Raw genomic sequence first — 288,358 nt, 5'->3', positions numbered from 1 at the left:
AAGTACTCACAACAACTTGTAAATTTTAATCTATTTATACGTCTGCGGAATAGGCGCCGACTTGTATTTCATTTCAGGATGCTTTTAGGACGAAATTTCTGACGCCAAATAGTCGAGCTCCATAGACTGCGCATTATGCACATAGAGAAAAACAAAAGAATGCAGATGTCCTCACGCGTCACGGCCTTCAAAAAGGGAATCAGTTTTGAGAATAAAGATATTTACGGTTGATATATCAGTCTTTAAAGTCAAGCCATAATTTCAATGCTCCAGACCTCACGGTACCAAAGATTAGAAAAGGTTATATAGCGTCAGCAAACTGTGAGGCGGGGAGAGGGAACCGACAGGTATCAAGTTTGAGTTCCCAGAAGGATTAAAACAGTTCCGTTACGGCATGAGTGAATAACGTCTTTCAGAAAGGAATGCAGCGTAAGGGCGGTTAGGTGATTAGTTGTATCACAGTCCACTATATACAGTCGCGAAGCTCAATATGTAGTAAAAATGCAAACATGGGTAGTTGCCCACCACTAGGATCGCTACTATCGCCTCATCATCGCAGATTTCTCTCCTAGTAGACGACAAAATATGTTACACTTTCGTTGTGTTCTTTTGGAAAAATTAACACCTTCCTTCCATTATTGAAATATTAAATGCATAAAGTTAATTTATTATTTTAATGAAGTATATTAAATTCCACCATAAACTCGAAGATACCTGCAAGAAATAGGTTAATATTATTTTTGTTTGTGCAAAACGAACTGAAATTTAATATAATCGCTTCACTCATTCAAGATTATAGCGATAATTAACTATGAAACCAATAAATATTAATTTGCATTTCCCTTTACAACAATAATAATGGAAATATGAATTAGTGGAGTAACTTACGTGTACCGGTACTTGTAGTGTAGGCCTTCGTAGTTAACAAAGTGGGATGAGATTAAGCAATAATAATCACACCAGAATTGGAAATAAAACGTGATCAATAAATTTTATTGTAACAGACTTTTTCTACGTCTCTAGTGAAGTAACAAATAAAAAAAAACAACAAAATTAACAGCTATAATTAAAAACATATCCTTTGAAAAAAAAAGTAGGCCTAAGCAATAATAATCCCACCGGAACTGAAAATAAAACATGATCAATAAATTTCATTAAAACATCTTAATTTTTCTACGTCTCTAGTAAAATGTTATTATTCTAATTATTGTATTTTAGTCATTAACATTTTCATTACAACCAATAACGAACGTTTCACAAGCATCAATGTGAAATACGCAACGAGCTAGCACTCGATGGAAATACGACACAGTCCAAAGTCGACCGTGGAGAGTCTATTGTTTCTAGTTGCTAACCGCTTGGAGCGCTTTATAATGAGATTTGCAAAAAAAAAGTCACCTCAAGCTTCGCGACTGTATATAGTAGACTGTGGTTGTATCTTGCGGGTACTTCAGAAAGAACCGATTATGCACACACATACTGTCTTATAATATAATTCTCTTCTGCTCTTTTTCCTTCCTTATTTCCCTCCGCCATTTTATAACCCAGTCTCAGCAGCCTGTTCTGGAATCACATTCGTGATTTTTTAAGTTGGTTATTTAACGACGCTGTGTCAACTACTTGGTTATTTATTTATTTATTTATTTATTTATTTATTTATTTATTTATTTATTTATTTATTTATTTATTTCTCATCAATATTATCTGGACATGGCGGATTTGATGGATTCCATTTCAAATCCGTCATTTCCATATCAAATAGAAACATAACATTTTACATTTTCACTAGTAGGCCTACTATGAACAAGTCCACACCTGTGGAGTAACGGTCAGAGCGTCTGGCTGCGAAACCAGGTGGCCCGGGTTCGAATCCCGGTCGGGGCAAGTTACCTGGTTGAGGTTTTTTCCGGGGTTTTCCCTCAACCCAATCCGAGCAAATGCTGGGTAACTTTCGGTGCTGGACCCCGGACTCATTTCACCGGCATTATCACCTTCATATCATTCAGGCGCTAAATAACCTAGATGTTGATACAGCGTCGTAAAATAACCCAATAAAATAAAAAAAATAAACTATGAACAACTTCTTAATTTAACAACTCTCCTAATAACAGTTTAGTACTATTTAATACTGTATGTCTACTATATGTCCAATACAACACGAATACAATAATAATAATAATAATAATAATAATAATAATAATAATGATATGATATTTATTATATTATAGATCACAGACAAAGTACGAGTACATACAAGTAATCAATTGAATCCTTACATTACACACTTTATAATAATTTTTTACACAAAGATATAATATTATTTAAATACAATTTCTACAATTTACATATTTAATAAACATTTTTTTTTGTTTTATCTTGCACTTGCTTTTAGTTTTGTGCAAGACTCAACTCATTCTAGTATGTAGTTACAATCAGTATTTGTTCACCTTCCTAAGTTGTGCTTCTCGTTTCAATCTGCAATGTGCAGCTAGCATATCTAAATCTTCTCTTATTCTAGTATTTTCCATCCCTCTTTCATTACAGAAATACTTATAGAGTTCATACAAGCTCTCTCTCGTTGGTAAGCCTTCATTTCTTAATTTTATTTCATAGTATTCTTTTGTCGTACCATCGAAACTATTAAATTTAGAAATAAAAAAATAGCTAAATAGTTTCTAACAATAGCTAAATAGTTTCTAACCAAGTCAAATATGTTATTATCGGTGAGTCTATAAAATGCATACTTGCCAAAATTGAATTTATTTGTCAGCTCAGTAACTTTACTTTCCTTTAATAATTCCTTCCTTTTATTTTTTTATTTTAGCAATCTTCTCCGGTATTTAATAATAATAACAATAATAATAATAATAATAATAATAATAATAATAATAATAATAATAATAATAATAATAATAATAATAATAATAATAAACAGTTTCTTTTGGTACAAGAAAGATGTACAGTGCGGTTTTTGGGATAATAGATCACCTATTGATCAGATTTTTTGTATTCGACAGATATTGGAGAAAAATGGGAGTATAAGGGTACAGTACATCAGTTATTCATAGATTTCAAAAAGGCATTTGACTCGGTTAAGAGAGAAGTTTTATATAATATTCTTATTGAATTTGGTATTCCCAAGAAACTAGTTCGATTAATTAAAATGTGTTACAGCGAAACGTACAGCAGAGTCCGTATAGGCCAGTTTCTTATGCTTTTCCAATTCACTGCTGGCTAAAGCAAGGAGATGCACTATCACTTTTATTTTTTAACTTCGCTTTAGAATATGCCATTAGGAAAGTTCAGGATTACAGAGAGGGTTTGGAATTGAACGGGTTATATCAGCTTCTTATCTATGCGGATGACGTGAATATGTTAGGAGAAAATCCACAAACGATTAGCGAAAACACGGAAATTTTACTTGTGGCAAGTAAAGTGATAGGTTTGGAAGTAAATTCTGAAAAGACAAAGTATATGATTATGTCTCGTGACCAGAATATTGTACGAAACGCAAATATAAAAATTGGAGATTTATCTTTCGAAGAGGTGGAAAAATTCAAATATCTTGGAGAAACGGTAACAAATATAAATGATATTCGGGAGGAAATTAAACGCAGAATAAATATGGGATATGCCTGTTATTATTCGGTTGAGAAGCTTTTGTCATCTAGTTTGCTGTCAAAAAATCTGAAAGTAAGAATTTATAAAACAATTATATTACCGGTTGTTCTGTATGGTTGTGAAACTTGGACTTTCACTTTGAGAGAGGAATATAGGTTAAGGGTGTTTGAGAATAAGGTGCTTAGGAAAATATTTGGGGCTAAGAGGGATGAAGTTACAGGAGACTGGAGAAAGTTACACAACACAGAACTGCACATATTGTATCCTTCACCTGACATAATTAGGAACATTAAATCCATACGTTTGAGATGGGCAGGGCATGTAGCACGTATGGACGACTCCAGAAATGCATATAGATTGTTACTTGGGATGCCGGAGGGAAATATACCTTTTTGGGGAGCCCGAGACGTAGGTGGGAGGATAATATTAAAATGAATTTCAGGGAGGTGGGATGTGATGATAGAGACTGGATTAATCTTGCACAAGATAGGGACCGATGGCCGGCTTATGTGAGGGCGGCAATGAACCTGCGGTTTCTTTAAAGCCATAAACAATTAGAAAATGTCACTCATTACCCAGGAAAAGAAATCATGTTACGTAGTGTTATTAGGTAGTTCATAATTTTTAGTTTTTTCATGAAATATTATGAATTACAACGTTCAATTTTCAGTTTTTAATTTTAACAAAATTGAAATTAAATATGATATGAAAATCAATAAAGAAAAAACTAAAATTATGGCCTTCTATGGAAAAAACCCTGTGCCTAGCAAAATATGTTTAGATTAAAAAATATTAGAAAGAGTAAATTATTTTACATATCTCGGATACACGTTATCTTTTTTTCGATGAAGTAGACATTTCACAGAAAATTTCTAAATACACCAAAACAATGGGAGTAATTAACAACATTATGAAACTTTCCCTAGTACAAAGGCATACTAGAATTCGCCTATACAAAACCTTGGCAAGACCTGTACTTTGTTACGGCAGTGAGTCAAGGGCATTGAGGAAGAAAGACGAAAGGAGAATAACGGCTAATGAAATGAAATGTATGAGATATACAGCGGGATATACGAAATGGGATCACAAACGCAATGAAGATGTAATAGAAGAATTACAACTAGAACCTGTATTAATCACGTAAAACATTATCGGAACAACTGGATAAATCATCTGCATAGCATGCGTAGAGATAGAATTCCAAAAGTCATGCTCCACTATCGTCCAAATGGGAAGAAATCTCTCGGTCGTCCAAAGAAGCGCTGGATTGAAAATTCAATTGTGATATCGTAACAGGCCATATGGCCTAATGCTTGAAGGGAAGAAGAAGAAGAAGATCGTGAAATGTTAAATACTGTTATTAAGTGAGAGATGAATGAACTTTTCATAGCCCAGTAAATCAAAGAATGTCTGTGTTATGGAGGTTCATATGGTCGGAACTCCATAATCCATGTATTTTTTTGCGAAACTTTTCCAGAGTTTGATGTTATGCAACTGCGTTGATTTTTGCGCCGTGCAGCATGAAATTCTCTAGTAAAGTCTTCGACGGTTTCAAAATAGATGCACATGATTTTGCTTGCAGAAATTGTTTGCTTATATATGCCGCAATTGCGTTGCTTTGTCATGTCACGTAGCAAACCCATGTTTCATCACCAATGACAGTTAAAAGAAAAAATTTCTTTCTTCTCCTCCAACCGGCAGCAAAAATTTCAAGGTTGACCTATGCATTTGATTATGCAAATGTCACTCAGCATTTTGGACATCCATCCTAAACATTTTTTTGAAGTGCAAGTGTTGAGTCGCAGTACCATGTAGGCTAACCTAGACCGTGGAGTGTTAGGAAATTACAGTCAGAATTTTGACCATCTCTTTTAGTGATTTTTATGTTTATATTATTGTTTTGTTTAGTTTCATGGCGTACTGTATGCAGAATGTTAAAAAAAAAGCATTCAATATTTTGAGAGGTACTAATATATCTATACTAATAATAAATCTGTAGCCGAAAATTTTCTAGTAATTTTCGATTTTCCAAAAATAATTGGTCCTAACATATATAATTAACCACCCTGAAACCGAAAATCGCATTTTTGAAATTTTTGTTTGTATGTCTGTATGTATGTTTGTTACCTTTTCACGCGATAATGGCTGGACCGATTTATATGAAAGTTGAAATATAAATTAAGTTCGTTGTAACTTAGATTTTAGGCTACATGGCATTCAAAATACTTTATTTAAAAGGGGGTTATAAGGGGGCCTGAATTAAATAAATCGAAATATGTCGCTTATTATTGATTTTTGTGAAAGATGTTACATAACAAAAGTTTCTTTAAAAATTATTTCCGATAAGTTTTACTCTTTACAAAATTTTGATAGGACTGATATTTAATGAGATAAATGAGTTTTAAAATTAAAATAACGCCGTCTAAGACGGTGCAATGAATTAAGAACAAATGACTTCGTCTATAAGGGGCCTTGGACAACAACAATCGAAACAGGGGCCTTGGACATCAACAATCGAAAGCTATTAAACCTGGCCTACAGAGAATGTTTCTGTGTTTGTATGAAGTGATATCAGAAGCTAAATTAACCGATTTGTATAATTAATTATTATTTCACCATTGGAAAGTGTAGTTTCTCTAGATGGACATAATGCTATAATGTTATTACAGTAACGTCTGAGTAAATCGAGGACAGGTAAGATTAAAATAGCTTCTTATGCACAGAAAATTTGATAGGCTATTTTGTAATTCGTTTTCTGTATTTCTTAAAATAATATTTATGTACACTTATTTTAATCTCAGAAAATTAACGAACAACGAGAGTGTATTGATTTAGTATGCAGTAATATTACGTTAGCTTAGCAATCCATTATTTTATAATTCAAATTTTAACTATGTTCAATTGAATCGTGTTAAAATACATAAAATATATATTCAATAAATGCCATGCAAAAAAAATTGGGTAATGAGCGAAGCAGATTATCTTGCGCTGTTGTAAAAGTTGTTCCCTGGATCAAACGTCCTATTTTAATTATGTAATTACTTTATATTTATTTCTAACAGGTGCAGCGGAGCGCACGGGTACGGCTAGTATCAAAATAAGAAAAAAGTCTAATAAAAATGGTTCCTCAGTTAATAACTTCAGAGATATGAGTACTTGTTCAACAGCATTACAGGAGATGCTTAGTGTGATTTCCATTTTTAAAACATTCAGTATTATGAGAGATGGTGGTATTAATCAAAACAAGAAAAAAGTTGTAATATACATGAATCATAATAGTACATTATGCAACGAGCCTATAATGAAGGTAATTAAGAAGTGAGTATGGATATTTATGAAACGAGCGCAAGCGAGTTTCATAATTTTCATACGAGCTTCTTAATTACCATTATAGGTGAGTTTCATACGACTTTTTATGCTCGACCATATTTCTAACTTGATATTATTAATTTTAATTGTATCTGACCTTCAGCAATGTTCCGTATGTTGTGAGATGTGCGCAGACGCGAAAGTATTGATTTTTTCCGAGGAACAGATGTCCACATTGACCTTGCTAGGCCATAAGAACCTACAAAGATAACATTGTAATTAAATTAGACATTGAAAAACGAGATGACAAATTGAATTTATTTGAATATTATTTACAATTAACGCTAATTATTATAGTAACAGAACATAACCTTCTGCGACAGTATTGGATTTCCAGCCTCCGTGACTTTTCGCTAATTGTCTTTCGATTGCATATCCGAGAATAATCGATACTTGCGGTTTTATAACGGTAGAAAGCTGACCTGTCATTGGCTGAACAGTTGTAACCTGAGTCGTCATTGGCTGAAAGACCTGACCTTTAATGAGTAGGTGTACTTTAATGACATGCATTAAAGGTCTGCTATCAGGTGTATAATTACTACCTTTGGGCATGGTCGAGCATAAAATTACATTTTGTACGAAACAAAGGATTTCAAATTGGTATTCTAAGAACACCTTAATATCTTCTATTGTGAGGTGTTTGCTTGTTTCTTATTGCACATATAGTAAAATTAAATTATGTTTCATTTAACGACGCCCGCAACTGCCAAGTTTATGTCAGCGTCGCCGATATGCCGGAATTTTCCCCCGCAGCAGTTCTTTTACATGCCAGTAAACCTACTGACATGAGGCTGTCGCATTTAAGCATACTTAAATGCAAGGTTTAAGCCACATTTGTCGCATTTTGCTACTCGACTTCTAATAATGCAACAGACTTTGAATGTAAATGTGCAAAAATGCGACAACCACATTGGACTTCAGAAACGAAGATGGTAATGGAGAACATGAAATCAGAGATGTGTTTAAACTAATCCGAATTTAAATGAAATGCTAATGGCATGGACAATGTTCAAAAAGGTATTGAGGAATATGTGTTCAGGAATTGATTTCAAAGAGTTGGTGCAATTCATGTAAGTTAAGTGAACAATTTCTTCTAATCGATTTATATAATTCCATCGCGTACTGTAAATTGTGAGCGAGGGTTTAGTTGCACGAATCTTGTAAAAACTGGAATTAGAAACCGCCTTTCAGTAAAAAGAGTTAGCACTCTGCTAACAATAAATCTTGAAGGGTCTACTAGTAAAAAATTTCAACTTTTAGAGTGTCCATAAAATAACGTATTTTAATGTGATGTAAATTCAGCAGTAATTGATTCTAAACATACCTACGTCTAATGATTTACTTTCATAATTATATCTAGAGTGTGATGAGATGGGTTGAAAGTAGTAAAACTCCAAGAAACAAATTACATAGGCCTAACTTTTTGTTTCTGCATACTTTATTAATTTTATATTTCTGCACAATTACTTATAATCAGGCTTCGAGACTTGGGGCCCGATACAATAAGTTTACTGTGCATGTACTATAGGTTGTTGACTCCCTGCAGGTAGTGAAAGGTAGAGATGTGTTGAGGTAACAACATTGCTATTTAGAGTAGACTACGGTAGTATGGGGGGAACACACACATGTACATTCTGAAAGTAAATATACATTACACAATGATAATGTCAAAAAAATGTGCAAAGCATTTATTCTCCTGTCTTTCATAGCATTTGTGTTTAATTATACACAGTGTTAATGGTGGAAATAAACACGTAGAACATTTAATTTCTTCATTTATCCTATTGGTCGTCTTTAGGAAGTACAGTTACAGTACCGAATTGCAATATATTACAAGAAACATTCTCAGTGTCTCAAACGTAAATCTTTTTCGGTTATCTGCTAAACACAGTTTGTACCGGTACTGTGAAAATCCATATCCGTTATTTTTACATAAAATTGATTTCCACTTCTGTTTTACACGTTCGGTAACCGGTACACTTGGTGTCTCATTAAATCTCTGTGTCATTTCCTCAACTCATTTGAGGGCTTCCGGCATCTCTTGCTCTGACTTTTCTAACCGTGTAATAGTTTCAGACACAGTTTGAAAATAGGTTTGTATGAAAACCAAATTATTCGTCAGAACCTTCAAATCCAGAGCGTTTTCCTTTGCGTATTTGTTGGCATTCATTTTACAGTACCCCCACCCACTGTACGCTTTACCACTATACTCAGTACGCCGTTATGCGGATTTCCCACTGAACTGCTCTATTGGGTCCGAAGTCTCGAAGCCTGCTTATAATATTGCACAAGCATTTCGCAATTTGCACAAATATAATTTTTCATTTGTGCATTTTTGCGACAGCTATTTATTTTCTAGCTTAAATCCTGCTTAAATGCCGTCCACCTGGGCCGGGATCGAACCCACAACCTCGGGCACAGAAGGCCAGCACTGTACGACTGCGCCACCCAGGCCGACTGATATACAGTATCGTATCGGAAATACAATAAACAAAAGGGTAACAAGGTGTGATTCCTAAGAGGTAGGGCAGAAGGATATAAAAATCACATTCAGCATTTCCTTCGATATTGATGAACAAGTACTCATATCTCGGAAAATATTAATTTTAGGACCCATGTTTACTCGACTTCTTTTGTCTTGTTTTGGTGAATATTACCAACTCTAATAATATTGACTCCTTCTTCTTATACGCCTGTTTATTTCTCAAAATGTTTTAAGACTGTTCAAAGAAATTTAATTGATTTTTAAAAGAATACTTATTTATTTACTTACTTACGGCTTTTAGAGAATCCGGAGGTTCATTACCGCCCTCACATAAGTCCACCATCGGTCCCTATCCTGAGCAAGACTAATCTAGTCTCTACCATCATATCCCACCTTCCTCAAATTCATTTTAATAATATTCTCCCATCTACGTCTCCGCCTCCCCGAAGGTGTTTTTTCCCTCCGGCCTCCCAACTAACACTCTATATGCATTTCTGTATTCGCCTATACGTGCTACATGCCCTGCACATCTCAAAAGTCTGGATGTAATGTTCCTAATTATATCAGGTGAAGAATGCAAAAGAATATTACGAGAAATATAAAGAATATTAAAAAAGTATCCAATATTTTAGGAGGTGCTAGTATGCATCAAAACAAGGAAAAAATGTCGAATAAACATGGGTCCTACAACACATACTTGCAGAGATCGGAACACTTGTTCGTAGGAGATGCTCAATGTGACGTCCATTTATGGCAGTTCCTCTGCCCTTCGACGTAAGAAATCACGCACTCTTTGAAACTGACCTAGTTGTTCTTGACAACCAAAAGTCTAGGGGATTTAGGTTTGGGGAACGAGCAGGCCAAGGTGTGGGGCCTCCCCAATCAATCCAGCGGTCCTGAAATGTCAGCGTCAGGTGTTCACGCTCATTGCGGAAAAAATGTGCTGGTGTGCCATCATGCATGAACCACATCTGTAGTCTTTGCTGACATGGCACATACTCCAGCAAGGTAGGCAATATGTTAATAAGAAAGTCCTGATAGCGATCCCCAGTTAATCTCTGTGGTATGGCCCTATTAATCTATCGCCAAGAACGCCTGCCCATAAGTTGATTGAGAATCGGTGCCGATGCCTTGTTTCTTCAACTGCATGGGAATTTTCATCACCACAAACTTGGTGATTACGAAAATTCACAATACCATCTCTGCTGAACCCTGCTCATATCCGCAACCAGACTTTTGTTTTCAGTATTCCTTGCGACGTATCAGTATTCCATGCCAGGGGTGTCAACTGCGGTATGAATATCTGGTAGTCTGCTGTATTGTAGGGCAGAGGAATGCATTGCCATGAATGGACGTCACATTGAGCACCTCCTATGAATAAGTGTTCAGATCTCGGAAAGCATGTGTTGTAGGACCCATGTTTATTAGATATTTTCCTAAAATATTGGATACTTTTTTAACACCCTGTATTCGTGTATTAAATGTTAACACAGCATTGGACTGCTTTATTAGTTGTAAGATAAAGTTTCGCATGGAGTTCAATAAAGTACAAATTCATGTTAAATATATCATTGTAGAACTTGCTGTAAAACTTTCATTAAATGGCAATCGAAGTTCACACTCTCAATATATAATAATAATAATAATAATAATAATAATAATAATAATAATAATAATAATAATAATAATAATAATAATAATAATAATAATAATTCTTTATTTATACTGGTAGAGTTAAGGCCATAGGGGCTTCTCTTACACTCTACCAGATCACAAAGTATACAAGCAGTTAAAATTTAACAAAAAGTTAAAGAACAGAATACTAACATATTACAAAATAATAATAATAATAATAATAATAATAATAATAATAATAATAATAATAATAAAATCGACACTAAACAACTTGAAAATAATACCATAATAGAAAAAAAGTAAAATACATTGGAATATAATGAAAGCAACTCATTTAGTACAAATGGTTAATATGGAAAAACGTAAGGAAGATTATATCAAAATGGAATGTAATAAAATAATAATAAAAAAGAAAAGAGATACGAAAATTAAATAAAATTCACGATAAAAAGGCTATGATAATAAATTCATCGGCTAATAAAGAGAACAAAAAGGGGAAAGGAAGGAAAAAGAAATATATAGCCTATATTTTTACAAAACTATGGCAGACAAAAGGGCTTATAACTGAAAGGAATCTAATTCAAAAAGTGCAATTTTAATTTATTTTTGAAACTAGACAATGTCTGACAGTCTCTGACTCCAGTTAATTAATCGATGTTGACGAAGCAGAGATAATTGTTAATCTGACTCCCGTGAAGCAAGATCTGATCAACCTTACTGAAGCCGACGGTAATGTTGGTTCATTTGACATTGAAGCAAACCCTGACGACCATTGACGAAGCCAACTGTCAGTGTCTGCCATATAAGTACCCTTAGGTGAAATCGAGTGCAGCGCGATGCTAAGCAAACAAGGGAGCTCTGCCTCCTACCCTCTAGTGGCTTATGTGTTATTTCTATCTGATTATGTACCGTCCATAGGTCTTCAGATCGATGAGGGCCTCACAAAGGCAGTACGACTCTATCCATTACGAATACGATGCTCAGGTCCGTTTTTATTCCCTCGTACAGATCGCTATAAACAGACTTCTGCGAAAAGCTGCTTATATCTCAAATGAAATAGCTTTGAAGTATAGTTTATTTTTTCCATCAATAAAGCTCGAAACGTGGAATTTGTACAAAAATATTCTCTGAAACTAAATTAGCAATAAATAAGGTAAAAGGTAAAGCTTTTTCTTTAGACGCCACGAAAACATATGGGTGTCTTGGAGGTATAATTCCGTGATTTCATGCAGAGTTGATACTTTTGGTACAATTGAAGGACTTCCTGCAAAAAGGGGGTGACTCCATTTTTTGGTAAAATTAATGTCTTGCTTCTTTCATACGTTAAAAAATATGTCCGATATTTTAGTGCAAGAACGGTGTGATTCCGAGCATTTGGTAGTAAGCTACAGTGGAATTGAAACTGAGCTCTCAATCGTTTCGTTGCAAAAAGGAGACAGCTCCTGGAGCTATACAGGGTGTCCCATTTATCTTGTGCACATATTATAATTTTTTTGTTTGGATAGGTATTGGAATTTTTGTTTTTGAGCGTTATGTTAAAACGAGGGGCTAACATGAGGTGGAGATTTGGTGCATGTAACTAGGTTCGTTCCAACAAGCGGATCATGGATCAGTTCATGTACGGTTCCTGTACCATCTTATGCGCATGCGCTAGTTGAGCATCTGCTATGGGATTGAAACTGGACTGGACGCTGTTGGAACGCTTTCCAGGATCGTTATGTACTAAATCCAGAGATGCTATAACTGTGATCATCTTTGCTAAGAACGGGATGCTTATTATTATCGTTTCGCAGCTAATTCTAATTGCAGAAAATAGAATTTCGATCATTTTCTAAAATAAGATGACAAAAAATATGGAAGGCAAGAATTCCAATAATTCAATGTCGTGTACTGGGGGATTCTCATCTAAAAATAGTTTTTTTAATCATTAATATATGTACGTTATTTATTATACTTTTAATCAAAGCTGCATGTTGAAATTGTAATTAACTATTTCAATACCCAAATAATTTCCATTCCCTTTCTTTTTGGCGAAAATTTAAATTAAATCTCTAGTTTTATTATTCGTCTGTACTGTCACTTTTCATCTTAACCTCAATGATGTGAACAGTCGATCATGTCTTTCTTCAGTATCCAGGAGACGTTGGTGAGCTTATGCGCATGCGCGTCTTGCGTACTCTTCCGTACATGCCTCAATCCACTGACTATTTCTGACCGTTCCGAACCCGTGTCAAAAGCTTGTTGGAACGCCCGACTGCAGTACATGTTTCCGGTTCAGGACTGGTTCGGATTGTGTTGGAACGCTTTTTCTGTACTGCGCATGCTCACGATAGTTACGGACGGTTTCTGACTGTTATTGGAACGAACCTATTATGGTACAAGATACACGTGATGGCATCAATTTTTCAAATAGCACTAAATACTTTAATCATATTGCATTGATTACACACATTAAGACGAGTTCAAAAATGTATCACAATGTCACTTTCCCAATCAATAACAACAACAAAACGAAACAAAAACGTTCTTTCTTTCTCTCTCTCTTTCTTTCTTATTTCCTTTATTTCATAATAATAATAATAATAATAATAATAATAATAATAATAATAATAATAATAATAATAATAATAACAATAGTAATAATAATAATAATAATAATAATAATAATAATAATAATAATAATGGCTTTATTTAACCTGGCAGAGTTAAGGCCGTAAGGCCTTCTCTTACACTCAACCAGGATTAAAACTTGCTTACATAGTTGAACATAAAACTGGATCGGAATTAAGTAATTACATACTGATACAATTTAGGTACATAATGAGATCAAAAGAGGTAGTTACATAAAATTTACCTCATAAAATAAAAATAAACATAGTGGAATACATATTAATGTTGTTAGAATCAAATACGAATCACAACGAGTGTAGGAATGAAGCGACTACCAGATATTAGTGATAGTGAGGACTGAATAGATAGGGCGTTGGAGAGGTTATAGCGAAGAAGAAGAAGAGTGCTAAAAAGTGAGTGCAGAAAAGTTACGGGTGGCAAAAGTGTAAGAAAAGGAACAGAGAAGAAAGTGTTAGTGTAAGAAGATAGGGTAAGAGTGTAATAAGATAAACTATCAAACAATGAATACAATGATATCTGAACAAATGTGAAGTGGAATGAGAGAGAAATTGGAAGTGTAATTTAAGTGAATTAGATATTTGATGTTTTTCACTGTTTTGGATTGGGAGTAGTAGCAGGGGTACTATAACTGTAGGAGTATTATCGAAATAAATATATGGATAGGGGTAATAAAATAGGAAATTTAGGAATGGAAGGGATACAGTCTAGGTAGGAGGGAGAGAATAGAAGAGGATAGAGGGGGAAGGACATATAGCAATTCAGTCATAATAGAACATTAGAAAGCAATCAAGAAATTCTCGGCAAAGAATACCTTAATAGAAAAGAGTTATATGTATTAAAGGGATGGTGGATCGAAAAACAGAAATGTGAAGGTCCACCATAACTGTGAATTGTAAAGTTGAATGACAAATAAATATCAATATCAATATCAATACGAATCACATAAAAACAGAAGCCGATAATTCAATAAAAAAATGTACACAGTAAAAATAAAAATAAACACATTAGTATACATGTTAATATTAGATTACAATTAAGTAGGATTTACATAATTAAACCAGAAACCGACAATTAAATAAAATGTACACAAAAAAATAGATTAATAATAAAAAACAACACAGTGGGATTGGCGTTAAACGATAAATAAACACGATTTAGATAATAAAAATAAGAAACAGAAAAAAAATAAAAATAAATACAGTGGAACACATTCCATTAAATATTTGCAACGCGTTAGGTCTGGCAATTCATCATAAGATTTTTTTCTAATTTACATTTAAAGGAAATTAAAGTTCGGCAGCCCTTGACTTCAGGCGGCAGAGAATTCCAGTGACGAGAAGTAGCAACAGTGAAAGATGAAGAATAAAGAGATGATGTGTGCAGTGGTATTTCTAGCGTGTTATCATGTTGTGACCGAGTATATTACTGTCATATTACTGTAGCTTCTTAAAATTTATCCGGATTTCTTCGAACTGATGTATGACAACATTTGTTCAAAAGGATTTTTCTTCGGTTAATTTGCAGTCGAAATTTTACAATGAACACTTCAATTGCCTCACTTACTGGCATATCTGTTGTGCCATTATCGGGGACTGAATGATATGATTCTCAATTCGCGATAGGCATCAGCAAGCTTGTAAGGGGCAGCTTTAGTTCTTTGCATTGTCGCACAGACTAGACCAGACGGTCGCATGGCGACAGAAGGAATTCTCAGTATAATTACAATAGGAAGTATTCTGTTCCCGGGAATAGATGGCTGTGTGTCGGGGACAACTAAATCTGCAGAAGACTGCAGACAATATTTGAGCATTTCTAAGAACACTAATGACAAAATCAGACCAGTTCCAGTTCATTTAACTTCCGAGTATATCTGACAACAACTTTCTATTGTCATCTTCACTAAAACCGTCATAATAATCTGTAAATTGGTTGGTTAGCAAAATACCAAGCAGCTTGAGAATGCTGAATTAGATGTACAAAAATAATTTAAAAAATTAAGCAATACACAACACGGCGTTTCCGAAAGAATTACTACCAATAAAAATATATTAGACATAAGATTTTTAGAGAAACTATACAAGAAAGGAAACTAAACTAAGGGCTTATTCAGGAACGTCACTTCAATCTTACTTCCACTTACGTTCGATATTATGTAGGTGTAGGTCTACATCAAAGAACTTGCTTAAATATGAAGACGTGGCGGAAAATAAATCGGGCGTCATTTAGTTTTCGGCAAGAAGAAAAAAATGGCACGAAATTTAGTGCACAAAAAATATAAGTATTATTGATAATATTAATTACATGGGAATTGAATTAAAATTTTAAACTTAAGTTGAGTAAATTATATATTAATGTAAAATTAAATGTCGTTTTCATTCTAAGAAAAAAATCATAGTCCATTGTAGATAATACTTTACAAACTGTACTATGTTATATACAGTAAATATTTACAGGTTAACCATTTTAAAAATCAAATCTTCCGTCTTCATTGATTTTCAGATGGAAATAATAATAATAATAATAATAATAATAATAATAATAATAATAATAATAATAATAATAATAATAATAATAATAATAATAATAATAATAATAATAATAACACGTTTTACAAAACTTAGAATTTGAAACTTGACTGTTATTACTTTGTTGTTCTAAGAAATATTTTGTCAATTAACTGTTTACGTATAATTTATTTAGCATTATTTCAATCTTTATTTATGCATGGTATTGAAGGTTGGGGTGGAACTTATAAATCCAGCCTATATCCATTCATTTTACTACAGAAAAAAGTATAAAAATTTTCTTTAAAAAAGCAGAAAGATTAACCAACTGAATTCTTGTTTAAACATTTCAAAGTTTTCAACATTAAACAAATTTATTATTTTATTTTATTAAAATATGTTCACAGATATCTTAATAACTTTGAAAGGTACATACATAAATATAGAACTAAAAATATTAATTCTCTGCGTTTGTCTGAACTCAAATGTAGTACCAATGCAGCTTTTTTTTTATCGTAGCATGAGCCAAGATCCCAGATTATTAAACAATGTTATTCTAATATTATTTTAATCACAAAACCTCTCCAAATTAATAAAAAAAAATGAAAATATTGTATTGGATTTATAGTTTGGGTTCAAACATATTAAACATTTTTTAATCTGTATTCACTCTCAATTTTAATGTTATTTTTGTCTGTATTGGAATCCCCTCCTGAGCACGAGTCTTACTCATTCAGGAGTGGGCTAGTTTATCTTACATTGTATTAACATGTATTCATTTCAAACTTACTAGCAATAAGATAAATAAATAAATAAATAAATAAATAAATAAATAATAAATAAGTCAGTAAGTAAGTAAATAAGTAAATAAGCAAATAAATAAATGATGTGTATCATGTTAATTCCTCATTAATACTGACAATCATAATAATCATCAAAGTGTCCCCATCATTTTGAATCACGGTGGATATAGAATTGAAAATTTCTGCAAATAAAAAATTTTGATTTCGCCAGCAAATACAGCATTACGAAGTGAAGTCTGCTAACATTTCTCCACTGCGCAAGAAGGTCGTTGGTCTGTTGAAGACCTAGCATTCTTTAAACTTTCAATGGATGGAGTCCAGCTTTGTCTTTTCTTCACGCAAGGTTGTTTGACTGTCTGGAATTTGCATTATGTCTACAAGGTCATATAAATTTGAAAGGAACAGTAATGTTCCTATTCTTAGTCATCAAAGGCAGGGTTTTACCAGAATTTCTCTTTTCAACAAAATGTTCCTTGTAACCCAAGTTTCTACTAAAATATCCATTGTCTTCTAATCGTAGCTGTTAATGGACAAAGATTTACTTGGCGTTTCACTACAGTATTTACTCTTTTGCCTTGCTATAGGCCTACAGATAATTTTCCCAGCTCAGTAAATAGTGTGCATATATGACGTCATATATAAATTAAATCATTTAAAATCTTTCATTTTCTGCATTACGCACATTACCATGCTTTTTTTTTATTTTAGCGTCCATATTACAGTGGAACCTCTATTATCCGTGGTAATAAAGGGGATGGTGTGAACGGTTAATCGAAAAAATCGGATAATCCGTACCATAAAAAGTTTTCATAAACAAAGTACATAATATTTTCGTAATTGAGGAGCGTTTTTGCAAAAGTCGATAGATGCAGATTTTTTCGAAAGTGAGTTACATATGGATATCGTATGTTTTCTACCTCCGGAATCGATCTATGAAAACAGATTTACCAAAACTTGATTCATACCGTATGTAGAGACTACCAAACCTTCCAGTTTTTTTTCAAAACTCGATAGATCCTGTCACTTAGTGTAATTTCTGTAAAATCTTGATTTCTGCATCTATCGACTTTTGCAAAAACGCTCCTCAATTTCCTCCATGGTCTTTTCTTTTAATACGCTAGGTAGTGGATCAAAAGTTCAATAATGTAAGTCTGTTTTTTACAATTCATGTTTGATTTTCCGTTAAGTCAGTTATTGAAACATTATTTATTGTACTTATGTCTGGTTTTCAACGACGGGTTTATAATGGCCAAGAAAACTTCTTATGACAGCTGTTTGTGGAAAGATAGAAATAGTAGAGGTCTCATGTTGTAGATTTACAAATTTTATATAGTTTATATTTTATTTTTCATTAGCCTAAATCGCTTACAGTTGTAATTCATATCTCGTATTGTGATGCGAGATGAACCACATTTTCTCTTTTCCCAAATCACTCAATTACTTGCACTTTTTTCCGCAGTACAACATGTTTTCTTTTGACAATTCTAGAAGACATTTTGCCTAGAAGTTAAACAGTACGGCCACTCGAAGAGTAGGCCATAATTCGTAAGGGTAAAGGTTTATAAAAAACACTGTAGAAAAAATTCCTATTAATGTAATGTACAGTACTTCATATTTTTTTCTGCAAGCGACAAAGACAGTCGGATAATCCACCAGTCGAGGTTTTACTGTATCTGTTTCTGCCTCCCCTTTCCCTAGGTTTTTAAATTTAGGTTTTAGGTTGGCACCTTCTATAGAGAATTTTACTTAGACTTATAAGGATAAATTTTTCTCTTCGTTTATTTCGGAAATATTTTCTGTGAATTTCAGTTAAGACGATTAACTTGAGAAGATTCGTCAGTTATATTTAACTTAAAATTAAGATGAAATATCCTAAAGTTAGAAATATAGCTACAACTAAAAATTTGAGGTTATCTATAACTGAAGATTAATTTGATGTCATAATCTGAGGTTAATTGTTTGTACAACTGGCCATAAGTCAACTTTGATAATATAACTAACTTAGAATTGAAGTGAAATAACTTAAATCTACCTGAAGTCTGCAGTTGGAGGAACAATTTTCAGCCCTGAAGGAGGAAGTTTTTCCCTCAGATCATTCCTGAATCCGTCACTGATTACTAGGGGGCGGATTAATATGCACTAAAAACGGCAAAATATTCATAGGTTTATACGCACAAACACACTATCGGTCAAAAGTTTTCGACTGCCTATCATAATTATGGATTTATGGTTAAAACAGGGATTTCGTTTTGAATATTCTATCATATCATAATAATGAGAGAGAGAAAATATTTATTTCGTTGGTCTATTTAGTTTTTCCGATGTGTTTGTACATTGAAATAAAGTATAGTTGTTTTCATAGCTGATCGAAAACTTTTGACCGGTAGTGTATATCAGTATAGTCTATACTGTATAACAAAATATCCACTTTTAAAATTGAAAAAAAAAAAAAAAAATCATTTTATTTTTTTTTAGTTCGTTATTTTACGACGCTTTATCAACATCTTAGGTTATTTAGCGTCTGAATGAGATGAAGGTGATAATGCCGGTGAAATGAATCTGGGGTTCAGCACATTTGCTCATATTGGGTTGAGGGAAAACTCCGGAAAAACCTCAACCAGGTAACTTGCCCCGACCGGGAATCGAACCCGGGCCTTAAGCAGTTTATTACTGTATTACAGTAGAGCATCGATTATCCGAATACCGATCAACCGAAATATCAGTTAACCGAAAGCAAATTTGAATTTGCGCGCGCGCGCCATGTAGAAGTTTCGCTAGCGCTGTTTGCGAAATTTAGCGGCAAAAAACGAGTCTCAGCTCTGAAGCAAAAAAAAAAAAAAAAAGTTTGGATTTCTTTCCTAAAATGTAGGCCTACTTTAACGGCCGTTTTGAACTTGTCAAACTAGCCTAGTCAGTTTTCTGTGTTCAAATTTAATTTCAAATTTATTTACAATTTACATTTGAAATGAATACATATGAATAGATACCCGAAATGAGCATATGCTCGTGCTCGGGTACAGTCCAGTAGTCTACATAAATTTTACAGAGATTTGTAAGATGTATTGTATAACATATATCCTCTATGTACAGTTTTGTGTTTAATATCAGTGTTTCTTTGTTTCATACTGCTATAACACCGGTAGAATTTGTTTTCGTAAATGATCGGTTATCCGAAAAATCAATTATCCGAACACCCCCGTCCCCAGTTGTTTCGGATAATCGATAAAAACATTGAGACACCATCAGTTAAACTTGCTTGTCCTTCAACCCACTGCTTAAGCAATACATTTCTGGCACATTTTTCGTTAGGCATTGTTGAAAAATCTAATCCAAATTTAACAATTTTCTCGCGGCTAAGATCTTCTAATAGTACGTTATGCAACGAGCCTGTAATGAAGGTAATTAAGAAGCGAGTAGGGATATTTATGAAACAAGCGCAAGCGAGTTTCATAATTTTCATACGAGCTTCTTAAATACCATTATAGGTGAGTTTCATACGACTTTTTATGCTCGACCATATTTCTAACTTGATATTATTAATTTTCTTTGTATCTGACCTGGCCAATGTTGTGAGATGTGCGCAGACGCGAAAGTGTTGATTTTTTCCGAGGAACAGATGTTCACATTGACCTTGCTAGCCCATAAGAACCAACAGAGATAACATTGAAATTAAATTAGACATTGAAAAACGAGATGACAAATTGAATTTATTTGAATATTATTTACAATTAACGCTAATTATTATAGTAACAGAACATAACCTTCTGCGACAGTATTGGATTTCCAGCCTCCGTGACTTTTCGCTAATTCTCTTTCAATTGCATATCCGAGAATAATCGATACTTGCGGTTTTATAACGGTAGAAAGCTGACCTGTCATTGGCTGAACAGTTGTAACCTGAGTCGTCATTGGCTGAAAGACCTAACCTTTAATGAGTAGGTGTACTTTAATGACATGCATTAAAGGTCTGCTACCAGGTGTATAATTACTACATTTCGACATGGTCGAGTATAAAATACATTATATTCTATACAATGTCGGAGTTTCTCTGTCACCATAATAAAATGAAATATTCTGATTTGAACGTCGCGTCGGCAAGAAGAAAACAGGAACTTGCATTATCGTGCCTATGTTATTGTTCACAGGCGGCGAAATTCTAGTTTAGGGAGCGCAAAAAAGTCAATCCACACTTCCCGGAACTTCCGCGATCACACTGCAGCGTTCTTGTGGTAGATTTCAAAACCTTATGCACGTGTGAAGTAGTCGATAAGGCGGCCTCTTCTTTTGATTGTCTGTTCTCAGTTTTCATCCATCGTAGCGTCCCAATATTTTACATTAGCACAGAGTCAGCAATGTGTATCAATTATGGAGTGCTTTGTTGATTGCCGTGGAATTTCCCACAGTGATTCGCCGACAACGGTGTACTGTCTCCGTGTTGTCAGATTGCAATAAATAAAATATAATTGCTTTAATGTATTTCAATGTATACTTTTCTTTTATATTCCAGTTTTTAGATTTTACATATCCTTAGGGTTACCATGAGAAGAAATACTATAGCAGGACATGGAATCTAAAATAAGAGGACATTGCTGAAAAAAAGACTATTTAAAATTGGTATGAACAAAATTAAAGATAAAAACAATGGATCACCTTAGTCAGTTTTCTCACTAGTTGCTGGATCAGTATTACATCTGTACTCTACTTATCGGTGGACCCCACTTTGTGTACAAGAGCCTGAAGGGCCCATCTTATATCTTGTAACAAATAACTATGGAACTGTTCACAGGACATGTCCTTGAAATTATATTCCACCATGATGATGCCTCTGACTGTCTCCGTTAGCATGCCATTTCGTTCTTTTGTCCATTGAGCAGATATTAGGAAAAGTACTTTCTCAACACTTCCATTATTCTATTATTCACTCATTAAAGCGACTGAAGCACTTTCTTCCCGATAAATTAAAATTAATCCTTGTACAAACACTCGTGATGCCACATTTTGACTACTGCGATGTTATATTAAGTAACCTAAATGCAAATTTGAGCAGCAGGCTACAACGTGTGCATAATGCGTGCGTCCGTTATATTTGTAATATTCGTAAGTATGATCATGTTTCCCCGTCTTTCCAAACTCTGTCTTGGCTAAGGCTAAGCGATCGATGAGCCCTGCATTCTCTTCTTCTCTTATTTCAAATTCTGCGCACCGCTACCCCAATCTATTTGGCTTCTCGTTTTCAAAATTTATCCGCATATCATCAGCTAAGTACAAGATCTCATCATAACAATTTACTCATTATACCCTACCACAAGACATCTTTATATTCTTCATCTTATACAGTTTCAGTTGCTAGAAATTGGAACTCGCTTCCGAGTGATATAAGGGGTTGTTGGACAGTAACTTCATTTAGGTCAAAATTACATAAATTCTTACTTAACAGATTAATTGCTGATTAATATTTGTTACTTATAATGAAACTAACATCTGTCCATTCTTATTATTATCATTAATTTCTCTAAATAGATTTACAAAACCTCTAATGGCAATTACATTAATATTCTCATTATAGAAATATATTTTAGATTTATATATATATACATTTTTCTCCTTATAACATAGTCCTAGTAAGCTTATATTAAATTAATTTTCATCACTTTACTAGCTATCTCAAATATTAAATTAATTATAATTCATTGAATTAAATCAGCTCATAAATTAAGTTACTACTTTACCTTATAGGTTTATCTAAATTTAAATAAATATGTAGTCTACTAGCCGTTAAAACTGAAGAATATTGCTGGAGAACCTTTCAAGTGTAGTGTAAATATTTGTAATTTAAATATGTATTGTATTTATTAAGGCTGGTTGAGTGGAAGAGAAGGCCTTAAGGCCTTAACTCTGCCAGCGAAAATAAAACATTATTATTATTATTATTATTATTATTATTATTATTATTGTAACTTGGGATAAATAAATAGAATTGACATATTTTTTAGAGTTCTGAGAAAGCTTCAGTGCTCGCAGAACTATTGGAATTGAAGAATTTGCACCATTGTTGATGTAAACTTAAATCTTTGTCCAAATTAACTTGATTGGCATATATTTGTACATTGCAGAATAAAATTGATACAACAGCTTAGAATCATGAATATGACATTTTTAGAATGTAAGAATTCAATGCATGTCAGTAGGTCATCATATTTTATGTTTTTCATGTGCTCCAGCTTCAACCATTGAAAGCAGTTAAATTCTTTCATAGGTTTTCACCATTTGTTTAGATATTCTATGCATAATATCGCACATTATTCAATATTCATATTAATTCTAGTTGAACTGCGAAATGCCGGACATTTCAAATTTTTTTCAAATGCCTGCCGGACAGGATAAAATGATTAAAAAAGAGGGCATGTCCTCCTTTTGCCGGACGGATGGTAACCCTACATATTCTTGATCTCGATTTAAGCACTACATTGCTAAAAAAAATAACAAAATATGCTTTTATGTGCGCTAACATGACTTTTATCTAATTCAATTTGTTGTGATCTTTGTAGGTTGAAAGTTCATTCGTATGTTACGCGTACTTTTTGATGGTTGAGTGGAAAAGAAGGTCTTACGGCCTTAACTCTGCCAGCTAAAATAAATTATTATTATTATTATTATTATTATTATTATTATTATTATTATTATTATTATTATTATTATTACAAATATTGAAAAATGCATTAACTCTTTAAATATCCATTTATAGACTGACCCATAACTGACGTCATTAATTTGAAGGGGTTATTCTTTGAGATATTTCAAACAAAAAGGTTTAATGTAATTTTGCTCGTTTTTTGCTTCTTTTTCGAGAAAAAAAATTGTTTTATATGAAACATTTCATAGCGTGTTTTGGGAAAGTATTAATTGAATTTGCAATATGCTCAGTCAATTTAAGAGAGCAGTGTATTATGATAACAAATGATTGAAAGAATTTTGATTTTGTCTTTTAAATGTACAGTATTGGCAAAAAAACCTGACTCACAGATTCAAATTTTGCTAGTCACAAAACACATCCATCTTGTATAATTAATTGTAACAATGAAATTTATTGCATTTGTTCGATTCTTACCGTCTTTTGTTTCCTTCAGTGCCTCAAACTTATAGACGAAAAAACTTTGAGAGTTTTATTTTCATCTGGCATCAATATTACATTTCTACCTCTATTCGGCAAAGATAACTGCGTATTTTTACATTAAAATAGCTGTACATACCTCTGGCTTCACTATCCATATTGAAATTACCACAGTTTGACACAATACACAGCACAGGATTCTTTTATGTCAGCTACAAGGGTCGGTCCGGTTTTTTCTGCCACTACTGTACACAAATTTGATCAGGTCAAATGTAACTTTACGTTCTGCATAGGAATTTTTCAATGTTACATTTGTTCGGAACAAGCTTCTTCACATGTAAAGGACAAACTAAAAATCTTTCAATAATTTATTATCATAATATTCATTCATTCATTCATTTAGTGTTCTGCCCAAGGGCACGTCTTTCACTGCACACCCAGCTTTCTCCATTCTTTCCTATTTTCTGCCTTTCTCTTTGTTTCCTCATATGATCCACATATGTATGTATGTATTTATTCACACTGCAATGGGTATATAGGCCTACCCGGTGGCAGTGGTAACTACTTACACTCAATACTGGCAATAATAAACTTTTAAATTAAAAGTACAGTTAATAATAATACCAATAATTAGTACAAATAATTAATACTAACAATAATAATCACTTAAAATAACATTTAAAATAAATCTAATTTGTATCTTAAATCTAAGTTCGAAATAAAACCCACGAGTATGATATGTTCATATCTGCACAAATACAAATTGTAATTGTAATTGTAAATTTAATATTAATTGTAATCTTATTGTTCATGTTATAGTTGTAATCCCCTGGTAGAGGGGCAGAGAAGGCCTGACGGCCTTATCTCTACCAGGTTAAATAAATAAATCTAATCTAATCTAATACATTTCCACATTACACTCATTTCACTGTCAACTCACTCACTGCAGTGGAACTACGACACATTTCACTGATTCTATCCTGATTTCACTAACACTTCAAAAACATTTCACTGTTCAAATACTTTGCACTGCCACTATAAACTATAAAGCTTCCATGACAGGAACACGTTTCACTTACACAACACACTTCACTGACACAACACACTTCACTGACATAACATAATTCTTCACTGATACATCACTTCAATAACAAAATATAATTTACATCCTTTACATACTGTGTATAATTACCGTCTATTAGTAAGGTCCTTAAGTCTATTTTTAAATACGTTTCAATGTCTATCATGTGATATCTTCTTCTACCCCGAACTCTCCTCCCGTTCACCATTACTTCCTTCAGTAGGCAGTTTCTTCTCAGCCAGTGACCCAACCAATTCCTTTTCCTCTTCCTGATCAGTTTATATATCATAATATATTGTTCTCTTAAATTCACTGAGCATCATTTCACTCAGTGTCCTGTCCAACAGGAAGTCTTTCACTGAAAACGCAGCTTTCTCCAAATCTTTCTTTTTGTCTCCTCATATGATCCACAAATCTTAATGTCGTCTATCAAGACTGAGCATCTTGGGAATTAAAGCAATGGCTTTCCCAAAACACGCTATGAAATATTTCACATGAAACAATGTTTATCTCGAAAAAGAATAAAAAACGAGCAAAATTGTATTAAACTTTTTTGTCTGAAATATCTCAAAGAATAACCCTATGAAATTGACATTGTTTACGGTTCGATTGCAAACGACTTCAAATTTATTTATAACTAGCCGTACCCGTGCGCTCCGCTGCACCCGTTGCAACTAAATATAAAGTAATTACATAATTAAAATAGGACATTTGATCCAGGGAACATTCGTGTTTGATAGAAGGATAAATCGTTTAATATGTTACTTAATTTAAATTGTATTACAAAATTAAAATTCGATCATTTTGATCCAGACTCATTTAGTCATAAAAATTATTTTAGGAAATACAGGAAACGAATGCCTATCAAGTTTTCTGTGCATAAGAAGCTATTTTAATCTTATCTGTCCTCGATTCACTCAGAAGTTACTGTAATAACATTATAGCATTTTGTCCATCTAAAGAAAGTACACTTTCCAATGGTGAATTCATAATTAATTATACAAATCGGTTAATTTAGCTTCCGATATTTCATACAAACACAGAAACATTCTCTGTAGGCTACCGTATGTTTCATAGCTTTCGATTGTTGTTGTTCAAGGTCCCTTATAGACGAAGTCGTTTGTTTTTTATTTCATTACACCGCCTTAGATGGCGTTGTTATTGTAATTTTGAAACTCATTTATCTCATTAAATATCAGTCCTATCAAAATTTTGCACGGAATAAAACTTATCGGAAATTATTTTTAAATAAACTTTTGCTATGTAATATTTTTCATGAAAATTAATAATAAGGGAGATATTTCGATTTATTTAATTCAAGCCCCCTTATAACCCCCCTTTTAAATAAAATATTTTGAATGCCATATAGCCTAAATTCTAAGTTACAACGAACTTAATTTATATTCCAATTTTCATATAAATCGGTTCAGCCATTATCGCGTGAAAAGGTAACAAACATCCAGACAGACATACAAACAAAAATAAAAAAAGCGATTTTTTATTTCAGGGCGATTAATTATATATGTTAGGACCAATTATTTTTGGAAAATCGAAAATTACCAGAAAAGTTTCGGCTACAGATTTATTATTAGTATAGATAACCGTAGCATATTATTTGCGACTAAGGAATAAAACATGCAAATATGTTAAAATCTGCCCCCCTACTGATTACTAGGCCCGCACTGTACCACTATGTTGGACTGATTATTGCTGCGAAAGTACATGGAATTCCAGAAATAATGTGGAACTTTGTTTATTTTGTGGAATGCTGTGTGGAATGAATGACTGTGTGGAATTTCTATGATGTTTAATTCTGTTTTCATTTTGAATCACAACATCGCGAGAAGCCTCCCCATATGCACGTCTAAAGTACAGTATGCGTCATTTTAGCTTTTGTTAAATATGAAATATCTCATTTATTGTCGAAATATTTGACTTCATTCGTGGACGATTTTATCAACATGTAGTGCCAAAAGTTGCCCAGCATTTGCTCTCAATGGACTGAGGGAAACCCTCAGCTAGGTAACTTGTCTCAAACAGGATTTGAACTCGGGCCCGTTCGTTTCACGGTCAGACGTGCTAATCGTTACTCCAAAGCGGTGGACGATCCATTGTTCGAGTAATGTGAGATTTAGATGATGTGTCACCTGAAGGCTAAAGTGTACAGGGGCTCTGTCGTGTTGGAAGAGCATGTTCATCCTTATAGCCAAGGGAACCTCCTCCAATAACATTTTTTTTTTACTTCAAGATATTATTCATTCATTTATTAATAATAACTAGAGCCCGGATTTCAGGCATTTATAACAGTTAAAATAGGCAGGCAAAAGAGACAATGAAACTTAAAAAAAAGGCACAATAATCTTTGAAAAAGCCATTAAATATTTAAAAAGGCATAATATATTTTAGCAATAAATTTAAATTATATCAACATAACTCACATATTTACTTCGTAGTTGACACATGTTGACTTACAAAATACTTTTTTGTCGTGATTAACTGTCTTTTCACAAACCTTACATAACAAAACTGTTCCATCGGTTGAAAACACGTGGGCACCAAATTCACTAACGTAAGTATGAAGTTTACTTATCAATGGTTTACTGAATTTAGGCATTCTAGCTAACCGATCTTATACCTTCTGTCATCCGACAATAACTGACTGTTCCTCACTCAAATTTCTTTCTCCTACAATAATAAACACGTGTAGCACAAAATTGTAACAGTAAGATTTGAAAATATGAAAACAAACAATTGGAAATGCTACGTGACAACTTCTATGAGAATGAGCTTAATATTTAAAATTATAAAGCTGATTGTTGATATCGTGAAGACATGACAATATTATATTTGTAACTGTGGATTGTCGATCATTATTCTTAATACACCAATAGTATTAAAGCATGATTATTAGCAGATTAAGCACCGAAATAAATTACTTCTATTTACTATTGTTAGTAAAGTTAGTTATTGTTAAAACGATTTAAATTTCATACACATTACATTACAATTAATTAGAAAATTTCAAATAAACAAGAAATATTGCTTCGGAATATGTATGATAAGAACTTTCTTGTGTTAAATTTTAACGTACCTTGTTAACATATTTCGACCTATTTTGGGTCATCTTCAGAACTGGTCGTTGTTGGTCTTGGCGCCTCTTGTTTCCTGTGTGGGTGCGTTCGTAGTGTAGAGTCAAAGAGTGTATGTGTTTTGAAATTGAGTTGTGTGTTGAGAATATCGTTGGGGTGTGTTTTCGTGTGTCTGTATATTTCATATTGTTCTAGTGTGTTGAGTTTCTGGCTTTTTGGTTGGATGTGCAGTATTTCCATGTCTGTGTTGTCTCTGTAGGTGTGGTTGGCATTTGTGATGTGTTCTGCATATGTGGAGATGTTTTGTAATTTTGTTATGGCTGTGATGTGTTCTTTGTAACGTGTTTGAAATGATCTGCCTGTCTGTCCTATGTAGAAGTTATTGCAAGGGTGTTAGATACATATTCCGAAGTGATACAGTGTTAAAAGTTGTGTAATCAAGATGTATAAGAAATATTGCTTTCAAATGACAAAAAAAAAAGCATTTATTAGTAAGAAATACCTTAAAAAGGCAAAATATGCTAAATAAAAATTGGCCCTATCACTTCGATTTACCCCAAATCACATTTATATCTATGCAAATAATGATTTACTTCCACCCAGTAAAAAAGGCATTCTGCCAAACATCCGGGCTCTACTAATAACATAAAACATAAAACGTTACATGAAAGTATCCCGAAAGAGCAAAGCACGTGTTTGGGGACAGTTCTGTAAGCTTGTTTTGCAGAAAGACTTAAGTGGTTGCCGACGATCCCGGAAGAGCGACCCGTACTGTTCCTTCGTACATAGTCAATAGTACATAGACATTATTTTGTCTTTCCTTCGTATTATCAGGGGCGGCCCGTCCTTATGTGCTACAGTGCTACAGCACAATAATAATTTTTGTTCAAATAAAGTGTTTGCAATACCATAGTATTTGATATGCCATTTGACAATTTCCCGTGGTTATGTTCATGACGGGTTATAAAGTGTTTAGTCTTCGCTCTTCGCTCTTTGGTGCCTCAGGGGGTTCGTTGTGCTACTCAAAACTTACATGAGAATGTAGACAGTTAATGCGCATGTGCGAAGCTGAAATAACTGCTCTGATTGGCTATTTTTACGCGGGGAAGTGCTGTAGTCAGCTTCAGCACAACACAGCTTGGAGATTGCAAAAGTAAAGCGTAAGGAAAGAATGCTTGTTTGTGGAGGAACTCGGAACTATGTACAATGTATTTGGTAATTCAAATGTTCGACTGCTGCTGCCATCTACCAGTTTTTTGAGGTTCCTCCTGAATCAATCAGCAAGCGACGGAAAATTGAATCCCAAGGAGGTATGTAACCGCATAATTCAGGAAACTACTCATCGTTTCCAATCTTTAAGCTACCTAGACGCAACAAAATTGTTAAACAGCGAATTTTTTGACAATTTTTTGCATAATTTTCCTGAACGCGAACTTGAAGTTGCTGTCAACAGCTATACTGTACTGAACAAAAGAATGTTAAAGACACAACTTGGAGTTCTATACGGAAGATCCGACTTCCGAAATATAGATGGCTGTTCAATTGTTACAAAACATACTCTCCAACAATTCACGGGATCCATTCTGTGAAGTAACGAAGTTGTTAAATATTTTTGTTACAACACCAATGACCACTGCTGAGCCAGAAAGATGTTTTTCTTGCTTAAAACGCATAAAAACGTTTTTAAGGAACACTATGTCCCAGGATCGCCTCACTGCTCTTGCAATACTGTCAATAGAAAAGAGTATGATGTCCAAGATGGAGGGATTTACCGTTTAACACCAGAGTAATTGACAAATTCTGCAGTAGGAAGGAACTCCATATTTCGTCACTAGACGAGTCTCAAATTAAGATAAATGCATATAAGTGTATACAGTAGGCCGGTATAGAGATTGTAGCACACTCATTATTTTGACCACCAGCCGCTACTGCGTATTATTTGTCAGACTTGTTATGCGTAACTTCCAAACAGCTGTATCTCCGCACCCATTAAAAATTGGATACATGTTTATATGAAACTTTTTCCTCAGAATAGCCCATACCACCGCCTCCTAATATATTTACTACTCCTCCTTTTTTTTTTTTTTTTTTTTTTTAAATTTTGGGAATATGCATCCATTGACAGTTGAACTTTCTAGTTGCTAGCCACTAGGATTGCTATGATCATCCTATAACAGACGACAAAATGTATTATACTTTCGTTATCATGTTCTTTTTGAAAAAATTAACACCTTCCTTCCATTATTGAAATATTAAATACATAAGGTTTGTTTATTATCTTCATGAAGTACATATATGTTTTATAAACTCGCCTTGCTGGATCTTTCGGAATAAGGATAACTCTGACCTCTTTTTCTTACAAATGTCTCCTCCTTGTCCCATATTAATTAATTATTCCAATTATTGTATTTCAGCCATTAACATTTATTACAACTGATAAAGAACATTTCACATTTTCTTCATAACAATGCGAAATACAGCACAGTCTATTGTTCCTATTACTCCTAGTCACTAGCCGCTTGGAGTGCTGTATCACAAGAAATGCAAAAAACCACTTTGTGACTGTATGTATTAGACTGTGGTGTTTAAGACTTTCAAGCAATTTGTTCGATTTATATTGACTGTGAATACCACTGAGAGTGAAATAATTTTAATGCAATTCATGTGTTCTATTATTAATGATTATTTTTCCTTTATATTTTTATTGAATATATACCATATAACCGCACAAATGTTTACCATGGAATTCATGTGTTTCATCTTCATTGGTTTGTTAGAAAGCTATTAATATGGGTCTATGATAAGAGGAATAATACAATTCATGCAAGAAAGTAGTCTATTCTTCTATCAATGCAAGAGTGATTGAATGTTAAGCAAGTGTCAGATGTTGAAACTTTCGTAACATTTTATCCATTTGTCCCTCGAGCATAAAGATTTCACAGTAAACAAAAAATCGCTCTTCAAATATGGCCGGATTCTTAATACACAATTATTTTCCACTTCATAAATACAGACTTGCAGCTTTATAAAACACAGTTTTAACCATAATGCAAGCCAAAGGCATTAATAACCTTCAATTTTTAGACATTCATGCAGAAACTTTTGTATATTCTTTATGTGTTGAGCTGTTTTATAGAGAAATATTCTACAAGATGCCATTGTAAAACAATTCTCTAGTTCTGTAAAATAAAATAACACGAATTCCTTCTTCACACTAAAATATATAAAAATGTTCTGTGACTCTGAGAGAAAACTTTCGACATTCTGTTTTCTAAGCATGTACTTCAAATTTAAGGAAATAGCACTTTCTTTGCACGGATTTCTTCAGTTTCTTTATGCTTAACACAATTAACACATCTTTTCCTAACAGGAGGGATTCGAAAACAGGAAAAACAATATTTTAGTGGAACTGTTAACGTGTTGTTGCATCTGCAGAGTAAATTTCAAACACCTAGAATATGAATATAGACAGCCAGACATTTTTATTTGAAACAAAAAATTAAACGTCCTTAGGTTTCTTGACCATTGCATCATTCGCACTGGGTACTCCCATCTGCAGGCCAGAAGAGGGGTCAACGCCACACACTAGAATGAAGTTCCTAGGATAGAATCCACTTTTTTTTCTCTGACCAGTAATTTCTATATAAACACTACAATTATACATTTTAATAGATTCACACATATTTAAATACGTACGTCGCAAATAAGTATCAAACCAGTTATAGTCACCATTTCGTATATGCAAAAATTTGTTTAAAAGTATCTGAATTAATAAAAGAAAAAACATCGATCCTAGAACCCCTTGCATACTAGTCTAATGTTAACCATTTGGTTTGCCTACTGATGGAATATGAAATCAAATTGGTGCACAGTTAAGAAACTTACAATAAAATTTTTAAAAGTTTTTCTTTTTCCAGTGGGCAGAAGGGAGAGGAATTGGCTGATCAAATGTGTGGATAATTCAATTGTGTGGAATCTACTTTTCACATCTACAATTTAGTATGAATTTTCATTTGAGACCTTCCTTGTTAGATTCAAACCAAAGTACTGCAATAATATAACATGCTGATATTGTAGTCACTTCTGTTCCCTCACTCTGTCAAAAGTAAAATTTGAAAATGCCAGTACAATTTTGTGAATGCAATATATGAATTTTTAAGATTTCTCTCTTTCTTTTTTAGCGACCGCTGACAAAAGTTTCCCCAATCCTGTCCTAAAGGAAAGTAGTAGGCCACTTGTAAATAGCAACTAATAAGGGAACAATACCTAAGCTGTATTATTTTCCTCATAAATATTAAGATGGAACAGATGGAGGAAATACAACTTCTACAATGGAAGAGAATATCAACTAACAAACTCTTAATACAGTCCCCAAATCGCATGGTTAGAACGCGATGGTTGTGGACTCGTTTCCAAGTTCAGATGAGAGGTAATGGCTTCCTGCACAATATGTGGCAGTTCGTTTTGTACAAAACTTAGTTCGACACTATGATCTTCACTGATGTACTTGGTACACAAATTATCCCTAACAAAACAAAACGAATACTACTTAAAAAAATAAAGAAAGAAAATACACAGACAGAACTTAGTTTCCTATCAAGTATGTAAAACACATTTTCATGTGTCAACATTGCAGGAACAGTTCTGATAGCCCTTAAAGTAAACTATATCAACCTTTAAATATATATATATAAAAAAAAACACAAACACACACACGCAAACCCTGTCCTCCCAGCACTCTATATATATATATATTTTTTCAGTCTTTGAAAGCTGTAATGTTTTAATTTTTCAAATCAAGTAACACACATACAACCAAGCACACAAAAATCTTTCACACGCAACATAAAACAAAACACCGGCCATCAATTTTTTTTTCTCTTTTAATTTGAGCGATGGATTCATGTTTCCATGCAGTCCTTAGTGTTTAAACACCAATTCACATGTCTTTTGCAAATCAAGATTCATGTTAAACATTTCAGAATTAAATTAAAAAAAGAAAAAGAAAACAAACAAATCACATTACACTAAAATAACTGTTGTCAGACAAAAACCTATATTCTTTATATTTTAATATTAACAAGAAAGCAAATAATATAACCATGTCTATTAATTTCACTTCGAACCAATAATGCCATGCCAATCATCTCACTTTCTTATCATAGCAAAAATGTAACAAGCTTCATATAGCAAAACAACCCCACATTCCCACCAACACAGGCTCTTGTATACATAAACTTTCAATTTTCTTTTGCTTCTTTCTTCAACTTCATCCATTTAACTTTAGCAATTTATGTGAGGCACAGCATTTAGACTAAGGAGGAAAAACATGTTTCTTGCAGGTTGCTTGGCTAAATATTCTGGAAGTCTCTTCCAGCAGAAACATTGAATTTAGGAGAGATAACTTGGCACTGCAGCTGCTTCAAAGCGCTTCTGAATTTGATCATATGTGAACTTGACAAAGGCGTCATACTGTTCAGAGAGCTTGGTGTTCAAGACACGATCATACTCCTCTCGGATTTGACTCTCACGTTCTTTCAGCATGCGCTCACAAATTAAACCAACCTGCCGAAAGGTGAACAAAGGCTTCTCCTTGGTGCTTGAAGAGTATGTGGTAGCAAAGCTTGAGGTAGTTGGAGATCCTGGGGAGTCCATGGCACCATCAGAGGAAGATTCTTGACTGCTGTGATCATGCCCTGGATAAAAGTTCAACTGCTTGCGGCGATGCAATCGGTGTATTTCTTCTCGAATACTAGCTGCCATTTTCTCAGGTGTCAACTTCGGGCAAACTTCTCCAAATGGCGAAGGATTAAGCTCATGTTGTTTTGTTGGTGGTGTGTTTGGAGACATACACATTGGAACACATCTTCGACGTTTGGAAGGTCTCCCATGATTATGAACTGGGTCGAAATCCAGCGTTCTTTTCAAGGTAGCGCAAGCCATCTTTCTCCTTCCTCTGAAGGGTTGCGACCGACAAAAACAGAAGTCTTCGTTACACTTACGACTTTTAGAGTCTGCAAAATATATTAATTATAAGTGTATTGAAATAATGCTTCCTTGATGACGTATCAATTCACAATCTCAGCTCGATGTTTCTGGATTAAATTCCAGGTCCAAAGCATTACACAAACAATCAATATGGCTACCCAACAGTCATTTACTGAATCATAATCCTGTGTGTAGACCGCTCAACAGACAAACGAGTGCGTAGGTGTATGGATCCGTCTGGGAAGTTGGCTTGGAGGAAAACAAAGACAGACACTGGGTTTCCTTATTTACCTTTAAAATCTGCTACACATGCTACAAACAATACAATGAATGTTATGAGATGACGCAAAACTACTTTCTCAGTATTATGTTTTGCACTTTTCGGAACAGTTCAATTGTGTATCATGTCGACAGTGATATTCCTGTTTACAGTTTGATTTCTGGAATTATTATTTACAAGATTGTGCGGAAATGAAATCACTTAGCTTTCACCCAAAATAAAATAAAACTTTGTGATTATTTGCTTCGTTCATAAAAGGCATTTCTGTAATTCCGTAAGTAAGATAGGCCTATCTTACTTCAGTTGCATTATATTGTGTCATCTTAACTGATTTCGGTTTTTGACCTGGAAATATCTTATGCGAGAGCCATTGGATAAATATTGTTAAGGGGACACTTCTGTGAGTTTTAAAATTTTTACAATTTTCATCCAAAAATTATTATTTTTAAACTACATAAACATGCCTACAATACTATCATCTGTACAAAATTTGGTGCCATTAGGGCTAATAGTTTGGAAAAGATACTTTTTAATCTATTTTATATTGACGTCACTAAAAAGGCTCCTTGCGTCACAATTTTCACAATTTTTTATTCATATTAGCTCAAAAGCTTGAAAATAGTTATGGGAACATAAATTAATTAGCTTTTTGAGCTCGGTGTAAATAGAGAGTCACAATAAATTTTAAATCGATTTTCTTAATTTTTCACCATTATTTCACCATAGTGTCCCCTTAAGATACGTAGTACCAAAATGAATTAATAAATGAAAGATAAATTGGGGGGGGGACATTTAAGGGACACTAGGCCTGAATTTTAAAAGTTTTGCAATTTTAATCCGAATTCTCTCATTTTTAAACTGTTTCTTACATGTGTTAAGAACAAGGTGTGTGAAAAATTTTAGTTTAGCCGGACTGCTGTTTCAATTATGTAAATTAGTGTTCAGATAGGTTTGGAAGTAAATCCCAAAAAGACAAAGTATATGATTATGTTTCGTGACGAGAACAAAGTACGAAATGGAAATATAAAAATTGGAAATTTATCTTTTAAAGAGGTGGAAAAATGCAAATATCGTGGAGCAACAGTAACAAATATAAATGACACTCGGGAGGAAATTAAACGCAGAATAAATATGGGAAATGCCTGTTATTATTCGGTTGAGAAGCTCTTATCATCCAGTCTGCTGTCCAAAAATCTGAAAGTTAGAATTTATAAAACAGTTATATTACCGGTTGTTCTGTATGGTTGTGAAACTTGGACTCTCACTTTGAGAGATGAACGGAGACTACGGGTGTTTGAGAATAAGATTCTTAGGAAAATATTTGGGGCTAAGAGGGATGAAGTTACAGGAGAATGGAGAAAGTTACACAATGCAGAACTGCATGCATTGTATTCTTCATCTGACTTAATTAGGAAAATTAAATCCAGACGTTTGAGATGGGCAGAACATGTAGTACGTATGGGCGAATACAGAAATGCATATAGCGTGTTAGTTGGGAGACCGAAGGGAAAAAGACCTTTGGGGGAACCGAGACGTAGGTGGGAAGATAATATCAAAATGGATTTGAGGGAGGTGGGATGTAATGCTTCGGACTGGATTAATCTTGCTCAGAATATGTGAGGACGGCAATGAACCTCCAGGTTCTCTAGAAGCCATAAGTAAGTCACAGTCGGAACCAGTGACAAATCTGTCACAGCGACAAAATCACAGATATTCAAATCACATTCCATTATTAGTAGCTAACGATATTGTGAGAGCGATGGTTCCGTACTATACACAGGCTGGAATGTCGTGAAAAAAAATTGTTATACCATGAGGATTAGAGACAGTATTCATTTCGTACTACTAGGTCAAGCCACGAAGCCTAGACCACGTTACCATTTAGCTAACAACAGTATTAAAGAACCGTAAAAATTATTGTTTATTTCTTACATAATTTCATACGTTTTTAGTTCTGAGCGCTCAAATTCTTTTGCTTTCTATATCCACAGCGGACTATCTGCTATTTTAGTTTGCATTGGTTTTCCCGTAGCTTGAGAATCAGGAATAAACCGTCTAACAGAGGGAATTTTTTAATATGAGTCCAGCATCAAGTAACACGAGTTTACTACAGCTTGTTTCATTTGTTAATGAAACCAATTATAACAAAGGATTACGGTCGAAGAGTTAGTTACAAAGGTTGAGGTCATTACGTAACGAGATAAAAATGCTCAAAGGATGAGAACTTTGTTTTTTGTTCGAGCATTTGTATACAGAACAGGGGAAGCCCCCACTGATGAGGAAGACTATCCATGATGGAGAACATGGCAGTTTGTAGCCATGTTTAATGCCGGACTTGTTGGACGCAACGACCACACAGTTACAACTTTGCATGTTAGAATGGTAGTCGGTTTGAGTTCTGCCTAGAGCGGAGGTTCCCAAACTTTTCGAAGGCGCTACCCACTTTTGGGTGAATCATTTGTTTGCGATCCTACGGGTACTTAAAAATTGAAATTCTTGTAGAACCGAAAACAACGATAATTTTACACTAAAACAATATGAAATATACAGACACACTAAAACACACCCTAATCAAATTCTCAACACACAGATCAATTTCAGAACACACACACTATTTGACACAACTCTTCATCACACGAACGCACCCACACAACATGCAGCGAAGTTGAGATAGCGCCGAGATCTAGTAGGCTCTGAGGATGGTGTCAAGTAGCACCGAAACAGCTGTAAGCCACACATGCTTACATAATTAACACGAGTAAGATCGCCATTTAATCAATTATTTATATTCAAGTGTTAACAGTAGTGTACGAAAGATTCAACATGGATAATTTTACTTAAAACCAATGGAAAACATTCAACTTTTAACGTACCGGTACTTGCAAGACGAGAAACCGGAATATGAAAATCTATTTCCCAATTCTATTTGGCTTCCTAGACTGACTGACCTTCCTTGATATATTTTTGAACACTTAAACGCATTGAATAGGAGTTTGCAAGGGCAAGATGTTAACATAATAACAGCCATAGATAAAATCGACGGATTTATAAGGAAACTTGATTTCTGGTCGACATCACTTGACAAAAAGAATTAATTAATTTAGAAATCTTCTCACTATTCGTGAGCTGTCACAAGGGACAAAGAGTACTTAACCAGGTGCCTGGAGAGAAATAAAAAATAGGTTGCAGCCGCCAAATTACTCTTCAAGGAATGACCACTCTTATAAATTGAGGGAAAGAAGACAGAGGACGGACACTGGAAAGTTTTCTTTTCTCAATCGTACTATCAGGGACTGGAATGCTTTACCTGCAGACTTACTAAAGGCTCTACCAACAACCAAAAATGTATTTAAAAATGGCTTAAGGACTTTACTAATAGACGATAAAGTGTATTTAAAGGGTGTAATTGATATTTTTGTTATTGAAGTGTTCTATCAGTGAAGAATTATGTTGTGTCAGTGAAGTGTGTTGTGTCAGTGAAGTGTGTTGAGTAAGTGAAACGTGTTCCTGTCAGTGAAGCTTTATAGTTTATAGTGGCAGTGCAAAGTATTTGAACAGTGAAATGTCTTTGAAGTGTTAATGAAATAGGATAGAATCAGTGAAATGTATTGTAATTCCAGTGCAGTGAGTGAGTTGACAGCGAAATGAGTGTGGTGTGGAAAGGTACTTGTGCAGATATGAACATATCATACTCGTGGGTTTTAGTTCGAACTTAGGTTTAAAGTACAAATTAGATTTGCTTTAAATGTTATTTTAACTTAGGATGTTCCCTGTTATTATTATTATTATTATTATTATTATTATTATTATTATTATTATTATTATTATTAATTATTGTTAGTATTAATTATTAGTATTATTATTAATTGTATTTTTTATTAATTGTGTTTATTATTGTCTTTATTGAGTGTAATTAGCTACCACTGCCACCGGGTATATATCCATTGCAGTGTGAATAAATACATACATACAGACATACATATAATTTTTGCAAGTTCAGTGAACCATTGATTTGGTTTTGACAACGAAACTCCTACAAGTACATAGCTGCAAATACATTTTAAGATTAGTGGAAATATACCTAGTTTTAAAGAGGTAAGTGTTACAAAAAAGTAAAGAATGCTAATAAACTTAGTTTCATTTCGAATATAGGTGATGCTTCAGGATGACTCATTCCACTGTATTAAAGAACTATGGAAAATTTAGCTATGTGCCGCATTATAAGGTAACCGGGGGTAATAAGGCCCACCTAAGGAATGAAACGTTCTTTCTTTGAAATGGAGACGTTTAGCAATTTTTAAATAATGGAGTAGCATACTTTTATAGTTATCCTATAATACTTTACTGCAAATAAATATTCAGACAGACACATAAATGCTGTGAGCAATGAAAATTAACATCATGTCACTGGGCCTTGTATCCTGCTGTGACAGATAATAAGACCCACAATGAAGAATATAAGTAGGCTATTGAACACAATTTGGGCAAACAAAGTCTTCAGTTTTTTCCTCAATGAGACCTACACATTCATCGTGCACCCAACATTCACAAGAAACATACATATGTATATCTACAACAATTCTCTTACAGACAGAACACATCCGCGTCCCCTGGATGTTTACAAACCCTGAAGTTGACGGTTCATCCAATGCTCTTTCTGCATTAGGAACTGTCAGTCTTTCGTTTGTTTCATTTCTTGCAAAAAGATTGTGCTTCAGAGTTTGAACTTTATAGTTCAGGGACTTCTATGTACTAGTAGGCGTTTCCACGTATTTATTTCATGGACCTTATTTCCTGCTCTGTTACTTCGCGCCAATTTTAATTTATGGAGTGCTCATATGCTCATTAGCGAAAGTTTCACGGTAGCCCCAAACTTCTTAATGTTTGCACAATAACGTGCATTTAATATTATATTAATAACACACAGTGAAACAATTAAATATCAACTTAAATTTTGCAAAATGTTATAATGAAAGTAGAAATAATCACACATAACTTGTTGCCACCAGTCAGCTACAAACGAGAACGAGAATCTAATTTCTTTATACCTCACTGGAATGCAAGAAGGAATAGGTCTAAGAGCTGTTGCTCTCTTTTGCAAAAGTGTATAACTAATGGCAAAACTAGATAGTGGGCCTTATAACATGCTGGGCCTTAACACCCCCAGGTACCTTACGTCAAATACTGAGTTTATTTGGACATGCAATTAGGCCTAAGTCTTCACAATTTTAAACACCTTTTTTTTTCGGAACAAAATCAAAACAATCCTGATAGTCATAGTTAGATAGTCTGAATTCGTTTTTAGAGAGTTACGTCCAACTGGCTGAAATTCCAAAACAAATAAATAAATAGATTGATGGATTTATGAATAGATTATAAATAAATAAAATAACCAGCGTAAAAAATCATAGGAGTTTCACTTTGTGCCGTGTATTTGTGTGGTCTTAAACATTTTTAGACAACTAGCCAAAAGGGAAAAGTAAAGTTGGCATTACATGCCAGTGTAGCAGAAGTTTAAGTAAAACTCTTACCACAACCCTTTGCCGCCACCCAGGCTGTGATGAGACTGAAACACTAGGACATGTGTTGGGTTTCTGTCGAAAGACTGGAGTTACTGCGGATTGTTTCATTGTAAACTTCTAGGCCTATACATGTATTTGTTTTCTGGATCCTTTCGGTCACCCTTATTGAAGGGCAGATAGTTTTATTTTATAAATCTGATATATATACAGGGACATCATTTTATTTTTACTTCAATTTTTATTGTACCTGAGTTTTTGAATGTACTTCACTCCCACCCCTTCTAGTAAGGAAGTTCCAACTCCACACAGAACCAAGACCGCAGTTAGTAAGCAGTACTGAGTTACTGAGTATAGTACGTTCCAGAAATATGTTCGCGTTCTCCAGTGACGAAAGAGCTTTCAATATTGAATCATATTTTCGCATAGGTACTGTCCGTTTGCCTACGTCGCATCCCGATTTCCCCCACCTGCTTCTGCTCGCCCCTCTGTAAAAGCTGGGCTGTCTTAGCTCTTTTCTGAAAACATTAATTTCTCTTAGGAATTGGAAGTTTACGTAATATTATACAGCTGTTTAATTTAACTTAAATAAAAGGGCCTCGTTAAGTAATTAACTGTCACGTGATTTCCTCCCTTTCTACAATCCTGCAGCATAACCATTTGGACGGATAGTAGATAGCATGTCTGAGTAATTTTATATTTTCGGGTCGGGCAGAAGTGAAGATTGAATTCACAGTACGTAGAGTAGGTATACAGAATTATTTCAACATGAGTTATTAGTACGAAGGACGAAACTGGCAATTGGAATTAGATGCAATAGTCTATAGTGCGATAATATGCACAAAAGACCTGAAGCCTGTATCGAAATGAACGGCCACCATTTTCAAAATTGTGTTTAAATATTCATATTATGATTATTTTTCAATTTAACTTCTTTCTCTATACTGTACGCTAATGTGCTGTAGACAGTATAATATACACCGCATAATGAATACGTTCGCATGGATAACTCACTTCGTGAGTAAAAACACTTATTCTTAATACAGTACTGTACTTTGATTAAAGAAAAACCTAATGAAAATTATCAAATTCAAAATCGCGATATTTCCTAGTTTACGTAAATGGATGAACTACTTTTCTTCCATCCTATACCTAGTAGAGTGATTTGTGTTTTACGCCAGTATCATCGAACTCCAGTCTTGGAGGGGGGAGCGAGCGGTGTTTCCGGTTCTCTAAAGGTATAGACAGATTAATATTAAAAATGTTAGTAAAAATAAAATGATGTCCCTGTATATACAGTGCGCTCACATTCGCAATCATCATTAATGGCAGTAGGGATATCAGTCCTACGTGCCAGTCGCTTTTAGCCCCAAGGAAATGTCCCCGTACTCATTCCTGTTACAGGCTGAATAAACCCCGGGCCATATTGCGGCCGGAATAATATCAATGGAGCAAATCCATGATTCTATCGGAAATCAAACCTGCGACCTTTCGGCTTGTAGCGTGACTCCTTGACCGCGCGCTCCATCCTGAAAGGCACAGTGATTGAAATGTTCATTGTTTCTTCTATATTCCGATAAAATGCTTCACCTTTTAACGCTTGTTTGTGGATATATATTCATAAATCATTTCAGCACTGTTCTGAAAAGAATCATTCTTCCCCTTTAATAAGTCGGAACTTCAAGCGACAATCGCACCTTGTGCGATTCTTTCATATCAGTTGCACACATACCAAAACAAATATCTCATGCAAATATTTGTTTAGGGATCTGCGGATGAGGTGGAAGAAGAAACTGTATCAGTTAAAGTGCAATGTGTGGAGACGGCCTGAACTTGCTTGTGAAAAATATTCTACGTAGGTGCTTGTTAACAGCTTTAAATGTAGTAGACGTGTCGCATTTTAATTACTTATCTTGTATCTTGTACTATTTTCAGATAACTCTATCTTGCATTTAATTCTGGCCATGATATTTCCAAAACAAAAATGTGTAATTAACAGTTACAGTACATAGGTTTTTATTCAAATAAATAAATGAATTAATCCAATAGTGATGGAGCCATAATGAGTGAATTTAATGGCGGACAGAGTATTTAATCTCATGCCTCCATGTTAATTTTTTAACAAACAAACAAATAGGTTTGGAGACAGAATGAATTAATGCCAGTCTGAGTAATTATCTCATGCCGGAATTTTGTCCCGCAAGAATTCTTTTACATGCCAGTAAATCTACTGACATGAGTCTGTCGTATTTAAGCACACTTAAATGCCATCGATCTGGCCCGGGATAGAACCCGCAACCTCAGGCATAGAAGGCCAGCGCTATACCAACTGCGCCAATCAGGCCGACTGTCACTGTTATAGTGATTCGTCCGTCGGTTGGGGACGTAAGCCTGGCGGCCCCCTTGGTGCTATTCGACAGGAGTAGGCTACGTGCCGGCACCGGGTTTCCCCTTCTCCCTTCCTCACCTTAATCACCATTCTCACCCATTCCCTACACTACACTTACACGAACACTTAACATACACTCACTCTAGTAAAAGATATAACTCTTCACAGATACACATCATGCATAACGTGGCCCGCCGAAGTGGTGTGCAATTTGAAAATGAGTTACAGTCCTGCCATCTATCCGCACTATGCGGAACGCGAATCACGCAAAGTGAATTGGGTAGGCATTAGACACACACACACACATTGTGAATGTATTTCGTCATTTAATGTTATTTATTTATTTGTTTACTTATTTGCTTATTTATTATTTACCTTTATTTGAGCCGTTCAGAACAAAAGTCGTGTAAGTCAAAATTGGGTACTGAGGTTTAAAGTAAAAATTCTGTAAAATACAGCTCAAAGTAGCAATTAATATGTCCTTCTCGCTATCCACGGACTACTAATAGTTTAAATAAATTGAATATTAATTGCTACTTTGCGCTGTATTTTACAGAATGTTTACTTTAACACTCATTGCCCATTTTTGACTTACACCACTTCTGCTCTGAACGTCTCATTTATTTATTTATTTATTTATTTATTTATTTATTTATTTATTTATTTATTTATTTATTTGTATATTTATTAATTAATTTATTTAGTGGTTTTGCTATGGTTTTATTGTATTTTAATGCCTATGCCGTTACTTATTTATTTTTTATTTACTATTTATTATCTACTTATTTATCTGTTCTTACACACACACACACATTGTGAATACAGAGTGTTTCAAAAATACGGGGCATAATTTCAGGTATGTATTTCCCACATGTAGGCAATCAAAATAGTTCATTACAACATGTGTCCGGAAATGCTTTATTTCCGAGTTATGGCCTTCACAACATTGAAATTCACCGGAACCATACCTCATGTTTTAGAAGACACTCCACTGATCAATCGTCAACACATTCACTTCTTGCATGATGGCGCTCCTGCACACTTCAGTCGTACGGCTCGCCGGTACTTGGATCTAAGGTTTCCTGATCGATGGATAGGTAGAGGTGGCCCAATTGCTTGGCCTCCACGCTCACCTGATCTGAACCCTCTCGATTTCTACTTGTGGGGCCATTTAAAATCATTGGTTTATTCGTCTCCGGTGCCTGATTTGGAATCCCTTCGGAATCGAATTGTGGCATGTTCTGAGGACATACGCAATACTCCTGAAGTTTGGGATCGTGTTCGCAGGTCAATGAGACATCGATGTGAGGTCTGTATTCAAGCAGGAGGTGGACATTTTGAACATCTTCTGTAATGACAACGACCTGCGGAAAGAAAAACGTTCCGGTGAATTTCAATGTTGTGAAGGCCATAACTCGGAAATGAAGCATTTCCGGACACATGTTGTAATGAACTATTTTGATTGTCTACATGTGGGAAATACATACCTGAAATTATGCCCCGTATTTTTGAAACACCTGTATATTTCGTCATTTAATGTTATTTATTTATTTGCTTATTTATTATTTACTTTTGTTTATTTTTTTATTTGTATATTAATTAATTTATTTATTTAGTGGTTTTGCTATGGTTTTATTGTCTTTTATGCCTTTAATTATTTACTATTAATTTTTATTTACTTATTTATTATCTACTTATTTATCTATTCATTATTATAGCGACACCCGTTTATTGCAGCATCATTAGTTCATTTATTTCCATAATGCTATAACCAAGATCAACTATTGCTCAATTCTTCTCCTGACGTGACAAATATGGGTAACACAAATAACACAAATACGTGCTTATCGTATTTGTTTTGTGCAATCTAGTGCTGGAAGGGTCAGGTGTTCAAAGCTGGAGTGCACGTGTTAACCGACTGAATATTCATATAGAGAAATGCCACCAAGGACACGAAGTAAGGTCGACTGATATGAGAATAAAGAGACTGTTGTGCTTTTGGTTTGGAACGGAGGAAAGTGAAATTGTTTGTCATGTAAATGAAAAATGTTGCGGTCTTTATGTTTTCTTGCTGTAAGAAATACGAAAAGAATGCATTATGATGGTGGAAGAAATTCGATTCAGAGATTTTCGCCGAAGTATACATTTTCAGCGCCCCTGATATCACAAATGTGGTTTTAGGATTGCTGTCAATTGTAAGCGAGATCTTCTCGATTACCCGACGGGTTTTCTTCATATTCGGTATACGCGAAATGACTCACATAACATAATATAGTACTACTACTACTACTACTACTACTACTACTACTACTACTACTACTACCACAGTCTAATAGATACAGTCACGCAACTCATACGTATAAAATATGCCAACATTTGACAGCTGGCGCGACAGTAGCCCTCTAGCGGCAGGCAAGTTAAAAGTGTGCACACGACATATGATAACACATCAGAAAACGGGTTTTGCGTAATTTATTTTATATGTTTATGCTATACAATAAGTGTATATGGTTCTTATTAATTCTACTTTAGAATCCTGGAAGAATTTCACACGCAGTTAATCTACAAGTTTCAGAAGCTGGGAATAAACGTAATTCTTTCTGCTCCTTACAACTGAATCATGGCCCTGATCACGTATCATGGTTTGAAATAATATAATTGTTCGTGCGTGATCGATTAATTCAATTCATTCCTAAATATATTTATGAATCATTGGAACTTTGTATTTCTTGTGAGAAGAGTAAAAATTAGTAGCTTCAAAATTGTAGGGGATATCTCGTAGGGTACATCGCGTGGTGAACTCCTCTCCCTATTTCCTGAGAAATTAACGATTTTGCATACCGCAAATTGGGGTAAACTCGGCCGCTGAGGTAAACTTGAAAATAGAGAAAAGGGGAAGATTTAAACATTAATATGAAGTTCATTATTTTTCCATTTCTTAAGAACCGGTATTTCCTTTATTATTTTGAATCACAAATAGTGCTGATGTTAGGTCTATGGTTTAAATTTTTATGGCAAGTTTACCGCATTTTACATTACATTTCCAGTTTTCACACATAATGCCTAATTTTAACTTATCCTATCTATATAATACGTAATTTACATGTACTTACTGTTAATATGACGTAGGTGAGAACAAATAAATGAACATACAATTTTGTTGAAAAAATTGTAACTTCAATTAACTCAGAAAATGTAGGCCTAATTTTATTTTCAGAGCAGAAGTGGTGTAAGTCAAAAATGGGTAATGAGGGGTTAAAGTAAACATTCTGTAAAATACAGCGCAAAGTAGCAGTTAATATTGAATGTATTTAAACTATTAATAGTCATTGAATAGCACGAAGGATATATTAATTGCTACTTTGCGCTGTATTTTACAGAATTTTTACTTTAAATCTCAGTACCTGATTTTGACTTACACCACTTCTGCACTGAACGGCTCAAATAATCACTGGGAATGTAAAATCAACACCAATAACAGTCATGCTATTACAGAAAAGATTGCTTTTTATATTAAATTTAAAAAGGCTCTTTTATTTCTTGAGAGCTTAATACGTCTGCCACATGAATCTACACCAACACATCAGAAATTTATCGACACATTCTGGATTTATTCAAGAAGTGAATATTTTGCAAAAGGATTACTATACTCCATGAATTCTTGCAAAATTAACACCATGATACCTAATTGAATGCTATATAACATTCTTGAAAAATATAAAGAAAAAAACACGAATACAACAATTATGGAATAACTTGCATTAAAAACTGTAGATATAGGTTATTATCCAAAATCGGAATGGTTACACATTTACACATATGATTTATGCAAAAAAATAATATACCGTAACAGGTATTTACTTTGTTTTTATTTAAACTGTCCTTCCTTATATACAAATAGGTAACTGATAAGTAATAAATGTTTTATAGAACACAATACGTAGGCTACCTACAACGTGGATTATTGGTTATGACTGAGTTATGATTTTCTCTTGGTCTTTAGGGAATCTGAAGAACGACAAATTCGGAGATTTAAACTTGTAGTTACTGCAATTTTCGTCGTTGCACACATTGCCTTTATTCCGACGCATGATTAAAACGTTATTATAACATCTCGCATCCCTTTAAAGCACGTGCTGGCTGTATCAACCCTATGGCCAGTGCCTTGCCTGCCGCTTGGGCGCTAGTGTCGCGAATGTTGGCAAAAAAAGTATTGAAGTTGCGCGACTGTATATATTAGACTGTGCTACTACTACTACTACTACTACCACCAAATACCTTACTATAATAATACCGGACAGCTGTATACTAGCAGCATTGGCGTGAGTGCGAAAAATCACGGACCTGACATCTAGCGCAGAGGGATGGAATTACGTCCACATATACAAATATTAACATAGCGAGATTCGGACTATTGTTTAAAACGTGAGTTACTAATGTGGAATTATATATGAAACACTTAAGAAATGTTGAATAATATTTAATGTAAAATTATTATCTTATATCAAAGCTGCATATTATGAGAAATGTTGCATACTTCATATTACTTTCCGTAATTATTTGTTACATATTTTTTCTTTGGTTTACCGAGACAAAATCAATCTGATATTAGGAATGAATTTGCAGTAATGTTTTATACACGCATTGCTGACAACTGCAAAGATAAATTTATAGTAATCTGATGCTTGTAGTAATTAGTAAAGGCATGTGGACAACAATAAAACTTAATTTGATAAAACCTTAAAATTCAATACATTTTAACTTCTATTTATTTATTAGGTCTAAATAAAAAAAAATAATTTGTATTTTTCTATCAACACAAAGACGAAGGAATTAGACCTACTAAAGAATGTTGTTGACTTACGTTTTATGAACTGTCGGAAATCGAAAGTACGATTTGGAGCAATTTGTAATGCTGCAATTGTCACAATTATAAACAGCACATATACACCCTGACATTTTAACACTAGTACTAATTCATAAAACTATGAACAAATTAACTAGCCCAGCAACAATATACATTGCAGTTGATTACAGCTTGTTTCGCGAGTATCTCCATCCTGGCAGGTAGGTAGCAGCACCATCGTCGTTCGCACGTAAAACTGCTAGCTGTCCGGTATTATTATAGTAAGGTATTTTCTGCTACTACTACTACTACTACTACCACTACTACTACTACTACTACTACTACTAATAATAATAATAATAATAATAATAATAATAATAATAATAATAATAATAATAATCCATGTATTGTGGGTCCCTATCACCACGGCATGGCGCGTCCTCAGGTTGCGGATAGAGGAGACGGCCTCCAGATATGGAGGGTAGCTGCGAATATATTGAATAAGCAGTCGTGGACAGCCGATAAGGGGTGGTCCTCTAGCTTGGGGGTTGGGCGAAGGGCTAACAACCCATCACCGTAAAAAAAAACAGCTTGTTACGAATCCCTACAATAAGCCTCGGAAGAAAAAGTATATGATTATGTCTCGTGACCAGAATATTGTACGAAATAGAAATATAAAAATTGGAGATTTATCCTTCGAAGGGGTGGAAAAATTCAAATATCTTGGAGCAACAGTAACAAATATAAATTACACTCCCGAGGAAATTAAACGCAGAATAAATATGGGAAATGCGTGTTATTATTCGGTTGAGAAGCTTTTATCATCTAGTCTGCTGTCAAAAAATCTGAAAGTTAGAATTTATAAAACAGTTATATTACCGGTTGTTCTGTATGGTTGTGAAACTTGGACTCTCACTCTGAGAGAGGAACATAGGTTAAGGGTGTTTGAGAATAAGGTGCTTAGGAAAATATTTGGGGCTAAGAGGGATGAAGTTACAGGGGAATGGAGAAAGTTACACAACGCAGAACTGCACGCATTGTATTCTTCACCTGACATAATTAGGAACATAAAATCCAGATGTTTGAGATGGGCAGGACATGTAGCACGTATGGGCGAATCCAGAAATGCATATGGAGTTTAGTTGGGAGACAGGAGGGAAGAAGACCTTTGGGGAGGCCGAGACGTAGATGGGAGGATAATATTAAAATGGATTTGAGGGAGGTGGGATATGATGATAGGGACTGGATTAATCTTGTACAGGATAGGGACCGATGGCGGGCTTGCAGTATGTGAGGGCGGCAATGAACCTTCGGGTTCCTTAAAAATCATTTGTAAGTAATAATAATAAAAATAATAATAATAATAATAATAATAATAATAATAATAATAATAATAATAATAGTCGATAGTGGCGCCAACTTATATGGGCCCGTGGTGCCCAAGGCCACCCAATCATTTGTCGTATTATTATTATTATTATTATTATTATTATTATTATTATTATTATTATTATTTTAATTACGAATAAGCCCATTTAGCACTACGGGAAGTACTTAGAGGCGTTTCTTTGCCCATAGTTCTCTCATTCTTTGCTGTGGGCTTCTTTTCTCTCTTCAGTCCACATTGTTCCACTCTTTTTCGTCGGTTTTTTCTTTTTGACAACTTGCCATTTTATGAACTTTGATTCCAAAGATCTCTCTGTTTAAGATGTCTTTTTGTGTGATTCCTGCTATTTTAAGTCAATTTTTATTTCGGCGATCCATTTTATAGTATCTGTTTGTGCTTTACTCTTATTTTCATAGTCGATCTGGTTGGCGAGTTGGTATAGCGCTGGCCTTCTATGCCCAAGATTGCGGGTTCGATCCCGGGCCAGGTCTATGGCATTTAACTGTGCTTAAATGCGACAGGCTCATGTCAGTAGATTTATTGGGATGTAAAAGAACTCCTGCGGGACAAAATTCCGGCACATCCGGCGACGCTGATATAACCTCTGCAGTTGCGAGCGTCGTTAAATAAAACATAACATTTAACATTTCTTATTTTCATAAGATTCAACTATTTGTTTTGTGAGTATGTCGTGGTTCATTCTTTTGATATGTCCATAAAATTGTAACCTTTTTTTTTTTCTAATGTCACTATGAATGTTCTGCGTTTCTTTTTTCTTGTTTACTTTTCAGTCTGTATTGTTCACCTAGGATGACTTTCGGGCCTAGAATTTTCCTCAAGATTTTGCATTCTTTCTTCTCAATGTTTTCGATATCTGCTTTTCTATTCAAAATTAACGTTTCAAGAGACATTCTGGTTTATGTCTTAATTTTGTATGTTTAGATATGCACTTTTTATTGTAAATATTCTCAGTGAGTCGAAATGCTGTCTCCATTTTTTTGGCATCTAATTTCGTTCGCTTTTGTTTCAACTCCATTTTCCTAATCATTTCGCCCAGGTATTTACATTGTGGGACTTGTTTAATTTTACCATATTTGGTTTCCATTTACTTTAGTGCTTCCAGGTAACATATTCTGTTTTTTTCGAAGGATATATGAAGACCGATTTTCTCCGCGATTTCTTTTGTGGCGTTTTTTTTAACAGTTCAATCTGTTTTTCAGCTGTTATGACGTCATGAGGTAAAATTGCTAAGTCGTCTGCAAAATTATTATTATTATTATTATTATTATTATTATTATCATTATTATTATTATTATTATTATTATTATTATTATTATTATTATTATTATTATTATTATTATTATTATTATTATTAAGTTATTACAGCAGTCCATAGCACCACAGTCCTGATAGAAGGTTACTAACAGCTACCGAACTTGTAGAAAATGTAGCGGTGACATTTCGAGGTCCTTGGACCTGACCCAAGAGTACAGTAATTTGTCGTTGATTGGTAATTGTTGCGTCCGACACTAATCGCTATGTCCGAGAACACATTATGATGGAAGTGTCAGTATGTCTTCTTCAGTAGTCTAGTGTTTGTCATCCTTGTCACTAGATCAAGTACCGCGGGTGCAATATTGTAGGCCTATATATTTGGCTGTAAAAATTCGTAGCATGCTTTCATTCAAAAGAATCTGGTATTACGAGACAAAGAAGAAACATGCTTATGAATAAGGAGGCTTGAGACAAAATTTCATCAATAATTAATCATTAATAATTCTAAGATAGGCAATGCCCGATTAGAAAGAATAACAGAAACAATATTATCTTCATCTTACGATGTTTGGTGACGTATATACGTCCGTTGATGTGACATATTAATGAATTTAAATACTATTATAGTCACAATCATAGGTTGTGTAATTTTTCTTTCATATCATGGCATGATTGCGACTATAATAGTATTTAAATTCAGAAACAATATTATTAGAAAACCAAAGTAGTTTCAGGAATGGGCATAGCTGTATAGATAATATATTTGCAGTGAATCAAATAATAGGAAAGAGAAGAGAATATAATTTTCAGACACGTATGGTCTTTATAGATTTAGAAAAACCATACGATAGGGTGGACTTAAAATCTTAACTAAAAAAAAAAAAACGAAAATAACGGTCTTTCAAGGAAAGTATCCTCATAGATCCAAAATAGTAATAAACGATATAGTACTGGAATAAGTACAGAAATTTAACTACCTAGGATGTAATATAACGTGTCAATGCAATCAAGATCTAGATAATAAAGTAAGTAAATTCCAGAACAATTGTGGAATATTAGCGAGAACAGTGAGCAAGAAGCTGTAGTATGAAGTTATTGCGGAGCATACTCAAGTAACGCTCACTGTTCACAGTTTCTTCTTCTTCTTCTTCTTCTTCTTCTTCTTCTTCTTCTTCTAAGAGAAAGGGACAATAAGTCCGTGATTGGAGATTGTGACCCACACTGTAATTTTCGGACCGTGTTGTTGCTTTTCTTTAAGCATTAGCATAAATCCAACTGATGATCGCTGCTGCATCGTAAGCCTTCCTTTGTCACCCATGTTGTAAATACTGTCTCCTAGCGACAGTTTTGTGAATTACGCTTCGTTTGTTTATTCATTCATTTTTCCAAAGACCACTGCAACTGTTATTGGGTCACTGAATGCGATGTTTCATATCACTGTTGAAATACAACAAAGACAAATGGTGGATCATCTCGTGCGCCACCATGTGTATCACACTATTTCATATTCATTCATTCATGGTTTTCTGCCCAAGGACAGATCTTTCACTGCAAATCCAACATTCTCCAATCTTTCCTATTGTTTGCCTTTCTCTTAGTCTCCGCATATGAACCATTTATCTTAATGTCGTCTATCATCTGATATCTTCTCCTGCCCCGTACTCTTCTCCCGTTAACCATTCCTTCTAATGGATCCTTCAGTATGCAGTTTCTTCTCAGTCAGTGGCCCAACCCATTCCTTTTTTCTCTTCCTGATCGGTTTCAGCATCACTCTTTTTTCATCCATTCTTTCCAACACAGCTTCAACTATTTCATATTTGTACCTCTATTTCATATTTGTAACACTTCCTCTACTATTTCATAATATTTCACTTTCTACAAAATTATGTGTTCTCAATAAATATTTATTAAACATCTTTATAAATAATGCAATTTTAAAATTGCTGTTTTCAAAGGTCTAATTTTAAGTGCGCTCTGATCGCTAGTATCCTGCCCCATTAAACTGTGTTCAAGTATCTCCATTTTTTCTTGTCATAAATAAAGAATATTCTGAGAGAAGTGTTAAAAAAAAGTAACTCAAAATAATTTATACAGAGTGTAAGGTGTATAAGTGCCATTATTTTAACTGATGATTGTTCATGTCATAAGGAAAAAAAAAATGTCCTTATATTTTTTTCTAATTGCAATATTTAACTAATTATTAAAGTTTACAATATTAGACGTTTTGCAACGTTGCTGGATGGGGAGGAGGGGGTTTAGAAGTACACAGTACAGCTCAAGCGGGTACAGACATACCGGTACAAAACAGATGCTCTGTTCTAATGCAGAAGCAACCATGACAATGCTGTTTACATAAAACGAGCAGCAAATACTAACTTTCAATCTCATTAATAGAATATTATGGTAAATTTACATTTTATGTAACATATTGCTCCATTTTTTAATTGTATGTCTAAAAAATAAACAATAATAGTTTTCTGTGCAAAATCACACAATTTTTTTTTCTAATGCAACATTTTAATCTCTCCCGCTTCCGTAAAGCAGTATCATTTTTAAACAAATTTCTGGTTGTGTGATTTTCGAAACGGGGAAGAGACTTCTAGTTTCTAATAATCGTTGAGGAACTACAAAAGTTCGCCGATTAGGTAAATTTCTTTGCGGAAATGTTGACGGTACATCCTTCTTGCCTCACAGGCAAGATATATGATATTCCTAAACTGTGAATGACTCTGTAAGTTGTTTTTCGAATACCCTGTACTGAACTGCCATCCGTTTGGCAGGAGACCTATGGACAGGGAGCTTGAACTCAGCTGACTCGCACTTTCGTCTGTGCAGAGCACTGTCAGTTGAACACGTTGCCACGTTTCTCACGCCGAAATATTAAGAGATTAAAGCATGCATTTTTATTTAATTTCACGAAAACGTAATAGAACATACAAATATTTTTTAAACTAATATTAACTCTTTACTAGATATACCTACTGATGTAATTGTTTTCGTAATTTTGCTAACGATATAAGTAGTATAAAGCAAATAAAATAAGAAAATAAATATATTTTTTTTTCTGGGAAAACCATCAAGTTTCGGCCCTATGTCTGTTCTATGAACATTTTTTTGATCCTGTAGACCGTCTCCGACGACTTTGAAAAGGACGGCACTTATACCCCTTACTTACTTACTCACTGGCTTTTAAGGAACCCGGAGGTTCATTGCCGCCCTCACGTAAGCCCGCCATAGCTCCTATCCTGGGCAAGACCAATCCAGTCTCTTCATCATATCCCACCTCCCTCAAATCCATTTTAATATTATCTTCCCATCTACGTCTCGGCCTCCCCAAAGGTCTTTTTCCCTCCTGTCTCCCAACTAACACTCTATATGCATTTCTGGATTCGCCCATACGTTCTACATGCCCTGCCCATCTCAAACGTCTGGATTTAATGTTTCTAATTATGTCAGATGAATACAATGCGTGCAGTTCTGTGTTGTGTAACTTTCTCCATTCTCCTGTAACTTCAACCCTCTTAGCCCCAAATATTTTCCTAAGCACCTTATTCTTAAACACCCTTAACCTATGTTCCTCTCTCAGAGTGAGAGTCCAAGTTTCACAGCCATACAGAACAACCGGTAATATAACTGTTTTATAAATTCTAACTTTCAGATTTTTGGACAGCAGACGGATGATAAAAGCTTCTCAACCGAATAATAACAGGCATTTTCCATATTTATTCTGTGTTTAATTTCCTCCCGAGTATCATTTATATTTGTTACTGTTGCTCCCAGGTATTTGAATTTTTCCACCTCTTCAAAGGATATATTTCCAGTTTTTATATTTCCATTTCATACATTATTCTCGTCACGAGACATAATCATATACTTTGTCTTTTCGGGATTTACTTCCAAACCTATCTCTTTACTTGCTTCAAGTAAAATTTCCGTGTTTTCCCTAATCGTTTGTGGATTTTCTCCTAACATATTCACGTCATCCGCATAGACAAGTAGCTGATGTAACCCGTTCAATTCCAAACCCTCTCTGTTATCCTAGACTTTCCTAATGGCATATTCTAGAGCAAAGTTAAAAAGTAAAGATAATAGTGCATCTCCTTGCTTTAGCCCGAAGGGAATTGGAAACATATCTGACATCTACTCCTTACATCCTGTATATTTACTCTAATAGATGTATCAGAAAACGTAAAAGTGAAAATGAAAAATAAATTGCTATTATTTTTACTATTGTCAGAATATTACAACGGCGAAACTTTTCATCTGTTTGTGAAATTTGCGTATTCAAAAGAAAGTTTTAAAAATTAATTGGTGATACTCAATATGAATCCTTATAGAAATGCTTTAAACTATTATGTATAAAATAATATTTTGTATTTATTGTGTGCTACGTGGGTATTGTTTCACATGCTGAGAGCATCTGAACACTCGATAACAGTAGAGAAGTACGTCTTTGCGTCATAACTTAAGTTTCACGTTTGCAATGCGATTGCAAGAAGGCAAACGTTTAGAATCGCGGATCTTTGAAGCTGGATCCAGTCCATTGTTACGTCAATATCGCGAGCCAAAGGCATACACTGTGCTTCCAAGTTAGAGAAGATTCTTGAATGGAACCCCGACCCGGCTTTGCGAAGATGAAAGACATGTGCGCAGTTATCCAGAGGGAGCAGTTCAAAGGCGTGTTGCCGTGCCGTCAGGACCAACAGGAGCGGCGTCAATGATATACGTCCCTATTACATCTCAGGATTCGCTCCGCCTGTAAAGAATGTGCTCAGAGATAACAGAAGTTTTACCCCAGGAAACTTAGAAATATGTGCAGCAACCAAGTTGAAATGTGGAAGACGGCAAGTTTAAATTATTGTATTTTATGCTAGTGCTTCAAATGTGGGTGGAAGTATCTTTCTTCTGATGAAATGCTATGAAAAAAAGCTAAAATTATGTTTTAAGGTCATAATAAAGCTGTTTACATTATTACAAGGGCTAAAATATGTTCATAAAAGCTGAGAATAAGACTCTATTAATTATGACCATAAAATGTGGCTCATTCATTAACCCACTATCACAGACATTTGTCAACAGGTCCTGAATATGGTGCGGTATATAATGGCAACAAATAAGAATTGAAGAACTGTGGACGACGATAAAGTGAACACGACAGCTTTAATTCCAGTTTTTAAGGCTATACGATATAAACGGACGGGACAAAGTAAGGGATCCCTGAAAGTAGCTCCAGAAGAATGAATGAATAAATGAATTAATTAATTAATTAACATACAAGCGAATTAATTAATGAACGAAAGAATGGGCGGATGAATGGAAAATCGAATGAACAACCAAGTGTATGACCGAATGAATGAATAAATTGATGAACGAAAGAACGTACAAATGAATTTGAACGAATGAATGAACCAATAGATGGAAAATCGAATGAACAACCAAATGTGGTGAACGAATAAATTAACGGATTAATTAATGAACAAAAGAATGAACGGCGTATGAAATAGTGAATAAACTAGAAAACGTGTAAACTAATATTAATGAAAAAATAGATAAATTGATTAATGGACGAATGGGTGAATGAAAGAACAAATGAACGAGCAAATGTGCAAATTCATTAATGAACGAATAGATAAATCAATTACGAATAATTAATGAACGAATGTGTAAATGAAAGAACGAATGAACGAACAAATGTGTGAATTAATTAATGAACGAATAGATAAATCAATTAATTAATTAACGAATGGGTGAATGAAAGAACGAATGAACGAACAAATGTGTGAATTAATTAATGAACGAATAGATAAATCAATTAATTAATGAACGAATGAGTGAATGAAAGAACGAATGAACAAACAAATGTGTGAATTAATTAATGAACGAATAGATAAATCAATTAATTAATGAACGAATGAGTGAATGAAAGAACGAATGAACGAACAAATGTATGAACGGATAAATTAACAAATTAATGAACGGAAGGGTGAATGAAAGAAGGAATGAACAAACAAATGTGTGAATTAATTAATGAACGAATAGATAAATCAATTAATTAATTAACGAATGGGTGAATGAAAGAACGAATGAACGAACAAATGTGTGAATTAATTAATGAACGAATAGATAAATCAATTAATTAATGAACGAATGAGTGAATGAAAGAACGAATGAACAAACAAATGTGTGAATTAATTAATGAACGAATAGATAAATCAATTAATTAATGAACGAATGAGTGAATGAAAGAACGAATGAACGAACAAATGTATGAACGAATTAATGAACGGATAAATTAACAAATTAATGAACGGAAGGGTGAATGAAAGAAGGAATGAACAAACAAATGTGTGAATTAATTAATGAACGAATAGATAAATCAATTAATTAATGAACGGAAGAGTGAATGAAAGAAGGAATGAACAAATAAATGTGTGAATTAATTAATTAACGAATATATAAATCAATTAATTAATGAACGAATGGGTAAGTGAAAGAACGAATGAACAAACAAATGTGCGAATTCATTAATGAACGAATAGATAAATCAATTAATTAATGAACGAACGAGTGAATGAAAGAACGAATGACCGAACATATGTGCGAATTAATTAGTGAACGAATAGATAAATCAATTAATTAATGAACGAATGAGTGAATGAAAGAACGAATGAACGAACAAATATATGAAAGGATAAATTAACAAATTAATTAATGAACGGAAGGGTGAATGAAAGAAGGAATGAACAAACAAATGTGTGAATTAATTAATGAACGAATAGATAAATCAATTAATTAATGAACGGAAGAGTGAATGAAAGAAGGAATGAACAAATAAATGTGTGAATTAATTAATTAACGAATATATAAATCAATTAATTAATGAACGAATGGGTAAGTGAAAGAACGAATGAACAAACAAATGTGCGAATTCATTAATGAACGAATATATAAATCAATTAATTAATGAACGAACGAGTGAATGAAAGAACGAATGACCGAACATATGTGCGAATTAATTAGTGAACGAATAGATAAATCAATTAATTAATGAACGAATGAGTGAATGAAAGAACGAATGAACGAACAAATATATGAAAGGATAAATTAACAAATTAATTAATGAACGGAAGGGTGAATGAAAGAAGGAATGAACAAACAAATGTGTGAATTAATTAATGAACGAATAGATAAATCAATTAATTAATGAACGGAAGAGTGAATGAAAGAAGGAATGAACAAATAAATGTGTGAATTAATTAATTAACGAATATATAAATCAATTAATTAATGAACGAATGGGTAAATGAAAGAACGAATGAACGAAAGAAGTGTGTGAACGAATTAATGAATGACTAAATTAACAAATTAATTAATAGTTAATTTGCTCTTGCATGAAATGAAATGCATAGCAGTAAGTTCTTTTAATGCGAATCTTTCTGTGATAACAAGAAATTGAAGAAACCGAAGTTACTGTTTCTACGTTATTCTTCAGCTGACTATCGTAGTGTAGGCCTACAGTACACCGTAAACAAAATTCTGCACGTTATTCCCATGAAGTTTGTAATGTTTACAAACATTACCATGGCAACGTATAAGCTTACGTTAAAGAAAACAAAATTATTTATAGCCGGCGCATCCAATTAACACCCAGACGGAAGGCTTTGTGTTGGATAGACCTATATTTTTTTTTTTTTTTTTTGGATGCATCAATACTTGTAATGTCAAGCGGTGTTGTTACAATTTATTAATTTATACCAACATCAATACATGGATTTCTACCACCACAATCTACAGTGAATACTTTTTAAGCTATAAGATTACTTTTAATTAAAATTGCAATTAAAATTACTGTAACATTTTTTGTCGTCACTAATCAATCAATTCTTGATACGACAACGTTGGCTTTTACTACACGTAAAGTAAATATGAGAATGTCAATTACAATATACGCATCATTGGTAGATATAGGCTAATATCACATCTGAGAAAGTCTAATCCAGGGGTGCTCAAACTTATGTATACTGCGGGCCAATATTAAAAAAAATGTTCTTTCGGTGGCCGCTGACATCGTCCAATAATAAATAATTTACAAAAATGTCTTACTAATTATTGATTACCAGGGAAAGGATTTATATGTAAATACATATTTACTTATAAAGCTAAAAAATTTATATTTTGCATTATCTTTATGTTTCACAATGTGTAGGGTTGAAAAATCCTACTTTTATTTTCCATATTTTTCCATATTTTAGAGTTTAGTACATATTTTCGTTAATTTCCATATATTTTCCATATTTCATATAAAACAGTCCATATTATATTAGGTTTAACAATAAAACAAAACAAAATTCCATTAACTTTTAAAAATACATTTCAACAATAGAGATTTAAACACATGTTCAGTAATCCCTTTAACATCAGAGTTATATGAAAATTAGCAGTCCTATCAACAATGGGAAAGTAAGTTACAAAACTGTATTAATTTAATTTAAAATTTTTAACAGACTTCAGTTGTGCAGCTCAATAGTTAAATGCCAGTCAGAGTACACATAGGTTCAGTTTTGTAAATCATACTATAAAGACGGTAAATATGCCAAAAGTACGTCATTCAGTCAATTTAAAATCAAAACTAACAAGTTACATTTCAGAATTTAAAGAAGATGGTTTATCAACTGACAATAAAATATTATTTTGTAATTTGTGTCAGTGTGCAGTATCATCTACACAAAAGTTCCTGGTGCAACAACACATTACAACTAGTAAACATCAGGCCAACAAACAACTAAATTCCAAGCAGAGACAATTGTTTTTAACACAACCAACAACATCGAATGTAAGATCTGAGTTTAACATCGACCTGTGCCGTTCTCTCATCTCTGCTGATATTCCTCTCTACAAACTAAAGAATAAGGTCTTCAGGGAATTCCTTGAAAAATATACTCAACATACAATCCCGGATGAGTCAACACTTAGGAAGACGTATGCTCCATCCATCTACGATGAGACAATACAGAAGATAAGAGATGAAATTAAAGATAGTTCAATTTGGGTTTCCATTGATGAGACTCCCGACAAAGAAGGTAGACTTGTTGGTAATGTAGTTATCGGTTTGTTAAGTGAACAATATTCTGAACGAATTCTTTTACATTGTGATGTTCTAGAAAAGTGCAATAACAAAACTATAGTTAAACTGTTCAACGAAGCTATGGGTATCCTGTGGCCAAAGGGTATTATGTACGATAATGTGTTATTCTTTATTAGCGATGCTGCCCCTTATATGGTCAAAGCTGGACAAGCATTATCTGTTGTATATCCTAAATTGACTCATTTTACTTGTGTGGCGCATGCATTTCATCGTGTGGCAGAAGTGGTCAGAGACAATTTCCCTAAAGTAGATTTGTTGATTTCATCAGTGAAAAAAGTATTTCTCAAAGCTCCCAGTAGAGTTAACGTGTTGAAAGAAATGTACCCTGAAATTCCATTGCCACCAAAGCCAATTTTAACTAGATGGGGTACATGGCTAGAAGCAGTTGAATATTATGCCGAACATATAGACTCTATTAACAATGTTCTCCTTGCATTGGACTCTGAAGATGCAGTCTCAATTGATACTGCGAAAACAGTTACCTGTGACATAAGTGTGAAGAATGACTTAGCTCACATTCAGCATACATTTTCATGCATCATAAAAACGCTCAAAAGTCTCCAAAATAGGCACCTTTCACTATCTGAAAGTTTTGAAATTATAAATAGTACTGTGGAACAACTGAATCGTGGTAGAGGTAAAGTTGCAGATGCAGTAAGAGCTAAGGTGGACACTGTACTTTCAAAAAACCCTGGATATGAAGAACTACAAAAGGTTGTTGCTGTGATGAGTGGTGAATCAACAGTGAAGATTAACTTGGACTTATCCCCAGCAGACATTGTGAAATTGAATTATGTACCAGTTACTTCTTGTGACGTCGAACGCTCTTTTAGTCAGTATAAATCTATCCTCAGAGACAATAGAAGAAGATTCACTTTTCAGCACTTGAAAGAAATGTTTGTAACCTATTGTTATGGTAACAGACAATAAAAATTGTGTTTTGTTGAAACTACATTGGAAGATAAGGTACGTCCATTATATTTTTTGTTTAGTTTGATTAAAATGTACCAATATTTAACGTACATAGTCATTTTTTTATAATTTTAAGTCCATATTTAATTCCATATTTTGGTAAAAATCCATATTTAATTCCATATTTTGGTAAAAATAACTACATGTATATTTACATATTTCATATATTTTTAGTCCATATAAATCCGTTCCCTGTTGATTACTGTAATTTATAGTAATTAATAATACAAATCTGTTGAAATATTTTTTTTTATTTTAAATTTGAAACTTTACTATCGGGCCTCAGCAAACATAGTGGCGGGCCTCATGAGGCCCGCGGGCCGCGGGTTGTGCACCGCTTCACTCTAATCAATAAATAAACTCTTATCTTATCTCTTCAAAACAAAGCGCTCCCTTTGATACCGAGTGGGTATTAATTGGACACAGATGCTATACCTTTGCTTCTTAATCACTTTAGTGTGAATACCTATGGTTTATCAATATGATACATAAACCAACCTGACTACACACATTAAGGCTGCCAAAAGGACAAGCTTCCGGACATGGATTGCTGTATGAATATTGCTCATATTTTGATCAGCTCTACTGCCCGTAAAAGTCTGTAACAAAATCACTTAAACATTCTATATATGGGTCATTCAATAACTAAAGAAGCAAATGACTACAACATAAGATAATATTTGAAGAGTTCGTGGGAAAAACGATGAATGTCACATTTCTGTTAAGGATTAGATAATGACCTAATTGAGTCTACAACTGCAAGATGTAGTGCTGTTTCTATAGAAAATAAAGGAAAGGATTACTGTATTCGTGGTGATAATTCTCCTTTTTACCATTTTTCATAAGAACAACATTAAATTTCGTAGTGATCCATTGAATTAGATAATGATATCAACCTTAACAAAACTGTGACATTCATCGCTTTTCCCGCGAACTCTTCATTTGTTATATACTATATTTTATGGATAATATATGGGCATAGTTACACAAAATCTCTAAAGATAAATATACTCATAGGTATGTAAAACTTCTTAAATTAATTGTAGAAGATTGTGTTTTTCTACCATGGCGTCCCACCCCCTTCGTGGAGGCTATCACAAGCCAAAAAGTAATAACAGTAAGAGAGAATAGTAATTTATGTATCAAGAGCGAAATGAACATGTTTATAACGAGGGCTACGGGGTTGCGTCGAGGACCTCTGGCCCGAGGTTTAAACTTGAAATTTCGTCTAGGGTTCATACATTATTTTGTGGCGCACTAATCCGTAATTGAATAAATTAGAACACTTTGATAAAAGTTTAAGTTGCAAATTCGCTTTGTGTTTGTATATCTTGTTTAGCGTGTTTTGTTTTGATATCTAGGGACTGTGTATAATACAAAAAAAAAAAAGAATGCGTAGATTAAAAATTATTCGTTGAGGGAGGCTATGCATGATGCTATTATTTCTTTGTTGTTAAGTTACCAGTCTCTAAATTCAATAAATAATCTTCTGTTATGTTGGAAATGATGTCGGGATCTGTTGAAACCGAAATTTCTTCTGGAGTTGTTATCAAAGCCAAACAAGCTGAAGATAAAATAAATATAAGATGTAAGTATAAGTAAACAAACGACTAAGTTTTTTAACCCTAGGATCCATAAAACATTTTTCAGGCCCGCAATAATAATATACGTTACAAGAGCGGTATGTTGACGTTTTCATGTTCGAGGAAAAGATTGAAAAAGCGAAACGTAGTTGAGCTTTTTTAATTTCCGAGAACATGAAAGCAAACATACCGCTCGTGTATCGTACATTATTTTGTGCGAAGATCGTTTATTACATACCTGAAAGAGGAATTTCTAATTAGTTGCAATGAAATCTCCATCTTGGTTTCTGTTCAATGACGGCAACTTTTAAAAACTAAAATATCTATCTTCAACATTGTTGCTATAAAATGTTTTCTGTGTTTACTATATTCCAGCAGGCCGTGATATACGTCTGTCTTTTTTTTTCCCCAGTCTATAAATGCGAACTTAAAACAAACGGTAAGGTTATATAATTATTAATTTTTCATTTTAATATTTTAACAATATTATTTATGTAAGATATTGCAGTAATAACATCGGCATCTGGAATCTTGTTGATTTTTTCACGGCTTCCTTAATGTTACTTGCATTACAAATGCAGTAACTTTTGTGGTGTTGTAGAGTTTACTTAATTTTTGCAAATATTTAAAAACAATAATTAACAGTGCAATTTAGGTGAAATTGCAGTGGTAAGTTTCCAATTTATAATTATTACTATGTTAAACGTCTCTAAAAATAATATGTTAAAAGCCTAAAGCAGTAAAATGAATATGGCGCTTAAGCGGTAAGAAGAGGGAAATTGTTATGAGTGTTACGTTGGGAATACTGAATGTGGTATTTCACACTTACCGCGTATTGGTTTTGTACAGAAAGCAAGCAAATACGCACGATCTCGCACAAAGGTATAATGGGCTGTATTACATAATTATATCGTATCCATGGAGAAATTGGATAATTATGAACTAGTACCACAGTCCTAATATATACAGTCACGAAGCGTAATACGTAGCAAATATGCATCCATAGATAGTTGCTAACCACTAGGATCGCTAATATCGCCTCATTACAGACAATATCGCACAGTCTATTGTTCCTAGCACCCTCACAACTCAAGCTTCGTGACTGTATATACTAAACTGTGCTAGTACGTAATAAACAATTTAAAATAACTTGTACATGTATTTGAAATAAGAGCACTATCCAAAGCTGTTCTCCTCGTCGCTTTTCAGGCCGATTGTCACACAGCTTTATCAGGTACGGAAGCGATGAACTTCCTGCAAGATTGCATTATGTACTTTATTTGGAAAGAGATCGAGTAAATGGAATTACAATCAAATACGGATGAACGAAGCCTTTGACATCTTCTATTTCCTCTACATTGCAATCAACGCCATAATGTTACTCATTTTCCTCTTCCTCTTTCCTCTGCATCACTTGCACAATATAGGCCTACAGATTCAAAAGACATTGGTTGAACCGCTACGCTACATTCTGTCATGTGGACTGGAGCTTTCCTACTATACAGCCAAGGGAGAGGGACTATGCAACGCGTGAGCAAGGAGCACTTGGCGCGCTTCTACGTTCCTTATATTTGCATGCCTACCGAGAAAAGAAAATTGCCTGTAGCGGTATAGCGAAGTTTTGTTCACTCTTTATTTCAACATGTAATTGATAAACAGTCATGGTGTAAGAGAGGTAGGGTAAATTCCGCCTAAGCCATGAATATTTGTCTGTGATAAATGTTATCGTGGAAACCTGACACTCGAGTCGCTCAACTATTACGTTCCCCATTTTACATTAATTAGTCATTAGTGCCATTACATACCGGGACAATGCATTTTTTATAGCTCAGAAGCGTATTGTCAGGTGCATAGCGGGTGTTGATAGTAGAACCTTCCGTAGGATATATTTTTTACAGTATAATATTCTCACTGTTTATGGCATATATATTTTTAATGTATTGCAATTAATTTATTCAAATCTTTCTGACTTTCATACTTATGATATTCGTAACAAAAATAGTTTAAGTATTCCGGTACACCACCTTACAAATATTATCAGAACTTATATGGTTTCTGGTATTAAAATTTACAATAGCTTGCCTGAGGATATTAAATATACAAATAATACTCTTAAATTCACGTATATACATACATACATACATACATACATACATACATACATACACACATACATGCTGGGTAACTTTCGGTTCTAGACCCCGGACTCATTTCACCGGCATTATCACCTTCATTTCATTCAGACGCTAAATAACCTAGATGTTGATACAGCGTCGTAAAATAACCCAGTAAAAAGACATACATACATACATACATACATACATACATACATACATACATACATACATACATACATACATACATACATACATACATACATACATACATACATACATACATACATAAAAATTCCATTTCTGCTTATGCATATTATAATGCTTGACGTTTCAAATTTGGCTTTGTTTATATCCTCACATTCAATCTGTATTTGTGGGAAAAAAATATACATAAATTTTGTTTGTTTAATGACAAAGCACTTAACTTGCTATTATTAGTCCCGATTCTACGAGTGTGGCTAATAGATGTCGCTAGTGCCGAGAAGTGTAGATGACTTAGTTCGTCAGAAACTATCCAGAGTGCACCAAAGGCGGTGGGACTACATTACTAAGGAGCGGATTCTTATGTAATTAAATATTCTTTTTGCGTGTGATAAAACACAATTAACAAAGTTAAACATTCCAAATATGAAGTTTCAAGTTTAAAACCCGAATTTTATTTCACATAAAAACATATATTTTCACAAAAAAATTATGTAAATACATATTTTCAGGAAATGTATTATAAATACACAAATCTTAGAGATTTTTTACTTAAATAATTTTTTTACAATAACTTTTAAATATTTTAAAAATAAATCAATTATATCACTCAGAAGTATCATACGTTATCTTTTTAAGAATTCTTGGTTGCTTCGTGTTTCTACATTTTTTTTTCAAGCTAAGTAAGGTATTTTTGTCATATTTAAAAAATATATATATACAGTATATATATAGTTTTATTTTTAGCAAATATTTTCGTACTTTTTAGCACATAAAAATAAATGTATTTAAATTTTTTAGCACACAAAAATCCGCTCCCTATACATTACACTCATAAAAAATGATGATGAGTGTTGTCTCGACCACGGACGTGCCAAACACAACTTACAAATTCAGGTTAGATCAACCGGGATTTGAACCCGGGTCCCCTGGCTTATACGCCCAGCACACTAACACTGAGCCACCGGTGTGGTTCTGACAAAAATATGCAAGAATGGATATTTTGTGTAGGCCTAAATAGAAAAGTGCATTGATTTTCGCCAAAGAATGGCATGTCGTCAGTGCAAGTAAGCCAATTTCCCTTCACTCTATGTCACATTTATATATGCACTATAAAAATATGCACACGAGCCTACAAAATAATGTGACGTAAGTACATTGCAGTGTAACGGATGCGGAGCAACTGTTTATCCATGAGAATCCGATATTGATTGTTTCTGCCATCAAAATTCTCTCTCTGTACTTCGTAATCCGAATAATGGAAGAGTTAAATGTAATCTCTAGAGAGCAGACCACGTGTACAAATTCGAATACAGTAGCTGCATTCACAACGAATGAATTCCGATCCCCACTCAAACCACCGCGCAACTTGTGAAATATAATTTCTTCTTTGATGAGAATATACGCGACGCCATGTTGTAACTCCGAGTGCCAGATTTGTAACCTCGATTTGTTTGCGTCTTGCTATTTAAGCTTAATTTGTTTTCAGACTCCGTTCACAGCACGTTGTAACGCATTTCTCTAGACTTAATGGGATAGCAATAGGTTGCGTTTTTAAATAGTGAGACTTCCTGAACGAAATTCGATCGAGTCTTGTTTGCTCGTACTGAAAGCATTGTTTTGTCCCAGCTTGGTATGTAACCTTCATAAATATGCATGCGGCCATGGAAACACAAGGATCCGCGCTAATCACGTTTGTACCGTGGAATGCGCTGCGTCTTTGTTGTGTATGAGTGAGGCTCTCGTGTAGGCCACGATTCATCTGCTCTTTGATGTCGTCTCATTGACTTTGTCTTGCCTTCTCTGAAGCTGGCTTCAGACGATCAGTAATACGGTATAAATACTGTCATTATTTTCATTACTGACAGTTTTGCTTTTACACAATCGGCATTTTCTCTCGACATACTGTACGTATTCCCACGGACAATGAGAAAGTTTACTTCTAGACGATTTAGGTGGCCGTGGAACTGAAAGCACCATGCATAACGGGGAAAAAAAAAAGACAGTGGATTTATGAAATCTTATTGATTGCGTGAAACATCTTTATTCTTGGTATGTAAAGGCTGGTTCACAATAAACCGGGAACGAGAACCAGAATGAAAACGAGAAGCAAAGGACGTGAATATGAAAATTTTTGATTCACAATAAACCGAGAACGTAGACGACTATACATATCGATATGTATGTCAATAACGATATGTAAAGTCGATATTACGCATTCTGATGTTATTTGTGTATAATTGACCAATGGCGTTCTCTCATGAGTACAAGGCAGCCAACATAAACACAGGTTAACCAACTTCGAAATTTCAACTGAAACATTTCATTAGGTACGGTACTATAAATATGCCCATGCATCTTTATTATCACAACCTATTTTAAGTCTACCATAACGTAAAATAATTAGAGAAAAAACATTTGCAATAGAATAAAAATGAACACAACAGTAGTTATTGAATTGAAGCATGAATATGTAGTGTGTAATGCAACCAATACAGTAATAAAATATGATTCACTTACGATCGTGTTCAAAGATGCAGCTATTGAAAGCCACGTATTCTCCTTCATTTTCTCATCTTTATACGAGGCGCGCCGCTTATCGTAAACGTGAGGATTTTCCTCAACTCTCAATATTAGAATCTCATCAAATAAAACTTGCTCCATGATGCACAGCACAGAACAAAATAATGCATAGATTATGTCACGGTCTTCTTGCTACAAAATATACGACGACAAAATAGCTTTTAGATGGCAATAGAATGAATCTAGTGGGCTGTGATCGGAAACGTGAACGCCAAAGTTGAAACTTGGCCAACTCTCCGTTCCCGATCCCGGGCTCCAGCAAGCTTTTCGTTAATTGTGAATGCTCACATTTAAATGTATACATTTTAACAATTTTACCGTTTTCGTTCCAATTCTCGTTTCCGGTTTATTGTGAACCAGCCTTAATTCTTGGGTTAGGTAAGGATTGATTTAAGGATTAAATCAGGCGGGATGAGTACACCTTATCCAATAATTGAATCCTCCAATGTTAAAAGGATCTAAGTCAAAATAATGAATTTTTCTCCTGGTTTTAAAATGTTATATAAGTTCGAAAACATTGGGGTGTTTAACAGTTAGGGTAGTCAAAAAATGTGTTTAATAGGTTCCTAATAATATAACAAAACAATACTTTGTTTTACCAATAAAACTCAAAATGGCAATGTTTTTTCTCTTTCCTGAAAAGTTGTATTATTTTACTCAGTTCCTTTTAACATTGGAGGACTATGTGGAATGAATGAATGAATAGGATTACCATCCGTCCGGGAAAGGGAGGACATGTCTTCTTTTTTAATCATTTTATCCTGTCCGGCAGGCATTAAAAAAATTTGAAGTGTCTGGCATTTGTCATTTCAACTAGAATTAATATGAATACTGAATAATGTGCGATATTATGCATAGAATATCTAAACAAATGGTGAAAACCTATGAAAGAATTTAACTGCTTTCAATGGTTGAAGCTGGAGCACATAAAAAACATGAAATATGATGACCTATTGACGTGCATTGAATTCTTACACTCTAAAAATGTCACTATTCATGATTCTTAGCTATTTTATCAATTTTATTCAGCAATGTAGAAAGATATGCCAATCAAGTTAATTTGGACAAAAATTTAAGTGTAAATAAACAATGGTGCAAATTTTTCAATTCCAGTAGTTCTGCGAGCATTGAAACTTTATCAGAACTCTTAAAAATATGTCAATTCTAGTTATTTATCCAAGTCACAATGGAAGTATTTTCTCTAATATCTGCTTAAAGGACAAGAGAACGAAATTGCATGCTAACGGAGACAGTCAGAGGTAAATACAATTTCAAGGAGATGTCCTGTGAACAGTTCCATAGTTGTTACAAGATATGTTTGTCTCTTCAGGCTCTTGTGTACAAAGTGGGCTCCACCGATAAGTAGGGTACAGATGTAATACTGGTCCAGCAACTAGTGAGAAAACTAAGGTGAGGTGTTTATGTCTTTAATTTTGTTCATACCGATTTTTAAAAAGTCCTCCTTTTTCAGCAATGTCCTCTTATTTTAGATTTCATGTCCTGCTATAGAATTTCTTCTCATGGTAACCCTATGAATGAATGATAGGAGAAACAAGCAAAAGGTACCCTATCGCGCGTCCTTGGGGCTGTGACGAAGAATCTGTGTGAGTTCCAAGCTTGTTGGCCACTTGTCTCACTTCGTTTTTCATCGTTCCTGATAAAACACTGGTTTAACTATTATTATTATTATTATTATTATTATATTATTATCATTATTATTATTATTTTATTATTATTATTATTATTATTATTATTATTATTATTATTTCCTGATAAAAACACTGGTTTAATAATTATTGCTTCAAAACAAAAATATCAATTAATTAAATGCTCAGAACATTGCGTTTTCTCCATTCGTTTCCTTATATGGCAGTAAATGTCTGTGATGTTATTAACACTTTTGTCTGAAATATTGATAGCTTTGCAGTTTAGTATGTACTGCAAGTTCATAGTTGAATCATCTTCGTGATGTACGATACTATGGCAATATTGATAGTGGGAGGAGTAGGCTGATTGTATTTGTTATTATTTAAGATTTCCGCGAAACTGTAAAATGATTTATCTTTATCAGCTATGAAGATTTCCCTGAATTGCGGGACGTAAGGAGAAAAGGATATTTGAACAAAAAGAAACGTAGTTTTGAGTATGCAATGAGTGGTAACGGAAGTTTTGAAAACAATTAAATTAAATGCTTCCATAGACGACAACAAAAAACATAAATACTCTTCAAAGCAATTTCAGAGAGTAAAAGAGCAGTGAAGACTCAAAGCGAAATGGCATTAGGACGGAGGACGTATAAGTACCTCCGTCTTAGACTTTTATGAACTTATTTTCAAGAAGCACACAAACAAAAGTGTGCAAGGACTGCCTTCATTTATTTTAAAATGGATTGTGAAGTCATTCATGTTAGTCAACTGTTTGTTTCAGAAGATTCGTATGAGTGTAATGATTCCTTCATATCTTTTCAATTCGCTTTATTTTACGTCTATATGCGAGACGTGGGTAAGTAGAGGCCGACAATATGAAGAAAATTTTGCAAAAACATGAAATTTATTTGGGTAAAATATGAAAATATGAATAAATATTTCAATGCTAAAATATCGTAATTCCTAAACCATTTCGAGCAGGTTTACATCGTTATTTACAAAATAAGCCTTTAAAGATTCATAGCTGTCTATGTTTAATATCCTACCAAATACAATACAATAAATCTGCATAATTAAACAGTTTTTTAAACAGACATTCTTATCTCACTGCAAGGTCTAGGTAACTCGATTTTTTACACTGACGAGGACAAAAAATATATTTGACATTGGCTGGACTCAGCACTAGCTATAACAGAACACAAATAATTTTCTATATTTTCTGGCAAATTCCCTTTTTCACTTCAACTAGTAGTAGTAGTAGTAGTAGTAGTAGTAGTAGTAGTAGTAATAATAATAATACTAGTAGTAGTAGTAGTAATAATAATAATAATAATAATAATAATAATAATAATATTAATAATAATACTTACTGGCTTTTAAGGAACCCGGAGGTTCATTGCCGCCCTCACATAAGCCCGCCATTGGTCCCTATCCTGAGCAAGATTAATCCAGTCTCTATCATCATATCCCACCTCCCTCAAATCCATTTTAATATTATCTTCCCACCTACGTCTCGGCCTCCCCAAAGATCTCTTTCCCTCCGGCCTCCCAACTAATACTCTATATGCATTTCTGGAATCGCCCATACGTGCTACATGCCCTGCCCATCTCAAACGTCTGGATTTTATGTTCCTAATTATGTCAGGTGAAGTATACAATGCGTGCAGCTCTGTGTTGTGTAACTTTCTCCATTCTCCTGTAACTTCATCCCTCTTAGCCCCAAATTCCTTTGCTGTGGTCGTGTCGGAGAATCAGTCCCATTCCGAGGCTTACTGTCAGGTTTCGTAACAAGCTGTTTTTTACGGTGATGGGTTGTTAGCCCTTCGCCCAACCCCCAAACTGGAGGACCACCCCTTATCGGCTGTCCATGACTGCTTATTCAATATATTGGCAGCTACCCTCCATATCTGGAGGCCGTCTCCTCGATCCGCAACCTGAGGACGCGCCATGCCGTGGAATAATAATAATAATAATAATAATAATAATAATAATAATAATAATAATAATAATTGTTAAACCAGTGTTTTATCAGGAAATAATATTTTTTTTCCAGTTGTGCCTTTCAGTTTCTTTTTTGTTTCCGTTATTGCTGCTATTTTGATTTGTTTGTTATGTAATATTTCATCTAATTCTTCTTCTACATTCCCCAAAATGATGATGCAAAATCAACCCAGAGGACATCGACGGTTAGAAAAACCCTTTAGAAGACTGCTAGATGGGGTCTAAACAGGTCTACACAGGCCTAATTCGTGACGGATGAATAATAATAATAATACATTGCTCCGTCGATATAGGAGAAAGTCAATGTTTACCTGCAGGGTGTCCGACAAGTCCCACATCAGAGGCGATGATATAAAATGTATAGTGTGCGGAGTTGGCTCGACGAAAACTTCCGTAATCGGTGGATAGGACGCAGAGGATCCAGAGATGGTCTCCAACGTCGCCAGACTTAAACCCCCTTGACTTTGTCTTATGAGGTTATTTGAAGGAAAAGATGTACGAAGTGGAGATTTGTAATCTGCAACATCTACGAACACGGATAGAGGAAAAGTGTCGTGAAACCACCGCTGATATGTTACACCTTACTCTCAATAGCATGAAATTTCCCTCTAGACTTGTTATGAACTTGGAGGCGCTCATATCGAGGACATATTATAATTTACTGTATGATGCGGGACTTGTCGGACACCCTGTACTTAGATATAACACGCGGAGCAAGTTCCCTTTAATCGGTAAGCGGTAGAGCATGAAAGTCAAGGAATATTATGGACAAGAGAACATCGATCATATGGGAATGCGGATTTAGGAGTTGTTAATTCATCATAAAAACTGAACCCGATAAAACGTTAATACAAATTAATCTTATTTCTTAGAATATATACCGGTATCTATATATTAAATTTATTTTATTTTATTGGATTATTTCACGACGATGTATCAACATCTAGGTTATTTAGCTTCTGAATGATATGAAGGTGATGTTGCCGGTGAAATGAGTCCGGGGTCCAGCACCGAAAGTTACCCAGCATTTGCTCGTATTGGGTTGAGGGAAAACCCCGGAAAAAACCTCAACCAGGTAACTTGCCCCGACCGGGATTCGAACCCGGGCCACCTGGTTTCGCAGCCAGACGCGCTGACCGTTACTCCACAGGTGTGGACTCTACCTATTAAATGCAATAATAAATAAATAAATAAATAAATAAATAAATAAATGTATATATAGTGTAGTTGCGGATCGAGGAGACGGTCTCCAGATATGGAGGGTAGCTGTGAATATATTGAATAAGCAGTCGCGGACAGCCGATGAGGGGGTGGTCCTCCATCTTGGGGGTTGGGCGAAGGACTAACAACCCATCACCGTAAAAAACAGCTTGTTACGAATCCTTCAAATAAGCCTCGGAATAAGACTGATTCTCTGGCACGACCACAGCAAAGGAATAAGGTTTTGAGATTTGGTACTTGGAATGTTACAAGTCTATATAGAACAGGAGGGGTAACATTAGTAGCAAAAGAACTAGCTAGATATAGAATAGGCTTTGTGGGAGTACAGGAGGTTAGGTTAGATGGGAACGGCATAACACAAATAGGAGATTATTTGTTGTATTATGGGGAAGGAAACGATAATCACCAATTAGGAACAGGATTCTTTATTCATAAAAGAATAAAATCAGCAGTAAAAAAGGTCGAATTTATCAGTGGTATGTTATCGTATTTAGTACTTAAGGGTAGATGGTGGGATATCGTAGTTATAAATGATAATATTAAAATAGATTTGAGGGAGGTGGGATATGATTATAGAGACTGGATTGATCTTGCTCAGGATAGGGACCAGTGGCGGGCTTATGTTCCTCCGGGTTCCTTAAAAGCCAGTAAGTAAGTAAGTATATACAGTAGTGTAGGTCTACATTATTTATATTTTTGTGCATTTATTACAAGACAAATTGTACGGACTGATTTCTTAATTGGTGATACATTTCAGTTATGGACTGTTTGGTGATCCTTGTGCTACTCCTCGAACAAGGCCAACATCACAATAATTATTACGAATACTGCCAGCATTGATCAGATTTTTTGTATTCGGCAGATAATGGAGAAAAAATGGGAGTATAAGGGTACAGTACATCAGTTATTCATAGATTTCAAAAAGGCATATGACTCGGTTAAGAGGGAAGTATTATATGATATTCTTATTGAATTTGGTATTCCCAAGAAACTAGTTCGATTAATTAAAATGTGTCTCAGTGAAACATACAGCAGAGTCCGTATAGGTCAGTTTCTATCTGATCCTTTTCCAATTCACTGCGGGCTAAAGCAGGGAGATGCACTATCACCTTTACTTTTTAACTTCGCTTTAGAATATGCCATTAGGAAAGTTCAGGATAACAGGCAGGGTTTGGAATTGAACGGGCTACATCAGCTTCTTGTCTATGCAGATGACGTGAATATGTTAGGAGAAAATACACAAACGGTTAGGGAAAACACGGAAATTTTACTTGAAGCAAGTAAAGCGATCGGTTTGGAAGTAAATCCCGAAAAGACAAAGTATATGATTATGTCTCGTGACGGGAATATTGTACGAAATGGAAATATAAATATTGGAGATTTATCCTTCGAAGAGGTGGAAAAATTCAAATATCTTGGAGCAACAGTAACAAATGTAAATGACACTCGGGAGGAAATTAAACGCAGAATAAATATGGGAAATGCGTGTTATTATTCGGTTGAGAAGCTCTTGTCATCCAGTCTGCTGTCCAAAAATCTGAAAGTTAGAATTTATAAAACAGTTATATTACCGGTTGTTCTATATGGCTGTGAAACTTGGACTCTCACTCTGAGAGAGGAACATAGGTTAAGGGTGTTTGAGAATAAGGTGCTTAGGAAAATATTTGGGGCTAAGCGGGATGAAGTTACAGGAGAATGGAGAAAGTTACACAACACAGAACTGCACGCATTGTATTCTTCACCTGACATAATTAGGAACTTGAAATCCAGACGTTTGAGATGGGCAGGGCATGTAGCACGTATGGGCGAATCCAGAAATGCATATAGAGTGTTAGTTGGGAGACCGGAGGGAAAAAGACCTTTAGGAAGGCCGAGACGTAGATGGGAGGATAATATTAAAATGGATTTGAGGGAGGTGGGGTATGATGATAGAGACTGGCTTAATCTTGCACAGGATAGGGACCGATGGCGGGCTTATGTGAGGGCGGCAATGATCCTTCGGGTTCCTTAAAAGCCATTTGTAAGTAAGTAAGTAAGTACTGCCAGCATTAGGTCTACCGATCATACGAGACGAGCTCAAAGCAAAGAACGGTCGGCGCTTTATCGCGTTGTTGCTGATGAGTCTTGAGTTTATTTAAGTTTCATAATCTACTTCCTGTGGCACGAACAACTCATACAGTCGATATAGCGTCATCCTGCATTCTTTGGTAAATAAGAGACGGAAACGATCCTCCCTTCTTCCCTCTCCCCTCGGAGTGTTGGCATTACGCTATCAGGCCAAGAGCTCATCGCTGGTCGGAGTTTATAAATAGATTCCGCCCGAGGCACTCTCTGATTCTATATCACACTACATGTCAACTCTGTTAACTTAACAACGTCGTATATATACCATTTACGCCGAGGATTCTGACAACAAATATGTGCACAAAAGACGCTCCAGCGATATCGACGCAAGTACAACTTCTGAATAAACACATTTTTTTTTCAACCGTGAACAGTTCGGGAATTTTCGGTCGCATAAGATAACTCGATAAGTCGAACCTTATAAATAGTGACATTTGTTAAACTGACACGTGTCGACAGCAACTTGCGTGCCACAGTTTGAGTAAGTTTTATTCTCGATCTAAATGAGGAAAAAAGCAATGGTGAAATATTCAGAAGTGTCGAGTTGTCTGTTTTATCATCATCATCATCATCATCATCATCATCATCATCATCATAATCCGTGTATTTTTGCGATATATGCAATCTCACGAAGACGCTCTTGAACGGAAAAGGGGTGCCCAATTTTTTTTTTAATATAAGAGGAGAAAATTATGCGAAGAAAACAAAATTCTGAAAAATATTGCCCATCATCATCACCATCATCTTCATCCGTTTATTTTTGCGACATATGCAATCTCACGAAGACGCTCTTGAACGGAAAAGGGGTTCCCAATATTTTTAATATAAGAGGGGAAAATTACGCGAAGAATTCTGAAAAATATGCCCCATCATCATCATCATCATCATCATCATCATCATCATCATCATCCATTTTTACGATATTTGCACTCTCACGAAGACGCTCTTGAACGGAAAAGGGGTACCCAATTTTTTAAATATGTTTTTTTTATCCGTGGCGCTACAGCCCATGAAGGGCCTAGACCGACCAGCCGACTGCTGGCCTCACGCCCACATGCCGAAGCAAAGGTGGACGATCATCCAACCAGAATGGAAGTATCGTGTGGTTAGCACGATGATCCCCCCAGCCGTTATAGCTGGTATTCGCAACCGGATTTCGCTACCTATCGCAGCTCCACAAGTGCATCACGATGCTGGGTGGGCACCGGTCCCATACACTGGCCGAAATTTCATGAGAAAATTTCTTCCCCCGTGAGGACTCGAACCAGCGCGCATTCCGTAACGCGAGTCCTAGGCGGGATGCCTTAGACCGCGACGCCACGGCGCGGGACATTTTTTTTAATATAAGAGGAGAAAATTACGCGAAGAAAACATTCTGAAAAATATGTCCCATCATCATCATCATCATCATCATCCTTGACCTCCCAAGTGGGACATAGGCGATAGGCCCTCAACCAGGGTTGTGCAGTTACACGTAAAAACGCGCAAAATACGTAAAAAATATAACGTACGTAAAAATCTAGAGAAAATTAATTCATTCTTGGTTCTCTGCCCAAGGGCAGGTCTTTCACTGCAAATCCAGCATTATCCAATACTTCATTTTCTCCAATCTTCCTCTTAGTCCCCGCATATGATCCATGTATCGTATCTTAATACTGTCTATCATCTGATAGTCGCCCTGGGTGGCGCAGTTGGTATAGCGCTGGCCTTCCGTGCCCGAGGTTGCGAGTTCGATCCCGGCCCATATCGATGGCATTAAAGTGTGCTTAAATGCGACAGGCTTATGTCACTAAATATAGTGGCATGTAAAAGAACTCATGCGGGTCAAAATTCCGGCACACCGGCGACGCTGATATAACCTCGGCAGTTGCGAGCGTCGTTAAATAAACCAGAATGTTTTCTGTCATCTGATATCTTCTTCTGTTCCGAACTTTTTTGCCGTTCGCCGTTCTTACCAGTGCATCCTTCAGTAGACAGTTTATTATTAGTCAATGACGCAGCCTATTTCTTTTTTTCTTTCTAGTCACTTTCAACATTATTCTTTCTTTCACCCACTCTTTTAGCACAATTTCGTTTCTTATTTTGTCCGTCCATTTCACACGCTCCATTCTTCTCCTTATCCAGTCGTCTCTCTTCACTTCGTCGTAATGTCCATGTTTCTGCCCCATACAAAGCACTTTACTAATCTCTTTCTTAGTTCTTTTTCCAGAGGTCCCCAGAAGATACTCCTTTTTCTACAGGGACATCACTTTATTTTTACTAACATTTTTAACATTAACCTGGCTATACTCGGAAACACTGTTACCCCCCCTTCCATTACAGGAGTTTGGAGTTGCTAGTGCAATATGTAAACAAATCATTTTACTAACTATAGGAGGAGAGAAAAGTAGTGTATCCATTTATGTTACAGGGAAATATAGTATTACGATTTTCAGTTTGGTCATTACTTTATAGTATTTTATCAAAAAACAGTAGAATAGTAACAATTTTTTTTTCAAAAACTCAAGTCTTCAGGCGGTTATAGCCTACACATTATGTAATGTTTACTTTATTCAGCATATTACTAACCTAATTTATTCCTGAGAATTTTGTGAGCACTTCCGTAAGAAACCCCAATTTCTACAGCTAACTTCTTGACCGACTTATTAGGACCTCGCTGCTCCTTTCTCTAGCATATTCTACAGCATCTTCTGTCACCTTTGTTGGCCATCTTACACTTTTCTTCCTTTCTGTACACTCTGTTGCTCTAAATTTATCTACCAGATTAATGACATTTCTACGAAAATATTCCGTAATGATATAATCAGGAAATTGTGAAGAAGAAAAAACTGTTATTCACATTCGGTTATATTGTAATTCCAGTTTCCATCATCGTCCTTCATACCTACAAACAGTAAAACAAAACTCTTGTTTAAATAATGTTGTTAAATACCGTACCATATCATAGGGTGCCGTACTTTCGGTAACTCTAATCTTCACTTGTGCTCAGTCCACACAGATAAATTCAGTTATGCTACACACCATACCTGTGTGAAAATAAACTTCAATAATATAAGCTCTTTCTTCTATAGAAAATGCAACATATTTCTGAAACACACTGTACTTTGTACTGTTTACTTCACTGCTAGCAACAGCGGCCTTAAGTTTGTGTGACTGACGTTAACAAGGACATTAGTGAAAGGGGTGGGAGTAAAGTACATTCAGAAACGCAGGTACAATAAAAATTGAAGTAAAAATAGAATGATGTCCCTATATTAAAGGCTTTCTTTGTCATTGCTATCCTCTTTTTGACTCCCTGGCAGCAGCTCATGTTACTGCCTATAGTACACCAGGCATGTCAAAGACACGAGCAAGATTACGAACTGTTGTCTATCAGAGCGCACTTTGAAAGCACTGTGGTTTGTGTGAGCGCAAGAGAAAGGGGGATGTACGTTGTACAGAGAAAAAGTTGCTACAGAAATGTAAAGTTAATACTATGCTATACATAACCCTACTAGGATCATTTCTTGAGGAAATTTGTGTTTCGACAGACAATCATGTTAAATAATATTTCTTTGGAAGTATACTTGACAATAATTCTTAGTAATTATTATTATTATTATTGTTATTATTATTATTATTATTATTATTATTATTATTATTATTATTATCAGAGACCGGAACTTTGGCAGAATGCCTTTTTAAATGAAGAGTCCACTGCAAGAATGATGGATGTCACTTTCTTGTCGAAAATGAACCAAGACTGTCAATGCATAGCTTAAGACATAGAATATATAGTAGCGTGCAAAATTAATCCGAACAACGTAATTACTTATGCAAAAACACTCAAACGGGATAAAAAAAAAAGGATCAGTAATCTATGTGGCCTCCCTTGTTCCTAATAACAGCTCTGAGACGATTTGGCATGGATTCCACTAATTTCCCACAAATATTCTTCATTTCTTCATCGCGAAACCATACACCAATGAGGGCAGAAATCATCTTGTCCTTTGTAGAACAATCCATTTTTTGCATTCTTCTTTTGCAAATTGACCACAAGTTCTCGGGTGAGTTGCCTGGCCAGGAGAGTATCTGAATATTCTTCTTGTTGAATAATTCTGTAGTTTTTCGAGACGTATGGCATGGTGCCAGATCTTGTTGGAACACACCTCTGTCATCCGGAAATGATTTTTGCAGCTGGGGTACGATTCTGGTTTCCAATAAGTGAATATATTTGTCAGAATTCATCATTCCCTTGATAGGTATTAATGCTCCAGGCCCTTCATGTGTGAAACAACCCCAAAACATTACTTTAGAGGGGTATTTGGGTGCTTGTTGGAGATGAGCTGCTGTTACTTTTTCAGAGCCTTTCCGTACGTAAGAAACACGGTGGCCGTGGACCTCGAAATGAGACTCATCGGAAAAAAGTACATTCTTCCAGCCATTCACTGTCCAATGTTGATGTAATTTTGTCCACATTAAGCATTTTTTGCACATAACAGTGGTTAGCAGTTGCTTCTTAATAGAATTACGAGCCCTTCGTCCAGCTTCCAAAAGCCTACGCCGCACTGTTGTGACGTGAATATTCGCCCCTGCAATGGTAGCCAGTAACTCGCGGGTTAAGTCGACAGCAGTTAGTCTAGGATTTAATTTACTTTTCCTGACAATTAAACGATCATCTGCAGGTGAAGTCTTCCTTTTCCGGCCACAGTTTCATTTTTTCTGGGGTGTGATGGATCCAGTCTCCCTGTATCGTTTTATGATCGAATTAACAGTGCCAAACCGATCTGACATTCTGCAGCAATTTGCCTCTGTGTCATAGAAGAATGCTCTGCTAATGTTATAATTTTAGACCGTTTTCGTGGAGTTGTATCCATTTGTGAAGACGACAGAATGTACACAGGATTGCAGTATTAAGTCTTCAACACAAGTGAAATGCTTGTAAGTACAAAACGACAGGCAAAATGTCACATATTATAAAAAAATAATGACAGACCTTCAACAATGGAATTACACGTACTACAGATGTCAATTAAAGCGGTATGAGCAGCTGTGAGGCCAACAATGACAGAAAATGTAAAAATATGTCGTGTTCGGATTAATTTGCGCGCTACTGTACATAGAGAGTTATATGGCATTAACACTGATAGTCATTGTCCAGTAATGATCGGAAAATCACAGTTAAGCTTTGAGCGCTAAGCATTTCAAACTTTTAATTGCTTCCCCTGAAAAATGTGTTCCAAATGACAGCCATCATTCTTGCAGTGAACTCTTCAAATGTGTTTAAATCTATCTTCGTTTTGAAAGTAAATCTGTACGAATTATACCTTTGTGAATGAAACGTCAGAGTTTTATGTTGCCCTTTTCTGTTTTTTTTTTAATATTGCCTAATTTAAAAAATAAATGCTCATTTTGCCTTTATTTGATTATCTATTATTTATTAATATATTATTAAAATTGCCTACAGGTATATTTTAATTTATTTCTATAACCGCTACAATGAAAGTGACTTCACCGAATGTATATTATTGTCTTTCAGTCAGTTCATATTCTCTTTTCAACAATGAGTGCTGCTGTTAAAAAATGTATAACAGTAAGCGTTTTAATTATCACTTGTGTTTATTTGACAAGACAACAATGAGTGCGGGTCTAACGTTATTTTTCTTTCAGTTTTCATTGCGACGTTGTTGTAGCTAGCTAAATATTTCATATCGCAACATATCAGTACAACCAAACACAAAAATGCACTTTCCAAGGCTACTGGGAAGAAGATTTCCTTGCTTCCAACAGTAATTGCAACATCGAGTCGAAAATCTCAATTTTGCATTCGTCTTAAAGCTTTTCTTGCTGCTGAAATCCCTTTGTGGAAAGTGCAAGGTTGTGGTTCTAGTACAAGGTTTCTGTAATTGCTTTTTATTGCGTATTTTAGCTATTTATAATGCCTTTTTGCCTGCCTTTTTTAATTCATAATGCCTTTTCGCCTGCCTATTTTAATGATTCATAATGCCTAAACTTTCGGTCTATTATTATTATTATTATTATTATTATTATTATTATTATTATTATTATTATTATTATTATTAACATATCATATATAAATTTAACATGGAATCAGGGCCATCGCCGAGACATCACAGGATAATCACAAAACAACGACGAACATCCATTCCCATGGACGGAAGATATATTTCTTTCATTGTCCACAACGAGAATCGAACATCGGATCGCACGCGCTGTCGACACAGCTACAACGGCTAATTTATATAAATATTATTGCTTTATATTTCCCACAAGAGAACGACAGAAAAGATCAAAGGCCTCAATCATTTGAAGTAAATGTGATAATTATTTTCGTCTTAAAATCGTCTTTCCTTTATCTTGTATGGAGAAGCGGCGCCAGTAGGGGGCTTCGTTGGGACAGTGTTCACCCCTCTGCCCCCTCCCACTCTATACACATAGGCCTAAGTTAAAGTTTGTTTCTCAACACTCCAACCCACATTAGCCATTCGTTTAATTACTGATGTATTTAGAGCACAACTTTTCCTTGGCAGTTCATAGCTTCTCTTATTTCTGCACAATAAACTGACGATGTTCTATTAAATTCAATCGGATATTTTTAAGTCTTAGATATTTATAGAGTCACTAAAGCAAATATCCTTCAAATTTTCATAGCTTCTCTTATTTCTGCGCAATAAACTGACGATGTTCTGTTAAATATAATCAGATATTTTGATGTCTTAGATATTTATAGAGTCACTAAAGCAAATATACTTCAAATTTTCATAGGTTCTCTTATTTCTGCACAATAAACTGTCGATGTTCTGTTAAATATAATCAGATATTTTGATGTCGTAGATATTTATAGAGTCACTAAAGCAAATATACTTCAAATTTTCACAGCTTCTCTTATTTCTGCGCAATAAACTGACGATGTTCTGTTAAATATAATCAGATATTTTTATGTTTTAGATATTCATAGAGTCACTAAAGCAAATATCCTTCAATTTTTCACAGCTTCTCTTATTTCTGCGCAATAAACTGGCGATGTTCTGTTAAATATAATCAGATATTTTTATGTCTTAGATATTTATAGAGTCACTAAAGCAAATATCCTTCAATTTTTCACAGCTTCTCTTATTTCTGCGCAATAAACTGGCGATGTTCTGTTAAATATAATCACATATTTTTATGTCTTAGATATTTATAGAGTCACTAAAACAAATATCCTTCAATTTTTCATAGCTTCTCTTATTTCTGCGCAATAAAATGACGATGTTCTGTTAAATATAATCAGAAATATTGATGTCTTAGATATTTTTAGAGTCACTAAAGCAAATATCCTTCCAAATTTTCGCAGCTTCTCTTATTTCTGCACAATAAACTGACGTTGTTCTGTTAAATATAATCAGATATTTTTATATCTTAGATATTTATAGAGTCACTAAAGCAAATATCCTTCCATTTTTCACATCTTGACTTATTTCTGCACAATAAACTGACAATGTTCTGTTAATATAATCAGATATTTTTATGTCTTAGATATTTATAGAGTCACTAAAGCAAATGTACTTTAATTTTACACATCTTGTATTATTTCTGCACAATCAACTGACGATGTTCTGTTAATATAATTTGAAATTTTGATGTCTTAGTTATTTATAGAGTAACTAAAGCAAATATACTTTGACGATGTTCTGTTAAATATAATCAGACAATACTCAATACTCCTAGAATTTGGGGTCGTGTTCGCAGGGTCATTAGACATCGATGTGAGGTCTGTATTCAAGCAGGAGGTGGACATTTTGAACAATTGCTGTAAAGGCAACTACCAGCGGGGGTGAAAAAAAAAACGTTCCGGTGAATATCACTGTTTTGAAGGCCATAACTCGGAAACCAAGCATTTCCGGACACATGTTGTAATGAACTTTTTGTATTGTCTACTTATGGGGAATACATATCTGAAATTATGCCCTCTATGTTTTAAACACTCTGTATATGTTAATGTTATCTATCATATGATATTTTCTTCTGCCCCGAACTTTTCTCCCGTTCACCATTCCTTCCAGTGCATCCTTCAGCAAACAATTTATTCTCAGTCAGTGACGCAACCAATTCCTTTTTCTCTTCCTGATCAGTTTCAGCATCATTCTTTCCTACACAACTTCATTTCTTATTCTGTCTGTCCACTTCACACGCTCCATTCTTCTCCATATCCACATTTCAAAAGTTTCTATTCGCTTCTCTTCACTTCGTGGTGATGTCCATGTTTCTGCCCCATATAAAATCATATTCCATACAAGGCACTTCACTAGTCTCTTCCTTAGTTCTTTTTCCAGAGGTTCGCAGAAGATGCTTCTTTTCCTATCAAAAGCTTCCTTTGCTATTGCTATCCTTCTTTTGACTTCACTTAATAAACTTTGATTGACAAATTCAAAATTATAAACCATGAGTTATTTTAGTTAAATATTACAGTCATCCTTTATGTGAGGCAAATGTGTAAATAAATAAGTGAATGAATGAGCAAATGTCTAAGTAAATAAATATGTAAATAAATTAGCAAATGTGTAAGTAAATAAATATGTAAATAAGTGAGTGAGTGAGCAAATGTGTACGTAAATAAATAAGTAAATAAGTGAGTGAATGAGAAAATGTGTAAGTAAATAAATAAGTAAATAAGTGAGTGAGCAAATGTGTAAGTAAATAAATAAGTAAATAAGTGAGTGAGTGAGCAAATTTGAAAATAAAGAAATGAGTAAATAAGTGAGTGAATGAGGAAATGTGTACGTAAATAAATAAGTAAATAAGTGAGTGAGCAAATGTGTAAGTAAATAAATAAGTAAATAAGTGAGTGAGTGAGCAAATTTGAAAATAAAGAAATGAGTAAATAAGTGAGTGAATGAGGAAATGTGTAAGTAAATAAATAAGTAAATAAGTGAGTGAGCAAATGTGTAAGTAAATAAATAAGTAAATAAGTGAGTGAGTGAGCAAATTTGTAAATAAATAAATAAGTAAATAAGTGAGTGAATGAGGAAATGTGTAAGTAAATAAATAAGTAAATAAGTGAGTGAGCAAATGTGTAAGTAAATCAATAAGTAAACAAGTGAGTGAGTGAGCAAATTTGAAAATAAAGAAATGAGTAAATAAGTGAGTGAATGAGGAAATGTGTAAGTAAATAAATAAGTAAATAAGTGAGTGAGAAAATTTGTAAATAAATAAATAAGTAAATAAGTGAGTGAATGAGGAAATGTGTAAGTAAATAAATAAGTAAATAAGTGAGTGAGCAAATGTGTAAGTAAATAAATAAGTAAACAAGTGAGTGAGTGAGCAAATTTGAAAATAAAGAAATGAGTAAATAAGTGAGTGAATGAGGAAATGTGTAAGTAAATAAATAAGTAAATAAGTGAGTGAGAAAATTTGTAAATAAATAAATAAGTAAATAAGTGAGTGAATGAGGAAATGTGTAAGTAAATAAATAAGTGAAAAAGTGAATGAGCAAATGTGTAAGTAAATAAATAAGTAAATAAGTGAGTGAGTGAGCAAATTTGAAAATAAAGAAATGAGTAAATAAGTGAGTGAATGAGGAAATGTATAAGTAAATAAATAAGTAAATAAGTGAGTGAGCAAATGTGTAAATAAATAAATAAGTAAATAAGTGAGTGAGCAAATGTGTAAATAAATAAATAAGTAAATAAGTGAGTGAGTGAGCAAATTTGTAAATAAATAAATAAATAAATAAATAAATAAATAAGTAAATAAGTGAGTGAATGAGGAAATGTGTAAGTAAATAAGTGAGTGAGTGAGCAAATGTATAAATAAATGAATAAGTAAATAAGTGAGTGAATGAGAAAATGTGTAAGTAAATAAATAAGTAAAGAAGTGAGTGAGCAAATATGTAAGTAAATAAATAAGTAAATAAGTGAGTGAGTGAGCAAATGTGTAAATAAATAAATAAGTAAATAAGTGAGTGAATGAGAAAATGTGTAAGTAAATAAATAAGTAAATAAGTGAGTGAATGAGGAAATGTGTAAGTAAATAAATAAGTGAAGAAGTGAGTGAGCAAATGTGTAAGTAAATAAATAAGTAAATAAGTGAGTGAGTGAGCAAATTTGAAAATAAAGAAATGAGTAAATAAGTGAGTGAATGAGGAAATGTGTAAGTAAATAAATAAGTAAATAAGTGAGTGAGCAAATGTGTAAATAAATAAATAAGTAAATAAGTGAGTGAGTGAGCAAATTTGTAAATAAATAAATAAATAAGTAAATAAGTGAGTGAATGAGGAAATGTGTAAGTAAATGAGTGAGTGAGTGAGCAAATGTATAAATAAATGAATAAGTAAATAAGTGAGTGAATGAGAAAATGTGTAAGTAAATAAATAAGTAAAGAAGTGAGTGAGCAAATATGTAAGTAAATAAATAAGTAAATAAGTGAATGAGTGAGCAAATGTGTAAATAAATAAATAAGTAAATAAGTGAGTGAATGAGAAAATGTGTAAGTAAATAAATAAGTGAATGAGTGAGTGAGCAAATGTGTAAGTAAATAAATAAGTGAATGAGTGAGTGAGCAAATGTGTAAGTAAATAAGTAAGTGAATGAGTGAGTGAGCAAATGTGTAAATAAATAAATAAGTAAATAAGTGAGTGAGCAAATGTGTAAGTAAATGAATAAGTGAATGAGTGAGTGAGCAAATGTGTAAGTAAATAAATAAGTGAATGAGTGAGTGAGCAAATGTGTAAGTAAATAAATAAGTGAATGAGTGAGTGAGAAAATGTGTAAGTAAATAAATAAGTGAATGAGTGAGTGAGCAAATGTGTAAGTAAATAAATAAGTGAATGAGTGAGTGAGCAAATGTGTAAGTAAATAAATAAGTGAATGAGTGAGTGAGCAAATGTGTAAGTAAATAAATAAGTGAATGAGTGAGTGAGCAAATGTGTAAGTAAATAAATAAGTGAATGAGTGAGTGAGCAAATGTGTAAGTAAATAAATAAGTGAATGAGTGAGTGAGCAAATGTGTAAGTAAATAAATAAGTGAATGAGTGAGTGAGAAAATGTGTAAGTAAATAAATAAGTGAATGAGTGAGTGAGCAAATGTGTAAGTAAATAAATAAGTGAATGAGTGAGTGAACAAATGTGTAAGTAAATAAATAAGTGAATGAGTGAGTGAGCAAATGTGTAAGTAAATAAATAAGTGAATGAGTGAGTGAGCAAATGTGTAAGTAAATAAATAAGTGAATGAGTGAGTGAGCAAATGTGTAAGTAAATAAATAAGTGAATGAGTGAGTGAGCAAATGTGTAAGTAAATAAATAAGTGAATGAGTGAGGAAATGTGTAAGTAAATAAATAAGTGAATGAGTGAGTGAGCAAATGTGTAAGTAAATAAATAAGTGAATGAGTGAGTGAGCAAATGTGTAAGTAAATAAATAAGTGAATGAGTGAATGAGCAAATGTGTAAGTAAATAAATAAGTGAATGAGTGAGTGAGCAAATGTGTAAGTAAATAAATAAGTGAATGAGTGAGGAAATGTGTAAATAAATAAATAAGTAAATAAGTGAGTGAATGAGGAAATATGTAAATAAATAGGTGAGTGGGTGAGCAAATGTGTAAGTAAATAAATAAGTAAATAAGTGAGTGAGTGAACAAATGTGTAACTAAATAAGTGAGTGAGTGAACAAATGTGTAAGTAAATAAATAAGTAAATAAGTATCTGAGCAAATGTGTAAGTAAATAAATAAGTGAATGAGTGAGTGAGCAAATGTGTAAGTAAATAAATGAGTGAATGAGTGAGTGAGCAAATGTGTAAGTAAATAAATAAGTGAATGAGTGAGTGAGCAAATGTGTAAGTAAATAAATAAGTGAATGAGTGAGGAAATGTGTAAATAAATAAATAAATAAATAAGTGAGTGAATGAGGAAATATGTAAATAAATAGGTGAGTGGGTGAGCAAATGTGTAAGTAAATAAATAAGTAAATAAGTGAGTGAGTGAACAAATGTGTAAGTAAATAAGTGAGTGAGTGAACAAATGTGTAAGTAAATAAATAAGTAAATAAGTGAGTGAGCAAATGTGTAAGTAAATAAGTGAGTGAGTGAGTGACTTCTTGAACTTACTGTTACGCTAAAAGTATTACATTTTCTCAACAATTGTAATCTTTGAAAGATGTATTCACGTCAAAAAGATGTTCGTGATAAACAGTGCAGATAAAACACGAGACTAAGTGTGGGAATCCGATATACATTTCACTCCTGTGTCATATATTAATTTCTTCTCAGACTTTATTTAGGAGTCTTGAATTAATAATAATTAACATGATAACGAAATGAGACATATCAAAAACTATTATTAAGTGTTAATTGTAAGTTAAGATGTTTAGCCTCTAGGCTCGGTCCATGTTTGTTTCCGGAAATGCGTAATAGGTAATAGCTATTAAAATACGATCACGTCATAATAAAATGTCGTAACTGAAAAATGTGCTTAACCTATTTTACTGAGTTTCTCACGATCATAAAACCCTTGATTATGATTTACACTAAAGGGTGTACAATTGGCACATTGTAGTGTTTTCAGTTTGTGCATGTAATTACCATTTAGAATCGTAAGTCTGTCGTCCTACTCTCAACCAATCGCAGTTCATATGCCCACCTGATGGAATGAATGACCTCTCATCTATGCGAAATGCAGAGATGATCTTTCCTCGCTGAATCATTTCAATCATAAAAAGTTTCTTGTGTGAGTTTCAGCAGCAGCTGCATCAAGAATACACACTGCACTTCTTGTGCTGTATTTATATCAGAGAGGTCCTGACATCAAGCCATAGAGGGCAGAATAAAATGCTTTCTTATGAGTTATGTGTTACATTCTCTGAGGATTCATTATATTTATATCAATCATCAATTACCTCCCCTTCCAATTTGTCGTAAATTGCATAGAAATGGAATGAGGAAACAGATGGGTTTTTATGTTTTGCAGACGTAAAAATATGTTGTAAACAATCGGTGTCATATAAATGCAGATTTATTCTCACGGTACACACGCAAGTAATGTCATTAATTTCAGGAGGTTATTCTTCGAGATATTTCAAACAAAAAAGTTTAATATAGTTTTGCTTGTTTTTGCTTTCCTTTCAAGATAAAAATTGTTTTATATGGAACATTTCATACCGTGTTTTGGGAAAGCCATTGATTTAATTCCCAATATACTCAGTCAATTTAAGAGAGCAATGTATTATGATAATATTTGACTTAAAGAATCTTAGTTTTGTCCTTTTGTACAGTAATGGTAAAAAAAAAACCGGACCGACCCTTGTAGCTGATTTCAGAGCCTTGTTCACTCCAGAGCACGATAGACTGGTAACTAAGACTTTCGTGGTTCGAATCCTGCCTGGGAAGGAAACTTTTTTTGGTCCCTTATTCAAATTTATTCCCAGTACTTTTCGATTGCTGGTAAAAATCATGTTCTGGGAGTAATAAGTTAATTAAGTAGTAAAATATCGCTGCAAAAGAAAAGTAGCCTATTGGAAATAAATTTGAATAAGAAATAAAAAAAGTTTCCTTCCCAGGCAGGATTCGAACCACGAAAGTCTTAGTTACCAGTCCATCGTGCTCTGGAGTGAACAAGGCTCTGAAATCAGCTACAAGGGTCGGTCCGGTTTTTTTTTTTTTTTTTTTTTTTTTTTTTGCCAGTACTGTACAAATTTGGTCCGAACAAATGTAACATTTTTAAATTCCTTTTCAGAAGAAAAACTACATTTGTTCAGATCAAATTTCTGAACATTTAAAGGACAAAACTAAAAATTCTTTCAATCATTTATTATCATAATACACTGCTCTCTTAAATTGACTGAGCATATTGGAAATTAATGACTTTTCCAAAACGCGCTACGAAATGTTTCATACAAAACAAGTTTTATCTCGAAAAGGAAGTAGTAACGAGAAAAATTGTGTTTAACTTTTTTTCTTTGAAATATCTCAAAGAATAACCCCCTGAAATAAATAACATTACTTACGGGTCACTCTGTATAAGCACATGAGAATATTACTAAATATTGCTATTGCCATTTATCCATCTGTGTATAAGTAATGGCAAGCTTGTATTAACTTTCTACATTTACACATGTACAGCATTATGCTCACGTCTGATACGAATCCAAGTCAAAGCACAACTGAATAATATTTTTTTTATAAATGACGATGTCCGTGATTAACACTGCCGATAACAATTGTTACTAATAAATTTATCTAAAAGCTTTTTGGTGCAGGGGACAGAGTAGGCCTAACCCCTGATATAGCATACTGATCAGCCTAATGCTAATTTTTTTTCAGTTTCACTATGCTGCCATCTAGCGACTGCAAAAGAAGTCACGTTATAACCCTTATGGAGTAATAGCTTGCAACTGTAATTCCATCTAGCGGTCATTACAAAAAATGCATTTTCGACAGTGGAGGCTCTGGTGGTTGGGAATGGCCAATCTGATATGTATGTGATCAGCGGAGTAACTCACCAAGTTTTTATGTTGGCAACACAGTAATTCTATTCCTCGTGATTTCCACTAGATGTTCAATTATTGATAACTGGTAAGTTTTATGTTTTTCCAGGCATTGTTGGTGACATTTCCGCATTGATACGTTCTGCCGAGCCATACGAGGTGCACATGTGGAGATTTACAAATTGATCACCATAGAAACTTGGTGAGTTCCTGTGTTTCTTTTTTGCAGTAAATGGCATTTGGATAAATTTCATGGTTGTTAAGTTATAACTATTTTATCGTACCGGACACACTGTATATTACATCACCCTATTATGGATTATAATAAACTCTTCCACGTAGACTGTGTACCCAATATACGGACTCCCCTTGTGTGTAGAAATGGACTCGTTCGCGTTATCGAGTTTATCGGATATGATGTAAGAATTTCTATGGTAACGGAATTCGAATGACGCTAGTATTATTTCCGTTCCATAAAATCAGTATACCTCTGATGGTTCTGGCGTATATGCACATCTATTATCAGGCAGTACATGTCCCTTGACGATGTGTGTCAAGAACAATATTGTTTTTATACATCTGAAGTCTGACTAGTGTATTATGTATAGTTCGCGCAAGAAACGATTACCGAAAGGCAATGGTGGCGTTGATGTCTGTTTTGACGTGTGTATGTAGGCACGTCGAAGGAGCGAGAGGTACGGGCCGTTGGAAGTACTTTTTATTTTATTTTATTGGGTTATTTTACGACGCTGTACCAACATCTAGGTTATTTAGCGTCTGAATGAAATGAAGGTGACAATGCCGGTGAAATGAGTCCGGGGTCCAGCACCGATAGTTACCCAGCATTTGCTCGTATTGGGTTGAGGGAAAACCCCGAAAAAAACCTCAACCAGGTAACTTGCCCCGACCGGGATTCGAACTCGGGCCACCTGGTTTCGCGGCCAGACGCGCTGACCGCGCTGGAAGTACTGTCTCTTCCAAGAAGATGAACAAATGAGGACATCGCTGTGGAAATAAAGAACGTAGCAAGAGAAAAATTCGAAGCTAATTAAACGCATTTACGAATAAAATAATAATACCGTGCGATACAAGACACGTATTCACATGCAATGGAACAAACTAAAGTCGTAATGTAACTATCACAACGCAAGACTGATTCTATCGATGTCATTTCTCTTCCGAATGTACTCTTTAATGTCATTCAAGCTATCTCGTGATCTTTCCTGTCGCCCGCTCTTCCTTATCGCATTGTTTCATTCGCATTCCTTCTGTCTGTATTCCCTGCTTGCGAGACCTATAGCTAGTCAGCGATGGAGAGGGGAAGGAACTAGCCACTCCACTCTGTTATCTCCTGGCTTAATTGCCTCATGAATGATGTCTTATTTGCGTTACTTACGAGGTTCAGGTCTTCGGGCAGTTGACTAAATAACAACAAAATCCTTTCATTTCTTTCTAATGTTACAAGTCAAAAATTATTATTATTATTATTATTATTATTATTATTATTATTATTATTATTATTATTATTATACTTACTTACTGGCTTTTAAGGAACCCGGAGATTCATTGTCGCCCTCACATAAGCCCGCCATTGGTCCCTATCCTGAGCAAGTCACTATCAAATCCATTTTAATATTATCCTCCCATCTACGTCTCGGCCTCCCTAAAAATATTTTTCCCTCCGGCCTCCCAACTAACACTCTATATGCATTTCTGGATTCGCCCATACGTGCTACATACCCTGCCCATCTCAAACGCCTGGATTTAATGTTCCTAATTACGTCAGGTGAAGAATACAATGCGTGCAGTTCTGTGTTGTGTAACTTTCTCCATTCTCCTGTAACTTCATCCCGCTTAACCCCAAATATTTTCCTAAGTACCTTATTCTCAAACACCCTTAACCTATGTTCCTCTCTCAGAGTGAGAGTCCAAGTTTCACAACCATACAGAACAACCGGTAATATAACTGTTTTATACATTCTAACTTTCAGATTTTTTGACAGCAGACTGGATGATAAAAGTTTCTCAACCGAATAATAACAGCCATTCCCGTATTTATTCTGTGTTTAATTTCTTCCCGAGTATCATTTATATTTGTTACTGATGCTCCCAGATATTTGAACTTCTCCACCTCTTCAAAAGATAAATTTCCAATTTTTATACTTCCATTTCGTACAATATTCTCGTCACGAGACATAATCATATACTTTGTCTTTCCGGGATTTACTTCCAAATCTATGTCTTTACTTGCTTCCAGTAAAATTCCCGTGTTTTCCCTATTATTATTATTATTATTATTATTATTATTATTATTATTATTATTATTATTATTATTATTATTATCTTCAGCAGTATTGTATACCATGATATCATAGCTACATTGACGGAAGTCTAACTTACATCATAAGATTAGTATCATACTGTACGAGTACAAGCTTGCATGCCAGGGTCTATATTGTCTTATCGTAGGTCCAGTGGTTGATCCCTGTGACAGGAGTACATTACGAGCTTGTCTACCATATGTGAGGTTCAGCTGTCTGAAGAAAGGGCAAAGACTAACCCCTATAAAGGGAAAATAAAGCTGAACAACAATCTCGCATTGTATTGGACTCCCAACTGCACGTCTCACGCACAGTCTGTGTGACTCGCATTCCTTTGATAGCGACTGGAATTAACGAGTCGAGGTCACGCGTACGACCCTGTGGAGCCTCCATAACCGATGTGATGGATATGCCGTCATTAAACTGTTTGTAAATTGAATGCACAAACGTCAGCAATGCAACCACTGCTATATTTCTTTCATACAATTTAATTACCTTGTTTACGAATTTTACACCCTTGAAAAGGTCCTATATTTGCGTTAATTCTCCGATATAATTGTATTGTCGCATAATGAATGAAAGACTTACAGTGAAAGCGCTTAAAACCTGCAAGCTTTCAGCTATAAAGTACCGTAATTAAAAGTCTTTAAAGTTATGTCCACCTTAACTCTTTATGTACGAAATGTGTTGCATTATCACTCAATTTATTGCGACCACACACTTTCAGCCCTTCAGTGAAAGTCCTTGGAATAGATCTGTATTTATTGAAACCTTTGATGTAGAAAATATAGGTATTTCCTTGCATTAGCATTGAATTTATTGTTGCCACACATTTTCAGATATTTCCTTGCAATGCAATTCAATTTATTGCTGTTATACACTTTCAGGAATTCAGCGAAAGCCCTTGAAATATATGTATATTCATTTAAATAAAATTATTGATGTAGGAAATATAGATATTTTCTAGTATTTCCATTGAATTTATTGCTACCACAAATTTTCAGTCCTTTAATAGAAGCCCTTCAACTAGATTTATGTACACTTAAATTCTTGATGTAGAAAATATAGATATTTCCTTGCATTAGCATTGAATTTATTGTTGCCACACATTTTCAGATATTTCCTTGCAATGCAATTCAATTTATTGCTGTTATACACTTTCAGGAATTCAGCGAAAGCCCTTGAAATATATGTATATTCATTTAAATAAAATTATTGATGTAGGAAATATAGATATTTTCTAGTATTTCCATTGAATTTATTGCTACCACAAATTTTCAGTCCTTTAATAGAAGCCCTTCAACTAGATTTATGTACACTTAAATTCTTGATGTAGAAAATATAGATATTTCCTTACATTAGCATTGAATTTGTTGTTGCCACACATTTTCAGATATTTCCTTGCAATGCAATTCAATTTATTGCTGTTATACACTTTCAGGAATTCAGCGAAAGCCCTTGAAATATATGTATATTCATTTAAATAAAATTATTGATGTAGGAAATATAGATATTTTCTAGTATTTCCATTGAATTTATTGCTACCACAAATTTTCAGTCCTTTAATAGAAGCCCTTCAACTAGATCTATGTACACTTAAATTCTTGATGTAGAAAATATAGATATTTCCTTACATTAGCATTGAATTTGTTGTTGCCACACATTTTCAGATATTTCCTTGCAATGCAATTTAATTTATTGCTGCTGTACACTTTCAGCAATTCAGTGAAAACCCTTGAAATAGATGTATATTCATGTAAATAAAATTATTGATATACAAAATATAGATATTTACTAGTATTTCCATTGAATTTATTGCTACCAGAAACTTTCAGTCCTTTAATGAAAGCCGTTGAAATAGATATATGTTCTATTTCCATTGAATTTATTGCTACCACAAACTTTCAGTCCTTTAATAAAAGCCCTTCAACTAGATCTATGTACACTTAAATTATTGATGTAGAAAATATAGATATTTCCTTACATTAGCATCGAACTTATTGTTGCCACACATTTTCGGATATTTTCTTGCAATGCAATTCAATTTATTGCTGCTATACTCTTTTAGCAATTCAGTGAAAACCCTTTAAATAGATCTATATTCATTTAAATAAAATTATTAATGTAGAAAATATAGATATTTACTAGTATTTCCATTGAATTTATTGCTAACACAAACTTTCAGTCCTTTCATGAAAGCCCTTGAAATAGATCAATGTTATATTTCCATTGAATTTATTGCTACCACAAACTTTCATTCCTTTAATGAAAGCCCTTCAACTAGATTTATGTACACTTAAATTCTTGACGTAGAAAATATAGATATTTCCTTACATTAGCATTGAATTTGTTGTTGCCACACATTTTCAGATATTTCCTTGCAATGAATTTCAATTTATTGCTGTTATACACTTTTAGCAATTCAGTGAAAACCCTTGAAATAGCTCTATATTAATTTAAATAAAATTATTGATGTAGAAAATATATGTATTTCCTTGTATTTTCATTAAATTTATTGCAAACACAAACTTTCAGTCCTTTAATGAAAGCCCTTGAAATAGATAAATGTTCTATTTCTGTTGAATTTATTGCTACCACAAACTTTCAGTCCTTTAATAAAAGCCCTTCAACTAGGTCTGTGTACACTTAAATTCTTGGTGTAGAAAATATAGATATTTCCTTACAATAGCATTGAATTTGTTGTTGCCACACATTTTCAGATATTTCCTTGCAATACAATTTAATTTATTGCTACTATACACTTTTAGCAATTCAGTGAAAACCGTTGAAATAGATCTATATACATTTAAATAAAATTATTGATGTAGAAAATATAAATATATTTACTAGTATTTCCATTGAATTTATTGCTACCACAAACTTTCAGTCCTTTAATGAAAGCCTTTGAAATAGATAAATGCTACATTTCCATTGAATTTATTGCTACCACAAACTTTCATTCCCTTAATAAAAGCCCTTCAACTAGATCTATGTACACTTAAATTCTTGATGTAGAAAATATAGATATTTCCTTACATTAGCATTAAATTTATTGTTGCCATACATTTTCAGATATTACACTTTTAGTAATTCAGTGAAACCCCTTGAAATAAATCTATATTCATTTAAATAAGATTATTGATGTAGAAAATATAGATATTTACTAGTATTTCCATTGAATTTATTGCTACCACAAACTTTCAGTCATTTAATGAAAGCCCTTGAAATAGATATATGTTCTATTTCCATTGAATTTATTGCTACCGCAAACTTTCAGTCCCTTAATAAAAGCCCTTCAACTAGATCTATGTACACTTAAATTTTTTATGTAGAAAATATAGATATTTCCTTACATTAGCATTGAATTTGTTGTTGCCTCATATTTTCAGATATTTCTTTGCAATGCAATTCAATTTATTGCTGCTATATACAGTACTTTCAGCAATTCAGTGAAAATCCTTATGTTCATTTAAATAAAATGATTGATCTAGAAAATATTTTTCATTGAATTTATTTCTACCACAAACTTTCAGTTCTTCAATGAAAGCCCTTCAACTAGATCTATGTACACTTAAATTCTTGATCTAGAAAATATAGATATTTCCTTACATTAGCATCGAATTTATTGTTGCCACATATTTTCAGATATTTCTTTGCAATGCAATTCAATTTATTGCTGATATATATATAGTACTTTCAGCAATTCAGTGAAAATCCTTATGTTCATTTAAATAAAATTATTGATCTAGAAAATATTTTTCATTGAATTTATTTCTACCACAAACTTTCAGTTCTTCAATGAAAGCCCTTCAACCAGATCTATGTACACTTAAATTATTGCTGTAGAAAAAAAATATATATACAGTATATATTCCCTTACAATAACATTGAATTTATTGTTGCCACGCATTTTCAGATATTTCCTTGCAATGCAATTATTCAATTTATTGTTGATATACACTTTCAGAAATTCAGTGAAAGCCCTTGAAACAGATCTTTTTTCACTTAAATAAAATTCTTGATGTAGGAAATATAGATATTTCCTTGTGCTTCCATTTACGGTAATTCATTGCTACTATAAACTTTCAGACCTTCAACGAAAGCCCTTCAAACAGATCTATGTACACTTAAATTCTTGATGTAGAAAAAATAATTTTTTTATGATTGAAATAATTCAGCGAGGAAAGATCATCTCTGCATTTCACGTAGATGAGAGGTCATTCATTCCATCAGGTGGGCATATGAACTGCGATTAATTGAAAGTAAATTTAAGATTTACGATTCTAAATGGCAATTACATGCACAAACTGGAAACACAACAATGTACCAATTGTACATCTATATCTATATTGTCTAGAGAAATATCTGTATTTTCTACAGAAATATCTAATTTCCTACATCAAGAATTTTATTTAAGTGAACATAAATCTGTTTCAAGGGCTTTCACTGAATTGTTGAAAGTGTATAGCAGGAATAAATTGATTTCATTATAAGGAAATATCTGAAAATGTGTAGCAACAACAAATTCAATGCTAATGTAAGGATAGCATTTCTCTAGGAAATATAGATATTTCCTTGTATTTCCATTGAATTTATTGCTACTACAAAATTTCAGTCCTTCAATGAAAGCACTTCAAACAGATCTATGTACACCTAAATTCCTGATGTAGAAAATACTGCATTTCCAATTAATTTATTGCTATCGTATACTTCAGCAATTCAGTGACAGCCCTTAAAATGGACTTTATCGTGACCGTGAACTTTTATTTCTTCAATAAAAACTCTTAAAATTCATTATATTTTCGTTAACTTTTAAAATATCAGATTTATAGTTGTAGTTGCATTATTACCACTGGTTTTATGGTGACCACAAACTTTCAGCCATTCAGTGAGTGCCCTTAAAATGAACCTTATTGTGACAGTGAACTTTTATTTCTGCAGTTAAAATTCACCTATCTTTACGTTAACTCTTGAAATATCAGATTTATAGTTTTAGTTGCATTATTACGACTGAGTTTTTGGTGATCACAGAGTTTCAGCCATTCAGTGAGAGCCCTTAAAATAGATCTTATAATGACCGTGACTTTTATTTCTTCAGTGAAAGCCTTAAAATTCACCTATATTTACGTTAAGTCTTGAAATATGAGATTTATAGTTTTAATTGCATTATTACCATTGGGATATGGTGACCACAAAGTGTCAGCTATTCAGTGAAAGGTCTTAAAATAGAACTTATCCTGACCTTGAACTTTTATTTCTTGAGCGAAGATTGTTAAAATTCATCTATGTTTACATTAATCCTTGAAATATCAGATTCATGGTTTTAGATGCATTATTACCATTAGGTTTATCGTTACCATAAAGTTTCAGCCATTCGGTGAGAGCCCTTATCTTGGATACATATTTATATTAACTTTTTTTTACTCCTGGATCACCCTGTAGATTATTCAGTTCTCAATTGCTCCAAATGTCTGTAAATGGAATAGGTTCAGGCACCAAATACTAGGCAAATTAAGAGTTTTTCCCGGTAGTCTCGCAGGTACTATACTCAATCTGAAGTTCGTGCGTTCTAACCTGGACGAGGGTATTAGATGTTATAGTATGGCTTCCTCTGGGAAGGAAATAAAGCTGTGGTCCCGTGTTGTAGATTTGTGACATGTAAAAAGGCTGACTAGTCTTTCCAGTTGATAGCGTCGTTAAATAAGATACTACAGTATTACTGTACTATTAATATTTTAATTAATAATACGTCACTTTCCATTTAAAATTTTAAGTTGATTGCAATGCTGAAGTACACCAAATCGAGATCTATCAGTCCTCAATCACATTTCTAGAGAAGAAATAGGTTACACTCCTTAACAATATGAATTTCGTTGTTCAGTGCCATTGAAAATTTGGTTTCAGTTTTGCACTTGTTTTACAACTAATAAAATTGTTTTCTGTACCATTCAACAAATGCTAAACGAATGCTGTAGTACATTAAAAACCTTTTAAGCTGTAAATAAAATGTGATGTGAAAGGTTTTAAAGTTATAGTAAGCATAAATTGTTCTTTTCTTCTTTTTGTTTTATAAAATATGTGGGATTATTGATTTCAATATATGATATACTGGACTGTTGGCCTATAGTGCTCCAAACATGGCGATGTGCGATCTCATTTCTTTGCTAAAATATTAATTTATAACGTTCCAATTAACATCTTTAAAAAAACCAGTAAAATGCTAAAATATAGGCCTACAGCACTTCTAAAAAAAAACGTAAATACAGTACTTGATATTATTACATCTTGGATATAATGTTACGTTTCTGTTTGTGGGATTTTGTAGCATCACTCCGATTTCTTCCAGCAACTCTCTTACGAAAATTTTAGACTATCTGTACCTATCAGTACCGGCGTAGCTCAGGCGGTAGCGTGTTTTCCTACTGATCCGGAGTTGCGCTCGGGCGCGGGTTCGATTCCCGCTTGGCCTGATTACCTGTTTGGGTTTTTTCCGAGGTTTTCCCCGACTGTAAGGCGAATGTCAGGTGACCTATGGCGAATCCTCGGCCTCATCTCGCCAAATACCATCTCTCTATTACCAATCCCATCGACGCTAAATAACCAAGTAAAAAGAAAACGTGAGACTGACAGACAGACTACAGCGTGTTCTTAATGCATGGGTTCGATTTATTTGCAACATCCGTAGATCTGACCGTATCATTAAATATCCTGTCCTGGGTCCGTCTCAAAGAGCGAAGAACTATTCACTCTCTCACGTTACTCTTCAATATTCTTCAGAACTCTAACCCTAGCTATTTAGTTTCTTGTTTTCAACATTTGTCCTCATATCATGAAATAAGATACTCGCTTATAACACACTTTTCATTCCTAAACACAGAACATCCTCCTACTCTTCGTCTTTCACCGTCCGTGGAGCTCATCTCTGCAACTCTCTACCACAGCATGTCAGAGACTGTCGGACATCATCTAGTTTCAAAAATAAACTATAAGTAAAATTGCATTTCTTCAATTCAGATTTCCTTGAATTATGAACCCTTTTCTCTGCGACAGTTTTGTAAATAATATACATATACAGGATGATTCACGAGGATTTTCCGTCACTTACGGAGCTTATTTCCGAAGAAATTCTGAGCAAGAAAAGTCATATAAACATTTGTCCTAATCGCAATATTTTCAGAGTTACATTAATTTGAAGTTGTTAGTAAAGTACCTTTTTTTCTTTAGTTTTATGGGTAAAAGAATATTACAAAATGTAGAAAGGAAAGCATCCATGCCTCTGCATAGATCAGTCATGTCAATTGATGCCCATAGGCGCAAGCGCGCGCTTTAGAGCTCAGGAGAGCCTGAGCGCTTTACAGCGGAAAGGAAAGAGACAGACGAAAGAGGTAGGTAGTATATGCCGCTTGATCGAGCTATATACAGGGTTGGCTAGCACTAATTCAATGGATAAAGGGAAGAGAACTTATTAAAACTATATCCATGTTAATTTTTAGATTTGTCTGAGAAGATATAAGTGCATTATAAGAATTTAAGTTTTAATTTCAGTGCCCATTTATCACAAGTTTGCGTTTTTTTTTTATTCAAAAGGAATATTTTCTCAATTTTTGTTTATAGAAAAGCCAAATTTTCAGATATTGGCCTATTTATTTGGTAGCCTTACAGGTACTGAAACAATGTTTTCGTAAATCTAATATACCTTAAATACGTATTACTGAAGATATGTAGTGTACTCGTATTACAAATTTTGGAAATATTGGCATGGAAATTGTTTGTAAGGAAATGAATTTTAACAAAGCAACTACTTTTACATCATAAGCAAAAGATGTGTGCCCATGTGTTGTAAAAATGTCAGCTCTATAGCTTCAGCAGGTTTCGAGAAAATAATTTAATATTCTGATGATAGGAAATTGCTCAGCAATATCACCTTGAAAGCATAATGCGATAAGAGTTTTGTTATGTAATATTAGTTACAGTTAAAACACACAGTACCTAGGTAACATTGCTTTGTACTGTAATATTGTTTTGATTAGTTCATTGATTGCTTTCATAAGGCTAAAGATACCATCAATATCAATTTCAACTTACCATGTCATACCAATCCCTTTTTTTGCGATATCATTTTCTTTATAAATGATGTGTTTCATGCACTTAGTACAGTATAGTTGTACTATCATGTAATTTGTGTGAATATTCCTTCTTAACTCTTTATTATGTTATTAACGTTTAAAACACAACAGCAATATTAAGAAATTGGTGTTAGTACTTCTGCTTTACAGACAATATAGATAATATCAAACAGAAAGAAGCCATATAAAAATAATAACATAAAATTTCACGTTTCGTCTGAAGTTTGTACACTACTGTTTTCTCAATTCAACAGGCTGCTTATTCATATACCTAGCGCTTGATGCCCGCTCACGACGTCAAGGTCAGAAAAATGCACTTGTTTTGACAAAACTGGTATAGATAATAGTCAACGTCTAAAAACGACTGCTCGTACTTCGTCCTACATCGAAACGAACGTATCCTATATTTTCGCGTTGAATTGGTTTTTCTTTAGGCGCTGTTATGTCTACGGGTTGCTTTTCTTTGTTTTTCATATAGAGCTCACCGGTTTTTTTAGTGCTGTTAAGTTAGAATCGTAGAAAATGGTAAATTAAAAGCGAAAATGAATGTATCTCAATGTGAAACTGAAGTATTGATAGATTTTATTACTAGGTTTAAATATGGGGAATCCTAAATATGTTATATTAAAAAAACATGAAATATCGATAAAGGAAACGGATGAAGAAGATTAATAGGAATGTGCCTACAATACAGGGTCCCAATTATATCAGGGAAGTATGCAATATCCTAAGATTAATCCATAACCTCTCTTCGTTCAGCTTGCAACGTATAAAAAGATATACTCGAGTTTTCCATATTAAAATACCGTACTGAAAATATCAATTGCATAGAATCGTAATGTAAACAGCTGATTCATGGAAGAAATGGACTGTTTGTGGGTTATTCCAAGTGATCCATTTGTTGCAGCAGAAATGAAACGGTAGATTTTGATAAACAGAATCTCTTTTGAAATTTACTGTCACCAAATTCCTCGTAAGAATTTTCTTTCCACTAATATAGCTTCACGTTCAACATCATCCCTATCTAAGTACAATACTAATCGTCTTCGAAATAATCAGCTGTAGATCTGTCCGCCATTTTGTCTTACTAGCCCAATTAATTACTAAATATAGCCTGTTGCAAATTACAGTGGTTAACCTCCTGTTTAAGTTCTAGCAGAGGACGATGTACCGTAAAAATGCTTAACCAGGGATTAGGTGGTAATTTTAAGCGGTGGTACACTAATCGACGTTGATGCACGTGGCCATCAGAGTTAACAGTCTAGTCAAATACTGGGGTCCGACAACCTCACAAGAAAAAATTTCCGTCCAAACGTCACACCAGAAGTGTTTAATTATGTCTGCATCACCAAATGTGGATTCTCAGAATACGTATACACACAATTTGTGCCTATTTAATTTAACTTAAAAGTTGCTTCGTCAGTATGCAGAATGGTTTTGTAAAAATTGACACCGCCTTTATGAAAATGGCGAAACTAGTATTTAAAGAGTGGATAAGCAGGACTGCTCCTCTTTCAGCACGTTATTCTTGGGTTACGCAGAATTGCAGCGCGTTGGATCCCCAATCGAATCACTGAGGTGCAACAATGGCAGCGCCATGCAATTGCACAGGAATTGCTGAACCGCTACCAGAGGGACGGATCCTTACTATGGACTCGCTCGTACAAACCACGCTTGGAGCGGAAATCAAATGAATGGAAACATCCCGGCACTCCTCGTTGAAGGACAGTGCGCTCTGCAGAAGGTGGTGTGGTGTGATGGTGATGTTCATTGTGGCGTGGTACATCTATGGGCAGGGTGCGAATTAAGATTTCTGATGAGGGGGGATAGAATCCTAGATAGAGAATACCATACATAAAATTATTATCCTCATTCGATACGGCTCAACGCTTGGTCGCACTGAGTTGCTTGTCTTGCATCTTGAGCATAATAATTTTATTTTATTTATTTCTTTACTTATATTTAATGTGCTGTACAACAGCCAGAGGCCAATTACAGTTCAGCACAAACAATATAACAAAAACATTGGCAATAGTATACAATAAAAGTACAAAGAAATAATTAAATTATTGGCAATTAATTAAAATGATAATTACGAATGAAATAATGGAATCATATAAAATAGAATTACAAAGATATACAAGGTAATAATAATAATAATAATAATAATAATAATAATAATAATAATAATACTGAGTTGCTTATCTTGCATAATAATAATAATAATAATAATAATAATAATAATAATAATAATAATAATAATAATAATAATTATATTCCTGAAAGGGCTTAAGATAAGATGTGTAATTCCTAAGTTAGTGATTGTTGCTCGCTTGCTTGTGATGATAATACAGAAATATAATTTTCTTTGCTTACTTTGTACTGTATAAAGTACATATACTCGTATTAAAACAATTATATTTTGTGAGGGGGGATAGAAGTTGTCCCTGACAGGGATGTTAGTATGTTTTTATGAGAGGGGGATAATTTTCCAACAGGATAGGAAATGCCCCCATCCCCCCCCGTTAATTCGCACCCTGGACACAGTAACCTCTTCTGATTGGTCAGTCTTCACCGGGGTGTCGTCTGCGATGTATTTGGTGAGAGAAAAGGGAATGGTCTTCATAAGAATATAAAAAATTGCATACAAACCAGAACTACTGTTCGCGTATCAAGTTCAGGATTGGGTACTTGTCTGACACAGTACTCTCTTCTGATTGGTCATCCTTCACCGGGGTGTCATCTTCGATGTATTTGGTGAGAGAAAAGGGAATGGTCTTCGTAAGAGTATAAAAAATTGCATAAAAACCAGGACTACTGTTCACGTATCAAGTTCAGGACTGGGTACTTGTCTGACACAGTACTCTCTTCTGATTGGTCATCCTTCACCGGGGTGTCGTCTTCGATGTATTTGGTGAGAGAAAAGGGAATGGTCTTCGTAAGAGTATAAAAAATTGCATAAAAACCAGGACTACTGTTCACGTATCAAGTTCAGGACTGGGTACTTGTCTGACACAGTACTCTCTTCTGATTGGTCATCCTTCACCGGGGTGTTTTCTTCGATGTATTTGGTGAGAGAAAAGGGAATGGTCTTCATAAGAGTATAAAAAATTGCATAAAACCAGGACTACTGTTCACGTATCATGTTCAGGATTGGGTACTTGTCTGACACAGTACTCTCTTCTGATTGGTCATCCTTCACCGGGGTGTCGTCTACGATGTATTTGGTGAGAGAAAAGGGAATGGTCTTCATAAGAGTATAAAAAATTGCATAAAAACCAGGATTACTGTTCGCGTATCACGTTAAGGATTGGGTACTTGTCTGACACAGTACTCTCTTCTGATTGGTCATCCTTCACCGGGGTGTCGTCTACGATGTATTTGGTGAGAGAAAAGGGAATGGTCTTCATAAGAGTATAAAAAATTGCATAAAAACCAGGATTACTGTTCGCGTATCACGTTAAGGATTGGGTACTTGTCTGACACAGTACTCTCTTCCGATTGGTCATCCTTCACCGGGTTGTCGTATTCGATGTATTTGGTGAGACAAAATGGGATGGTCTGCGGAAGATTATAAAAAATGGCATAAAAATCAGGACTACTATTCCTGTATCAAGTTCAGGATTGGGTGCTTGTCTGACACAGTACTCTCTTCTGATTGGTCAACCTTCACCGGGGTGTCGTCTGCGATGTATTTGGTGAGAGCAAAGGGAATGGTCAGGGTGCGAATTAAATTTCTGATGGGGGGGGGGATAGAATCCTGGATAGAGAATACCATACATAAAATTATTATTATCCTCATTTGATATGGCTCAACACTTGGTCGCACTGAGTTGCTTGTCTTGTGTCTTGATCATAATAATAATAATAATAATAATAATAATAATAATAATAATAATAATAATAATAATTATTATTATTATTATTATTATTATTATTATTATTATTATTATTATTATTATTATTATTATTATTATATCCCTCAACAGGCTTAAGATAAGATGTGTAATTCCTAAGTTATTGATTGTTGTCAGCTTGCTGGTGATGATGAAGAAATATTATTTTCTTTGCTTACTTTGTTCTTTATAAAGTACATACACTCGTATTAAAACAGTTATAGTCCACACCTGTGGAGTAACGGCTAGCGCGTCTTGCCGTGAAACCAGATGGCCCGGGTTCGAATCCCGGTCGTGGCAAGTTACTTGGTTGAGGTTTTTCCGGGGTTTTCCCTCAACCCAATATGAGCAAATGTTGGGTAACTATCGGTGCTGGACCCCGGACTCGTTTCACCGGCATCATCACCTTCACTTCATTCAGACGTTAAATAACCTGAGATGTTGATACAGCGTTGTAAAACAACTCACTAAAACAAATTATATTTTGTGATCCCTGGCAGGGATGTTAATATGAATTTGTGAGAGGGGGATAACTTTCCAATTGGGAGGAAAACCCTCCATCCCCTCCGTTAATTCGCATCCTGTCTATGGGGTAATGCATCACCATGCTGTACCACCAAGGCGGACGGTAGAATACTGCCTACTACTACAATTTCCCTAAACAATTTCTTCCAGCTTTAAGGAGAAAGCTGCGGCACCTTCTACAAAAGACAATCCTAACGCCGTGACGTATCTCCTAGATGGGAAGTACTGGAACATCCGCCATACTCACCTGACATGATTCTGTGCGATTATGATCTCTTCTCTAATATGAAAGAGCCACTTAGAGGGAAGCATTACAACACAAGAGACGCCATTATTCATGCCATAGCGCGGTCACCACCTTCTGCCGAACTTGTGGAAGACGTCGTACACCATCAGCGCGTCCGTCTCTGTTGATGTCTCGAAGTGACCGTCGTAAAAATATTTTTTTCGTATAGCAGAAGGACAGTGTTTTAAACATACCAATTTTCATTATTATACAAGATACAGGAATGGAGAAAAATATTTTCGAAATTTTACTGCTGTAAGCTCTACCTAACTACTTAAGGGGGAAAGGAACTGGCCACCCTACCCCATTAACCCGTGGCCTAGTTGCTTCATAAATGGTACTTTGTTGGAGCCACTTGTGGGGTTTAGAACTGTCTTCGGACAGTTGACTAAACACCAACAACAACAACAACAATAATAATAATAATAATAATAATAATAATAATAATAATAATAATGTCTTCGGACAGTTGGCTAAACAACAACAACAATAATAATAATAGTAATAATAATAATAATAATAATAATAATGTCTTCGGACAGTTGACTAAACAACAACAACAACAATAATAATAATAATAATAATAATAATAATAATAATAATAATAATAATAATAATAATAATAATATCATCATCACCGTCATCATCTAAAATCTACTAAAATTGAATGGACATATTCTCAGTAACAAACTCATTGCTGACCGTGTTTTATAAATACAGAAATTGCTGTATTGGCACTAACTTAGGATTTGCGACATAAAATTACGTCTTGATAGAAGTGTTTCATAATAACAACAGAAGTAAATAGCAAGAATTAGAATTAAATTTAAAATAAAATATGAATGGAGTATCAGATATTTTCTACTAACCCACTGAATTACAAAACTTACCCAAAAAAATCTATCCAATACCCTCCCTCGAAATGTTTCCTCCATGTCTCAAATAATGTACCTTTGTTCTAGCAATAAATTATAATAATAATAATAATAATAATATTATTATTATTATTATTATTATTATTATTATTATTATTATTATTATTATTATCCCCATTAAAAACAATCTGGCAACACTGACAATATGTTTCTACTTTTTCTGATTATCTTTGATAATGTTACAGCTTAGTACTTAGTACTACCACAGTCTAGTATATACAGTCACGAAGCATGAGTTGATGAGGTTGCTAGGAACAATAGTCTGTGGAGGTACTATTTCGCATTGTCTGTAATGGGGCGATAGTAACGATCCTAGTGGTTAGAAACTATGTATGGATGCATATTTCCTACATATTGAGCTTGGTGACTGTATATACTAGACTGTGGTACTATTCACCTAAGCGAATAATTTCTATTTGTTAGATTAATTTAATGTTGAGAACTATTTGTAAAAAAAAAAAAAAAAAAAGTATCTACATGTTCGTTGTTGAACTGTTGGACTTGCGTGTGTGTTTTTTTTTTTTTTTTGAAGATGTGTCGGTAATCGAGGTAAAGCATAGGCTACAGAAAAAAAGAGCAACGAGAGCACACTTAATGAGGTATAGTTGAAAGATAAGGAATTCGCGGACTGAGTGTATTAAAATAAGACGATAAAACCGGGTTCTGTGAAATTTGTCTTGTGAGTTTTACTGTGAAGTTTGATTCGGCGAAGGAGGTGAAACGTCACGGTAGTTCAGATTAGTATGCTAATAAAATGTAGAGATGGGATAAACTATTCTTTTTAAGAAACAGTTTCAACTGTTACTGTTTCATGAACAAAACTGTTCCAAAAACAGTTTCACAAAAATATGTTTACATCAATGCTAAGTAAAATATGAGGTTGCCAAGGACGTAAAACATCTTTAAAGTGTTATATTGTATCAACAGGAACCATTCAGGAACAAGAAATAGTCTTGGTTTAGGTTAGTTTTGAAAATTTATCTCCGCATAGAGGTTATGTAACTTCTCACCATTGCCTGGTAGAGCATTTTTGCATAAAGCAATGTAGGTTATTCGTTAATCTTTTTATAAAGATGCCAGACAGGATCCGGTTAAATTGGGCAACCCCTACACAAAAACAAAAATGGCATCATTGCAGCGCTTAAAACCCTAGATTACTAATCATTCATTTGACAGACTACTCAGATTGGCAGCATTGCTAATTTAAGATATTTCTTGTTGCGCGAGACGTATGCTAGTCTAGTATCTCCATCAGTCTAGATGAGAAGGACGTCATTGTGATGATTGTTGAAAATGACTGAATTTTTAATAAGATATCAATGCGGCGCCATTCGACAAACGAATGTTTAGTAATATCAGTCAGGGAAGTGGGAAAAAACCAGAGGCGGTATGCTACCCCAAGATTTTCGCCTGGCATACCTCGATTTAAAAAAAGGCATACCCTCTCCCTTACAACATACACATACATGATGTATACAATAAATTGTTTCTTGCAGTCAGTAACGCGAATCTTTGGAGCTTAACGGAATACATTAAATTCCTTAATAAAATAATTTCAGTTATTTACTATATTATTTTGCAATGTCATTTGAGTCCTATCATTTAAAATAATTAAAGCTTCAAAGTGCCTTACTTGATTATTAATAAAATGTCCAACAACAATAAAAATGACATAGTCACTAAATTGGCAACAATGGCCATTACAAGCTAAAGACCACAGCCTTCTATACTGAAATGCTATCATTGTAAGCATTCCAGGGGTTGACTTATCAAATAAACGTATCTAAATACACGTTGAATTCAGTTCCAGAAGGCTGTGCTTTGGATTTACGAAGCAAACAGATAGCACTCTTTGCTGTGAAGAAATGTATAAACAATTTTACAAATCACATTTTTTTTCAGTGATGGTATGTCATTTTTACTAACGGTATGTTTTCTGGCCATAGAAACCAGTGGCGGTATTCCATACCGGCACATACCATCTCACTTCCCTCACTGGTGTACCACAAATGTTTTATATCATCAGCAAATGGTGGTACGGTAACATCAAAATCCTGAATGTGGTCCAGGCATCTGGAACTTCACGCCCTCTCGAACAGATCATAAATAATTTTCGGAATTGTGCCACATTTTGCTCAGAAATAACCAATTCTTCATTATACGCTTATTGAAATGGGTGCAATTGCAAAATTGAAAGTGTTAACAATGCATATACATTGCCAAAATCTTGAATTTTGAGTTTCATTGAAATTATAGATTTGCTATAATCACTACTATTATATTTCACAAGAACTTAAAAAAGTAAGAAAGAAAAAGAAATATACATTTATTATGTTTTTATTAGTTTATAATAATTAACAAACGTATTGTGAAAGCCAGTAGCCTATATCAAAAAATTCTGTTGAATGGGATGAATGTGTTTTTTTTTAAGCTTACAACTGTGGTGTTTGGGTAAAGGGAGATAAGTCATAAAAATGAGTTCGGAGATAAATGAAAATTAAACTTGGAACTCTTATTACAAATAATTTTCTACACAAATAAAACACATCAACTGCTAGTATTCTTTGATTTTTGCACACCCACTTGTAGAATTTAACTTGTGTGTTCATGTGGGGAACAAAATTCCACCTGGACAAAAAAATGACTTATACCCCTTTACCCGAACACCACAGATTATTTCCCTTTATATCTGGTTTTATGGCAGAGAGTGTAGTATCGTTTCTGCTTCTTCATTTAGTATGTTTCCATATTTTATTTTGGTGGACATACCCAGAAAGGCCAGTGATGAAAGTAATAAACAATAAGTATTATTTTCCGTTTTAGATATGTATATAGATGGTCATGTAGCAAGGCAGCAACAAGGCAGATGGGCGCGAGAAACCACCATGTGGGACCCGTACATAGGAAGGAGAACACAAGGCAGGCCAAGAAGAAGATGGGCAGATACATTCAAGCAGCAGCTGGGAGGGAACTGGTCAACCATCGCCCGCAACAGGAACGAGTGGAGACAGATAGTGAACAAACTCATATAGAACTAAAATTTGACAAACTCTAGTGTATCTCACATAGTGAATGTGAATGTAAATATTGTTCACGTGAAATAGCTCATCATGTGAACCACACCAACCGAGCTTCCCCTCCTGTAGGAGGCCCTAGCCCTTCATGGGACACAGTGGCTTTATTAATTCATTCATTCATTCATTAATAATAACAACATTAATATAATAGTAATAATAATATATTGTTTATTGATGACGTTCCATGTTTTATTGCTAATACTTTTGTGTACATTTTGTAGTATGCTCTGAGTACAAAAATAAAATTTAAAAATATATAGGACTCGCGGAACCCCGGAATATAGGCTACTTTGAAAAACGCTGCTCTAAAGCCACTATTCAAAGAAAATGCTGCTGTGAATGGAGGAGGGGTTGTAACAGATGCAAACGTGTTAAAATGATTTATCATAAAACTTAGAATAACCCGCTCTTGTTTACGTAAAAATTATTTTAATTACTGAAATATTTTTTCTGTCCACATGATGAGTAGTCTCTCAGTCGAATATTAGCAATAGTATTCGTCCAATAGAAGTTTAGTATTGTAGGGTTGAAAGAGACATACGAGTAAATCTCCATTTTCCTTCAGGAAATCGAACCGACTTCCCTGGATTTGAAGGTGAAGCTATTACCTTCAACTTGAGCAATAATGATGTTTGTTAGAAAAATGTTATTGTTTTAATGTAATATTAAATTACTCCTATGATTCAATTGAGGCTGCATTGTTAAAGAAATATACAGTACCATTGGGTATAAATATGAGATCATGGTTCGCGTCAGGCAGAAGGGATAGGAAATAAAATGTAATTGGCAAAGAAAACGATTTTCCTGAGACAAATGGGCATGAAGCAAGACAGTGATGGAAGCTGAGATCCAGTTTGAAGTCAAGCGTCATACGTAGACGAACGGGGATGGTGAGACGAAGTCAGTTTGTAAGGTAAAAGACTGCAACAGCTTGAATTGAAGCCCTATTAGTAAAAGTTAAATATTCATAAAACACTTCATAGTTTGTAATAACTATAAAATATGTTTTTATGAACGATATAATAAATTGTTTTAAGGATCGATGTAATATTTTTATTGATCTTCAAATAGGCCCGTGAAATGCTAAATTAAACAGCTACTTCCAGACGGAGTGCAGGTACTCTGGCAAATATAATTTAAGGAAATGAAAATTGGCAACGCTATTTGGTAGGAATGTCATTCATTTTAGTTAGGGATAGCTAACTTTATCTAAATAATTAATACAAAACAAAACGATTTCTCTGCATCCAACATTTTTAAATGAAAAGGACATTTCAGAAAATAGATGTAATTGAGAAAGAAAACGATTTTCCATGAAACAAGAGCTGTAATAGAAGTTGAGATTCAGTTTGAGTCAAGCATCATGCGTAGATGAACGGGGATGCTGGGATGAAATCAATTTGTAAGACAAAAGAGGGAAAAAGTTTTAATTAATCATAGCTATACTCTCAGTTACTTAGTCATAAAATAGTCATTATGACCATAAACTACTTTGTTTTTTAAAGGACATGATAAATTATTACTTTTAAGGATCTACCTGATATAATTTCATTGTATTTCTTGTATTACTATTTTGATATTCATCACTTTACTTTTGCTTACATATATTTGATACAATTTCATTGTATTTCTTATATTATTATTTGATATTCATCACTTTACTTTTGCTTACATATCGTCACGTGAATGCAAGAACTAGGTAACTCGAAATTTGCGTTTTTTAGTTACCTCTTTTATAGCATAGCAAAAATCGCACAAAATGTAATGCAAGATCTAGGTAACTGATCGGACGATCTATTTTCCAATATAACAAATAGGTAAAAGACAACGAGACATATTCCTTAGTGCAATAAATAAGTAAATAGGCAATGTCACAAAATATGAAAAATCAAGTTACCTAGTTCTTGCATTCAGGCGACGATATTATATTTCATTATTTAAATTAAGCAATTAAATAATTATTTAATTTAAACTTATAATATTACTTTTTAATTATTATTAATGCAAACTCCACTTCCGGCCACAAGCTTTTGCGTCATCGGGAGTGTCATTATTATTATTATCGTTCAAATAAATGGTTGTTATTATTATTATTATTATTATTATTATTATTATTATTATTATTATTATTATTATTATTATTAAAGAAAAAAATAAATATTATTATTATTATTATTAATATTTTTATTGATCAGTCTCCTCTCTGCAAATAGATCCGTGAAAGCTAAATATTGAAGAATAGCTATTGCCAAACGCAGTGTAGGTTCTTTGAAAAATGGAATTTAAAGAAATATGTCTCATTATAGCTTCTGTTATATCATCAGGAAGCATTTAAATTCTAATTTTAAATTTTGTAGTGCGAAATTCGTTCTGAGTTTGTTTCCGTGTTAATTATTGTTTAATTAAAATTGGCTATGTGGTAGATGTGCCATATATTTTAGTTAGGGGTAGCTAACTTTATTTAAATAATAAATAACAAAACCAAAACGAATTCTGTGCATACAATATAATTTTCTAAATGAAAAAGGCATTTAAATCGTATATCTAGATTTGAAAAAGTGCGCTATTTTCCAGTATTGAAGTTTTTTTTCGCATTACAATGGCTGCACACAAATATTAAAACCCTAACGGAAGAAAGGTGCACATGATTTTGTGTCTCGACTCCAGAGGGTAATGACATATGGATGCATCGGGCCCGGCCGGGCTCGCACCCTCCTGATAATTGAGGGTGTGTCGCCACCACTCTAGTCAAATCAGCTCTAACTTCCCAGCCGGCCGTCCGTCCAGCGTTGCTTTGGGCGGGGTCTCCAGCAACTTCCGGTGCGTCTGCACCGAAACGACTCACGTAGTAGCACAGCCCGTGACGTCATGGCTTGGGTTGCCTGACGTTTTCTCGCGACGGCGGCGATCCAAACCAGTGAGCGCTTTGTGGTGCAGACGGACTGGATTTGTGGTGAAGCTTGTGTAGGCCAGCAGCTCCGTTTAATATGGCGAGCGAAGAGAACAACGCCGCGGCGACGGCACCAACAGACGCGTCTCAGAACGATAGTAATAAGCAAGAAGCGGCAGAACCCCTGATGGCCGGGCCCGGCGGGGATCAGCCAGCGGCCCCCAAACCGGCGGTACACAAACAGAACTACGAGAAGGACGTAATTTATCTGTACCAGTTTTCACGCACCCCAATGCTACCGTCGTTGTCGCCCTATTGCCTGAAGGTGGAGACATGGCTTAGGCTGGCTGGGCTCAAGTATGAGGTAAGTGACTCTCCCGAGCTAATTTTCTGCAGATTTCGTTGTCGTGGCCTACTTCGCAGCCATAGAAACCCCGATCAAGTGTCATTGAACCCGGTTAGGCATCCCTCGCGTTTGGAGGGTACATGCATAGCTCCGGGCTACAAGGGAATGTGATTCTGTTGCATCGTCGGGGGTTGTAGGCAATATGGTGGTACATATTACTCAGAACACTGTATAAATGTTCGTAATATCGGAGCAGTCGCGTTCTGTCAGTTACAGACTGCATACAGGTCATTGTTGATCTTTCGTGGTCTGTTGCATATGATATAATGAGGTTACTAGGTGGCATAAGAAATTTGCTTGCACCAGTGCACACAAAATTAATGCTACATAATTCTCTAATTATTCAATATTTAATATCTACTAAAATCAAGCTATTACGTCAGTTAAAATAATTATTGTTAAATTATTAAAAAATTGAGAAAGTTGACAACGTAAAAAAATATTTTTATTCTACTAAGATACATTATAGTAGACCTATCCGAGTATTTGTGTTTATATTTCATATTATCCGTAGCGAAAAATAATTTAGTTAATTTGTTTTTCATAGTTTCAGACCACAAAGTTGATTTATAAATTGGTTACAACCGCAATCACTCGTGCATTAAACATAATAGGTTCAAACAAGAAAACATTTGAACATGTTTGAATATGGATTGAGTAGTTTTGTGTACTTTCCATTCTTGAATTCCGTTAAAATGAAATAAAATATATGCAAGTATGCCACGATTGCTTACTTTTTATTCGTTTCAGTCATAATTCGCAGTGTAATTTTATTTCATTATTCTCTGATACAAAGCCAATACAGAATTAGGCTAACATATGATCCAGCAACAATGGGACTAACTTTAATTAATTTTTAACCGAAATGCAGTAAAATTAGTTTTACACTTACTGCAAAATAAATAATTTTAGAACACCAGTATGTGAGTTGGTATTATTTTTGTGTGTTGGTCAGTAAAACTGTGAACAAGTTTTGAGTTCAGTTTCTTACGTTAATTGTTTTTCAGATATGATCCTATGTAAAGAAATATCGATTGTTTCATTAGCAATTAATGCAATTGCGCTTTTTATAATTTCACCACTTGAAATTAGAGTTCCTGTGTCATATGCTACTCTTGAAGAAATCTAGCGTAGAGTCAGAAGGATCTTCAGAAGAAATCAGTGTTTTTTAATCACACCTTCATTTCTTGTGATTGGCTTTGTAATCTGCTAATTTTGACTTTGAATAATGTGATTCGTTTATGGTAAATGTTCTTCGTAAGGACAGTACAGTCTGTTCATGATGACGTCAAAGTTGTAATGTTACTATTACTAAGTTCTTTAAACTTATGTGTTGTTCTTGGCAGGGTGCATAATTTCCATTACAATTTACTACCTTTACAACTAAACTGAAGCATTTTTCATTTTTTTTCCTGCCCGTAATATGTGAACAACGTTGACTTCGTAAGATTTCTTTGTTTTATTCAAACGCTGCTTTCATCAATTCATAGTAGGAGTTGAGGCTTCTCCCTGGAGGTCCGAAATTATTTTATTATATGCATTAAGTATGCCACTGATAATGCTAATTTTGTGTATTTATTTCAATATACGTATTTCTTGTTTGACTGTCATTTCGTTGCTAATTTTTTTCTCGCTCCGTTATTGTTTTCTGTTACGTGTTTCTCTTGTTTAGTTTTTTGTATTTTTTTTCTCCTTATTAACTTAAATAATTTCGCCTTTACGATATTCTTCCTTTCTTCTACCTCTTTGTAATTGTTTAATTAATTTTTTCTTATTTAATTATTTTTTTTCTTCATATTTCCCTCTTGTGTCGTCTTATTTCTTACACAACTTCGGTCTCCACTAGCACATTCGGTGCTAAAAGTGGGTAGGTACATATACTGGCGTTCATTAGAAATCTCGGTAAATTTTATATCGTTTTTGGAGGATTTCTGTAAACATGGCGGGCTCAAAATTATCTAGTTCTGAAAGTTATTCGAAATGTGACCAAGGATTACATTCCAACCCATTTTAATTAAAATGTTTCTTTACTTTTGATATTTTATTTCATAATAATTAATAAAATACGTTTGTGCGAGATCGTGCGTATTTGCTTGGTTTCCGCACAAAACCAATCACACATAACAATTTCCCTCTTCTTACCGCTTAAGTGACATATTGATTTTACTGCTTTAGGCTTTTAACATATTATTTTCAGAGACGTTCAATATAGTAATAATTATAAATTGGAAACTTACCACTGCAATTTCACCAAAATTGCACTGTTAATTATTGTTTTTAAATATTTGCAAAAATTAAGTAAACTCTACAACTCCACTAAAGTTACTGCATTCGTGATGCAAGTAACATTAAGGAAGCCGTGAAAAAATCAACAAGATTCCATAGACTGGGGGAAAAAAAAGACAGACGTATAGTATAGTATAGTAGACGCTGGAGTACAGTAAACACAGAAAACATTTTAAAGCAACAATGTTGAAGATAGATATTTTTGTTTTGCAAATTTGCCGTCGTTGAACAGAAACCAAGGTGGAGATTTCATTGCAACTAATTAGAAATTCCTCTTTCAGGTATGTAATAAACGATCTTCGCACAAAATAATGTACGATACACGAGCGGTATGTTTTCTTTCAATTCTCGGAAATTAAAAAAGCTCAACTACGTTTCGCTTTTTCAAACTTTTCCTGGATCATGAAAACTTCAACATACCGCTCTTGTAACGCATATTACTAGGCCTATTACCAGTTATTGAATAACACAGAGCCTAAAGAACCATAGGCTACTGAATTTTGTTACAATCTTAAAAGCAACAATAGAGTTTACAATACGTTATTTTGTTTATTTACGAAGTCCCCGTCAAAAGATAAAGTTTACTGGGATGTAAACATTTACTAGGAATTCTTATGAACGCCAGTAACTTAGTTTCATTTCTGGGGACATGTTTCTTTTATTACAGTTTCAGGTCCTGTTGGTACAAGATATGGAATACGTTAAAGTTGAAGATAGTTTTGATATTTGTTGTGGTAAAAAAATCACAAATACCGGATTTCAGTTGCTATTACACATCTATTAGTTGTATTAACACAAGCTATTTCATATTTTCATGCTGTGATTTGCCCCATTAACTTGTGCTGTTTGAACATTCCTGGGTTACCTGTAAGGACATAAACTTGAGGCATTTCTGTTCGCCACATTTTACGGAAGGGTGGGGGTAATAACTTAAATAGATACAGGGAGGGATGGCAGATCTCTTCACAGGACTAAAGTGGCTGGAGCATGAAGCAGAGCTGTAATCTCCATTTCCTGCTGAGGGGGTTAAGAATGCAGGGGTCTTCAGAGTGCTTTCATGATGTAGACGGGACTTCGTCTTACATTAGTCTGTAGTGAGTGAAGCCCACAAAGCTGTAATGAAATACTGAAATTATATTTTAAGATACAACAAATAATTACTTGATTATTAACCTAAAATTACATTGATGTGGCAATTTATTGTCCAGTGGGATTTTTTGTTACTCAAAGTGGAAGCATAATCAGCTTTTAGAATTAATCCAAGGGACCCGGGTTCGATTTTCAACAGAGAATTTTGATAAAACTCCCATGAGATAGGGTGTGTCCTTTAATGTAATTAAAGAATTTAATTTGCCAGAAGATTATATAGATCTCTTTCTGTATACCGTCATATAGCTGTATTTAAAATTCTTAAATACCGTATTTGAAAATAAGAAAAATACGGACTTCATTGTTAAATACTGAGCATTATACAGGGTGTACCGTAAGTTGTGTCATGAATTGGAGGTTATTCTTTGAGATATTTCAAACAAGAAACGGTTTAATACAATTTTGCTCGTTTCTAGTTCCTTTTTGAGATAAAAATTGTTTCATATTAAATATTTAATAGCGTGGTTTGGGAAAGCCATTGATTTAATTTCCAATATGCTCAGTCAATTTAAGAGAGCAGTGTATTATGATCTAGGCCTAGTAAATGACCGAAAGAATTTTAGTTTTGTCCTTCAAATATGCAGAAATTTTATCCGAACAAATGTAGCTTTTGGTTCTAAAAAAAATAAATAAATGTTACATTTGTTCGGACCAAATTTTTGCACATTTGAAGGACAAAACTAAAATTCTTTTTATAATCCATTATCATAGTACACTCCTTTTAAATTGACTGAGCATATTGGGAACAAATCAATGATTTTCCCAAAACATTCTATGAACTGTTTCATATAAAACAATTTTTATCTCGAAATGGAAATAAACACGTGTAAAATTGTATTAAACTTTTTTGTTTGAAATAGCTCAAAGAATAACCTCCTGAAATTAATGATATTACATACTGTTCACCATGTATAGTCTACCGCTGTGGAGTAACGGTTAGCGTGTGTGACCGTGAAACAGGTTTCAAATCCTGGTTGGGACAAGTTACCTGGCTGAGTTTTTTTTTCCGGGGTTTTCCCTCAACCCACTAAGAGCAAATGCTGGGTATGGCGATGGACCCTGGACTCATTTCGCAGGCATTATCACTTTCATCTCACTCAGACGCTAGATAACCATCGCAGTTGATACAGCGTCGCAAAATAAAACAATAAAAAGCTTTGTATACATGCCTACATACATAGGCTACATGGTGCAATTCTTAAAAAAATAATAGGCCTACATTTACTTTATTTTAATTAACATTTTCCGTCAAACACACCAAGCTGTGCACAAGTTGTAATGACAAGGTAATTGTGTCTAGAAAGTCTATTTTTATTCACAAACTCGTTTTGTAGAAAAATGCAGAGGGGGCAGTTAAATTATCCTCCCTAACTTGGACGAGCAGAGGCGGAAATATTTTTTTTTTTTTTTGGAATGGGGAGGGGAGCCCCTTCTCATTCTTCCCTACAAATTGCACTCTTAATATCCCCACAAGTGAGGAAAACGGACTAGGCAGAGGATCTGTTATACAGAGCTCGAATATGCACGCATGAACGTGTGCTGAAATACGTATGATGCAATGTGCACAAAATTTACTAACTTGTGCATTATAAATATGTAGTTAAAATGAATGTTCTGATAGGACTGAGATTATGGAATGAATTTACTGTATTCTCTTTTCGGTGTGTAATAAAAATCAGGCCGAGAACTTCCTTTCCAAATGTTATAATTACAGCTAATGCTGAAGAATAATTTTGGTCTACTTCCCAAGGGTTTACCGATAGTCCTCACGTTGCAGGAATGGAAAATAGTAGTGTTGCCAAATTTATGTATAAATTACAGGGCGGGATTCTGTTCTTTGGCAGAACTTCCAGAACGGTCCTTTGGTCCTCCCAGCCTCCTATTAAATAGGTCTTTTGGGGGGGGGGTGCTGACCACGTATTGCGCTCGGCCGCGGGTTTGATTCCCGCTTGGGCTGATTGCCTAGCTGTGTTTTTTCCTAGATTTTCTCCAACCGTAGGCGAATGTCGGGTAACATATGGCGAATCCTCGGCCTCATCTCGCCTTCACCAAATCCATCGACGCAAGGTAATTGTGCGTGTGTACTATGTCAACATTAAATGAACTTACCTTGTTCATATTTTCTCCTTGTAACATTTCTCAATATTAATGGCATTGCCTTCTCGTACGTTTTCTCATTGAAAGAATAGGAATTACCGGTAATAAAAACGTTTCCTATGAAAGTTGTTTGTTTTGAAGAGCTTTATCAAGTGGTACCCTATTTGACCAGACTCCCATTTGAAATTTTAAAGTGATACGCCACTGACCCTGTTAGAGCTGATTGATGAAATCAAGCTCAAGTGAAAGTTCACATTTGGTTTAGTTATAATTATTTTTGTCTCGAAACTTTTAATGCACTAGTTTCCGAAATAAATGACACGGGTGGTCCGAGTCACCCACTGCCTTTTCGTACGTTTTCTCATTGAAAGAGTAGGAATTAATAAAAATGTTTGCTATGAAAGTTGTTTGTTTTGAAGAGCTTTATCAAGTGGTACTCTATTTGACACGATACCATTTAAAAATTGAAAGTGATACGCCACTGACCCTACTTCCTGTTAAAGATGATTGATGAAATCAAGCTCAAGTGAAAGTTCACACGTGGTTTAGTTATGAATATTTTTGTCTCGAAAATTTTAATGCGCTAGTTTCCGAAATAAATTACTGTTACGGGTGGTCTGAATCACCCTGTATAGCTGAAAAAATGAAGAAAACCTTCAGATCCTAAATTAACTTCATTATTTTCAATATTGAATTTACAATTTTCCGAAATTGAGGTTAACTTTTCCGAAATTATAATATTAGCTCTTCCGAAATTGGGGTTGAAAAGATATTTATATTAAATTATATTATTAGTGTTGCGAAATTAAGTATAAGCATAAAATACGAAACTTATTTCGATTTTTCTTACCGTAAAAAGTCGTGTATAATAGATTCGAGTGTTGAAAACTTGCAAACATCAGCTCAATCTGAATTGTGTAAATAGCGAAATATGACTTCAAAACTTTTCCCCATCGAAGTAGGATTCATACATTCAGTACAAACGTGTGTGTCTGTGTAAAATTGTAAACTGAGGCATAATTACGAAACAAAAATTTGCTGTTACTGCATGTTTCAGCATACAAGTATGACATTGATATGATAAAAGCCTAGAAGCCTAGTAATGTGTAACTTGAATCAGAAAACTTTTTCATGTACTTATTCTGAAAACAAGAATAAGAAACGAAACTGTTGGAAAGAGTGGATAAAGAAAGAATAATGCTGAAACAGATCAGAAAGAGGAAAAGGAATTGGCTAGATCAATGATTGAGAAGGAACTGCCTACTAAAGGATGCACTGGAAGGAATGGTGAACGGGAGAAGAGTTCGGGACAGAAGAAGATATCAGATGATAGACGACATTAAGATATAAGGATATGTGGTTACAAAGATGAAGGCAGAAAATAGGAAATACTGGAGAATGGTGGGTTTGCAGTAAAAGACCTGCCCTTGGACAGAACACTATGAATGAATGAATATTCTGGAAATAAGTGTTCGTGTATTCATACACAGAATCGTGATTCTGATTTTATTTGTGGAAAGAATGACTTTCGTATGCTCCAACACAACGCATTTTCAGTACATAAATTCGGGCGTATGATACTCATGTTACAGAAATCCAGTATGTCCAATCTCAGAACTGTTTTAAATTCATAGTATAACTTCATAATTGGATTGACGATAAGAGGGCTTTGGTATCTTTGACGACATGCGTTCAAGTATGTGAAAGATAGTGATGTACGGCATATTCAGTGTTATGTGCCATTGACCTCAAATGCCACACATTTCTTATGACGTGCCTGGTTTTACTCATTTATCACTGGGCTTTCAAGCTCATTATTTAATTGATACAGGATCTTCTTACATAGTTAAAAACTGAATAGACTGTCTTGTAGTGAAGTACTGACTTCTTAATTGAGAGCCAGGAGGCAGAGGGGACTAGAGGCGTGGAGAGGGGGAACGTGCTTTTATTCTCTTGGGCAGAATATATTAAAGTATGCCGCAAGTGCTTATTTCGCTTTGTTCACTAATAATCATGTCATCAGTGTTGTATTATGAAATCAATTGATTAAGCGCTAGTAATTCTAATGTGCCCATTAAACGTACGTACAGTCCGTTGGATTATTTGTTGTAGTAATATGTTTGTCAATGGATAGTGACGGATCATACAAATTAGTTCCTGCACCATACAGGGTAAGGTTTTGTTCTGTATTAGGTCTTGGGTTCTGGCCAAATTGACTACTGCCCTGATTATGAGAATCCACTGCGACAAGAATCAGGAAGATTGGCTTAGTTAATATAGTGATTGGTTTGGAAAATTGCACAGGTTCGGTTTTGGTCAGACAAGTGGACTATTATTATTATTATTATTATTATTATTATTATTATTATTATTATTATTATTATTGTTATTACATCAGCTTGTCTATGCAGATGACGTGAATATGTTAGGAGGAAATCCACAAACGATTAGGGAAAAACACGGAAATTTTACATGAAGCAAGTAAAGGTTTGGAAGTAAATCCCGAAACGACAAAGTATATGATTATGTCTCGTGACCAGAATATTGTACGAAATGGAAATATAAAAATTGGAAATTTATCCTTCGAAGAGGTGGAGAAATTTAGATATCTTTGAGCAACAGTAACAAATAATAATAATAATAATAATTAATAATAATAATGATTTATTTAACCTGGCAGAGTTAAGGCCATATGGCCTTCTCTAACTCTCAACCAGGAGTAAAACTGCGTTACAAAAAACACTACAATTTTACACACAAAACTGAATAAGATAATAATAATAACAATAAAGATAATAATAATAATAAAATGTAACAACAAGTAAGTAGAAATCAGACATAATATATAGAAATACAGAAAGAAAGAAAAGAGCATAATAAAATGTGAACAGGTCAAAATAAATGAGACATACAAAGTATAAAAAAGTAAACAATTATTGATAATAATAATAATAATGATAAAAATAAGAATAGTAATAATAATAATACTAATGGTAGTAATAAAATAGTGCAGTACAAAGCATACAATGAATACAATAGTTTTAAGTACACACAATAAGAAAAATTATGATTATATATAGCTCAACTTATCATATTATAGATATACCATTATCGGAAAATATGAAAACAAAAATATAAAATAATTACACTCGGGAGGAAATTAAACGCAGAATAAGTAGGCCTATGGGAAATGTCTGTTATTATTCGGTTGAGAAGCTTTTGTCATCTAGTCTGCTGTCAAAAAATCTGAAAGTTAGAATTTATAAAACAGTTATATTACCGGTTGTTCTGTATGGCTGTAAAACTTGGACTCTCATTTTGAGAGAGGAACAAAGATTAAGGATGTTTGAGGATAAGGCTCTTAGGAAAATATTTGGGGCTAAGAGGGATGAAGTTACAGGAGAATGGAGAAAGTTACACAACGCAGAACTGCACGTATTGAATTCTTCGCCTGACATAATTAGGAATATTAAATCCAGACGTTTGAGATGGGCAGGGCATGTAGCACGTATGGGCGAATCCATGTATGCTTGCTTATAGAGTGTTTGTTGGGAGGCCGGAGGGAAAAAGACCTTTGAGGAGGCCGAGACGTAGATGGGAGGATAATATGAAAATAGATTTGAGGGAAGTGGGATATGATTATATGTAGACTGTATTAATCTTACACAGGATAGGGACCGATGACGGGCTTATGTCAGGGCGGCAATGAACTTCCGGGTTCCTTAAAAACCATTTGCAATTATTATTATTGTTATTATTATTATTATTATCATCATCATCATCATCATCATCATCACTGTTTCTCAATTGATAGCTCATTAATTTAATTCATGTTTTTATATATAGGCTACTTATATAGGGTAAACCAGAACTCTACCGACAAACTTTCACAGGTTGTTCAGGGATGTTGGCTGAGTGTTGTGATATAAGGAACTTATATGGTCTCCAGTGACTTCTTATTGATTAATGTGTTGTTGATATGTTTACTTGTAGCATGTCGCTTGGACGGTGATAAGATGGGTTTTGATAGATTACAAGAAAAATTAAAAAGTAATCAACTGAGTTCTGAAGTAGGTACTGTAATATAAACTGTCGCCCTCAGTAGTGCAGTTGGTATAGCGCTGGCCTTCTACGCTCGAGGTTGCGGGATCGATCCCGGCCGAGGTCGATGGCATTTAAGTGTGTTTAAATGCGACAGGCTCATATCAGTAGATTTACTGGTATGTAAAATAACTGCGGGACAAAAATTCCGGCACACCGGCGACGCTGATATATCCTCTGCAGTTGCGAGCGTCGTTAAATAAACCATAATTTATTTTATTTTAATATAAACTGTAATGTCCACACCTGTGAAGTAACGGTCAGCGCGTCTGGCCGCGAAACCAGGTAGCCCGGGTTCGAATCCCGGTCGGGGCAAGTTACCTGGTTGAGGTTTTTTCCGGAGTTTTCTCTCAACCCAATACGAGCAAATGCTGGGTAACTTTAGGTGCTGGACCCCGGACTCATTTCACCGGCATTATCACCTTCATTTCATTCAGACGCTAAATAACCTAGATGTTGATACAGCGTCGTAAAATAACCCAATAAAATAAAAATGAACTGTAATATAAACAATACAAAGATTACATGAGTAATGAAACAAACTATAGAACAAAACTCATACTTGTTTGTCGTCGTTGTTCCTGCAATAACTCCTATGTGACATATTTATCGATTTTCAAATTTTTGCTCTATAAATAACTTAAATAGTGATACAGCAAATAATAAAATCTCCTATATTATGTAATTATATTTTTTTGTTTCGAAAATGTAAGAATTCACAGTCTCCTATGTACGGCAGCCGTAGATGAATAAATGTGTTTTTTCCTCCTACTGAAAGATTTTATATTTTGCACATAGGAGTTATTGCAGGAACAACGACGTTGTTAAGCACTACACTGTGTACTCTTCACTTCGTTTAAAGCAGCTGTTCGAAATGTCGATCACCATGATCTCTTACAAACTGTACAGAGACTGTACTCTCAAAACAGTTGATTGGCTTACGTTGACATGTCGTACAATACGGCGACTGCTGAAATAATAATGAGTATATTGCTCAGTAATAAGTCACCGGAAACCATAGGTTCGTTATATCAAAACACTCAGCCAACATCCCTAAACAATCTCTGAAAGTTAGTCGGTAGAGTTCTGGTTCTCCCTGTATAATTCTGTTTGTTGTTGTTTTGTTTGTAGACGCTTTAACATCTGTGGTCATATGGCATGTACAGGATCTTTGAGTATATCAGTAGACCGTTTTTACTATGTAGTTCCGTCCACACCTGTGGAGTAACGGTCAGCGCGTCTGGCCGCGAAACCAGGTGGCCCGGGTTCGAATCCCGGTCGGGGCAAGTTACCTGGTTGAGGTTTTTTCCGGGGGTTTCCCTCAACCCAATACGAGCAAATGCTGGGTAACTTTCGGTGCTGGACCCCGGACTCATTTCACCGGCATTATCACCTTCATTTCATTCAGACGCTAAATAACCTAGATGTTGATACAGCGTCATAAAATAACCAAATAAAATAAAAAAAATTATGTAGTTCCTGTTTCTATTGCCGTGTGTTGTAGATGTCTTGTGTTCATGTAACTGATTTCCGATTTTGATTAATGTTTATGATATTGGTGATTGAGGCGGTGATGAATCGTAGTATGTAAATTTACAGTCCGTCATTTGCCTTTATTACTGAGGGAAACCATAAAAAATACCAGTCAGATTGGACGGCCACGCGGTTGAATCCGGGACCTCCCGAACGCGAGTCTCAAACGTTACCATCTGAGCCAATTAGCTCGTTTTTTTTTTTTTATTTCTTATGGCAGTATTAAATCCCAAAGTCATATACCCGGAGAAGCCAAATCTTTCAGACGCCATATCGTCGTTTGAATCTAGTTCTTGTTTTCACTGTACACATGTTTGTGATACCCTAGATCATATATGTAACAGATATGTCGGGCTTATAGGCTTTGAGGTTAACAACTTTTGTCAGGTTTACTACGCTGCCATCTAGTTGTTACATAAGAATTCACGTCATAATTCCCATTTGAATTGCATTAGCGACTGTGCTGCCATCTCGTGTTCGTTTACGGCGGACGGGTAGCGATCCTGGCGGTTGTTTTCTTCAAAGTGCTGCCGATTTTAACGTAGCGAGGAGTTATCTGTTACATATATGATCTAGGGTGATACGTACTGTCGGTGACTCAGGAGAAGACGAGAGCGGACTGAGGAGGAAGGGATGTGAACAGATAACGTACGACAACACGTGCAATATTTGTACTGCAGTAAGCGGAAACATTAGGTCTCCTTCTGTTCAACTTAGCTGAGCGATGTTTATAGTAATCAACAACGATAGTCAAGAAGGTCACATTCTTTCCGCTCGTCTTCTCCTGAGTAACGGACAGTACGTGATCGATAGGGAACATGAAATTATATTGCTGAACGATATTGTATTATGATTCGTTATAAAATTATTGATGACTCGATGTTTTTTCTTTTTATAGTTTTATGTATACATTGAAATGTTTCTAGAATGTATGTACAAGAAAGGGATAAAATATCTGTTCCTTTGTAGGTTTTTAGTTTGCTCTGATTGGAACACATTTTATGGCTTTGGAATTCTCTCACTTTTATTACTTAGCTGCCGACCACCAGCTAGGATCATAATACTCAATCTTCTTCAACGCAGAAGAGAAGAATGAAGACAATAGCAACTGGAACGAGCACCTATTAAGAATGGGTCCATATTAAGCACGCCAAGACGTTACGAAACACAGAAACATTGGCTACAAATGTAGAATGCCAATGAGAAACAGTAATTTAATGTGATCGAAACGGGTCACTTAAAAAAAAAAGAGGGGGAGGGAAGAATATGGAAGAGGGTGGGTGGAGCATAAAAGAAAATAGAAGCGGTTGAAAATTAGATGATGATGATAATAAGACGACGATTTTAAACTTTCAGTAATTGTTAATTTTATGCTTGAGTGCGCTTTTAAGAGTAAGAAAATTGTTGAGCATAGTGCGCAATAAACCATAACCACAAAGCTTCAGTACACCAGTTTAAATGATTAAACTCCCTTACATTTGTATATCACTATCCTTTGGAAAACGGTCTCTATAGCAATAGACGCATGATAATTGCGGATGAATAACTATATACATATTTATTTTTTATGTGAAACTTTTATATTTGACCTACAAGGAGAAAAAATTTGTAACGTTTTGATAAAGGTTTACTCTGACGTCACTCATGGTACCATGGAAACGAAAGTGTAAGATGAATTTCGTGTCTTGCGATTTTTCATGACGTCCGTCTCGCTCCATTCTCTGTTCTTAATGTGCCTGTGTCAGTACCTGAAGCTTTTAGTAATCAACAAATTTAATTTTTTGGCACATTTAATTGGAATTATAGGCTATTTATAAATATACTTAAGTCCATTTGCCTATTTAATACATTAGCAATATTTTTCAAAACGCAACTGACCTAAAGTAAAGATTAATTTTTGATCCTACCAAATGCTCTTGGAATCATGACACAAAGGAAAAAAAAACACTAGAGGATAGAGATTCGATCCGGTGCTGTGGATTGAACTTCGGCGTAGCTCAGTGGTTAGAGCATTTGGTACGTAGAACCAAGGACCCGGGTTCGATCCCCTACGCCGGAGCGAATTTTTCCCCTCTAATAATCATTATTACCGTAACAGATATATTCTGTAGGACCAAAAATTAATCTTTACCTAGATTCTACGCTCAAGAGTGCATATTACTTTGGAATCTCGGCCACAAAATCACTCAATTGAGTGCGCTCCTTGTATAATGGCAGTTGACTTAATATATTATGTCAACATATATGTCGAACTTGGAGTTTGGACACAAAGGGAAAAACACTAGAGGAGAGGATTGGTGTAGCTCAGTGGTTAGAACATTTGGTACATAGAATCAAGGACCCGGGTTCGATCCCCGGCGCCGGAGCGAATTTTGTCCTCTAATAATCACAATTGACTCATTTTTTTCAATCGGAGCAATTTAAAAACCGTTCAGGAAACTAATGATTAATTAAAATAAAAGCAGATACAATCTCTGTTCAACACTTAAAAATCAAATTCTTGATACAATTTAAATACATTCTACCCAGTGTTTTCTTGCTTAAAATAGAAAGAGATAAGCATAATTTCCAGATTTCCTGGGAGAAGTATAGTTCCGTTACGTGAAAGTACATCAGAAAAGGAAGAGAGTGAGCCCGCTCTGAATCTATATTTGAAACTGAGATAATTATGTATTTGGAGACATTTCAAAGCTATAAGCTGAAGTTGGAAATGTTGTTAAAAAGACCTTATCTTACCGATTCTGAGCATGATAGCGACATATTATCAATTCTTAACTGAGGCAGATAAAACAAAGTTGAAAGTGAATAAAGGGAAAAAATTGTTCCGGGACCGGGTATCGATCCCGGGACCTCTAGCTGAACGCACCAGCGCTCTTCCCAACTGAGCTACCCAGGAACTTCACCTGACACCGTGTAGCTCAGTTGGTAAGAGCGCTTGTGCGTTCAGCCAGAGGTCCCGGGATCGATACCGGCCACGGAACAATTTTTTCCTTAAAAATTATTCAAGTTTGCTTCACAGGGAGCTTTACCCCTGAAAGCCAGATTTGTATAAAGTCGAAAGTGGTTCAGAAACTTTATGCGCAGGGTCTTTTAGTAACATGTTAGTCGATTTTGGTGTACGTGCTACAGCTACAGTAGATCCAGAGCTTCGAATTGCTTCATTACACCAACTTTGATCTCCGCTGTCAGTTCAAATAACTTTGTCAACACTGACCTTTCCACCAGCGTGTATTCGTCAGTGAGCTCATTCACTTTTGGTACTATTTTGTGAGCAAGAGCATAAGATGAACCCTCAAAGTAAGCTATCATCCCTGGACTTGAAGTGTATTGCTCTTGCACAGAATGTCTGAAACGTCGAAATTCGCCTGAATTCGTGAATCTAGACTTTAAGATAATTCGTGATGAAATTAGATATCGTGAATAAGCCATATTTTGTGCTTTATTGCGATCACAAAATTACGTAGTAACGGTCAGGAACTCTGAGGTGGCTGAGCGGTCAGTCTTCCATTCTGTCATGCAGGCGAGTCCGGGTTCGAGTCCCGGTTAGGTCTAGAATTTTTTATTGAAAAATCCATAGTCCATATAAATCCATATAAATTATTATTATTATTATTATTATTATTATTATTATTATTATTATTATTATGTACTGTTAAAATTGATGAAATATTCTATATCATTCAAATACATTTATAGGCTTGGATAAATAAGAGGTCTTCAAATAGTTTAGTGTTTTTAAAACACTATTGTGAATTTATATAAATATACAGTAGGCCTAATATGAAATAACTATGTATTCCTTTCATTCACGAAATTGCCGTTCCACTATCACGAAATTATATACCCCTATCACGAAATAACCTACCAAACACGCACATTTTCAATCCTATTTTCTATTAATAATTAAATTTTCATAGTGACACTTACGGCGGACAACTTCGTACAGCTGGCGCCAGCGTTTCTGGCGTGTGTCCTAGATATATAGTGCCCATTTTGTAAGCATGTTGCTAGTGCAGATGAGAATGGTACCACTTCCTATACACGTCACATCAGTCATTTGCCAAACACAGTTGCCAGACTGACTGCGGCAAATGTAAAACATTCGAACTTAACGTTTCCATTACTTATTTCACACGCCAAAAACGGTGACGCGGACTATACTTTGGGTTTTTCTCGGGGTTCTCCCGTTTTCCCCATATTAGGCATCTGCATCATTCCGTCACCTTTTCTCCATTTCGTCAATATTCCATAGCATTTCCCAATCGCCGACTTGCGACGCACGGAGGAGGCTGGCCTAGGGACGAAAGGGATTGCCTGCTCGAAACCTGGGTACGCAGCGAACCTTAGTGTAGTCAGCCGGCGTGGGTTTGGGAATGCGCCTAGCTGAGGGTTAGCACAATAGATCGTAACAGGTCTCAGTGCTGGGTTATAGTGCCCCCCTCCTGTAAATTGCATTCCAACGGTCAGGAACCATTTAAGGGAAGAGGATGGTATTTTTGGTGAAAAATGAGTAAATTAAAAAAAAAAAATCTTTAAAATACTCCGTGATATATGTGGAATGCATTGCATAACATTTTGTGGGTATTTGTGACCTTATAGGATGTTGAGTCGCCATTTTTAAACTTCCTGCGTTATGGATTTTCAAATCACTTGCCCACTTTTATTGTCGTTTCCGGTAAATTAAACTTTCAAAAAATTTTTTTTTTCTTTAAAATACCCTTTTATATGTGCGGAATGCATTGCATAACTTTTGAGGGTATTTGTGCCCTTATCGGATGTTGAGACGTCATTTTTAAACTTCCTGCGCTATGGATTTTTAAATCACACGCCTGCTTTTATCGGTTTCCAGTAACTCCATTTTTTTTTTTGCTACATTGCCAGACAAAAATGGATATAATTTCTGAACTATTAAAGATACATGCATGAAATTTAGAACACACATTCTTTAGGCTATTAGGAAACTTTTCTCTGAAACAGAATTTTGTTAATTGATTTCATTTTAAAAATACGTCCGTTTGTTTGCAAGAAAGGAAATCAGAAAATTGTTATTAAATTTTAATTGTTTATTTTACAAACGTAGGGACTAATATCAAAATTCTGTTACAGACAGTTTGTAGAACATGCTTTTGCAAATACATTGCAAAAAATTGTTTGAATCTATATTTAAAAACGGTTTAGATATATCGGTTTTAGTACAATCCTGCATTGGGTATTTTTTTTTTCAAATTTGGGCCCCCAAATATATATATATATATTTTTTTCAAAATATTTTTATTTGGTTGAGTTGCCACAGCTATGAGCTCTCTATATACAAAAAATTGATATTTTACACCAAATAGGAAAAAAGTTAAAAAAAATACCACCCTCTCCCCTTAGATACCGTAATTTAAACTTTCACTATGGATATTAACACATTTCGCGTTTTCGTGGTTTACCATAAAATCGTGCCACTAAGTATGGCGACGTTGTCTGAGGTAAAGAAGAGAAAAATACTTACGGCATCTCGAGGAACGTAATTTTGTGTGCTCTTGTAGTGAATCTGGGTACAGATATCGCTCACTGGTTGTGGACTTCAGACTTCCAAATATAACATCTTAGTTCGACGGTGGCTTATATTGACTCACAAAATTTCTTTGAATAACTACACCAGATGTTTGCCTGTTACTTAGTAAGTAATGAATTATTCCATTGTGTTTACCCTTCTCCTGGAATTGAGGCCTTAAAACCGAGAATTATGTGTGGGAGAAGGGAGGAGACAGGAAATGCATAAGACATTTTTGTGGAGAGTGGGCAATTAAATGAACAAGGCACACAGAGGGCAATAAAATTAAAAAGGGGCTAAGTAACGGACAGATGCAGACAGAGGTGAAGAAAGGTAATTGCACCGTTTACAAGGTTACAGATAATACCTGCTATAAATTAAATTACTTTTGCTAACAATCACATGTCTTTATAATCTATACATAACTAATTCATCTTTTAGACAATTATATCTTTATCCCCTTTGCTGTGGAGACCTTCGGTCCTTGGAGTCATGGCGCTAAAGTTTTGGTATCTCAGATTTGCCAAATTTTGATCTCCATTACTAGTGATCGCTGTTGCAATATATTAAATATTAAAAATATTTATTTCAGTCACTGACTTCACAACATATGTTTAAGGTGTTAAACCTTTAAGGCTGGTTCACAATACACCGGGAACGAGAACCAGAATGAAAACGAGAAGCAGAGGACGTGAATGTGAAAATTTTTGATTCGCAATAAACCGAGAACGTAGACGACTATGCATATCGATATGCATGTCAATAACGATATGTAAAGTCGATATTACGCATTCTGATGTTATTGGTGTATAATTGACCAATGACGTTCTCTCATGAGTACAAGGCAGCCAACATAAACACAGGTTAACGAACTTCGAAATTTCAACTGAAACATTTCATTAGGTACGGTACTATAAATATGCTCATGCATCTTTATTATCACAACCTATTTTAAGTCCACCATAACGTAAAATAATTAGAGAAGAAACATTTGTAATAGAACAAAAATGAACACAACAGTAGTTATTGAATTGAAGCATGAATATGTAGTGTGTAATACAACCAATACAGTAATTAAATATGATTCACATACGATCGGTGTTCAAAGACGCAGCTATTGAAAGCCACGCATTCTCCTTCATGTTCTCATCTTTATACGAAGCGCGCCGCTTATCGTAAACGTGAGAATTTTCCTCAACACTCAATATTAGAATCTCATCAAATAAAACTTGCTCCATGATGCACAGCACAGGACAAAATAATGCATAGGTTATGTCACGGTCTTCTTGCTACAAAATATATGACGACAAAATAGCTTTTAGATGGCAATAGAATGAATCTAGTGGGCTGTGATCGGAAACGTGAACGCCGAAGTTGAAACTTGGCCAACTCTCCGTTCCCGATCCCGGGCTCCGGCAAGCTTTTCGTTAATTGTGAATGCTCACATTTAAATGTACACATTTTAACAATTTTCCCGTTTTCATTTTCGTTCCGATTCTCGTTTCCGGTTTATTGTGAACCAGCCTTTACATTACATGTTTAAAAGATGTATAAACGTTTTCGTTGGTCAGGGCCAACATCATCAGATACGAAGTACATTTCGATATCAATAATCTCTACATACTTTCTACAAATACAAAACATATTTAGTGACATGCAAACTGAACCTTATTAAAATCAACATGGTTATGATACATTTTGACATTCCTATATGACAGCCCTTATTGTCAATTATTTAAAATACACGTGCAAGTTGCAAAGTATATATGTTTGCAAGTCTTCACATATGGAATAATGAAGTAACTTGATGTAAAAGGATAAAAAATAAAATAATGAAATATAAAACTAAGGTAGAAATGTTGTGAATTTGAAGAATTGCAAATTACAGTATTTACTTTTACATTATTTACAGTATTTACTTTTACAGTCTTCATATTTCTGTTTCCCATTAATGCACATATTTCAACCATTCAAACGTATGTATCATGGTGTGTGTCTCATATTTTATCTTGATTGTTATTTCAAATTAATATGGTTGTCTTATAAATGCTAATATTATAAATTGGGTTGTTTAATGTTGATAGTAATATACATTTAATTTGACGATGATGCTGTTCTTCCAATCTGGAAATAATTGAATTCAGTAAGTTGATGATCCGACTTTAAGTAACTTTGCGTCAACGCTTAAGTATTGCTGTTCAACGCGGAAATGCAATGAGCGTTTTGGGTACTCTTCCCGAATCCAGCCCTTTGGACGAACTCTTCCTTCTGTAATAGTAATATACGTTACAAGAGCGGTATGTTGACGTTTTCATGGTCGAGGAAAAGATTGAAAAAGCGAAACGTAGTTGAGCTTTTTTAATTTCCGAGAACATGAAAACAAACATACCGCTCGTGTATCGTACATTATTTTGTGCGAAGATGGTTTATTACATACCTGAAAGACGAATTTCTAATTAGTTGCAATGAAATCTCCATGTTGGTTTCTGTTTAATGACGCCAACTTCGGAACACCAAATATCTTTCTTCAACATTGTTGCTGTAAAATGTTTTCTGTGTTTACTATACTGCAGCAGGCCGTGATATACGTCTGTCTTCCCCCCCCCCCCAGTCTATAAATGCGAACTTAAAACAAACTGTAAGGTTATGTAATGATTTATCTTTCATTTTAATATTTTAACAATATTATTTATACAACATATTGCGGTAATAACATCGGCATCTGGAATCTCGTTCATTCTTTCACGGCTTCCTTAATGTTACTTGTATCAGGAATGTAGTAAGTTTCGTGGAGTAGTAGACTTTACTTAATTTTTGCAAATATTTAAAAACAATAATTAACATTGCAATTTAGGTGAAATTGCAATGGTAAGTTTCCAATTTATAATTATTACTATGTTAAACGTCTCTAAAATAATATGTTAAAAGCCTAAAGTAGTAAAATGAATGTCGCGCTTAAGCGGTAAGAAGAGGGAAATTGTTATGTGTGTTACGTTGGGAATACTGAATGTGGTATTTCACACTTACCGCGTATTGGTTCTGTGCGGAAAACAAGCAAATACGCACGATCTCGCACAAAATTTATTAATTATTGTGTGTAAATATTTGTATTTAGTATTATGAATTTAATATTAGCACATCTTGTAACATTGTATTAAATCGAATTCATAAAATTAAAAAAAAAATCTTAAGTTTATTCATTAATAAGTATAATTTTAACTTACAGCACAGATCGTTTGCTAACTAACATATTAGTTCGTGCGTTATAGAAAATCACATCTTAGGCTATATCGTGTATACAGGGTGAAACGTAAGTAATTTATTAATTTCAAGGGATTATTCTTTTTGATATTTAAAACAAAAAAGTTTAATACAGTTTTGCTCCCTTTTGTTTCCTTTTCGAGATAAAAATTGTTTTTAAAAATTCCATTGCGTGTTTTGAGAAAGCCATTAATCGTATTCCCAATATGCCCAGTCAGTTCAAAAGAGCAGTGTAGTATGATGATAAATGATTGAAAGAATTTTAGTTTTATCCCTTAAATATACAGAAATTTGAGCCCAAAAAATGTAATTTTTCGTTCCGTAGGTTAAATATATCTTTGCTTCTTTTTCGAAATAAAAGTTGTTTTTATGTAAAACATTGCATAGTGTGTTTTGAGAAAGCCATTGATTTAATTCCTGATATGCTTAGTCAATTTAAGAGAGCAGAGTTTTAGCCTACGATAATAAAATATTGAAAGAATTCACGAAGGTGAAATTTTATCATTTTGCTAAAAAAAATAGATTCTTTATTTTTAACATTAAAAAATTGCACACTTTATGGTTCAGAGAATCTCTTCACAAATTTTTCATGCAGATAGGTTCTCTTCAGTTAGTTGATATGACCGATGCTTAATTGGAAGGTTGCACGCTTTGGATGGCCCTTTTAATTTTTAAACTAAATTTTCTCCAATTACATTTTCCTTACATTTGCTTTACTAAAAATTCTACAACTCCAAATTTAGTACTATGTGCATGATTTTTTGTAGGTCTCCTTAAAGTGTGCTTAAAAAAACTTGCTATCAGAATTTTTCCTTAAACCTTGAGATTTTTTGGGGAAAATATTTTATTCCTGCTAGACATCACAGTTTTTACCTTTTTTTTACTTAGTATATGAAATAATTTCTCAGCTCTTGAAGAATAATCTGAAAAAAGTAAATTAGTTATGTTTCAGGGAGTTTGAAAAGTATTTGGAGCTAATTTCAGACAAAAATTTTCAAATAGAGGAATAGTAGTGATTTTTCAAAGTACAATTTAAATTTTACAAAGATCTTGAATCTATTTACTAAATATTATTATTTTTTGGTCTTGCAGAATATATCTGTTATGGTAACAATTATATTAAGGGAAAAACACTGGAGGAGGAGGATTCGATCCGGTGCTGTGGATTGGACTTCGTCGTAGCTCAGTGGTCAGAGCGCTTGGTACGTAGAACCAAAGACCCGGGTTCGGTCCCCGGCGCCGGAGCGAATTTTTCTCCTCTAATATTAATCTTGAATCTAATTTTGTGCCAAATGAGATGAAATTTTGTAAAGATAAAGTCAACCCCGTGACAGGCCAAATTGTCCTGGAGGATGGCAGGGGTTAAGGCGCCCATCTTTACAGACAGTCAGTATTAATGGCAGTAGGGATGTCAGTCTTACGTGCCCGCCGCCTTTACCGTCAAGAAAATGCCCCTGGTACTCATTTTTTTTCTGTCTTCGTTTACATTCAATAATAACTGAATTGGCATGTGCAGCTAGTCTTCAAGATCATTAAATTATAAACGAGTGATAATGAATTCTTTAGCCTTCTTGCTTTCAAACTTCAGAGATGGAATTTGATTTAAGAAGAAGTGATGATGGAAAACGGAGTTTTAAATATGTGTCTTTTAACGTCAGTTGTATAAACAATTAACCCCGGATTAAGACATCAAATTAATCTTCAATTACATTCAACTGCGAATTTTTGATTCTATATATACTAACTTTAGATAATTTCGTTTTAATTTTTTTATCCCGGCAGAGCTCGTGATGGGTCTTTGAGCAATAGTTTACATGTTCTACATTGCTATGTAAAAAATAGTTAAACTGTCATTTACCAAAAAAAAAAAAAAGACTGTAATAACCTTAAGATCATCTTTTAAATATCTAGATTGGGTATGACACACCCGGAGCGAGCATTTATGCTAGGAAAATATGTGCAAGCTCCGTCGGGTTAAGTGAAATATATTTGACGAATCTTCTCAAGCTAATTATAGATCATATTTCCGAAAAAAAAAGATAAGGAAAATTTCTCCTTGTAAGTAAAATGGTAAGTTAAGTTTATTTTGAATGTATTTGGACAGACTTTTCTTAGTTTTTAAGTTCCAACTACAGTGAAATGGCTTACTTGTAATAATATTTTTGTAGATTGAGTTAAAATACAAATTTATATATTAATTCTGATTATTCTGATATCTTATCTGATGATGACATGGAATTTCGCTGTATTCCTCTGTCTTCTACGAGCGACGAAATCCTGTCATTGAACTCTATGACAATTTAAAATGAGATTTCTGTTACCAAAATTTGTAATGGAAGAACATGAACGAAGGTTACGTCCTCAGCTACAACCACAAACAACATGAAATCATGCTCTGAATTCAGTGTTCATGATTCTGCTGACACGTACTGAAACCACTTTACACACGAATTTTATTTGTGTTTCGCGATGTTACCACTGGAAATATCAGTTAGTGTACTGGGCTGCAAAAGAAGTTTTTATTTCATGCAAAGGAGAAATGTGTAGTTAAATGTTTAAATTAGATTCAATTTGAATTTCTGTATCTGTATTTATAATAAAATTTTATATCTATATTTATAATAAAATTGATAAATACAATATGAAACGTAATTGACAGTATATATCGATTGTAACAATGACAGCATCCATAGATAATAAGGAAGGCTGTGGAATACCATATAAACTGCATTTTCACTATTTTCGTGTAGTATTCTTATTAATGTTGTAAAATGAAAGTATATGAATAGTTTAAAATCAATTCATATTAAATAATAACGTGATCATGTTATAAAAGCTGTATTTGCACGTTAAAAAGAAACTACTTTCCATCTCGCCATGTTTGCTGAAGTCCTCGGAAAATGATATAATTTCGTGTCGGCATTTCTTTTGCAGCCCAGTGTACTAAACATAGTTTAGGGGAAAGTCGGGTAGAATCGGACATCGGGTAATATCGGACAGTGAGTTTATTTCATCTACCACACCATGATAGTACCTGATTGACATGGTTACGTTTCTGTGATGTCGCATAGAGAAACGTAACCATGTCATTCAGGTACTACCATATGGTGGTAGATGAAAGAAACGCACTGTCCGATATTACCCGATGTCCGATACTACCCGACTCTCCCCTACATGTTCATAAGTTAATATTTTTTACAACAAATGTAAAAACTAACCTAGCGTTATTTATTAATATTCAGTTTAAAAAACCTATAATTCGTAACTTTTATAGAACTGGATTTTAAAGCATCAAATGCAGCAGGTCTTTGTGGTAACAGGAAGTGTTATGTGGTAAGCACTAAATAATTTCAACTTGAAGGTAGATGGAGATGGGTGATCAAAGCTTGTTATTCTTCATAGAAAAGCCCCCATAGTCTGTTTTGTATAGTTACAAATTTGGAGCCGCCAGAAATGTAATTATTTAATTCCTGGGACTTGTCTCCATAGCTACTTACTTACAAATGGCTTTTAAGGAACCCGAAGGTTCATTGCCGCCCTCACATAAGCCCGCCAGCGGTCCCTATCCTGTGCAAGATTAATCCAGTCTCTATCATCATATCCCACCTCCCTCAAATCCATTTTAATATTATCCTCCCATCTACGTCTCGGCCTCCCTAAAGGTCTTTTTCCCTCCGGTCTCCCAACTAACACTCTATATGCATTTCTGGATTCGCCCATACGTGCTACATGCCCTGCCCATCTCAAACGTCTGGATTTAATGTTCCTAATTATGTCAGGTGAAGAATACAATGCGTGCAGTTCTGTGTTGTGTAACTTTCTCCATTCTCCTGTAACTTCATCCCGCTTAGCCCCAAATATTTTCCTAAGCACCTTATTCTCAAACACCCTGAACCTATGTTCCTCTCTCAGAGTGAGAGTCCAAGTTTCAGAACCATACAGAAGAACCGGTAATATAACTGTTTTATAAATTCTAACTTTCAGATTTTTGGACAGCAGACTGGATGATAAGAGCTTCTCAACCGAATAATAACACGCATTTCCCATATTTATTCTGCGTTTAATTTCCTCCCGAGTGTCATTTATATTTGTTACTGTTGCTCCAAGATATTTTAATTTTTCCACCTCTTCGAAGGATAAATCTCCAATTTTTATATTTCCATTTCGTACAATATTCTGATCACGAGACATAATCATATAATAATCATATCATATCATGTGGTAAGCACTACTGTAAATAATTTCAACTTGATAGATGGAGATGGGTGATCAAAGCTTGTTATTCTTCATAGAAAAGCCCCCATAGTCTCTTTTGTATAGTTACAAATTTGGAGCCGCCAGAAATGTAATTATTTAATTCCTGAGACTCGTCTCCATAGCTACGGAGTAAGTTATTAACAATTGACGATTGATCAGAAGTTTGGCCTGATGTATGACCAGGGTTTTTAACATCAGAGTAATTATGAAGTTGCTAACCGGAGTCTGCAGATCTGAATAGTGTGTCTGTTCTTACATGGAGACTAAAAAACAAATGAAGTCCCGTTGTGACAGCTGCACGAGGGGAAGTACAGCTGGTTCAAGTCGAACTGCTTTACTGGCATTCTGATGTAAGCTATGTGGGAGAGATAATTGAACTATGCTGGGTCCATCGCCTGAGGCGCACTTGATAACTCGAAGCAGAAGATTGTATTGTGGAGCACAGAGTTGCTTCGTTTTCGAAAAATGGTGATTGTTTGTCTTTTATGGGCGTGGAAGCAAGTCCTGGGGAATTGTGACAATTTGTTGGTTATAATCTCGCCAGCAGTGCGCGTGCGCAGAGCATTCTATTGAAAACAGAATGCAGTTCAGTTCTTCTTGCTCCCCCCGCGCTCCTCCCACAGCTTCCGTCTCCCACGGGACAGTCTCAGACAGTGGCAATGGCGAAGGTTAAAGGAAAAACCGATTATGTGGCGATGTTATCTTGCTGCCTCTTGTTGAATAACCTTTGAAACATGAAAAAACACTTCAAAACTGCAGACACGCTTACGAAGCCTAAGTACACTTCTAGGTGGTATTCCAGCACAAAATTCTTTTAATTTTTCTTCGTTTCAGGTTACCGTAGTATGAGACACAAAGGATGTATTGTCCTGCTCCAGAAATCTACTTCAGGGTTGAATGGAAATATACTTTTTCAATATGATGCATATGGATTTTGGCAAGCGCTCTATGTACCCAGCTATTTCTCCTAAACTACTTGAACAGATTTTCGTAATATATTTATTATCTATGAGTCAGTTCGTCTAGGAATGATACTATTTTTACTAAATATTAATGGATTTTTGTTGGAAGTGGAAGGAAAATGGTGTTTTGCTCAAATTAAATGTAACGATATTTAATAATAACAATAATAATAATAGTAATAATAATAATAATAATAATATGTATGGTGGGTCCCTATCACCACGGCATGGCGCGTCCTCAGGTTGCGGATAGAGGAGACGGCCTCCAGATATGGAGGTTAGCTGCGAATATATTGAATAAGCAGTCGTGGACAGCCGATGTAGGGTGGTCCTCCAGCTTGGGGGTTGGGCGAAGGGCTAACAACCCATCACCGTAAAAAAACAGCTTGTTACGAATCCCTACAATCACAGGATAGGGACCGATGGCGGGCTTATGTGAGGGCAGCAATGAACCTTCGGGTTCCTTAAAAGCCATTTGTAAGTATTTGTAAGTTGTAATAATGATAATGATTTATTTAACCTGGCAGAGTTAAGGCCATACGGCCTTCTCTAACACTCAACCAGGAGTAAAACTGCGTTACAAAAAACACTACAAATTTACAAAGTACACTACAATTTTACACACAAAACTGAATAAGATAATAATAATAATAAAATGTAAACAAGAAGTAAGTAGAAATCAGACATAATATATAACATACAGAAAAAAGAAACCTACATAAAGAGCAATGAATTAAACTTTATAGATCACGATAGCTTCAGAGTTTGTTTCGTACATAATTAAACGTACAGTAAAAAAAGTAATAAATGAATTAGACACAAATTTTAGGGTTTAATAGTACCTGTATGAATTACTCTGTAGAATGAACTTTACCCTAGGCCTTTTGGAAATGAGATGTTTTTTCTATGAAACGATATTCTTTCCTATAAAAGTTGCAAATACATTTTTTTTAGAACTTTCATATGTACAGTGAGGGACATAATAGCGTCTCGAGTTGTTTTTCTAAGACAAAGAATGTCCCATAAACATTTGCCCCAATCTCAATATTTTCAGAGTTACACTAATTTGAAGTTGTTAGTAAAATACCTTTTTTCTTTAGTTTTACGGGTAAAAGAAATATTACAAATGGAGAATGAACTATTCAGAAAAAATCATTTATTGGCTAGTGTTCTGAAGATTAAAATGTGTTGTGAATTGCTTTGTACAGATTTCATTTTTCAATTTTTAACTAAAAATAACATAATTCTTACGCACTTATCAAAAAAATTGTTACAAATCATATGACTTTCGGAACTTGATTCTTTACAGTTCAATAATTATGCATCCTAATGTACAGTTTAAAGAATTTACAAGAATGGCGTGATTTGTAACAATTGTTGTGATAAATGCATAAGAAAACGTAATTTTGTGGTTAAAAAATCGAAAGAAAATTCTGTACAAAGCAACTATGAAATTCATAACACATATTTAGCTTCAGAATACTAGCTAATGAAAGAAATGATACTCCAGAATATTTAATTCTTTATCTGTAATATTCTTTTACCCTTAAAACTCAAGAATAATGGTATTTTACAAACAACTTCAAATTAGTGTAATTCTGAAAATATTGAGATCAGGACAAATGTTTATATGGCCTTTATTTGCTCAGAATGTCTTCGGAAATAAGCTCCGTAAGGAACGGTAAATCCTCGTGAATTACTCTGTATATTAATTAATATTAAATATCAATCTTGCATGCATTGCTTGAATGCGTAAAGTTGAAAGAAAAGTTGAACCGTGTAGATGCATCTTAAAAGTATGAATATCGTTTATGTATAATAAAGAAACAGTTGCGAAACGCATGAAACATGTCATTTGTTCTTAGATTTGCTTGGTCGTATTTTGTTTTGTTTTCTTCTCCACAGTACCAAATAGCGATGTTAATAATAGAATGGATGCACTTGCGTGTTAGTAATAAAATTGCTGCGACATGAAGTATCGGATAATATTTTAATGGGCCATTTTGTGAGGTTATGTTCAGTTTCTTTGCAAGCCGCATAGCTTTAGAGTGCGTCATGTAAATGCATTGTAATAAGTGTTGCAGTTTTACCAACACCTTCTAAATGTATACGAGAACTCAACTTATTGAAGAACAAAAAACATATTCTCATAGCATAAAACTTAATGTGTATACCGATGTAAAAGAACTCGATTACGCAGTTATCCATTGGTCGATCAACATATATCGATCTGGTTCGCTTCACAGCGTTAGTATGAAACCTCATGCTCGACTGACATTTTCTTAGGCAGTGTGTGGAACACTTTTAACTAGAAAACAGATTATACAAACGTGAATCTACTGTGTTAGAAATCCCGTATTCATTATAAGAAACTCCAAAACGATGACGAGGGGGAGGATAGGACCTTGAATAAGTGGACATATCTCGGTGCATCAGAAGTGTGGCATGCCATGAGAACAATGAGGGTGAGTCATGCGAGGTCAGGGCTACTCAACAAGCGGGACTGAGGATTCGTCCCAGGGACTCGGGTACAGCGTCAGGTTGAATGTACCGTTGTTTGGAGCCGCCATATGTTGAATAACATCTGCAAAGTGTTTAAATCACTTGAAATGTGTACAGTTTGAATGCGTACAGCGTATGATCGTCATGCCGTTGTGTATACAGGATGTTATCAATGCTTGAATGTATACAGGATGTTATCTTCAACGCCTGAACGCATTGGGGTGTTGCTATAAATGCCTGAATGCACTTGCAGGAAATTATTCTCTGCGAATGCGTGAGCGAGGCGATTCCATCCCTCGTGTGCCATTCCTCACTAAATTTCTGGTTACAAATACATTGCGAGATTGGGTAAAATCTGTATTTATATTGTAGAGTAACTGTAGATTAGATTCTGTTAATGGAGAAGTGGTCAGAACGTGTTTCTATGAAGCTAACATACGGGCTCGAATCTTGGTGGATACAAGTTGCATTGTTGAAGGATTTCCGGGTTTTTCCTCACACCTTATGAAGACAAATGCCAGGTATATTTCTGCAGTCTACACCTGTGGAGTAACGGTCAGCGCGTCTGGCAGCGAAACCAGGTGGCCCGGGTTCGAATCCCGGTCGAGGCAAGTTACCTGGTTGAGGTTTTTTCCGGGGGTTTTCCTTCAACCCAATATGAGCAAATGCTGGGTAACTTTCAGTGCTGGACCCCGGACTCATTTCACCGGCATTATCACCTTCATTTCATTGATACGCTAAATAACCTAGATGTTGATACAGCGTCGTAAAATAACGCAATTAAAAAATATGTATATATATATATATATATATATATATATATATATATATTCCTGCAGTGCTGGGAAAAGTGACACAAGTCAGTTTCCACAAACCTTTTTTGATAATTTATTGACAACTTACACTGGTTTATGTCAATTTGATATTTTTCTGTATAAATTATTGTAATGGGAGAAATACTTATGTCTCTTTTTCCAAGCGAGCAGATGTTCCGCAAGTTGTCAATAAATTATCAAAAAAGGTTTGTGGAAATTGACTTACGTCACTTTTCACAGGCACTGCAGATTTAAGGGTATATGTACGTGAACGACCACAAATATTATCAGAAAATGTAGGCTCTAAATCGATAAAATATTAGGCCTTCACAATTGAGGACCGTCTTTGCAAAACTTGCTAACTGGAAAAAAAAAAAAAAAAAACTAAATTTTACAGGAGAGACAAAACACTATGGTAAGCAAGTTTTGCTGAATCTCTCACTTATAGCAGAAAGCAAGTTTTGAAAAAACGATCACACTTTGACACACTACAATGAAGAGAAATTACCTAATTTTACTAAGACGCTTGGCCTGCCTTATGTTAACGAATCCATCAAAATCTCAATTTTGCAAATTTTGCAGTTAGCAAGTTTTGCAAAAACGGTCCTCAGTTGGACAAAAATTACAAGGTACCACAACAAGACTTATTAGAACTTAAATATCTGATAAAAGTATAAAAAAGATTACTAATAATATTTTTCAAACCAGTTTTTATCAAAGTATATAAAAAAAAGAAAAACAGAAAAAATTCTGCAGTTACATCATTTGGCAACCATAACATTGTTACGGTCTCTCTGACATCTTTAATATTTTTCCTGCTTGTAATAAACACTTATTTCTGAAAAGTAGACTACTCTCAGACATGTAGAGTTGTTTCTTTTAATACAATTAATTTTTTATTTGTCCTATATAAAATGTATTGAAATTTACATAATGTTTTGTAACCTAATTTTTCTATTTTCAAAGAAATGGGCATTATTGTAGTCTACCTTTTGCATAAATGCATGTTAAATCAGTGTACAAAATTTCAGAATTCTATTTCTAATGGTTGTGGAGTTATGAAATAATGTGTGAAACTTTTCAAATTTTGGAAAATTTAATTGAAAGTAAAAAGTGAATTCTAAAAAAAAATATTATTAGTAACCTTTTTATACTTTTATCAGATATTACGGATGAGACATGTTGTTGCCAGGTTGGCAGTCCATGGTTTTCATCACAAAGTGTGTAGCACAAGCGCTTTCCACACGGCAAATGACAAGTGCGTTTGTAAATTCTGTGATTCACACTGCGGCAAATACCACGTTCTGAACTGTAGCAGATGCAGCAAAACAGTGACGCAACTCAGCGCTGAAAATTGAATTATCATCTATGCACACTTGTGCACACTCTCTATATTATTACTTTTATCAGATATTTAAGTTTTAATAAGTCTTTCTGTGGTACCTTGTAACTTTTGTCCAATTGTGAGTTCATTTTCTTATACAATTTTAGAAATTTAGAGCCTGCATTTTCTGATAATATTTGTGATTGTTCACGTACATATTACCCTTAAGGCGTTTGGTTTTCGAGTTGCGTTATTCGTCTTGCTATGTAGTGCATTGTAGACTGTATACTCTCATAGGCGGATGGGGGACTATCCTTAAATTTTACTCATGTAAATTTAAATTGTGAGAAATACTGGTAATTCTGCACGTAAGTTCTTCTAAATGCTGTGAAGAGTTGTATCACAGATACATTGTTATTATTATAAAAGAATGGGAAATTGGTCCTCTACATTCTACAGCATATTGTCTCAGTCGTATTAGAAGGTGGTGATCTAGCGGATATTCTGCTAAGCCGTAGGATCAAAGATAAGAGGACACAAACTAGGCCGAGGTCAATGAAAATGGGTGGAGCACTTTCAGTTTAGCTTCCTCTGGGACGGAAGTAAAGCTGGGAGGACCATGTCGTAGATTACGGCATGTAAAACAAATTTCCAAGAGGACGACTTCGGGCAAAATTTTTCACCCACGTTGAATTTCGGCATAGAGCAATCTTTCCAGTTCAAAGAATCATGGCGAAGTGTATCAACATCGGTTAAAAACTCAGTAATCATAGATTGCGAAACGACGGTTAAACAGTAACAGTGGTTAAAATGTAATTTCTGTTCATAATCACCGATTACTTAAACGTGGCTAGCTGACACCTCATTTAAACAGAGTAAAGTCTGTGATGGTACACTGTTTCTACAAAATGACTAAAGGAAAGGATCCATATCGCTGCAAAGATAATAGTCAACGTCTAAAAACGACTGCGCTCACTTAGTTCTACATCGAAATGAACGTGTCCTACATTTTCGCTTTGCATTTGTTTGTCTTTGGGCGCTGTTATATTTGCGAGTTGCATTTCTTTGCTTTTCAGTGCTGTTAGGTTAAAATCATACAAAATAGAAAATTGAATGCAAACATGATTATATCCCAATGTGAGGTTGAACTATCGATAGGTTTAATTACTAGATTTAAATATATTAAATAAAAAGGTGGAATATCTATTAAGGAAAAGGATGCAGAAGATTAGTAGGAATGTGTATGCGATCCAGGACCCCATTTACACGAGGGAACTGTTCATTATCCTAAGATCCGTCCATAACCTCTCTTTGTTCAGCCAGTGACATAGAGAAAGAGATATTCAAGTATTCCCTCTTAAAATACCGGCATAGAAAATAACAGTTACATAGAATCGTAATATAAGCAGCCGATCCATAGGAAAAATATGACGTTTTGTGTTATTTCAAGTGGTCCATTTGTAGAGTTTGATAAACGAATTCCTCCTGAAACTTTTTGTCACCTAATTCCTCGTAAGAATTCTCTCTTTCCACTAAAGTTCACGCTCATGCTCTATCCAAATAATTCAAGTACTGTACAATAATAATCGTCTTCGAATCTGTGGCTCTGGCTGCCATTTTGCTTTACCTGCTCTGGTAATCACTGGTTATCTCCTTCCACTCGAATATGGCCGGTTAGAAATTACTGTGGTTAACGTTCTATTTAAGTCGTAACCGAGGTCGATCCACTGTAAAAATGCTTAACCAGGGGTTAGGTGACAATTTTAACCGGTGGTTACACTAACCGACGTTGATGCACGTGAGCATCATTCTTCTTCTACTACTACTCCGTTGGTCAACAGGAAATGGAAATAAGTGCGATTTTAACATAAAAGAGAGAGAAAGCGAATCATAGACCCATTCCACAGTTTTTTTTTTAGCAAAACGTTCCGCAAGAATAACCTACTGTCTTCAGCTGAAGAAATGTAAACAAGAATAGCTCTCCGGCCTGTCTGAAGAATCTTACGCTTGCTCCATCACTTGACTTCACGAAATTTAATGGATAGCTTTTATTCAAATGTAAACCACAGGACTTAAAGTTAATTTTGCACACAGGCTCTTCATGACTGCCTCCGTGGTCTGTTGCAGATCCGGAGGTCCCGCGTTCGATTCCCGGGCTCGGCTCTGTGAATTTTTCTTGAAGAAGAATTACCTGGGTGTCTAGAGTCTGGAAATTTGTATGAATGTGATTGTGAGTGTGCCGGGTTAATATTAATTAACCAATCATCACAAATATAAAATACATCAGGACTGCCGCTGGGCAGTAACCTGAACACACGTTTCAGCGTCACATTGTTGACAAGTAACTTAATCTGTTAGCACAACCGTAAAACATCTAATAGATGCTATAGAGTTACCAACAACGAAATAATAATAATAAAAATAAAACACACCGCTTCATGAAATTTTAACACTGAAATGGTAGCAAAAGAATCACATGAAGGGGTGCGTGTTGGCCAATTTATTATGACAAAAACTTCTGAAAAAAAAATCGTGCAAGGTAAAATCAGTCTAAGATGGGTTCGAACCCACGCCCTAAAAGCACGAGACCCGTTTGCTAACGCTTTGACTACTCGAGTGGCCAGGTATTATATGATAGAATGGTTCTTAAATTTCCTCGGTGAAATTTGAATGTTGGTTTTAATTACCGTACCTCACAGGATGGTTACTATCATAATTTTCATTTGCAATTGTTAAATATAAATTGGATGGTTGCATTATATAATTAATATTAGTGTTGGGAATTGAGGCAAACGTTGCTGATGAACGTGCCAGCACACATTTATATAGACTATTCTGTAATTAGTAAAACACTTCAGAATAATTAAAGCACATTTTCCCCACGAGAGTAGGTTAGCTGCACGAAATTGTAACAGATGCTGTGCGCAGTGCAAAAACAAACTATAATCAACTTGCGCACTTCTTACGTGATACGTGAAGGCATTGGATCAGTATTTCACTCAACGGCCACTGTTCGTAGGCTTTGGCGCTGTGAAGAATAATCATTATTACAGACTTGGAGGACGACACTCGTGAAGTCCATAGACTTTTGTGGTAGTTTCAGGATTGGGTTAAGTAGGTGTGGCCAGAAATGACACAAAGTACTAGTATATAGAAACTTTTTCTATTGTATTTTAGGGTAAAAAAAATAAGTACTAACTTTCGTGAGTTGCAGAGTTACATTGCTGTAACTACTTTTTTTCTGTTAGGTCAATAAACATTAAATAAATAATTTATGTTAATGAAAAGATATTCATAATCATCATCATCCTTCAAGAATTAGGCCTCTGTATACCTGTTTCGGCCCGAATAGCAATCTTCTAAAAGGTCTTATACTGCATCATAATTTTTGGGATTCCTGAATTTTCCATTCTTCTTACATGATCTAGCCAATTTAATTTGTATCTGTTGATTTTTTCTTGTACTGACTTTACTTCTAATTGTTCTAAAATTTCTTCATTCCTTTTTCGGTCTAAAAGAGTATATCCTGCTGTCCTGAAAAAATTTCATTTCCGTTGCTTTGATTCTGTTCATGTCTTTTTACTTTAATGTCCAAATCTCGCTTCCGTATAAAAAGGGAGGGTAATTCTAGTGTATTATATATTTTTATTCTTGTAGATTTTTGTACTAATTTAGCTTATAATGTATTGTTTATTATTCCTAGAATTTGTGTAAATTTGGTAATTTTCTTGTTCACATCTCTTTCATTTTTATAAGATATTTCACAACCCAGATAGTTGACATTTTGTACTTCGAGGCATTGGTTATTGTGTATTATCTTACTTCTGACTGGGTCTTGTCCTAAAAATGCCATTACTTTTGGTTTTTGTGCTGAAATTTCCATCCCAAAATCTTTTATTATTTTATGCTCGACCATGCCGAAATGTAGTAATTATACACCTTGTAGCAGACCTTTAATGAATGTCATTAAAGTACACCTACTCATTAAAGGTCAGGTCTTTCAGCCAATGACGACTCAGGTTACAACTGTTCAGCCAATGACAGGTCAGCTTTCTACCGTTATAAAACCGCAAGCATCGATTATTCTCGGATATGCAATCGAAAGACAATTAGCGAAAAGTCACGGAGGCTGGAAATCCAATACTGTCGCAGAAGGTTATGTTCTGTTACTATAATAATTAGCGTTAATTGTAAATAATATTCAAATAAATTCAATTTGTCATCTCGTTTTTCAATGTCTAATTTAATTTCAATGTTATCTCTGTAGGTTCTTATGGCCTAGCAAGGTCAATGTGAACATCTATTCCTCGGAAAAAATCAATACTTTCGCGTCTGCGCACATCTCACAACATACGGGACATTGGCCAAGGTCAGATACAAAGAAAATTAATATCAAGTTAGAAATACGGTCGAGCATAAAAAGTCGTATGAAACTCGCCTGTAATGGTAATTAAGAAGCTCTTATGAAAATTATGAAACTCGCTTGCGCTCGTTTCATAAATATCCATACTCGCTTCTTAATTACCTTCATTATAGGCTCGTTGCATAATGTACTATTATTTAATGTATATAATCCTCTTTGTAAATTATCCTCTGAATTGGAAATTATGGCTTGATCAGAAAATATATTCAAAATTAGTTAAAAGACGAAAAAATGAAAGGTAATAATAAATATTATAATTAATTAAAAAGTAGGGAACGGAATTCAGAAAAAAGAAAGCTTAACTGCGGCCCCTTTGAACTTCTTCGATCATACAAAAAACCTTGATTTGTAAAGAAATTACAATTTAAATTTAAACAGATCCATTGTCAGAGAACATAAAGATTACTGAACGAAATTCTATGTGACTGTGTATATGCACACTCAAATTTACGAAATTCTTTCATTCATTGGTGCATTGTGTTCTCCCGAAGAGTAAGTCTTTCACTGCAAACCCAGCATTTTTTAGTCTTTCCTATTTTCTGACTTCCTCTTACAAGCAAACATTCTGATGAGGACAGATAAAAAAGTTAATTTTTTTCTTTCACCATGTTAATAAAGTCAAAAGAAGTGCTTATGCAAATTTTGGCCGTTCGACCGCAATTACGAGGCCGTCCAGAAAGTGATTTTCCCTGGAGCAGTTCACAGAAAAAAAAACACAATTGCATGGGAAGATTTATTGAAACAGGTACAGCAATTGTTGCGATATTTGTCAACATATTCCCCACTGAAATTGAGAAATTTGTCACATCATGGGATCAATTTTTGTATCCCTGTGTTGTAGAAGTCAGCCGCCTGGGATCGGAACCAGCGTTTGACAGCCATCTGCACTTCTCTGTCGATTCCATGATATGAGAAATGTCTCAATTCCGGTGGGGAATGTGTTGAAAAATAGCTCAACAATTGCTGTGTCTGTTCCAATAAATTTTTCCAATGAAATTGTGTTTTCCTTTTGTTAACGGCCCCTGGCGAACTTATTTTTTACGGTCCTCGTAATTGCAATCGAGTGGCCAAAATTTGTATAAGCACTTCTTTGACATTAGCATGGTGGAAGAATTTTTTTTTCTGCTCCCATCAGAATGTTTGCTTGTTAGTCTCACATTTGATCCATATGTCTTAATGTCGTCTGTCATCTGATATCTTCTTTTACCTTGAATTCTTCTCCCGTTCACCATTCCTTCCAGTGCATCCTCATGCCATGTTTTCAGTTTTCTTGGGAAAGGTAAATGCTGTAACTTCCCGTTGCTTTCCGCACACTTTTATGAAATTATACACCGTTAAAAATACTCCAGACTTCATAGCTGTTCGTGTGTTGTCAAGATAACCATACTTACAAAGCAATCTGAAGCCATCTCGTCATGCTCTCTTGTGAACTCTCCTAAGTGTATTTTCTGATTGTTTTACCAGAATTCCTTGTGTTTAGAGCTCGCTTTATTTTTTGCTGGAGTTTTCCGTCATTTCCCAATTTTATACAATTTCATAAAATTTGTATAACCTGCAGAATGGTGTTCACGCATTGTACCTTACTGACTTATCGTAATTCTAATTATAATTAATCGCCACCACCTCCATCCTATCCACCACATTCACCGAATCATTTCCCTCTCCCCTCATATCACTGCAACCAACATCACATCGTCACCGTCACCACAACCGCTTTATCACTAACACTTAATCACTACCATCTTATCACCACAGCCTTATCACCAACACAATCACCATCGCCATTTCATACTAACCATTCAAGTACCAGCGCTATTTCATGATCACCAAATTACATTTACCACTGCCATATCACCACTAATTCAAACACCACAGCAATATAATCACCACACAACAATCACTACCGCCATAATCATAAACAAAATATAGTCACTACCGTCATATCATCACCAGGACAGCTGTACCTCCATGCCGTAATCACGAAAAGACAATCACTACCGTCATATAATCACCAGATCACAATCATTACCTTCATATTAAAACATTATAATCACGATATCATATCGCCACTAAATCGTAATCACCACAAAACACACACTACTGCCGTATCAGCACCATACACTCACTACCACATAATTACCACCTTATCACCAACAAATCTTCACAACCTTACCGCCACCCTATCACTACCAAATCAATCGGCACCTCATCACCACTAAATCATAATCGCCACCTTATCACCAACACCACTGCATCGTAATCACCACTTTGTCAACGCATCATAATCACAACTGTCACCAAATCATCACTAGCTTATAATAATGAGAACTATATCACCACCAAATCATCATGTCACCATAAAATCATTATCACATCATAATTACCACTGAACACCAAATCATAATCACCAGCTTACCGGCACCACGTCATAATCACAGCTTACCACCGCTGTTGGGAGATAGAGAATTTTTTTACATTTGTGTGTAGTGGTCTTTATGATAATTACTTGACAGTACTACCACAGTCTAGTATATACAGTCACGAAGCTCAATACGTAGGAAATATACATCCATAGATAGTTGCTAACCACTAGGATCGCTACTATCGTCTCATCACAGACAATGCGAAATAGTACCGGTACAGTCTATTGTTCCCAGTGCCCTCAACAACTCAAGCTTCTTGACTGTATATACTAGACTGTGGTACTAACTTGAATTGGCAACACCGAAATAATTTTTAATTAGTTTGTCGTTAATCTATTTCATGACACCCCCGAATTTTTTACCCTTAGAAATTTATCACCTTCATTCGGATTTGAATTTGCTCATCTCGGATATACTGTAATACCAGTTAAGCGAGGCCTACCGTACTCTGAAAATCATGTCTCAAAACCATCTTTGATTCCATTAAGTTCCACTTAGATTCGCCAGGATTTTGCAGTCTGCATTTCCGGCATGGAAGACACTTACTAGACCCTCAGTAACGGTACACTTGGCAACAATATAGTACAGTATACCTGTGTGATCATTTTCCAATTCACTGGTGAGAAGGAAGGTTCAGGTATTTCTCCATCCCTTACTGTTTGCAGGGCTGTACAAGGCAACTGTACGTTTTGCTGCTAGAGATTTACGGTCTTACTAATAAAAACTCTATATACAGACGTTTAACTGTCTTATACTTATACAATGAGTAGCTCGTTTATACGTCGTGCGTAAATTCCTTACTAATAATCACTACATACGTCGTGTATAACAGTATGACTGTTACACAGCTACGTCATAGTTTCCTCATTACTTCGTTACGAAAGGTAATAGAATATCTGAGGTTCTCTACTGCATCCGGTAGAGTGCTCTACTGTGGAGTGTGAAATATCGATAATACAACTAGCTCTAATCGATTACCACACTATATTTTGGCCAAAGAGTACAAGCTACAGTAATATTATTCTACTTATTCTGTGCTCTTTGGTGTGTTCTTCTGTGGTTACAAGGCATCCATCATCATAAAATGACAGTCGATATGAACAGCTGTTAGAGGGGCGGCCATTTTTTTCTCTGTATACAACGCTTAAACAAGGGGTTTCGTATATATAACTACTGCAAAGCAATTCCTATTGTATAGTTACAGCCAGTTTATACGTCCATAGCTTATTCACGGTTTATTAGTAACGTTTCTGTCTCAACGCTGCATAAGTCTCGTATATAAACTATACACGGTTTATTAGTAAGACCGTTACATTATTGTGTAAATAACTGAGAGGTAGAATTTATAAAGCAGTCATATTGCCAGTTGATGTATGCATTACTTTCGCTTTGCCGCCCTCACATAAGCAAAGTTAATTGTATATATTTGTTCTGTTTTTGATTTGAAATATAACAGATTAGTAATTGACGTTGGACAGATTTTTACCCACCCTTGGTATTTAATGTGATCAAATTTTTTAAATTTCAAGTTTGAATTCTGTGATTTTTGTCCATTGTTGTAACTGTTTTCAGTGCCGTTAAAGTCTTCGATTGTTTGAGTTCTTCTCTTTACCAGATTACTTAAATTGTGTGTGCTGGATCATTTTGATAAAAGAAATGATGTAGAATCATTGAAATGAAAAACTAATGTGCATTTTTTTTTAAAGATATGTAACATTTTTTATACCGTTTAATTGAACGTATTGTAAATCTCAAAAGAAAAAGGTAATTGTTCAATGGAAATACAATAATACATTTTTTTTACACTAGAAGTAATACATTTAAATTTAGTTTGGGGGTAAGAACGCATCTGCCCTCCTTTGTGGTTCTTTATCCTTTTTCTTGTCTTTTATAAATTATATTTTATATACAGTGGGAAAAAAAAAAAAAAAAAAAAAAAAGGCACGACATTTAAATGGTTATATTTCTGTAGGTAATGATTTCACTTGAAGGTTTATTTCACAGGCAAATTTTACAATCCTTGTAGACCGGGAAAGTACTGTAATATTTAATTTTTTTTACCATTTATTAAGCATTATTTTTTATTTTTGTAAGGCAGTGCAAAATCGATCGTTTATGCCGAATTAAGCATTATGGTCATACGAGTTCAGCAGGCCAAGCCGTTTGTTGTGCTATCATCATTTGTTTTCTTTCGTTTTGAGTTCTCATTTTGTGAATAATGGGTCGCTTAACGAAGACAAGATTTTCGTTAAACATTTGCACCAATATGATAATTTATCTGCCCGTCAAATTGTAAGGAACTCCCCTCAGCGAGAATGGTCTGTTTCAAGTGTACAACGATTGATTAGCAAGATACGGACATGATATCCCTCCTGAAAGATTATTGCGTGGAAGATCGCATTTCTCAGATTCTCTTATGGTTTCCGCTGGAGTTTCAAACGAGATCTTAATCCTATGGACTATTTTGTATGGAGTAAAAAAAAAAAACAGTGTACTACAAAACAAGAATTCGTAATATTGAACATTTAAGACAACGTCATCTTGAATGTTGGGACCGGCTTGATCAAAGACAATATCCAGTGCTATTAGACAATGGAGAAGACGCCTACTAATGGTTGTGCGGCCAAATGGCGGTCACATAGAGCATCATTTTCAATTTCGATTATTTGAAAGAATTGTTATTAATTTACCAACATTCAGTTTCTCCATTTTGAAGTAATAAATTGTCTTCAAAAATCACATTTTTCGCATCATTGTGTATTGACCTCTATAAGATTTTAATTGAACCTCAAAAAAAATAATAAAAAGTCCTGCTCATCTTTAAAGTCTACTCTTTCCGACAGTGTATTTATTATAAATTAATGCTATGTATTTCCGAAAATAGAGTATTTCCATCACCGTAAAAAACAGCTTGTTACGAATCCTTCAAATAAGCCTCGGAATGGGACTGATTCTCTGGCACGACCACAGCAAAGGAATAAGGTTTTGAGATTTGGTACTTGGAATGTTTCAAGTCTATAGAGAACAGGAGGGGTAACATTAGTAGCAAAAGAACTAGCTAGATATAGAATAGACTTTGTGGGAGTACAAGAGGTTAGGTTAGATGGGAACGGCATAACGCAAATAGGAGATTATTTGTTGTATTATGGGGAAGGAAACTATAATCACCAATTAGGAACAGGATTCTTTGTTCATAAAAGAATAAAATCAGCAGTAAAAAAAAAGGTCGAATTTATCAGTGATAGGTTATCGTATTTAGTACTTAAGGGTAGATGGTGCGATATCGTAGTTATAAATGCACATGGCCCTACAGAAGAGAAAGACGACCATATAAAGGATAGCTCCTATGAGGAATTGGAACAGACTTTTGATCAGTTACCTAGACATCACATGAAAATTTTATTGGGGGATTTCAATGCTAAAGTAGGACGGGACTATTGGAACACAGAACTGGACGCATTGTATTCTTCACCTGACATATTTAGGAACATTAAATCCAGACGTTTGAGATGGGCAGGGCATGTAGCACGTATGGGCGAATCCAGAAATGCATACAGAGTGTTAGTTGGGAGGCCGGAGGGAAAAAAGACCTTTAGGGAGGCCGAGACGTAGACGGGAAGATAATATTAAAATGGATTTGAGGAAGGTGGGATATGATGATAGAGAATGGATTAATTTTGCTCAGCATAGGGACCAATGGCGGGCTTATGTGAGGGCGGCAATGAACCTCCGGGTTCCTTAAAAGCCAGTAAGTAAGTAAGAGTATTTCCACTGTGTATGTAGATAATAATATTTTGTAGATACGACTTAAAAGTCCCCAAAAGATGAATGCCGGCGGGGGCATTTCTTTTCCGATACGCTGTTGGTCGTACTCAATCCTGTGTACTAATCAGATTGCGTATGAATAATTACTCTACCGAAAATGTAATAGCATAGTTTAATAATGCGATTACTTGCGCTAGTTACTGTCTCAATTACTGTGGAGACTTTGCAGCCGCTGCACGCCCTCCTGTAGGTAGTCACCCCGTCCGCCACGCCACGGTCGGCGTCTGGGTGAGGGTGACACCCACAGCCGAGTAGCCCCACTCCCTTCATTACATGCTTACCAGTGTCTGGCCGCCATGTTGCACTTGAGCGGCAGTGGGTCCTTGCGCCTGATTGACAAGTCAGGGGTGTCCATTACAAAGAATATTCGTTGTAGTTAAACTGAGCTTCAATGTAACGCATACAAAGCTACTGTAATTGAATGGTTTGATTCCAAAAACCAGCTATTTTGCTCAAAAACCGATTTTGACCTAATATCTTAAACTGTAAATCCAATGGCAAAGTTATCTTTTTTTACCAATTTCTGCTAGAGAAAATCAAAACTCGACTGGGATTTAATTTGACTGTTATATGATTAGAAGAAAGTAGGCCAAAGATTAGAAAACGAAAGTAGGCGTACTGTGATACAATAAAATATTAATTGACATACTGAAATTGCATTTAACTAATGTTAGCTTCACCAAAATGTTTGAACGGAGCCACCATTTTCAGTCGACTATGCGGGAAACAAATTACGATCGCAAAGCTTATTTTATAGTACCGTAAAGAATTTTCAGTTTGAAATGTTGGCAAACAAAGAAACAAATGGTAGGGAAGTGATAAAAACAGAGGGAAGTATATAAAGATTAGAAGAAATAAAGTACTCTAATATAATAAAATCGATGTTAATTGACTTACTAAAATTATATTTCACTAATGTTAGCTTCACCAAAATGTTTGAACGCATCGCCATTTTCAGTTGATTATCTATGCGGGAAACAAATTACGATCGCAAAGCATGTTTTCTAGTACGTTAAAGAATTTACAGTTTGAAATGTTGACAAACAAAGAAACAAATGATAGGGAGGTGATGAAACACAAGAAAGTATATAAATATTATAAGAAATAAAGTACTCTAATACAATAAAATAGATGTTGACTTACTAAAATTCTATTTCACTAATTTTAGCACCAAAACGTTTCAACGGAGCCGCCATTTTCAGTTGACTATGATGTAAACAAATAACGATCGTAAAACATGTTTTATAGTACTGCAAATAATTTTCAGTTTGAAATGTTGGCAAACAAAGAAACAAATGGTAGGGAGGTGATAAAAACAGAAGAGAGTATATAAAGATTAGAAGAAATAAAGTACTCTAATAAAATAAAATGGATATTAATTTTCTACTTCACTAATGTTACCTTCAAAATGTTCGAACGGAGCCGCCATTTTCAGTCTACTATCTGTGCGGGAAACAAATTACGATCGCATAGCATGTTTTGTAGTACCGTAAAGAATTTGCAGTTTGAAATGTTGGCAGACAAAGAAACAAATGCTAGGGTAGTGATAAAAACAAGCAAATGCTAGGGAAGCGATAAAATTAAACAAATGCTAGAACAGCGATTAAATTGTGCGATAAACGGCCGTGAATGGTTGAAAGATGCCCTTTCGTGCCGTTTTATTGGTCAAAAGTGGTATGACGTAGTAAAAGTGTAATAGTCACTGAAAATTATATTTATTTAAATGTACGATTTTTTCACGAACTCTATCTTATATTTTAATTTAGAAACTATGATGTATATGCAAAAAACTATTTTAAAATCCTTTATAATGCTGACAAATTAAAACAATGATTTTGTACCATTAAAGGGTATTGGACGTGATACATAAGCATTGTTGACCATTTTTGTTTCCTGGAGATGATCCATTTTCAAAATGACAGATTCAGTTATATTAGAATTTAAGTTAATCGTATATTGATGGAAGAATTGAGCTCATTGTGAAAGTATGTCTACAATATATTCTTTAAATGCGTTCTTCTTGACCAAGGTTAATTCACCCCTTGTGATGGCATTTACAGATTATTGCGTCGCATATCACCTCTGATTCTGCCAGTATCGATTAAGTACACGCCCTTAATCCATCCAGTGCAATCAGTCTGCTGCTGTATTTGGGTGAACCGGGCACGGTACGCCGGGAAATGTGTTTTGCCACAGCACTCCCCCCCCCCCCCGAAGTGTGGCAGACCCTTTTAATTATTCATAGAGCGGAATGGTACAGCTTGTGGTGGGAAGTTCTCTAAATTAATACTTGTTAAAAAAAAGAAAACTAGGTAGGCAGTGTGTTTTAACTGTGCCCCTTGGCTACGTCACAGCTTCTCTTACGAAAGTAGAAAGGGAGTGACGCTTCTTGAAGTACGGTAAGGCGGGCAGTGGGCATGGAGGTAGGTTCTTGCTTCTGTGATCTCGGTACTTGGATTGAGGAAAAAGTACGGTTCGTTTATATTATCTCAGGGTTTTTGGAAAGAGGATGATATATGTAGGGACCGGATTTTTATGTAATATCAAGGTGTGAAATATGTACATATTTATGTAAGAAAAATAAGCTGAATATGTACCAAAATTGTAAAATCATGAAAATATTTAATATCAATATGTGGCAGGTATAGGATAAATGAGACTCTCCAGTTGTGATTTCATAGAGCACCCGACTTTTTTACCGCATACTTGACACATTGCAATTTTTCCATCGGTTGTGAAACCTTCGTCCATCGCAATCCATGATTTTATTTTTGTCGTTAGGGTTGAAGATACAGGGGCCATTTTAGTTAGTTAAAAGCAGTAGAAAACTCACTTGCACTTTATACTGTAAGTACTAAAAGTAGAAAACTAAATGAAATGAATGATACAACAGTACTGCAAGCACTGTTTCGCTTTACTGGATTAGGAGAAAATAAGAGGAGATGTGGGACATATGTATTTTAGCTGCTGTATTTAACTATAGGCATTTACAAACTGTTGTTTGCCTGGAACTCAGGACGTTATGTTTCGTGCCGAAATATATCTTTTCTTGGGTAGGTAAACAGGCTTTTTAAATCTGTGTATTTCAAATTGTAAACTTCCCTAACAGAAGTTTTTTTTTTCCCTTTTATAGAAATAAAAATGAATAAACCCCCTAAGTATGTAGATTTATGTAATACCAAGCCATAATATGTAATGTGGGGTAAATATGTAAAAATATGTAGTATCAAATTTGATTATATTAATGGTAATTACAAGATTCGCAAAGATTTGTTATTTATATACGATTAGGTTGAAAGGAATATAATATGTAATTACATAAAAATGCGGTCCCTAGATATATGTAACCCTCTCAATTGCACGTATCGTTCACATAACCCCTTAGGGAATATCTTAAGGGTCTTAGGGTGTTGGGGGGGGAGGGAGGAAAGTCCTGGTATAGTGGGGTTCATTTAAGATTATTTCCTAAAAAGCAAATATGGCCGTCTTTTCAATGTTGGCAACTGTTACCTGATATCACCAGAGCAGGTGAAATTGATGATGAATAGACCTCTGATTTTAGGTTTTATGCCTATTTTTTTTGTGAAGAAATAAATAAAACCAGTGATGTAGGTACACATTTCATGAAATGTTATATCACCTGTCAGAGTTTGTGTGCCTAAAAATGCATATTTTTCCCATTAGTACTTATTGTCTGTTTTTTGAGCCTAAATTAGCCTACATTGAAGAGGGATATTGTCAGGGGCAGGTATTTATAGAGATTAATTTTATCATTTGTATTTTTTTTTTGATATTGGTGTCGGCGGAGATTGTTGGAGATTGATTTGTACTCTTGGCAAAAATTAATGGACATTTTGGAAAATACAGTTATTTTTGAATTGGAGTGTTAACTCAGTATGAATATTATTTTCCAAATAATTAAAATTAAAGGTTTGTTGGATTCTGGTAAAGGTGCGGTATGGCCAATAGACAATATTTGTTGGATTGAGACTGTATTTAATACACAATCATTAAAAAACTTGCAGCCGTCAAATTAACATTTTCAAATTATTAGTGAAATGTTGAATACCTGGAATACCTTGTAATGTAGCCTACTTGGATATATAACGAATTCAAGTGAGAAATTACGAAAAAGTTCAGAATATGAAATTTTCTATAAAATTATGCAATAGTAATAATTCGAGAATGTGTTTTTATTTCGCTATTAGAACTCTATTTCGCGATTTATCGCGATTGTTTTATCCGCATATTATTAATCAGAATCACTTAATTCGTAAAAGTTAGTAAAAATCTATTGTATATCTGTTATGTCGTGATTTTCGCGATCTCCATAAATACCCGGCCCTGAATGTTGTTTACATAAGCCAAGAGGAAAAATCTTCAGAAACAAATTTCAATCCTAAAGGAAACAAATCAAAGTAAAAAATGCAATAAGGAGGGTTAGTGATAAATGGAATAACATATTAAGAAAAAATGCCGGATTTTCAATTGTGAATAGTGTATGTGATGTTATGAATGGAGAGGATGTAGATCTACCGGAACAAATAAGCATGCCAAATACATCTAAGTTCAAATACGCAGCTACTACGTCAGTGTAAGTTGAAATGTCTTTTTCAGCTTACAAAATGATTCAGGTAAAAGATGCAGCTTAACACCTGAAAATCTAGAAAAAATAATTGTGATGTATTCCAATGCCAACTATGAATAGGATAGCATGAGGAGAAAGAGAGCATCGAAATAATGTAAAAAAAAAAAAAAAAAACATGACAATAATTTTACTTTGTGGTCAATAAATAGATTTTACTATAGTTATAATTTTATTTCTTTTATTAATTTCATATTTCTTACATCCATTTTGCTGTAAATGATAGTGATATTATGTGGTATTACAATTTTTAAAAACCTAAAATAGTAGTTTTAGAACCTATTTTTACAATTTTTAAAGCCTATTTTAGATGCCTATATCTACATTTTTAGAGCCTAAAAATCCAAGGTCTAATGATGACATACGTACTGTCCACATTTCACGAGATGGTCCAAGCAAGGAATGCAAGGTTTTCCCCCACTCTCAAACCAAACAACGAGACAGAACCGGGTTTGTGTGCTCTAAACTTTCGCTATCAACTACAGTGAAAACATTGTCCCTCAGTAAAACATTAACTTTGTATCCGGATTATTAATTCATACAGGCTACATATTATACATTTAATATCTACAATTAAGTTAATTACGTAAAGCAATTATTTAGTGACAGTGTTATACCACACCAGTCAATGTAAATATTATATTTTTGGTTTATAATATAGTAATTAATAATAATAATAATAACAATTTAGTTTATTAATTTAATTATTTAATTTATTAAGATTTTTTTAATATATAGAAATTAAAATTTTTACGAGTATAATGCTGCATGTTATTTAAATGAAATATTAAAGCTTCATGTATACTTTTGAGCTAACTAAAGTTTTTAATTTGTTCCTCTCTCGAAGTCACGCCCGTGGTTAACTGAAGTTATTGTAAGTTTCAATAATTTAATATAAACTACACTTGTTATCCACAGTATTCACAACATCAACATCATACAATAAAATCTCAACAGTAACTAAAATGCTTGCACAGTTTGCAAAACCAACGTTTTCAGGTCGAGTGTCACTGAACTTTGTCCCAGCCAGTCAATGGCACCACCCTCATTTACCTGCTCTTTCAGACGCGCTAAGTTATTGTACAATCCCTTACCCTCGTCTCTTACCCCGCAAGGACCATTCCCCCTCGCAGAGATCATCTCGTGAAGTGTGGACAGTAGTACGATGAGAATGGCATCGTGAAATCAGAATATGGATATGTACAGGGTGAGTAATTTAAGATGGCTTGTTTTAGCTGTCTAAGTACCGTCTCAGCTATTCTGTGCTGCACTACTATCGTTACACAGGGAAGCTCATTTCCAACACATTTTGTAAGTGTAAGAATGTTCAATTTCACAAATGAAGTTAGTAATAAAGATGTTTTTTTTTTTGTTTTAATTTTTTTTCCGTATGCGAGTGTGTATAGCAGGCAGTTTAAGTTGCTCACTCTGTATATTTGTCTGTATGTGTGTGATGAGCCATATTTTGTGTTCCATGATTCCGTATTGTCTCACTCGCTCTGTTGTCTTTCAAGTGGAGAAATATAATGGATTTTTCGTGTAAAACTAAATGGCACGGACTTCAGCAATGAATTTCATGGCAGCATTCGTCCAATAATCCATTTGATTTCAAACTTAACTAAAGGAATTGACAAGCTATGTTATGACGGACGTAAAACAATTCCACTACCCTGATAGATGGAAAATATTGCATTTATCAAATCTGTATATAGCTTTTTATATTGTGTATAGTATTGTTGTTACCTTTATTTTCACGGACATTTCCGAAAGTGAAATTTTTTTCCCCCATGAAATTTAAAACTATGTATGTACAAATTTAAATGTATGTCTGTTTAGTTAGAAAATTTGTAAGAACTGTTGAATTAATGATCGGGAATATTTATACTTTCTATGTTTAATTATTTATTTGTTAGCTAGGCCTACTGTTGATTAGTTTGTATTTATTATGTATATATTTTATCATCTGCATACATAATTATGTATAGTGTTACCTCCAGTTGGTTAGCGGATACTGAATGAATTTTGAGGTTATGAAAATTATGCAGGGTGATCGGGAATTGGAGCAAGAAACTGTCTCGGGTAATAAGTTGGATAGATATGTCGAATTTCGAATTGTCGCGTAAGATATAAAAACATCAAATATTAAAACTCCTCATTTTTTCAACAAAATGTTATTGCTTTGTTTCCATAATGTTTTCAGTTTACGGTAAACCAGACTTATCATAATTGAACTAAGATGCATAATTTTATTATTATATACTTGATTGTAACGTATATAATCTTTGGCTTACAGCATGGATAGTAGTACCACAGTCTAGTATATTCAGTCACGAAGCTTGAGTTGTTGAGAGTACTAGGAACAATAGTGTGTGCCGGTACTATTTCGCATTGTCTGTGATGAGGCGATAGTAGCGATCCTAGTGGTTAGCAACTGTCTATGGATGCATATTCCATACGTATTGAGCTTCGTGACTGTATATACTAGACTGTGGTAGTACCGTACGTACAATTTTTGTATGCATCCTTCTATCAGACATTCATATTGCCGTAATTCAAAATTATTTGATAACCTATTAATTTCATAATAATTTTATTTGTGGCCAACGAGAAAGACAGGCTTCGGCACGAATCGTAGTCACGTGGTTATCATGGTCTAGCCATGGTCATCTTGACAATCGCCTAATGTTAAAAGTTCTAAAAAACAAAGGAATCGCTATATTAAACTCATGTTAAACGTGCCTTTATGTATAAACTTTTTCAATGTTGGCCATGCTATGACTAAGAATGTGACGTCGTGCCATAGCCTGTCTCTCTCGTTAGCCACGAACTTTATTAGCCCTACGTAACATACATAATCTCCATATTCGCTTATAATAGATGTTTTTTTGTTTCCTTCGTTCTGAATGTGCAAAATGCTATTTTTCCGTTTTGAATTGGTTATAATTGCAAAGAATACTTTGGAAATTGCTATGTTACAGCTTGAACTTACGTAACGTTTTATTTCTGTGTCTGATTTGTTAATGTTTTCATAATCTTCGGAATTGAATGAAATGAATGAATGAAAGAGGGGGGGGGGAAGTGGGAGGAGAAACTTTAAAGGTACGTGAAAACACGTCCTTGCAAGGGGGGGAGTAGGAGCTGTGAAAAACTGAATATGTGAGCTCCAAGCCTCTTGGCCACTTGTCTCACTTCGGGTTTCGCCGCCCCAGTCAAGGAGCGCTAGAAATTTCCAGTTCTTCGGAATTGTGCTGAACCCCTCATTTCTAGTCTCCATGGTACATGTTGTCTGTGCGGTCTGCAACGCCTGTCTTCCGTAACGGATTTTAGTTGGTATTTTTCTCATGCAGTTGCTATTAGGCTATGCCCATTTTCGACTTTCCTCCAAAATTCTCTCTCAATTTTATTCAAACGGAGAGTGAGTTAATTGGTCAACATGCTTGGAGCTCACATTAACACTTTTAGCCCCAAATTTCTTTCCAAGAACGGTCCATCGCGTACCTTTTCAATTGTTTCTCCTCCCCCTTTTCCCTCGTTTCATTAATAATTTTTCGTAAGTATCTTGGTTATTTTTTAGTGAGTGATTTTACGACGCTGTATCAACATCTCAGGTTATTTATCGTCTGAATGAAATGAAGGTGATAATACCAGTGAAATGAGTTCGGAGTCCAGCACCGATAGTTACCCAGCATTTGCTCTTATTGGGTTGAGGGGAAAAACCTTAACCAGGTAACTTGCCCCGACCGGGATTCGAACCAAGGCCACCTGGTTTCGCGGTCAGATGCGCTGTTACTCCAGAGGTGTGGACTCTTGGTTATTAATCTATGCTGTTTTCACATCAAGAAGTGCATAATAATTCTAATCATGAATGCAATTCCAAATGTTGATGTCATCATTGCGATTTTAAAATACGGATCAATGTGAACCAGGCTTGTAGCTCGTCTTGCGTCTGCATGACGTTATTGAACAAAGCCTGAATGCCGCCACACACATGCCGAGATCGGTTGAGCGCGCGCGATTGATAACGAGATCTGACAAGTTCATTCAAGCGGAAAGTAGTAATAGTGCTTTATTAATCGCCTCTTTAGGCTGCGACAGTGTTGCCAAATGGAGGGAAATTTCCCTCGGTGGAGGGAAATTTCCCTCGGTGAAGGGAAGTTTCGTAGGGTGAAGAGGAGACAGAAAATCTTGGCAAAAAAGAGGAACATTTTGAAAGTAGAGTTAACGAAATATCAAGCCTGTATCTAGCGAGTGCTTACTGTACAAGAATTAAAAACAAGGATAAATAAGAATTCATCCACGACTGTAATTTTAAAAGCAGCTTGACATTTCGATAATTTTAACGTAGCCTAGTTATGTAGTACAGGATTTTGTTTCATTTGTGTTCGGCGTTTAGCGATTCAGCATTCACTTCAGAAAGTGATAACAGGACATTTTTGGACAATTGTGGAAAGTGATTCTGGAGGAAATAACAAAAGAAAGAGCTTAAGGAAAACATTCCAAAATGTGAGTAAAAATAGACTTTTATTCCAGTTTTATTTGTTTTTGCATGTCATTATATGAACTATCTTCATAGGGCATAAATAGTAACTCTTTCCCTGATGTTCCGTAATCAGATTCCACAGGAACATAAATTTAAGATTCCGATGTAATATATGAAGAGAATGAACATTTTAAAACAAAACTAACTTACGCTCGTGATCGCAACGGTGGGTTGTTTTCAGATGTAATTAATATCCTACAACTAGTAAAACCTAGATTAATAATTCTTATATATACAGAATGAACCGTAAGTAATATCATTGATTTCAGTGGGTTACTCTTTGAGATATTTCAAACAAAAAAGTTTAATACAATTTTACTGGTTTTTAGACATAAAAATTGTTATATGAAACATTTCATAGCTTGTTTCGGGAAAGCCATTGATTTAATTCCCAATATGCTCAGTCAGTTTGAGAGAGCATTATATTATGATAATAAATGATTGGAATAATTTTAATTTTGTCCTTTAAATGTGCGAAAATTTGATCCGAACAAATCTAACTTTAGGTTCTGCAAAGAAATTTTATAATGTTACATTTGTTCGGATCAAATTTCTGCACACATAAAGGACAAAACTAAAATTCTTTGTCGCTAATTACCATAAAACACTGCTTTCTTAAATTGACTCATTTTTCGTTAATCTTTTGTATTACGTTGATTTCATCACTAAAACTGCTTTCGTAAGACAAGGACTAACAAAATGTATTAGCAATAAAATTGTTGCCATAGTATCCCATACCCTTAAAGCTTCTGTATAAAAATGAAATGGTAATTACTTAAATATTATGGTTTTTCAGGTATTAAAGAACTACAGGAAGCCATTTAAAATGTTCTCGATGACATAATTTGCAGAATAGTCGTAAAAATATCTTGTTTCCATAAAAATACTGCTTTCTAAATGCAATGTTTGACGTGTCTGCAGTTTTAGTCCCAAATCTCCTTATTAAATTTTAATTCCAATTAAGCTTTGCTTTTGAAACACCTTGTGTGTCGTCATTCCGATCTCTTTAAGGTTTAATTTTTTTAGCGCAAAGTCTTGCATTGTAGCATTTTGGAAGAAGATTATACCTTGGAAAAAAAAAAATGTACAAAGTCATGGTTAAACAGAACTGATATTTTCAATGAAAAGTTTTCCCTACTTTCACTTCGTAATCTTCAGTTTTTGGATTGAAAATGAGAAGTTACAGTGGGATATGTTTTGCATTGGAAAATGCGAAATGAAAAACTGGAAGATTTGTTTTTGGAATAGGCCCTGATTTCGTTATATAGGTAAAAGTTCGGAAATGCAGAAACTTGTTTCAGGTTTATTAGTTAGAACGGATATTTATCGTGTGTCAAAGGAAATGGTAGTTGGATGTTTAGGCAGGGAATTGGAGCGAAAAGATTATGACCGTGTCACGTAAGAATTGTGCTAATCCATCAGATGTTGGAATTCTGAACTGTTTGGACACGGTTTTCAGGGCAAGATACTTTATACAAGGGGGTCGTTCACTGGCACGGCGAATATAGGAGTGAGTCAGGTGATGGTTTGTTTTGGACCTCACATAGGCTGTGTACCGGACCATATATACTACGATAAACGATCTTGCTAGAACTAGTTTCATTGTCATTTCCCTATGTCCGAAAACCCGCATGCGTACATGTATCTTCCCTTATCACTCTTTTTGTGGTCTTGACCGTTTATCAGTGAATTCGTCTTTTCTCGTTTTTTTACTGTTCATTAATTGATTTTTTCTTTAATTTCCTTATTTTCTTCCATATCTTTGATCCGTGTGTTTATTCACGCGTTTTTCCTGTGTACATATGTGTCCTTCTGTCTGTTCACACCCGTCCCACCGTCTCTTCACACCTGTTCCACCGTATGTTCACAGTCCTACCGTCTATTCACATCCGTTGTGTTGTCTGTTCACACCCGTCCCACCATATATTCACACTCGTCCTACCGTCTATTCACACCCGTCCCACCATATATTCACACTCGTCCTACAGTTTATTCACACCCGTCCTACCATCTCTTCGCACCTGTTCCACCGTATGTTGACAGTCCTACCGTCTATTCACATCCGTTGTGTTGTCTGTTCACACCCCTCCCACCATATATTCACACTCGTCCTACCGTTTATTCACACCCGTCCCACCATATATTCACACTCGTCCTACCGTCTATTCACACCCGTCCCACCATATATTCACACTCGTCTTACAGTTTAGTCACACCCGTCCTACCATCTCTTCACACCTGTTCCACCGTATGTTCTCAGTCCTACTGTCTATCCACATCCGTTGTGTTGTCTGTTCACACCCGTCCCACCATATATTCACATGTCCTACCGTTTGTTCACACCCGTCCCACCATTTATTCACACTCGTCCTACCGTCTATTCACACCTGTCCCACCATATATTCACACTCGTCCTACAGTTTATTCACACCCTCCTACTATCTCTTCACACCTGTTCCACCGTATGTTCACAGTCCTACCGTCTATTCACATCCGTTGTGTTGTCTGTTCACACCCGTCCCACCATATATTCACACTCGTCCTACCGTCTATTCACACCCGTCCCACCATATATTCACACTCGTCCTACAGTTTATTCACACCCGTCCTACCATCTCTTCACACCTGTTCCACCGTATGTTGACAGTCCTACCGTCTATTCACATCCGTTGTGTTGTCTGTTCACACCCCTCCCACCATATATTCACACTCGTCCTACCGTTTATTCACACCCGTCCCACCATATATTCACACTCGTCCTACCGTCTATTCACACCCGTCCCACCATATATTCACACTCGTCCTACAGTTTATTCACACCCGTCCTACCATCTCTTCACACCTGTTCCACCGTATGTTCTCAGTCCTACTGTCTATCCACATCCGTTGTGTTGTCTGTTCACACCCGTCCCACCATATATTCACATGTCCTACCGTTTGTTCACACCCGTCCCACCATTTATTCACACTCGTCCTACCGTCTATTCACACCTGTCCCACCATATATTCACACTCTTCCTACAGTTTATTCACACCCTCCTACTATCTCTTCACACCTGTTCCACCGTATGTTGACAGTCCTACCGTCTATTCACATCCGTTGTGTTGTCTGTTCACACCCATCCTGTTGTCTGTTCACACCCGTCCTGTTGCCTGTTCACAACCGTCCTACCATCTGATCACAGCTGTCCTGTTGCCTGTTCACAACCGTTCTGTTTGTTCACACTCGTCCTACCGTCTATTCACACCCGTCCCACAGTATGTTCACACTCGTCCTACCGTCTATTTACACCCATTCTGTTGTCCACATCTGTCCTTCTGTCTGTTCACACCCGTCCTACAGTCTGTTCACACCCGTCCTACCCTCCATACACACCCGTCCTACCGTCTATTCACACCCGTCCTTCAATCTATTCACACCAGTTTTACAATCTGTTCACACCCGTCCTACAGTCTGTTCACACCCGTCCCACCGTCTGTTCACACCCGTCCTTCTGTCCGTGCACTCGCACACCTGCCGGTCCTTCCACCCACTCGTCTATCAACCTATACTTCCGTCCGTTCGTCCACTGCACATTATCCATTCACTCTGTCCTTCCCTCCATCCACACACCCACCCACTCGCCTAACCAGCAATACACGCGTCCATCCATCCAACAATTCGTCCAACAAAGCGATATATTAATTCATCCAATCGTCCTATCAGCGTCACATCCATCCACCCCACGTCTCTATCGTCTATGTCCAATCATCCATTCATCCGTCCTACTATCTGCTTACCCACCCGTTTGTTCTCTCAACACAACAAGCACTATTTTTTTCCCTCAACATGGCATACGGGGTAATAATGACACCTGCCATTGGACAACTACATTTAACACTGAATTACTGTCAGTATAAACAGCTGTCTTTCACGCAGTAGATTGATATTTGAGGCTGAGTTGCATCAGGGATCGCAGTTTGATCTCAGTACTGTGACTCTAGGGGCAGATTTTCATACTGTGCTACTTCAACTTGGCACTTGTAACACGTTTTTTAATTTACTAATTGAAAACTGCACAAAACGCTGATAAAATAAAAAATACTACATTATCTACTGCAGGTAGAACTAGATAATAGCACACTAACTTAGTAACACAGACAGACATGGTCGACCTGAAGACATTATTTACTGAGCACTCGCTGTTCATGTATTTGTGTTGTTTAGTAGCTCGTTTTTTTGTTGTTTAAAAACACACAAGGGAGCACCATACTGCAACCACGCAAGTCTGTTCCATTGACAGCTGGAAACATGGTTCTGGGAAATATCCCACCGCACTTCTGTAGCTTCCACTGCTTGCCTCAGGCACTGACATTTTTGGGTTTATAATAGCCGGACGATGGATGTAGCACTTGGTTTTATACAAGAGGCCTCCTGCTTTGTAAACCGACCATTATGAGTTGTGCTGTGATTACTTACTTATGGCTTTTAGAGAACCCGGAGGTTCATTGCCACCCTGACATAAGCCCGCCATCGGTCCCTTTCCTGAGCAAGGTAAATCCAGTCTCTACCATCATATCCCATCTCCATCAAATCTATTTTAATATTATCCTCCCATCTACGTCTCGACCTCCCCAAAGGTCTTTTTTCATCCGGCACTGAAAGTCAATATTGTTAGTCGGTATAGTTTATACACATAAAAGACATGCCCCCACTAATTTAGATGTCATTCTTGTGGGCGGGGCATAGTTGCGCCCCAAGGTCAGATAAGATGCAGCAGATAAAAAAGGGTCCCTGTTTTGTGGGCATAGTTGCGTCCCGTTTCCGTCAGGTAGAGAAAGGGGCATGGCATAGTTGCGCCCCGATGAAATAGGTAGAGAAAAAGACACTACGGAAACTCGAGTCTCGTTATCAACCAACCTTATTGATTTCTTATTCGATTTAATATTTATTAAAATGAACACAATGAAGTTGGCAGTACTTTATTAACTGTTTTTTACTGTTTATGCAGTGATAATCAATAGTCTACCGTTAAAATGATCACCATGAAGTTGGCATTTCTTTATTAACTGACATATTCAAATGAATGAGCCGTTGGAATATGGGGCCTTAGCAGTCTTGACATTTTATTAGTGATTTTCACACCGTCTGTGGCGTATAGTGAGGTTAATTTAAAATGAATGTTAAGTTTAGTGAAAAGGGTAAAGAGTTAATAATTCACAATGGTTCTAAGTTTCAATTTTCGAAACCCTGTACCGTAGGGTTAAGATGTCGATGTAGAAACAAAAAATGTAGTTCATTTATTGTGTGTGATCAATAAAAAAGTGTTATTTTAAATGGCAAAATTGATCATATGCTACGCCTACCTGATTTCAATGCAGCTATCACTGTAATATTTTTAAGTAATGTATTTATTTTATGACAGTCACTTTCGTGTGTACTTTGCCCATCGGGGCGCAACTATGCCATGTCCCTTTTGCTACCCGATTTCTTCGGGGCGCAACTATGCCATGTCCCTTTTGCTACCTGATTTCTCCGGGGCGCAATTATGCCATGCCTAGGTCTCTCAATTGACCGTGGGGCGCAACTATGCCATACCGATTCTTGTTACCCTTTGGTGCCGTTGATGGTCTTTAATGCCCTAAGCGCCGTTACAAATCAGCGTGCGGTTTACAAGACACATTGTTTAGTATTTTTGAATAAGTTTTCTATTGTTACAATTCGGAATCTTGTCAACCAGACTTAAAAACCCTCTTAACCCACACCACATCCACCCAGCTACACTACGTGTCATTCTTAACTTTTAGTGCATAAAAATCCGACTCCAATTTTGAGGAAAGATGAGTGGAGTGATATATGGGGAAAAAAAATAATCACTTAGTGATTTAAGACGGCTCTTATTCCGTCGGATCCCGGCCACTTAGTCACTCTTAACGAGTGCACCTCTGCACATGTGTGGACATTGTGCCACAGTCATACGTCTATGACGCAGTGCATGAGGGAACCCAAGAGGTGGAACTTAAACTGAGAGGATTCGATCCGACATCGGGATGGGAATCCGGTGTGGATTACTGGATAGAGCTGAAAACCCGGGCTCAAATCCCGGTGCCGGAGAGAATTTTTCTCCGTTCCACTCATCTTTCATCATATTATGATGACGCAGAATATCTGCACGGAAATATCATATGTACTTCGGTACATCATAATATCTAATTTTGAGGTTGCCCCAATAGCAAGGCAACTGTCAGGAAATATCATGGCTAATTGTTTTCTTCTTGCAAGAATAGCGTATCGTCGAATCTAGACGACGTCTTAGTTGATGCAGTATCGTTAAATAATTAAAACATGTATATTAACTTAATTTGCTAACCTATTATTGACAACTTGGTTTGAGGTTAGGATCTCAATAATTCATACCAAAGATTTATTACTACTCTTATCATTCATCCACAAATTTACACAATAGTGCATCCAGTTCTGTTTTCTTTGTGAACGGAATGGGTGTGATTTCCACGTACTTTCTGTATAAGTTCGTCTTTCGCGACCAAACATTTGCTTCCATCTGTTCTAGGAAATCTCATCTCTGCAATGTTTGATCTAGATAAGTCTTTTCTAAAGAATCCAATTTCCGGTGTTACACAGTAATGTTGAAAATTCAATATTGTTTTGAACTTTCAAGTCGTGCGAGTTTGTACTTGCTTAGTCTTGGAAACTTTATGGGATATTAGTTGAAATATACTTATCTTTGCCTTAAAATCTCATTGACCTTCATATGATAGGTGTCCCAGTTAAATGGCTATTTACCGGGCATAGGAAATTATTGTCTTCTCTGTATTGTTTCTTATGAATATTTTCCCCAATAAAGTTATTGCTTTAGATTTTTTTGCTAACGAAAACTTGAAATAATTCCCGCAGTAATCAAATTATGATTTAATATTCACTTCGTAACAATATTACGAAGAATGTATAATCGACACGGTACTGTTTGTAATTAGCATTTTGGTAAATTGTTCACAGATTAGTTATTGATAAATCAATACGAAACCAGTGGTAATTACGTACGAAAGTAGGTTATAATAGCAGGCGAGCGTTCGGATGGTGAATATACAGCAATTCTATTGTTTTAAAGTTTGCTTGAATTTCGAGTATAAAAATGGGGAGAACGGAAATTCGTATTCCTATATATAATATTTACAATGAAAGTTTTAGAAAGGAGAATCGTAGCATAACCAGATAAGGGAGCGATGGAAAGTCCAAGAAAGAGAGATGAAGGAACGGAAATGAATCAAACCATGGAAGGATATGTGATTGTATGTATTGTTACGTGAGTAGAAGATTTAATGGTTACGTGGGTGTATATTCACGTACATTGTTGAGTCCGTTGAATTTCAGCCAATGAGAGCCATAATAATATCGCAATATTCTCGATTTCATATTGTCAGTTATGTCTTGATAGTGATGATTCGCTGTTGTTTCTACATATCAATGAAGAATACCATAACCTAAATACTAATAAACTAAAAAATAACCAACCGATATACATTTCCTCAGCATCATTACACCCAATAAATTTACTTTCGCTAAATGTTACTTTTATAATTATTGAAGTCTGGACATAAAAAAGGCTGCAAGTGCCAAAGAGACATACCCTAGAAAACAGTTTTCTTGTACAACTAGTAATGTAATAACATGTATTTTGCGCATCTATAGAAGAAGCTAGTTTCTAAATAAAATTTCAGTTGTACTTCTTCTCTTTTCTTATATGGTTGAACTTGGGACATAATTTTTTTTAATACTAGTTTGCAAAGATATTGACACTTATTTGTACAGCTTTTTTATCTCCAGTCTTCATTTGAAGAGTGTGGTCCCAAAACTCACTCAGTCCATTTGACTATTTTTATGATCTGTACATATACTGTATATGATTATGTTTTAGACCTCTATCATATCTCCGGTGGGCGGGAAAAAGAGCTTAAGTCATTATTTGTGTGATAACCTAAAACCAGTGACGTCAAAAAATGATGAAATAGCCGAAACGTGTCACTTTTCGGATTTACAGCAGTTGTTTAAATCTTTGAAAATTCCTCCTATAAATTTTGCATAGAGTGACTTAAGCCCTTTTACCCGCCCATCAGAACATTTTAAGCTTCTTTTCTTCCAAAACAACGCAAATTCTTGTCTAAAAGTTTGTGTTATTGTACGTATTACTTGAAAACTCGCTCAATCCGTAGACAGGGGATTAAAAAAAAAAAACTAGCCCAGTCCGTTCATAAAAATGGACTTAACGTGTTTCGGTGTCACTCTTTAATTGTACAGAACCAGAAACAAAATTTGGGTCACATGAATTCACAATATGTTACGAATTCGAATGAGTCTTTCTTTACGAATTCGAATGAGCCTTTCTTCACGAATTCGAATGAGCCTTTCTTCACGAATTCGAATGAGCCTTTCTTTACGAATTCGAATGAGCCTTTCTTTACGAATTCGAATGAGTCTTTCTTTAAGAATTCGAATGAGTCTTTCTTCACGAATTCGAATGAGTCTTTCTTTACGAATTCGAATGACTCCTGAGTCTTTCTTTACGAATTCGAATGAGCCTTTCTTCACGAATTCGAATGAGTCTTTCTTCACGAATTCGAATGAGTCTTTCTTTACGAATTCGAATGACTCCTGAGTCTTTCTTTACGAATTCGAATGAGCCTTTCTTCACGAATTCGAATGAGCCTTTCTTTACGAATTCGAATGAGCCTTTCTTCACGAATTCGAATGAGTCTTTCTTTAAGAATTCGAATGACTCCTGAGTCTTTCTTTAAGAATTCGAATGACTCCTGAGTCTTTCTTTAAGAATTCGAATGACTCCTGAGTCTTTCTTCACGAATTCGAATGAGCCTTTCTTTACGAATTCGAATGAGCCTTTCTTTACGAATTCGAATGAGTCTTTCTTTACGAATTCGAATGAGCCTTTCTTTACGAATTCGAATGAGCCTTTCTTTACGAATTCGAATGAGTCTTTCTTTAAGAATTCGAATGAGTCTTTCTTTAAGAATTCGAATCTAATGAGTCTTTCTTTAAGAATTCGAATCTAATGAGTCTTTCTTTAAGAATTCGAATGAGTCTTTCTTTAAGAATTCGAATGAGTCTTTCTTTAAGAATTCGAATGAGTCTTTACGAATTCGAATGGGTCATGAGCCTTTCTTTACGAATTCGAATGGGTCATGAGTCTTTCTTTACGAATTCGAATGACTCCTGAGTCTTTACGAATTCGAATGAGTCTTATTTTACGAATCCGAGTGAAATATACAGTGAATTAATGATTATGTGGGTGGGTGGACAGATGTTCATGTAGATTATTGAATTCCAACCAGTCACAGCCATAATATAACAGCAATATTTTCGACTTCATATTGTCAGTGTTCTGTCTTGTCTCTGATGATTCGCAGTTGTTTCTACAAATCAATGATAAATACCATAACCCAAATATTAATACATTCAGAAATAACAATCTATCAACACAGACTACATTTCCTCAGCATCAAGTACATCCAGTAAATGATCTTTTACTGAATGTTATATCTATAATTGAACATTAATAAAGTTTTTATGTTAAATTTTATTTATGTTCTTGATAATGAATATTTCCATTATCCTGTTGTAGAGTAGGTAATATTATTATGGCCCTTGTTGTGTTCGTAAATATTTTCAGTCTTTCTTTACGAATTCGAATGAAATATGTTTCGATTTAAATAAATAATATGCGTTAATATTTAAATTTAATGAATTATTATTCTATTTACAAGATAGTCGTCTTAATATTATGCGAAGTTTTGATTTGCTTTGGATGAAATGAAAACCTCTTCTAATATTAATGATAAAGAACACTTATATTACAACGTGATGAAACAGTATTCTGCCATTTTGAAGGTCACTTGTGTTAAAACAGAATAGAGAAACAAAAAAGAAACATTTTAGTTGTTGTGCTCGTAAAAGTTACGTGCGGTGGTTGAAATGCTATTTGGGAAACAGTGTAACTGTCTGGAGGGGATCTCGGAACGTGTGTTTCCGTTCAAGGCCGGAAATTGACCTTTTTTTACGACTGCTATGCATTCTCTTTATATAGCAGCAGCGTAAGGAGAAAGTAAACAACTTCTTCATTATCACTTAGCGTCAGGCTGCGAAGAGATTTTTAAATGGCCCGTCTATCAGAACGAAAAAAAAAAGTGCTGAAGGTGAAAGGATGCCTGCTATCTCCGGAAAAGTTTCCTGTTACGCACTGAATGGGTGGCTGTCGGGTCTGTCAAGATTGTGTAAGAAAAAAGCCCTCTCGGTCAATTTAGATCAAATCCAATCCTTGGGCATTGCCGGATGAGTGGAAGTCTTTCTAATTTATTGATTTTCTAACGAGATATTTACTTCCTTGGCTTATTATTTAACCTCCTTTTCTTTTTACCGGTGTGAGGATGAATTATTGAGAACTATATATATATATATATATATATATATATATATATATAATATACCCTTTGAAAATAGAAATTATACATATGCTATATTTAATGATTTAAGTAAGGCATTTGATTCCATTCCGTATGATATATTGTTAATGAAACTTGCATACTATGGCATAAGGGGGATAGAACAAACATTTTTCCGTTCATATTTGCTCGGACGTTCCCATATTGTTGATGTAAATGGAAAGAGAAGTGCTGTAGCTCCAATTAAATGTGGTGTTCCTCAGGGCTCTATTCTTGGTCCATTCTTGTTTCTTATTATGATAAATGACTTGCCATACAATGTGTCGGCTAAAACTATAATGTATGCTGACGATACAACTTTTGTTATCATACATAATAATACTGCTGAGTTAGATTTTATGAAGCAAGCTGTATTTGCTGAAATAAGAAAGTGGTTTTCAATTAATGGATTTATTGTTAATGATGAAAAAACTCATGTGTTAACTCTAAGTTTGAAACAAACCCAAAATAATGTAATAAATGAATCTGTAAAGATGCTGGGTATGTATTTGGATCCTAAACTAAGGTGGAATAGCCATGTCAGTTATGTATGTAAAAGAATTTCTAGAGTAATTTATCTCTTGAGAAGTATCATGTACAAGATTCCCAAACATTATTTAAAACAAGTTTACTATGCACTATTTGAAAGTATTGTTAGATATGGATTACTTTTATATGGAAATAGTTCTGACCTTCCAAATATTCTGTTACTGCAGAAAAAGGCAGTTCGTATTATAACAATGTCACCACCCAGACTATCATGTAGATCTCTTTTCAGAAATGAAAAGATTATGACAATCTACAATCTATATATTTTTGAACTTTTAATGTATGTAAACAAGAATATATTACTAATTATACAAGTATAATAGATCTGCATCGCTGTGAAACAAGAAATAATGATCAATTAAATGTACCACATGTCAGGTTGCAAAAAACACAAGCTATGTAATTACTGGAATAAAAGTATATAATAAGATACCTACAAATATAAAGGCACTTAATGAAACACAATTTAAATTTCAGATTAAGAGATGGTTACAAAATAATCCCTTTTATAATATGAATTAATTTTTTGAAAATGATGTAGTATTTTAGTTAAATTTTATTATTTTTTACTCTTTTAATATTTTAAATATTGACACATTGTTTTTTATATTATCATATTGACGAGGCCTCTTGTATTCTTGTACCTTCAGGCAAATAAAGAATATGTAATATGTAATGTCTTTGAACAAACTTACTGCACTGGCCTCCCCGACTGTGTGGTCAACATGATGTAGAACCACCGCGGAGATGTCACAGGACAAGTACAAGACAAGGGAAAAACATTCAGCGCCGTGAGATGGAGTTAAATCTCTGCTAATGCCGGGAATCGAATCGCGGAGTGCTTGGTTCGATAGCGCACGCTCTATTCGTTTGCCCATTGCGTCGTATTGTTGTGTTTACTGGCGAAGTTCAGTGTTGCACAATTTGATAGGATGGCGATGACATGGCAAATAATTTGAACGAAAAAGTTGTAGCCGAATTGGCTGTTCTAATCGTAAACAAACACAAATACAGTTAGTGAACTTCACCTTGATCGATTGAGACACATGAAGTTAGAGGCCGTGAGAAGTCACGAGAAATTATACAGGTTGTAAAAGATATAAACTGCCAAAAAAAAGTACTGGTGCTAGAGTATAATTAACTAGATAAAAAAGTTGAATAACATTTTTTATATAGCTGTCAAGGTTTTGCCAGAAAAATATTTTGTGACTAATGTTTTTGAAAAAGAGAATACACTATAGTTACTTACTTCTCCCGATACGTTCTCTTAAGCAGTCATTTGTTGCTCTGTTGTGTATTTGTATGCTTTGAGTGCAAGGTCATTGACAATGACATTCACGTTCATTCGAAATCTAAACAAATTATTAGACTACTACCAATCTTAAAAACATGGTATCTTAAAAATTAAAAATGCAATTATAAGAAATAAGTTTCACTAGACATTTTGTTCAATAGCCCGATAGATAATAGATACTTCGATTCACATTGCTGTAATTGTTTGATTCTTAGAATTACATGATAACTAAACTGTCTTCATTTTGCTCATTATTATTATTATTATTATTATTATTATTATTATTATTATTATTGTCCCGCGCCGTGGCGTCGTGGTCTAAGGAATCCTACCTAGGACTCGCGTTACTGAATGCGCGCTGGTTCGAGTCCTCGTGGGGGAAGAAATTTTCTCATGAAATTTCGGCCAGTGTATGGGACCGTGCCCACCCAGCATCGTGATGCCCTTGGGGAGCTAAGATAGGTAGCGAAATCCGGTTGTGAATGCCAGCTATAACGGGTGGGGAGATCATCGTGCTAACCACACAATACCTCCATTCTGGTTGGATGATCGTCCACCTCTGCTTCGGCATGTGGGCGTGAGGCCGGCAGCCGGCTGGTCGGTCTAGGCCCTTCACGAGCTGTAGCACCACGGATTATATATTATTATTATTATTATTATTATTATTATTATTATTATTATTATTATTATTAATTGCATATTGTTCCTGTATTGCTGTCATTTTTATATTTGCTATTGTTCTTACACGAGTGGAACAGAAGGCCTTTGCGAACAGAAATAAATTGTCAAAGAAATCAGTAATAGAAAACTGTCTATATATTTTTAACATTTTATGTAATTTTCACTCTGTAATAATAATAATAATAATAATAATAATAATCTTCTTCTTCTTCCCTTCAAGTATTAGGCCAAATGGCCTGTTACGATCTCACAGTTGAATTGTCAATCCAGCGGTTATTTGGACGACCGAGAGATATCTTCCTGTTTGGACGATAGTGGAGCATGACTTTTGGGATTCTATGTATGCGATGCAGATGCTTTATCCAGTTGTTCTGATAATGTTTTACGTGATTAATTACATGTTGTTATTATTATTGTTATTGTTATTATTATTATTATTATTATTATTATTATTATTATTATTGTGGGCTAGTACTATGAAATTGTTTGCTATTAGACGTCTGTGAGGTAATTTGATTTATAGTCTTGTTTCCGCTTCCAAGCACCGTTTCGCAGCACTACACATGCTGTTCGCATTGCTAGGAATTGTCGTTTTGCAGGTCCTCGCTCGACCTTATCCTTTGCAGCTAACCCCGTGTGCACTCAGCCCGTTAGATGTACTACGTTGCTTCATTCGAGGAATGTCTGCATCTGCGCTACCTACTGACCGATTTGCCTCAAGTTTTATGGATGTTTGCTTTATGAGAGGTGACAAGTCGTGGCCAGTAGATCCATCTGCTTGTGTGTGCGTGGGGTATTGACTCTGCCTTCTTCACAGGAGAAACAGCAGTTCCTAATTGGGGTTATTTGAACTTGATCGTGCTGGTGTGTCCAGCAGACCCTGTTATGATCCTTGAGCGGTCGACATTTCGTCATGCTGACCATATTTCTCCGCGACTTCTCTCGGAGTTTAATACTCTGAACAAGCAGAAAGAATGAAAATAAGGAAGTAGACAGGGTGATGAAATTGAAACTGAGAAGGAAAATAAATAGAAAACAGAAGGGGAAAATTGAGGAAGGGAAAGAGAACGGAAGGAGAGAAAATTATAGGAAGTAACAGAATGATAGAGAAGAAAAGACGCAATATCTGTTAGGCGAATCTTTCCTACTGCTACCAAATTTCGCTTGGCGTGGTGCTTTGTAGCATTTTCTCTCCTCTTTTTCCACATTTCAGCTTTTCCCTGGACCAAAAAAACAATACAAATGAAATGAAAATTAGTACCGTATTTTAATGTGGATCAAATTTTTGGAGATAGTACGGTGTAAGTACACATTACCATGGATCACTATAGAGTAAAGGTTGTTAATATTGTGATACTAATAATATTATGGTAATTCTTTTTGAGAATTTTTTACAAATTTACTGAGCGAGAGAAGGACCAGTTTTGTGCAGCAACTTGTCCACGGACATTCCCTTAATATGTTGACGCAAAAAACCGATCTTTCTCTCGCTCAGTAAAATTGTAAAAAAATTCTCAAAAAGAACTAGCCTATCATAATATTACCTTTACCCTATATGTTCCAAATTCTTCTGTGTTCTTTCACTGAGACAGATGGTCTAATGGCTTGGAGCTCTTCCATGCAGCTCGATTTCCCGTTGCAAGAAAGTGTTTGCTTAGCTTTTCAGTTGTTTTCGTGCCTTTAATCTTGTCACCAGAAAAGAGGGAGGAAGAGGAAAAAATGGTGTTGAATTTGTATGTATGTATGTATGTATGTATGTATATATCTATGTATGTATGTATTTACGTACGTACGTAGATGTGTGTGTATGTTTTAGCCAGCAGGTTTAACATTAGTTGGAAACTCGTGTCACCAATAAGGCATCACTCATGAGGCAACTAAGCCAGGAGATAATGGAGTAGAATGGCCAGTTCCTTTCCCCCTATTGCATACATCACTGACTAGTAACGTATTACCAACGTCAGATGTATACAAACAATAATTGTTCTTCCTCTGATACATACCGTCAAGTGATGTTTTGTCTGAGAGTCTTGCGTTTGGTGACCTAGAGCCTGCAAGCATTACATTAACATTAATGACGTTGGGGACAAGCAGGTTACAAGACCTCTATGAGTTCTGACTTGTGTTATGTAGAAACGCACGTTGTTACGTATGTTTGTATGTCGATGAGTTCATTGTGATGCCGTTCAGTCATAGAGAAAATGCACCAGGCGACAAATGCCGCCATCAATATCTACACTACAGTTGTTTTTTTTTTTTTTTTCGGAATTTGGAAATGATTATTTTTGTGTAAGGAACGGCAACATATTCTTAGACTGTATATTTTTTGTCATTTAATTGTTATTTCAATAAATAGTTGTAAATTATTGTTTATGCTCGACCATGCCGAAATGTAGTAATTATACACCTGGTAGTAGCCCTTTAAAGTGCACCTATTCATTGTAGTTCATTTGTTCAGCCAATGAGAAATCACCATTGTACCATTATAAAAGCTCAAGTATCGATTATTCTCGGATATGCAATCGAAAGACAACTAGCGAAAAGTCACGGAGGCTGGAAATTCAATACTGTCGCAGAAGGTTATGTTCTGTTACTATAATAATTAGCGTTAATTGTAAATAATATTCAAATAAATTCAATTTGTCATCTCGTTTTGCAATTCTAAATCAATTTCCAGGTTATGTCAAGACTAATGTTCATCTTATTGTCTAGATTATATCAAGGTCAATGACATTCGTGTTTCGGAAAAACCAGTACTTCCGCGTCTGCGCACATCTCACAATTTAGAAGGTCAGTTCCCCTCCTCACTTACATAACCATAACATGAATACTTATGAATAATTTCAAGTTATACATATGGTCGAGCATAAAAAGTCGTATGAAACTTGCCTATAATGGTAATTAAGACGCTCGTATGAAAATTATGAAACTCGCTTGCGTTCATTTCATAAACAAACATAGTCGCGTCTTAATTACTACCATTATAGGCTCGTTGCATAATGTACTATTGTATATATGTGTAAAACTTCTGTTGTATATTATCAGATTATTAATTTTGAAATTCAATTGTCATCAGTGGCGCGACAAAAATATTTGTTCAAAACGTTTCGATTGTGCAAACCATTAAAATTAAGTTGCAGTGTTGTCCTAATATGCTCCATTATATTTTACATTCACCGTAGGCCTACTGTACCGCCACTTATGCAGTGAGTGCCAGACATTTGAACTCCCTCCCTACAAGGCTATATTCCTCGATAAATTCAGCGTGACAAAAATGCGAAACCTGATTATCGTAATACAGTATCTTACACTGCTTTCTTAAATGGACTGAGTATATTGGGATTTAAATCAACGGCTTTCCCAAAACACACTATGAAATGTTTGATATGAAACAATTTTTATCTCGAAAATGAAGCAAAAACTAGCAAAATTGTATTAAAGCTTTTGTGTGAAATGTCTCAAGGAATAATCCCTGAAATTAATGACATTATTTATGATTGACCCTATATAATTAGTTTAGTAAGATAAAGTATTAATCATCATTTCATAAATTTCCCGTCGTCTGACTCAGAGTTAAAATTAGGCCAATAAATAATGGGTGAATTGGTAAGATAAATCTACAAGTTTGATTGCACTGTAACCGTCACAATGAATGGGAGAAGGTGCCTTTAAATAGATTGCATTTACATACATGCAGCGCCTTGCTGTAGAGGCAATTAGCGAAACGAGAGTGTCAGTGAAGTGGCCGCCATTGCAAGGCGAATTGCAATTTGGTACTTTCTGACTTTCCTTCGTGTTTGGTCAGGATAAAGTCTTATCTCCTGTGTGGAGTCTCGGGTAAGAGTCAGGCCATGTGAATGGCTGTGAGACACGCATTTGAATGTCTACAATAAATACGGTAAACATCCTTCTTTCTATTCCACTTCAGGAAATATTGTGTGCGAGCGAAATAATTTTGCTGGTGTTGAATTGTTGGCGTCAGAGCAATGTTGGTGCAGATTTTTGAAGCGTGATAAGTTCGTGCACATTACAAAATCAGTTCTATAGGTATGCGAGAAATGCAGTGAGTCAGATGAAATGGTTCCGACGTTATAGACAACATTGGCATTAGTCATTAATCTGATAGTTACAGCGGGCTGCGGTTTTGAAAACATCATTGAAAAAAGCCGAATAAGGTGACATGTTTATGGAATTAATAGTTTTTGTTTGAAATAGTGTTAGTTAGTTGTCCTTACGCTTTCCTCTTCTGAGTAATAAGTGACGTTACGCGTTTAGCCAGTGACGCAGAACTCAGACCCCAACTGTACATGTTTCATGTTGAAGGATGAGATTAATATTAATGTGTGGATTTGCGAATAGAGATATCAGAGAGGGCTCAATCATCTATCTAACGGTCACCAGATTTAACACATCCCAGTCTCTTTGTGGAACTTGCTAAACTAATAGATACCACAAAACATTACGACTATTTCTTCTTTGTATTTAAAAATAAAATCTATCAAAAATCCGATTTTGAATATTAGATTAAAAATTCTGTATTGAAATTTTGAATATTAAATTTAAAACGTGTTATTACAGATAACTCAAGCTAGGAAGCTACCTGGAGAGAGGAGGTAGTATAGCTGAAGAAGGGAGCCCACCTACGCTCAGATATCCGTGTATAGTCATATTATCTGAAAAGTTGACTTCCTGGCAATATGTTGAACAGTGTTGTAATACATAATAACTCGTTTAATGTTATTGGTGTTAATGATTTATTTTCTAATTGCAAAGGTATATTCATTAGTGTAATATATGACTGACTTAAGTGTTCCATCATTATTTTAGTTATATGTGCCCAAATTATACTGTAGATTATAGCGTTTGACTATGGAGAACTTTGCCCGATAATCTAATACTCATCATAATAGAAGAAATACTTCTATCACAAACGACAGCCACACGTAGACACGTTCTTACACAGAATACAGCCTTCTCAACTGTTATTAGAACTGAGCTGTACCGTTCTATTCCACAGTGCACAGCAGTAGGCGGACAGTGGTAGGGTAGTTGTGCTCTGTGCGCCTGCGTGAACGAGACAGCTTGCTAGTTTGAGGCATCTGTACATAGATATCATTGTATGAATCTTTGGGCACTTTAAATTAAAATTTCGTAAATAAAAACAAGCTTCTTCCTTAAGAAACGGCGATTTCGAATAAATTCGTGTTAAAGACAAACAAATTCGCGTATAGGCCTACGCAAAATTTTGCGTTATATCGCGAGTTTAAACTTAACAATATTTTTATTTTAGTAGGTTATTTTACGACGCTTTATCAACATCTTAGATTATTTAGCGTCTGATTGAGATGAAGGTGATAATGCCGGTGAAATGAGTCCGGTGTCCAAAACCGAAAGCTACTCAGCATTTGCTCATATTGGGTTGAGGGAAAACCCCGGAAAAAACCTCAACCAGGTAACTTGCCCCGACCGGGAATCGAACCCGGGCCACTTGGTTTTGCGGCTAGACGCGCTAACCGTTACTCCACAGGTGTGAACAACAATATTTCGGTCTGGAATTGCTTGAAACATAAAGTGTTTGCTTTTATCAGATTAAAACCGTATTTCGCGAATTCGCTAGGTATCTAGGTATAAATAAATAACAAATACATTCACAAATAAATTAAATATAATATTGCGAAATAGTGTAACGCATGCATTTCTTCAGCCGCTTTGCAGGCTGTTGCAGCATAAGTGCTAATCTAAGCTCTCCGTGATGGCCTCACTTAACAGCAGCTATAACCAACTATAAACTGAATACAAATATTCTGTCTACGGCCTTCTTATCATTGGATTGCTATTGACATACAGAGACCTGGTTTTAAATTGTGAATTACAGATTACAAACCGGTCTCTGCTGTAGTGTAAGATGTGTTGCATCTTGCAACGGCGAGTAAGAAGGTTTTTAAAGTATAAATTTAAATTTTGATTTCTAAGTTGGCTACCTGCCTCTGCTTTAGTGTAAAGTGTAACGCAACTGGCTTGTCTTAATGAACGATTAATAGAAAGGTTGTTCAAACATGAGTAGAACGAAACATTTATGATACTGAATTATTATTATTATTATTATTATTATTATTATTATTTATTAAACACGCGTACAATTTTCAGACTTTTTTTTTACTTGTTCTGGATATCTGGCCTGGTGATTGTGAAATATGGTGGAATGATAACGTTGAGGGGAAACTTGAGAACCCCGAGAAAAACCCCTCGCGCCTTTGTCCACCACAAATTCCTTCGTGACTTTGACGGGGATCGAACCTGGGTTACCACGGTGGAAGGCAGAGAGGATAACCACTATACCACGGACGAGGCTACTGGAATAGTATTGACACATAGTGAGCTAGATTGTGATGTATAACTAGACCTCGGATTTTTAGCCTCGAATAGGATAGGCTGCAAAATTTTATGTAAAAATCCCTAAATGTCTGCAACACGAGAAACACTCCAGCGATGATATTGCCTAAAACTAGATGCATTAAAGAACGTATGTTTCAGACTACGCTAAACGAGCCTAAAAATCCGAGGTCTATAAGTTACCAACCTGCGTCTGCTGTAGTATGAGTTGTGACGCAACTGGCTTGTTTTCATTAGCGACTAATAGAAACGTTGTTCAGTTATGAGTAAGGGGCGGATGTTGATGACCTAAAATTATACTTAAAATGATCATTAAAATGCCCTTAAAGTAATGGAAAAATGACGAAATTAAAATAAAATGACATTTAAATATTATTCACCGCATTCGCACCACAACTTCTTAAAAATTAGTCATTGTTTCAATGACTGCTCTGCAAATCTCGGAGAGAGGAAGTAACTTCTGGAATTTGGCTAAGATAAAGGAAAATAAAATGCAACAAAATGAAGGTTTTAAGGGAAACTATAGATTTTAAGGAGGGTTTACGATGTGTTTCAATCAGGGGTGATCCATGTCAGTGCCTTCATTCTCCGTCCTTCCGCGCTTCACTTTTGTTACCAAATTTTCTAGATGAGGAGTGAGTGTGAATGACAAAACAAATTGTGGGTGTAGCGTGCATTCTTGCAATCTTTGTGTTAAAAATACTGTCTACTACAGTAGACATCCCTTCCGAACCACGTTGAGGACATAAGGCCCTGTCCAGGACATGGTGAAAGTTTCGCCCCTTCCAAACATAAGTTCTAAAGACATCCTCGTACCGACAAAAGGACAGTAGCGGTCAAAGTCGTCACTTAAACTAAGCTGCTGTCAAGCATTTTATATTAGACCTACTTCCGTTGTGTGAAATGAAGCCTTCGGTGGAAGGAGGGATGGCCTTTAGAGTCTGTTCCAAACTATAAAACTCAAACTTCACTGTTATTCACCTATTCAGTAGGTAATGACTAGGGCTAGGATTTTGTTGAAATTGCATCTTTTTTCTAGTAGGGTGTTTGTATGTTATGTAATAAACTGAGAGTTTTAAGACATATTTGTTAGAGCATATTTTTGCATTGTTTGCCTGTTTCAACTCATAAGAGCATCTTTTGTTTTATTCGGTAATTTTTTAGGCATTTTCATATAATTTCGGCCATAAATCCCCACTATTAATGTAAAATAATGGTTATTTCCTTTGATATTTTCTTTACATATTTTTTCTATTAATATCCATTATTTTGTACAATATTTAAATCGTTTTTCTACACAAATACTGTCATTTTAATGCAGTACAACCCATGTAATGGATCAGTCCAACAACCCCTTCAATATAGACTCCTCTATACCTGCTAATTCCGGATAAGAGTGGCCTTGTGGTAAGACTACATGGAAACTAAAAGTAAAGTAAATCCATGGCGCTACAGTCCATGAAGGGCCAAGACCGACCAGCCGATTGCTGACCTCATGTCCACATGCCGAAGCAGGGTGAACGATCATACATGGAAACTACATCAGATGAAATATTTAATTAAAATGTACTAATTACAAAAACTATGTAAAATTTAATTTAATTACTGCCAGTAGTCTAAATATTTAGTACAAAATCTCTTTTTCTACTAAGCCAATTATGTAAGATCAGTTTTAGGGCATTTTAAGAGCTTTTTTTTTTTTTTTTAAGATTTTTTAGGTCATAAATGCATTGTTTTTAGGACATTTTTCATGATTCATAGGTCATCAAAATCCTAGCCCTAGTAATGACTACTGACCTCTTTGGTTAGAAAATGATTTAACAGACCTATCGGTAAAGAAGAAAGTAAAATGCATTCTAAATGATCAGAAAGCTCTTCAAAGCATTAACAATGCCGAAAAAAATGACCTATTCAAAAACTTCAAAAAAAAAAAAAAAATTAAAAAATGCAAGAAATTACTTTTTTACGTTGATATTAACGTAGAAAGGATTACTATATTAATAGGCATCGTCCTAATGTGAAAAATAAGACTTTTCATTAACATCCGCCCGCTAGTTATGAGTAAAACGAACATTTTACCCCGACATTTTAAGAATATTTTTGCCCCTTAGAATTTATATTAACAGCTACGTTTTTGTAGGTCACTAATGTTTTATAGTTTTTTACCTGTGTGGGAACTTGCGTTGAAGGTTTTCTTCTAAGCTTCTACGTCAGTCCTCACCACAGTTATCGATTAAATAAAGTATTATGAAATACAGAAAAAGGTGACATGAAACAGAAGGTGGTGGAATTTAATCGAAGTTGATAGGAATTTGAGGAAAGAAACTTTCCGATTATGTCTACCACAGGTTAATATGATCCTTGTCAACACCTGGGATCGAATTTTAGCGAAGGCCCATTCCATACTGCTTATGCAGGCTGGTTCCGGCCTTGACCGCCCCAACTACACGTCTACGCTGCACGCTATTGCGTGGTTCAGTTCCCCAGTTGCTTACTCCACTTCTTGCGCTCTTCTTCAATGAAAGTACTACATTCCGTGTTCCAACTCCTAAGAATTTGTTCTCGCCGCGTCGTGTTTCTCTATAATCATTCCGTTCGGCTGGCTTTAAAGTTTTCTGCCTGAATTAATTCGACCTGATTTCCTTCAACAAGCATAAATAATATAAAATTGGAGATATTTGCTCAATTAACGAAAGAATTGTTCGTGTCACAGTTGACAGCGACCGTTCTGACACTTGATATGTAAACTTGTACTGTAAGACTATTACAGACCAACCGAATTCAGGTCTAGTTGATGTTGTAAATCTTTATTTAACGACCCTTTACCAACTGCACTTAGCGCTAGTGGAATTAATGGTAGATGAAATATGGAGCATTGAATCAGAATAGATTTAGTCGATAAAATTTTTGACGTTGATGTTCGAGGTACAGATGAGAAAAAGTGTAACGTTTTCACGTGAAAAGTTTACTCTGATGTCACTCGTGGTACCAAATAAACAGTGGTGTAAGTGGTTTTCCACGCGGCCTGTCGCTACATTCTGTAAATAATATGCCTCGTCCGGGGTTTCACGTGCACAGTGCAAGGGCTGGGATCCCTTCTCTTGCAAGCAGTGTTGCCAACTCGATTCTTAAAAATCCGCTATGAAGCTGAGCAGAAACCTCTAAATTGCTATATTGTCAATGTAAAATTATATTATTTTGCCGCTGTGAGTGCTAAAAATACCCGCTAAATCCCTATATCAGCAATACAAATTTCATAAATTTTACCCGCTAAACTAACGCTGAAAAACGCTAGATCTAGCGGGAAAACTGCTGAGTTGGCAACACTGCTTGCGAGCAATGCTGCGTCCCATTCGATGTGCAGACTTTTAACAGCTTCGGCGATCCTGACCTGTTGTGTTCTGTCGCTCTTCTCCCCCTTCTCTCTTCTCACGTGGTAACTCTTAGGTTGCGTCAATTTTCAGCTTTTCCCTTCAAAATTTTCTAAAGTTACTTCAGTGAAACAGCGAAACTTGGATTAAGAAAAGTGACCAACAGTTCTGAAGCTCACATATTGTTTTCCTCAGACTCAAATTCCTTGCCAGGCAGCGATAGAAAACAAAAGATGCGGAAACGAATGAGGTGTATAAACAATTGAATGCTCTTTCATACTTATTCAGAAAATAATAATTAAAATATGCATTAATAAACCAATTGATTACTCATCCGAGCTGTTATGTTTTGAAAATTATACAGATTTATTATATTGCCTTATTAAACTACATACATAAAACTCGTAATAAATTCAAATTGTATCGTCATAAATATGGAACTAAAAGATCCGATTTTATACGACTAGAACTAGAGGAGCCGAAGTGTTTCACAAGCACAGCTCTTAGCCATGGTACCTACTTTGGTCCAAGGTTGTATAAAATAATTGAAAAATACCCAAATTTGGAAAATTTTAGTATCAGAAATTTAAAAAATAGCGTTAGGAATTTAATTTTTAAAGAATATGTGTTGATTTAATATGTGTATGTATTTGTATGATTTAAATTGTTAAAATTGAAATTGTATTTTTAAAGTTAATTTATTTCTGTAACTTTTTTTTCTTGACCCATTTTGTGTCAAATAATTATCTTTGTTTGTGTTAAGCATGTGTTTAGATAACTCCCTGAGCACGAGGAGTTTTTACTCCTTCAGGGAAGAATTAAGATTATTTTTGTACATGTAATTTTACTAACAATAAACAATATTTAAATATAAAAATATAGGGGTGCCATTTGAAATTTCAAAGTGGGGGAGGCTGGGGGATGGGAGTGAAATCTATAATGCAATTAAGGCTGGTTTCAGACTTCCCCCTCAATATCTAAATTGACGTGTTTTTTGTTTAAATTGAATTCAATTGAAATAATTATTTAGACTGGGAAGTTATGAAATGAAAGTGCTGTATTTTAATTCCTAATTTCACCGAATTACAGCGTAATTTCACTGTTAGAGCCTAAATTAATAGATTTTGAGCATATTTTAGAGTCTAAAACTTCATTTTCAATGACTAAAAATTCTAGGTATAGTTATGATGTAAGGAAACCGTTTGTTTTCCGGTCCTTGCTTTTCTAACGGCACTCGACGCAAAGGGTATAAATGTACGAGTTATGAAGAGGACAGACACGTTTTCAGGGTTGAAATTGCATGCTTCGTCCTGTATAAACATGAGACTATGAGATTCTAATATCTTTGGCGTTGTCTTACTCGTATGTCTTTAGTATCTTATTTTTAATAGGTCTCAGTATCGCATGTCTGGTATGTAATCTTAATCATAGTATTACGACACCAAGTGAAATTCTAATCGAGCGTGTACTTGAATTCTTGTTGTAGAAGCTGATACCTAACAACCGCAAAAATAACTGGGGATCATTTTAATAACGATCATAAAATTACAACAGGAAGTCAGTCGGTCGCCTTTCTATGTCATCCGCCACGTGCCTTTCTCACCTCCACTAAAAGTATTCTGTTTACATAGCCTGAAGCCTTGTTGAAATAGTTAACCAGATGTGAAATGCTTCTGTGACCTATACACTAGAATTTATCACAAAAGGACTCGTGTTCGATGACCGATGGATCCTGGGAAATTGGTAATGGGATGAATGGAGTTGGATTTCCTTTGTTCTTTGTCCGAAGTGCACGAGTTCAAATCAGGTCGAGAGCAATGGATTTTAAAAGGAATTAGTATTACTTCTGTAGGAATTAGAAAAAAAAAGTTGATTCGGTGTCTTAGATTTACAACACATAAAAGAACTCCCTAACGCAGGGTTTCATGCAACATTTGTTGGCTATTTATTACGCTGAATAACCTGCAGTTGAAAGTAATTACTACCACTGCTACTACTATTACTACTACTTTTACTATTATCGATAATTGATGTATTGGTTCGATTGGCCTGTTGTAGGCTGATTGGTTAGTTACTTCGTTGATTGGTAGTTTCCAGGCAATCGTCTGTGTGATTGTTGGATGGGTGGGTTATATATTGGCTGTACTGGTTATCATTTGTTGTTAGATTGGCTGTTTGTTATGTTTGATTGACTATTATTTATTTGATTGTTGGATTGGCTATTGTTTGTCATTTGATTGTTGGATTGGCTATTGTTTGTCATTTGATTGTTGGATTGGCTATTGTTTGTCATTTGATTGTTGGATTGGCTGTTATTTGTCATTTGATTGTTGGATTGACTGTTATGTCATTTGATTGTTGGATAGGCTATTTGTCATTTGATTGTTGGATTGGCTATTGTTTGTCATTTGATTGTTGGATTGGCTATTTGTCATTTGTTGGATTGGCGTTTGTTTGTCATTTGATTGTTGGATTGGCGTTTGTTTGTCATTTGATTGTTGGATTGGCTATTTGTCATTTGATTGCTGGATTGGCAATTGTTTGTCATTTGATTGTTGGATTGGATATTGTTTGTCATTTGATTGTTGGATAGGCTATTTGTCATTTGATTGTTGGATTGGCTATTGTTTGTCATTTGATTGTTGGATTGGCTATTGTTTGTCATTTGATTGTTGGATAGGCTATTTGTCATTTGATTGTTGGATAGGCTATTTGTCATTTGATTGTTGGATTGGCTATTTGTCATTTGATTGTTGGATTGGCTAGTTGTCATTTGATTGTTGGATTGGCTATTTGTCATTTGATTGTTGGATTGGCTATTTGTCATTTGATTGTTGGATTGGCTATTTGTCATTTGATTGCTGGATTGGCAATTGTTTGTCATTTGTTGGATTGGCGTTTGTTTGTCATTTGATTGTTGGATTGGCTATTGTTTGTCATTTGATTGTATTGGCGTTTGTCATTTAATTGTTGGATTGGCTATTTATTTCATTGTTAGTTTGGCTATTGTCAATTTGATTGTCGGATTGGCTGCTATTTGTTATTTCGTGGGTTAACTGCTGTTTCTTATTTTATGATGGGTTAGCTATTTTTTGTTTTTTGTTGTCTGCTATTTATTTGATGGATTGACTGTTTGTTATTTAATTGTTGGATTGGCTACTATTTGTTATTTAATTGTTTTTATTTGTTATTTTAGTAGGTTATTTTACGATGCTTTATCAACATCTTTAGATTATTTAGCGTCTGAATGAGATGAAGGTGATAATGCTGGTGAAATGAGTCCGGGGTCCAGCACCGAAAGTTACCCAGCATTTGCTCATACAGGGTTGAGGGAAAACCCCGGAAAAAACCTCAACCAGGTAATTGTCCCGACCGGGAATTGAACCAGGGCCACCTGGTTTCGCGGCCAGACGCGGTAACCGTTACTCCACAGGTGTTGACATTTAATTGTTGGTTGGCTGCTATTTGTTATTTAATTATTGAATTGGCTACTATTTGTTATTTAATTGTTGGATGGGCTGCTGTTTGTTATTTCATGGGTTACCTGCTGTTTTTTATTTTATGTTGGGTTAACTGTTGTTTCTTATTTCATGTTGGGTTAACTGCTATTTGTTGTTTTTTGTTAGCTGCTACTTAGGCTATTTGTTATTTCATGGGTTAATTTTATGTTGGGTTAACTTATTTGTTGTTTCTTGATGTGTTGACCGCTGTTTTTTTTTTTTTTTTGCTTCTAATTTTATTTGATAGGTTAACTCAAAAGCCATCACTTAAAACCCACTTTCGTAACAACGCAGTTTTTTTTTCTGGACATGGGAAATTTGGAACTTAGATAGATTCAACATTCCAGCAGACATCGACTATACATGCTCCTGCCGCAAAGACCTTCACAGTGTGAAACCCCTTCTATTTGACTGTCCTATTATTGAAGCAAAGAGATTTCAAATAAAGACACATCTTCTGGACTGCGACACCGAATACAGGACTCCACTATGTGAAGTGATCGAAAAACCCTGTTGCTACAGACAATTTATAGACCTGTTAAACTTTATCTTTAAAAGACTGTAGATATATATTTCACCATTATCTGTCTAAAAAATAAGTGTATAGATACGCAGTATACCGCATAACAAAACTAAAACCCTAACATACCGCTTGGTGAATTTGGGTTCTTTTCCACGGATATTTAATAATAACAACTGGTATTTCTTATTTCATAATATTGCTTTGACTGCTGTTTGTTTTGCCATTGGAGTAGATGTTCTTTTTTTCCATTGGATTGGCCGCTATTTGCTTTTTGTTGTGTTGCTGTTATTGTATTTTTGTGTTGGATTGACTGCTTTTTTATTCATTTGGCTGTTGTTCATTGACGTAGTCATTATTTGCTACCTATTGGATTGCTAATTGGCGGGTCTATTTTTTTTTTCCAAATTTTCCGGATGATAAATTACCGTGTAGAATCTACGTACTTAAAAGAATTAGTCTTTTGCTTCATTTTTTACCTTCTATATGATTTTCACATACAGATAGTCATATTGTTGATACTCATTGAATACAGTGAAGTATTTTCAAAAATTTCTCGCGTTGAATTATTATGTTGCATCTTTGAGACTGTGAAAATAAATGCCATTAATGTGTTGTACCTTCACAATACATTTAGGACATATGTATATTGCTGTTTTTCTGAAGAGTTCGTCGTGTCCTTCACTCGGAATATGATCAGTAACAAGCTGAGACAACTTGACTGTCGATTTATGTACTTGCTACAAGAATTTTAAAATAAGATGAACGTAGGAATAACAGACATTACAGCTGCCCACACAGTACAGCCCATCTTCTGAGCGGGCCGTGACTGGTTTTACCGGCTTGGGAATTTGGAGAACATCTCCTAACAGCATAGCCTTAAAACGGAACTGGCTTGCCGACAGCCGTGGCTTGTATGTAATCGAGAGCGCCGTGCCAGTAATCTGTTCTCGAGGCCAGGTGTATGTACCGTTTCTTCTTATTTTTATTTAATCTTGTACTCTGAGTCAACATCAACAGTAAATAACACTGTTCACCAACAATGTTAATCGTAACATCCGTTATTATTGTTCATAAATATTGTTTATTTCTTGAGCTTCTGTTCACACCAGAGTCAAGTGCTTGAGAAATTCGTAACATGAATCTGAAGAAACAAATAGGACATTACAGTCACATGCAAATTAATTAATTAATTTATTTATTCTGGTAGAGTCAAGGTCATGCAGCAGGAAAAGCATGGAGAGCGTTGCACTTTGTGATGAGGGTACTAAGAAAAGGCTCTGATAAACCCAAAGAGATTGCATATAAATCACTAGTACGTCCAGTAATGGAATATGGTGCTGCATGTTGGGATCCTTACAGATTAGAACATATTAAGACATTGGAAAAGATTAAAAACGGACTCTCAAGCGTTGTAATAATTCACCATTAAAATAGGACACACTCACGGACAGGAGAACGCGAATTCGATTATGCGCAATGTTCAAAACATACAGAGGTGAGCCTGCCTGGAGAGAAATAAAAAAATAGGTTGCAGTCGCCAAATTACTCTTCAAGGAACGACCACTCATATAATGTTATGTTTTATTTAACGACGCTCGCAACTGCAGAGGTTATATCAGCGTCGCCGGATGTGCCGGAATTTTGTCCTGCAGGAGTTCTTTTACATGCCAGTAAATCTACTGACATGAGCCTGTCGCATTTAAGCACTTAAATGCCATCGATCTGGCCCGGGATTGCAACCTTGGGCATAGAAGGCCAACGCTATACCAACTCGCCAACCAGGTCGACCCACTCATTTAAATTGAGGGAAAGAAGACAGAGGACGGACACTGGAAAGTTTTCTTTTCTCAGTCATACTATCAGGGACTGGAATGCTTTACTTGCAGACTTATTAAGGCATTACCAACAACCATAAATGTATTTAAAAATAGGCTTAAGGACTTTACTAATAACGGTAGTATATTATGCACACTATTTGAAGGATGTAATTGATGTTTTGTTGTTTGAAGTGTTGTATCAGTGAAGTGTGTTGTGTCAGTGAAGTTTTATAGTTTATAGTGGTAGAGCAAAGTATTTGAACAGTGAAATGTTTTTGAAGTGTTAGTGAAATCAGGATAATATCAGTGAAATGTATCGTAGTACCAGTGCAGTGAGGAGTTGTCAGGAAATGAGTGTAGTGCTGAAAGGTACTTGTGCATGTATGAACATATCATATAGTGAGGATCATGTAAGTATAGTTTCTAAAAGTCTAATTTGGCCGTCTCTTCAGTGTTGCCAACTAATGCCAGATATCACCAAAGAGGGTAAAATCACAAAGCTACCTACTGAAATAATAATAATAATAATAATAATAATAATATGTTATTATTATTATTATTATTATTAACAATAACAATGTCTTGCATATATTTACCACATCTCATCTTTATATTGCGAGGTGTTTCCTAAATGATTCAATAATTTATGAAATACGATTTCCTCCTGGACTTCTGCATATTATGTTAGCCATTAGGACTAGTATGATCTAATATTAAAATGTATTTTGTCTGACATGAAATTTATTGCGTTGACTAAAGAGTTTACGGTTCATGAGACCTAACCTAAAATTGTATTTCCTTACTTGCATTTTCATCAGTTTACTAATACTACAAATCGAAATTATTGCTGCCAACATAACAGAAAATAACTACTAGTTGTAGTATTTGTCAGTACCCGAAATTTGAAACTAATTTGGTAAAAGAAAATTCAACCTGAGAGCTAGAAAATCACTATAATTCACGAGCATTTGTAGTAATAGGGGAGAAATGGTTAGGTTTCAACCTTAGGGTATTAAATAAGCTGATCCCGACTTTACTCGTGGGTTTTAGTTCGAACTTAGAGTTAAGGTACAAATTAGATTTATTTTAAATATTATTTTAAGTGTTCGTGCTTCATTTAATTTAGGATGCTCCTTGTTAATATTATTATACTATTGTTATTGAATAATTTCGAGGGAAAAATTGTTCCGGGGCCGGGTATCGAACCCGGGACCTTTGGATAAACGTACCAACGCTCTCCCAACTGAGCTACCCTGGAACTCTACCAGACACCGATCCAATTTTTCCTCTATATCCACAGACCTCAAAGTGGGCAGACAACGTCAAGCAACCAACATTGAGTGCACACTAACTCTGTGTGACTTAAATTGTGGTTTTCTGTTACGTACAGTGACGTGTATTATGCAAATCAAACTTTCAGGAATAACTCCCTGTAAAGTTAATATGAATAATTATTACTATTGTTATTATTATTATTATTATTATTATTATGTTACTATTATTATTATTATTATTATTATTATTATTATTATTATTATTATTATTATTATTATTATTATTAGCTGCAGTAACTGTGGCTCGAATGATAAATTTACTGTTCACAAGTCCAGTGGATCTGGGTTCCATTTCTGGCATGGAAGACAGAGATTTATGTCTCTTCCATAGGGACAGGGCGTGTCCTGTATCTTGGTACTCGCTCTTCAGGGATTGGGAATAGGGACTAACAAACAGCTCACTTGAATAGTCCATTACTACTACTACTGTTATTTCTATTTCTGCTCCTGCTATTACTACGACCATTTATCGACGAATACAATTTGTGTATCGAAGAAAAGTTGAAAGTTACACGAAGCATTCTCAGAAATAAATTATGGAAGGTGTAATTTTTTTGTCAGCTGCTTGTCTATGCGGATGACGTGAATATGTTAGGAGAAAATGCACAAACGATTAGGGAAAACACGGGAATTTTACTGAAAGCAAGTAAAGGGATAGGTTTGGAAGTAAATCCCGAAAAGACAAAATATATGATTATATCTCGTGACGAGAATATTGTACGAAATGGAAATATATGTTTTGAAGAAGTGAAGAAATTCAAATATCTTGGAGCAACAGTAACAAATATAAATGATACTCTGGAGGAAATTAAACACAGAATAAATATGGGAAATGCCTGTTATTATTCGGTTGAGAAGCTTTTATCATCCAGTCTGCTGTCGAAAAATCTGAAAGTTAGAATTTATAAAACAGTTATATTACCGGTTGTTCTGTATGGTTGTGAAACTTGGACTCTCACTTTGAGACAGGAACATAGATTAAGGGCGTTTGAAAATAAGGTTCTGAGAAAAATATTTGGGGCTAAGAGGGATGAAGTTACAGGAGAATGGAGAAAGTTACACAACACAGAACTGCACGCATTGTATTCTTCACCTGACATAATTCGGAACATTAAATCCAGACGTTTGAGATGGGCAGTGCGTGTAGCACGTATGGGCGAATCCAGAAATGCATATAGAGTGTCAGTTGGGAGGCCGAAGGGAAAAAGACCTTTAGGGAGGCCGAGCCGTAAATGGGAAGATAATATTAAAATGGATTTGAGGGAGGTGGGATATGATGGAATGAATTAATCTTGCTCAGGATAGGGACCAATGGCGGGCTTATGTGAGTGTGGCAGTGAACCTCCGGGTTCCTTAAAGGCCAGTAAGTAAGTAATTTTTTTTGTACAATACTTGTTGCACAGGATATCAGCAATCCGAATTAGAGTTATAATGTTTTAAACGTGTTGTGCACTTTTTAGTTTCCGAATATACTTTGTTTTTGTTCCCTCCCATCTAGTACTTGGCAATCACAAATAGCGACAGGCAGGTCACGTGGTCAGCACGGCACATTCCTGTCGGAACTTGATTTCGCAGCAGGAAGCATCCACCACAGACCTGTGCGGGGGACTCGGACTGCCGTGTTGCGCTGCTTCCGTTGTCATAATTGTTACTGCGTTCATTCGCACAGCCCAGTTCATTTTCTGCTCTCTTTACACATATACGAAATGAACGTGAGATCGTGTCTTGCGCGTTTCACTTGGGAAAACTCGTGTTTAGTGGGCTACGTGCGGTTAGCGTGCAGGCGTTACATTCCAGAATTCCGGTGTTGATTCCTCGCAGCTGTTCTTCCTGGCTGTGCTTTCTCTTCTTCCATACTTTTCCTCGTTTTATTATTTTCTTTGTTCCTTTGTCAATCATTCTTTCATATTCTATTTTACTTTCTTCCATCTCCGTCTTCCGTCCTCGTTTCCGTTTCCTTCTGTCCCTGCCAGGTCCTTCCCATCTCTATCCATTTGCCTCCCCTCCCGTCCCTGCTTTCCTCCCCTTTTTCCGTCCCTGCCTCCCCTTGTTTAGTCTGTCTTCTGGCCTGGGTTCCCACGTCTTCCGTCCCTTCTGTCCATGCCTCCATTCTTGCGCCCTTGCCTCCGTATCTGCCTCTTTCCCCTCTTCCGTCTCTCCCTCCCTGCATCCCACCCTCCCCTTCTGTTTCTGTCTCCCCTCCTTCACTCCCTTTCTCCCATCCGTCAGTATCTCTCTCCTTTAGTATGTCTCCCCTCCTTCAGTCCCTTTCTCCCCTCCTTCAATGTATCTCCCCTCCTTGAGTGTATCTCTCCTTCTTTAGTGTCTCCCTTCATTCAGTCCTTTTCTCCCGTCCTTCAGTCTCTTTCCTCATTCAGTCTTCTCTCGTCATTCAGCCCATTCCTCCCCCATTCTTCCCATCTCCCGTTCTTTAGTCCCTATCTCCCGTTCTTTCCCGTTCTTTAGTCCCTATCTCCCGTTCTTTAGTCCCTTTCTCCCGTTCTTTAGTCCCTTTCCGCCGTCCTTTAGTCCCTTTCTCCCGTCCTTTAGTCCCTTTCCGCCGTCCTTTAGTACCTTTCCTCCGTCCTTTAGTCCCCTTTCCCCGTCCTTTAGTCCCTTTCCCCCGTCCTTTAGTCCCTTTTCCCCGTCCTTTAGTCCCTTTCCCCCGTCCTTTAGTCCCTTTCCCCCGTCCTTTAGTCCCTTTTCCCCGTCCTTCAGTCCCTTTTCCCCGTCCTTCAGTCCCTTTCCCCCGTCCTTCAGTCCCTTTCCCCCGTCCTTCAGTCCCTTTCCCCCGTCCTTTAGTCCCTTTCCCCCGTCCTTTAGTCCCTTTACTTCGTACTTTAGTCCCTTTTTCCCATCCTTCAGTCACTTTCTCCACTCATTCAGTCCCTTTCTCCCGTCCTTTGGTTCCTTTCTCCCGTCCTTTGGTCCCTTTCTCGCGTCCTTTAGTCTTTCTCCCGTCCTTTAGTCTTTCTCCCGTCCTTCAGTCCCTTTCTCCCCTCATTCAGTCCCTTTCTCCCCTCATTCAGTCCCTTTCTCCTCTCCAGTCCCTTTCTGGAGAGAAAATGACACCTAAACTTAACCACATCTTTAATATGCACCTCTTCCATATTCTGGATCATCAGCATCTTTTTCATCCTCTCTTTTATTCTCTCCAGTCTGCACTTTGCCTCACAATCCATATCTGTCTTTTTTCACCAGGAGATTTGCACGCCTTCACCATGTTCGCTCCTGGTTCTATGCCCAATCTCTTCAAGACTTTAATCCTACCGTCTTTTCCCTCATTGAATATTAATACAGCATCATGTACATCAACTGACAATGCCTTTGCACCCACAAAATCCTTTTTCGGCACACTACGCCAAATAATATTATTGAAGGACTCATTTGTATTTCGGAATTTCCCATGCAACACGAAGATCTGGATGGGCCAAGCAGAATGATATAATGTCGGGAACAATGCATTTAACGCAATTTATTTCCTTAGTTGTAGCATAATATTCCCATGTCCTAAAAATTTCAGACTATGATTTACTTTTTCTTGATAGAAATTTCTACTGGAAAAGGGGCGTGCCTTTAGTAACGCTGAACATTTAAATGACATTTAAAGGGCCTTTTAGGATGTTTTAACACAAAATAAGAATGAGAGATGATTAGGCAAAGCAAGTTTTACACAATGAAAATGGACAAAAAACAGAAAATCGATATTTTTGACCAAAATATATACAACCTCCATTTAAGGAGGTCCATTATTATTATTATTATTATTATTATTATTATTATTATTATTGATGTATTTCAGTGTGTAAAAATAGCGAGAACAAGATAATATTGATAATGAAGGTGATATCCGGAAGCCCGTATTTCGGCCGTCAGGACTTCTACAGCAGACATAATGGGGGAACTCGCAAGATACCAGAGTAACATAATAATAATAATAATAATAATAATAATAATAATAATAATAGTTTTATTTTCCTTGGCATAGTTAAGGCCATCAGGTCTTCTCTTCCACTCAACCAGGATGAAATCACATACAGAAAAATACATACCGGTATGCAAATATTAACTTAAAAAAATAATAATAAAAAAGAGAGATTGAACACACATACACAATCAGTATTAACTTTAAAATAATAATAATAATAAAAAAATATATATATTAAAAAAGAAACTGAATGCATAATCACAAACAGGAAAATACATTCTAGTATACAAGTATTAACTTAAAGGAAAAGAATTAATACATACTTACATACAAATGCTTTTAAGGAACCCGAAGGTTCATTGCCGCCCTCACATAAGCCCGCCATCGGTCCCTATCCTGTGCAAGATTAATCCAGTCCCTATCATCATATCCAACCTTTCTCAAATCCATTTTAATATTATCCTCCCATCTACGTCTCGGCCTCCCCAAAGGTCTTTTTCCCTCCGGTCTCCCAACTAACACTCTATATGCATTCCTGGATTCTCCCATACGTGCTACATGTCCTGCCCATCGCAAACGTCTGGATTTAATGTTCCTAATTATGTCAGGTTAAGAATACAATGCATGCAGCTCTGCATTATGTAACTTTCTCCATTCTCCTGTAACTTCATCCCTCTTAGCCCCAAATATTTTCCTAAGCGCCTTATTCTCAAATACCCTTAACCTATGTTCCTCTCTCAGAGTGAGAGTCCAAGTTTCACAACCATACAGAACAACCGGTAATATAACTGTTTTATAAATTCTAAGTTTCAGATTTTTGGACAGCAGACTGGATGATAAGAGCTTCTCAAAGAATTAATACATATGAATATAATCTCACAACTAAAGGAATAGTACAATTAGTATGATCGGCACAGCACGTACATGGAGACAATGACAATTACTTAGATATTAGTGTTAATGGAAAAATAAAGTAATAACATAATGCCGTGCTTCATAAAGCTACAGATGGGTCACATTATTATTCATTCATTTGGCAAAAACGAAGTTCCAACCTCACCGTTGCGTATTCCACACTGCCGGCAAATACAGCTGTCCTGCGACACCCTTGTAAAGACCTTGCATATAATACTTGTTGCTGGGTAGACTCGCCTTCGTGTTGGGATGCAGTTAAACCGATTTAGTTACAGGAAATGAGTGCTGAGTGAAATCATGTTATGATTGCATGAACCATGATTATTTTATCAAAGCCAGCATTGATACATACATCGATATTAAATCCTTGCTGTCTGGAATAAGGTCGTTTCCTCAATTTTTTTATTGGTCTGAGGACGGGCTGTAGCGTCGTGGTCTAAGGCATCTGGCCTAGAACTCGCGTTACGGAATGGAGTTCGAGTTCTCGTGATGGGAGGAATTTTCTCATGAAATTTCGACCATTCGACCAGTGTGTGACACCGGTGTCAACTCATCGTGATGAATTTGGGGAGCTACGATAGGCAACAAAATCCGATTACGAAAACAACTGTAATATCCATACGATTGTTGCGTTGTGGTTGGATGATCGTTCACCTCTTCTAAGTTATGTGAACGTGAAGCCAGCAGCCTGCTTCTTGGTCCCTTTTGGGTTGGATAATAATAATAATAATAATAATAATAATAATAATAATAATATTATTTATTATTATTATTATTATTATTATTATTATTATTATTATTATTATTATTATGACTATGAGACTAGTCGCGTCGGTCGCTGGCTGGCTCCTTCCTTATTCATGGAGAGTGGCTGTTTGATCTTCGGACTGTTCAGATTTCTGCTTGACTTTTCCCTGTCCGGATTTCTTTCACAGACTTCGTTATAAAGAAAGGTTTCATATGGAGACAGCCATTTCCCCAAAAGCTGCTGTTTGAAAGTGTTGTGTCCGGAAGTATTATCCAATATACAGGGCGATTCGGAATATGTGAATCTTAAATTAGGGTGCCATTAAAAAAATAAAGTTTAGGCTTACGATCACAACCTGTATGCCTGAATAACTAACTTTTTTCGAACATTGGTATCATATTGTATGATTTATCTCGAACAGCTTTTCTACACAACTTCAATTAAAACTTATAAGAAGTTGTAATAGCCCATACTTAATGAACACCCTGTATATAATGTAGTTCAGATCCGACTTTTTCGAACGAGGAGTGAAGATGTGATTACGATATTTCAATATATTGCAATTGGACTGCTACGAACAATCGACGAAAGATACTTAGAGAAAAATAAGGAAGTGTGTATAGTATTTGTGGACCTAGAAAAGGCGTTTGACAGAGGGAATTGAAATCAACTGATGACGATTGGAAAGAGAGGGGGCTTTTCAGTAATACTTATATGAAACAACGAGTCAAATTCAGGATAGGAGAAGGAATGTCAGAATGATGTGGAATAGGGAGAGTAGTACCACAAGGATGCCCTTTATCACCTACCCTGCTCAACATCTACTTGGAGGATTTAGTGAAGAACTGTTTTTAGAACATGGAAGGAGTGATAGTATCAGGAAGAAGAATAGTGTGTCAGACTTTCTGATGATATGGCGTTGTTAGCAGAAGAGGAGGGATATGCTACTGGAGCTAAATGACAGCTGTGAACAATATTGGATGAAGATAAATGCAAACAAGACGAATACTATGGTCATACGAAGGAAACTAAAGAAGGTAAACTTGTGAATTCTAAATGCGGCAGTAGAGCAAATGGGCAGCTTCAGATACTTGGGGTGTACTGTAAGCAGTAACATGAGTTGCTGCCAGGAAGTCAAAAGGAGAATAGCAATGGCAAAGAAAGTTTTTAATAGAAAAAAGGAGCATCTTCTGCGGGCCTCTGGAGGAAGAACTAAGGAAGAGACTAGTTAAATGCTTTGTGTGGAGTGTAGCATTGTATGGTGCAGAAACATGGACATTACATTGAAGTGTAGAGAAGCGAATAGAAGCATTTTAAAAGTGGATATGGAGAAGGATGGAGCATGTGAAATGGACAGAGTAAGAAATGAAGCTGTGTTGGAAAGAGTGGATGAAGAAAGAATGATGCTGAAACTGATCAGAACGAGGAAAAGGAATTGGTTGAGTCACTGGTTGAGAAGGAACTGCCTACTGAAGGATGCACTGGAAGGAACGGTGAACGGGAGTAGAGTTCGGGGCAAAAGAAATCAGATGTTAGACGACATTAAGATATATGGATCATATGGAGAGACAAAGAGGAAGGCAGAAAATAGGAAAGACTGGAGAATGCTGGGTTTGCACTGAAAGATACAATGAATATATATATATATATATATATATATATATATATAACCTCTAACCTGTGATGTGAGATATATACTGTAGGCTACATTGCTTAGTGCTGTGCCTAGTGAAATAAATACGTGTGAGTGACACCATTTCATTGTTCTCCACGTGACATTTGAGGATGGAATTGCGTAAATAGAACGCGAACCCATCCTCCAATGCGGAATGGTGGCGACGCTTGTGGCTACACACCTATCACACTCGGGTTCGATTCTAGGAAGGGGAAGTGCAGGTGTGTCCCCCGTTGTCTGTGTGTTACGTGATTGTGTGATGTTACATCTGCCTCGTGTGAAGCATTGGTAGACCACATGAAACAGTGCTGCTGATAGTGTTGGCGGCGTGCTTAATCCCACAATAATGGCGAGCAAACATGTCAGAGGCTGAATTCTTGAAAAATTAAGCAGGGATAGAATAAAAGAAAGATGGAACTATACCAGAAAAAAAAAAGAACGAATGCAATAGTTTAATGAAGATTGACATGTTATTTAGTTTAATGTGTATAATTTATATTACTTGCTATATGTTTTCATTGAATTATGGTGATAACTTCATTTTGACCCTTGTTTTCTGTGGTTTTAGTAAGTGGCTCTTGGCCCACTATGGTTCTGAACTCTTCAATTGAGTTCCTTTGTTATATTCAGGGACGTCGCTAGGGGGGTGCGAAAGGGTGCGCAAGCACCCCATAAAAATTGGAGCACCCCTTTCCGCACCCTAAAGGGCAATTTATTAAAAAATACTAGGCATAAGTTATTTTGAAGAACAAAAACAAACGATTTCTTGAATGTCAAAAAACTACGTCCCTTAATGTATCGTTATGGATATGAATAATAATAATAATAATAATAATAATAATAATAATAATAATATATTTATTTATTTATTTATTTACTAATACTTAATGTGCTGTACAACAGCCTGGGGCCAATAACAGTTCAGCACAAGATAAAGTTAGCACAAGATTTACAGTGAACAAGGAATTACAAAAGTGCATACAATTATGAAAATTACAGACCAATACAATTAAATAATAATGACAAAATGAATAGATAACAAAAAACAATGCATACAAATAATTATTAAAATTAGTGCAATGAGATAATTAAAATAATGGCAATTAAATAAAATGAATTAATGAAATCATATAAATGAAGACTGGAATCATGTAAGTACTATTACAAAGATATGCAGTCAGAATATTATGATACATATCTTTAAAAAAAATAGCATAAGTTAATAAAACTGAGATAAAAACTCAAAAAGTATATACTACACATTAAATAGATCCAAGTTCAATCCATGCAAATTAGCATATTTAATACATCTGCATACCGGAGAGAGAGATTTAGAATTCGTATTATATATATATTTTTTTGAAATCTTAAACCCTTAATAATAATAATAATAATAATAATAATAATAATAATAATAATAATAATAATTATAATAAACAGATGTATAGTATGCGCGCAAGTGCATGAGAAAACATTTAGGATTTTTTATGTACCACATTTTTACAACTCGCACCCCATTTTTAAATCTCGCACCTCATCCGCACCCCCCTTGCCCTGATCCTGGCGACGTCACTGGTTATATTGAAAATCATATTACCGCTACGGTATATTTTCTTTAATGTCCTGCGATGGCTGTATTGGTTGGATCATTAGCTTATCACACATACGGGGATTTTTCATTCATAGTGAAACTTGCCGGCAGTGTCGTAGGTGGAGGTTTTACTTTTGGGTTCTCCCATTTCCCCCACAAGGCATCATCGTATTATTCGTTTTCTAAATGCTGTTGAGCTTGGAGCGCTGATATTTTGTTGTGAATAATACCTCAAATAACTCATTTGTTCTCAATTTCATTATCATTTCATAACATTTTCCCATGTGCACAGAGAAGGCTGATCTAAGGACGAGTGGGATTATGTGCTTCGAAACTTCGATACTCTGTGAACCTTGGTGTAATCAGCAAACTTCGCAGAGTTTCTTCTCCGGACACATCTCCCGATCTGGTGATATTCCATGGCCTCCGCGTTCTCCCGATTTAACAGTTCCAGATTTTTATGGGGGTGTTAGAAACAGTGTGTGTTCTCCCATATTACATGATATTGAAGAACTGAAGAACAAGATTCGGCACGAAATTTATTACATTTGTCAGGAATTGTGTGTTTGTGTCAATGAAAAGTTTCCAGAAGCGACTTAAGCAGTGAGTTGCAAGTGGAGATCACTTGAAGGTTTTTTAAAAATAATTTCAGTTGTGTAAATAGAACCCAAAAGTGACAGAAAGTAACAGTTTCAGATTTTTATGGGGTGTTAAAAATAGTGTGTGTTCTCGCATATTATTAAATGATATTGAAGAACTGAAGAACAAGATTCGGCAAGAAATTTAATACATTAGTCAGGAATTGTGTTCGTGTCAATGAAAAGTTTCCAGAAGCGACTTAAGCAATGAGTTGCAAGTGGAGATCACTTGAAGTGTTTTTTTTAAATAATTTCAGTTGTGTAAATAGAACCCAAAAGTGTATATATTGTGTTGGTTGCTTAGGTATAATAATAATAATAAAAAAAAAAAAAAAAAAAAAAAAACAGAACAAGTGGCGCCAAGACCAACAACAACCAGTTCAGAAGATGACCCATAAATAGGTCGAAACATATAAACGAGGTACGTTGAAATTTAACAGAGGAAAGTCTTACCATACATATTCCGAAAAAAAAAAAAAAAATGACTGGCTGCTATACGTAAAGACACCTTCGAAAGACTTCTGTCGTTTCTGTGAGAGCTTAGGTTCACACGTGAACGACTTTCTTACGCACGACTACGCTCTGTTTTTCCTTTGTTTTGTTCGTTGCTCTGTCTGCTTATAGATCGATTGTCGTAACTGTTCTCTAACAAAGATATATTCAAGGAGTAAATTAGGTGAAAAATAAACATCCTTTCTCTACTCGTATGAACCAAGCGTTGCCGAAGTCGACTTAAACAAATTCACGCTACAGGAGATCAGCCATTATTGTACATATTTGATTTATTCCATAGTTTTATGGCGCTTAAAAATAGTTAGCTGAAAATGCTCCACATTGTAGTGCCACGTATGAAATGAAACACGGATTATATAGGTTGTATTTCTTCACGACTGCTGTATGATGTTTCCTAAGCAATTGAAGTGTGATGTCTGTTCTCATATATGAGTTATTGCTTACTTCGTGAATGTAAAGGGTTGAAAACTTCAAAAGAGAGATAAAACGCGAAGATATAATTACGTAGAGCTCGAGGTAGGCTGTGGTTACGGGCGAGTGGATATAACGTTTCCGGTCTTCATTCGCTTGAACAAAGCGTCCCCGAAACACATTTGTACATCGGGTGGTGCGTGAGTCGTTACGTGAGAAAATACTTCGCTACAGGTTTGTAAAACTATGGGTCGCAGTTCTCAAAAATTACTATCCTGTATAAGTGTGTCTACACTAAATTTTATTTATTGTTCTCTCACAGAGTCCAAGTCCGTTGGCAATCGGCTCTACATCGGAGCAATCCCAAAATATGAGGAAAACTGAGATGTCGATGAAAGAAGAAAAGTTTAATTTAGAGCCCGGATGTTAGGCAAAATGACTTTTTTTAAAACTGAGTGTATGTATGAAAGACCTATTAGAGAGAGAAACACGTTTCCACACATTTGGGGACGATAGGCGTAAACTGTCTGTATTTTTAATGCATTTAAAATAAACCGCACATAAATTATATAAAAAAAAATAAAAAAAGGTTGTAAAAATTAAAAATATATATTCACCTCACAAATATTTGCTGAGAATCTTATTCTCCAACAATACATATGTTTCCAAAAAGTCGTAAACTTTTCTCCCCTACCGATTCCATCTTTTATGTCGCTTAACAAAGATGTTTGAACAGTATAACCCTCAGTGCTCAGGTCACTTCGGGGTTTACCAGCGAAAGAAAGGGGATGAGGGAAGTATTAAAAGCAAGTCTCCAGGTCACGTTACTGTTGTCGCTTGCACGCACAAGTCACGCGTACTTTGAAGTCTCTAATCCGTTCTTACACCCTTGTTCTTGAGACAGTACACATCTCTGAAAGAAAGTAGAGACAGTCCTTCTGAAACAAGTTGTTTTACGTTTGCTCCAATCACTTCAGTAGAAGTAGATTTTTCTACCATGAAAAACGTTCTCTCTGACAGACGGCTCACTATGACAGTTGCCAACTTAAAAAAGCATCTTGTTGTGACATGTAACCAAGGAAAGTGAGTACCGTATGGGATAGTTTATCAAGTATTTGTCTATTCTTTGTCTGTTTGCATGAATAATAAATGCCTATTTCACTGTCTATTTTTACTATTTTTAGTGCCTATATGCCTGCCTATTTTAACCAAAATAAATGTCTTGATAATCCATTTTGAATCTTGCGTGCACTACTTTTAACACTTGAATATAAGTAATTGATTAACTATCGGACTTACTCGTGTTAATTGTGTAAATGCGGACATGGAAATCCTACACATACAACCCAAGAACCAAAAACTCAACACACTAGAACAACATGAAATATACAAACACACTAAAAGACACCCTGATCAAATTCTCAACACACAGATCAATTTTAGTACACACACACTATTTGACTCCACTTTTCAACACTTTTCAACAATCAAACGCACCCACACAACAGGCAGAGAGGTTCGATATGACGCCGAGATCTAGTAGGCTCTGAGGATGGTGTGATGAAGCACCGAAACAGCTGTAAGCCGCACAGACTTACATAATTAACACGAGTAAGTCCGCTAGTTAATCAATTACAAAATAAATGTCTAAACATCCGGCGAAATGAGTCCGAGGTCCAACACCGAAAGTTGCCCAGCAATTCATTGGTTGAGGAAAAACCTAGAAAAAAAAAAAAACCTCACTCAGGATCGGACCTTCGTATTTCACTGTCAAACACGGTAACCGTTACTCCATAGCGGTGAAGGAAACAATGCTGTATTACCACCTAAAGGAATATGAGTTGGCAACATGATAATGAAATTGCTCTTAAAATGTATGAAAATTTTGTGTCGCCGCCAGTTTGCCTATATATTTTTAAGTTAGCATTACGGGGATATAGTCTCTTTATAACTCTTGCATTTTTTAAGATTGCAGAGCTCTCAAAATCCGAGCATGATGTGAGTTAAGCGCACGGCAAGCACTGATTTCTAAAAGTCTGTACTGAACATCAGATCCGTTATATGAATTCCCATTTGTTCTTGTTGACACTTCGTTGAGTAGCCTCGAGGAGTCTCTGAAACAAGAACGCCTTGACTGGACAACACCAGCGCCGTATCGCTGTACCGGCGTAAACGACACACACTCCAATCGAATGTCGTTTGTTTCGAATATAGTCTACCTCTTTACAGTTAGCTTGTATGTAGATGCTGTTCTATGAAGTTTGTATCTGGAAATTTCAAACTTGTGTTGAAACAAACAAGTCCATTTTTGTGTAAAATGTTAGTCATGTCTTATCTTGCAATTATACATTTCGTTTTATGATTGGAAACCACGGCTACTATTCTGTATTGTGTGTTTTTACAGTTGAAGGTGAATTTTCACGTCAGATGCTTCTGATTCAGTTTATAAAAGGATGGAGTTGCATTTTTGCTTAAAGGATGAAGACTCTTAAGGAAGGTTCTCTCTTGTAATGCCTTTTATTATTACATAATTCTGTTTATTTCTTAAGGGCCATGACCTAAGAAAACATTTAAGTGACTAGAAATGATGATAGGTCTTGGAAATTAAGATTAAAATATTGATTTGAATTGTTGGACCAACCAGAGATCATAAAAAAAAGTCAAATAATTTCAGGAATTGTTATAAAACGAGTTAACTTCATCCTTTGACACAAATGCATGTTCTAGAGCATAAATGAAAGTTTCTTCAGCGTCTTGAGTAAAATAATTAATTCATCATTCATAGTGCTCTGTGCAAGGACAGATCTTTCACTGCAAATCCATCATTCTCTAGTCTTCCCCCTGTTTTCGCCTTCCTCTTAGTCTCCACATACGATCCATATATCTTAATGATGTCTATCATCTGATCATCTGATTTCTTCTCGGCTAGTCATTCGGCAAATTTCTTTTCCTCTTCCTAATGAGTTTCAGCATAATTCTTTCTTCACCCACTCTTTCCAACACGGCTTCATTTCTTATTCCGTCTGTCCATTTCACACGCTCCATTCTTCTCCACATCCAAATTTCAAATGCTTCTAGTATCTTCTCTACACTTCGTCGTAATGTCCATGTTTCTGCCCCATACAATGCCGCACAAAGCAATTCACTAGTCTCTTCCTTAGTTCTTTCTCAAGAGGTCCGCAGAAAATGCTCATTTTTCTGTTAGAAGCTACCATAACCATCGTTCTTTTGAATTCCTGGCATGTTACTGCTTATAATAGGCCTACACTGGAAGGTCCGGGGTTCGATCTCAAGTGGTGACGGGATTTTTCTCGTTACCTAACTTTCAGAACGGCCCCGAGGTTCACTCAGCATCCTATAAAATTGAGTACCGGGTTTTTCCCGGGGGTAAAAGGCGGTCAGAGCGAGGTGCCGACTACACCACCTCATTCTAGTGCCAAGGTCATGGAAAGCATTCGGCTCTACCTCCATGCCCCCCAAGTGCCTTCATGGCGTGTAACGGGGATACCTTTTTTACACTCAAGTATTTGAAGCTGTTCACTTGTCCACTGTCTCATTTAGTATTCGTACGTTTATCTTCTGTATTTTTCTTCCGATAACTATGATCTTAGTCTTGCTTGCATTTATCTTCATCCCATACTGCTTACAGCTGTCATTTATGTCCAGTAGCATATCCGTTTAGTACTATATGTTATTTGATTGATGATGATGATGATGATGATAAAGAAGAAGAACGTAAAATAAAACAAAACTACGCGTTGTCTCCATAACGCCTTGTTTTCCTCTCTCTGAACCCGGTGACAAGGAAATACATAGATAAATATATCGTTTTGAACATAGAAACATATTCCTCCTCTCTGAAGTCGTATAGCATCACTGCTGAGACTTCGTGATTGGCAGAATGATGTTGGCATGACGTGTAGCGAAGTCCCCCTGCCCACCTTCTCAGCTGCACTTAAATGCAATTGAAATGGAAGATTGGTCGAATAATAGGTCGCGGAGGAGTGCAGCGTCACATTTCTCTGCTACATTGGGTGATCCGTTTCGGAATACATAAAATAGAAACGCTGTAACACGAGAACTGTTGGTATTGATTTGTTAGTAATCCGTAAGTACACTCGAGAAGGATAACAATAGACCCTCAACGCACACCATTGGGTACACAAACACAACTCATATCGTGAGGTTGTATAGAAACCATATTTTTTTTTTTATAATGGCGATACGCGCGATATTTTTCACAATTACTTTCTTTGTTCATTTATCCCTTTTATATAAAATATCATATTAAAAAAAACAAACTCTCGAAATGAAGCTAAATTTGGATCATTGTGCGAAACATGTCAATAATCACGAAGTATAGGCTAACCCTATCTATTGCAAAAAAAAATATGAAATATTCAATGTTAAAAATTGTTCGTGACTCTTGTTTCAGTCAATTTGTTAGCCGTTTGGTAAAGCAAGCCTATATTTTCTGTATTTTCTGTACACTTTCACTATATTTATTGTTATTCAATCAGCTGTACGAAGACAGGTTTGATTCGCATATGTGACTCACACCAATGAGGCATCTCATGAGACAACTAAGCCAGGAGATAATGGGGTAGGATGGCCAGTTCCACCTCCATTGCATCGCTGACTAGTAACATATTACACAAAAAAAAAAGCAATTGTTCTTTCTCTGACATAATATCAAGTGAGGTGTACTGTCTGATAATAAATGTACAGTCTTAGAAACAATTGATGGCGCGACTCTTTATGGTGAAAAGGTTTTTATGCTCGACCATGCCGAAATGTAGTAATTATACACCTGGTACCAGCCCTTTAATGGACCTCTTTAAAGTATACCTATTCATTAAAGTTCAGGTGTTCCACTAATCAGAAAACACCATTGTAGCAATATGAAAGCGCGAGTATCGATTATTCTCGGATATGCAATCGAAAGACAACTAGCGAAACGTCACGGAGGCTGGAAATCCAATACTGTCGCAGAAGGCTATGTTCTGTTACTATAATAATTAGCGTTAATTGTAAATAATATTCAAATAAATTCAATTTGTCATATCGTTTTTCAATGTCTAAATCAATTTCAAGGTTATATCAAGATTAATATTTCTTTTACTCTCTAGATTATATCACGGTCAATGACATTTGTTTCTCGGAAAAAATCAATACTTCCGCGTCTGCACACATCTCACAATTTACGAGATATTGTATAAGGTCAGTTCCGCTCCCCAGTCAGATAAGAATAACATGAATACTTATGAATAATTTCAAGTTAGAAATATGGTCGAGCATAAAAAGTCGTATGAAACTTGCCTATAATGGTAATTAAGACGCTCGTTGGAAAATTATGAAACTCGTTTGCGCTCGTTTCATAAACATACTCGCGTCTTAATTACTACCATTATAGGCTCGTTGCATAATGTACTATTATCGCATTACATATTTACGCTAATTTTTTTCCCCTGGCACTTGTTTTAGCTATTTAGGGACGACATACAACGAAACAAAAAACGAATGTTATTACCTCAATTAGTGGTTCGCTTGTGAACCTGGTCGTTCGTCCTCTGATCATGCGCAGTGCCTCCTTTCTGGGACATAGCTCCTTTCTGAGACTGAAAATATCTGTGCGCCATCACTTATTTCTAAGACTGTACATATCAGCCAGAACCTCAGTCAGAGGTAATTGTGACTATGTCTATCGGAAAAAAAAATATATAGGCCTATTTATTTCTGTAGTCAACTGAAGCAAAGAATATTGTATCCTACATAATTCTGAATACAACATTATTCAATCTGTGCTACAGGATGTTATGCACAGGAGGCTATATTTTGATGCGAAGTAGTTTTTGGGGGAGACTTAATAGCTTACCACTTAAAATGGTACCACCATAAATCTCCATAAACGTATCCTTTGACAGTCTAAAGCGACATAACAAATCAATATTTATTTATTTTATTGGGTTATTTTACGACCCTGTATCAACATCTAGGTTATTTAGCGTCTGAATGAAATGAAGGTGGTAATGCCGGTGAAATGAGTCCGGGGTCCAGCACCGAAAGTTACCCAGCATTTGCTCGTATTGGGTTGAGGGAAAACCTCAACCAGGTAACTTGCCCCGACCTGGATTTGAACTACCTAATCAATAGTGTCATACATTTATATTAAATTAGATCTGGGTAACCCTACAGTTTAACTCTGAAAAACGGCTGAAATCTGCTGAGTAACATAAGCGGGACGCACGTTTCCACCATTCTTTATACCGGAAAAGACGTTTTCGGCATACCGTCTGTTTGTGCACAGCGATTTTTACTTATGGATATTCATAAAACTAATATCTACGGCCCAGTTCATCTGGGAGTGTTGCACTGAAAACTGCTCAGTGTGGAAATAAGAATGAAATGATGATTTAGTAGGCGAAAACGATTGTAGTATTATTTATTGCCTCACGTTTTGTTTTTCTTTATTACGATCACATAATAAATTAATGGTATGAGCGGTAGTGCCTTCTAACTGATCATGCAGCGCCCCTATCCCGTCTGATAGTCACGCAGTTAACTACATAGATGGCAGGTGTTTGAGCCCTATCTCCTTGTGTGGCTGTTGCGTCACGAAGTTTTAGTATTGCCTTCCCTAAAAATAGGGCCTAATTATATACAGAGATCCCTTTTGTAAAGCCAGCTATAACGACTGGATGGATCGTCGTGCTAACCACACGTTATCCTCGTACTGGTTGTCTGCTAGTTCATATCTGCTGAGGCATGTGATTTGAGACCAGCAGTTGGTGCTGTATGGGTTGTCGCGTCTCGAATTTATTTTACCATTACTGATGGGGACATTAAGACTGGCGGCACCCTTGGTGCTATTCGATAGGAGTAGGCTACGTGCCGACACCGAGTTTCCTCTTCTCCCTCCCTCACCATCATCATCCTCACTCATTCTCTACACTACACTTAACATACACTCACTCTAGTACAAAGACATAACTCTTCACAGATAGGGGAGAGTTGGGTAGTATCGGACATCGGGTAATATCGGACAGTGATGTTTCTTTCATCTACCACCAGATGTTAGTACCTAAGTGACATGGTTACGTTTCTGTACGAGACATCTGAACATTGCTACTACCATCTGGTGGTAGATAAAAGAAACATCACTGTCCGATATTACCCGATGTCCGATACTACCCAACGCTCCCCTACACATCATGCATAACGTGACTCGCCAAAGTGGTGTGCAATTTGAAAAATGGGTCACAGTCCTGCCATCTATCCTCAGTATGCGGAACCCGAATCACGTAAAGTGAAATCGGTAGGCATTAGACACATAACTGTGGTCATATCGCATTTTTAGAATCTCTGGTTATACCAGTAGGCCGTTTTTGCTATTGTTGAGTTTCTGTTTTTATTGTGTGTTGTAGATGGTTTGTGTTCATGTAACTGTTTGTAGATTTTGATTAATGTTTATGATATTGGTGATTAAGACGGTGCTGAATTCTGGCATGGACATTTCCAATCCGGTATTTGCCTTTGTGACTGAGGAAAACCGTGTAAAATCCCAGTAATATTGGTCGGCCACAGTGTTTGAACCCGAATAAGAATCTCATACGGTATCATCTGTGCCAATTCGCTCGGTCACAATCAATTCTAATTAGTTTTTTGCCTTCCCTGAAAAACCTCATAATTGTGACAACCGGCATTAGTGAAATAAGGTACGAATATATTGTAGATGGTTTTATAATGTAAAACCTGGGGTATTTGAGGTAGTAATATCAGCTAATCGGTGCCGTGTCGGATTTCTTCAAAGTACTTTTTTTAGTTCTTACACCACTTGTCCATTATTTACTATCATCGCATTACCGACGAAGAAAGCGACAGGAAAGTGCAGTGCCCGATGACAGTAATGAACCGTGGTGTTACTGTGAAAAAATACGAGCATCGGGACAATTAAACAGTGCAAATCTTGGAAGTTAGCATGTCTGAGTCATCGAGTGCACAAGTACTTACGTGAGCAGTTTGAAGCATGACGATTAAACGAAAATAAGACGTGCAGCTATTAAAGAGATTAGTTTCAGTAGAAGCCATTAACATACTCAGAATGTTCCTATAAGCCTGGGCGTTTCATTGTTTCCATTGGACCTGATAGCACATGAAGTTGTGCTACGCTATTGGTTGGTTGCTGAAGCGTCTTGCTAGATGAGTTTCTTTGTCCCTTATACAAAATATTTTTATTTTTTTTTCTTGGGTTATTTTATGACGCTGTTTCAACATTTAGGTTATTTAGCGTCTGAATGGTATGAAGGTGATAATGCCGGTGAAATGAGTCCGGGGTCCAACACCGAAAGTTACCCAGCATTTGCTCGTATTGGTTGAGGGGAAACCCCGGAAAAACCTCAACCAGGTAACTTGCCCAGACCGGGATTCGAACTCGGGCCACTTGGTTTCGCGGCCAGACGCGCTGACCGTTACTCAACAGGTGTGGATTATACAAAATATTAAGAGAGCATTTTGTTGCTCTACACATCTATTTTTTAATAATTTTTAGTACAATAATTAGAGGGGCGTTACTCGAGATCCAAAAGTACTTAACTGCGAGAATCTACAACGAAAACTGTCACAATTTTCACAGGTAATGCCTACAGACCACAGAATTTCGTATTATTTCGAAAAACAATCGTGATAAACATATTAAATTTCGCGTTTTATCGCTAATTATTTGGAAAGGGATTTTATGTGAAAAAAGAAAAACGCTATATTAAGTTTTAGGCGTCAAAATATTGATAAAAAAGTTTGATTGATGCTTGTTTTTTAGGAGCTACACTTTTTTCTTTCAGGTGCACATTGCTCTTCATTTTTAAACAGCGTTACATACATACATACATACATACATACATACATACATACATTACATACGCACATACATACACAAACCTTCCATTTCAAATCCCAAACATCCTTACCATCTCCTTTTTCGAGATTTGAACACGTAAACTTTTAGCAATGATGAACGCTTAGAGGGGATGAATAGATAAGGAGCAAAATATCATCCAACAACAACAACAACTTAAAGTCCATTGTGTCTCTTCAAATGGGAGTCATGGATGAGTAGACATAATTTCTATTGACCGCAATAAGAAGACAGGATACAAATTGGATCCTGCCATACGATTTGAGACCCTTCGGGTGGTATTCATAGACATTTCGCAGCACGCGCTACGAGCGTACTAAGCTAGCCCCGGCTATCCACTGGTTACTAGTACAGAATTCAAATCATATCCTATCGCTGACACTGGTTTATGAATACGAAAAACGCTGATAATCCACCGAAAGCCCGCGCTAAAAATGTCTATGAATACGGCCCATAGTGACCAACCTTTGGAAGTAGAAAACGAGAACAAACAAATTTATGAACCAACATCCGACTTTTTTTTTTAATTATCACCTGGAGACAATTGAAATTATTGGCTTTTCATTGAAAGCTGGGGAACTATAACAAAATACTGTGTATCTTTAAAAATTGTTTTGACCGTTTAATTTACCGAGGATATTCTGTAAAGAAATTGCTCTGATGGCCCTTAAGTCATTATTCAGATTCAAAAATATAATTTATTTAACAATGGCACAGATGCTTTGGTTGTATGCAGCCTAAATTCATTTTTATGTACTTTTATTATTATTTAATGTTATTACATTTTTTAGATATACTTTCCCACTCTGGTGGGAAGTTTTGTAAACTGGTCTCTTACGCAGAGGGCCCGGGTTCGATTCCCGGTCGGGTTGAATTTCCTGATTGAGTTTTTTCAGGGGTTTTCCTCAATCGTAAGGCAAATGCCAGGAATTTCGGGTCACAACATCCCTGAAAATCACCGGCCTCATTCATCACCGAAATCATATTCATAACATATCAGTAACATATAATATACAGTCGCCATCTAGTTCACAATAGAACCAGTCTCAACAATAGTACACAGGCCTTCGGATTTCAACCAAAGATTAACTCGCGATATGACAAAAGATGTTAAAGCGAGTATAAATAACAGCGAGAAAAAAAAACAGTAACTGTTAATACTATAAAAAACACTATCGTGCAAAAATAATTATTGTGCGATAAAATGTATGCCAGAATCTCTTATTTTAAAACGGACTCCATTTCTATGCTCCATGCTTAGCGATAATGTGTCCTTGTAGGTTGTATTTTGAAATGCTGGACACTGAACCCAGGACTTCCTGTTAGTCTGCGCGTGCTGTCAGGTCGGCCCCTGTGGCGTCTTAGCCTTGAATTGCATTCATAAGGTCAGGCATGCAGGAAGTGGCGACAAATGCAAATGGCAGCCATTCCACTTCGTATTCACAGAGCGAACATATGGCATACTTCGGAGTCGAACCGCAAAGAAAACCAAACTTGACTCATACGCACGGAGTCACCCACAAACAGTCGAAGAAAGTTTCTATTTGCAGTAAGGCTCAGGCCCATCGTGTTTGCCACGAGAGCCACCAACTGTGCTCCATACTGGGCCTGATTAATCAAGTTATATCTCTCTATAACTTCATTGCAACATTATTCCCCCCCTCCCCCAACGCGTTCTATAGTCTAATTTGTCTCTCTCAGCTTGAGTTCCTGCGAAATTGAAATCAAGAGGATGAGAGGGAATGATTAAACTAAAGGCATGTGAACGCACTTTCCTGCTAGGGTTCTTGCAGCAGTACGTACGAAACTATGTGAGCTCCAAGCTTGTTGACCACTTGTCTCACCCCGTGGCCTATTGTTTCACGTAAAGAAAGTTGGGAAAGGCTGGAAAATGACCGTTGTCTACTGAGTTACACCTTATGTGAAGGGAGTACTGCGAAAGATGAGCTTTAACAGCAGCAGGACGGGTCACTTAAAGATAATACATTACTAAGAAATTAGTGGCAAGAATCGCAGTCCTCACCGGAGTTCTGGTTCAAAATAGTAGAGAAGAAGGTGGGAATATGGGCTAGGAGTGGTAATATGGGCTACCTCGTTTTTCAAAAGTACATCTCGTGGCCATCAGTCTGCGTGCACAAAGACACAAACCAGTTGCCTTTGAGGTGTGGATGTGGTGTGTCGTTTGTGTTTTTCATCAATTTCAAAGATTTTGCAGGTATGTAGTTTCAATTTTATTGAAAGAAATATATTTCGTGTTTAGAAATCACGCTTGATGTGTTGCACTGATTAAGAATAAATCTATCACGTGGCGTAAGAGTAATATTTTTTTCGAACAATAATTGCCATACATAAACATAGAAACCTTCATGAGTCGATGCTGCTAATATGGGCTACCGCTATGTGTCAAATATGGGATAGGTAGCCCATATTACCATCACATCTTATTTGTTACAGAATATTGCCACTGATGTGACACAGGTTTCCTACTTATGTTTCTTCGTTTTTTTCCAATTTTATTTTGAATGTTTTGTGTTACCCCATATCTAGACCCCACTACCTATAGAGCACCAGTTCGTCTTTCTTTCAAAAAGTAATTATATGCAAACATCTATTGCAACTATTGACCTTTAAGACTGGAAAAGCTGTATATGAATAATTACTTTGTATGTCAATAAAGATTTCAAAGCAATATGTCACACCATTTTCCATTATTATGAGGAAAACAAAATGGTAGCCCATATTTCCTCCTCCTCCTCTATGGTATAATACCTGCTGTGTTTTATTTTTCAAGGCTGATTAATAACCTCGCACACTTTCATTTATACAAATTTCAAGACGCTAGAGACCCAGGGAACTTTTCTTCATGAAGGAAAATTCCCGGAGAGCGGATAACGGGAAACGAATCCGAGACTTTAGATATGAAAGCCAACATGCTGACCAGTAGACCACGCAGGCAGTTTTAATTACCAGCCTTGTATCGCAGTATACTACAGGGCTACTACAAAAGAATCATTCGTTTTCGAACTGCTATATTTTCCAAAGTATTACTCGTTCAACAATGAGTGATACATCAAACGAACCGTACTCGCAACACATTTATTCCCACACTCTACAAAAAATGTTCTGTGTGTGCCCCTCGGGTGACATGACATACGTCCAGGCGGTAGTCCAGCTAGTTCCACACATGTGTAGCGTTGTCCTGTCAATGGCCATTACTGCATTATTGATGCGCTGTACCAGTGTTTGTGGCAGTGGAGGTACGTAGTAGTAGTAGACGCGGTCCTTAATGTACCCCCAAAGGTAGAAGTCACATGGCGTTAGGTCTGGTGACCTGAGGGGCCAAGGGAACAGAGTTCATCTGCACCAACACGTCCAATCCAGCGATTCGGCATTTTATGGTGCAGGTATTCACGAACATCAAGCATCCAATGAGGGAGTGCCCGTCTTTTTGGAAGACAAAATTGTCTGAACCTTCGGTTAGTTGTGGAAACAAACACAAAGTCAACATATCTATACTTGTTTTTTTTTTTAAAGATGGGACATGACAGTTAAGCGGCCGAACTTGGAGCTACAGTGCTATGTTGCCAATATGGAATATGCTGCCAGCTGATGGCAGCTAGCAATTATTGACATTAAGATGGTTGACCTTAAAACATTCATTGACAATTGACGCGAAGGTAAGAAAACCATACAAAAATCGACAGAAAATCAAACACGAAACATACCAATGCTAACATTGTGTACACAATAAATGTCGCCAAGAGAGCTATCAAGCACTCGCCACGTGGAAACGGTAAGTTTGGCAACTCAACCGTGTAATGCATTTCTTGTTTTGTCACCATTTTGTGCAGGTATTACACTCGTGCTGCCAACTGGTGTACACAATGCAAACCAAGTGCGTTTCCGGTTCTTTTGATGCATCGCTCATTGTTGTACGAGTAATACTTTGGAGAAAAATAGCAGTTTGAAAACGAATGATTCTTTTGTATTAGCCCTGTATTAAGATTCGTATTCTGAGTTCGATGTTTTTTTATTAACCGTATAAGTTGAAGTCAAGTGTATTTCTTTTGGGATTATAATTAATAACGTACCGTACAATCCAGAAAAGGGAAAGTTCATGTTTTTGTTTGAGCTCATATTAAATTGTTTTATTTATGTATTTGAAAAATTGTTACTAAACGTCTAAGAAAGTACTTTCACTTCGGAGCCGAACCTAAAAGAAAATCAAGTACACGAGTCGCAGACAGTTGAAGAATGCTTTCATTTGTAGTGGAACTTCTAGCTGCGTCGTCTTCACCACAAAAGCCACCATTTGTGCGTCATATAGGGCTAGATTAATCAAATTATGTGTCTGTCTAAACTCTATTGTAATACTATTCTCCCGTATGCTTCCTGTAGCCTAATTTGTCTCTTTCCATTAGAGTTGCTAGTACAATTTTTTACATACTTTTTTCTTGTATGCGTGATTCATTGCCGACCCTTCTCTGCCTCCTTGATTCAATCACCCTAACAATGCTAGCTGAAGGATACGGACCATGAAGCTACTCATTATATCATTTTCTCCATTCCCCATTTAGTTCATCTCTCTTAGATCCTAATATTCTCCTAGAGCACTTCATTTCAAGCACCCTCGTCCAGTGTTCACGATGGAGCGACCGCATTTCACGCCCATATAAACCGGGTATAACGATGTCCCCAGCATATAACTAATACAGCGCAGGCCAAAACATCGCATATCTTGAAAACCATTGTCGTTAAGAATCCCTTTTCCTTCGTATTATTGATGACTCTGTGTGCTTGGATTGTTTTATCTACTTGGACAAGATAAAATCTCATAAAATGAATTAGACATTTCCCTTGTTTGTTTACTTAGGACATAACCAATCTAGAAATGGGGCATATGGTCAGTTGCCGATTCAGTCTTATACAGGTCGATTACCTGGTTTTAACCGTGACAACGCTTTTTAGTTCTTTTAAGGGGAGAGGATGGTATTTTTTTTTAACTTTTTTCCTATTTGGTGTAAAATATTAATTTTTTTGTATATAGAGAGCTTATAACTGTGGCAACTAAACCAAATAAAAACATTTTAAAAAATTATTTGGGGGCCCAAATTTTAAACAAAAATGTACCCAATGCAGAATTGTACTAAACCGATATATCTAAACCGTTTTTAAAGATAGATTCAAACAGTTTTTTGCAATGTATTTGCAAAAGCATGTTCTACAAACTGTCTGTAACAGAATTTTGATATTAGTCCCTACGTTTGTAAAATAAACAATTAAAATTTAATAACAATTTTCTGATTTCCTTTCTTGCAAACAAACGGACGTATTTTTTAAATGAAATCAATTAACAAAATTCTGTTACAGTTTCCTAACAGTCTAAAGAATGTGTGTTCTAAATTTCACGCATGAATCTTTAATAGTTCAGAAATTATATCCATTTTTGTCTGGGAATGTAGGAAAAAAAAGTTACTGGAAACCGATAAAAGCGGGCGTGTGATTTAAAAATCCATAGCGCAGAAAGTTTAAAAATGACAAATACTCACAAAATGTTATGCAATGCATTCCACACATATCAAAGGGTATTTTAAAGAAAAAAATTTTTTTTTTTTTTTTTTTTTTTTTTGAAAATTTAATTTACCGGAAACAACAATAAAAGTGGGCGAGTGATTTAAAAATCCATAACGCAGGAAGTTTAAAAAATGGCGACTCAACATCCGATAAGGGCACAAATACCCACAAAATGTTATGCTATGCATTCCACACATATCACATAGCATTTTAAAGAATTTTTTTTTAGTTTTGAAAATTTACTCATTTTTCACCAAAAAATACCATCCTCTCCCCTTAAGCATTCTGATTATTGTATTGTGTTTCTGTTTTGTGAAGGATTTTAAATAAGGGCACAAATTGCCATAGTATAGTACCATAAGGGTGAAACCTAACCATTTTTCCCCTATTACTACATATGCTAGTGGATTATAGTGATTTTCTAGCTCTCGGGTTGAATTTTCTTTTACCAACTTCGTTTCGAATTTCGGGTACTGACAAATACTACAACTGGCAGTTATTTTCTATTATGTTGGCAGCAACAATATCGGTTTGCAGTAAAGGAAACTGATGAAAATGAAAGCAAGTAAATATACTTTTAGGTTAGGTCTCGTGAATCGTAAACTGTTTAGTCGAAGCAATGAATTTCATGTTGCCAGACAAAATAGATTTTAATATTAGATCATACTAATCCTAATTATCAATATAATATGCGGGAAGTCCAAGAGGAAAATATACTATTTTCATAATTTATTGAACCATTTTGGAAACACCTCGCAACATAAAGATGAGATGTGGTAAATAAGCAAGACATTGTTGATATCAATACTGTATTATTATTATTATTATTATTATTATTATTATTATTATTATTTCAGTACGTAGCATTGTAGTTTTACCCTTTTTGGTGATATCTGGTATTAGTTGGCAACACTAAAGAGACGGCCAAATTAGATTTTTAGGAACTACACTTAGGCCTATGTGATCCTCACTATAGCTGACGCGCCCTTTTTAAACCCCACTAAGTAACTACGGGTGCTATTCATAACATTTCGCTAGCCCGCGCTACGAGCGTGCTAAAGTAGCCCCGGTTATCGACTGGTTACTTGTACAGGATTCATACCATATCATATCGCTAACACTGGTTTACTTATACGAAAAACGTTAGTTCGCTGATCATCCACCGGAAGCCCGCGCTAAGAATGTCTATGAATAAATGGCCCTAAAAGTCGAAGAGAAAAACCCTACAGATTTTCAGAGTGAATAGCTCATGTTGTATGTAACAAAAAGTATAATAAAGTGGCGTATCCAACTCGTGGATAATCTTATTAAGATATTCACTCATGCAATAATCATCAAGACTATCCACTTGTTGCCTAAATAACTATTATATGAAACATTTCGTAGCGTGTTCTGTGAAAGCCATTGGTTTAATTCCCAATATGGGCTATGCTCAGTCAATTTAAGAGAGCAGAGTATTTTGATAATAATTGAAAAAGTTTTAGTTTTGGTCTTCAAATGTGCAGAAATTTGATCCGGACAAATGTAACTTTGTAAAACGTCTTTGCAAAACGTAAAGTTATATACCGCACGTAAGTTACATAGAAGAAAGGAGCGTAATTAATTTACAAGTGCGAAAAGGCGTATTACATAATGTGTAAAACAAATGTATTCATAATGACGTCAAAATTGGTAGTAGAGCACTTTATTATACAAGCAGAACAATCCGCCATTTTAATCCCACAGTCAAGGCGACATAATAATTATTTTAACATGATCTTTTACAAGGACAAGACTATATATGTATATATGAGGTTGGGAGACAGTAAGTTTTCACTGTAGTTGCCGTAAAATAAGCAGTTACAATAGTAAACTAAATCCACGTGGATGAATTAAAGTTTGAAAGAATGTTAAACATATACAGTCTTACTAATAAACCGTGTATAGTTTTTATACGAGACTTATGCAGAGTTGAGACAGAAAACGTTACTAATAAACCGTGAATAAGCTATTGACGTATAAACAGGCTGTAACTATACAATGGGAATTGCTTTGCAGTAGTTATATACACGAAACCCCTTGTTTAAGTGTTGTATATAGCGAAAAAATGGCCTCCCCTCTAACAGCTGTTCGTATCGACTGTCATTTTATGACGATGGTTACCTTGTAACCACAGAAGAACAAACCAAAGATCATAGAATTATTAGAATAATATTGCTGTAGCTTGTACTCTTTGACCAAAGTGTAGTGTGGTAATCGATTAGAGCCAGTTGTACTATCGATATTTAACACGCCACACTAGAGCGCTCTACCGGATGCAGTAGAGAACCTCAGATATTCTATTACCTTTCGTAACGAAGTAATGACGAAACTATGACGTAGCTGTGTAACAGTCATACTGTTATACACGACGTATGTAGTGATTATTAGTAAGGAATTTACACACGACTTATAAACGAGCTACTCATTGTATAAGTATAAGACAGTTAAACGTCTATATATAGAGTTTTTATTAGTAAGACCGATAAAGTATAGTAAATCCTGTACTTTAAGGGGACACGCTACTGAGATTTCTAATCTCCACAATTTTGATTGTAAGTTTTTGAAATTTTAAAATCGAATAGATGTTGATGAGTTACATGTGCGCAATTATTTTCGAAATTTTATGTTGAAAAATGTACTCGGAAAAAAAAATAAAATATAAAAAAGTGTTTATAATTTTAATAAACAAATATCTGGGTTTCATATAAAGATAATTTGTTTCTTAAACTTTTAAAATGATGCTAAGACTACCTACAATGAAATGGTGCATGGGTTTGTTCCTAGTCAATACAGTTCATCAGTAAAAAAAAATATTAACTTTTAACATTGACCAAAATTGACGAAGACTCAGTAGCGTGTCCCCTTAATTTAAGTAGTCCACACGTGTGGAGTAACTGTTAGCGCGTCTGGCCGCGAAACCAGGTGACCCGAGTTCGATTCCCGGTCGGGGCAAGTTACCTGGTTGAAGTTTTTTCCGGGGTTTTCCCTCAACCCGATGTGAGCAAATGCTGGGTAACTATCGACCGGACTCATTTCACCGGCATCACCTTCATTCGGACGCTAAATAATCTAACATGTTGATAAAGCGTCGTAAAATAACCTACTAAAATTACATAAAAATTAATGAAGTAATTAATTTAAAAATATAAAATATAAAGTAAAGTAAATCCTATGTGCGTTAATATTTAGATGAAAATTAATTAATTAAAAATATAAAGTAAAGAAGCCCCTATGTGGAATAATGTTCCGATGAAAATTAATTTATTACAAAATATGCTATTAAGTAAAGTACATACTGTCAGTTAATGTTTCAATGGAAATTAATTAATTAATTTAAAGGTAGAAGGCAATTACAACTAGAAAAAAAACAGCTTTATTGGAGACTCGAACTCTCGAACATTCGACTTAAAAACCAGAATTTTGACCACTAGACTACCAGTGACAACAATGAATGAAACTCTCTAGGCCTATATGAAGTTGTGCAGCCTGATTCAACGAATCCCCTGATGACTACTGAATGCAAATATTGATACCACGTTTCATTTCTTAGAATATTTCACTTTAAAATATGTTGAATCATATTTACATTACACAGGTATTGTTGGCGTTCAATCTTTGCGTCTCTAATTTATGAATCACTTATTTCTTCTTTCTTTGTCAGCAGGAAACTTACAGAATTTATTAGATTCCATGCCTACTATTATTTGTACAATTCGGAGCCGCACAACCAACTGTTGGGTAAAATTAATACTATAGTTTAATGTTTAAAACTGAAATGCATCCCCTTGTCAGTTCTTTTACTTTCCGTATTGTTGTTTTCGTCACACAGACGTCACGTCACGTCACGCACGTCACACTCTTGGGATTCAACATGGCGGATTAGTATGCTCAGGGAAATGTTGTTTAGTCAACTGTCCGAATACAGGTCTGAACTTCATAACTGATAACCAACTTATTAGAGAACTAGGCCAGGAGATAATGGGGTAGGGTGGCCAGTTCCTTTCCCCTACCATTGCATACATAGTCGACTAGCTACATATTACACTAGTCAGACTTTAGATGTATACAAACAATTGTTCTTCCTCTGACATATCGTCAAGTGAGATGTACTGCCTGATAATAGATGTACATATCAGCCAGAACCTCAATCAGAGGATGCTTTGGGAATATAGTGCTTTAATTGGTAGTTTGTGTAGACTACCTATGACACGCTAATGACCATTGAAAATAAATTTGCAAATGCACTCATTTCCGAGGCCTAGGTTTCTGTACCATATCGGAAATTTTTGGAGACCTGTGATATTCGAATGCCCATTGACTCATTAGCAAATATACATATCCAAGTTAAGTTTAGAAAGGCTACGATTTGCGTTTTGCTTGACATAGGAGACTCCCCGGCCCCTCTCTCTGTATTTTGTGTCTCCTGTTTTATATTTTTATAACCTGTGTCATGCTTTTATCAAGTGAGAATATCTCTTTCTGTCTTGAAAGGACAGGTTCTTCCTGTGGCGATATTGTCTCCTGCAGACATACACTGTTGTTTAGGGCCGGAAGTGACTCTGTGTTTGAACATGGGGATCGCTATTGTATAATTTTTTTTCTTGAAGTCATAGAGTTGCTTCTCTGCAAACTGGGAGTTATCTTGGTACATATCTGCTCTACCATTCTTCACCCACTAACTTCCATCACGACCACTATTTCTGTTACCGCCATTACCACTGTCATTGACACCATCGCTAACACCAATGCCGCAATAACAATCCACAATATAACTCACTAGAATTAGTGTCACCTTCAGTATCACCGTCAGCACCACCCTCTTCCTGAGAGCATAGACAGCTACTGCAGCATTTACACCGAATGACTTGTGCGCCCCATAGACTAGAAATCATCCCAGAGATTGCAGTAGGTGACCAGTTACACGATGGTGGGTTTGATTTCGTGAATTTCTTCAGGAGACATGTCGTTGCCTTCGAAGAAAACCGTCACAACTCAAAAATCACAATTTTTTTTATTTTTCCATAAATTTTAACTGCCAAAGAAGTAAACTTTTGTGTGAAAAACGTTCACAAATTAAACTCCTTACTTTCTGCAAAAGAAAAATAATAATAATTACACTTCAATAATGAAAGCTTTGCCTTTAATTTACCTAAAACGATCTCCCAATTATTGGGGAAAGACCGCCATAATAAAAAAGGGCGTTATAGAAGGGATGTATTATAAAACTCAGGGAATAAGGCCTAATGTAGTACACACTATCTTCATTTCCAACACAAAATCTTTTTTCTAATTTTTACTTTCTGGACTGAGATATCAGTGTTTATGTAACGCCTAATTTTTTTAATGACTTCTCCTGAAAATTAACAAATTTTCAAATGTGACTGTCTTCCAAGGCGACGTTGTATTTCTCGAGGTATCAATGCCTGGTATGGCCTAAAACTGAACAGTCCAGCAGAATGTGATCATCATTCTCCCATTTCCTAGAAATTGGGTCCTGTGAGTTCCAATAACATAGTGTATGTAGATACTTATTCAAGTGGTAATGTCCGCTCAGAATTTTGGTTGCTCACCTTAAGCTCTTTGGGCCATATTCATAGACATTCTTAGCGCGGGCTTCCGGTGGATGATCAGCGAACTAAAGTTTTTCGTATTCATAAACCAGTGTTAGCGATATGATATGATATATGAATCCTGTACAAGTAATCACTCGATAGCCGGGGCTAGTTTAGCACGTTCGTAGCGCGGGCTAGTGAAATGTCTTTATTTCTAGAGCTAGGAGGTACTTAACTGTTCATTCACCCATATCACGACAGAGTTGTTGCTTAGCGTGCGTCATAGGAATCTGGATTACGCTACATCCGCAATGAGATGAGATGATGATGAATTGTTAGGATGCCACAGAGGAGCCGAAGCTTCCGGAGAAAACCCCTTTTACCTGGACCACGGGCTTGCCCAACACCAATCGTAAATCGGGGGTTCGCCGGGATCGAATCTGGTTTCACAGGATTTTGAATCGAGCGCTTTAGGCACTGGACTGCCGTCGTGACTCTACAGTATAGCTGGGATATTTTTACTTAGTACCGTCTCCAAAATAAATTAACACCACCGACACCAAAATTACATTCCCACTGACACCAAAACTATCATTCCCTCCGACACCAAACCTACAATTCTCTCTGGCACCAAAACTCCCACATCCAAACACCAAAAATACCACATCCATCGGCACCAAAACTATCACATATACCGGCACCAAAACTGTCACTCCCACCGGCACCAAAGCTGCTACACCCACCGGCACCAAAGCTGCTACACCCACCGGCATCAAAGCTGCCACACCCACCGGCACCAAAACTACCATATTCGTCGTCACCAAAACTACCACATCCGACATCAAAACGTGTCACATTCGTTGGCACCAAAACTACCACATCCAGCAGTACCAATCTATAGTAGATATATCTGTATCCTCCACTAGGACCACAAATATTAGATCCATAAGCACCAAAACTACCACATCCACCGACATCAAAACTACCATCTCCACCTGTACAAAACTACTATCTCCACCTGTAGAAAACTATCATCTCTCACCGGCAATATAACTACCACATCCACCGACACCAAAACTACCACATCCAGCAGTACCAATCTACAGTATAAATGTATCCTCCACCATGTCCAAAAATATTACATCCATAAGCACCAAAACTACCATCTCCACCGGCAATAAAACTACCACATTCATCGACACCAAAACTACCACATCCATCGACATCAAAACTATCACATCCATCGACACGAAAAACTACCACATCCAGCAGTACCAATCTACAGTATAAATGTATCCTCCACCATGTCCAAAAATATTACATCCATAAGCACCAAAACTACCATCTCCACCGGCAATAAAACTACCACATCCATCGACACCAAAACTACCACATCCATCGACATCAAAACTACCACATCCATCGACACGAAAAACTACCACATCCACCGACACCAAAACTACAACCATCGACACCAAAACTACCACATCTAGCAGTACGGTACAGTATAAATGTATCCTCCAGCATGACCAAAAATATTACATCCATAAGCACCAAAACTACCATCTCCACCTGCACCAAATTACCATATCGGCCGACACCAAACTACCATCCCCACCAACAACGTAACTAACATCCCCATCGGCACCAAAACGATCATCCCCACCAGCACTATAACCACTGTTTCCATCAAAGCATCACCATCACGAACATCCACCTTCTACTTCTATCATCAACACCGTCACCTCCTCCTCCATGACTTCTAATTTCATCATTCCACATCCACCACAATTCTACCATCGTCACCAATACCACCTATTTCATTCCCATCCCAACCTTCATCACCAGCATACCACCATCAAACCAAGCACTTCCACCCTCATCACTCCTACCACACACACTCATCAAAACCGCCCTCGCTACAACTATCATCATCAAATATCGAGGGCTGATACATTTCACGCGTTAAGTTGTCACTTGTGGGGGAATTTTAAAGTGTTACACCTCAAATTGTAGCAGTAATTCGTTAGTATTTTAAGCGGATGGCGTATGAATACATAAGAGTAAGGAAGTATAAACAGTCTCGGTAGAAGTGATGCCGAATGTTTACTACACAGAAATGTAAACCATTTGCTTAACAATTCAAGCGGAAACTATTTCAAAATATAAAAGCTCCTTTAAAAATAATTTGGTGCTCATTTATATGAATTGATATACTGTAAATTACAAGAAAACACCCTTCCTAATCGAAGGGGAACATAGTCTCCTATGTCCTCTACAAGGGGGGTGATATATGGATGGGTATTCTATGGCGGGAAAGTTTCAGATGATATTCAAGGTGTTAATAGGAATGCTGTGCTAATAATTAAGTAGTCTGAATAAAGCTTTACTAATATGATGTTTAAACCCATTGTATTTCACGTAATATTAGGTATTTTACGAGTTTGAGACTTACAATTAATAGCCAAAAGTCTCTGCCTCCAAACGTACGAAAAATACTATAGATCATACCTGCACAAACAGCGCTCAACGAGCGCTCTTTCGGAGCAGGAGAGCCGTGTTTTCCGCTCGCCGAAACGGAGAGGAAGATACGTCAGAATGACATAGACTTGCTATAGGTAGAGGAGAGGGAAACGACAACTCAGTTATCTAGTGGAGTGCAGTGTGTAGGCCTATTCTCAGTAACTGTTTCATGTTGGTTACTTACTGTTATAGTACAGTATGGAGGAATCTAAAAGACGGAACATAACATTTAACGATTTACAGCTCGAACTTATTGATCTTCAATGTGACCTGAGGGCTAAAGATTGTTTGAATAATACTACTAGCCTGGTTGTTTTACAAGACTAAACATTAGCAATAATATCCACGACTACACAGGTTGGCTGTGAAAATGATTGCTATGTTTGGCTCAACATTTATATTTGTGAGCAACTGTTTTCTATAATCAACTTTAATAAAGGCAGACATCGAACATCTGTACCTGATGTTTCATTGCGATTAGTAGGCTACTGTTCCTTTCAGCTGCCAACAGCATAAAACCTCGTTTTGATGTACTGATAAATAAAAATATAATAAAATGATATTGTACATTTAAGTAGCTATAGAATTTCTATTATTTCTGTAAAATAAATATTTCTTTATTAATTAATAATAGTCCAAGATAGTTTTGCAAACACTGAATGAGAATTCATTTTATAAACACTCGTAATAGTACTTCCTTTTGTGTATATTTTGTGCGAGATCATCCCTTCCAGTCCACCCTCATAACAGAGCGCAGCTAATATCTGCATTCCGCTCATGAGCTGTGAGCCGGCTCGGAGAGCGCAAACCTTGTGCAGGCCTGCTATAGATGGAGCTGGGAAAGTTTCGAGCCTAGTTATTGTGAAGTACTAATTACAATATACTGGTGAAAAAATCGCGAGCTCAGAATGACAAGGTTCTATCTGACATTTTTAGCAAAATTGAGATTTTTGTTGCATTGAATTCTGCTACTTCACAGCTATCGTAATAAAATTAGTTTGAAAAGGTTCTTATCTGCATTGATTTTATTAACAACCTAACTTTTAAAATGCTCTCCTGTAAATTTTACTAAACCCTAGATAGAACATTCTGAACCCTCGAAATGTCGCCCGGCCGTAAAGCGACAAATTTTGCTGTCGGCAGGTGGCTTTGTTTTCACACTCTGGTTACGCAGACTGCGCAGTACCGGTGATTCGACAAACCACAAACTAGCAATTTAAAATATAGGGAGTTAAAACGCCATATTTTACTCATCCAAACTAAGGAAAAAAAAAAGGGAGATTCAGAAATTGTGTTCTTTATTCCAGCATTTTTGGCACAGACCGTCAAATATTCTGTGTACGAACCTAATTCTGTGTTCGAGGATAGAATTATGGAGTAGAAATGCCTGGCTCTCTTCGATCCCCCAACTTAACCACAAGTGACTTTTATCTCTGGGAGGAAAATGAATACAGATAATCCGCGTACCCTGGAGGAACTGAAAAAGAATACCTGGGAGGCACCCCTTCCACTTCTCAAAGGAAACTGCAGCAACTTATGACGTCTTTACTTACGCAGGTGGCAAAAAATGTTTGGAACTGAAAGACGGACGACCGTTATTAATGCGTATGAGTAAATGAAAGTTTAATTGCATATATTAATATTTTACTTTTCTGGAATTACCCCTTCCAGCGCGGTAAATAAATTGGTCACTCAGTGTAGGGTTGGATATTTTTGGTTATTTTAAAACCAGAATAATTCAACTATCTGCCTCTAACTCCTAGCTGTGTATCTGTTTATTTATATAGCTGTGTCTAGTCCGTCTGTCTGATCTAATCTAATCTAACCTAACCAGTCTAATCTATCTCATGTGTGCAATCTGTCTGATATGAGTCTAATATGTGTTTATTCCGTCTGTCTTCAAGCTAACTTAACCTGTCTCATCTATCTGATCTGTGTCAAATATGTCTAATCTAACGTAACTTATCCTAACCTGTCTAATTTGTCTAATCGGTCCGTCTATAAACTAACCTATCTAATCTTTGTATGTAATTTATCTAACCACTTTAACCTACTTGTCTTCTAATCGAACCTAACCTATCTAATCTGTGTCTAATTCTATTTATCTGTGTCTAAGCCGTCTGTCTCTAACCTAATCTACTCTCTAGTCAATCAGTCTCTCTGACCTAACCTGTATAATTTCTGTGTAATTGATATGTTTAATTCATCTCCCTAATCCGTCTCTAATCTAATATTAACTGTCTAATCCGTTTCTCTAATCTGACCTAACCTGTCTAATCTCTAATTTGTGTTTAATCCTCCTGTCTCTAATCTAATCCATCTCTATAATCTGACCTAACCTGTCTAATTTATCTGTGTAATCCTATCTCTAATCTAATCTAATCTGCCTTGTCTAATCCGTCTTTCTAATCTGACCTACCTGTCTAATTTGTCTGATTTTTGTGTTTGATCCTCCTCTCTCTAATCTAATCTGTCTATCTAAGCTATGTTTAATCTGTCTATTAAATCTGACCTAAACCGTCTAATTTTTGTGTTTGATTCTCCTGTCTAATCTAATCTGATCTATGTAATCCGTCTCTCTAATCTGACGCACCTGTCTAATTTGTCTAATTTTTGTTTGATTCTCCTGTCTCTAATCTAATCCGCCCTATCCAACCTCTGTGTCTAATCCGTCTCTCTAATCTGACATAACCTGTCTAATTTATCTGTGTTTAATCTTCCTGTCTCTAATCTGTACGTGTCTAATCCGTCCCTAACCTAACCTGTTCAGTCTATCTCTGTCTTAATTTACCTGTTTCTAATCCGTCTGTCTAATTAACTGACTTGTCTCGTCTGTTTGTCTCTCATCAGTAATTTCTTTAACCTAACCTGTGTAATCTGTGTGTAATTTATATTTCTAATCCATCTCTCTAATTGTCTCTAGTCTAATATAATCTGTATGAGTTGTCTAATCCGTCTCTAATCTTTGTTTAATCCGTCTGTCTCTGAGCTAATCTAATGTCTGATTCTTCTCTATTTTGACCTAACCTGTCTCCCCTACCTAATATATGTGTTTAATCTTCCTGTCTCTAATCTGTATGTGTCTAATCCGTCTCTAATCTAACCTAATCTGTTCAGTCTACCTCTGTCTTAATTTATCTGTGTCTAATCCGTCTAATTATCTGACTTGTCTCATCTGTTTGTGTCTCATCAGTAATTTCTTTAACCTAACTTGTGTAATCTGTGTATAATTTATATTTCTAATCAATCTCTCTAATCGTCTCTAATCTAATATAACATGTCTGATCTGTCTAGTCCGTCTCTAATCTGTGTCTAATCCGCCGGTCTATAAGCTGATATGATCTGTCTGATTCTTCTCTATTTTAACCTAACCCGTCTCTTCTGCCTAATTTATGTGTTTAATCTTCCTGTCTCTAATCTCTGTGTCTAATCCGTCTCTAATCTAACCTAATCTGTTCAGTCTATGTCTTAATTTATCTGTGTCTAATCCGTCTAATTATCCGACTTGTCTCATCTGTTTGTCTCTCATCAGTAATTTCTTTAACCTAACCTGTACAATCTGTGTGTAATTTATATTTCTAATCCATCTCTCTAATTGTCTCTAGTCTAATATAATCTTTGTGAGTTGTCTAATCCGTCTCTAATCTTTGTTTAATCCGTCTGTCTCTGAGCTAATCTAATGTCTGATCCTTCTCTGTTTTGACTTAACCTGTCTCTCCTGCCTAATTTATGTGTTTAATTCTCCTGTATTATTAATCTAATCTGTTTGTGGCTAATCAGTTCTATGTCTAATCTGTCTGCTTCTCTGACCTATGTGTATTATATATCTTTAAATATATTATATTTCGATCTATATTGCCGAGGAAAAAAATAGAGATAATCCTGAATTTTTGTTATGTGTAGTTTGTCTTTAGTTACCCATTGGAAGGCTTTGAGTCCAGCGTTAGATTCTAGGTGAAGAAGATTGTAGAGTCACACCCCCTATCAGGCAGGCAGCCGGACGGACGTTTGACTTTAAGAAGTATAGCTAGTTTCAGGATAAAGAAAAGGATGCGGTGGCGGCGGGCATAACGGTGCGTTTATTTACTTGGTCGGTCGGGACAGCATGCCAGTGACCCCGTTGTCACACCGACCAGTGCGGACAATTAGTCTCGCCGAGCTCTGACCTCGATAGCAGGCAGAACCACATCAGTTGATGCAGCGCCCTAATACGGACCCGGAACTGTTGCGTGCCCGGAATGGAGTTTCCGGTCGAGCCACACGATCAGAACCCCAAAAGAGGCGCACATGCCGCGTGGCTCTCAGAGACATGGGTTCGAGCGGCAGATGCAGACAGTTGGGGTTGTTTCATCCCCTTGTGCTCCACCCAGGGGTAGATCAATACTGCTGCTACCCCAGCCAGTGGTGTCCGGCTCGCCACCCCCGCCGCCTCCTCCCCCCCGCACGCATCGCCATAGCAACTAACCGCAGCATTGATCGCAGGGAATGTTAAGCCCCGGGTTCGAAACCAAGCGTTAAGAAAATAGGCCACTACTGTTTAGACTGACGGTCAGTGAACTTTGTATTGTTGGAAAATAATTGAATTTCTCTTTATTTCTGCTCCATTATTAGTAATTATAAAATTATGAGCACATAAGAGGAACCAGTTCGTGATGAACTTTGTTAAACGCCCGACTAAATCAAGTATCAATCATATTATGAAGTTACACATTCTGAAACATAATTAACTCGTAATCAAAAACAATGGATCGCTCCGAAAATAATTATGTCTGCGGTGGTAAACAACATTCTGAATTAAAAGATTGTAGCACTGTATTTACCTCATGTTTCATATGCTGGTGGAGTCCAATAGAATAGATTACACTAGTCTGCATTTGTAAGGCCTATATTACACTATCAATTTCTATGTCACAGAAGTTTGATAAAATATGTATGACTATTACACTCTTACTACGTCATAATACTTTTGACCAATAAAAGGAAAGAATGTCTTTCAACCAATTATGGCTGCTTATCGCACGATTTTATCGCGTCCCTAGCATTTGTTTAATTTTATCGCTTCCCTAGCATTTGTTTATTTTTAACACTATCCTAGCATTTGTTTCTTTGTTTGCCAGCATTTCAAACTACGCTGGTCTGGACGTCAAAATAACAAAAAATTACAAACCACAGCAGTCGATGCACAGCAGTTTCAAATATGACTCGCATTGGCATTCAAGAACAAGAATTAATAAAGATCACTGGTCACAGCTATGCATCATCCCTGAATCTCTATTTACAAATAAATGAAGAGCGCCATTCGGAAATCCCGAATAAGTTGAGGAATACACCATGTACATCAACGAGTTCCACTTTTACGCACACGTCCAATATAACATCAAGTGAATCACCACCTGTACTTTGGATTTGATCCTAAAGTTTCAGAGTTCATTTATACTCAGTTTTTTGTTTCCCCTGTAAAATTTCCTTTTTTGTTAGCAGGTTTACACTCTTAAGCCGATGAAATACGTTTTTTCTTTGATTTCTTCTTCAGTAGGCCTAGTATTGTGATAACCTTTACTGCATTTACAGTTGTAACAGGCATAGAAATGTTGTGGATTCATTATTAGAACTGTGATGAAAGATATAATAAAAGCTTTGACGTAGCCTAGTGTAATATACTTAAAATCTTACATTTAATCATATTTATTTGATCAAAAAGTTTTTCATATTCTGTGACACAAATTTGATAGTGTAATATAGGCCTAAGACGTTTGTCTGATGATTTCAAACTAATAGATCTCCTAGAAGAAAATTTTCGTGCTGAATCCGAAAATGTCCCCAGTTTTTCTCTTATCACGTCAGAATTTTTCCACAATGGCGAGAATTGTGTGAAAAATGTAACGCAATTATGAGAATTAGATGTAATTTTAAAATTTTAAAATGTAGTGCAACTAACAGTAATGAAATATATAATAAAACAATTCTGTTAACAATACAAATATTTACCCTTTTGCTTAGAGTTGAATTTCTGCCGTTTAGACTGCCTTGTATAGCTGCCATCGCTGGTGGAACAGTCTTTTTTCAGCATCCAACAGAAATCCGCCATCATATTCTTAGTCCATTTTCCTTGATACCTTTGTTCCATTTCCTTTATATCTTTGTGAAAGCTTTCATCTTGCTCTTCACTTAAACTATCTAGTTTTTCTGGGAAAAATTCTAAGTGCACTCATATTGCAACCAAAGTTTTGAAGCTATGTAGCATGTCTTCCACAATTTCTTCTTAGTTGGGATCCTTTAAGGTTCCTAAAAATTTCATCGACCACATGATCCTTCACAGTAGAGAAAAGGAAGGAGACCGATTCATTCTTACCTCTGAAACATTAATCACAAAAAAGGAATGCGCGATTTTACAAAGATTCTTGATTTCCCATAGTTGAGGGTGATTTACCCCAACTACAGGTATAGTAAACATTCTAACGCTTTTTTCTAACATGTTGAAAAACTTTATGATAACATATTTTGTAATGTAATAGTATTTTTAAGATCCACTGCGTGCCACTTTTTATCATTAAAGAATTATTTTATATATTGTCCACCAAAATGGCCATTACCTACTCCGCCAATTTTATGAAAATCTGACGTGATAGAAAAAACAACCACTACTTTAAATTAAAATATAACTTTTGCATTCGCAGACTTCGTTACCGTTACGAAACTCCTGGTTTATTATGTATCAAAACAGTTGCATTCGAAATTATTACAAAATTGATTAATTTGTGTTACATACCACTGACATGTGTATACAGGGCGTTTCCGTGGTGGTGTTACAAACTTTCAGGCATGGCGAAGTACACATGTATCAATTTGAGATAAGGAACCATGATCAGGAAATGACTGAGTCGAAAGTTATAAGCAAAAATAGTTGTGTGGAAATGGAATTGTAATTTGGCACCACGTACCCTCCTTCCCTTAACCTTTGGAACAGTTGTGAAAAGATGGTATGGGCCGGATGTCTCCTACGTGGGTACTTGTACCGATACAATCTGTGAGCTTGTCTACTGTTCCCGTTGGCTCATCCGTATTCGAAAATCAGGTCTGCTTATTCCGCTCTCGTGTACTCCTCCATTTCACTAGTACTGATCGACTGGACACTGCAACTTGTACACATACACTGCTGTCTACAGACTTGCATATCAGGAACGACCATGTCCGTTACACATTACGCTATCTGCATTGCTTTAGTGTAGTTTCCTGTCCCCACCCCTCAGACAGCGCACTGAATGGAATACTGTAAGTAGACAACGTAAACGTGAGATGAATACAGTATGTGTAAGATGTACAGATAAATACACATAAATAAGGTGTACAGAGGAATAAAATTATTTCATTTCCACAAAACTATTTTTGCTTGTAACTTTCGAATCGGTCATTTCCGGACCAGGGTTCCTTATCTCAAATTGATACATGTGCCCTTCGCCATCATCCCTGAAAGTTTGTAATACCACCTCGGAAACACTCTGTGTAAATCTACACTACACACAGTAAAATAGTCATCTAACTATTGCTTACAAAAATTCTTCAATGTTGTGTTATGTACCATTACATAACTATACTAAGAAATCTTCTTTACACGCAATAAAATAGTAAATTGGTTTGTTTGGCCTTTTTTTTTTCTTCGAGGCTTTCCTCAACTGTAAGGTCAATGTTACGTAATCAAGGCAAATCCTTGGCCTCATCTCACCAAATCTCATCTCTCTATCACTAATTACATCGACGCTAAATAACCTAATAGTTGATACAACATCGTTAAAGAACAAACATATAGACAAACTCGCATGCATTGTTATAACGTGCATTATCAGAGAAGACTGTACACAAGTTGTTTATTGGTATTTCCGGTCGAAGTCAATATCGACTTGAATTACTATCGACTTACGAGGACTCTGATTGGGAAACAAAAGACATACGGATATATAGGAGGCATTGTAAACCCTACTGTTGTTGTGTAATCATAATAGTACTCGGTTTGTTTGTCTAGACTTGAATGAACTATTTAGTGAGAATACATTTTAGAAAAAAAATCGTGTCTTATACGTCTTGAGGTGACGCGTGGACGCATGATAGGGATATGGGAAGCAGATTTTCCTATAAATCAGGTAGCCATTTTATTGCCGCCCAGAAAGATATGAGAGCTATACAGAATTAACCGTAAGTAATGTCATTATTTTCAGGGGGGTTGTTCTTTGATATATTAAAAAAAAAAGTTTAGTACAATTTTGCTCGTTTTTGCTTCCTTTCAGAGAAAAATAGTAATATGCGTTACAAGAGCGGTATGTTGAAGTTTTCATGTTCGGGGAAAAGTTTGAAAAAGCGAAACGTAGTTGAGCTTTTTTAATTTCCGAGAATTGAAAGAAAACATACCGCTCGTGTATCGTACATTATTTTGTGCGAAGATCGTTTGTTACATACCTGAAAGAGGAATCTCTAATTAGTTGCAATGAAATCTCCATCTTGGTTTCTGTTCAATGACGGCAAATTTGCAAAACAAAAATATCTATCTTCAACATTGTTGCTTTAAAATGATGTTTTCTGTGTTTATTATACTCCAGCAGGCCGTGATATACGTCTGTCTCCCCCCCCCCCCCCAGTCTATAAATGCGAACTTAAAACAAACGGTAAGGTTATATAATGCTTTAGAGTTACTTAATTTTTGCAAATATTTAAAAACAATAATTAACAGTGCAATTTATGTGAAATTGCAGTGGTAAGTTTCCAATTTATAATTATTACTATATTGAACGTCTCTAAAAATAATATGTTAAAAGCCTAAAGCAGTAAAATCAATATGTCACTTAAGCGGTAAGAAGAGGGAAATTGTTGTGTGTGTTAGGTTGGGAATACTGAATGTGGAATTTTAGACTTTCCGCGGATTGGTTTTGTGCGGAAACCAAGCAAATAAGCACGATCTCGCACAAAAGTTATTTTATATGAAACATTTCATAGCGCATTCTGGGAAAGCTACTGAACTAATTCCCAATATGCTCAGTCAATTTAAGAGAGCAGCTTATTATGACGACTATTACACCTTTACTACGTCATACTACTTTTGACCAATGAAACGGTACGAAAAGACGTCTTTCAACCAATCATGGCTGCTTATCGGACAATTTTATCGCTTCCCTAGCATTTGTTTAATTTTATCGCTTCCCTAGCATTTGTTTTTATCACTACCCTAGCATTTGTTTCTCTGTTTGCCAACATTTCAAACTGCCAAATTCTTTACGGTACTATAAAACATGCTTTCCGATAGTCATTTGTTTACACCATAGACAGTCAAGTGAAAATGGCGGCTCCGTTCAAACGTTTTGGTGAAGCTAACATTAGTGAAATAGAATTTTAGTAAGTCAATACCTATTTTATTGTACAGGGTGCGTCAGAAAGAACGGATGGATTTCACATGGCAAGAAAATTGTAAAGATTCATCAAATCAAAAATTTATTGTTATCAACAAATTCACCAATACATGCAGTTTATTTATGGAAAACAACATTATCCATATGATGTCCTTGGCTTTCAATACAGGCATCGAGGCGTTTTCTGATGTTCGCCATCACTTTCACAGTCATAGCTGGTGCAATTGCCACGATTTCTTCACGAATTGCTGTCTTCAGTTCGTCCAGTGTATGTGATCGATGTTTACAAACTTACGCCTTCAAATGGTCCCAAAGAAAGAAGTCGCAGGGCGCGAGATCTTACCGTAGCCTCGGACAATCTCAGTGCAATAGAATTTCGTCCAGGTGATTTCTTCTTTAATGTTGAACCTGTGATACGAAATGAAGCCACCCACCGCAAAATTGTATTCCGAGTTGGAATCCTAGCGTGGCATCCGATGTCGAAATGAGTCCTGAGTGGCGATCACAGACTCTTCATTTTTTAAAAATGTCTCTACGATGAAAGCACGTTGTACACCAGACCAACACCATGTTCTCAACTGAAACTGCATTCTATGGCTGACCCAACAGTCGTGGTCCCCCTCACTATATCTCTCTCCTCGTTGCGTATCGATAGTTTGAAATCCATCCGTTCTTTCTGACGCACCCTTTATTAGAGCTCTTTTATTTCTTCTAATCTTTATATACTTTTTTCTAATCGTGTAATAGTCAATTAAATCCCACTCGAGTTTTGATTTTCTCCACATAAATCAAAACACCTAGTGAGATTACTGTTGATAAATGATTGAAAAGGAATTTTAAAATGTTGCATTTGTTCGCATCAAATTTCTGCACATTTAAAGGACAGAATTAAAATTCTTTCAATCATTTACTGTATTATTACAATACACTGCCCTCTTAAATTGACTGAGCATATTGGGAATTCAATGAATGGCTTTCCCAAAACACGCTATGAAATGTTTAATTTAAAACAATTTTCATCTCGAAAAGAAACCAAAAACGAGCAAAATTATATAACTTTTTTGTTTGAAATATCTCAAAGAATAACCCCTTGAAATTAATGGCATTTACTTACGGTTCATTCTGTACATCGATTTGACAATGAAAACATTTCATGGATGATAAAGAGGGCCGTGGTATAGCCACAGTCTAGTATATACAGTCGCGAAGCTCAATACGTAGTAAATATGCAAACATTAGATAGTTGCCCACCACTAGGATCGCTAATATCGCCTCATTACAGGCAATGCAAAATACTACCGTCACAGTCTATTGTTTCTAGCACCCTCAAAACTCAAGCTTCGTGACTGTATATAGTAGACTGTGGTGTAGCACATAAAGTGAAACAAGTTTACTATTTTAGTATATTATACTTATTAATGTTATGAATAATTTAAAATTAATTAAAATAAAATAATGAAGTGAAAATGTCATACCAATCATATTTAGATCTTTTTTTCTGAGGAGAAGACCTCTGTGCCCCGTCACTTTTCCTAAATTCCTCAGAAAACGATATCAATTTCTCTCGGGAATACTAGTGAACTGTACATGATTATTTGCGGGATACCATAGCAACTGTCGAAATAACATTAGCGTTGTATTAAAAGTATTGATTATTAAATCTGTGGTAAATAATAAGCAATCAATTGCATTTTTTTGTGTATTTTCAGTAACATTAAGCTAGGTAGTGACTAATTAGTCGCCTTCTTACAGCATGTCAATAAAAAGGCTGTAAAACTCTTTCCACTCCCAACAAACGCATAATATTGGACTAACAAATGGAATTCACAAGTTGGAACGCGAATTAATCCTATACAAGATTGGAACTGCGATCCGGAGCTGCGCTCGGGCGCGGGTTCGATTCCCTCTTGTGCTGATAACCTGGTTTCAGTTTTGTCTGGTGTTTTCTAACCGTAAGGGGAATGTCAGGTAATATATATCATCGAAATCTGCGATCTATTCTCAAAAAAGCGTATCAACTTCTTGTGATAAGATCCTGGATTGTTTTGAAAGCTTTGATGAGATTAAATTGTTCGCCATGATCCGGGTTTGATCTCGGGACTTTGCTAGTTCGTAGTAGCGAGTATTGAAGTGACGCTATTGAAAATCATTGAAACTGCTTACATTTTCACTTGTCTGAATTTTATTTCATTACTTCATTTGCAATATTCTCGCTTATCAGTTTTCACATATTGACGCCTGATGTGTTAGGCAACATGCAACATTAATGTGGAATAAAGCTCTTTATCTTCGCTATTAATGCTATTGGACATGATCTCTGTGACCTAATGGGCACCGTCGTCGGCGGTGGTCTGGCGGATACCATGCTGATCTTTGGGTTCAGGCTCGGCCGAGGTCCCCTCCGGGAGGTGGCGTCCTTGTACATTTAAAGTACGTAAAGAAGCCATGTACCTGATTATAAATTTAGACAAATATTGCCAGCCACATTGAATTTCAGCGTTGAATAACCTACATCGTTGAAAGCGTTATTAGTCTGTATAAATGCTACAGTGGACTTCAATCCGAACTGTTAAAAAAAACCCGAATTTAGAATTAACCAGCATTTTTTTTTTTACGTGTAGCGTTGATCTTCGTACCACTTGAAAAAAATATATTGTAGCAAATGTTGCAGTATTGCCCCATTGGGGTTTACGTGGATGCCTACTGCAATGCATTCAATGGTTAAGGAGTAGGGTTGCCAACTTTTTTTTAAAGAAAGTACTGGAGGTTAAGGAATCGACAAAATTTTATACAGGAAATTTACAAATTATTCCGTTCAGATACTAAAAAACGATTTTATTTTACACTTCGGCAGCTAAGCTTAAATTAAAAGTATTTTGAGATAGATTTTTTTTCCTCGCGTAATAGTTGAAGTCAACTGCATTTTGCAGCTCTGATTTGATTAAATGTGTCGTGCTCATGATTCGAACATCTGTCCAATTATTGTTCAGGAGATGAAACACCCTCTTTGTATGAGCATTACTACTGGTATGCTTAGAACAAAACTAGCCAATGTTTATTTTTTTTGTTCGTAATGTTAATATTGTTTGATTTTTTAAACGGGTGATCACTAAAACCCGTATCTGGCAAGCATTACATTCTATAAACACTGCACATTTCAATGCCTGTCTTGAACAACAAAAGTCATCATATAAACTATCATCAGTCACGGCAAAATCAAATGTTTGGAATAATGATTTTTACATTATACAAAAATAAGGGAGAAAAATGCTCGAAGAGAAGAAAAATACGGGGGCCGGAGACTGTTAAAAATTAGGGGCATCTATCTATCTATCTATTTGTCTGTCTGTCTGTCTGTATGTCTGTATGTCTGCCTGCCTGCCTGCCTATCTATCTCTCTGTCTGCCTGCCTGCCTATCTATCTGTCTGTCTGTCTGCCTGTCTGCCTGCCTGCCTGCCTATCTATCTATCTATCTATCTATCTATCTATCTATCTATCTATCTATCTATCTATCTATCTATCCTGGTGTAGTTAAGGCCATCAGACCTTCTCTTCCACAACACCAAATATGGGAGATCGCGGGAAATACGGGAAGGTTAGCAATCCTATTAAGGAGCTTAATTTGCTCGTTCATGGCCAAGGTTATAGCCTGTTTTTAATACAACATTGATCAAACAGAATGAGTAATCTATGTTGACGCATCTATCCTTTTTTGTTTTTATATTTTAAGAATTTATGTGCATCGGAGCACAGCTTGAAAGAAACACCCAGCCATCAGGGATGTCGTCTCTGCATAACCAATTCCAACAATAACTATTAATTAATAAATTAATAATGCATTTTAATACTCCTTTATTTCAGTGATCTATCTTTGTACAAGGGGATCGTGTTAGATCTGTAATTTCGGTATCAGATAGACTTGTAAAAGATCCACGTGAAACATTTTTAATCTGTGAAAGCTTAACGAAATGAGCCTATTAAATTTTAATTTAATCAGAATTATTATGAGTACACAAATAGGGGTGATTAACAGTGATATTAATTTCAAAATGAATCCAATCCTCTTTAATGACATTGTTCATTACAATAATTTGAAAGGACTCACTGACGTCATATTGATGTGTGACGTGGCTAACGAGAAAGACAGGTTTCGGCACAAATCGGAGTCACGTGATTATCATGGTCCAATCATGGCCATCTTGTCAATCGCCTAATATAAATACATGTTCAAAGTTGTTAAAAAAATTGCTATATTGAACTCATATTAAACGTGCATTTATACATAAACTTGTTCATTGTTGGCCATGTTATGACCAAGAATGTGACGTCGCACCGTAGCCTAGCCACGGATGTGTGAATCGTTTCAAGCATCAACTGCATTGTTGTCTCGTGACTAGTATTTGTAAAATGAGGAAACGATTATGAAGTAGTTAACGAGAAGGCTCCACGTTGATAAATTTAAACGCGGGATGTGTAAAGACAAATGAAAATTAATATCAACATTTTTATTTCAAATCCTAAAAATCCTTAAATTTCCAACCATATTCACAATAACAGTACGAAAATCATAAACGTTTCACGGAGTTACAGGAATTCATCGTGTCTTTTTTTCTTTTTTTTTTTTAAGAAAATTCACGTCAATAAAAATACATACACTGATACAGGCCTGCAGTAATGATATTGACGTAATGAGTAATGGATGTGCAGTGTACTTTGACTTAATTTATTGTCGCCATGTTTTATCAATAGCCATATATTAACACTTAAGCTAACAGTAGAAGAAAACACTTCAACTTTCTTTTCTAGTGTTAAATTTAGCCTACATATGTTACACGCTTCGACATTGTGAATGCAGAAGAGCTAGTAGTAACACACTAACTTTTGTACGTATGTACAGCTGTCAAAAGAAAAAGTGGCCGCTCTCTAGATACTAAGTTTCCTTCGGGTATCTCCGCTACAATTCGGAGGCAGGCGATGATGTTACATGTTGCTGGACCAGTTATAATTAAAGTATTCTACGGATAACAATGGAGTATCAGTTCAAATGGGGAGACAAATCACATGCTCTCATTGTGTACGATTTTTCATGATAAAATTGAAACGTTTGTACTTGGTACATTAATATTTCATAACTTAACCTCCTCTCCCATGACATGCCCCACAAGCCGCCACTGTTACCTTCAGAGCAAACCCTGCTCCACATAAATATTTTTGTCGTAGTTAAGATTTTTTTTCAATTCAATTCAAATTTATTCACAATTTTCATTAAATGACATGATTCAGACTACAGTTACACGAAATGAGCATATGTTCGTGCTCTGGTACAGTCCAGTAGAGTAAAAGCTAGGACTAAGCCTACATAAATTTTACACAGACATCTGTAATGTCTATGGTAATATTATTTACTTATGGCTTTTAAGAAACCGGGAGATTCATTGCCGCCCTCACATAAGCCTGATATTAATAATAATTATTTATTTTATTTGTTTATTTTATATATTTAGTTATATATTTTATTTACTTCTTTTGTTATTTATTTAGTTATGTATTTAGTTACTGTATTTATTTAGTTATTTATTTATTTAAATTTGTTCATTTATTCAAATTTATTTATTTATTTGCTGAACTACAGCCAGAGGCCAATTATAGTTCAGCACAATACACAGACAGAAGATACAAAGGTGCAAAAATAAATAAATATCTTAAACAAACAAAAACATACATAAATAAAATTGAGAATAAGGACAGTAAATACTAATAAACAAAACTATACTTTAAAAGGATCTAAATGTCCCCATGCAAATTGGCATATTTTATGCATCTACAGACTGGAGAAGGAGATTTTGAATTTCTGTTGTAAAAAAAGTATGAAATCTTAAACCCTTAGTGGGAATACGAAGGCTGATATTGTTTATGATAAGACTCACAATCAATATCACCCTTGATAACTTTGTAAAAAATCAAGATTTTGACGTGTAGAATAAAGGCTACAATAGTCAAAATATTTACAAGTAATCTCGTAATTAAAGACAGAGGAATTGGGTATAAATCGAAAAGCACATAAGAAATTAAATTTTCTTTGAATATTTTCAATTTCATCGAATAATAATAATAATAATAATAATAATAATTAATACTTATTTAACCCGCAGGTTCATTGCCGCCCTTACATAAGCCCGCCATCGGTCCCTATCCTGTGAAACATTAATCCAGTATCTAATCAACATGTCCTACCTCCCTCAAATCCACTTTAATATTATCCTCCCATCTACGTCTAGGCCTCTCCAATGGTCTTTTTCCCTTCGGTCTCCCAACTAACACTCTATATGCATTTCTAGATTCGCCCATACGTGCTACATGCCCTGCCCATCTCAAACGTATGGATTTAATGTTCCTAATTATGTCAGGTGAAGAATACAATGCGTGCAGTTCTGTGTTGTGTAACTTTCTCCATTCTCCTGTAACTTCATCCCTCTTAGCCCCAAATATTTTTCTAAAAACCTTATTCTCAAACACCCTTAATCTCTGTTGAATATAATAATAATCATCATCATCATCTGCATTACGGTATGGACCATATGATCCGTTCCACTCCAATCAAATTTATTTGATTGGAGACTTTGAGTAAGATAATGTCCTCTAAAGAGGTTACCAACCTCTTGTAGGGTAAGATCACGATGGGGTTGCCATCTCAGAGCAAATGATCATTACTCCCTTTGTACTAGCTCCATCAGGAGGGTTGCCTCTTCCGCCAGTTTCGCCATGCTTAAGGTCTACTTCTCTGCCGATTCTACTGTTGAGGTCTAATAATAATAATAATAATAATAATAATAATAATAATAGAAGAAGAATAATAGTGACGAAAATAATAGAAAAATAGTGATACCAATTAAATAATAATACTAATACAGTAATAACAATAACATTGATAAAATAAATATGAAAACCACTTAGCGAGAGTTAACACAATTTATATAAGCGCATAATAATCAGAAAAAGAAGAACTCGGAAGTTCACTAAAAAGTTCACTGTGTCGCAGACGACAGCAGCCGTATATGGATATGGAACCCTATTTTACTTCATTGCTAAATATTTGTCGAGCACATTAGAGCCAATGGGATACCTCACTCCTTCATTGCACCCCTGAAAAGATATTGGCGCAAAAATATTGGTCACGACTTATTTATTCATTTATGTGAGCAACCCTTTTCTGTTGGGAGATATTTGAGAGAGTAACAGATGCAGAGGGAGGGTAAGTTCTGAAGAAAGTGTAGGCTATATTATGTCTAATTCTCCCTGAAGCACATTTAGAAACTTGTGTATCGCACCATATTGTGCCTGCCAAGTGCAGCAGTTCCGTTAACTGGATGGTTCGGCCCTGCAGATGTTCCAGTAAGTTTGGGTTGTGTGTTAGTACAAGTTTCACACAGTTTGAATGACAGAAACGCGTATCAGGCAATGAAGCAGTCCTTGGTTACGTAATTGCGTCATTAATGTTTTATGAGTTTTGTGCTTTTGTAGTATGATTCACTCTTCTTAATGTTCCACTGATACACACGATAATGTAATATTTATTAACCATACGGTATTGGAAAATGCACGTTGAATAATCTGTAGGCTTGGGTAGAAAACAAAATGGGTTGATAGCGTGTCCTTAAGGTGAAATCAGAGGTCCTGTATTACCAAGGTTAAATAATAAACTTTAAGTCCAGACGAATGGAACGTTGGATTAATAATTCCAGTTTTTAAAAAGGGGGATAGAAATAAATGTGAAAACTATAGAGGAATAACTCTTATGAATGTAGGTTATAAAATTCTCACAAGAATAATAAATAAAAGACTGCAAATCTTATCTGACGTTCTGATACTGGAAGAACAGAGCGGATTTAGAAAGGGAAGGTCGTGCACTGATAATGTATTCACAGTGAAGCAAATAATAGAAAAGCGCCGAGAGTTCAATTTAGAAACACATGGCTTTTATAGATATTGTGAAAGCATTTGATAAAGTCGACAGGCCAAAACTATTTCAAATATTACAATCTAAAGGCTACCCACAGCACATTAGAATGATTAAGAGTTTATATAATGCCTCAAGAATTACCGTAAATACTGGAAAACATTTAACTCGAGAAATTGAAACAAATATAGGCTTAAGACAAGGGTGTAGTTTATCACCGACACTGTTTAATATTTATGCTGACGAAATTGTTCGACAATGGAAAATTTTAGTAGATCCTGGAATTTTAATTGATAGAAGAATAAAAATTAATATTCTGGTATTTGCCGATGATATGATTGTAATACAAGATACTGAAACAAAACTACAAAAAGCAGTATATGAACTGAATAAAATATGCCAGAAGCATAACTTTAACATATCAAATACAAAAACAAAAGTAATGGCATTTCAAGGCAAAAATACTGTAAGATCAAAGACTGAAATAGATAATAAAGCAGTAGAACAAGTAACAAATTTTAAGTACGGTACCTGGGATGTGATGTGAGTTACAAAAAGGATAATGATATAAAAATAAAATTACAATCATTCCAAACAGTATGTGGCACAATTAATAGAACTTTGAAGAATGAAAGCAGAAAGGACACAAAAATGAAATTCTACAATGTAATGGCAGTCCCTACTCTTTTATATGGAAGTGAAAGTTGGGTTACAACAAAACCTGAAGTCAGTAAAATACAAGCGGCAGAGATGAGATTCTTGCGAAAAGTAAAAGGATGCACGAGATTGGATAGAATTAGAAATGAAGATATTAGGCAGGAACTAGGAGTATATCCACTTATTGATAAAATAGACAATTACAGACAAGATTGGAAATTACATGTAGAGAGAATGGACGACTACAGACTTCCCAAGAAAGCAATAAATTATGAACCAAAAGGACGAAGAGATCAGGGACGACCGATGAAAAGATGGAGCGACCTTTGAAGCCGGAACGGGCAATTGCCCATACCATGAAGTGAAGAAGAAGAAGAAGAAGAAGAAGATTTTAAGTCAATTATCTAAGAAATTATTGCTTATTCTTTATTGTCTTAAAATTCCAGACATGAGTGTAAGTATATATAGTAAGTTATGATTTTCTTTGTAACGGATTACTTTTTAGGAAAAACGAAGTTGCATTAATATTAATGGGCTATTCCATCTCAATTCGACCGAAATATAGACAAAATTGACCTTGCAGTTTCTAAATACAATGAAACTTTTTCTGTCCGTTGACAACTGTGATACAATGCTTTCTGCAAAGTTTGAGGCGTCAAAACTTCATAGTGTTTAAATTAAAAATATTTAAATTTATCGCATTTTCATAAAATTAGCAACTTTAAACTGTTGTGGCTCCGAAACCCTTTCACCCAATGATCAAAATCATGGTTTATTTTGATGCTGAGAAATAAGTCTATATTGACATGTAAACAGTTTTTCTTACTTTTTATGGAAATGGAGAAATTTAGATTTTTCTTCATTAAGACGCCTTTGCCCACGTAAAAATATTTTTAAAATAGGCCTATATGGTTAGATTCCGCATTGAAAGTACAAATAAACACATATTTTTTGCCGGTGCACCGTTGATAAGAAAGTATTAAAAATATCAAATAAAGAAAATAAATAGTACGCGCGTGAAGTAACCAGCTGACTGTGAGGCGGGAGCTAGCCTAGGCAAGCAAAGCCAGGAGACAAACACGTGATGTTTCGTCTAGTAGCGCATAGCTGGGCTAGCTTTATCACAAGTTTTCATAAACACAGGAGTAAAATGACTCCCAATGCTCGCTTATCTTCAGCTCTCGGCCAGTGCGTGCGGTATTGAGCCGTTCAAGTCCAGGCGTGTGAAAATAATTTAATACCCTCGAAACTTATTGCCGAGCCACTAAACAAACAATGCCGAAGTCCCTCTTAATAATGCAAGGTTTTTTCTCAATATTTTTTACATTTTTACAAATGGGCAAAAAGCCTAAAAGTAAGTAAAATCAGATTATCTGTCTCTCTGTATACAATAAAAATAAGGATTACTTCTTATCATAATCTACCAAATGTCAGCTTCAAAATGAGCTCTCGTTCAATGTTCTGCAGTAAATGGTTCCAGAGTTCTGAGCGCTGAAAGAGGCTTGTTTTTATAAAAATACGCCAAATTTGTCGCTCAATAGAACGAAAATCGTTTGACTTTCGGTAGTATATTTTTGAAAATGCACTGTCCTCAGCACCTGGTATAAACAGGGGAAAAAATGCGAGGTTTTTTACTGATCGATTTCATATGGAATAGCCCTAATAGCTACAAAGTTCTTATCCAAATGACAGATCACGTTGTATTGGTACTGTATTGCTGTTTTCTTTAGACTAAGATGCATTCTATTAAAATACTAACTCGACGGAGAAGTGTATACCAAACAATATTAACAGCAACAAACTGCAAATAGATCGCCTTAAATTGAGTATGAAGGAAATTGTTTTTGAAAGCAGCAATACTGAAAAGTGTTGCATTATACAGATATTCTTTAATTGTGACTAGCTTTATTTGTTATTCTCCTCAAAAACGTGCATATTCGGAAGTGATACAAGATGATGATGATGATGATGATGATGATGATGATGATGACGATGATGATGATACAGTCGTAAATCGCGCTTTTGCTTTTGGTCGTAAGATACTGACTGAGGTTTATGAAGTGTAGGGTATTATAATACAGTATGTACGTCCATTTTCCCTCTATATGCTTTCATTTCACGCTGCATGGTTACCAGGTAGAAATTAACCTTTCCAGTTACCTTGACAAAGAATGTAAATCATTTTGTCCTTCATACAGTTATGTCATATTACTCATGTTATCATGTAACGTGAGTTTTGAGAATGGAGTGCAAAATGTTATTCCTGAATTTCAGTAATAATTGAATGATTAGAATTAATGTATTTATCGTATTTCTTCTATTAATATAATTTATCATTATGATTGCATATCGTTATTTGTTGTATACTACAAATTACCATGTGACCGCATTTAACTGCGTCTCTACTTGATTCCATTATCGAATTTGAATTATGTATATTTGATGTTATGCTCTGCAGCAAATTTCTGGGAAAATGATCAGTTTCCCAGTTTCGTTTTCACATTTTTACACTAAACGCTCATAACCTTTTATTGTTTTCCATTTATTGTGTAACTCTTGGCTTTTGTCACCTACTATCATAGTTCATTATTTGACCCGTTTCAAATTCTATACATCTTACAAGTCTCTAAATGTTGTACACTGACGTTCAAAGATATCTGACCCCATTAATCGATAATGTTCGATAACTTGTTCATGTAAGTGTCGCTTCTTTAGTTATTACTTCTATGAATAGATGGCGAAGATAATAGTCACTGCTGCCAATCGTAGATAAATATACCCGTGCTATAGAATTCAATTTTTCATCACACTCTGCTGATTGTAAAACAACACTGAGTTTGGCTGGAAATCGCTGATATTGTCTATTAGAAGAATAATTAATGCTTAATTTACATTATCATTTTCCCTGACACTTTTTAACAGCTCCCAATAATGGTGCCACCTATTGAAAACTAGCGGAATCAAAGTTTGTCAATTTTGTATGTCTTTGGTTCTGAGTTATCCCGTGGTTGGAAAGTTCGCTTACACGATCATAAAATCGTAGGTCGAATACCTTTGTACGTTAATGTACCTAGGAACGAGAACTTTATTCTCTGGAACAACTGTGTACTTTTGGTCGAAGTAAATTAATTTAACACACATTTGAATAAAAATAGGCTTTCTTGACAGACAGGAAAAATATCTACAGCTGTATTTTATAGGTAAGGGAAAATAATGTGAAACTTAGTTTAGCGTGATAATTGGGTACACTGTCATTCAAAGATATCCGACCTCACTAATCGATAGTGATGGATAATTTGTTAGTGTAAGCACAGTCTACTATATACAGTCGCGAAGCTCAATATGTAGTAAAAATGCAAACATGGGTAGTTGCCCACCACTAGGATCGCTACTATCGCCTCATCATCGCAGATCTCTCTCCTAGCAGCCGACAAAATATGTTACACTTTCGTTGTGTTCTTTTGGAAAAATTAACACCTTCCTTCCATTATTGAAATATTAAATGCATAAAGTTAATTTATTATTTTAATGAAGTATATTAAATTCCAACATAAACTCGAAGATACCTGCAATAAATAAGTTAATATAATTTTTGTTTGTGCAAAACGAACTGAAATTTACTATAATAGCTTCACTCATTCAAGATTATAGCGATAATTAACTATGAAACCAATAAATATTAATTTGCATTTCTCTTTACAACAATAATAATGGAAATATGAATTAATGGAGTAACTTACGTGTACCGGTACTTGTAGTGTAGGCTTACGTAGTTAACAAAGTGGGATGAGGTTAAGCAATAATAATCACACCAGAATTGGAAATAAAACGTGATCAATAAATTTTATTGTAACAGACTTTTTCTACATCTCTAGTAAAGCAACAAATAAAAATAACAACAAAATTAACAGTTATAATTAAAAACATATCCTTTGAAGAAAAAAGTAGGCCTAAGCAATAATAATCCCACCAGAATTGAAAATAAAACGTGATCAATAAATTTCATTAAAACAAACTCAATTTTTCTACATCTTTAGTAAAATAACACATAAAAATAATAAAATTAATAGCTACGATTAAAAATATATCCTCTGAAAAAAAAAAAGTAGACCTAACCTTTATTTCTCTGGAAATTCAGCAGCCTAAGTGACAGAACTTTGACCGGTATCTAATGTCCTTTCGGTTAGACTGAAACATTTCATTGTGAAATTTAAGGATATCATGTATTCTAACAGTCACAAAGAACTTCAAATTAACAGTTTTGTTTCTGCACAGCATTCTTGTGGAAACTCAGGAACCTTTCTGAATCTTTCGGAAATCGGAAAAAGGATGACTCTGGCCTCTTTCTCTTACTGTTGCTACAATTTATAGCACTACAAACGTCTCCTCCTTGTCCCATATTATTATTCCAATTATTATATTTTAGCCGTTAACATTTTCATTATAACCAATAACGAACATTTCACAAGCATCAATGTGAAATACGCAACGAGCTAGCACTCGATAGAATACGACATAGTCCAAAGTCGACCATGGACAGTCTATTGTTTCTAGTTGCTAACCGCTTGGAGCGCTTTATCACGAGATTTGCAAAAAAACACCTCAAGCTTCGAGACTATATATAGTAGACTGTGGTGTAAGTGTGCGTTCTTTAGTTATTACTTCTATGAGTAGATGGCGAAGATAGTAGTCAGTGTTGCCAATCACACATAAATATACCCGCATTATAGAATTCAATTTTTTTATCCCATCCTACTGATTGTAAAACAACACTGGGTTTAGCTGGAAACCGCTGATATTGTCAATTATGAACGGTTTGTGCTTAATCTACTTCATCATTTTCTCTGACACTTTTTTACCCACCTCAATAATGGTGAGAACTAGCGGAACCCTTTGGAAGTTTGTCAATTTTATTTTTATGTTGTTCTGACTTATTCCGTGGTTGGAAAGTTCGCTTACACGGTCATAAAATCGTAGGTCAGATATCTTTGAACGCCAGTGTATGTAATTTGCTTTTTATTCTAAACATAAATGTTTAATTAAGATGTTGCTATTGTGAGTATAATGTCTGCAGGTAGAGTAAACATTATATCGTCGTTGTTCCTGCAATAACTCATGTGCAGAATATAAAATCTTTCAGTAGGAATAAAAAACACATTTATTCATCCTATGGCAGCCGTACATAGGAGACTGTGAATTCTTACATTTTCGAAACAAAGAAATATAATTACATACAGGAGATTTTATTATTTGCTGTATTACTATTTAAGTTATTTAATAAGGCAAAGATCTGAAAATCGATAATTATGTCGCATAGAAGTTAGTTCAGGAACAATCACGATATAAAAAAGGACATGGGTTCTTTCAGGCACTTTACATCGAATTCCTTCTAGTCAGCTTATCCCACAGTATATTTTGGTTCATAATTTTTCTTTCTCATATTCATTTTAACATTTTTGCGGTACATGTCCTAACAAGCAGTACTTGTAGGACATTCTGCTTCCCAAGTTTATATCTACCATTGATGAGGTATTCGTAGCAGTCTAACCATATATTATCGCGCAATTACATTCCTTTTTTCCTAGAAGGTTTTGGCTGAAATACACTGAGCGGGGATTATGAGTGAGTTTCATGAGATGAATTTACAAAGCAGTTATTAGTGATTTAGTTACTGTACTTGGTCATTGTGACTTGCATCTACACACTGTGAGCACCAAATACAGTGTATATTGAGGATCACGTAAGAGTAATTCCTAAAATACTAATTTGACTGTCTCTTCAGTGTTGCCAACTAATACTAGATATCACCAAATGAGAATAAAACCATACAGTGCCATGTATAATAATAATAATAATAATAATAATAATAATAATAATAATATAGGATTAACCATAACGATGTATTGCTTATTTACCACATCTGCTGCTCTTTATTTGGGGAGGTGTTTTCTAAAAGGTTCAATAATTTGTGAAAGAGTATATTTTCCTTCTGGACCTCTCGCACATTATGTTAGTAGTTAGTAGAGTAGTGTATGATCTAATATTAAAATGTATTTTGTCTGACAACATGAAATTCATTGCTTTGATTTACAGTTTACGAATCACGAGACCTAACCTAAAAATGTATTTTGTTTGATCACGTAAAATAATTAGTATGAATTCCGAAAACGAATGCCACTTAGCAATGTATGCTTTAGAATATTTACTCCATTATTATTGTAATAAAAGTCTAAACACGAAATACATTAATTAAAATGTGTAATGGTATTTCCATCGATTACCCAAGGGCATGTATCACACGAAATGTGTTATATTTATTTACACTTAGCCTACCTGACTCTAATCTTGAAATTGTAACCACAACACAAAGCAACACATACAATAACTATTATGTATTAATATTAATACTGATATTAATTATTAGTACTTTCATATTTCACTAGCTTCCAGCAATGAGCTCAGAAATCTAGAACAATTTGAATTTTCAGAATTTAAACTACCGACAACTTGTGTCACTGCTACCAACATAACAGTTATAAAATCACTACTAGTTGTAGTATTTCTCAGTACAGAGATTCGAAATGAAGTTTGCAAAAGAAAATTCAACCTGCAAACTATAAAATCACCATAATCCACTAGCTTATGTAGTATTTGGGGGGGGGGGATGGTTAGGTTTTACCCTTAGGATATTAAGTAAGCTGACCCGAACTATACTTCAGTCTTCACTCTACCATAAATATGAAAACATTTAGACGGAGAAGGTAAAAGTCAATTGTGAGATATCAGACTATGTGCCATTGCGAGTGAAAAACAACTCGACGCGAAACACATAGAGCTTGCCACTACAAACTGGTTGAAGGGAAATTCCAGTACTCTTTGAATAGCTTGTTATTAGGGGAGTGAAATGTGTAATACAGTATTTAATTGAATTTTTTATAAAACATCTTACGGGGGGAAATCACGAGAGGGGATTTTGTGATGAAATACGGTATGTAGCTTATTTAATGTATAGTGTTCTCTTTTTCCAAAGTATTCACACCTCTACACCTACTTACAATGCCTCCCGCTTCATTTACGTATCATTGTTTTACAACGAGGTTGCGGGTTCGATCCCGGCCCAGGTCGATGGCATTTAAGTGTGCTTAAATGCGACAGGCTTGTATCAGTAGATTTACTGGCATGTAAAAGAACTCATGCGGGACAAAATTCCGGCAGTTGCGAGCGTCGATAAATAAATCAGAATTTGAATTTTTGTTTTAGCTACAATCGCTACACACGCACATATAAAACATAATAGTATTCATCATCAATTCATCATTCACTGTCTCGATATCACATTTATGGAATACCCTGCCCAGTGACATCAGAAGTTTTCGGAGTTTAACAGTATTAAAAACAAATTTAGTGAACATTTTCGTCCTACAGTGCAGCAAACTAAATTTCAACTTTATTGTAAATATTTAGTAATTGTTACTGTTTGTTTCTCTTCAAATTTGTACAATAAGTTACTTAACTTCAGATGTTTAGTTATTTACTTTAATCGCTAAATATATTAAGCAATTAATTTAATTATAGCAATCTCAGACCTCGAGTGAGATTTATTAGAAATATTTCGTGAATAAAATAAAAAAATGTAAATAATACATCCCTAAAATTCGCTCACAGAATGTTAATAATTGTATATTATGAATACTTAACCTATTCTGACATTGTGAAGTCGAAATAGATGAATAACGATTACTGCAGTACAGAAAATGAATGTTATTCAGTAATGCCAATTTAGAAAAGCGAAATACAGATTTAAAAATTGTAATTAAATGTACTGCGCTTTTCTCTTGTTATTATAATAGAAATACGTTTTCATTATCTGCTGAAATTATAATTTAATTTAAACATTTCATAATATAATTACAAATAACCTGATTAATACATTAATTAAATGAAGGAGTGTCATTTTCTTTAGATACAATGGACATGGAATTAGAAGATGAAGATGTAAATGTGGAAGTAGGATTTCGCACTTTATTTAGTAGGCTACAATTGATTCATGCTCATAGATTTACGTGAAAACAGTTGGTGATACTGACTAAACAAAATAACGACCATGCGATAAATTGATAGTGATAAATCGAGCTGCAGAAATTATTTTGATTGGTTGGAATTCAAAATTTCATTACACTTCATTGGCCGAAACTGAAATGACGTCATATAAATGAAATAGTCGGTACAATTTTGTAAGTTATTCTGAAATTATTCTCTACTTCTATTGTTTTCGTTTCTCTCTTTTTGCATTTGTATTTGTATTTGGACTGTTGTTTCATATTCTTATTTACTTTTCTCTGCATGAAATTTTTTTTGTATTTTTATTTATGGTGGTGTGGTACAGAATATCTAATGGTCTTAACTCCATCAGAATAAGTAAAGAAATAGTTATGTAAATAAATAAGTAGCCTAAATAATTAAATAAGTAAATAAATAATAAATTAAAAAAGTAATTTAAATAAATATTTCAATTATAATATAGGGTAAAGGTTGGTAATATTGTGATGCTAATAATATTGTGATAGTTCTTTTTGAGAATTTTTTTTTTTTTACAATTTTACTGAGCGAGAGGAAGATCGGTTTTTGCGTTAACTTATTAAAGGAATGTTCGTGGACAAGTTGCTGCACAAAGCCGGTCTTTCTCTCGCTCAGTAAAATTGTAGAAAGTACTATCATAATATTATTAGTATCACATTATTACCAACCTTTACCCTAATATTTATTTAAATAAATAAACTTCGGGATCCTATTTCTGCCAGCGGGCAAGTATTTCATATTGGCCTGGTTTTTGCGCCATTCCTACATCATAATCATTATGGTCATCACGTCTCAACATACCGGTAGCTCTAAGTCTGAGATTATATAAATATTTCCATCAAGTAGATCGCCCAGTATATATAATACGTGTAATTAAATTGAATCAACACTACAATCTTACTCCAAGCGAAAGCTTACTCTACTGGGTGTTCATTTCAAAGTGTGTCATGACGTCACTGTTGTGAGTCAGCGATTTGAAGCGAGTTTCAGCTTTTATGTCAGAGAAGTTGCCTATTAATCAAGGCGTTCAATCTGAACTTAAGAACGTGTACGGTGTAACTTGAACGTCGTAGCAAGAGATGGCGGTCTGTACTGTCTGTGTGCTACCATAACCTCTTTCGAACTGTGTTTTGCGCGGCAAAGTCGTACTCAGGGTATTTGTTATCATCTGTTGCGTACGGCAACATTCCACAATACAAATCAAATGCTCCGTGTCCATGTTGACCGTCGAAATTAATGTTAACAAATACGTAAGAAATCGTCTTAACCCTCTCCCCATATCCTGACAGTATGAAAAAAATCCACCTCAGTACGTGTTTCCAAACAGTTCACATTCCTGCCACTACCGGCGTTACCGTACATATCAGTAAGTACTTTTCAGAATGAACGCCGTACTTGCTATGCAACTTCTCTAACACTTAGGTAATACACCTCCGCGGAAGTGTAGAAAGATTGAATTCTCTAGGCTCATCGACTAGCCATATGACGGCATACAGCGAGCCATGACACACTATGAACTGAACATCCAGTATATTCTGTTTAAAAGTAATGGTCGTACAATACAGAGAATTTTTTATAATTGGTGTGACTGTTGGATTTGTTTCGGTTTGAAGTTACAGTATTAATTTCGAGGGAAGTTGGAAAAGGATTTTCCAGTCGACTGTGTATTGTTTCAGTGCATTTACTCGTATTTCCACTTAGCCTCTTGTACACACCATTCTCCTGCATTGTGGAGAGGAGATCCACTCATGAATGATGTTGTGTAATAAAATTCAGCAGCAGAGAGAATTCTCTCTCTTTTTCCACCAGTTTCCACGTCAAAGTTTTATAGCGCTAACATTTTATAATATAACACACTTGTTTGGCTTTAAAAATAAAATCGATATATTAAAAGAGGAAGCGTAATGATTCTGCGTAGGAAGTCTATATCCAGAATCTTTTGTTTTATATAATCAAACTAACGTGTAAAGTCAGATTTTCGTTTCCGCGTTTTTCGTTTACGTATTATATTCAAATTCAATTCCAGTTTCATGCTTTTTATATGTACCATTGTCATGTTATCAAGGTAGACCCTCTATCTGAATTTATTTTATTTTTGTTCTTCTCCATAGTTTTTCAGTTTGTCGAAATTTTTGTGTAGATACCTGACATATAGGCTGATACACAGTAGAACGAATTGCGATACTGCAGTTAAATTGATTTCGCCATTTTGATGAAGGTACACTTTCTCATTATCTTGCATACCGAAAACATAGCTCTCGGCATGCTGTTTTGTTCATTTATGTACAGTAGTGGCAAAAAAACCGGACCGACCCTTGTAGTAGATTTCAGAGCCTTGTTCACTCCAGAGCACGATAGGCTGGTAACTGAGATTTTCGTGGTTCGAATCCTACCTGGGGAGAAAACTTTTTTTTTTTGTTCCTTATTCAAATTTATTCCCAATACTTTTTGATTGCTGGTAAAATTCATGTTCTGGGAATAATAAGTTAATTAAATAGTAAAATATCGCTGCAATCGAAAAGTATTGGGAATATATTTGAATAACTAACAAAAAAAAGTTTCCTTCCCAGGCAGGATTCGAACCACGAAAGTCCTAGTTACCAGTCTGTCGTTCTCTGGAGTGAACAAGGCTCTGAAATCAGCTACAAGAGTCGGTCCGGTTTTTTTTTTTTTTTTTTTTTTTTTTTTTTTTTTTTTTTTTTTTTTTTTTTGCCACTACTGTACAGACTCGGAAACAAAATTTGGGCCACCTGAATTTTCTAAGTTCAGTATGCTCAGTGCTTAAAAAAAATTCTGGCGGCCCAAAATTTGTTTCTGTGTCTGTAGAGTCTTTTTTTTTTTTAAATTACTGAAAGGATTTCATTCATATTTCGTAGTGCATATGAATAAAATCATCTGAGAAGTATATACATGGCATTTTATGTAGGCCTAATTCACTGGCAGCTTAAAATTACTTAGCCTTAGAGAAAACGGCGTTATTTCAGAATTAGTAATGACAGTTTACAGCGATTGTCTTGATTTATTTTGCAAGTAATACTCCAAATGGAACTCTATGAATTGTAAGTCTTCAGTAGGGCTCCCGTAAGTCCTGTAAAATACGAGAACGTCCTTAATTTCGTTAATGTGTCTCATTGCCCCGAAAGGGGTCTTCGGGACATCTTTTTGTCTCATATTAAAAAATTAGTGACTGAAGAAACAAAACTGAGAATATCAACTGCTATTTTATTATAAATATCCGGAGTTGCATTCGGGCGCGGGTTCGATTCCCGCTTGAGTTGATTACCTGGTTGGGTTTTTTCCGAGGTTTTCCCTAACCTTAAGGCGAATGTTAGGTAATTTATGGCGAATTCTCGCCTCATCTCGCCAAATAAGTCTCGCTATCGACGCAAATAACCTCGTAATTGATACAGCGTCGTTAAATAACCGAGTAAAACGTTAGTGTTTATTTACCTTATATTGAGATAATAATAATATGTTATTATTATTGTTGTTGTTGTTATTATTATTATTATTATTATTATTATTATTATTATTATTATTATAGGCAAAATGATTTAATGATTAAAAATCCGCACATTTTGTTCAGCTTCAGTACTGTGAAATGCGTTGCGGCTCTTGGCAAATTACTATTTCTCACTTTTGGCTCTCTAATTTCTAGTGAGCACCACTGATCAAAGATAACGTAGGATAACAATGGTTGGAGTAGTTACTTTTAACTTGAATCATAATCAATGGCAGTAATGCCGGTATACTGTCTTGGAAAGAAAAAAAGTCTGGAATATTGTATATTTTCAGAATGCGCACATTTGTTAGTACTTGAGTGATGCGATGTAGTTACACCTCAGTCCCGGTTTGTTTGTTTAATTTTTACTCTACGCTTGTGTCAATATTGGATATTAATGTTTATTTTTGTACACTTCATGCCGTTGTTGTAACATAAAATACCCGTATTTAATGCATAAACCTTTTCTTACATAGGCTATTCTTGGCTGCTTTCCTTTGTTACAAAAAAAGGAGGCTTGCTTTATTGATTTTAGTATAGATATCTTTCAAATTTAGGTCAACTTTTTGTACTACGCTTGTCCATTTTGTTTCGAAGAGATTTCCAACCTTGGCCAACAGAATAAAACTTCTGCGTCATACTGAAATCATTGTCTCTAGTATATACAGTCACGAAGCTCAATAGGTAGTAAACATGCATCCATAGATAGTTGCTAACTACTAGGTTCGCTAATATCGCCTCATTACAGACAATGCAAAATAGTACCTGCACAGTCTGTTGTTCCTAGTACCCTCACAACTCAAGCTTCGTGGCTGTATATACTAGACTGTGCTGAAATGGAGATTATGCACCAATAACTTAAATTTCAAATAATATCATATTTCTAAAGTTATGTATTCTGTTATGTTTATTACTTGGCTTAAGGGGTTAGGTACAGCTTAAAGTAGTAAAATTTTGGAAATATTCAACTTTTTTTTCTCCATTACTGTATCTTGTACAGTAATGAAAATTGATATGTTTAAAATACTGTCCTGCTATATGAAAAAATATTTTTACGATTTAAAAAAAAAATATTTACTTTTTTTTTTTTTTTCTTTTCAAAATTCAGTTCACTGTGCAGTGATGAAGCGTTTTCCACATAACTCAAAAACTATCCAACATTATTTAATGAAATTTTCTCTGTGTATTTATGCATGTCATATCGACAATATGATGCAAGATCACTTCTCTATCTTTGATAGATTGTCTAATAAAAAAATAAATTCGTTTAAAAAATGGCCAAGTAAGTTATCAGTATTTTCTTCTAACACAACATTAAAAAAAATATTATTTATTAAGGAATGTAGTTGAAAGAGCATGGTATTGTAAACACGAGTTTCAGCAATAAAATAAAAGAGAGAGAACATGAAAGAGTTAACAGGTTTATGAGTTATGAGGGAAACTCTTCATCACTGTACAGTGAACTGCCACTATTTTTAATTTTGAAAAAATATATACAAGTAATTTTTAATCGTAAAAATATTTTTTTCATATAACAGAAGGACAGTGTTTACACATACCAATTTTCATTATTGTACAAGATACAGTAATGGAGGAAACAATTGTTGAATATTTCCAAAAATTCTACTGCTGTAAGCTGTACCTAACCCCTTAAAATACTCATCTATTACCCGAAACTTATTTCCTATGTGTTTGTGACTTTTTACAGAATGTTGACCATAAGATGAAATTCCGCTCAAAAAAGGGACAGCTTCCTTTTGTGGAGCTCAATGGTGAGGAAATTGCAGATAGTGCGATCATTCTCAAAGAATTGGCTCAACGGTTTGAGAAGGATCTGGACGCAGGTCTCAACAATGACCAGAAGAACGTTTCACATGCCATGATTTCCATGATTGAGAACCATCTTGTGTGGTGAGTATTAATCTTTCAGTAGCAACGGATTGCATGTGAAATACAGCCGAACTTGTCTAATTTGAAATTGTGAATAATTCGAAATTTCGCGCGGGTCCTTGTCATTTCTATACAACGCAATGTTAAAAAAATCTTTTGTGTAATTTTCTTTAGACAATTGGAAGTGACATTCAAAGAAATTCAATACCAAAATTACAAAAAAATCGCCTACAGTATAATGCGAACAGATTTGTCGACAGAAAAGCCCGAAAAACCATCGCCTACAATCGCTCAGGCCATGGGCCACATCCAGGAATTAAGATGCTATCACAGTCTAGTATTTACAGTCACTAAGCTCAATACGTAGTAAATATCCATCCATAGATAGTTGCTAACCACTAGGATCGCTAATATCGCCTCATTACAGACAATGCGAAATAGAACCTGCACAGTCTATTTTCCTAGCAACCTCACAACTCAAGCTTCGTGACTATATATACTAGAATGTGATGCTATGTTGAAACACAAAATGTGAGTGATACAATAGAATGGTTTGTTTCCATAACCTTCTCTTTTGCTCAAAGCAAATTTTGACCCAATAACATAATAAACACATTTCTTACATTCTGAATCCAATGCTAAATTTATTTTTTTTTTGCCAATTCCTGCTATTTGTCACTGAAAAATTATATTTAAAAGTATGATTTCTTTTCCAAAACCTTCTATCTTTGTTTTTCAGACCAAAACCCATTATGTTATATTTTAATTTAGAAATTGTTGATAAACTAAGAAGTATTCTAATACATTTAGTACATAGAATGGTATAAAATATCTGTAAGATAAGAATAAACACGTTCACCGCCGTGGAGTAATGGTTAGCATGCCTGCTGTGAAACGAGCGGGCACGGATTCAAATCCTGGTTGGGACAAGTTACCTGGTAGAGATTTTTCCGAAGGTTTTCCCTTAACCCATCAAGCGCAAATGCTAGGTAACTTTCGGTGCTGAACCCTGGACTCATTTAACCGGCATTTTCACCTTCATATCATTCAGACGCTAGATAAACACAGCAGTTGATAAAGCATTGTAAAATAACCCACAAAAACACGCAATTTTTTTAAATTGGTTCGTATATTTCAAAGCCAGCAATTTTTTCTTTCCTATAAAAATACCAAAGTTAAATAAACAGGTTCTGGAAACAAACCATTCAATTGAGGCATTTCCTGGAACAAGAACTTAACTACAAAATCTTTAATTTGAAATACAGAGCTTCAGATATTAGATCTGGTGTTACAGCATGGCGTAGATTGACATTCAAATGTTTCTAGAGGGTGCTGTGTTTGTTGTAGGGAAATAATATTTTATCGGGAGGGAGATGTGTTCAGGATTCAATATATTACGCTGAAAACTGATATTTTACCTTAAGTTGTTATTCCAGCGAACGCCACAATTTTTCAATCGCCCAATAAATTCGAAGAAATTTGCATGAATCGAAGATTAAATGCTGAAAAGAAGCAAAAGTATCAAACATTCTTTAAAAAACTGTGAATGCCCTGTATTTTGACAATGTCTTACAAAATACTGATTGAATAATTATGTTTTTACTGTATTGCATTGATTTTTTATGCAAGAGGTTCTGGGTACGATTCCCAAAAATGCTCCGTGAATTTTGTTGGTTAGTTTGGACAGTTTCTCTCGAGAAAAGTTGATACATTTGAATCAAAATGTCTCTGGCCTAGAAAGTAAGAAAAAATAGAAACTTGTCTACTTGAAAATATTGGATATTTGGATAATTTGATATTTTTTAATGGTCCCTGCAACTTTGAATCAATGAAGTTCGACTGTACTTCTATAGAATAATCGAAGAAAAGCAAACAAAAGTTCATAACTTATTTTAATATGTAATCCTTTCAAACTTAAAATTTTGCAGGATATAATATTGTACAGATGCAAGGGATCTGCAAATTGCTAACCATGGTTTAGTGAACAATGCGTGTTCATACATATCATCATTCTTCATCCTCCCTGATTATATTTTTGAAGTAATGTGCGTGGCTTTTGATTATATGTATATTGTTTCAAGGTTGAAAACTGTTCAGAGCAGCAAGTACACAGCATAGAATGGTTAGGAATGGAGACTTCAATGTCGGTGCACCAGAACTGAAAGAATGTATCTTGTAGCATTAGGTGACTTGCATATTAAAGTAGGTGCATGTTGTGTTAGGTCGAGTGCTTGAGCTGTAATGGGCACATTGCACTTCTTTTTTTTTTCTTTGACATCAGATAAGTAACACAGTTAACCCAAATTCGTTCATTTCCTGAAGTTTAACAAACTTTAAGAAATCTTCAGAACTGACACACAGAACATGACTCGGCTCCAGTTCAAAGTCAGCCTAAATGCGTGTGTATGTATCGTATTTCTGTTCGTCCTTGTATGTGTGTATCTGTGTTTGTGTGAGTGCATGTATAAAACAGCTTGGTGTGAGTAACATGAATAGTTTAAATAATGTAAAATATTAATTGTCCTAAAAGTTACAAAGTTCATCACTTGTGGAAATACACGCGCGTGCACACACAGACACCGCATACAGATATGTATCACATAGAAGATTCTGGTATATCTTCTAGATACAAGATTTAAGTGGGAAAATCGTAGTTTCTCGAGCTAGAAACGCAATTTTTATATAAACGTTAATAAAATCTATAAATTCCGACCGATTGTGCTAATTCTTTAGCAAAGTGTTTAATATGCGTTATTAAACGGTATTCTATCACTCGTTTCAATTTCCCACCAAACAAAATTTTTCTAAAAATTTAGTTTTTGAGAGATTTTAAGCTTTATAAACATGAATAAAAACTACAAATCCCATCGGATTACAGTATTCAATATATGAAACTATTGTATGCAATATATATGGAAAAAAAGGTTTAATATTTTCAATTATTTGAAAATTTTTCTGTAAGTTTGTTTTTTTTTTTTTTCCTTACAAAATGCAGTTTTTTTTCAGCTTCTATTACAGATAGGACTTTCAAATTTTCAGAGCACGTTGCCACAAGCCTTGTCCCTAATTTAACATGATATTTTCAATAAATCTAAATTATGAAAATAATTATGTACTGATATATATTGAAAATTGTAGTTAAAATTTGGACCGGAACAAAAAAAAATTATATTTAATGTACTATGCACTTTTCCTTCAATTGGCTGTGTTAAATTCAGGTCAGTATATAACAATAACGTGTAACAAAATCAAGTGCCTACTAGTAGCAGTTTCTGAGAAAAGCTACATGAAAAATAATGATTTTAACATAGCCGAAATAGGACGTACCGGATCCCCTTAAGAATAGATTGGAAGAGAACATAAAAATATACATTGAGAAAGGTGGTCATGAGGTAGGAAATTGTTTCCCACTGCATTTTTCATAGGCGCCATTTTGAATATTTAATTATTATCGGTAACCATAAATTATTTTTCATATTTGACTCATTCGTTCGTAGTGTTCTATCCAAGGGCAGGTCTTTCACTGCAAACCTAGCATTCTCCAGTCTTTCCTATTTTCTGCCTTCCTCTTTTTCTCAATATGATCCATATATCTTAATGTTGTCTGCCATCTGACATCTTCTTCTGCCCTGGACTTCTCCCATTCACCTTTCCTTCCAGTGCACTGTTGTTCTTTAAAGTAGAGGTAGTGACTATTTATCACACCAATTCTGAGTTTATTACACTTTCTGGTTTCTGACAAAAAAATAATTTTGTTCTTATTTATACTGCTCATAGATGGATTTACCCCCTTGAAAATCGACTGGAATAGTAATGCGATACATATGACGCATTTCAGTGCCATTACATTAATCATATGGCTGAAATTAGTATGCACAATTATATTTTTTCATATTGTCTATTTGTTGTGGAAGTGTATGTCTGCATGCGTACGGTTTGAGGGGAGGTTTCGACAGAAGTTCATTAAAAGGTCCCTTGTTAGTATACATATATCAATGGTATACAGTCTATGGTTCCCGTGGGTACCCTGAGGTTGTTTCAAGGGATACCTATTCCAATAACTACGTATTTAAAAATGCTGACATTCATTTTATTATAATGTAGCTCAGTTGGTAGAGCAGCTGGCTACGGACTGAAAGGTCTGAGGTTCGATCCCAGGTGGTGACAGGATTTTTTTCTCGTTGCCAAACTTTCAGAACGGCCCCGAGGTTCACTCAGCCTCCTATAAAATTGAGTACCGGGTCTTTCCCGGGGGTAAAAGGCAGTCAGAGCACAGTGCCGACCACACCACCTCATTCTAGTGCCGAGGTCATGGAAAGCATGGGGCTCTACTTCCATGCCCCCCAAGTGCCTTCATGGCATGTTACGGGGATACCTTTACCTTTACCTTTTACCTGTTGATAATTATTGTAATTTACATTTTTTTTGCAATATCAACTCTTATTTTCCCTTGCTTCAATAGCAGTTTACATAATTCATTACTATTATTACTGCATCAAAATTGTTGTATGTATAATATTTGATTTACAAGTATATAATTTTATACATCAGTTACTATAGTCTTTTGTTACTTCTTATACAGAGTGATTCACGAGGATTTGCCGTCTACTACGGAGCTAATTTCCTAAGACACTCTGAGCAAAAAATGTTATATAAACATTTGTCATCTCAATATTTTCAGAATTGCACTAATTTGAAGTTGTTTGTAAAATACCATTATTCTTTAGTTTTAAGGGTAAAAGAATATTGCAGATAAAGAATGAACTATTCAGGAGTATAATTTCTTTAACTAGCTAATATTCTGAAACTAAAAATGTGTTGTGAATTCCATAGTTGCTTAGTAAAGATTTTTTTTCTTCCGATTTTTAACTACAAAATTACATTTTTTACTCATCTATAACAACAATTGTTACAAATCACGTCACACTTGTAAATTCTTTAAGATTGTACATTAGAATGCAAAATTAAACTGTAAAGAATCAAGTTCCTAAAGTCGTATGATTTGTAACAATTTTTGTGATAAGTGCATAAGAATGATGACATTTTTATTTAAAAATTGAAAAACAAAATCTGTACAAAACAATTATCAACACCTTTTTAGCTTCAGAACACTAGCAAATTAAAGAAATGATACTTCTGAATAGTTCATTCTCTATTTGTAATATTTTTTTTACCCTTAAAAAAAAGGTATTTTACTAACAACTTCAAATCAGTATAACTCTAAAAATATTGCGATTAGGATAAATGTTTATATTATATTTTTTGGTCAGAATGTCTTCGGAAATAAGCTCCGTAAGTGACGGTAAATCCTCGTGAATCACTCTGTATAATTGCAATACAATTTGAGGTATGAAGGTAAATAAAAACGAATTTTAGGGTACACTAGCAAAAAGATTGAATACCATTGTATTGTATTGAACAGCAATGGCAGCAGACTACGTGTTTGGCCCACTTCTATCTATATACAGTAAATATGCCTAGTACTGAAATCAGTATTTGTCTTTGTATGCAGGGTGGTGGCATGGTGGAGAACCAAGTACCCTGAGAACGTGATAAAGGGCTACAAGATGAACCTGCAGCATGCCCTGGGCACCAGGATCCCCAACGGAATCCTCAACTTTTTCTTCAAGTTCACATTTGCCCGCAAGGTAAGTGTATAATGACGATATCACTTGGTTGCAGGTGTTCTGGTGAATATAATAGCATGTGCATTAGGGTTTAATAATTTTGATGTAATTTGTTGTAGGGTGCCAAGAAAGTGAAAGCACAAGGCATGGGTGTCCACAAACCAGAAGAGATCATCGAATTCGGCCAGAATGACCTCAAAGTTCTGTCAGAAGTTCTGGCTGATAAGCCATTCTTCTTTGGAGATGACCCCACAACAGTAAGTGGAACAATTGAGTTAGTTGCTATGGTAATAAGATGCGGTAGATCTGTAGCTGTCAGACTTTCTTAACAGGAAAATATTTACATGTGTGATGATAAGCAATAATTAAATGGACGTCAGTAGATTACTGCAGGTAGCGTAATTACTAATAATAATAATAATAATAATTTATTATAAATTATAATTAGGGGTGTGATTTATGGTAATTATTTTATCCTGATTTCGGTGATTAGGCTTAATTTCGGTTAATATTTCTTAAAAGAAAAACAATTTCCTGCATATTTCACGCCCTAAAGAAACTCAATATCAATTTATGTAACTAGTCTATGATCTTGATAGTTATAGCATGGAGTGACTAATTTTCACAAGTGTTTATAATGAAGAATGTACAAATGATACAACGTTTTGTGCTGTTTCAGCATTAAAATATGTAAAGAAACTATAATAAATTTACAAATGTAATGATATGATGTAGTAGAGATATGAGTACTGAATATGACGTGATATATTGCATGGTTGCTAAGTCGTCCATGTATATATTTTATAACTAAAAAAAAATTGTCACGTTTTATTTCAATGCTGGGTAACTTTCGGTGTTGGACCTCAGACTCATTTCACCGGCATTATCACCATCATCTCATTCAGACGCTAAATAACCTAAGCTGTTGATAAAGCGTCGTAAAATAACCTACTAAAGTTTTAAAAAAAATAGTAAGTTTTATTTCGAAGAGTCATAAAACGTGTTTTTATTGAAAATATCATGATTATTAAGTAATATCATGAATTTCTACAATTTCACGAAAATTGGAGGATATGTATTTCACTTAATTCTGATTTTTCATTAAGGAATATGCATTTTTCATGCATAAAATTAAATTAAAAATACAACATCCCTATTTATAATTTATTATTATTATTATTATTATTATTATTATTATTATTATTATTATTATTATTATTATAATTATAGTGAAAGCTCTCTAACCTGCACATGCATGGTTCAATAAAGAATTATCCAACCTAACGGGGTGTCCAAGATAGAGGGAAGTAGAAATTTTTTAGCATGCAGTGAAAGGGAAATTACTGTATATAATGTTAAGGAACTACAGTATTCAAACACTTTGTCATTTAGTTCGTCATTAACAGTTTTGTGAAATATTTTTCTTTCCCAATACAACTTTGTTCCCATACATTTAATATTGAGGTTCTGTTTTGTTGCTAATGTTTGAAACTGTTGATTTAGAAATTCCGAACTCTTCTGCAATTTTCCTGTAACTAACAACCCTAACGCAAACGATCAACAACTTCTTTCTTCCTTTTAATGGTTAATTCGACCAACTTATGCTTGTTCATATTGAGACACTATACAGACTGTACAAACTGACCCTCAGAGGTAAACACCTCAACAGAGACTGATTTCCACACTGCAGGCCTACTGAAATAATTTCACATCTTGAAGTTTACTCTTATGAAAAATAATGTCCCTTACTGCATAATCAAATTTAGCCACAGTACAGTTACAAAAAAGGGCAAAGTGGATAATTGCAGGGACGTAGAAAGAAGTTCACAGTTGCTGTACTGTACAAGGAAACATCCCCCCCCCCTTCATTCCACTGTGCCAATGATCCTTGTAAAACACATGGGTTCAATGAAGCTCAACTCTAAACAGGTAGCAGAACTACACAATAGAACAAGAGAATTATCCAAGATAGAACTATTTAAGGGTGTCCAGTTTCCAGGATTGAGGGGTGTCCAACATAAGAGGATATATTGGACATGTAAAACCATAGAAATTTGCCCTGTTCAAAGAAAATATGTCCAATGTAATGTGGTGTCTAACATTCAGGGGTGTCATTGTATTATTATTATTATTATTATTATTATCATCGTTATCATCATCATCATCATTAATAATGTATTATCATTAAGGAGTTGGGATCTGAAACTGCAGTTAGATTTTCCTCAGACATAAGACAAATGTTAAGACAGTAAATAAACTGGGATTCAACTCATCACAATGTCTTTCTGTCGCAATTCATTGATGCTAGATGACCAAGCAGTTGTGTCGTTTAATAAATAACAGATAAACTTCCAAATATTCAACGCATTACAAACAGTTGTGCAAGTTGCTATATTAACCTCAGTTGTCATGAATATAGGAATGACTACCACAGACTGAAGCTTAGGTATGTTTTGAGAGGCCACTGTACTTCATTATCTTTCCATCTTCTGCTTTATTGATGTGTTGGGTGGGTAATGTCGATTGTGAAGGAAGTTATTGTTACACTCTATAGGGCAATGTCCTCTTTATTGCTAGTGTAATTTTGTCCGTACATATTAATGTATCACAATATAGTCAGCAGTAATGGTTGTCTATTATGGCTCCGATTTTATCTTATAGTAAGACCTTTTTTTCTTTCGCTCAGAAGTCTTTGTTAAACTTGCTCAGATAAGAGTGGTACTTAATTTAGTATATTCTGCTGATGTTTGTTTTCCATATTCCTTGTTTCATCATTGTTGGTGATGTAAATCCATACCATTGTCTCGATCACTGCAATACATAGTTGATCGAGATGGCAGTGATCCTGTCATAAAGTGTAGTGATATATTTTTTTTTTATTTGGGGATATCTGATGTAATATATTTTCGTTCATTTCAAGTGATGTTAATTTTTAAACAGTCGAAAGTGACGTTTGAGTATTATTTATTGTTGTCTTGTTTTTAGTTCGTGTCTGAGGCAGTGTTGCCAATTCAGCTGTTTTCCCTCTACATCTCGCATTTTCCAGTGCTAGTTTAGCGAGTAAAATTTATGAAATTTGTATTGCTCATATAGGGATTTAGCGGTTTTTTTTAACACTCACAGCGGTAAAATAATCTTATTTCACACTGACAATATAGCAATTTAGTCCACACCTGTGGAGTAATGGTCAGCGCGTCTGGCCGCGAAACCAGGTGGCCCGGGTTCGATTCCCGGTTGGGGCAAGTTACCTCGTTGAGGTTTTTTCCGGGGTTTTCCCTCAACCCAATACGAGCAAATGCTGGGTAACTTTCGGTGCTGGACCCCTTACTCATTTCACTGGCATTATCACCTTCATTTCATTCAGACGCTATATAACCTGAGATATTGATACAGCGTCGTAAAATAACCCAATAAAATAAAATATAGCTATTTAGCAGTTTCTGCACCGTTTCTTAGCAGATTTTTAAGAATTGAGTTGGCAACACTGGTCTGAGTTTCATTTTGCATGTGAATTATTTTAATATATCCATATTTATGGAAATATGTTTTTGAAAATATGTTATGATATGTACAGAAAGAAAGAAAAAAAATAATTAAAATTAAGTTAAAATATGCCAATCTCAGGTATGTTAATTTTTTACAATTACTCTTCGAGGAATTTTCTCTATCTCACCATGTTTCCTGGAGTCCACAGATAACTGTATACATTTCTCATTAGCATTTTTAATAAATGCACTATGCAGGCCAAATTTATTCTTATCCAGTGGCCTGTGGTTTCTAATGACTGGCAGAAATCTGAGGGTGTCTGTGTATAGAACTTTTAAAAACTAAGAGGTAACTTAACTTTAATTGCTCATATTTCTTGCATCACCATGACATCGAGTTTGTTTCCAATCGTTCTGGAGGTCGGTATTATCACTAGGCATTTTTCTGTACCTTGGCCTGCAAGATCGCCAGATATTAACCCAGCAGATTATTGGTTTTGAGGCTATCTGAAGGAAAGTGTGTTCTTGAGCAAACCTACTGTAATCTACGAGAATTCGGGACCGTAAATAAGCCACAGTATAATTTTTACATTTTTTGTATTGTATTTTTGGCCAGGAGAAAATTGTGGTATACTTGTCTTTTACAAAAAAAAAAGCTGTTTTTTTTATAAAAGGAGTATTTTTATCTGGACCAAAACATAATATACCGACAAAATGTCGTCGACCTGGGTGGCGTAGTCGGTAGAGTGCTGACCTATGCCCAAGGTTGCGGGTTTGATCCTGGCCCAAGTCAATGGCATTTAAATGTGCTTAAATGCGACAGGTTCATGTCAGTAGATTTACTGGCATGTAAAAGAACTCCTGCGGGACAAAATTTCGACACACCGGGGACACTGATATAATCTCAGCAGTTGCGAGCATTATTAAATGAAACATAATTTACAATTTTCCAACAAAATGTCGTTAGTAACATAACATAATGCCATATATGCGGTCCTGCATTCGGATAAATTATAATTGTCAGACCTATAGCAGACTTCATGAGTTGAAGGACTCCATTGCACTCCTGTGGCAGATATTCCAGAACATGAACTCTAGAGTTGCTGTGTACAGCATTGAAGAGAGGCTGTTACTTGTACAAGAACAAAATGGGAGACACATACAGGCCCTGATTTACAATTTCAGAGGCTCAGAGCTTAATTTTCTTTATGAGGCCCTTCTTTTCATATATGATAACTAGGCCTATCTTGACAATAATGGAGATAATTACTACAGTTGTCTGAACACTATTTATTGATAAAATAAATAAAATAATAAAAGTGGTTAGAAACCATAAATGTTTCGGGGGCTATGCTCCCCCATCTTCAGTGGTTGTACCACGACTACGGTGTAGATGTTCTACCGCGTTTCGTATCTTAAAGAGGACTGTAAGATACGAAACGCGGTAGAACATCTACACCGTAGTCGTGGTACAACCACTGAAGATGGGGGAGCATAGCCCCCGAAACATGTATGGTTTCTAACCACTTTTATTATTTTATTTATTTTATCAATAAATAGTGTTCAGACAACTGTAGTAATTATCTCCATTATTGTCAATCTTCACTTATGAACACTGTTGTATTTTGACCTTTTAAGTATTTAATCATAGGCCTATCTTATTTTATTTAAATTGCCCCTTATCTCCTTTCACCATGTACTGTATTTATTTCACAGAGGTTTTCATTAATTCTCTATTTTGAGAGGAAGGATTAAAAATAAAGAGGTCCCATAAGGTATCAGTGATTATGTATGGTCACAAGACAGGTAAAATCTGATTGCATTGGTTGTAGTACCGGTACTTGTTTCCTCTAGTGCAGTAATTCAGGAGTTTGAAAGGAGTGTACATTTTTCCTAAATACTGACTTAGACTTGTACAGAAAAATACCTTGGCTCTCTACAATTTAGTAGCAGTGGCGAATTGTCTCTGTATGCCAAAATCTTCAGTAGTATGTGTTAAAACATTTTTAAATTTTTTAAACTGAAGTTGTCTGTGGGTAAAAGAGTTACTGCTAGTAACACATGAACGAACATACTTGCTCAGTGATCAACATTGTTTTTCCTGTTGTTGAATTTCTATAGATTTCCGTTTTCTTTATTTGGCTCCTTACTCAAATTTGGTTGGGAATCCCATTTTTAATTAGGAACATTCCTATAAAAACACTTTGGGCCATATTCATAGATATTCTTAGCGTGGGCTTCCAGTGGATGATCAGTGGACTAACATTTTTCGCATTCATAAACCAGTGTTAGCGATATAATATGATATGAATCCTGTACAAGTAATCAGTCTATAGCCCAGGCTAGATTAACATGCTCATAGCACGGGCTAGCGAAATGTCTATGCATAGCACCCTCTAACACTACCACTACACATTGATAATGGTCCTACACCAACAAAAATTAGATAAGCTGCAAGGTACACAAGCACTAAGCACTTGGTTTAGCACTGAGAACTGACAATGTTATTGTCTTTGGTTGCTGAATTCATTAATAATTATTTAAATAGGCCTACTGTTACAATTTGAATAAACTGTAAATGGTAATCGACTTTAAGTTGAACACATTAAACTCTGTAATCAACTTATAACTCTAAACTTAAAACAATGAAGTGATTTTTTATGTTTTCTAACATAATAATTCATTACATAATTACTTATTTCCTCAATTCTGATTTTCAGTTGGCAGAGTTGTCTATTTCATTTGCATAATTCATTTAAAAAAGTTTGTTCCTGGATTTTGAGGCCCCCAGATTCATGAGATCCTGAGCATAGGCACAGTAGGCTCCTGCCTAAATCAGGCCCTGGACACATACAACATCTGCAATGAAGTTATGGCAATGGGTGGTGACGCAAAAAAATTCCATTTCTTATGTAATATGTCAGTGCCAAAATTTTTAAGATCGTGTAGAAAATGAAGAGCAGTTGAAGTCACCTCTTACTTCTGAAAACTCCTATACTTTAGTGTAATGCAAAAATGACAGTTTATCATCCCCCTGGCTGCAGTGGACTTTTATTCCTAGATTGATATGATATTTATAGGGAAATTGTTGTCGTTGTGTACACGGTGTTCTGCAACCGGTGTGCCTTCACAAGATGGAAGATGTGACGCGAAAATTAATTGAAATTAAAATGGTGTGTTGACAAAACATACCCAATCCCCGAGTGTGTTGTGTGTGGTGAAAATCTCAGTAATGCTATGGTTCCCAGTAAATTGAAACGACATGTGGTAACAAAATATTCTTTTCTGTCAAACAAAGATGTATATTATTATCGTTGGTTGTTGAGCCAAAAAACACACATAATAGCTGAAACGTTGTTAATGCCTGAAAATGGGTCGTTTGAGATGTTCCCAACTGCTGACGGTAATAAAGTGTTGATGGACTTAATTAAAGAACATTTAGTAATCTTGCAGCAGAAGTTCAAGAATTATTTCGGAGAGTGGGTTCAAGATTTTTACTGGGTTCGTGATTCATTCATTGTGAATTCAAAACATCTTTCGAACAATATACTCGTACAAGAGGAACTAGCAGACTATGGTTCCCAGTAAATTGAAACGACATGTGGTAACAAAATATTCTTTTCTGTCAAACAAAGATGTATATTATTATCGTCGGTTATTGAAAAAAAAAAAAAATGATGCTCATGACGATGTCGGTACAGGTTTCACAAAAAGTACAGGAAGCTAGCTATAAGATAGAGCTATAAGGTAAAGGCCAAAAAAACACACATAATTGCTGAAACGTTGTTAATGCCTGAAAATGGGTCGTTTGAGATGTTCCCAACTGTATGGCCCCTTGCTGACGGTAATAAAGTTTTGATGGACTTAATTAAAGAACATTTAGTAATCTTGCAGCAGAAGTCAAGAATTATTTCGGAGAGAGTGTTCAAGATTTTTACTGGGTTTGTGATTCATTCATTGTGAATTCAAAACATCTTCCGAATAATATACTCGTACAAGAGGAACTAGGAGACTTAAAAGGAGACAGAATATTGAAATTAAAACTTTTCGAAGTGCCTTTGGAAACATTTTGGTTGTCAATAAGGAGTGAATACCCGGCTATCTCCGGGATGGCAGTTAATATGTTATTGCCATTTTCAACTACATATATGTGTGAACTGGGCTTCACAACGTTAACTGAAATTAAAATATCAAAGAAGGAGAGACTCAAATCTATCGATGAAGAAATGAGGCTTGCACTGTTAACGATTCCACTACAGATCAGCTACCTGTGTGCAGCTAAGCAGGCCCAAGTATCACATTGAAGGTGTGAGTAGAGTTATTTACTTTAATATTAGATGGGTCTACTATCGATAACAACTCAGGATCAGGAATTACATGTGCGTTATTCTCATTTTATCAACCAGCAGGATATCATACAACAAATTTTGATGCGGAAATAATGGCTATTCATATCTCACTCCAACACCTACTATACAGAATAGATAAATTTCAAAATGCTGTCATTCTCTATGATTCTAAAGCAGCATTATAAGCAATAAATTCATATAAAATGATGTCAATCCAAATTAAAGAATGTCACAAAATGATCCAACAACTTCAAAAACTACAGAAAAAAATTCAATTGCAATGGATACCTGCACATTGTGGAATTGCTGGAAATGAAACTGCTGACTTTCTTGCCAAAAAAGGATCAATTTAATTCAGAATACAAATACAAGCCTACCTTTTACATCCATCAAAAGACTAATTAAAAATAAATATAAAATCAAGCAAAACCAAGCACTATGTACCAAAGCCAAAGATAAAAGATGGAGCATTTTAATAAAAAAAGCAGAAATTATTCCAGAAATCCCACGTAAATCTGCAGTAGCAAAATTCAGACTGATTACGGAACATGATTATTTGGCCAAACACTTGAATAAAATAGGAATTTACACAAATCCAAATTGCCCTCTGTGCAACAAAGAAGAAGAAATAACTGAAGATCATCTCATAATCTGTGAAGTTCTACCTGATGGATCCACCACAGAGAAATATTGGAGAGCAAGAACGCTAATGGCTTTGTTGCCAAAGCCTGGCATTAGATAACAACAACAACATATTAGTAATAAAAATGCGTGTTTTCTACAGTGAATTAAAGTTCATAAATTCTTAATAAATGCAAGGGTCGATTTCTGTTTTATAACAACAACAACAATAATAATAATAATAATAATAATAATAATAATAATAACATTAATAATAAATTTAATTACATTACGTAATTATATTAAGAGTGTCACATCATAGTTTTTGAGGGGATTAATATTTTGGTGTGCCATGTTGAGTCTAGGCCCATCTAGAGTGTGCCGTGAGTAGAAAAAGGTTGCAGAACACTGGTGTACACTGTTTTGGTCATATTTATTTTTGTTCTATGATCTATTGTATAAAATGTCATGGAATCCTATGTATACATTGTCAGCAGAGGTGGTGCTTTTATATTCTTCCACCTGTAACGTACATTTATACAATAGAATACAATGCTGAGATTTGTGTTACAGTTGGACATCGTTGCATTTGCGAGCTTGGCACAAGTGTACTTCATTGACAAGGAAGTGCAGTACTCGCTCCGGGACTACATGCTGGAGAGCTGCCCCAATCTGGTTGGACATGTCAACAGGATGAAGGAGAGGTAAAGTCATCTCTCTGGAGAAAGATAAATATTTACCAGCCTGCTTCATCACAACTTTGTTCACTTGTTGAGAATAGAGTGCTTGTCAGTGCAGTGTGAAGCTCGCTTCCCTTATATTGTCAGAGCAGAATTTTCCTTTCTATCATTCTCTCTATTATTATTATTATTATTATTATTATTATTATTATTATTATTATTATCTTTTTTATACGAAATGGACGCAGTTTTCAAATAACTGTCTCTATTCCCCTTTTCCTTTCCTCTCTCTCACTTGTTTTCCCCTTCCCCATCTTTCCTCTTCCACTTCTCTCCTTTGTCTCTGTTTCCTTTCTTTTGTCGCGTTGTTTTCCTCCTTTGTTTTTCCTCTGTCTTCTGTTACTCTCGCTCTCTTTTCTTTCTCACCATTTCCCTCTTGCTCTTACCTTCTGTTCCTAGTTCATCACTTCTCGTCTTTCATCTCCCATTCCTTTTCTTCTTCCCTATCTCCTCTGCCTCTTCCCCCTCTTTTTCTCCTCTCTTTTCGTTCTATTTTATTATCTTTCCCCCCCTCTTTTCTCTCATGTCTCTCTTTTTCTGCCTCTTCTCTTTTCTTTGTTTCCACTTCCACCTTTCCCTCTCCCTCCTCTTTCAACTCTTTTCTCTCTCTTTCGCCTCTCTTTTTCCTTTCTCCGCTTCTTTTCTCTTTTCCCTTCTTCTACTTTCCCCCTCTCATACAACTGCCTTCTCTCTCTCTCACTTTCTCTTTTCTCTCGCTCTCCCTCTTCTCTTCTCTTTTTCCTTTTCTCTTTCTCCCTCTCCTCTTTTCCCACTCTTTCTTCTCTCTTCTCTCTCCCCTATTTTGCCTCTCCCTCTGTTCGTTCTCTTCATCCCCTCCTTTACCTCTCTTCGCCTCCATCCTCTTTCCTTTCTCCACACTAATTATTCTCTCTCCCTCTACTTCCCTCCCGCTCTCTCTCTCTCACTCTCACTTTCTCTTTTCTCTCGCTCTCCCTCTTATCTTCTCTTTTTCCTTTTCTCTTTCTCCCTTTCCTCTTTTCCCACTCTTTCTTCTCTCTTCGTTCTCTCCTATTTTGCTTCTCCCTCTGTTCATTCTCTTCATCCCCTCCTTTATCTCTCTCCGCCTCCTTCCTCTTTCCTTTCTCCACACTAATTATTCTCTCTCCCTCTACTTCTCTCTCTGTCTGCCTTCTCTCTAATATCTTTTTCACTTGCCTGTATCTTGCTTCTTTACTAGTAATTTTAATGGTTTTTTATTGATTCGATTTTCATTGTAGTCACGTAAATATTTCTGTTATTTGTTTTATTAAATAACAATTACACATACAGTTATGCAAGTTTAAACATGTAAATATCTTTAGATTTACCCTGTTAGCACAATACAATAATTTTTACTTATCTTGGAATGTAGGCTTTCAGGCCAGTGTTGTATGGATCAATGTTATCCGGGCTAAAGGGCCATGGTCTGTTGGCGCTGTTGCTACCATACGGTAGCTCATAGCAACACGTTGGCCACTGGTGCGGACCGCAGCGACAACTGCGAGCCATGATCCATCCCGACCTTAAATACCGCAAGGCAACAAGCCACAGTCCCAGTCGTTACCAGCATGCTAAGGAGGTCTTTGCTCTCCCATGTGCCACACCACTGATGATTCTGCCATAGCAGCAGACGAAACATATGGTAGCAACAGTGCCAACAGAACATGGTCCTTTAGCCCAGATAACATCAATCCAAATTTTTACTTAGTTACAATCTAAGCCCTCAAATTGCATTTTCATGTTTTTATATACTCGATTTTAAGACCTGATACGAGTATGAGACAGGGTTTAAGCTAGAAAATAAATAATTGTCGGAGAAATGCAAAACGAAAAATTATATTTGTGCAAATTGCGCAATACTTGTGTAATATTATAAATAATTATGCAGAAAGATAAAATTAATAAAGTATGTAGAAACAAAAAGCTATGTTATTTGTTTATTGGAGTTCTGTTACTTTCAATCTATCATACCACTCTAGATACAGTATGCTTATGTAAGTAAATCATTAGACGGGGTGCGTTTAGAATCAATTAATGCCGAATTTACATTACATTAAAATATGCTATTTTATGGGCATTCTAAACATTGAAATTCTATGCAAGTAGGTCTTTCAAGATTTATTGTTAGCGGAGCAGTGTGCTAACTCTTTTTACTGAAAGGCAGTTTCTAATTTCATTTTTAGAATATTAATACAACTAAATTCTTATTCATAAGTACGTGATGGAATTACATAAATAAATTAGAAGAAATTGTTCATTTAACTGATATGAATTGCACCAACTCTTTGAAATCAATTCCTGAACATCTATTGCCCATTATCTTTTTGAGCATTGCCCATGCCATTAGCATTTCATTTAAATTTAGATTAGTTCATATCTCTGATTTCATTTTATCCATTACCGTCTTCGTTTCTGAAGTTCAATATGGTTGTACTTTTGCTCATTTTTATTGAAAGTTTGTTGCATTTTTAGAAGTCGAGTAGCAAAATGCGACAAATGCGACTGTGGCTTAAACCCTGGTATAAGATCCTCCCAAATTTAAAGACAAAAATCAGGTAAAGAATGGGAGTCTTATTTTCGAGTAAATTCAGTAGTTGTATAATGTAGCACATTTGTGGTTTCTAGTTTTTATTATTTCACCACAATTCGATGTATCTTGTATTGCTCACCAGTTTGATTATTTGTGTTTATTGTATTTCTTGTTATCCCTGTCGGTTGGGAGTAGACTATAGTCGAAATTACTTAAAGACTATTATTTTATTAGTGTTAGTCTGACTATTATTTTATTAGTGTTAGTCTTTGTCACTGAACTATAATTCTTTCATATTTTTAGGTGTTTCCCTGACTGGGACGACATCTGCAAGACTTTGGACCTCAACTCACACCTGCCAAAACCCCCTCCAGAGGAAAAGGAGAACAAAGAGGAGAAGAAGAAAGAGAAGGATGAGAAAGAAGGAGATAAGGAGATTGAAAAGGAGATGGAAAAAGAGATTGAAAAGGTGAGGTTTCTTGCAACTGCTTAGCCCAGTGTTTTTAGACCGATTCAATCTCAGACTAACATTTAACTCCATTATGCACCAACAACTACACAAGGGCCCAGGGCTGAACCAAGCACCTGCCACCTAGTAATTAACTTCGTAAATACAAGGCGGAATAGGGGTGCTGCATGGTCAGTGTCTCAAAGGTGTTATCTGCCCTTTTTTTTTTTTAGTCGAAGTTCTCCATTTATCATGGCTTCCAATTTTCCGATTATAATATGCTGAAGGATGGGTGGAATAGAGAAAAGTTCTCTCTGGCACCGGGACTCGAACCCGGCTTTTCATCTCTACATGCTGATGCTTTATCCAATAAGCCACACCGGATTCCAGTCCCGATGCCGGACTGAATCCTCTTAGTTTAAGTTCTACCTCTCAGTTTCCTTTTATTGGCCAACCCTCATGTACTGTATCACAGATGTGTGAGAGTGGCACAATGTCCAACACACTATGTACAGAGGTGCACTCTCCTTTTCACCCATCCTTCAGCATATGATAATGCAGAATTCCTGCATGGAAATATCATATGTACTTCAGTACATCATAGTAATCCTGATTATAAGGCTTATCGATCCCGTTGTTCCATTAGTTATGTTTTATTGATAGCTTTAATTTTATTGAATTTACTGTACTTTATATTCTGTGCAGTTCAGATATATATCACGTGGAAAAAATGGAAATATAACAATTGAAAATTTATCCTTTGAAAAGGTTGAAAAATTCAAGTACCTTGGAGCAACAGTAACAAAATATAAATGACACTCGAAAGAAAATTAAACGCAGAATAAATATGAAAATTGCCTGTTATTATTCGGTTGAGAAGCTTTTGTCATCCAGTCTGCTGTCAAAAATGCTGAAAGTTAGAATTTTTATATAAAACTGTTATATTACCGGTTGTTCTGTATGGCTGTGAAACTTCGACTCTCACTGTGAGAGAGGAACAGAAGTTAAGAGTGTTTGAGAATAAGATGCTTAGGTAAATCTTTGGGGCTAAGAGGGATGAAGTTACAGGAGAATGGTGAAGTTACACAACGCAGAACTGCACGTATTGCATTCTTCATAATTAGGAACACTAAGTCCAGATGTTTGAGATGAGCAGAGCATGTGTAGAACATATGGGTAAATCCAGAAATGCATGTAGTGTTGGTTCGAAGACCTGAGGGAAAAAAGACCTTTGGAGATACCGAGACATAGATGGGAGGATAATATTAAAATGGATTTGAGGGAGTTGGTATATGATGCTAGAGATTGGATTAACCTTGCTCAAGATAGGGACTGATGGCGGACTTACGTGAGGGTGGCAGTGAACCTCCGGATTTCTTAAAATTTACTTGTAAGTAAGTAAATACAATTCAATAATTTCAAGGGAAAAATTGTTCCAGGGCCCGGTATCGATTCCGGGACCTCTGGTTGAACATACCAGTGCTCTGCCAACTCAGCTACCCGGGAACTCTACCCGACACCGTCTCAACTTTTCCCTTTATATCCACACAACTCGCGTGGGCTGACGAAATGCCAGAGACCCACATCGAGTGCACACAAACTCTGTGTGACTTGAAATTGTGGTTTTCTGTTAACGTACACAGTGACGTATAGGCCTATATTATGCAAATCTAATCTTTCAGGTAAAGCTTCCTGTATAGCAGATTTGAATAATTTCAAGGGAAAAATTGTTCCGGGGCCGGGTATCGATCCCGGGACCTCTGGTTGAACGTACCAGCGCTCTGCCAACTCAGCTACCCAGGAACTCTACCCGACATCGTCTCAACTTTTCCCTTTATATCCACACAACTCGCATGGGCTGACGAAATGCCAGAGACCCACATCGAGTGCACACAAACTCTGTGTGACTTGAAATTGTGATTTTCTGTTAACATACACAGTGACGTATATATTGTGCAAATCTAATCTTTTCAAAAGTTGAGACAGTGTTGGGTAGAGTTCCCGGGTAGCTGAGTTGGCAGAGCGCTGGTACGTTCAACCAGAGGTCCCGGGATCGATACTCGGCCCCGGAACAATTTTTCCCTTGAAATTATTCAAATCTGCTTTACAGGAAGCTTTACCTGAAAAATTAAGATTTGCATAAATACAATTCAGTTATAGAGACTTCGAAATTTTGTCGAGAAGTTTCCTTCCAAGCTGAACTTAAAGTTACTTCTGATGGCTTTCGTTGGATTTAGATGGCTAGCTTTTTTATTTTGCCTACCTAATCACTTGCCTAAAAAGACTGCCACTGTTAACTGATGGTCATCTTTCATCACGAGTGGTCTTGCAATACACATTAATTAGATTTTTCTGCATCATTTATTCTGTAGAAGTCTTCGAATTCGTACATTGCCCCCATTTATTAGTTTCTCTCAGTATCACTGAGACGATTTACTTTTCTGCCCTTGTTGGCATTTATTGAGAGCTTTCATGATGATTGAGTTCTGGAGTATCATTCAATAGCGAACGGTTCTCTAGGCCTACTAGAGATCTTTTTGTTCAGTATATTAGCAAATGTTTGTGCTAGGTTTTTGAACTTGTTTAATGTAGTCCCATGCTACTCCTCAAAACACTTTTCAAATTTGTAAACCACACGAAGCCAGTCAACAAAAGGACGAATATTTCTTCGTTAAATACACTGTAATCAGTCGGATTTCTTACTTTCACAGTTTTTTTCTTCACTACAGAAGAGTTTATTTGCAGTATACACACACATAGATATTTCTTCTTCAATCAGTACGAAAGATATTTCTAGCCCTCTTGATCGTCTACAAGTAACTGTAGAACAGTGAAGAAAATTAAGAAAATCGTCAACTATGTAATGTGAGCACAATAACATAATATTCTTCTTAGAGAGTCATTCTGTATTATTTTCATATCCTCGTTTTAAAGAAATGTGTTTTAACATTGTCTAAAGAGCCCGCAATAATTGAAAAATTGTTTGAGATCACAATGGTTTTTTTTATGAGTGTTATAAATATCTTCGGTGCATTGCTTTCCATATTATGAGGCATTTTTAAAGGCCCGGCCTTGATGGCAGATGACGTCACGAGCAGATCTGAGGGGATTGATGGCCTCTACCTTCTATTTTATTTTCCTTAAATTATATCACGTACAGATGCCTCAAACTAGGAAGCTGCCTGGAGAGGGGAAGTAGTAGAGCTAACGGAGGGGGCCCACCTAGGCTCCGATACCCAGGTATAGTCATATTATCTGAAAAGTTGACCGCTTGACAATGTATTCAAGATGTACCCTCCCTATGCAGCCTTCTCAACTGTTATTAGAACTGAGCTGTACCGTTCTAGTCCACAGTGCACAGCAGTAGGTGGACAGTGGTAGGGGAGAAGTGCTCTATGCGCCTGCACGAACGAGACAGCTTGCTAGTTTGAGGCATCTGTACATTATTGGCCGAAATAAAATTACGCATGTCATATCAATATACAGTACACCTGTCTCTAACATAATACCAGACTGGCACGCAAAGTGAGAGAATGCTTTCTCCTGTTGTGGTCAAGGCATATATATAAAACTTGAATATCTTGGTTAATTTATTTTACAGCTGTGATTGTTTGTATATTCTGTATTGACTCATTTCTATTGTATTGCAGTCTGAAAAGGAAGAGAAGGAAGTGGAGAAGGATGTGGAAGAGAACAAGCAGAAAGAAGAGAAGGATACAAAGTGAAGAGATGGCACCCCTACCGTGGTGATTCATTTTGGTGCAAAATGAGGAAAATTACAAACCCATTTTATATAAGCATTTTTGAAATACTGAAATTTTGAGGGTTATTTGTGTAGCTTTTTGTAAAAAAGACAAAAAAATATGAATGATTTTTCTATGTCTACATGTCTGGAGTAGAACAGTTCGATGGTTGTTTCCCCATTTGAACATTTTGCGAGGTGTGTCCATCGTTCCACTTTGCCTTTTAATGTGCGACACCACGTAGCTGTGTTGATGTTCATCGAGCTTGATTTGTGTGCTACAGCTGTATGAATTGTTCGCTAGGTGTAAGAGAGCGAGGCGTGCGTACCAGAGCAAGTGGGGCTCACATCCGGGACCAGCGTACAGACCGCGGGCTGGACGAGCCATGTTCCCTCCGCCTGCCGAGCGCTGGAACTGGAACATGGTTCGCTCTTTGTATATTCCCACCCCCACAATTCTTTGAGGCAGCTCAGAAGTAAAAAATGATATATATACCCCATGGGAAAGCTGCTTATACAGTATGTAGGTGTGTTCCCCTTCCCCTACAAACCACTTGGCTTGTTTTTATTAATAGCATAGGCATAGTTGTATACTTACCGAGATTTTATTGATTAAGAGAAAAAGAAAGATGAAAATGTCACAGGGAATTGTGATGTAAAAAATAAAATATGGCATGACATAGTATGTATGAGAGAAGTTATTATAATGAAATGTATGATATATATGTTTTATTGGGAATGTTGCCGCAGATGTCGGAAATGCATATCAAGTACTGTCCGGCCATAATACTCACAGTGGCACACCCATATTCATTACTATATATTGGCTTCTTTTTTTGCTTTGTAAGCTGTAATTAAAAGAATTGCCCAATAAAGGTAAAAATATCTTGATTTAATTTGTTGCCTTTTGTGTGTATGTGTGTGTGTTGACTTGTCCTTTACAACTGATTTTTATTGTTCATTCAATTTTTAAGTGTTAGACATCTGAAGTCCGATTAGTATAATATGTAGCTAAAGTATATTCACCGAGATGAGACAGCGCTGTAAACACAACAGACTGCGTGACGCTGGAGCTAACAGCTAGGGGTATACAGCTGCGTGCACGCTCTATGTCTGTAGTCAGTTCAGTGTTACGCGCACGTGGTCATGCTTTATGAGCTCCTGAATTTAGCTTCATACCAGTTTTTTTTTTCTTTTACGTCTTGTTTCTGTAAATATGCGTATTTTGAATTAAAGTCGTGTTGCTGTTATTTCCGGTGTGACTCCTCCCCTTTGCTTACGTTTTAGGAAGTGAAGGCTCTATAAAGTCTAGGTAGGTAGTATCGTTCGCCATTTTTGTTCTTTCGTTGCCGAGCTACCAGATGAATCTATTTGCTTCACTGTTAAACATTATCATGTTGTAGCTCCTATGATAATAAATCAAACGCACTGTAATTGAGCAAATAATTGAAAGGCAAATAACGTCCTCGTGTGATTTCTGCGAACGCCAACGAAATAGCCAAAATGGCAGGCGATTATATTAAATATTTATCGAGCCATAGGAAATTCATTACATCATCAATAGCGAATGACAAGACGTTCACGTTTAAATGTAGCCGACCTGCAACTTGATTGGCTGCCAGAAATAAGAGCGATGGGACTATATATGTATTTATCTGTTTCAATTTTATATTCGTTTAGTAATAGGAAGTTATTTTGTTATTTTGCTTATTTTTGTTTGGCCTACTTGTGAGTAAATCATGATGTCCTCTATGGAGATTGTAAGTGAAATCAATATGGTACGACTGTCCGTAAATTCTTTTTTTTTTTCTCTCTCTCTCTCTCTCTTTTGTACAGAGGAGGGATCCAAAGGTTTGCACTACAGCCTGAGGCTTATTGTAGTTACCACTCCTATTCTATGAATGATTAGATAGCCAAACGGCCGTGCTCTTGTACAAGTACAGCACGCTGCACCGTGAACTTAACCCAGGCTGTTGTATGGATGATATGTGAATTAATGATGGCGAAATGAGCCCGAAGTCCAACACTGAAAGTTGCCTAGCAATTCTGCTTCGACTGATTGAGAGAAAATCCCAACCAGGATTTGAACCTAAGCCCGCTCGTTACACAGATGTGCTGAACATTACTCCACAGCAGTGAACTGTAAATTGGTTTACACAACTAGCTTCATATGGGTGAATGACGAACAGTTATGTTCTCGCCATTACGAAAAAAAACTGGTATGTATGAACCTAAAGTATTTATGTAAAGAAATATAGAACAAATTAATCCTACAGAATCTATTACCCATATTTCATGTAAGATACAGAATTTGCTATAGGAAACAGTGACGATGTGTTCTGGAGACAATAAGTAAATAGTAAATAATTCGTGGCAGTACAGTCAAGTCTTTATAGTTGCACAGCATTGTCTACTATTCGAATTGCCGTTCTATAATATAAATTGTATATAAAATATCTTCCACGGAAGTCAACAGAAAATGCGTTGTGCTTGCTTACTTCCGGTTTTTAAGGAACCCGTCAGTTCATTGCCCCTCTCACATTAGCCTGCCATCGGTCCCTATCCTGAGCAAGATTAATTCAGTTCCTACCATCATATCCCATCTCCCTCAAATCCATTTTAATATTATCGTAAGTATCGAAAAAAAAAATGGAAATAATTGAATGGTTTGAAAAAGAGAAACTGTAGCTCATCTCGCATCAGAATACGAGATTGGAGCTACAACTGCGCGATTTAATAAAAAAAAATAATAATATGTAAAAAAAAAAGTATGTAAATCTACAACATGAGACCTCCTTTATTCCTATCTTTCCTGAGACATTTATTACAAAGGACTTCTTTGCTGCTTAAAAACCCGTTGTTGACAACCAGACTTAAATTAGTGAACTTCTGATCCACTACCTAGCGAGTTAAATACAAGACCACGGAGGAAATTACAAAATCTTTCAAGGTACGGATTATCCGATTTTTTCGATCAACTGTTCAGTTCATCCCTTTCATTACCGCGGATAATAGAGGTTCTGCCGTATTATATGGTTACCACAATGATCCTCCAAGCTGTTATAGCTGGCTTTTGTAACCAGATTTCACTACCCATCGAAGCTCCCCAAGCAGGGGTGAATCTAGCTACTTGGCGCCTCTAGGCAGAGAAAAATATTTCCGCCTCTTATTTCGCCCCATATGCGTCATTTGGATCAAATGAAATAATTAATTCACGCCATTATTACTGTTTCTAATATCGGAAACGCCTGGCTCAGATAAACCACGCGCTCCACTTTTTTTTTCAGCACTGTTCGCCACATTATTACACTCTGATGTATCTGGACGCGAACTGGAACAAGCTGACTGTGTTTGTTTTTTAAATGGCACATCTATTTTGCATTTTTTCTCAAATTTTTTTTTGTCTTTCGCGAGTTTCCGGCATTGTTGTTTAGTTAACTGTCCAAAGACAGGTCTGGACCTCACACCATCAAAGCATCACTCATGACGCAACTAGTCCAGGAGATAATGGGGTAAGTTGGCCAGTTTCTTTCCCCCTTCATTGCATACATCACTGACTAGCTACATATTCCACTAATCAGACATCAAATGCACACAAATAATTGTTCTTCCTCTGACACATCGTGAAGTGAGATGTAGGCCCTACTGCCTGATAAAAGATTTACATATCAGCCAGAACCTCAATCAGATGTGTTTCTGGTATTGAGAACCACTTAGCTTTTTCGAACTGTCACTCATTACAATGAATATTAAAATATAAATTACTTAGCTACAAAACAACTGCACTCTTAAACTCTTTACCATTTCAAATTAAACTGAACTTCCAAGCGTCCGACTGCTACAATTGCTGGCAGTATTTTTTTAAATTGAAGTCTGAATGGACATTATTATGATAGAGATAGCAACATCTCTCATCACAAAGCTTATGATTGCGAGCAACGAGATTTCTCTTCCTAACATATCGTAATATAATATCAGTGAGTTCTTTAAAGTTATCACATGAGACTCTCACGATGAGAGGACATAACATTGAAAAAAAGTGCTATGATCGCATTGTGACACTATTATTGAAAAACTGTCCTTTTTTCCGTTGGCAGACCATTGATTAAATTTGAACTGATTGTTGCCAATGTTATTCATATCCTTTTCATTGTACGTTTAAGTTCATGTACTCTTTTAAAGAGTTATGAATCAAATTTAAAAAAATACGAGGGAGATCCAGGAAATAACGACCGTTCACGCATACCCGCCGCGCAGCTGACTCCCCTTCCTTGTTTGAAGGTCAACTGGCTTCCTTAACATGTGCTCTCATAATGTTGTGAATACTGGTTGCAACAAGTCGCCATTGTGCATTTTGTGTTACTTCAAAATGAACGACGTGATTGATAATCCCGCCGACTGTGAGGTGAGAAGTGTGATTCGATTTTTGAATGCCCGACATTTGAAACCTGCAGAAATTTACCGGCAATTGAAAGAAGTGTATGGTGATACTGTAATGAATGAAAGAAATGTGAGAAAATGGTGCGAAATGTTCAACAATGGGCGAGCAAATGTCCACGATGAAACTCGACCCGGACGCCCATCACTCATCACAGAAGACCTGAAGACTAAAGTGAATCTTCATCTTACGATGTTTGGGTGACCGGAGACCAGGAAGTCGCAGGTTAGATTCCCGCTCGAGGTTGTGAAATTTTTCTTTCATACCATGGCATGATTGTGACTATAGTAGCATCTAATTCACTAAAGTGAACGACAGAATCTTGCAAGACAGGCGCACATCACTCGACGAATTGCATATTGCCTTTCCTGACATTTCTCGTTCTTTGCTTGGTGAAATTGTGTCGCAACATCTTGGCAACCACAAAATCTGTGCACGATGGGTTCCACGGCAACTGAGTGACCAACACAAAACTCAGAGAATGGCCTCAGCATTGACATGCTTGATGCAATATCACACAGATGGAGACGCCTTTCTTGATCAAATTGTGACTGGTGATGAGACCTGGGTGTCTCACAACACCCCAGAGACCAAGCGCCAATCACGTCAGTGGCATCATCCCTCATCACCCAAGAAACCGAGAAAATTCAAACAGACTCTCTCAACACAAAAAGTCATGGCTACTGTCTTTTGGGATCGCAAAGGTGTTCTTTTGCTGGATTTCATGCCAAAAGGTACTACGATCAATGCAAATCGTTATTGTGAGACTTTACGAAAACTACGACGAGCCATCCAAAACAAGAGGCGAGGAATGCTTTCGAGAGGAGTTGTGCTTCTTCACGACAACGCCCGTCTGCACACTGCTGCTTCAACTCGAGAATTGCTGGATCAATTCGGTTGGGAAATCTTTGATCATCCGCCCTATAGTCCAGACCTTGCTCCTAGCGATTTTCACCTTTTCACTAAGCTGAAAGACTTTCTGGGTGGTACGCGTTTTGGAAGTGATGAAGAGTTGAAGAAGACAATGAACACCTGGCTTAATGAACTGGTGGCAGAGGAGTATAACACGGGAATTCTAAAGCTAGTGAACAGATACGACAAATGTTTAAATGTAGGTGGTGATTATGTAGAGAAGTAAAGGAAGCTTCAGTTATGTAACAGACTTTGTTTTTTCAAATAAATATATATTTTTTTAATTATTACAACAAAACAGTCGTTATTTCCTGGATCCCCCTCGTATAAAAATTGACAGTAATAGCTTAAAAACCGCCCCCCCCCCAATTCTGCCGCCCCATGCAACTGCCTAGTCTGCCTAGGCCTAAATACGCCCCTGTCCCCAAGTGCATCACGATGCTGGGTGGGCACTAGTCCCATACACTGAGAAAATTTCTTCCCCCATGAGGACTCGAATCAATATGCTTTATCGCAAATTCTAGGCAGGATCTCTCTTAGATCACGACGTCTCTAATACAGTTAAAACTCCCAGTCTTCCGGAATGTGTTTACTGATTACTGAAAAATAAATACCGGTAGTAACTTTTTTCAAGTTATGGTGGTTTTATTTTATGGATTCCCAAACGTTATAACCCTGTATATTTTATTATTCATATGCCAGTTGGAGTGAAGAATGTTTTGCTTGGTTTCCATTATTTCTAAATAAAAATATATAGATATATTGTATATAAGATTTTGTGGGTGGACCCATGCCCACCTGACCGACCCGATGAAACCGCCACTGACTGTGCAGACAGAATACATCTTCACACTTTAACACTTGAAAATGCAGCTACTTGTATTCGACCATAATATTAATTATGTAGGTTAGGTTTTTCTGTGTATGTAATACTAAAAGCTGTAATTAGAAAATGATTATCACCTCATACAGCAAAATTACTCTTCATCAACACACAAACTCCACGCAACTCAAAAAAAGAATTACTCTGAAACTTACTGAGCAATTAATGAGTCATGTTAGAAATAATTCATTGCAATTTTAATGAGTCCTAATACTTCCTCCTTTCAGGTCATGACTTCTCACTCCTGCACACATTCAGTGCAATTTCCCTCCCTCTTCTACGAAATTCTTGAACACCTTCACTTGTTAAAACTTCAACTCCTGCAGATTGAAGCAATAATTATTTATCTTCTTTCCTTTGTTACTTCCGTGTTATCCTACAGGCCACACATTCCAACAAATAAACATTACCGAAGCAGGTTTCCAATGTTTTCCACAAGGAATGCCAAAACACTTATTCTAGTTGCCACTAGGTCTAATCAGGGTTGCCAGGGAACACCATGATAGCATATGTACTGGTATTAAACTTTCCAGCAAGGGAAGTTGATCTAGTTCTTTTAAGATGTTGAGAGGTCCCTTTTGTGTCCAGCAATTTAACAGCAGCGGTTCTCGTCATAATGCACATTTCTATACCCGCTATTTCCTAGTCATCTCTTGTTGATAGTCTATACAGTCTACTCTGGATATAGTGAACATTCGGCTATAGTGAACCTAACTCGTTGGTCCCGACCCGCATACATTAAAAAGTACATTAATATTTCGGTTTATAGTGAACCCTCGCTTTGGTTATAGTGAACCTAAAACTATAACATTTTCCAAGAAAATGTAATTTTCAAATGGCCAAATTGGTAATTTAGGAAACCCTTTCTCCTATAAATTTCCAAGAATATGTTCAGAACAACAATCACAGCCTCAAACTATAATTTAACATCTCTTACAAAAACAAAAATTTTAGCTTTCCAAGGGAAAACACAGATACGATTTAAAATTTTAATTAATGACAATATAGTAGAGCAAGTAAGAGATTTTAAATACCTGGGCTGTGAAATTGGAAACACAAGAGAATTAGATCAACAAAGAAAATTACAAAATTTTAATCAAATATGTGGAACAATTAAATGAACCCTATTAAACAAAACAAGAAAAGAAACCATTTTGAAGTTTTATAAAGTCTTGGCAGTCACATCTCTTGTATGGCTCAGAATGCTGGACCCTAACAGAAAACCAAAGACACAAAATAGAAGTATCAGAAATGGGATTTTTGAGATCGATAGCTGGATACAGAAGAACAGACAGACAATATAATGAAACGATAAGAGACGAACTGAACATATTCAACTTAAACAATAAAATAAAAGAATACTAAGAAAAATATTATGATCACATACAAAGCATGCCAGAATACCGTATTCCTAAAAAGATTCTAGAGTACAAACCCAAAGGCAAGAGAGATAGGAAGGCCTACGAAGAGATGGAGAGGTCAATTTCTTTGAGAGGACGGAATAGGTGGAAAGGCCTAATCCCTGTGGATGATGATGATGATGATGATGATGATGATATGTTCAGAACAAAATCTCAAACCTTCTACTTCTTAAGTGCATTGAAAGACAAAGGATTCATTCAGCTTCCTGGACAGTTTGAAACATGTTAAAGAGAATAGTGTACGCAGTGAGGAATAAAGGAAGGATTAATTCTGATTCCTTTAAAAGAGGTTGTTACAAGAATAGGAAGATAAAGCGTTTTCTTTTGTAAAAGACCAAAGGGTAAATACAAGAAGGATTACAGTACATCTTTGTAAAAGTGAACTCGGGGAAATTCCAAGACCGAGTACATAGTAGCATACCTCTAGTGGGAAGAGGTGTGAAATTGGTGCCTACTACCTACATGGCTAGATTAGATTCAAGTTTCGAACTGTGAACATCAGGATGTCAAAGCGTAAAGTGTTTAAGATGGAAGATACAGCAAACATTAGTACTGATATTGAATGTGGTCTGACCCAAATGGGCATTAATACTGTTTGTACAACAACGTCAGTAGTATAAAATCAGACACCTCGATTTTAGTGAACGAAATATGCTGGTCTGCAGAGGTTCACTATAACCGAAGGTTCATTGCTATGTTTTCCTGCTGGTCTAGTGAATATCTTGCTGGCTGTTGAATTCAATGTAGGCGAGTTGAAACCTGGGCTAAGGGCAGTGGAGTTTAGAGGGCGATAAGATATTGTAACGTTTTATTACTAACAACAATGTAATTTTATTCTTCCAACAATAACTATTCTTCACTCTCTACAATTTACCTTAAACGCTCTCGTCAACAATAGGATTTTCACTCAACACAGTATTCGTTATAGCACTCCACTGACGACAATGACAATTTACTTGGACTATTACGAACGACAACGAACTATTAATCTTAATGTTAAATGTTATGTTTTATTTAACGACGCTCGCAACTGCAGAGGTTATATCAGCGTCGCCGGATGTGCCGGAATTTTGTCCCGCAGGAGTTCTTTTACATGCCAGTAAATCTACTGACATGAGCCTGTCGCATTTAAGCACACTTAAATGCCATCGACCTGGCCCGGGATCGAACCCGCAACCTTGGGCATAGAAGGCCAGCGCTATACCAACTCGCCAACCAGGTCGACATTAATCTTAACTAATATTTACAAAGCACTATTTACAAAATCAGAACTGTCAGTTCTCAGTTCACAGTTCTTCTAGCTCAGTCACTCGAGTTCACAGTATCTCGAACCACAGACCTTCAGAGACAGTCCACTGTACTCGAACTCAGGTCCCTCCAACTGCGGTCCACTGCACTCGAACTCAGGCCTTCGGATGCTGACACAGTTGCGGACGCACACTCGAGTCGAACTCCGGTACACAAGACTGGCTTGCTCTGTTCACTGGCTTACTCACTGAACTAATCATGAATCACCCTCTGTCTGAGTTCCCTCGCGCTTCTTCTTTTATAACCACAGCGACGTAGCCTGGAAAGTTCGAGTTATTTCGACGCGTGTGTCCATTCTCGAATCATCTCGCACGCTGCTGCTCTTCGGACGGACTTCTCTAGAAGATTCGGGAGGGTCCGTCCCTCCCTCACTCCGCAAGTAGTAGCTGCGCGCGCATTCTCCCCTCGTTGCGTTGACGTAATACACCCCTCTCTTCTCTCCGCCGCGCGATTTGTTCTCTTGCGGGACGCTGGTCGTGAGTTCGAATCTCACGTCGTGTCACAATATTTAGCATGGTGTCCTCTAGAAAGGAAGTAAAGTTGGAAGACCCATGTAGCAGATTTTTCCATGTAAGAGATCTTTATCCCTGATAGAGGGCTCCAGCCAAAATTTGTTGGCAGTTTCTTTCCCATGTTGAGTTTTGACACTAAATAATATGTGCAATTGAAAATGTTATTAAATGAAATGCAATACTGCTACTATATCACTGTTTTAGATCAAAGTTAGTTTTACCAAAATGTAATGTAATCAAATCAGATATGACTTTGGACAGAGTCAGGGCGTCATTTCAGTTTTTGCTTGGTGGGATGGAGGCAAGATTTTTTGGGGATCGTATAGGGCAGGCGTCTCAAGGCCAACGCATAAAAGTTGTTACAGAGAGCAAGTGTACGCTCAGCTGAAGAGATAAGCGCAATACCCGAAGATAGCCGATCGCTGATTCATGTCACACACATGAGCGAGCTGAGTTGTTACTGTCGCGGGAGAAATTCCACAAAGCTGCACTTTTGAGTTGTACTGTCACAATAGACGGTTGTGTTCAGAAGGAATAAAATTTCTTAAGTAGTTTGCAGAAATAATAATAATAATAATAATAATAATAATAATAATAATAATAATAATAATACATTTTCTAATTATATATTAATGAGTAAAAAGAAGACATCTGAAGCATGAAGAACCATACATGTTACGTAATTATTTAAGCACAAAGAACTACCCACCCTACCCTATTATCTCCTGGCCTAGTTTTCCTCATAAGTGGTGTCTTGTTGGTATCACTTGTGAGGTTCAGTCTTCAGACAGTTGACTAAGCAACAATAATACTTAATTTCTAGGAAATGGTTTTTGGTATCTCTCTTTCTTTTTAAGTTTATATTATATTTAATTAAATAAAATAAAATAATTAAATTACAATTAAATTTGTTGGTTGTTAAGGTACGTATTCTTATGATAAGTCAATATTAATATAATAATTACAATAATAGTTAAATAATATGTTTCGTAATGTTTTCAGTAATTAACAATAACCAAAACATCTTAGAAATTCACAATTATTTTAAATTAGAACTATTCAAATCTTAAATCTGGTCTCAAATTCTTTTCTCAAGTCCTTCAGTCCTTCATACTTGTTACCCGGATCTTGATTCAAATTAGGTAACAATTTTAGATTAATGAAGTAGTAACAGTTACTTACTGAAAATTTACTCCAACAATTTCACTTTCCCTATGAAAGCCTTTATTCTGCATTAATAAGGACATTCTTTCCTCGGAGATGGACACAACATCGTAGTGGTTGCAGATGTCTATTCAAACATCATGGTCAATGACGTCATCCGGAGATACACGAACTTCTCCCACATCTTGTTCCACTCTTACATTAAAAAAAAAAAGCGAGAGAGGAGGAAGTGCTCCGAGAAGGCCCTATTGAGTATAGGGTATACTTCATGGCATACTCCCCAACTTCTCTATTTCCTCTAACTTAAATTGAACTATTTTCCATACTTTAAATTGGAGAAAATTTGACCATAAAAAAAAAAAAAGAAAAAAAAAAGCGATCTAAATTACATGAGGTCTACTGAACATATTTTTTAAGTTTATTTCGTCTATTTCTTAAGTATATTTTTTTATTATTTTAAGTCACAAATAGAGCTAATATCATGGTTTATTTATTTTTTGTTTTATGGTCAAGTTTATCCCACTTTACAATACGTTTGAAGACCTGAATTAACAAACATCTCGTCCAATGAAGTAAAGTGTTCAGGAGAGTAAAAAAAAAAAAAAAAAAACTATAAAGGCTTGCAATACAAAATTATTGAAACGAATATTTGTGTAATTCAAAAACACAGGCTTAGAGTCGAATTTGAGATATTCTTTTTTACAGAATGGTGGCCTATGTAAAACACAACATATGTCAGGCAAAAGTGAAATTCGGTAAATTAAGCATGTTGTGGGCATATTGTAGTGGCCATCTACTCAATTAATTGTTATTGTTAGTGGGGGTGGAGGGAACATCACAGTCCTATATTATAATAATAATCCGTGGCGCTAGCCCATGAAGGGCTAAGACCGACTAGCTGGCTGCTGGCCTTACGGTCACATGCTGAAGCAGAGGAGGACGATCATCCAACCAGAATGGAGGTATCATGTGGTTAGCACGATGAGCCCCCCAGCTGTTATAGCTGGTTTGCGTAACCGGATTTCACTACCTATCGTAGCTCCTCAAGTGCTTCACGATGCTGGGAGGGCACTGGTCCCATACACTGGCCGAAATTTCATGAGAAAATTTCTTCCCCCATGAGGACTCGAACCAGCGCGCATTCCGTAACACGAGTCCTAGGCAGGATGCCTTAGGCCACGGCGCAGAATGTCCTATATTATAGGAGCGAAAATTTTCTGTGGTTTTCATAAAACAACCATAGTCCAGGACGATGATATTATTTACAAATATCCCATTAATATGATCTTGAAACATTTATCCATACAATTTTAAACTGTAGTAGACGGGCAGTACTGCTTATGTATCCAGGAAAGCCACCTCAGAGAAAAATATTTTAGCATATGAATTGTTGTATTAGTTATGGAGTCATCTGTAGGTGCAGAAGTAACCCCATGGAAGAAACGTAAGCAACGAAAGGAGAAGAAACAGGATATAATAAGGAAAAAGAAGATTAAAGGTGAGGCACACGCCAGCTACAATAGAGAATTTTTTTT

At 35.5% G+C, this 288,358-nt stretch overlaps 2 protein-coding genes across 2 annotated transcripts; one reads left to right on the top strand and one right to left on the bottom strand.

Moving 5' to 3' along the window:
• Positions 1-33,194: 33,194 nt before the first annotated feature.
• On the bottom strand, positions 33,195-34,477 carry LOC138691931 (akirin-2-like). Its single transcript, XM_069814586.1, has one exon. It carries the CDS (start codon positions 34,270-34,272, stop codon positions 33,721-33,723), a length of 552 nt encoding a protein of 183 aa, XP_069670687.1. The 5' UTR covers positions 34,273-34,477; the 3' UTR covers positions 33,195-33,720.
• A 75,635-nt stretch (positions 34,478-110,112) lies between these two features.
• Positions 110,113-277,081, top strand: fax (failed axon connections). Its single transcript, XM_069814574.1, has 7 exons — positions 110,113-110,482; positions 254,462-254,664; positions 260,156-260,291; positions 260,390-260,527; positions 269,299-269,429; positions 272,299-272,464; positions 276,094-277,081. Exons 1-7 carry the CDS (start codon positions 110,216-110,218, stop codon positions 276,166-276,168), a joined length of 1,116 nt encoding a protein of 371 aa, XP_069670675.1. The 5' UTR covers positions 110,113-110,215; the 3' UTR covers positions 276,169-277,081.
• Positions 277,082-288,358: the final 11,277 nt, after the last annotated feature.

This window comes from Periplaneta americana, chromosome 2, assembly GCF_040183065.1.
Source record: "Periplaneta americana isolate PAMFEO1 chromosome 2, P.americana_PAMFEO1_priV1, whole genome shotgun sequence".
Taxonomy (NCBI): Eukaryota; Metazoa; Arthropoda; class Insecta; order Blattodea; family Blattidae; genus Periplaneta; species Periplaneta americana.
This window is presented reverse-complemented; position numbering and strand designations above follow the sequence as displayed.

What these genes read in the sequence shown, in the direction of transcription:
- LOC138691931 (XM_069814586.1), bottom strand. Translation starts at nt 34,272, where the DNA reads ATGGCTTGCGCTACCTTGAAAAGAACGCTGGATTTCGACCCAGTTCAT.
- fax (XM_069814574.1), top strand. Translation starts at nt 110,216, where the DNA reads ATGGCGAGCGAAGAGAACAACGCCGCGGCGACGGCACCAACAGACGCG. An exon ending in TGGCTGGGCTCAAGTATGAG is followed by an intron (nt 110,483 to 254,461) that starts GTAAGTGACTCT and finishes GACTTTTTACAG; the next exon opens with AATGTTGACCATAAGATGAA. An exon ending in TTGGAGATGACCCCACAACA is followed by an intron (nt 260,528 to 269,298) that starts GTAAGTGGAACA and finishes TTTGTGTTACAG; the next exon opens with TTGGACATCGTTGCATTTGC.